Source organism: Camelus dromedarius, chromosome 2 (genome assembly GCF_036321535.1).
Source record: "Camelus dromedarius isolate mCamDro1 chromosome 2, mCamDro1.pat, whole genome shotgun sequence".
Lineage (NCBI taxonomy): Eukaryota > Metazoa > Chordata > Mammalia > Artiodactyla > Camelidae > Camelus > Camelus dromedarius.
The window spans coordinates 52,942,872-53,231,229 of record NC_087437.1 but is presented as its reverse complement, the minus strand read 5'-3'; the positions used below and the strand labels follow the sequence as shown (position 1 = coordinate 53,231,229).

The 288,358-nt window shown below is 44.4% G+C and overlaps 1 protein-coding gene and 1 long non-coding RNA gene across 16 annotated transcripts; one reads left to right on the top strand and one right to left on the bottom strand.

Moving 5' to 3' along the window:
* The first annotated feature begins 73,300 nt into the window (after positions 1–73,300).
* Positions 73,301–264,623, top strand: DGKG (diacylglycerol kinase gamma). Of its 14 annotated transcripts, XR_010383834.1 has the most exons (27): positions 73,303–73,633; positions 111,999–112,307; positions 123,598–123,674; positions 131,460–131,625; positions 132,187–132,249; positions 139,601–139,771; positions 142,289–142,338; positions 145,690–145,764; positions 146,483–146,605; positions 150,901–151,018; positions 152,569–152,657; positions 155,716–155,832; positions 157,049–157,141; positions 158,715–158,774; positions 161,236–161,315; positions 162,539–162,613; positions 165,286–165,371; positions 169,866–169,955; positions 171,994–172,154; positions 178,815–178,879; positions 210,328–210,418; positions 230,437–230,614; positions 249,563–249,683; positions 251,902–251,962; positions 259,365–259,514; positions 261,690–263,985; positions 264,085–264,623. XR_010383834.1 is itself a non-coding variant. In XM_064493568.1 (26 exons), the coding sequence occupies exons 2-26, from the start codon at positions 112,241–112,243 to the stop codon at positions 261,786–261,788; spliced, it is 2,526 nt and encodes an 841-aa protein (XP_064349638.1). In that variant the 5' UTR covers positions 73,303–73,633; positions 111,999–112,240; the 3' UTR covers positions 261,789–264,623. The 14 variants fall into 14 exon arrangements, 9 of the variants coding, with proteins under 9 accessions (XP_064349667.1, XP_064349654.1, XP_064349663.1 ...); XM_064493568.1 differs by having other exon boundaries at positions 261,690–264,623; XR_010383835.1 differs by lacking the exons at positions 259,365–259,514; positions 261,690–263,985; positions 264,085–264,623 and adding an exon at positions 249,287–249,324 and having other exon boundaries at positions 73,302–73,633.
* Positions 173,695–179,296, bottom strand: LOC105085852 (uncharacterized). Of its 2 annotated transcripts, XR_010383841.1 has the most exons (4): positions 178,970–179,296; positions 178,784–178,860; positions 178,574–178,704; positions 173,695–174,060 (listed from the first exon to the last, which is right to left on the bottom strand). It is a non-coding gene; the product is annotated as an uncharacterized LOC105085852 (long non-coding RNA). The 2 variants fall into 2 exon arrangements; XR_836868.3 differs by lacking the exon at positions 178,574–178,704 and having other exon boundaries at positions 178,970–179,278.
* Positions 264,624–288,358: the final 23,735 nt, after the last annotated feature.

The following is a 288,358-nucleotide window of genomic DNA, read 5'->3' as shown; positions in this document are numbered from 1 at the left end:
CGAATGGCAGTCTCAAGACCATGAGTGCTTGTAAAATCATGTGGTAGACATGGGATTAGACTAAAAACAGCCCCAGTACCACTCCATCGCTCCATCCCAGCGTTTTATCTTCAGGTAGAGCATAGCCTCATTATCCTCATCTTAGTTTCTGTGCTGCCTCTCCTCCTAGAATGTTCTCTCATCTCTGTCTTCCACAATGCGATCATCCTTCAAAAACTAGCTCCAGTGCTCCCTACAAAAAGAAGTCACCTCATGTTGTGTCATACCCGTCTCCCTGTTTGTGTGCCATTGCTCTATCTAAAGCAACACTTAACTGCCACCTGAAAGTGCGGTTATTTATTCATCCAGGACTGAAAAATTCTTGAGAGCAGGGCTCAAGCCTGCATCACTGTGACGATCCCATATGGGCCAGCAAAGTGGCAGTGCATGATGAATAACTGTTTAACAAAGCATTCTGTTGACCGTGAGCATTAATTTTCTCGTGCGTGCAAAGCACTCAGTCCAGATCCTGACACGTAGCAGATGCTCAATAAATAATAGCCATTATTTTTGTTTCTGTACAGATTTCAAATCAGCTCTGAGATGAACTAGACCCACAGGGAGGGCAGTACTGAGTCATGATTAGGATATAATGGCTCTAAATCCTGTTCAGCCATTTATTAGCTGTGGGACCTTGGGCAAGTTGTCACCACCAGAGTTTCCTCATCTGTGAAAGGAGCAATAATAATGAGCTGTTGTGAGGATTAAACGATTTAGCACATGTAAAATACAGAGCAGAACCTGCCACACAGTAAGTGCTATGTTAGTGCTAATGACTATTATTAGTTTTACTAATAGAATTATTATCTAGTGGTTTAGTGTAGGTGCCACCCATATCCCAAAGCCTCTCGGAACCCAGACCCTCTTGGGTTGGTGCATGAAAGATTGTAGCCTAATTCCAGACTATGTCTCTTTACCAGGCCCCTCAAATTGTCCTGTGTCCCCTTCTGATTCCTTTAGCCAGTGGAAGAGGATGTGGTGGGGCGGGAGGTGGCAGGCATAATCACCGACTTCACGTATCTAAAGGGCAGTCACGTAGAAAAGGAGCGGATTCACCTTGGCTTCCTTCCACTGGTTAAAAGTACACAGGCCTCTCTCAAGAAGGAATTAGGCTGCTTTGAAGGGAGGAGATTCAAAGAATTTGTGGATTCATTTTAAAACCACCACAAGCCCCTTAAGTGCTGGATTTTTGTGACTGTCTTGTATATTAGCAGGCCAGAGGTTTGTAATCGGCACTGATGCTAATCTCCTTTGCTAAAGTTACTCAAACACACAGGAGTCACTGCTTTGCTCCATCCCCAGCAAGAAGTTTAAGCAGGTGTATCTCATCCAGGACAACACAGCCTCATCAGTCACTCTGTTTCTGTCTCTAGGGCCTAAATGTCCCCACTCCAAATCACTTCTTAGCTTCGCCTTCTCTCGTAACATCAGAGCCCATCCAATCCTGGAGGCCAAGGTAAAGATGGAGAAACGGAATCCTGCTAGGTGCTCAGACGCCCTGGCCCCCTGGTACGGGCCTGCTTTATAGATTTCCTTGAGGAGAAGAACGGATGGAACACACTGGGAGGGAGCTGAAGCTTAATAAATGGCCTCCTTAATGAAAAAATAAACTGCAGAACACATGAGGTCCTGAGCAGACTGACACTATGTCACAGTTATCCACAGTTTGTCACATGTTCTCCCTCCTTCACTGTAGTCCACAAAGCCTTTAAAATATTGGCTGGTTTCTGGATTTGTAAAGCCAGTGGTTAAGCTATTATTGGATAGAGATCCTGGATTATCAGGTTTAAAGTTTGCTTAAAGGTTAATTTTTTTTAATAGTAAAATTCCTGTGACCCACAACTCGGAGTGGTCCTGAGGAGGACATGGGTGTGCAATGCAATGGAATCTGTTTATCTTACACTTGTCCTCTATTTGGTGAAAGGGCACATGGCTGCTATTCTCAGAAGGAGATCAGTTAGTAAAGGAAGAAGTAGTAACAGAAAGTGCTTTCGTAAGTGATGCATTCACTTGCGCATGCGTGCAAGTATTTTGGGACGGGGAAAATGATTAATGCGCTCTCTAGCAAAAGTGTCAGCAAAAGCTAGGAAAAATGCCAGGTCTTTCTATTCAGTATCTCTAAAATGAATGTTCATAACCACTCTATGACATGGGCATCGTTATTTTCAGTTTACAATAATAGAACTTTGGGGATCAGTTTAAAATAAACAAACTACATTGCAGGTAATCATCAAGTAAATAAGCAGAAGCAGCCTCCTGTTTACAAACATCTAACTTATACACTGCCTGTCCTGCCAGTAAAGTCCTCATTCTTACTGCAGTAAGGTTTGTCAAAGGACAGAGACTTTGAAGCTTTCAAAGACCTGGAAGGTGGCACCACGTTGCAGGCAAAAAGCAGGGCTTGACCAGCCAAGAAGCCTTGAGTGTCCTGCTAGTTCTGTCACTACCAGTGTGATCTGGTGCACAATGATACCCTTTCTGGGTCACTGGTTCCTCACCTTAAAAGGAGGGTGTGTGTGTATAAGGTGGGGGTGCTGAACACAAGAGTCACCTGGGGAGCTCGACAAATACACAAAATGCCCATCCCACCTGGACCTGCCCTTTGAATCAGAATCTCTAGCAGGGGAGCATCTGTTCTGTTAAGCCAGCTCCTCAGGGGTTGCAGTCACACAGCCCTTGACACAAGCCAGTGTTTGGGAACCGTAGGCCCAAATGATCTCTAAGGTTCCTCCAAGCCCTGGCGTTTAATTCCTTTTTAGGACAGGGAAGAAGGAAGAGGCTGTGAGAAGTTGGAACAGTTTGGGATGCGCTGCTCCAGTAAAGGCTACTCTGCTCACCATCACCCTCTGGCACGCTGCCTAAACTTTCCACTTCATTTGCTCTTAAGACCTTACTTGTACTATCTGGAGACATATTTGAATGGAAAATCGACCTCACTTAGAAATCAAATAATACAGCCCGCTGGACACAGTTCTCTTTGGTCAAATTTGAGCCAATTGGGACATCAAAATAAGTAATGATACTAATTTATTACAACCTATTGAATATGATAGGAATTCACAAGTCCATTTTATATAAATAAACAGATAAATGGAAGGAAAGGAAAATCTCCCCCTTATAGTAGAAGCCAACTAACAGGTATAGAAGAAATGATAAAGTTAGAAAATCACCATGGGGTAGCCACCATAGTAATCGTGAACTGAGGCAAGGATCATCAATGAATGCCAGACAAATGGGCGGAAGTTTGCTGAGGAACAGGATTTTTATATGGTCTCACAGTATATTCCCACAAAATTGTCACCAATTACTAACAAAATACTTACTACCTTTACAGAGAAACCTGGCAGACACCATCCAAGCCAAATGGTAGAAGTTAACAGCATGATTAATGGGACAAGTGGACACTTGAGTGGCAGCCGACAGGATGAGCAGAAAACACGGCATCACTTCAGTGGTGTTCCTGCCAAAGGACGAACTGGAATTTAATTGTGAGGAAGCATCAGACAAGCCCCATTTGAAGGACAGCCTGCAAATTGATTGCCCTGTGTTCTTCAAAACTATTAAGACTGTGGAAAGTAAGTGAAGACTGGGGAAATGTCCCAGATTGGAAGAGACTAAAGAGGTATAATAATGGAATGCAATACATCATCAGATGTTGGGTCTTGGACCAGAGAGGAAAGGGGTAAAGATATTCCCCTTGTTTTTGTTGTTGCATTTCTATAAAAGACATCATTGAGATAATCAGTAGAGTCTATAGATTAGAGGATAGATTGTATCAATGTTAATGTATTCATTTTGGCAAGTGTATTGTGGCTGTGTAGGAGAATATCTGTTCTTAGGAGATGTACACTGAAGCACTTGGGGATAAGCTTGAAATTTACTCCAGAATGGTTCAGAAAAACAAAACAAATGTGTGTGTGTGTGTGTGTGTGTGTGTGTGTGTGTGTGGAGAGAGAGAGAGAGAATAAAACAAATATATTTCAAAAGAGAGTATACAGAAAATCTTTTATTTTTTCTTGTAACTTTTCTATAAGTGTAAAATTTTTTTTTTAAAGGTTAGAAAAAAATTAAAAATCAAATATCCTTAGGTGGGTTGTGGGGCTATCAGTCATTCACATCTTAGTGTGAATTAGTTTAATCAGATTGCTCTCCTTTTAATGTCTAGTTGATATCAGATGCCCCGAGGAAACAGAAGTTTACTGAGTCATGGGAGAAGACAGGCAATTTGAGAACTTGAAACACTTGGAGGAACAGAATAGTCAGACAAAATAGGGATACAGCCAAGAGGAACTTAAAAGTAATAAAAACACAAAGAACTGAGGGACAAAGACTCAAAGAGGTAGAAGAGAAGTTCAGAAAATGAGGCAAAGGGAGAAATAGTCCAAATTTTGCCTGGAGCTGAGATGAATTTGCTTCATACCCTGACTGCCTCTTCGCTGCGTCATGGTGTGCTTCTCAGCCTGGTTGCACATCAGGGTCACTCGGAGTACCTAAACCCACCTCCAAATAATTAGATCAGAACTCCTGGGGGGTGAGGCCTGGGCACCAGGTCTAAGAAGCCCCCCAGGGGATGCCAATGTGCAGCCCGGATAGAGCACCTCTGAGCCACACTGTGGAAAGAGCAGGATGCTTGTTGATCTCAGCAGCCTGCCCTGTGGCTGCTGAGCCTCTCCCCTTCAGACCCAGTCTTCACACGATCACCAGGCTGATCTTCTAAAGCACAGATGTAACCATGCCAGTGTTCCATTCGGAACCCTTTCCTGGATTTCTCCTGTCCCGACTCTGACACACAAGGTCTCCCACTGTCTAGCCCCAAACAGCCTTCTTTCCCTCACACCATTCTCTTCTTTAAACACTCATTTAAGATTTGGATTGTTTTTAGTGACACAGTCTTGTTATCAGCTCCCCAGAGCCAACATGTACTGTCTCCTGCTTCTGTACCAAGATTCACCTTGTTTCTTTCATTGACCCATCACTCTGGCTTTTAATCTCAGACCATTCAAATCCTCTCATTCTTCAAGACTCATGTCAAATGCCACTTCCCTCATGAAGTCCCCTGGTCATCCCAGTTGGACTTAGTCTCTTTTCCTGGCACTTTTGGTGCCTCTATCATAACACAATTACAACCTGCTTTGTTTTATTGCTACTTGTTTACAGGACCATTTTAGCCACTAAACTGTACAGATACCCAAGGGTAAGGATAGAGCCTAGAATGATAAAAGCCAGGACCTCAGTTTGCCCTTGGGATGGGCTTCAAAATGTGTCTATACATTTTTTGATACTCCTTCCTTCAAAAGGTGGTGGTTAATTGCCCTCCCCTTGAATGTGGGCTGGACCTAAGAACTCGCTTTTGGGTTGAGGTTATTTTTGGGGAGGGTGGGTAATTAGGTTTATTTATTTATTTATTTTTAATGGAGGTACTGGGGATTAAACCCAGGACCTTGTGTATGCTAAGCATGCACTCTAAGACTGAGCTATACCCTCCCCCCAGGAAATCGATTTAACAAACAGATTAAGGTGGAAGTGAGTGTGACTCTGCGACCAGGTCATAAAAAAGCATTGGGACTTCCTCCTTGTTCTCTCTCCCTCAGATGACTGAGTCTGGGCAAATCAGCGACCATGTCACTAGGAGACTCAGGCTCATTATGGAGAGGTCCAGGAGGTATGGTCTCTGGCCAACAGCCAGGGAGGAGCTGCCAGCACACTTGAGTGAAACATCTTGCAATGATCTTCTGGTCTGAGGTTGAGACCTTGTAAACTAGGTACCAGGCCAGTTTTCCTGGGAGGACTTTATAAGTATTGGCCCCCTGAGCACCATTAAATGAGCATCATTCTCAAATATGACATTCCAGGCAAAGCTTTGGTTACAGAATTGATTTTCCCAATTATATTCTGGTTTAGAAAAAAGGACAGATTTTTATGGAATCTATATAAATAACTACATTGCCATGAAAAGTAAGGAGACTTAATAAGTGTTTCTGATTTCAGGGGGGATGAGTGAGAATGAGGTAAAATTATTAAATGTTATATTTTAGTATATAAAACCAGATTTTACTAAATTATTGTGGATTACAGAGAATTTCAGAAGGAAAAAAATTGTTTGATTTTATATCTGGAAAATGGAACATTTAAACATCAACATTCTAAACCAATAATCACAGTAAAAATTTTCTCATTCAGTCCTATGTAATTAATTCCTGTTTTACTGGATCTTGAGTTAGCAGTCTCATGAGCTTGTATGCTTTTTCACAGAAAAGAGCTCTGGAAATCCTGACTCAGTCAGGTATGGCCTGAAAGTTCTCCAAGTGATGCATCAGAAGCCTGTACCTGAGAATCTACTCTTTGAAGTGTCAATAGTTTGTAGTACCTGATATGGTCCTTTCCCTCGGGGCTCTGAGAATGCCCATCTTTTTTGAAGACACAAATTCAGTCCTATGGCTGATAGCAAAGCCTTCAGCCAAGCATCAGATAAAATAAAAACTATCTTAAATCACAGAGAAAATGGCTGTGGTTAATTTATTACTGGTAATTTTCAAATATAAATGCCTAATGAGAGTTCATAATAAGAAGAATGTAACTGACAAGGAAATTTGATTGCTTCTGTGGCATGCGTAACAAGATGATAAAGCAATTTCAGAACAAGTTTTAGACAATATGTCTCTAAGAACAATGATGAAGCCCATTTTCAGAGAATTTAGAGAATATTTGATTTATAAAAATGTATAAACATAATTTTATAGAGGATAAACCTTCAGATACAGCATAATAATCCTGAGACATAATATACCAAGATTATACCAGGAATAAAAATATATCAGGTATATGAAGAGAGTCAGTAAATCTGGCATAGGTCCTAGATGGCTATATTTTTTGTAAAACTCTGTAGTCTGATGTGCATCTCTAATTGAAAACCAGGGGCATAAAAGATATTAGATTCAAAATTTAAAAGACTGTGTCAAAGTTAATACTTTAGACACTAACTGAAATTATGGATAACACTATACTATTGTTGCTGTCTAACATCAGGCAAAGCACCACTAAGATCCTGACAAATAGAGGAAAACTAGACAGAGTCTACTTCAGAGTTTCCTTGGAAGTTAAAATATATTATGGAAAGTGAGGACACTGACAAGCATCCAGGGACTGCCCATGAGTCATATAATTTCTGAAATCTTTATATTAATATTTCACCTATCCTCATTTAACCTAAGGAAGGCTGTCTCTTCTGATTTGACAATTTTTTTCCCATGAAACTTTACAATAGTAACATATCAAAAAACCTCAATTATTTCTAGCAGCTCTCTTTTCATAAGGTGACATAACACAAATCTTTGTGATTTTTCCAGGGGCCCTCTGGGAAATCTCAAAATAGATTACAGTGTAAAAGATATCCTGAAACAGTCTCTTTTTTCTTTCTTTCTTGCTGTATTTCTTCTATTTTTGGATCTGATTTGGGGAAGACAAAAACAAAAAAGTTGTTAGAGGAGATTAGGACATTTAATTAAGATGGGGTCATGGACGCCTGAAAATGATACTTAGTTAAATGTTTAATCAAAATAGCAATAAATTTTTTAAAAATAGAAAGTAGCATGATTGTAAAGTATATGTAATTATCATAAACAAGATTCTTTTTTCCTAAATAATCAAGGATATAACAAAGTTAACATAAATAATTTTTGCTGTGTCGGCAAATGAAGAATAACCCTTCATATTGTTGGCAAAGGCGTTGATCAGTAAATCAAAGGGGCCAGTCCAGTCAACCACAACAATGTAACACTTTCCACCAAAGGCTGGTCACTGAAAGATGACAGTGACACTTGGTAACAATTCTTTCCTTTCAAGATCTTTTTGGTGTGTAGCAAAACTTAATGGCTCTGCAAATGCAAATAGTCCTGAGAATTTCACAAAACTGTAGATAACTCCCAATTCTGGCTCCATTAGAGTATTATCAAAACAGACCTCCTGTTGAATCAAAAAAAAAAAAAAAAAGATAAAAGAAAGAAAGAAAAGTAGGCAAGTCCATTAAAGTGGACTAAACTTTACTAACATTTTAATACATTCCATAGCTTCTTTTAAGATTCAAGTGTTATTAGCTAAAACAAGTAAAATTCATTTATCAAATTTTGTCCCTTATTATTTTCTTTCATATTCTGGAACAATCTGACACTTTAGAGTGGATCTTAGGGCTCTATGAGGTCAAAAGTAATTTCATAATAATTACAGTAAGATGTTATTTCTGTTAACATGCAATGTATTCCTCCCTGCTTTCTTCAAATGAAAAGGAGCATTTCTAAATGTTCTCAGTTTTAAATTCTAATACAGTATTAATAGTTGCCACCCACATAAACAAGAGCTCTGTGGGGGCCCTCAATAATTTTTTAGGAATATATAGGGGTCCTGAGACTAAAACTTTGAAAGCTCGAAACCAACTGTCATAACGTGGTGCTGTGTCCTCAGTAGGCAGAATACATGGGTCTGGAAACCAAGGGATAGAATTAGGAATTGCCCACTCACCATCACTTCTAGCCACACACTTGGAGAATTTGTGTTTTCCATCTCCATAACTGAGCTTTATGGGTTTAGAGGTTCTGATTTTCAGAGAGAAAATGCTTCCAACAGGGGACTTAGCAAGGTTCCCATTCAATTTTGAGCTATGGCTGGCAGGGGACCACTTTTGAGTCCTTGTGCCAAGAGAACAGTAGGCAAGGAAAGGAGTCACCATCCTGGCATCCTGGCAGGTAACTGGCTCAATTATAAGGAGGAGCTAGGGCTGCTGTTACCCAATGGAAGCAAGAAGAAAATGTTCAGCATCCAATTTTGATAATAAATAGAAGTGCCGCACTCATGGCCACAGTGAGAATGCGGAGAAAAGGGAACCCCTGTGCACTGTTGGTGGGAATGTAAATTGGTCCAGCTGCTATGGAAAACAGTTTCGAAGTTCCTCAAAAAATTTACACTAGAACTACCATATGATCCAGCAATTTCACTTTTGGGTATTTACCTGAAGAAAACAAAAACAGTAATTTGAAAATATATGCACCCCTGTATTATTATTTATAATCAATAGTCAAGACGTGGAAACAACCTGAGAGTCTACTGATGGATGAATGAATATAGAAATTGTGTGTGTGTGTGTGTGTGTGTGTGTATTGTGTATATTATTCAGCCATAGAAAAGAATGAAATCTTGCCATTTCTGACAACATGGACAGACCTAAGGGCATTATGGTAAATGAAATAAGTCAGACAAAGAAAGACAAATGCTGTATGATCTCTCTTGTATGTGATATAAGAAAAAACAAAAAACCAAGCTCATAGATATACACAGGAGAACAGATTGGTGGCTGGGGAACAGGTAGGGTTAAGGAGATGATTTTTTTCTTTTTTTTTTTTTAGTTTAAATAAACTGAATTTTTAAAAAACTAGTGCTCTAGGACAGAGCTTTGACTAAATATGAGTCCTGATTCTCTGACTAAGAAATAGAGATCATTTTTAATATGATTTTGCATACAGCATTTTCTGCATTATTAAATTTGAAAAATAGAAACACAATAAGTAAAAAAACCCAAAAAACCTGACACTAAGATATAACTGTTTACAGTTTAACTCAACATTGGCAACTTAGTTGCTGTAAAATTATCACATTAAATTAGTGTTGTTAGTTTTATTTTGATTGATTTTGCAGTTTTGTTTGCATTTAATCTAAAGAGCTTATTTGAGCTTTATAGTAGAGTTAGTACTATAGGCACAAAGAGTTTATACTTTTTAACGTGCATATTTATGTGAAATTGTAATAAAAATAATTTAACTCAACACTAGGAATCCATGAGAACTTTTCACCTTCCGGAATGGGTACACAAATTGCCCATGTGATATAGAGGGGACTATTAAAAGATTGCTGCTCAAAGGCATGGTGGCTTGTAGCTATTTTGTGGGTCAGGATGCTCCCTGACTGTGCCCCGAGAGAGAAAGAGAGAAAGAGAGCTGTTCTCTTTGACTGACAGTAAATATTAGATAGATGGGAAGGGCCCCTGCAGGATTCGAAGTGCAGCTTGCAGTCAACAGTGGGCTTAGGCGGAGCTGGAGATGGGCAGGTGGGGACTGGTACTAGGAGAAGCCCGGTGGGGTGGTATTCCGGGGGCTGGCATGCAGTGACCACTGCATGGTACTGCTGCCCTTACAGGTGGACAACTGAAGTCTGGGCAGGCTCAGCCTAGACACTTGTGAGTGTGAGAGAACGGGTCAAATAGACACCTACACAGCATATGCTTACATTTAAAATTTAGAAATCACAGTTGAGTGACATACTTTCTATCTTCCTTCCTTGACAAATATATCTTCATAACAATTAAAAAGAACAACTGTGTAAAGTTGATGGTTTCTAATTGACTGAAAGTTAACAAAATATCAAAGATGACTGAACATAATTATTATTGCATATGCTGGGTGTTCTGTTGGTGGATCTGTGATGTTTGGATGAGTAATTAGTAAGACATTTGTAATTCATAAATTGCTATTTTTTAAATAAAATTTATTTTTTGCCTTTTTTCTAGCAAAGTCACTAATTATGTAGTTATACCCATGTAATTTTCATGTAATTTGTGTTCTAGGGAAAGTATGATCGAAGTCCAGTATGATGGCCACCAGCTAAATGTGGCTATTTAAATTTAAATTAATTGATATTACATAAAATTAAAAATTAAATTCCTGTTGCACCTTGCATTTCAGGTGTTCAATAGCCACATGTGGTTAGTGGTTAGCATATTAAACAGCACAGATATAGACCATTTCCATCACTGCATAAAGTTTTATTAGACTGCACTGATCTAAAGGATTAAAATTTAAAATGTAATCATATTGAAATTACTCAACATTGAATACATTTAATAAAAATATAAAGTAAATGTAAAAGATAAAAAAATAAAATTATTCTCCATATATATTTCCAATGTTTTTTCTTAAAATATTCAAAATTATTCAAAAATACAAAATACAAATTATGAGTAGACTATCAGTGTTTTAAATATTTAATAAAATATAGTTTAAATAGTTAATGAAATATTTGAACAAAGCTGAAACAACTTTTACTTAATTTTTAAATTTTAATTAAATATTATTATTAGTTTATACAACAAAACTATTTACAATTCCAGTGTTCATTGTCCATTTAATTGCCAATGTAAAGAATCATTACCAAGCTTCAAATATATTTGTGTAGACATGCACACACACAGTTAGTAGTGATATGAGAGGTTTAATATTGTAAAATGCTCCTCGGGCATCTTGCGTAATTGTTTTGAATAGAGCATTAATTTTGCGACACTTTCTGCAACTATGAATTGGAACTCAAAAAGAAAGTGGCTGCTTAGCACCACTGGAAATAGATACTTCATTCTATTGTATGTAAAATATAAGATGCTCCATAGGAGAGTTTCACAAGTTAATCAATGTGCCTTTTCTCTTATTTGAGCACTTCTACCTGTGCAAATGTCCCCACATCTCAAGGGGTGTCCATCTCAGAGGTAGCAGTCGCACAACCACCCACACAGCCTCCCCACATTTGAACACAGTGGCCTTTTGTTTCAAAAACACAGGACAAGAGAAGTGAAAACATGCTTTCCTATGTTAGTCATTGCAGTGGACATTAGGGTTGCGGGTTATGCTGCGCTGGCAACAGGCAGCCACGTGTTTCTCTATAAATGTATTTTGTATGTATGCTTGTGATATGTGGGTCCCTGTAAAGCATGGGACCAGGATAGAAGCCCTCTTGCCCAAGGCTAATGGCAGTTCTGTGCCAGGGAATCGGGAAGGAGGGTTGAGGTTTCTCCCCTCACAGTAGGCTACTGATCACTTTCAGTATTTTTGTTTCCAGTTCCCTACACTCAGGTCCTGCTTGTCTGGTAAAGTTAATGCCTAAGGAATGGACCCTGGTTGGAATATTTGAAATTTATTTGGAATATTCAAAATTTATTTATTCAATTGTTTTAACAGTACTCATATAGGGCTTACTAACAGCCAGGCACTGTACTCTACATGTATTCATTCATTCACCTAATTCTCATAATAACTCTGTGAAACAGGTACTATTATTAGCCTGTTTTATGTATGAGGAAACTGAGACAGAAAGTTTAAGAAACGTGCCCAGCATCAATCAGCTTGTATGTGGACAAGCCTGGATTCCAACACAAGCAGTTCTGAATCTGAGTTCACAATCTTAACCACATTATCAATATCTGTCTACAGGGATTATTTCTTTCCTATTTGAAGTGTGAGTTTAAAGTTTTGATAGATAACATATTCCTAGAGTTTTTTTTTTTTTAAGCAAACAGATAATTAAAAGATATGCACTCACTGCTGGGACAACTGGATATCTATATGCAAAAGATTGAAGTTGGATCCCCTACCTCATGCAATATACAAAAATTAACTCAAAATGGGTCAATGAACTAAATATAAGAGCTAAAATTCTCAAACTCTTAGGAGAAAACAGGGGGAAATCTTCATGACTTTGGATTTGGCAATGGATTCTTAGATATGACACAAAAAGCATGAGCAGAAAAAGAGAAAAATAGATAAACTGAACTTCATCAAAATTAAAAACTTTTGTACATCAAAGAACATGATCAAGAAAGTGAAAAGAGCTCGGTTTCTGGTTCAGCATGTAAGAGGTCTGGAAGTCACCACTCTCCCAACAACAGGTAAAGTGCTGAACAAACTGAATAAGAAACAAATCTTTTTAGATCCATAAGAGAAGTGAGGTTGCAGGGCAAACTGCTAGACTCCAAACTGGAGAGACTGACAGGCAAATCCAGAGGATCACAACTTACTAGAGCAGAAATCCACAAACAAAGCCTCCATGAGAACCAGTGTAGGGGAAAGAAAACCAGAACTGTAGTTGACAAATTGCTGGAGGCTCAATGTGGACAACCCTGAGAGTTAAAAACTCCAGGGGTCCCAGTCATACCCACCCCACGCTTTTGTGAGTTTGACCTCCAAGAGCTGAACCAAGCCCTCAACGGTGAATATTGGAGGAAAAATCTTCTCGTGCTTTCAGCTAGAGGAAGAGAAAAGGAACCATTTTGAAATATAGCAGAGCCTTCTGTTCTTCTTAACCACGCTGGCCCTTAGGAGAAACTATTTAACCAGAGCCAACCCTGCTAGGATTTTATCAGAGCTTAACTGACCTGGGGGAAGGGAAATACTCGACTCTAGCTCACTCTAACCATCCGGTCCCATCTAAGGGGGAAGGAGGACACTGAGAAATATGTGTTAAGTTCACATCCATAGGTATAGGCTCACTAAAAGACTCTGAGACCTAAACACTGCACTGTAGAATGCTTCCCCTCCCCCATAGCTTACCCCCACATTACTAAAGGTTTATACAGCAGCTCCTTTAACTCAGTACATTGTGCCCAGGTATCAAGAAAAAACTACAAGGCATACTAGGGCAAAGAACACAGTTTGAATGGACAAAGCAGGCGTTAAAACCAGACTCAAATATGGCAAGGATATTGGAATTATCAGACTGGGAATTTAAAACAACCAAGATTAATACACTAAGTGTTCTAATAGACATAGTAGGCAACATGCAAGAACAGAAGGGCAATATAAGCAGAGATGGAAATTCTAAGAAAGGACCAAAGAGCAATGTTACAGATCAAAAACATTATAATAGAAATGAAGAATGCCTTTGTTGGGCTTATTAATAGATGGCACTTCTGAGCTTGAGAAATTCTCAAGAAAAGGTGCCAAGATAGAAAAGTGAAAAGATAACCTACAGAATGGGAGAAAATATTTGCAAGTCACATATCTCATAAAGTTCTAGTATCTAGATTATCTAAAGAGTCCTTACTACTCAATAACAAAAAGATGAATAACTCAATTTAAAAATGGACGAAGGACTTAATGAGACATTTTTCCAAAGACTATATACAAATGGCCAATGAGCACATAAAGAGATACTCAACATCCTAAGTCACTAGGGAAACGCAGTTCAAAACCACAATGAGATATCACTTTATACCACTAGGATAGCCATAATAGAGACAGTGGGAAATAACAAGTGTTGGTAAGAATATGGAGAAACTGAGACCCTCACACATTGTTGATGATAATGTAAAATGGGGCAACTGCTGTGGAAAACAGTTTGGCAGTTGCTCAAGAATTAAACAGTATTACATGACCCAGCACTATACTCCTAAATTAAATCCAAAATAATTGAAAATAGGTACTCAAACAAATACTTTGGAAAGAACTTGGGCTTTGGAGTTAGGCACACCTAAGTTAAATCCCAACTGCTGCAACGTTAGCTGCTTGATCCTTGAATATGTTATCAATCTTTCTGAGCCTTAATCTGTTGGTAAAGGGGTGACTACAGCAATGTTGGCAGAGGCTTGCCAGATGCTCACTAATCTCTTCCTGGCATCAAGAAAGACTCCACTTCCCAGTTTCCCTTGCAGTTAGATCAGGGCTACATGACTAGTTCTGGCCAATATAACTGGATGGATGTGATGATTACCAATTTCAGGCCTGGCCAAAAGGGCCCAGTATAATCATCTATATTTTTTCTCCCCTTGATCACCTGGTTAGAAGGGAAGGCATCTGAGTTGGCAGATGATGACAGAAGGAGCCTGAATCTCTGAGTCACCACCTGGAGGGCACCTGCTCAGGAGAGCCTCTTGACTTATAGGGGACTATGATATGAGCAAGAATTAAACCTTAATTGTGTGAAGTCACTGAGACTTTGGGTTTATTTGTTACAGAAGTTAGCATACTGATTAACTTACCCTACAGGGCTAGAGTTAGGATTGTTTATGGTGTATGTGTCTTACATGTCAGTTTCCTCTGCCTTTGAATGAGGTCTGGCCCATGATAGATGCTCAAATGGTACATGATTATTGCTTCTACCAGCATCCGTGAGAGCTTCCTCCTCCCCAGCCTGTTGCTGCCTCCCTATGATCTTAAGTACCAGCATAACAGGTGTTTTGACTACTTTAACCTGTTTGACATTTTGGGACAAAAAGGTCAAAATAAGAGTAGAGGTGAGAGCTAAGAGATGAATTTTACACAGCCTTAAATAAACAGGTAAATATACAACAATAAAAGTGGGGGACTGCCTGTAGTCACCTAGAAATTTCTCCTGGTAGTCTACAACCTCTAACTCCCTTACAGCAGGTTTTGCTATAAGTAGCTCAAAATATTTCGCTGTGAAGCATCCAGCCTTGCCATGAATGAAAACCTTTGCCCGAGACTGTCTGAACGAATACATCTGATTTTTAAACAGGATGACCATAAAAACCAGTTTTCCTGGGACAGTTCCAATTTATGCCTGTAGTCTCAGGGTCCTGTCTGGTTAGCACCCCCTCTCACTCTCCAAAGTGTCCTGGTTTGGATGACAAGTTATATGGTTATTCTATTTCTTTTTTTCAATTGAGGCATAGTTGATGTACAATACTATATAAGCTTCAGGAGTACAACATAGTGATTCACAATTTTTAAAGTTACAGTTATTTATAGTTTATAGTTATTATAAAATATAGGCCATATTCCTTGTGTTGTACAGTATATCCTTGTAGCTTATTTATTTTATACATAGTAGTTTGTTATCTCTTAACCCCCTACCCTTATCTTACCCCTCTACCTTTTCCTTTCCCCACAGGTAACCTCAGTTAGGTCTCTATCTGGGTGTGGTTATCCCCATTTCTAAACAAAACATGTGTAGCTTATTATTTTCCTCAAGTTATTTATTTTGTTAATTGACTGTTCTTGACTTAGTTTTGAACCACCTATCTTACTCTATAACGTGTTTTCTTTGGCTAAAGACAGAATCATCAGAGGAACAGAAATATTAAAGGGGTAGAGACTCGAGGATAGACAGGCCTGGCTGAGAGTAGAGATAAGGAGGAGATGAGTAGACACTTCTTACCACCCTCCCACCACATATCTTTAGAAACTGCCATCTCTGTATTTATTGGCAACTTATCCAAACCCATAGTATAAATAAACAGGATGAAGATTCTGTCTTTGGATAGTTGGCACATGAAAAATACGCTCTTGTGTTTTAAACTGAGTGTCAAAAGTGATTTGCAAGGGGAGCCCGGAATCCCTTTTCTGTCTCCATGGAGATATCTGCCGAGTCCTCTCCTAAGTGAGAAGTGGGACTAAGATAAACCTCCTCAGACACAGTCTGAGGAGACATCAGGACTAGGAATGAGGCTGCACAAGAGGAAGGCTAGTGGTAGGTAGCCAGGGCTTCACTCCTAGGAGCAAATGAGTATGCAAATTACCATTCAAATTAAGAGTCCTGAGTCCGAGTCCTGAGTCAGTAGGGACTGATGGCAACTGTGGGCACCTGGAGAGACCACACTGCCTTCATAAGTGGCAGCCACCACCCAGATCCAGCAAGTTGTTCCCATGAGCTGCCATGGCAGCTGCCAGTGCTGCCAGATTTTTATGATTTTTCCAAGAGAATCCAGAAATACAGATTTTTAAAAATTCAAAATGCGTGTATTTTTAAATATTGGTAAATAAATTAATTTTCTTTTTAAAAATGTCTATGCCCTTTTAACACTGTGAGCCAAACAAACCATCTCTGCAGGCTGGATACAGTCCTCGGGCCTCCAGCAGGTGCCTGGATCCTAGACATTTAGTTCATACCACGTCAAAGATTTCAGAGGGCAGGTGGGGTTTGGGTGCATCCAAATGCTTCAGCAGCAAAGTATTTACCTCCAAACAACTCTTGTCAAATCCCAGAGCCAGAAAGAGGCTTAGAGTTCATCAAATTTAACTCCTCATTTTAGAGAAGGAACTGAAGTCTAGGAGCAGAAGTCGCACGAAGGCCTTGCCTGAGGTGGGATTTTGTCAGGCTGGTCAGAAGACTTGTCTAAGGAAAGAACATGTAACTTTCTCCTGGATAACATGCATTTTAAAAAATCACATTAGGATTTTTTTTAACGTCCCATGTGGAAAATATGAAATATAAAGAAAATCATATGAAAGAAAAAAATTACTATAATTGAATTATCCAGAAATAATCTGACATCACATGTGTATTTTTATATATACATATAATTATGTATGTATGTTTAATTATATTATATGTATAATGCATTACAGATATAATATTTACATACATATATCTAATTTAAACATTGAGATGTACATATGCTTTGGCTAACCTGTTTTTCTTACTTCATTGTGAACACTTTCACATGTTTCTAATTATTCTTCTATGATTTTTCTAATGGCTTTACAACATCCCAAGAAATGGAATACGACAGTTCACTTTGATGGCTTCTTTGAGGGGTCAAAATGGCTTAACAAGGAAGTTTCTCTCACAGTTTAATCCAAGGGTCTTGATTCTTTTTCTGAAAAAAGAACTGCTTTTGATTTCCTCCAAAAGCCTGATGATGGGGAGGTAAAATGTCTTAAGTGGAGAAAAGGGAAATGGAGAATGATTTAACCATAGCCGATTCCTGGGACACCCACCAAGTAATTTTCCAAATCGGCTGATCAGTTTATTGAGATCCTTGGTCTCAAACCTATTGAATGGGGAAATATCCTAACGTTAGGGTGGGGTCTGCCTGAGGGGTCTGGCTGGTATTACCCCACACAGGACACCAGCCCATTTGTGTAGACACCAAAATGGGAATTCCTAGGGCACAAAGTTGATGAGTGTATCCCTGGCCCTGGGCCCAGCAGAGTCCCAGGTTTCTACCCCTGCACACAGCCCCTTCTCACAGCCCCTTCCCAACGGGCCTGCTGTGTGCACAAGGCCTGATCTGCAAAGCCCTCCCTCCTCTTCTAGGCAGAATAGTCATTCCGAACCTGAGCACAGACCGTTTCTTCTTCCTCTGCAGAGACTGCCAGTGTCCTCCTGGCCTCTGGTCCAAGGAGTAAACAGGGCCTTCTCCAGAGGCAGCTGGGTCCTTCCCAAAAAGAGCTCACAGCAGACCCCAGACAGAAGGGCTGTCCTTAAGGCAAGCATCAGAGACCCTTCACTCCAGATTAAGTCTAGGCAGGATTCATTGCCTGTACTTTTCCTACAAAAGGTCACTTATCTTCCTTCTTTCCCTGCCCACCCCCTTCCCTGGCTGCAGAAGCTATTTTTAAATCGCCCTGGCAACTGGAGGACACAGGCTGGGCTTCCTGTGATGCTGCAGTCACCAGGAACTGACCGGGAGGGCCACGGAAGAGCCTGTTCCTCCCCACTCCTGTGGGAGTGGCGCCCTTAGAGCAGTCAAGACCCAAGTTCCCTGCACTCCCCCTGCCTCTTCCTGACTTGGCCATCGTCAGTCCACTTATTCCAAGAAAGCTTCTCAGACTTTTGCTCTCAGGACAAATGTGATAGGTGTTCAGAAACTTGAAGCAGAACTGTACCCCCTGGTGCAGGGATCTGCTGGGCAGTGGGGCGGTGGTATTAGCTGTGGGAGTGGCCCACCTGGTGCAGTAAATAAAGGCATACGCTGTCCGCAGAGAGTGTGAGATCAATCACGAAAATGACTTAAAGCTAATTTGCTTTCTGCTGTCATCAAGGGCCAGCAAGTCTGTTGGCGGTGTTAAACACTCCTGGGTGGGCCCCCATCATGCTTCCCTTCCACTGGTTACCCTTTGCCCACACCCACGACGCCCCAGCTCACTGTGCCAATACCTGGGAAACAAGACATTCCTCATTCAAATTCTATCAAGTCCCACTATGGACTGAATGTTTGTGTCCCCCCAAACTTCATGTGTTGAAGCCCCTAATCCCCAATAGGATAGTACTTGGAGGTGGAGGCTTTGGGAGGTAATTATGTTTAGATGAGGTCATGAGGGTGGGGCCCCCATGATGAAATTATTTCCCTGATAATAAGAGGTCAGAAAGCGTGCGCGCTCTCTCTCTCTCTCTCTCTCTCTCTCTCTCTCTCTCTCTCTCTCTCTCTCTCTCTCTGTCTCTTGCTCTCTCTCTCTCTCTCCCCCACTCCCTCCCTCTCCACCACGTGGGGATACAGCAAGAAGGCCCTCAGCAAGAAACCAACCATATTGGTGCCTCAGTCTTGGACTTTCAGCCTCCGAAATTGTGAGAAGTAACTGTTTGTCATTTAAGCCACCTATCTATGGTATTTGTGTTATAGCAGCCCAAACTGATTAAGGAAAATCTCTCAAATTTAAGTACATGTTAAATGAGTGAAATCTTATCGCATGGCCAAATTTTATATCCTACTCCAGAGGGACGTATTGTAAGTGCAGTCAGCTCTGAGGGCACACATACATGTTCTAAATTGGGGCCTTTGATGGCATTTACTCTTTAAAGGAACTATATGTTCTTTCTGCATTTTTATACTATCCATCTGGAACTGTTCCCTTAACCTCCTTTATATGTCCCTCAGTTGGGCTAAATTCCCTCTGACTTTGGTAAGAGCTCCATTCACATGGAGGTGCATAAGAAACAGGAGTTCAGGACCTTGGCAGTCTGAAAATACACTTGTGGTTTGGAATAATTTTCTTTTTCTATTTTTAATACTCTTGCATGATTTGCATGGGACTTTCCTCCTCTAGGGTTCTTATTGCTTCTCAGCTGTGATCTGTTTTTCTTCCCAGCATCTCCTAGAGGTAGCCAATGGGAACTGCGGTACCACCCAGGACCAAGGAGAATCCTTCTTCACATAGTCTGCCCAAGACCCCTCAGAACTAAGAGCTCCTTGCTCACCATCCCCAGGAAACCTTGGGGTCGTCTCTTCTTCCATCTCTATCCATCTCTCTTGTCATCCTGCACTGGGTTACTTTTTAACAACTTCCTCCTTGGGTAACCAGTGTCACTTATGACTGCTGTCTGAGAACAGAGAGGATAATGGAAATATCCAACAATCAGCAGAGAAGGGACACGGCAGTGCTGGAGCAAGGCCCTTCTGAGCCAAACATTCACCCTGCAGTTGCTGAAGTGCGCAGGAGTCTGTGGGTCCCAGTGGAGGAGCCAGGACAGATGGGGTAGTGCTGGCAGCGCTCAGGATGGCTCAGGTAACAGTTGGTTTCCAAAGGGTACAAAAATATTTTCAATATTTTTAACAGCTGGGGCAGCTTTGCCCATGTCTGTTGGCTGAATATCAGCCCTGCCAAAGAATAAAGCCTGGAATTCTTAGAAGATACCCCTCAAGTGAGAACACAGGTAAATTACTCAGTTGGTTTGCTGGGCATATGCAGATTGTAAGCAAATTGAAAGGAGTCTTACATGTTTTCGCTTCAAAGAGGATCACAGCAGCCATTCTACTGTCTGTAGTTGGCCCCCAAAGTTATGTCATCTCTCCTTGTGTCTCCTTTAGCTGAGCTCAGGTTGTATCTGCTCCCTGTCTTTTCCTTCTCTTTGTTGGGAACATAAGTAGCCAGCTAGGCTTGGAATTAGACTTATGATACGATACTTAAAACAGACCTGGATCTGTTACTTTGTACTCCATGCCCTTAGCACAGACCAAGGATAAAGACATACTGGAGAAACACACTTTGCTTTCAGAAACTTCATTTTTAGAGTTACAAATTATACAGAGACAGCTCTCAGGACAGCCATGTGCTCAGGTGTAGCACTACAGAAAGCCAGCTTAGCAGAGCCACAGAGATGTGACCCACCTGAGACCATGTTCTACTTGCGGGTTTTTTTGCAGCCACTTCCACCACTGACCAAGTACTGCCCAGGCACCAAGCCTTTAAGCAGCCCTTAACTTTTCAGCAGACCATCGGGACTTTCTCAAAAGGATTCCACAGAAGGATCATTTTGAACACTTAACTCATTCAATGAGTCTAACTACACCAATCACAATTACCTTGCAAAGTTCTAAAAATGCAATAGGACATTGTTATTGTAAATTTCCAATGACTGTACCACCAAACTGTTTGCATCAGTGTCTTCTGTTGGTCATGTAGCCTTGTCATTCCCTCAAGGGAAAAACAAGCGTTTTTTAAAGTGAAATTTCAAATTTTACTTTTATTGTTAGTTGCCTGACATATGATATTCTTTTAGATTCTGAGTGAGACTGTAATAATTCACTTGGGTGCTCATTATAACTATCTAAATATTTCATTGAGGTCAGGAGTGTAATTAACACAGAATGTCCAGCTAACGAATAGGACACTTAGGATTTCCTTTCTTTGCATAGAAAGCCAGAACCACCTCTGCAAGGGGAGGGTATCACCTTGGGAGCTGACTGCTCATTTTGTTAGGACCAGCCCTGAAGGACTGGCATGGGGAAAGTAAATCTGCAGAAAACCATTTTCACCAAGTGTAAATTTTAGACACGACAAACTGTACCTGCTGTGACAGTATGAGATTCCTCAGAACTCAACATAAAAGTTACTACTTTTTATGATCTGGTAGAATGTGAAAGACAATTTGTTTGGCTATTGGCTTCCTGAGATCAAGAGGGCAAACAGCCCTTCCTTCCACGATATTATCCTAAAAGCATCTTTAAATCAATGGATGGTTGAGCCCAAAAGCTTATTAGCTAATTTTTACATGAAATTGTTGAAATGATCATTCTTGATCTCCTCTTGGGGCAATGAGATTCATCGCTTTAGGATCTATTATGTACGCTCTTTTAAGCTTCACTGGGTCTGCCTCTACACTCTGGCATTTTGCAAACAAACATCAATGCATTCTCTTCAGGATGTTAATAATTTTATAGCTGATCATATTCCATATCAAGCCTTTTAATATCTAGATTGAGCCTCTTTTTTTTTAATCTGGCTTCCTGTAAATTTCCACCTGCTACTAAATCCTTCTGCCCAATTATATCTTCCTTAACATTCAACAACCAGGATTTGGCTCAGGGTTTCCTGGTCTGGAGGCCCCCATGGTCTTATAATAATGGGAGCATCTTTCTGATCCATATTCCATTTGGAGCTAATCCACATCCCATTAGGGGCAAGTGATGTTGTCCAGCTGCAAATTGAGTTGTTCCCAAGATCAAAGTTCTCATTAGCTCTCCAGCATTTCAGTTTGCCCATCTTTGACGTACAAGCTCTAAAAGTCTAGAGATTTCTTACCTTTGGGGACTACAAAAGTCATTGTCCTTGTTCTTTCCTGGTCCTTTGACTCCCCATCACCTTGTAAATATAAATTTGCTTACCTAAAACATCCAGCTTTATAAGATTACACAAGACTTTGTTACTATTGAACTGACACTCACAAATCAGAGATGCTTAATGTCAGTTTCATTCTTTTCCACGTGACACATAAAAATGTTAACTAAGGCCAATCCCTTACTTGGATCCCTGCTCCATCTAGTTCATCACTCAGAAAAATGTCCTTGTTTTCATATCTTTTACTTATCTCTTAGGTATGTCCCTGGACATAATGGGGTGGGTACTGAGTTATCACTGATATGGGAAAATACTGTAATAAACTTTGTGCAGAAACTTGTTATCTGTAATGTCCATGAATTCATTTTCTCTTGAATGCTCTTTACCACCCCTAAAATATGGTGTACAAGTCTCTCTTAATTTTAATTTATGAGAAATATCCTTTTATTCATTTACCATCCATATATTATATTGCAGGTTTCAATAATTACATCGTTTAGTCTAGCACCTATTAACTTACCTGAATGTGAATGTAACCTTCAACGTTTAGTACTGTAGCACCAAACTTACAAATTTTTGCTTTTTTTTTTTCCTTAAAGGAACGCACAGAGCACATAAGCCAAGTTTCTTACTTTACAGATGTGGAAACTGAGGCCCAGGATGCTGAAGTGACTTGATTAAAGCTGCATATTGAGTTGTTCCCAAGATCAAAGTTCTCATTAGCTCTCCAGCATTTCAGTTTGCTCATTTAGACATTCAGGTGCCTGTCATTTATAAGGAAGTATTCAAACATCCTGACTTGGCATTTCTGCCATGTTCCCTAGGGGCTAGCTGTCCCATGAGATGGGTCAGTTACTTGGTCATCTTCATTTTTAGTTCATCATATGGCTTCTTCTTGAACACTCTAGTATACACTTGACATGAATGATAAAATGATTCAGATTTTAGGCCTGAGAGGATGATATGCAACTTGTTTTTCTCTGCATTATATTATAGTTCTGATTGACATACGTTTCTCCTATACTAGATGATAAACATCTTAAGGGCAGTGGTCATTCATGGTTAGTATCCTGGATTATAGCAGGTACTTAAGGAACAATTGGATAACTCAATAATTAAAGGACTTACTGAGGATATATAGGTAAACACATTGTAATTAACTATATGTGTTCTTAACTGTCCAGTAAACCTATGTTACAGGTCACTCAAAAGTGGTTTTGACAGTCAGCCAGAGGCATAAAAAGAAACTCTGATCCATGCCTAGCATCAAATATGAAAAAAACAAAAAAACAAAAAACCTCAAAATGGATCATAGACTCAAATGTAAAACTATAAAACTTCTAGAAGAAATAGAAGAAAACATAGGAAGAAATCTTTGCAATCTGAGGTTAAATGAAACTTTCTCAGAGCTAACACCAAAAGTAGGATTCATAAAAGACAACAATGATTAAATTGGACCTTGTCAAAATTAAAACATCTACTCTTCAAAAGATACTATTAAGAGAACAAAAAGACAAGCCACAGAATGGAAGAAAATATTTGCAAAACACATATCTGATAAGGTCCTTGATTCCAGAACTCTCCAAACAATAATAAGAAAGCAAACAAACCAATTTTTTAAATTGGCAAAAGATATTAGCAGACTTTTCTGGAAAGAAGATATGTGGATAGGAGGTAAGTACATACACGAAAGCATGCTCAACACCTTTAAGAATGAGGGAAATACAAATGAAATGTGTTCGAATAACCACAAGCTTGGTGTGTAAGTCTATCAGAATGGCTAAAAACCCACCACCAATAAATGCTGGCAAAGATGTCGAGCAACTGTATCCGTCATACATTCCTGATGGGAACACAAAATGGTAAGCCACATTTGAAAAGTGTTTGATAGTCTTTAAAATAAAGTTAGACATATACTAACCATATGATCCAGCAATCCACTCTTGAATATCAAAAAAAAAAAAAAAGAAAAAGAAAAAGAAAGAAAAGAAAACCGACGTTCACACAATGATCTGTACTAGAATATTTATAGTAGCTTTACTCATAATTGCCAAAAAGCTGAAACAATGTTCTTCAACCAGTGAATGGATAGAAAACTGGGGTACATCCATACAACATAGTACCAATCAGCATAAAAAGTATTGACACACACAACAAATTGTGTATATTTGTTAAAATTCACAGAACTGTACAGTGAAAAGGTGAATTTCATCTCAGTAAACTTGACTTTAAAAACAGTGTATTTGGTTTTTTCCCTTTGTTTTTAGGTTCCTCAGTTTTGAGACACTCATTTAGGTGTTATTAAACAGGAACACCACCCCCCTCCACACCCCAGCTGACTGCCTGTCTTCAGACTTTGGCAAGACTTCATCAGACTCATGATTATTCAAATACCTGTTAAATAATACAGAAATCATTTATCATTTGGATAAGGCCAAGTAGACTAGTCTTTACTAGGAATATATATTTTTTAAACATGTATATTTTGGGGGGTACAAGACCCTGAAACAATTCATATCACACATCATGCTTAGCTTACAAAGACAAATCAGTTGACCTGATTATCTGGTACTGGTTATGAACAAAACCCAGCAAAGATACAGATATCCCATACTTAACAAGGTTTTTTTTACTATAATATGAATTTATGTTAATATAAGGTAGGAAAATAATATAAGCAACATTAAAGATGTTAATAATGTTTATGTCAAAGCGATGGAATTATAAATGGTTTTTCTTAATTCATAAAAATTTTAAATATTCATGAAAGAAGAGAAAAGTGCATGGTGACCTGCTAAATGGCAACAGTTCTTGTTTTGGTGCTTTGATTACTTTTAATTTCTAAAAGCAAAAATGTTCTTATCTGTTTCCCAAAATAATGCACGTTGGTCATAGAAAATATTTGAAAATACTGAAAAGCACATGTGGACACACAGACACAAATAAATAAATCTCATCACTTTTAACATTTGTCGCACCAAGTTCCACCCTATTTCTAGATGCATAGTATACAAATATTTTCCACATGCTTTTACAAACATGGACTCATCTTACTTCACAACAAGCTCTTTTCCACTTGCTGATATTTCCTTACCCCAGGTTCCTCCTGGTCTGCCCCCGCTGAAATGGGCTGGCCGCAGGAGACTCGTGCTGCTGCTGCAGCCTGATTTGATAAGGGCCCTGCACACTAAGCAGACTGTCTTCTTCCGGCCAAAGTTTTCTAGGCTAATTCAGGAGAGATGTGTAATTGAGATAATGCTGACGCCCGCCTCCGTGTCTTCCCGAGTGTCTTTAAACTCCCCCAGAGGCATGTCTGTGTGCATGGGGTTGGCAAGGGATGAGGCGCTTTCCTCAGTGCAGTCCCTGACTTACCCTGAGCACTACCACTGTGTTTGAGGCAGAAACGCAGCAGCTGTAAGGCTTAGGGCATTTGGGAGCCATCTGAGGAAGCTTCCTTCATCAAGTGCTCTGAAGGCTGTTCTCAGCTAAACCCAGAACTTGCTTCTGGGGCCCTTGGGCCATGTGTTTGGCTCAGCTGACTGTAGGTCAAAGGGAACTATTCATAAAGCTGACCCCACCCCCCAGCACCCACCCCCCAATCCAAGGCTAACCCAGGCCACAGGGCTCCTTCGTCCTCAGAGCTGGATTGGGCAGTGACTATGGAAATCACCCAGCATCACACACCTGCCTTTTGGGGGGCCTGACCTCTCCTCTCTGAGATGTCTGCCCAGCATTGTAGCCCAGGAGAGTAACTGCTTGGGTTACTCTGCTTGGGTAGGTACATGATCAGACAGTCCTTTAAGTAGGACATGATCTGAGCTATGCTTTAACTTAGCAACTGTGTGCAGGATTCATTGGAGCCAAGAGGGCTTCCAGGAAGGGGCCCTTTCGGCAGCCATGGGAATGGCCCAGTCACCCAGTGGAGGACTAAGGGGGAAGGGAAGGGCCCTCTGGGAGAGATTTCCTTTTCTTTATTCTGTTTGTATTATTCAAAATGGAATACATGTTCCCTGAAAAAAATCTAGAAAATCTATGAAAGCAAAAATGGAAAAGGAAAATCACTCATACCTTCACCACTCGGACATGAGCTTGTTAATAGGTGTGGGGTCTTCTGATCACTTTCCTGTGCATGCGGGGAAGGGGATCACATTGTGCACACTCAGTGTAACATACCAGGGGAGACCCTGTGTGTACTTACTCAATCATAGGGAGAGCATCCTTCTCTGTCATTAAATGTTCCAACTTGCTGAGGTTGAACAAAATGGACAAGAGATGCCTTCAACTCTTCCAAATCTCTCTCCTTCTCTACTCTGTCTGTCTGGCTCCTCCTCTCCAGGGCTCCACAGTCAGGCAGCTGTCAACTCATCTCTGATAAAGTGCTACCCTGCCTGGAGCTGTTTGCCTTTTACCAAAAACTCTTAAAAGCAGAATAATCTCTACAAACCCCAAATTAGTCACCAATGGCAGGATACGTAGGCAGGGAGATGTTTGGGGTTTCTCAGAACTGTCTACTGTGTCAACTTTCTGGTTGAAAAAAAAATCTGAAGATAATGGTAACATCTTATGCCTTTGGTGATATTGATGTAGAGATGTCTAAATTTATCCGAGAGCCTGACAGTATAGTGTAAGCTATTCCACTGATGCATCAAGATTTGCTGATTATGGAGGAAAAGCACTGTGGTGAGGGGTGGGGACTCACCCACAGCTTGAGGTAACAGTAACAACATGGGATTCAAAGTCACACAGCCGTGGGTTCCGTAAATTTCTAGCTGTGTGACCCAGGGCAAGTTATTAGCAACTGGGTGTCCATTTCCTCACCTATAAAGGGAGATAGCAACACCTCCCTCATGGGGTTGTTATAAGAATTAATATGGGGTAATATATGTAATGTGTTTAGCTGGCACTGAGTACTCAATGGTTGATGGTAATTATAAAACAAGAAAAATAACAACACATAATTTTCAAAAGAATTTGGCCAGCAAAGAATTATATAGAGACTCAAGACAATTTGATGTATGAATATCTGAACTTGCATAACAAAGGAAATCCTGCTTGTTTATATCAGAGAATAACTTGCTTTGCAAAGACTCAGTCAGTCAGCAAGTATTTATTGGGTGTCTATTATGTGCCAGGCATAGTACCAGGTCTTGGGGACACAGAGGTGAATAAGGCAGTCTTTGCCCTCAGACTCCTTCCATGTTGATGGGGAAGACAGATGATTAGTTCAAACTTTCTTACTTTCAGCTAGAGCGATACTGACATAGGCATGGACATGGTGACAGGTACTCTGAAGAAGATAAAATCGGATCGCCTGGTAGGGAATAACTGATGCCGGCATGCTACAGCTACAGTGACCTCTGCGAAGGGGATGTGTTTGCCGAGACATAAATGATGAGGAAGCAGTCGTGCGAAGACCTGGGAAGAGGACAAACCAGCAAGAACTCCGATTGCAAAGATGCTGTGACAGAGCCAAGTACAAGCAGGAAAAAAAACATGGGCCTAGAATGGTGTGAACAAGGCAGGAGATAAAGGAAGACATGATGGGAGAAGGAGGCAGGAGCCAGGTCATTCAGAAAAGGGAAGACAAACCTTTTTTTAAAAGGGTCGTAGAGTAACTGTTTTAAGCTTTATGGGCCACACAATCTTTGCAGCAACATGCCAACGCTGCCCTTGGAGCAGCAAAACAGCCATAGATAATTCATAGATGAATGGGTCTGATTGTGTTCCAATAAAATTCTATTGACAAAAAGAGGCGGGAGGTGGAGGTGGTTATTTGGCCCAAGGGCAACAGTGTGTCAACTCCTGATTTGGACTCTTGAAGGCCTAGATGAAGAACCTGGGCTTTATTCTTTTTATATGTTTCAAGCAGGGTAGGGATAGATCTGATTGACACTTTCAAAGGCTTCCTCTTTTCTTTGGAGGATGGACTGGGGAGGGAAGTATGGAAGCAGGGACCTGGGAAAGAGGCTGCTGAGGTCGTCCAGGGAGAGGTGAAGGTAGTGCCAAATCACCACAGCAGAGGTATTGAGAGAAGTGGTCAGATTCTGAGTAGATATTGGATTAGAAACAAAAAGATTTTGAATTAACTGAATTGGCAGGTAAAGGAAAGAGAGGAACCAAGGATGATTTCTGGGTTTTTGGCTTCAACAATTGGTTCGATGGTGCTACATGTACTGAGATGGGGAACCTTAGGAGAGAAGCACATTTCAAACGGAAAAAAAGGCATAGTTCAATTTTGCACGTGTTAAGTTGGAGATGCCTATCAGGTATGCAGATGGGATATCAAGCAGGCAGTGGTGTTTGCACACCTAGAACTCCCAGAAAGATCCAGCTATAGATAGAAATGTGGGAGTCATCAGAGCCCAGGGATGGGCATCTTCCAGATTACCTAGGAAGAGGGAAATGAAGACAACAGGGCCCAAGGAGGACCAGGGGATCATCCAGTACCTCGAGGTCTGGCAGAGGCAAGGAGGGCAGCAGAGGACACTGAGAAGGCACAGCCAGAGACCCGGGCCAGAAGCCACGTGAATGTGGGGGTGAAGGAATCTGACCCATTTCAAGAAGGAGGCTGCAGATGACTGCATCCAATTCTACCTAGTGATTCAATTAAAAGGTTTCTCTAGAGGGTTCACTAGAGGCGTCCTATAACTTTTGAGCTGTCCAGGATGTTTAAATATGATTCAACCTACACAAATACAAAAAATTCAATTTACCCACAACTTCTTGGTAACAAATCAACTCAACACGTATTGAGTTACTACCATGACGCACTTATTTGCTTAGAAATCACTGGAACAAAAGCAATTTGGCAAAGTGTCTTAAATTAAGCAGTCCACACTTACAGAAGGGGAAAAGTCAGACAATTTTTCCTTACTTCCAGAAAGGCAGAAGTGGGGGGGGGGGACAGGGGAAGCCAGTTTTTGATTATCTGCGCCAATCAGAAACAGGGTAGGGATGAAAAAACCCGTCAGCAATTCACAAAATACACAGGTGATCTCTTCTTAGGTGATGCTTTTCATCTCTCCCACCATTTAGGTTTTTAATTAGAGATGATGAGAAGAAAGCTGCCTTAATCTGAGCTGTTTCTCCTTTCTCCCTTACGGTTTTTTGTTTTGTTTTGTTTTTGTTTTTTTAGGAAGGGATGATAATAGGAAAGCTTCTAGATGGTCAACAGTCTGCTTCTCAAGAACAGCAGGAGGTGAGGTCTCCCACTGCTCCTGCCCGGCTGGCCGGCCAGGCACCACTGGGCGGGCACCTGGCCCTGCTGGGGCTGCTATCCACATTTCCTGATTTGCATTCAAAAGACTGCTCTTTCTGACCCAATTTGGCCATAGGCACTGGCTTCACTGCCTCGTGTTATGTCTCAGCTTCCCTTTCTCATCTCACTTCCCTCCCTTCCCTCACTCCAATGCTCCTTCCTGGCCTGTGAAAAGCAATTAGGTCTCCGGTGGCCAGTAGATGCGTGGAGAAGGGAGTACCTGCTCTATGAAAAGAATTACAAAGCTTTCTCCAGCTTGTGTCTCAAACTGTGAGCCCTGCAAGGCCCCCAGGGATTAATGAGCTAAAAATAGCTGGAGACCCGTAAATGAACTGGAACGGTTTCTGCAGCTCTCATGGTTCTTCACAGGCAGGCGTGGGGACACGGGGAGCGCTGTTTATTTCTCCTGCCTAGTGGAGACTAGCGCCCCTGTCCCCTGCTCCTTGTGGATTAATGATGGCATTTCTACCCTCCAGCTTTCGGGTCTCCCATGAAGGTACAACTTGTCCTGTTCTGGGACACCACTTGGCATTCCTCCTGGAGGAAGTGGATTTTGAGTTGCATTTCAGTAGAAATGGAATGTCACACTGATGCACTCTAAATTAGCCATCTTCCCTGGCTGTCAAGGTAAGTCCCATTGCCCTCAGCTCAGACTATTCTCCCCGAGGGCCCTGCTGGCCTGACATGTGCACCCAGGAGACAGAGTATCTATCCATCTATCTTCTAATATTTTTGGAATGCCTGCTAGGTGTGCTATACTACGTAAAATACTGTTGGGTACTCAGCCCGATGCTTGGAATTCACAGATGAATAAACGCGGTTTATTTGTAACTCCTCATTTGCCCTGGGAGATCATGGAGCATGGGGAGAGTTCTTGGGGTCTTTCAGGACAGCCCAAGAGTAGGCAAGGACAAGAGCACAGTGGGGGGGGGGGGCAGCCTAGGCCATCTCCGGGAGCTAGGGGTAGGGAGGGTATTTTCCTTGGGATCCAAAGCCCCAAAGGATGGCCTTGGCTGCTTGTCTTATGCTGTCTTTTTTAAGATTTAAAAAAATTTATTATTTTTGTATTAAAGTACAGTTACAATGTGTCAATTTCTGGTATACAGCACAATATCCCAGTCATGCATATACACACACATATTCATTTTCATACTCTCCTACATTAAAGGTTATTACAACATACTGAATATAGCTCCCTGCACTATACAGAAGAAACCTGTCCTTTTTAAAGAGAAAAAAAATCTATTTTAATATACAGTGGCTAACACCCACAAATCTCTTATGCTATATTTTGATACCCAGTAGGCACTCAACAAATGGCAAGAGAGTATAGCGATTAAAAGTGTCAGTTTTTAGAGGCAGACCTAGGTTCACACCCTGTCTTAGGCCTCTTAGAGGTGACAATCTCTCTAGGCCTGTTTCTTTATCTGTAAAATAGGGTTAATGTGAGGTTTGAATGAAACTAACTCCACTGTCTTCCTGCCTGGCATAAAGTGAATAAACAATAAATAGTATTGTTTTAAAATAGATTGTATTTCTAGAAAAATTCAGGTATGGTAAGGCCAACAGACCAGGAGATAACTGCCACTGAAAAGATAGCTTATTACTCACAGTTTCCAAGAGGAGAGGGTCTGCTCTGCCATGCGGGCCACCCAGAGAAGCACCAGGGCCAGTCAGGAGGCAGAGGGATTGAGGAGAAAGTGTGAACAAGAGTCTCTATCATGGTTTCCACATGAAGGAACAGGCAAGGCAGGATAAACAGATTTAGGATTGGTAAGTCTGAGTAATTTCAGTGCTCTGGGGTATAGGGGCTGTCCCTAGTTGTCTGATACCTGGCCCTGGAGTGATTAGGGCAGGTGGATAGAAATAGCCTAGAATATGGGAGCCAGGTAAGTTGGTTGGGAGTGTGAGTACTGAATGGTTGATTAGCATTTGAAAGGCACACTCACAGGCAAGTTGTTCATTCTCTTTAGGAATTGACTGACTCTTAGTGGGTGAGGGTGGGCATTGACCAGGGTGACAAGGCCCCAGATGTCAAAGTATCCAAATACAGAAAATAAAAGACATGGTTAATACAGATACATAGCAGTCTTCTATACATAGGTAGATAATAAGAAGTTTAGTCCACAAAATGGGGAAAGTCATGTAACTCCTTTTCTAAATTAAATGAAATTTGACTTGGAGACTTGATTCTGATGGGTTACAGTAATTCACTCTGTTTCTGTTGGAGTTCTCCCCTCACTGCCCAAACCCCACCTCTGGAGTGTACAGCAAAAGCCCCTGGATTCTTCAGCAGAGCAAAAAATTCTGAGAGGCTTCCCTGGCCCTCAGACCACGCTGGTTCCTGCTGAGATGGCCACTGACCAGGCCCTTTGGGTTCTTGGGCCCAGGAAGTCCAATGGGGCTGCCACTTTCATGCCATGTGGGTACGAGGATCACTACAGAGACAGGGAACTTCCCAGGAATACCATACAGTCAGTCCTCCAAGGCCAGGAGATGTGGCAACTGACCAATAGAAGCACCCCAGATGCAGAACTTAGATGTAGGTATCAGCTCAACTCCACACATGGCCTGGTCCTGCCTTTTCTGGCTTCCTCTTCCTCAACAGCTCCCAAAGCCACTCCTTATTCTAGGGATCCCCAATCTCTTTAGCCTTTCTTACTGTTCTCTTTGCCCAGAACTCACTTTTCTCTTTTCTTTGCCACTTAATCTGAATTCACATTTAGCTAACATTTATGGTGTCCCTGCTGAGCTGGAGAACCAGTGACTCACTTTATCTGCATTATCTCTATTGATTTTCACAATAATCCTATAACATACATATTCTTATTGATACCCATTTTACGGATGAAGAAAATAAGGCTCAGAAAGGTTAAGTGATTTGATTTACAGTCACTCTGATAGCAAATTCCAGCTTTATCTGACTGGAAAGCTATCACTCTGAACAAGCATGCCAGATGGCCTCATGCCAGTGTCACCTCCTCCAAGAAGCCTTCCCAGATCTCTCCCTCAACTTTCAATTGAGTCTACGGGAAAAGGCCAAGTAGTTCACCAATCTGTTTCCTCTTTTTTCTTACACACAGCTAAACAACATTTCCCAGCCTCCTTAGCAGTTAGGGATGGCCTTGAGACTGGGTTCTAGCTAATGGAATATTAGAATGTTAGTGGAAATGGGTAAATGTCACTCCCAGGCCTGACTTATAACCTCCGTTTGTACTCTTTCCAGATCTGGCTGGATGCCCCTTGCCCAGAGCAACCTTAAGGCCCCATGTTAAAAATGGCAGAGCCACTGGCAGCCTGGACCACAAGTGACTGTGTGAAACAGATTACTCTTCCTCCAGCACCCCCCACCCCCCACATTAAACTGTTGTAGGAGAGAGGAATGAAATTCTATTGTGTTAAGCCACTGAGTTTATCTGGGGCTGATGTTGCTTTAATTAATAGCTTCCTTTGAGGCTTTCTTTTATCCAAATACTTCAAAATGATTGATTGACATAGGATTTCATAGGAATGAACTGAATTAAGTTCCACTGAATACCAAGGGCAGTTCTGAAGGGGATAAAAAAAATCACAAAAGGCATCCTGAAGGATATAGATGCTAAGAGAAGGGAGTAGAATTTACAGACAGATAGAATTTGTACATTACAGATGCTTGATGATGGCCCAGTGGACTTTGCCATCCATGGCCTGGCCACACTGCCACACCCACCTCCTGGCTGCTCTGGGGGCTGCCAAGCCACTGAAGCAATGGTCGTCAAAGTCTAGGATACATAAAAGTTACCCAGGGACTTCTTTGTTATAAAACAGATTCCTGACACCCTGCCAATCCCCAGAATCTATCAAGTTGCATGTGGAGTCTAGACATGGACATGTATGTTTTTAATAAGCCTTTCCCATGATCTTGAGGCAAGTGGCTCACACAGAGACCAGATGCTTGGATGCTTCTCTGATGCCACCTCTGAGCCCCATTTCTCAGTATCCTGTACAAACCTGGGGTGGCTGTCAGGGCCCACAGGCAAGACTCAATGAGCCAAGGGCCTTAGGCTACCACTCAGATTCTGGGCAAGTACTTTGTGGATGATAAGGCATTCAGCATATTAGTCTGGAATTTACCTTATATTTAAGTGTTTCTATGGGAAAATGAGCTCCAATTTACTTACAACCTAACTTTGGAAATGAAATTCACTCTTAAGGAGACATGGTCTATGCTGATGGGACCTGGGGACTACTGCGAGGCTTTCCTTAAGTCCTGAAATGAGAGGGGCCTCTAAGTGGTCATTCTCAAATCAATACAGATGATCTAATGGGTGACAGCAAAATCCACCCTTAAGAGACAGTCCAGCACTTGGGTCTGGAAGATTTAACTGCTCCCCAGCTGGGTGTATTCATTCACTCTTCCCCAGGCTTCCCTCCCTGTCTCATCTGCTCAGCTTTTGAAATACCTGCCTACCATCTATTCCATTATTATGTAATATTTCCCTTTAAATTGACAACACCCCACATACTTTTTAAAAATTTTAAATATTAAAAAGGAAACTCCTGTCTAAGGGGGAAGATACGTGTATGAAAACTAGGACAGATCCTGGACCCAGAAAGAAAGTGATCCCCTAGAGGGAGAGGGCAGGGGTCATAAGATCAAGAACAGGGAGGGCCTGCAGCTGGTGGAGGAGAGAGGGAACCCAGCGGGGAGTAGTAAGGTCTGGAGAGAAAGGACCCCAGCAGGGAAGGGAACACCGCTTCCTGGAAGGTCAGGGTGGAAGACAGCGTGGGGACAAGGACTGGCAGAGGGAGAGACAGGCCAGAAAGGCTGCACATGGGGAAAGAACACTGGGGACTGGAAGAAGCGTGGTGCTCAGAAGGGGAGCTGTGGGGCAGCCAAGGCCTCTTAGAGGAGGCACAGAGTGGGAGACTGATATTTTGGCAGGCTTAGAGTTTGCTGGGAGAGGATCAGACAGAGTCCAGGGGGAGGAGGAGGCCCAGAACAGCGTATTGGGGGTGCTAAGGAAAGGGAGGCTGAGGTGGGGGGAATGCAGAGATAAGAGAGCTGAGGAGGGGCCAGAGCAGGGTGATGTGGGCAGGTGAAGTGTTGGGGAACCTGTAGAGGGTGTGCACCCCACAACATGGGGCTACAAGGGTTATCTTCCTGGGACTGGACTGGAGCAAGGTGGTGCTGCCAGCAGCCAGGGGGACAGATGATGTACTGGCATCTGCATTTCACCCTCAGGGAAATACAGTACTAACATCCCCAAAGAAAACACTGTGTCTCAAGGAAGAGAGCTGTCAGCATCAGCAAAATGAGAGAAGATGCCAGTCTTGCCTATTCCCAGCACAGCTGATGGTGGCAGGGGAGAGCTTGCCTTGCTTGGTCCTAGAAAGTAAGGTCTATGAAGGCAGGAGCCTATCTGCCCTATTTCCTGCCATTTCCCCTGTGCCAGAGCAGTGCCTAGCATGTAATAAGAACTCAAAAAATCGTTTGGGAATGAATGCGTGTTCGAATGCATGGGAGAAAGAGGGCAGTTACCCAGGCTGTGAAAATGGCTGAGTCAGACCGAGCCTAATGTCCTTAACCTCAGGGTTCTGACAAGAGCACCTACTCAGCTGCCAAGCTCACAAGATGCTTTGGACGCACCCAAGGGGAGAGAAGCCCTGGTCATGTAGGACACACCCTCCAGTCTGCAAGGACAGTCACATGTCACCTTGGAAAGTGCACACCTGTCTTCTGACTTTAAATATCAATCCTCAAGATGAATTTGTTCTCAGTGTTTTGACAAAACCAGGCTTCTGAGTCTGCCAGCTTGATAGTAGGCTCTGGACCATGAATGTTGTGAAAATAATAGTCACAAAGTAGCTAAAATTATTGAGTGCTTATTCTATCCCAGGCTTAACATATATTACCTGACTTAGTCCTGACCACCATGTGGGCGCATTCATTGATTAGCCCAGAGGAGGGCAAGGTTCTGGCCTAAGGTCACACACGACGAAGCAGCAACACTTGAATGCTGGCAGTAGTACCCAGACGCGCACTTGCAAATGTCAGCCCCCTTTCTCCTGCCTGTCCTGAATCCCACCCAGGGACACCCCCTCTGCAGTCAGCCCTTCACTTAAAACTTCTGCAAGATAGTGAAGGAGCATGGCCTGGGAGACAGGGACCTGGATTTGACCTTTTCTTTCTAAAATTTACTGACCCTATAGTTTGGGCAAGTCACTCAGCTTCTTTGAGCCTGGGTTTATTCAACTGTAAAATTCTCATGCGCACCTGGGATTATAATCACAGTCTCAAATCACTGATGGAATCGTTTTGGTTCCTGGGGAACAGCGCTGCCTCCTTTTTCTGTGCTCTGAGCCCTGACTCAGGGCTTGTCTTTCAAAGTGCCCAAGGTAGCAGCCCCACCTCAGTGAGGACCCTACAAGGGATCTGAGCCAGGCTGCCCCACAGAGGTCAGGACCACGGCAGACAAGGGACAGAGAGGCAAGGCAGATGTCCACCCTCCATCTGAGGCAGAGGTGGAGGAATCAAAAACCCTCTGAGAGGAGGGACTTCCCTAAATACTTCTAAGCAGTTGACTGCCTATGGGGGCCTCTCTCTCCCCTGACCTTACCTCCAGGGAAACCCACTTCTGTCTGTTAGAACTTTTTCTACTAGTGTCATGGGCCGTCCTGACTCTGATCTGCTGGAGTTACTGGCTCAGAAAGACACCTGGGCCATTGCTTCTTAAACTCTTCAGAACTGTCCCTAGGTTTCCTGAAACACTAGGCTCAGGGCTGGATCCCAGAGCTGGGCAACCTTCTCCTAAGCTGGAGGTCTGCGCACCCTCCAATACCTGGATGCTGTCCAGCCTCTGGTCCGCTCCCTTCCAAGCCCACTGGGCCAGAGGAGTCTGTGAAGCTCCCTGACAATCCCCAGGCTTTGGCCCTTCCCTTCAGGGATGCGGCTTTCACACCAGAGTGGACGTGGCCGTCACCCCGGAGGGATACCTGTGTGCTTGGGCAGAAACTTCAGGCTTCTTAGAAGCTTAACTTCAGCTCTTGATCTCTATGACTGTTTGCCTTTTTCCACAAAGAGGGCAAAAAGGGAATCTATTGCCAGGCTATTTTAGGTGAACTCACTGAAAAATAAAAAAAGGAAAGAAGAAAATCAACTTGGGACGTCATAGCTATTCTTAGCTGGCTCTTCTCTCCCTCCTGGACTCAGGCTCTATTTGGGAAACTGGTGTCTTGGGGGGCAGCCAACCTTGTGCTTTTTCACAGAGTAATCCCCTGGCAGATGGCAAAGGGTCCTGGTCCTTCTCACTGTTTTTCTGGAGAGGAGTTTACTGGTGACAGCCTACCCTCTGCTCTGGCTCCTCGCTCACAGGCCCCAGCCTCCAGCAGCTCCGTATCTTTTATACTCTGCAAAGCACTTTACAGTCAGGACCACTGTTTTGCCTCTCCAGGCTTCAGACATGTTAGAATAGAGCAGCTTTTAGCTGGTTAATGAATCTATATCCAGGTCACATGTTGTGATGAAGCATCGCTCATTATTTGTTAGCCTAAGAATCCTTATTAACCGAAGAACCAAGTCCTGTGGAAATGTTGTCTAATCCGGGACCCTGGCTCCCAGATAGAAACCCAGAAAGTCACACGTACTTTTAATTCATGTAAAAAAAGCTACTTTGGTTTTGAGATGGGCCATCATCATGACAAGTAGGGAAAAGAACAAACATAAACAAATAGGGTTGACATCCAGGCCGGATACCAGACCTAGAAGTGCTGAGACCTGGATCAGGGAGGGCCAGCATCAGTCATGATGAGGTTCAGTGTTCAGGGAAACTGAACACAACAAAACGCACCATGGAGAGACCTAATACCTGGTTGATTATCACCTAGTCTTACTCCTAGAAAGAGCCATCAAGAACGACGAAGTCCTGGGTCCCAGTTTCTAGTTAGGAGTTGATGGAATTAGGCATTTCTGAGAATTGGATCTCCCTCAAGTGTTGAGGGGCAACTCAGAGTACTCAGAAATGCTTAGAATTTGGCTGAAGGGAACAATATTTCTTTTGTAGTTTATTTTTCTTTCCCAAAATGGAAATAAAAAGTGGCTTTATGCTCCAAGTATAAAAATAATTTACGTGCATTGTGAAGAGACTGAAAAGCATCCCAACCCTCATCACCCAGAAATAATCACAGTTACCATTTCAGGGAATAACATCCAACCCTGCACTTAGATACACACGCATCAATCGCATCTAAACAGGTTCATGCAATTCTTGAGGGATGGCCTTATTTGACTACAGGAGACCCAGTTATCTGCTTTTGACTAAATAAGACAGGTAGAGGGACCTATCTTAACCAGGGAAGGGCAGGGGAACAATTTTTTTTTCCCCCTGACACCATCTACTGCAGTGCAGTCATGGGCAAGCAGCCTGTTTATCTGCAGGGGCACACTTTCCTTTGGAAACACACTAGTCCCAACTAAGTCCTTCCCTCAAACCTGTCTCAGATGAGCCCCTGCTCTTTAGCTGGGTGGGAGGTGGGACTTTCAGCTCACTTTTTCCAGTTTTGGCTAAGAAGCCCTCCCTTTCTCAGATGCTTCAGCACAAGTGGATAGTTTGCCCTGGACTGGCCTGAATGGAGCCAAGTGCTTTAGAGCTGATGAACCTGGGGACGACCATGATTTAAAGGCCCTATTTACCATTTGCTCTACTGGTCCTAATGATGGAGTGGAGTCTCTGCTCATAATCAGGGTTAGGCGGCTGTCTGACCAGTGACAGAAATTATGGTTTCCACAAGCAAATGCTTCTGGTTGACAAAAGTTTTATTATTGGATATGCTACCATTCTCCCTCTGTAACCACATTGCCGTGTTTGAACTGCTGGCTACTGGGATGGAAGTTCTTGGGCTGATTTTAGTTCTAAGCTGCTCTTACACGTGGACTCCTTTCTCCCACTTATTGACATTTGTTGGGTAAGTAAATGATTTTCTTCTTTGCCTTAAAATGAGGATAGCTACTGATGGTAATTTTACATTTTCTTTTGTTTGTACCAGGATCCAAATAAAGTTCACACATGGCAATTGGTTGATATTGTCTCTTAATTTTTTTAATTTATGGATTTTTTTCTCCCTTACCCGCTTCTTGTTTTTGTTTTTGTTTTTGTTTTTGTTTTTGTTTTTGTTTTTGTTTTCTGTCAATCCATTTGTTGAAGAACCTGGTAGAATTTCTACAGTCTGGAATTTGCTTGGACTGCCTGCGGTGTCATCACACTGTATTTTGATTATTGCATTTGTTAGTTAGTATCCTTATTGATGCTCAATTTGGTTTCATCTTTTGTTTGAGAGCTTCTTCAGTTTGGCTCCTGATCCTTTTGGAACAACCTCAGTGGTCTTTAACAGCTTCTTGTTGTTGTTGTTGTTGTTGTTGTTGTTGTTGTTGTTGTTGTTTTTGTTTTTCACATAGACAAACTGATTGTAAAATTAAAAAGGAAAAAATTGAAATACAGGAAGAATGGCCAGGGGGTAAAAGGAATGAGAAGGATCCATCCCTATCAAATACTAAAACAAATGATAAAAATGTCAATAATTAAAATAGTTTGAAATTTATCCCATAAACCAACAGCCAGGATGTCAAGAAATAGACCCAAATACATATGGAAATTTAGAATATGATAAAAGTTGTCTCTCAAATTAGCTAGGAAGGTAGGAACTAGTGAATAAATGATATTGAGACTACTGCTTTTTAGCTGTCTAGCAAAAATTAAGCTGGATTCACACTACACAGTGTATACCAGGATAAATTCTAAATGAATCATAGATTTCAATTTAGTTCAAATACTAGAGGAAAGTCTGGAAAAAATATTTAAAAATTTGGAGTGGTGAAGGTCTTTAACATGAGTCAAAACCCAGAAGCTATAAAAGAATGGAATGATACAGTAACTACCTTAAAAAAGTAAAAAAATAAACCTCTGCCTGGCAAATAAAACACCAAACACTAGAAATGGCAAACTGGAAAAAGTAAATGCAACTAATATTACAAAGATCTAGTCATGCTAAAAGAGACACAAGACACAGATACATGAGGGGAAATGCCATGTGATGTTGGAGGCAGAAATTGGAGTGATGCCACTGTGAGCCAAGGATGCCAAGAGTTGCTGCAAACCACAGGAGTAAGGAAGAGTCAAGGAAGGATTCTCCCCAACGGATTTCAAAGGGAGTGTGGGTCGGCTGAAAGCTTGATTTTGGACATCTAGCCTTTAGAACTGTGAGACAATAAATTTCTGTTGTTTAAAAAAACAACAAAGATCTAGTCATCCTAGACAAATGTCTAATTCCTCTAGAAATCAGTAAAAGAACCAAAAATTCAATAGAAAAATAAGCAAAGTTATCGACAAATGGTTTACATACAAGGAACAAATGAAAATATGTTCAACTTTACTCAAACTAAGAGAAATGCAAATTAAAACTACCCTGAGTTGCTACCATTTTCCCCATGATCGGTTTGATGTTACATTAGTAAGGCTGTGGGGAAAGGGTAAATCTCATACATTAAAGATAGGAATGGACGTTGGTATGGCTACCATGGAGGACAATTTGGCAATAACCCCAAAAGAAAATATTGAGGCCAGCAATTCCACATCTACAAATGCATCTTACAGAGATACTTACACAAGTGTAAAATAACACATGTACAAGGTTATTCATGGCACTGGAGTCTGTAATAGCAAACATATGGAAATAACCCAAATGTCCATCAATAGGAGACAAGCTAAGTAAATTACAGTTTACAAAGAATGATGAATATTTATTTCCATGTTCTGATATGAAAAAATATTCAAGGCATATTAGGTGAAAACATCCAGGTCAGAATTATAAGTATCATCTAAAACCTTTTGTGTAAAAATGTTGGGGAGACATAGAATATATATTTGTCTTTGCTCATATATACTAAGGAAACTCTGGAAAGCCATACATGAAATTGTCAACCGTGGTCACCTGGGGCAGGGAGATGGAAATTGTGTGGATGAAGGATAGGGGCAGGTGAAAGAAAGATTTTTTTGCTGTATATATTTACATATATTTTATTTATAAACCATGTGAATGTATTGCATATTCAAAAATAAGATTTAAAAAAGATAAATTAAGACGTTAAAGAAATAGAAGGCCCAGTGCAGCTCAATTCCTGCAGCCCTGCTATCGTTGCCAGTTTCCAGCAGCAACCTAGTGAAGGAAACACTGACCTCTACAAACAGTGGGCAATGAGCCGTGCCATACATAACCAACAGAAATAAATTAAGTTCGTAGAAAATAACAACATAATTAAGAACTTGGAGAACCTGAGGAAGGGCTTTGCAAGGGAACATCATAAGCTCATTAATTTTCACAAGTTATTAGACTGTTATTTAAATAAAGTTGGTGAAATAAAGTTTTTTTTTTTTTAAAGAAAATTGCCAAGAGGAGAATGGGAATCTTGTGAGACCACCACTCTTCTCACTGAACACATTCTCTGTGAGAATCTGTTCTACTCTCTTGCTATCCTTCTATGTCCTGATGTAGCAGATGAGTCTCCACCCATTTCTGCGCAGCTTCAGACCCACAACAAACAGCCTACTGGACTCCTTCCCCCAAACATCCCACAGGCATCTCAAATCAACTTGTCCAAGACAAAACCCAACGCTTTGCTCCATGGTATACTGTGGTACTGCCATCTACCCAGTTCCCTAATAGGAACCCAAGGAGGGACGTTTTCTCTTCCCTCTCCCTTCTCTTTACCAATCATAAAATCCTAAAGATCTTTCCTCCTCAGTACTTCTTCATTCCTTGAAAAGAAATCCTTCTTCTTATTCTTACCTTTTACCATCACCTCCAACCCAGTCTCACTTTCTCTTACCCTACTGCCACAGCATCCTAAGTGGTCCTCCCTCCTCCAGCCTGGCACCCCTCCAATCCATCGTCCACATTGGTGCCTGAATAACCCTTAAAAACTGAGTCTGGTTTTGCCACCTCCCTCTTAAAACCTTCCATATCTCCCCATTGTGCATAGACAGAGGTTCAAATTCCTCAGTGAAGACTCTAGGTGAGTGTGACCATACATTCCAGTGTCCCCAGGACAGTTCCAGGTTATTCCTGTTGCCTTGAGGTCCCAGTGGGCTAGCACCCACTCTCACTCTCAGAGTATCCTTTAGTAAATCATTTGGTCTCCCTCACTGTAGAACTGTCTCCAGTCCAGCTCTTGTCTACCTCCCAGCTTTCTCTCTTACCATTTTATATTCCAGCAGCACTAAACTGCAGATCACCCACGTCATACCTGCCACTGTTTCTCATCTTCGGGCTTTTCCTCCTATTGTCTTCTCTGCCAGGAATGTGTCACGACCTACCCTCTCCTACACACTCTGTCTTGTTCACTCCTATTTGTTCTTTAAGACTCAGCTGAGCATCACTTGTCTGTAAAGTCTTTCCTGGCTGTTCCCCTACACACACACACACACACACACACACACACACAAGGTCAGTTTTACTTCCCTGTATTTCTGTTATGTCTTTAACGATCTCTATTAATGAATTTAGTAGGCCAATATTATAATTATCTATCTATGAGTCTGCCTCCCATCACTAGATTGTAGATTTCTTAAGGGCAGGGGCTGTGTCATTTTTCTTTACAGCCCCAGAACTTGCAAAGTTTCCACATTCCAGGCCCAGCAGGCCACAAGAGCAAAAGCACATCAGCAGAAACAACGTGGATGCATTTGAGGAAGAGAAAGAAGGTGTGTGCGGCTGAAGCATAGGGAGGGGGCAAGTAGAATACAGGCTAAGTTCACGGCAGGAGGCAGCAGCCAGACCACGTGAGGGCCTTAGAGCATGGTTAGATGACTTGCCCACCCCGACTATTAAGCAGGGAACACGGGATTGAGGTCCAACAGACTTGAGTTTGACAACTGGCTCTCCTACTTACCAGCTGGGTTAACGTGAAGAATTTTTTAAAATGTCTCCAAGCCTCAGTTTCCTTGCCTACAAAATGGACATAGTTAAATCGTGTGAGGACTGAATGAGATAAAGCACAGTGTGTGGCATGTCAGAGTTGTCATAAATGGAAGAGATTATGATTATTTCTCAGCAGAATTGGAAGGAAGGGGGCCAATTTCCAGAAGTTCTGAGTGTGGAGTCAACATCTTGAGGGATTGGATAGTTTTGTATACTCTGAGAAGGGTTGAGAGGTGGCAGCAGATGATTGATCCCAAGTTCAGTAAAGTGTTGCAAGCTCACGAAGTTCTGCAAAAGCAATTGTGTAAACCAACAGCTAGCAGGCTTCAGCCCAGAACTCATCTCAAGCCTTGCCTGATCAGAAACGTATCCCTCTGTCCATCAGTAATGAACTGGCCATTCAAGAGTAATTCTGACTTTATCATGAGAGTCAATAAATGATAGGGCTCATTTAAAAATCTCATTCTTTTGCAGGTACACATCTTTTCTGAATCATGGGGATCGTTGAGGCAATCTTCACCAGCACTCATGAGCCCTCACTCTGGGAAAACATCTCACTACCTGCAGGTTATCTCTGAAAGCAGGATGTTTCTTAAGCCAGAGTCCAATTAAGCATTTCAGGTACTGCTCGGCCTCCAAGAGCCTCCATTCCATGGCCTTCATCAGGTCAGGCAGGAGTGATGCCAAAATAGATAACAAATGGTACAGCACAGACACAGCCAGCCAGAGTGGACCGTGAACACAGCACGGAGTGACCACAGTCCTGAGGCCCCTGAGGCCCTGGCAATAGCCCTCTAGTTGCTGACTTGTGAACAGTCCTGGGGAACTGGCCAGCATGGCTGGGGTGCTGCGAAGTCACTCAAGTGGCAATTTACCAACTGGTCAATATTTAAACAGCTCAGCCTCACCAGCATGTATCTGCTGCGTACCAGTCAGGCACAGGTGAGTTTGCTCATCTGCAGGAACCGTATCCAGTGGTTATAATTGCTCCATTCCCCACACACCCATGCCCTCTCCATCCGGAGTGCAGCCCCCAAACAACGTGGCATGGTTGAAAGCTGACCAGAGAGGGTAGCAAGACATCTGATCCTAATCTGGGCTTTGCTTCTTACCATCAGTGTGACATTGGGCACGTTAATTTCCTCACCTGTAAAATGGGATGGTCACACTCCCTTAGTGGAGACGGTGTGAAAATCAAATAAACACATATAAAATGCCAAATGCAGATGCTGAGTATATGGCTTCAGGCTCCAAAGGGAAGTGCAGACATGGAAGCTGCCCTCGGGGACTTTCACTGGGAAGGTCCAGAGCCATCTACCCTTAAGATGATTGCTGGGAGGGAGGTTCCGAGGAGGGGTGATGGGGCAGGACATCTACTAAGATTTGGCTGCAGCAGCCTCCTGAGTCTGGTGCTCCCAGTCCTGGGGGGAGATACCCACAAAATCTGGCTTTTGCAGCCCATCTTGAAGAGGGAGTGCAGAGCAGGGGTATCAAATGGGTGTCGGAGGAGGGAAAGCGCTGCTGGATGACTCACTGTCCTGGACCACAGGCCGTGGGGAGACAGGGGAGGGCTGGGGAAGCTGGCGCCTGCCTTTGCCGTCCTGGTTGTCTTTCCCTCCTGCTCACTACTGTTTGGGCAATTTAATAGGGTTGCCTTGACAACAATCTGGCCAGCAGAAAGATCAGTCTGAGGACTTGGATTTGAATCCCGACTCTGCTGTTTTCCCACCATATGACCTGGCCGTGCTATTTCATGCCCACCGACTTCCGTCCACAACCTTTGCTTCCTGAAAAATAGGGTTCCTGTGCCCTCCCCCTCCACCTCCCCACCTCATAGAGTTGTTGTGAGCTTTGCAAAATATGTACATGAAAGCAATATGAGTAATGTACTTTCCAAACACGATGTTCTGTAATGTGATTGTGTTTGCTTACTGTAACATGAATTTCGCCAGACCTGCCAGCCCGGAGGTGCCATCCGCAGTGACTATCCATGCTTCACTGGCTCCTCCCCTTGCGATGCAAGCTGTGTCCTGGTGCACTTGTGAAGTTCCCCTTAAGGACTTGTCACACTCCCTTGAGACATGCTGGGCACCCCACACAATATGATGCCACAGGCACAGCTTCTGCACCTCAGTTTCTTCTGCTCTAAAGCTGCCCCTGTGGGCATGCTGCCAGTGGCTGGGAGTTTCCCCTCCTGCCTCCACGTCATGTCACATAACAGAGCCCTGCATAGGAACAACTCCAGGAGCCCCTCTCTCCCTGGGGCTTGGACAACAACCCCTGGGCCAGGCAGAGAACACATGCCCATCTGCCCTGTTCATCACTTCTCTCCTCGAATCAGGATTTTCAGCACAAACCTTCCTTCTCATCCAGACAAAACCAAAGGTCTTGGGCAAGGTAATTTCACAAAAATTAATTCTTCCAGGGACCCACATCAAATTAACTGATGTGAGCTAACCAGACCACAAGTTCACCAGATATGTTTAGAGAAATTTGGATCTCATTTGGGGCTAATGGCGGTATGCTTGTTACAGTAACATGTATTATGAATCATTTTCATTATTGCAAGTAGTGACACCCCCCACCTGTGGTTCTTGAATTTAGTTTGGGGTGATCCTAGGGGGGTGCTCACCATATCTCATTCCCCAGATGTGACTCAGGAGGCAGCCCTTCCAGGTGCTTCTGAAAAGAATCCAGGCAGATGAGCTCTGGCTGGACTCATGAGGGAGGAGGACATTTATGTCTGAAAGTTTATACAAGAGATTTAAAGTGAAATCTGAAGGGAGTGGGATTACTATTCCATGGTTACGGGAATGGTTTTGTGTAGGTCATGGTTTCGCAGACTACAGGCCACCTCTCATTAGGGTGTCATGAAATCAGTTCGGTGGGTTGTGATCAGCATTTTAAAAGATGAACAGGGTAAAACAGAAGTATTATGGTGTATCATATACAATAGGGGTAAGTATTGTTTCATGATCTTTTCGTTTCTGTAAGATCACACGTAGAGATTGAACCATATGAAACTACCATTTTTCAGGTCAAGAAGGTCAAATATCTGCAGTTTCATATGGTTCATCTTAACAGGATATGTGCATATTTGGCATATGGAAAATTTCCTTTCTGTGAATCACACACACAAAAAATTTTTTGAGAAAGAGTATTGGATTTGGAGTCAACATCTGCATGGAGATTCCATCAGAGCTCTTACTAGCTGTGTGCTCTTTCAGCCTTGTGTCTGTTTTGTTTGCCATGGGGATGATCAGCCTAGCTGATGGGGCTGATGTCAAGAACTGCGGGACAGAATGCACATGCTGCCACATCATAGGTGCTCACTTAGCATCAGTTAAGTCTGGGGAGAATGGTAGATAACAAGCATGTGTTGTTCAGGACTCTTTAGCTGCAAATGTTAAACCCAACTCAAAGCAGCAAAAGCAAAAAATGGAAGTCCAGTGGTGGTGAGGCCACAGGCATAACCAGAACAGGGACTCAAATGATGTCACCAGATCTGTGTCTCCCTCCACCACTCAGCTCTACTTGCCTTTAAGGACAAGGTTCTTTTAGCAGAAGGAGAGGGGATTATTGTGACTCACTGTTCAGGTCTATATTACCCAACTCATGACCTCGTAGGTGCTCCCAGGGGAAGACTGATCCAGATTGAGGCATGTGCTGTCTTGTGAGCCTGTCTCTGCGATAGGAAGATGGGAAAAAACCGCTTGGGTGGGCTCATCCAGGGGTTGATGAAATCTTCCTGTGGCCAGAGGGTGGGATGTTGCAATTGATGGTCCCCGCAGAGACATGAGGAGACATGGGGGAGGGCAGTTCCCAAAGGAAGAGGAAGTTGTTATCACCAGAAGCAGGAGAAGGAAAGGAGCCCCAGGCAGACCACCACCACAAGATGAATAAAAGGATCTGAGCTGCCTCCATGGGGTGCCTGAAACAATATTTCTCATTACAAGATGTCCCAAATGTCTGGGTCTTGAGCAAAGGGAAACAGGTGATCCGTGGGGCAGTCCACGTGCTCTGGTATGTCTCTCCATCATAGTACTACGGGTCTCAAGGCTGAAATAGGACACCTGAAGGTCAAGTGCTACCTATAACTTTACCAAAAGGCCAGAGCGGAGAGAGAAGTCAGGAAGAGACAGGCTACCTGGAAATGGACAATGCTCCTGAGAGTAGCAAAGGAGCAAGTGGGCAAGCCCGAGAGGGGAGCAGACACAGTAGAACCCGGTCAGAGAGAGGAAGTGGAGGATGCAGGTCTGATACAGGTCATAAAACTGGCCCCAGGGAGAATACAGGAAGCTGGGAATTTGCTCTATTCAGATCTGTGGAGCATCATTCGGCTAAAAGCAGAGCATCTGACACACTCATAATTTGCCTTGCTGACTATTTTATCTCTCAGGGAGTAAAGGGAGTAGCAGATAAACTTCTCTAGACCAAATTCCAACCAGTAAGGAAGCTGTGATGGTGAGGTGGGGGTAGTAGGTGTGGAAAGCAACTTTGGGGAAAAACTTTCAAGCAGTCTCACAGTTAGTTCCTGATGACAGGGGAGGAGACACTGGACACCATCAAAGATCGACCCTGGACCCGGGGCAGGAAGATGTCAGTGCCTTCGCTAAGAGTAGGTGTGACTTCGTGGCTAAGAAGGCGGCTGGGGAGCATTGGCAAGCTCTCAAAATCACAGTTCTGCTGGTGTAAGTACAGGAGGGCCTTAAGAGGAGAAAAAAATGTGATCTCAAAAAAATGGTGAAAAATTTACATAAAGGATGTGTTTTCTGTTTACAGTGGAACCTAGACTTTCAAAAAAATCATTTTTATCTTCCTGTGAGTACCCCAAGTATCTGTCTTCAACCAGTGAAGTGCTGAAAGTTTAATCTCTCTTCTTCACACGCACACACACACACACAAGCGCAAACACATAGCTAGGCTGGTTCAACAACTAGAGTTCCCTATTTCTCTAACTTCCTCTTTTTTTTACTATTAAAGAGAAACTTGGGCAGTCATTAGTTCTGTTGTTATCTTAGGGTTGCTGTGCAGTATTTGGAATATATTTACACTAAAAAATCCTGAAATTCAAATTTAATTGGGCATCCTGGGGTTTGGGGGCGGTTTTCTTGAGGGTGGGTTGTGCTAAATCTGCAACCCTAGCCCACCCTCGCCCCCAACCCCTCGTTCTGGGAGGCTTGGGTAACAGAGCGGACACTTAGAGAGTGGAGCAAGGGGCAGGGAAATACCTCCAGCTTCTGCAGAGTCCCCAGACTGCAAGAAACGGATACACAGCCTCCAACCTGTGCCTTATGGCCGGGCAGTTCTTGGTCACACTCTAAGCAGTTACCATCCAGGGAGGGGGTGGTCCTCAGGGCGGCTCTTTAGCTACACTGCTCCTGGTAGAGTGCTTTATTTCCTTATTCACAAACAAAAGCTGTGAGGAGGCAGTGCTTTTATTAGCTCACAGAGCAGCGGGGACTTGCTTTCATCTGTGCCTTAGAGCTTTCTTCTCTAGGAACTCCTGCCTCTCCCATTACTTACAGCCTCTCAGGATTCGCCCGTCTTTGCCTGGTTGTAAGTGGTTATCACCCCCACGCCTTCTACTTCCTTCAGATGCTTAACGCGCAGCCATGGTTCCCTTCTTCCAAGTTTTTCTTACAGCCCTTCAAATGTATTTCCCTTTGAACGCAGTCCAACTGGCTGTGGTTTTCAGAAATGAGCTGTGCACCCCTGGACCCAGCATTCTAGGCAGGACCCTAGTATAGGGACAGGTCTACTGTGGCAGCAATGGGAAATTTCCCAGAAGACAAGTACCACTTCCTGGCCCTTGGTTTTAGGCATCCTCACCCATCCAACACCCTCTTTCTACTGACTGGATTTTATTTGAATTCTCACTGTTCCTTCTTCCCCCCATCAAGTATCCCTTGATTAGAACTGGTGGATTCTATGGAATTCACATATTTAAGATTCATATTTGTACACAGTTTTCCATTTTTTCTTAAAATGAGTTTTTCTTCTTCAGACCTAAATAAGAAAAAATTGATCCCATGAGAAACAAATTAAGGAGATTTTATTATATACCAGTTTAATGAAATTGAGAAAGTCATTTACTCCTAGGGAAGGCATTTTATGTGTCTGGAAGGAATACTTGATGATGATAAATGAGGTCAGTGGGGATGAGGGGATGGGTTGGCTATTTTTAAGGTCTATTCAAGTATCAAATGATCGTCACTAAATTGCCCTCTACAGAAGGTACATGAGTCCAGGTGTTCAGGGACCCTTTGTTTTCCTGAGTCCCAGGATGAGTGTAAGTCTGTGAAGCTAGGAGCTCTTATAACAGTAGTTAAAAGATATAATGCGGGTAGGGGTGGTATCTAAGAAGAAGGAAGAACTGGGAATCAAAAACAAAAATGAGAAAATTTCCGCTGGCCTCTCAGTCACATAGGGGCTAACTATATATCAGAAGTGATTTAAGAGATGCATTTATTAAAGTCTACATTGTTCACTGCTCATTGTTGCTTTGCGATGAACTAATTCTTAGGTCAAAGTGAGGCTGAGTTCTGCAAATGGATCATACAGAGATGAAAGAATATGGGCTGGAGTTGGAGCACTAAGGGGAGCGCTCACTCAGGGTTAAAATCATTGTTAATGTTAGACTGAAAAATATTATGCAGCAACTAATATGTACATAATATATAATAATCTTTATGGAGCATTTTTGATGATATGAGAGATGGTTTATGCTAAATGTTACATTTAGAAAGCAAATTTTAAATTATATATGCTCTATGATCTCAATTATGTAAAAATTACAGAAAAACGACTGGAAGGAAATGTACCAGAATGTTAACAATGGTTGACCTTGGATGGTAGAATTGTGATGATTTTTTTCTTTTCAATTTTTTTTAGGGAAGTATAGTTGACTTACAATATTACATTCATTGCAGGTGTACAACATAGTGACTTGATATTTCTATATATTGCAAAATGATCACCATGCTAAGTCTAGTTACCATCTGTCATATACAAATTTATTACATTATTGATTATATCCCTTATGCTGTACTTTTCATCCCTGTTCATCTATTTTGTAACTGGAAGTTTTTACCTCTCCATCTCCCTCACCTATTTTACTCTTCCCTCACTCCTCTCCCCTCTGGCAACCACCTATGTGTTCTCTGTATATATGAGTCTATTTCTGCTTTGTTTGTTCATTTGTTTTGTTGTTCAGATTCCACATATAAGTGAATTCATATAACGGATGTGTCTTTCTCGGAGGCCAGCAGTCTGAAGTCAGTCTGATCGGGCAGAAGTCAATGTGTCACAGGGCTAGGGGAGAATCTGTTCCTCGCCTCTTCCAGCTTCTCGGGGTTGCTGGCATCCCTTGGCTTGTGACTGTTTCACTCACTCCAACCTTCAAGGCCAGTGTCACTGAATGTTCTCCTGACTCTACGTCAAATCTGTCCCACCTCCCACTTATAAAGGTACGTGTGACTGCATTTAGGGCACAGCTGGATAACCCAATATCACCTCATCGCAAAATCTTTAACTTAATCACACCTGCAAGGCCCCTTATCAGGGGTTCCAGGGATTTGGACCCGAAGGACACCATTCTGCCTGCTACACTGGGCTAGGGGTTTGCACCTAATGACTCTTCAGTCTGTAAGCAACTGCTCAGTTAAAGCTGAGTCTACAAGGGGAAAGGGAAATATGGTATGGTGGCAAAAGAATTTTGGGAGGACTACGTGGATGAGGGTAGACCTAAGCTAGCCTTCCTTAAGTAGCAGCTTGTTCATTGATTCTGTCTTAAATCTGCCACTTCTTCCCATGGTCTATAGAGCTGCTTAAGTCCCCAGAATCTTAGCCTCCTCTCTTTCCAACCAAATCTCCAGGGAAATGAGCTGGTTCTGAAGTCCTGGAGTGTACCAAGCTGGAAAGATCACCTGGGCTAATCCCCACTCTCTTCCTTTATTGATGAGGGGCCCAAGGTTCAGGTGAAGCCAGGTTTGCTGAGTCCCTTCCCCCAGAAACCAGGACTTCTAATACTTGAGCCTATACTTTGAAGGAGCCAGTACAGTATCCCCGCAAGAGGCTTCAGGTTTGGGATGCAAAGATCAAGGCAGGAGTCACTAGGATTGACTGAACATGTGAAAAACATCCATTTTTGCCCTGTTTGAGCCTGGCTATGGTTCTTCCTGCTTTCCTCTCTGGGGCAGTGTGCCATCCCTGTTCACCCTCATTATCTTCTTCTCCCCATTTGACTCCGTCTCTGCCTCCACACTCACCCTCTCTTCTTGTCTCTTAGCCCTAGGTCCTCACAGCCCTGGTAGGACTTCCTCCTATTCCTCTTTTCTTCTCACCTTCCCCTCTCCTTCCCCCTCCCATTAGCCTTTCCTTCTCAGCCCACCCTACTCTAGTGTCCTTCGCAGTGGCTCTTTGTGAATTTCAAGGCAACCATGATGAAATAGAGAAGCATAGTGGCTTCTGGAGGCAAATAATTCTCTTCTTCTTCTTCTTCTCCTTCTCCTCCTCCTCCTCCTCCTCTTCCTTCGTGTGTGTGTGTGTGTGTGTGTGTGTGTGTGTGTGTGTGTGTGTGTGTGTGTGTCAGTGTGTGTGTGTGTCAAGTTTAGGGCCTCTGAAACTGAGAGTGATAATGAGGAAGGAAGTGGAGATATAAGGGAGGAGGGTTCACCTTAGCTTCTCCATTTGCGGGTTTCACTTGCATGAATTTTCCTGTCACCAGAGTGATGAGTAGATATCTAGACATCTACTTATATAATTGCTAGGTTGCAAGCTCATGTGCATGAGCAAATTAGATCCCCAACATTAGGACATCCCCTAACTCTACCAAAGCTCCACGGCATTCATCAGCCATGTGACCTTTGGACTTACACGTTTCCTCATCTTTGAATATCACAGGGATAATAATACCTACTTCACAGGGTTTTTGTGAAGCATAAATGAGATAATGCCTGTGAAATCCTCTAGCACGGAAATTGGTGCCAGTTAACAGTCAATAAACATTCGTCAAACCGATATCTGGGTCACTTTCCTGTAAAGACGTTTCTGACCTCCTGTGCCCAGGAGAACTGACCCCTCTTTTATGCCCCTGTGTTAGAACCTGTAATACTTTTTACCTTCTTGGCCCTCATCTGCCCCTCCCCTCACCTCCCCCTCTGGCTCTAAGCCTCTCTAGGACAATGGAAACCTTACTCGTCTTTGTAATCCCAGTGCCTAGTACAGTGACTGGCTCATGGGAGATGCCCTGTAAGTATCGGTTGAATTGATTTGAAATGGTGGGACTTTCTGAACGCAAGTCTTTCAGGCCAGGGTTATTTTGAATTTATCATGCCAGTTGCTGCCTCCTTGTGTTTATTAAGATCGATGGTAAAACCCATTGAAAGGCATCTGGCGCTAGTAGCCCCAGGAGACTCTGTCAGCTCTGGTCCACCCCAGGCAGACGGGCCTCATTAAGAGAGATCAAACTGTTTACTATGCTGGCAGTGCCCAGACACGCTTCCCTCCCAAGCCGGTGCGGTTTGCCGCTCAGTGCCGCTCAGTGCCGCTCAGTGCCGTCATATCATTGAAAGCGTGAAGGCTCAACGGAAGCCATGCACCTCTCCAACGCTCCCAATGGGGCTGCCTCATGGGCTCATCTTCCCTGGGGACAGTCTTCTCTGGTTACAACCAGAGCCTCTCAGAGGCTTTGGGGTTGGTCCCGTCCAGATGTGATGGATGGGAATGAGGCCCAGGGAGTCACATCTGGACAGGTAGAGTCCTGGGGCCTGGAGATGCCAGAGGCTGTTCTTCAAGAATGTCTGTGGGACATTGTCAGGATGGAGTACCACCGATGCTGTAGCTCGGGTAAGAGTATGTTGTGTGCCCAAGCTGAGGCTGACGTAGAGGCCCGGCAGAAGGATGAGCTGCTAAGACATAGCTGAGAGTTTCTGAAACAGACAGGTCACAGAAGGGAGTGGGAAAGGGCTAATAACTAAAACTAATGGCCGTGCATTGGGAAACTACTATGTGCCAGGCACAGTCAAATACTTTATCTTCTTAATCATCACGACAACATATGTAGTAGGCTTGCACACGAAGAAGTTGAGGGGCAAAGGACTAAGTGACTTGACTTGCTTAAGTCCACACAACAAGCAAGTGCCAGAAGCAGGGTCAAAGCCCGGCCTTGGGCCCCACGCTTCTGCTCCTGCCACGCTCCACTGCCAATATGGGGACGGCGGGTATGTGCTGTGCTGTCTCTTCTAGGCTGTGCTCAGCTTGGGCACAGAGGCCTGGGCCTGGCTGATCTGGGGGTCCACACTGGTAGAGACCCATGACCCTTTCTGTATCTTATAAAGAAATAATGCTCTTGTCCCACTCGATAGCCTATTTCTGGCTCTTGTATCAGTGCTCACGCCATTGCATTGTACTCGGATAGAGTTTCCTTTTTGTGAATTATTCAACCACATTATTCACTGTACCTGTTGTGGCCTTAAGAAGGACTTCTTAAAGTTCAGAAATGCGGCCTTTCCTGAGTCAGTCACCATAAGAAGAGTCAGGAAACTGAGAGGGGGAGAGAGGATTCTCTGCTCCTCTAAGGGTCTTTCCCTTACTCCCCTACTAAACATCAAAAAGCATGCACTTCTAAGGCACGACTCTTGGATGCTAGATGGCGCCCAACATACAGAGACTGAATGAACCCCAAAGCCACAATCTAGAGACCACACAGTATCTTGAGAACCAGATCATCTGGTTGCAAATTACTCTGTATGCTTATTTTCCTGCTACTATCTCTGAACACCGCATGAAGAATTGTTTAGATCCCCTAGCCTGCCCACAAAAGGTTGTGGTTACGGCATTAAAGAGTAGCGTCCTCTGAGGTCACCATGAAAGGTGAATCTTTGGAAGTGAGAGTTGGGCTGTGTTGTTTTTTCTGCCTCTTTCCACGTGAAGAACCTTCCTCCCCAGCCAGCCTTGCAGCATAGATGACTTAGGATCCTTTTGACTGCAAGGAACAGAACATGTTGAATCAAAGTGACTTAAACAATAGGGAAATGTATTTCCCTACAATAGGGTAGAGTAGGCCCCAGGCAGGACAGAATCCACACATCAGTGATGGCATCAGATACACAGGTCCACTCAGCTGACCACAGTGTCAGCTCCTACCCCAAACTGGTTTCCCTTGTGGTTCTACGATGGCTGCTAATGGGAATCAGGACTGCATGTCTGTGCATATCAAGAAGTAGGAGCATGGACTGTAATTTCTTACACTTCCCACATTCCCACACCTGGTCCAGTAGCAGATGCCAGTGGAATGCCACGGCTGGTAACGCGTGGATGCCCGAATAGAATCAGGATTTAATTGGGAAGTTCCGCTGGCAACCAGAACCTGCAGCAGAGTCTGGGTATTATTTTATCATGGAAAGTGGCAACTTCCTTAAAACTGGCCTTTGCTTCTGCAGGTTGCTAGAATTTGGGGCTTCTCCTTGTATGGAGACTGAGAGCCAGTGGGGTTGCAGGGACAGTGTTGCCAGGTACACATAGCGCCTAAGCCTTGTGCCACAGGTGACTTTTTGTTCACGGCTAACCTCTGAGTCGCCGTCCAGAGTTTCAGGGGGCTGCTGTAGCTGCCAAGGGCTGACACTGTCCTCATAGAAGCAACAGAGATACAGACAAAACCCTTAAAATTGGGTGTCTGGAGAACTTCCAGGTACCAACATGTGCCGTCGTCTTACGCATCCCTGTCCAGGCAGAGACTTGATAGCCTGTGGTCCTAGAAATCTGCATTTGTAGTCTGGCATTGCTGACTTGCGCCCTTTGCTTCCTGGAGGCCATTCATATCAACTGACCCCTTCCCTGCCCTGCAGTTAATGTGGCCTTGAAAAAACTGAAGAGATTCCACAGCTGTAAACCCTAGTCCTCATTTCCTTCATTAAATGTTCATTTTCTAAGTACCTCCCAAGAACCAGGCACCAAGAAGGAATGATATTTGCATGCTTTTTGACCTTCATGCCCTAGAGGTTGTTACTCACCCCATGCAAGGAAGTAAGGGATTGTATCAAAGGCAGACACTTGTGATTTGAGAGGTGCTACCAGGAACATGGAGGGTGATGGATAGAGGGGTGCATGGAGTATGAGCTGAACATGTTTTTGTGGGGAAGGGGTTCTGCGGAGCATAATAAATGGGAGGAGTCATTATGGGTCAAGGCTACATTAAACCAGTCTTGAAAATGGCTACTCACCAAGGGAAGCCCATATGTCATGCTAGTTAATAGAGATCACGTAGAATAGAGGTTTCCTCTATCAAGTATCTCATCTGTCACTCCTGACAGGTGAGAGGGCTGCTAAAACTAAGCAGAAGGCAAGCCTGTTGTTGACTGGGGGACCATGGAGAGCTGCTGTCAAGGCCACCCTTTGTGGCTCTTCATCTGGTGTCCTCTCCCTTTAGAGAGGCAAAAAACATATTGATTTTCCTCACGAGTGGTGTCTCAGTGACTAAGTCAGTGGCACAGTTGCCAGCATCATGTAACCAGCCTGGATCAGGATGGTGGAGGTGGGCATGTGGCACGTTAAGCACACATTTCATTCTATGTGCACTGGTTTTTAAAAACAAATAGCATGGACCTCTGCAGAAGCTGTGAGTGTGTGTGTGTGTGTGTGTGTGTGTGTGTGTGTGTGTGTGTGTGTGTACGCACATGCACGTGCCTATGTACCTATCAGAAGAAATGTGTTAGGGTGAGTGGACCTGACGATGTTTCTATCATAACCATTTCTTATTGAAGTTTCAAAACTTCTGCCAGGTCTCAGGATCGGGTCATCTTGTCACCTGGAAATGGAGGACACTGGCTGTATCTTGCAGGATTCTAGCCTGGGCAGCCACCAGAGCCAAGTAGCACCCTGGGCAGAACAGGCCAGGAGGGGACTGTGGATTTTTCCTTCTCCTCATGGCAGTGAGCTACCCCGAGACAATCTGGATGGGCGTTTGGTGTTCTGGGAAGGAACTTATCCTCTGCCAGCTCTGGGCGTGGAGCTTTCCCTGTGTTCACTTGCTCCTTATGCTGTGGGGAGTTCAGCTTACCCTAAATCTTAGAGGGTAAACCACCATCCCCTCTAAGACCACTATCACCACCACTTCCACGTCTATCCCTGCCTCCTCCTCTGGAATCACCTCCCCTCCACCTTCAACAACCATCACGACCATTACTGCCATCCTATCGCCTCTGCTCCTCCTCCACCACCACCTTCATCTCCAACCACCATTACCACCACCCCCACCATCATTGGCCACCACCACCTCCTCTGCCAACATTGCTCCAAAAACGACCCTTACTGCACCACCTCCACTGCCACCATCGCCACTACCTCCACCTCCTCTACCACCACCATCACTACCACCTCCATTGCTACCATCATGCCACCACCTCCTCTACTCCTGTGGTCATCATCATCCCCACCACCTCCATCAGGACCACCAGCACCGCCACCACCAGTATCGAAACCACACTTCCACCATGACCATTCCCACCATACAGTCTGGGTGCTTACAGTGCAAGCCTATGCATTGTTGGGGTTCCACCCCACTCGTTACTATTTCTTACAATTCTTTCCTTTGTAAAAATTCTTACAGTCCATAAATCTCCAAGCACAGACCAGTAAACTGTCTAGTTGATCTACTGGAACTTTAATGGAATGAAATGAAATGACCTACCAATTCTTTTCCAAGATTCTCTAGTAGGTGTGTGTGTGTGTGTCTGATTGGGTGTGTACCCTCATTCATGTCCATATGCATGGAGGTAGCCAGCTTGGTCTGGTATTCATCTGTCTTTCCAGAAGACTTTCTGACAGAACCTAGATTTAGAGTGTAGAAGGAGATAAGATGCGATGAGAACTGTGCATGTGTACACCCCTCTGAGCTCACACCATTCAGCATTGCTTTGCAAACCAGTGATGGGTCCCAGGAACTCTGGTTCATGGCAAAGTTTGGGGGCTTCATGAAATAAAGGAAGAGTCATGATGGAGAATTAGAAAAGACTGGTGTTAAATATCATTTGGGCCTCCAACTCACTGAATGACCTTAGGTGAGTCACTTTTACCTCTCCCAGCTTCAATTTCCTCTCCCTGTATGTAAGGACAATTTTACCATGTCCTGGTATTACTGAGGGGATTAAAAGAAAAGACAATAGTGACAGGAGCTGATGCTAGCCTGGAACACAAGGAGTGTTGGCTCCTCCCTTTGCTCACCCCGCTCCTACTCTCCACAGCCTTCAGTTGCTTGGGGAGCACCATTCTTGGTCCAGTCCTCTGAGACAGTGGGCTTCCTGTTCCCAGTTCTATCGCAAATGGCTCTGAAGAAAGAACACAGTGATCCTGTAAAATGTCACTGAATCAGAAGTTCTGCAGCTTTGCCAACAATCTGGGGGAGAGGACTTTGGAGCGGCTACAGGGAGAAAGTGAGAGGACAGCCCTGGGCTTGAGCTCCTTGCTGGGAATTGACTCGAGGGCTCCCATCTTTTCTGCCTCTTTAATGTGGGAATGCACCACACACACACACACACATTCAGGCCAATCCGACTGTTAGGCAGAGGACAAGGACAAGCAGGGAATGGGATCAGAGCCCCCAGAAGCCTGGAACTGGTGTCCCTGGGGCTTGACTGATTCACAGTCCACATCCACATGACTCTACCCAGGCAGTGCCTCCCACTGCAGCCTCACCCCAAGCATACAGATGAGCAGGCTGACTACCTCCCTGCCAGGCCCCCTCAGCAGGCTTTTTTGTTCCACTTTTCTCCCTTCTGACTGTGTCTCTCACCAGTCTTTAGCCCAGGTCTCTCTCTCCTTCCCCTTGGCCTCAGCAATGGAGGCTGGTGGGCCAGGGGGCCGTGGAAGCAAAGGCTAGGGCTGGGGAGCCACTGGGAGACAATGGCTTGGTGACAGTGACCTCACCTCTGTCCCAACTGCTAGCACTGTCCTCGAAAGCCCAGGGTTAGCTCCCAGAAGCAGAGCCAGGGAGCTAGTTGGGCCTGCCTCTCCAGCAGTCATGGTGCTTCCTGGAAAGTGTCTTTTTTATTTCCTTTTTAGCTCATAAGACCCTTCATGGAAACAAATTCCAGCAAACCTTGGGGTTCATGTGTTGGCATCCATTTGAGGTAGAGAATTCACAATAGCCTGAACCCTGGATTTGATCCCTTTTCTACCATGTAAGGCTGGATGACTTTGGGCAAGTGACTTACCCTCTTTTTTTTATGCCTTTCTGTCTTAATCTATAAAAATAGGAATAAATAATGACATCTGTTAGGAGGGTTGTTGTGAATTTAGATGAGATTATTTAAATGAGAGTTGTTTTCTGGCACTTGACGATTTCCCAGTGTTCTACAAATGTTATCTCATGCTGCTCTTACTACAACTACTTCCATCACTACAAGTCCTGTCACTATCAGCAAAACTTGTTAGAAGAATTAACCCCAAATCTCAAAGTTAGAACCTACATTAGTTACCATTTAATTAGTACCTACCATGTGAATACTCTGTTGGGTATCTTTGCTGACACTAATGAGTCTAACCCTCACAGTCAGCCTGACCTACAGTTTCCCTCGCTTTTAATGAAAAAATTCAGTGATAATGAGTCGGGGTTTCTTAAGGTCCCAAGGAAAATAGGGGTAGGGAGGGGAACTATGCATATTCTTGATCTAGGCATTTATCTAGTTATTTATGCCTTGCTTCAGTCCAAAGAGTTGAGGGCATGTGCCAGGCAGCAGAGTGCCCTAGAAAGTCCAAAAACATCAAAACTGAAGAGCCCTGGGTTGGAATCCCAGGTCTGTCACTTATTAGTCACATGACTTAGGAATGTTATATAAAACCTCTGTGCACTTCAGTTTTCACCACCCATTGAATTAGCTATGCAAACTGAAAGCTAGTCATCATTATCCCCGTTACCTGATGAGTAAAGCAAGAGTCAGAGATGTTGAAACTTCACAAAGTTTACAAAACTATTAGGTAAGTAAATAACAGAGCCAGATATTGGCCCCAGTTTGAAATCTGATCCGATTTTAAATTCTGAGTTATTCTAAGCTATCTAAATGGTGCCCTTCCCAAGTGCAAAGCTGGGATTCAAACATAGTACAGTGCTTCCTATCACATTGTGGTACTGTTGTTTTTCTAGGGGCATTTGACTTAAGGGGGAAAAACGCCAGGCATTCTGACTCCCCATTTGCACTTGCCCCTCCCAAATGGCTAAGTATCTCAAGACCTTCTTTTGAAAATAATTAAAAATTATACTGCTTCAAAGTGATGAGGGAGAAGATGTGCTAGTGGAAAGTGAGGCAGCCCAGATTATAGCTTGAGTTACTGGTTTGCTTTTCTTTCATCCCCATTTCATGTACCATAGCAGTCTGGTATCTGCCCCAACACACCCTGGGAAAACATTCTCCTAAGGTCATCAATGATCTCCTGGTAATCAATCTCATGGACCTTTAAATTTTTTCCATCATTTAGTACCAAATATAGACTAAGGCACACAAAGGCACCAGATGATTCAATGTTTAAAAGATGCCAGGACTCTAACAGAGTCCAGTCCATGGTGGGAATGACAAGAAGAAAGATAAGCTGAAAGCAAGGCAGAGCGTGAGACATAGAAGCACAGACAGCTCTGGGTGTTATCACCTGTCCCCTCTTCCACACACGTCCTTCTCCTCACCCTACCCATCTTTGTGTGACTTTCCCCCATGACTGAAGCCACGGCCTCCACTCCTGCAACCACTCCCCATTCAGCATCTCCACCGAGGCCACTCCCCCTAATTATGCCCTATTCACTCAGCTACTACTATGATGGCCTTTAAAACCAACACATTCAAAGCTGCACTCACCATTCCTGCCGCCAGCAGCCCCTTTCTAGCCAAATGCGTCATTGTTTATCCTTAACACCTTTCTCTCATCCCCTAAGTTTAATCATTCTCCAAAATCCTTTCACATCTTCCCCCTGGATAGCCCTTGAACACATCTGCTTTTTTCATCTATACAGTCACTTGATTTAATTCAGGCCACCCTGTCTCTTGCCTGGATTATTCAGTCAGCCTCCCAGCTGATTGCCTTCAACGCTTCAGCCTGTCTCTCATCAGCTGTCCACACTTGATCAGAGTGATCTATGTAAGAGCAAAATTTGACCTTGTACTTCCATGCTTAAAATCTCCATTGTCTTCAGCATAAAATCAAAACTCTTATGTGTGACCCACAAGTCTCAACAAGGCCTGACACCATCTTCTCTCTCCTCCCTTCCCTTCTCCCACTCCACACCCCATTATGGTCCATAATTAGGGTGACTAAATACTTATGAGACTGGAAGGAGCCCCTAGTCATAAGAAACCTGAGATTAAACTGGAATTCCCCAGGGCAAACTAAAACATGTGGTCGATCTAATCCATAATGGCCTTCTCAGACCCCAAATCTACATTAAGCTTTTCTCTCTCTGTCCCAGAGCTAACTGGCAACTTCTCTGTGTCTCTTGGCTCATGTTTTCAGAGACAGAGAATTCGTTTGTCCCAGAGCATCTTTTTAAAGCAAACCTAAGTTATAGCCCCCAGCCAGCCTCCAGATTGGTTGGCCACCTTATGTCAGGTGACCAGGATGGGTCAATCAGGGGTGTCAGCATAGGCTGCCCCATGCACAGTTTACGGCCACTCACTGCAGCAAGGCCTGTGAGTGAGGACTTTCTTGGAAGTACGTGGGTGGGGGTAAAGAGAGAAAGGAAGGGGGAGGGGGAGGGGAGAGAGACTGAGACTTGGTAGCATCCAGTCTCTGGTTCTGGTTGTTCATGAAGGCCATCCACTTCCTCACTCTCTCTGCAGTTTGGTGATTTAGAAGTTTGGGCTGGTTTTTCTGCTATTTAGTAATAGAGTCTTGACTAACATAGGACTACCATGGATCGGCCAGAGCCCTCTTCCCCATGCCCCCCATCAAATGTTGGAAGACAGCTCCCGGGTCCCCTGTGCCAGGGTCATTTCTGCTCGGCAGCGCAGCACAATCCACTGCAGTCTGTGCAGCCCTGGGGTTCAGAGGAGCCTCATCAGAGGAAAAGGGCTTTGCCTTTTTTTTTTTTTTTTAACTGTTGGGCTTATCTGTAAGTCTTCCTTTGAACAAAGGAATCTGTAGTTTTAAAATGTTTGAAAACAACTGCCCTGAGTTTTTGAATCAGAGCCCATTTGGGTTCACTGTTGTATCATCAGTGTTTAGAATTGGCCATGCATACAGTGGCATCAGTAAATGGTAGGTGAATGAATGCATTATTGGGTTCAAGCTCCTTCATGACCCTAGCGGTTCTCCTCTGAAGGCACTGGCCTCTAAGTTACCTGGACCTGTCATCTTCTACACTTTAAAAACTTCTCCCCTTCTTTCGGAACATCTGCCTGGAGATGGCAGGCCTAGACTGGACACCACCAAATTCCCGCCCACCCTGTTCCTCCTCCATATGCCAGCCACCCAGCGCCACTTCCCCCAGTGCAGCCAACCCGTCAGCTGGCTAACTTGGAGGAAGTCCTTTCTCCACAGCTGAATTTTCTTCTATCTCCCTTTCAAATCCTGCTGCGCTGTTATTCAGTAATGGAAACAGCAGAAATCACTTTAGAAAGGAAGCCAGCTGGTTCATTAGTCTGATTAAACTCAAGCAATGGGATCTGAGCACAGTTCACATGATGAATAAGCGTGCCTTCTCCTTGGCCACAGTGCATTTTGCAGTGATTATTAATCTTGGGGCTCAGTCACCCCTCACATCTGCAAAATCATGGGGGTCAGAAAGAAAGGACAGGGCTGCAGTTGGATGATGTCAGGACTTTCTCAGTAAAAGTGGTTCAGCCTCCCCTCTTGCCCTCACAGTCAGCCTGGCAAAGTCCACAAAGTATGGGGAGTGAGGCTCCCCAAGTCTGTTGGAAAGAGCTTGGTCTTCAGTGACAGTGAGACTCATCTTTAAAATCAGATGTTGCTACTTAATAGCTGTGTTATCCAAGGCTCAGATTCTTCACTTGAAAGAGGGTGTACAGACTCACAGACATAGAATACAGACTTGTGGTTGCCAGTGGGGGGGCAGGGGGATAAACTGGGAGTTCGAGATTTGCAGATACTGACTGGTATATATAAAATAGATAAACAAGTTTATACTGTATAGCACAGGGAAATATATTCAATATCTTGTAGTATCTAATGGTGAAAAAGAATATGAAAATGAATATATGTATATTCAAAAAAAAAAAAAGAAGAAAGAGGGGTGTAAAATGTATTTTTAAGGAAGTCACAAGGACCAGTAACTACTTAAAGTTCCAAATGCAGTGGTTCAGAATGTCTGGAGTGTAGACAGGAGTGGGCAGAGGTGAGAAACGAGTCAGACCACGGTAAGCAGGGACCAAGTCACAAAAGGTCTTAGAGGTTGGGCAGAGGCATTTACGATTTTGTGTTGAAAGTACTGGGGAAATTGTAAAAAGATACAACCACAGGAGAGTGATCTGATCAGATCTGCATTTTGGGAAGCTCACTCTGGCTGCAGGGCAGAGGTACGGACACTAGACTGGCGGCAGGGAGGGGGCCAGGACAGTCACCCCAAAGAGATGATGGGAGTCTAAATGAAGGCAGGGAGTTGAGGAATGAGGAATATGTTCTCTTCCAGCAGATTTGGAAATCAGTAAGGAAGCAAAACAAACTGTCATTACCGAGGGACTGAAGATGGAAGGGGGGCACTGGAGAGGGAAAGTCCAACTGATTCCTAGGCTTCTGGTTTGGGTGGCTTTGCGGAGAGTGGGAGCCAATCTCTATGGAAAGGAGCACAAGTGGAGAAGCAAATTTTGAGGACATGAGGAGACACGTTGAGTCTGGGACATGCTGAATTGGAGTTAACAGTTTAAATGTTCCATTTAATGCCATAGAATCCAATATGTTGGGGGTACACAATTAGATCCTGTCTAAAGAGTTCACCGCCCCAGGTCCTATTTTTAGGAAGATGAACAGTAAAAGACCAATCTGTTTATCTCTCTAGTCAGAAAGTTTTCCTGGGAGGTCCTTTTGGAGGCTGTAGCAGCCATGACTGGGTCTAGAAATGCTTCTAAGTTTTCTACCAAGAAATCTCATTTGCTGTGCAGAACAGCAAAACCTACCATTTTGGATTGTGTCCTCATCCTCCAGGTATGTGCCTTGTGGCTATACATTTTCTCTGCTGGCTCCAGGTGGGGAGGGGGAAGGTAGCAGCTTCAACAAGAGGGAAGAGCAACAGGCTTGTGCTTCTGCAGAAAAAGATCAAAGACCCCCAGATGATTGTTGCTATGAAGAGGGGAAGTCACAATGAAGGCAGGGAGAAGGTTAAGGATAAGCATAAGGAAAAATGATAATCAGAGACAATAAAAAAGAACAAAAGATGATAAGCAACTTATAGACAAAGGCATCCCCAAAGTGGTCTACAATGGGAGAGAAAAAGAAAACGGACCTCAAAGGTGCATTCAGAAGGCAGCTGTGTGATGGAAAGAACATAGGCATTAGAGTTCCCCTGTTTTGGGTTTTGGGTTCAAACCCCAGGTGTGAGCCTGGCTGTGTGACATTGGCCAAATCCTGGAAGCTCTCTGAGGCTCAGATTCTCCACCTGTGAAATGCAGAACAATACCTGCCTTGCCAGGTGGGGGTGAGAATTGGCTGAGGAAGGTGACCAGGGCAGGGGAGGGAAAGGGTTGGTTTCAGTAGCTGTTACTGCCTTCCTGCCAGCTATCATTGGGCTGGTTCTCTCTGCTTTACAACCACAGGAGCAACCCTGCATCCCTGTGGGGACCCATACCTGAGGGACCCTCTCTGGCCACAGCCCAGGAGGACACTGACTGCAGGATGTCCCCTGAACACATCTTCACCCAAGGAACTCCAGAGGTCTGTCATGGTTTGTGAAAAAATGGGGTTTGGCCTTGACTTCCTTGGAATTTGAAAGTATCTGGTGATTATGAGGGAAGCAATGATGTGGAAAGAACCTGGGCCTCGGTGTCTGACAGATCTGTGCCTGCCTCCTGCCCACAGCCACCCCAGCTCTGTGCCCTTGGGCACCTCACCTAACTCCCCGGGAAGGGCTGCTGTAAGAATGAAATGACACCACCCACCAGGAGAGAGTGCGGGCACAGAACACGTGTTTTCCTTCTCCCCCTTCTCCTTTGGGATTCTGGAGAAAAACAAATTAAATATAAAACTTCACAGGCCTAAATGATATAAATCAATCTCTTAAATGACTATCAAATGTAACTGTCAGCAGACGAGAACAGAAAAGCCAGCATCCAGAATCCAACAAAATAAGCTGACTCTGACTTTGTGGATTGATGGTAAACTGGCCAAGTTCCTATTCTTCCCCTTTTTTTGATGCTGCAGAGATGAGGTAACACCAATTCCCAGGCTGAGGAAGAAATTATCCAAATATATTTATGTTTTGTGTTTAATACAGAAAGCAGACAGTCACCTAGAACAAAGTATCCCAACAAGGTTTCATGCTTACACAGCAGCTCAGGTTTTGAGTTCAATTTGGCAACTTTTCTCCATCTCCATTCACCACCCAGAAGCAAAAGGATAAGCAGCATGTTTCTGCTGTTTATTTCTATATTAAACAATCATGAAAAGATCATGGAGCTGAAGTCCAAATTTCTATCAATTTTAATGATCAAGAAGAAGGCAGTAAAGAAATGCAAAGCTCGCAGTATGTATGTTGAGATTTGTCTCAAGACCAGAGGAAGAAGACACAAGTTTATCCTCCAATGACAATGATATTTCTGGGGGAAACATTTGAGAAGAGATATGTGGGCAGCAGTCTCTGCCTTCTGAGACTCACCACCCTTAGGAGATCCACTGTCAGAAACCAGCTTACTGGTTCTCAACATAGTGGCACACCCCATCACTCCTGGAGTCTTGGCAGGGCTTCTGTTAAGGGACCCAGTGAAGGGCAGTGGTCACTGTGAGGGTCCTCAGGGAGTGTTTACCCAGGAGCCTGGAGAGTAAGGGTAGGAAGGTAGGCAGGACATTCACATGGTAGAATCGGAAGATGAGCTGAACTGAGTCTCTTCCTCATCCTGTGTTAATTTCTACCATGCATGAGGTATGGGGTAGTATGGTAGGACCAATGATGTGCGAGTAAATATCTGACAACCAGCTCTGGTGGAGTGGGGCCAGGGTGCCTGATTTACAGTGTTTGCAGATGGCAGTGGTATAACTACTCCCACCATGACTGATTTCAAACTACCAACCTGATGTCACTGAGCACAGAATTGGGAAGAGACACACACCATCATCTACAGCACACCACTGGGTAGGGTCTTGGGACCACCACTGCCTGCAGTGGTCAATAGGTCCCGCATGTCACAGAAGGACAGATGTTAAGGCCCTGACTAGCCTTGAAGACACAGATAAGGCATCATCACCTCCCTGTGAGGAGTCTCCTTCCCGTGCCTCTCCACCCACCGACCCCTGCTGGATGCCCTGTGTCTGTCTCTCCCAGATCACTTGTGAGGCCATGGTGTCATCATTTGTCCACACACCAGTCCTCCCATTTAGAACCAGGGCCCATTCTTCATTTCCATATCCCCAGCATCTAGCAGAGTGCCTGGAAAAAGTAGGCTCATAAAGAGTGTTTGGTAAATAAATATGTACTGGATGGACACTGGACTGAAATGTTCAAGGAGGAGAGGAGGAACGCAGAAGCTGCCATCAAGCATCTGCAGAGATGTCCTATAAAAAAAGGATGCATTTATTCTTATGGATGCCAGCAGGTAAAACCGGGACCAACAAGAAAAGTGGCAGAGAAGCAGTTTTAGGGTCTCTTTGAAAAAATAAACAGAGCTCCTAGGCCCTACAAAGCCATAGAATGCAGGGTCCACCCTGTCTTTCACCTCTCAGTTAGCATCTCCTGCCCTTCACCCATTTGAAAAATGGCCCTAGTCAGTTCCCCTTGCTTTCAGCCCTGACCCCACACCCCAGCACAGGGAAAGGAGTTTTTGCTGTTGTTACAAATATTGAGGGAATATCTGCTGGTGTGCATGACTAGGCCAGCAGAGGTGGGGTCACTCAAAGCAATGGAATGAATGTCTTCTCCCAGTATAAAAATGAAGAAAAAGAACTCCTGGTGGGCGCTTGGGATTTCTCACATCCTTCCTCCACCAACTGCTTGGCTCTCTCCCCTTTAGACCTTAACCCCACAGCCCTCTTCACACCACCAACTCCTTCCCTGGGTGGTCTGTCATTTTTGCTAGACTCTGAGTCTCTCAAGGACAGAGCAAGACTCCTGTCTGAATCCCCAGTGCCTAACACAGCATCTGGTACATTGGAGGTGCCTGAGAAGCATTTGTTAAATGAACATACTCACAAATAAGAAAAAAAAAAAAGTCCGCTTCCTCCACCTTTAATTTATATGTCCCAAATTGGCAAAATTCCCAGGGACACCTGGAAACAATCTGCAGATCAAGTAAGCTACGAAGCTAGCCGGAGTTCTGTGAGAAGGTGATTTGGGAATACTCAGAGTCCTCCAATCCACATCCTTCTAGGGCTAATTTGTAAAAATCTTTTCCTCAGAGACAAATAACTACAAAACCTTTAAAATACAGACAGTTCCCTACTTAGGAACATGTTGTGTTCTAAAAGCCTATTTATGAAATTGTTGTTTGAAATTCAGAAGACACTTTTTCATAGAGCCACGTTAAGAAAAGTAACCAACAATGGAGCTCTAACTGGAGATATTTGCGAAGCAAAATAATAGAAAGCAATAAAGCCATACTGTGAAGGGAAACTTTTCTTTTAAGCATCATAAAATAGACCTATGGAATGTGTCAAACTACACAATAGCCTTTGGACAAGGGGCAATACTCAAAAACAATAAAGTGAAATTTTAAATGGTTTCTTTTTATTTATTATGAATGCTGATAACTTGAGAAAAAGCCAGTTTCATTTGGAACGGCTGCAATTAGAAGGGAGCCCTGATGGGAGCTTAGCACAGGCTGCGGTGCTCAGACTTCAGGGCCTGGGTGAGTTACCTGCAGGACTTGTTTAAAATGCAGATTTTTGGCCTCTGCCCCCAGGGAGGCAGATTTGGTGGGTCTGAGGTAGAGCCCAGGAATGTGCATTTTAACAAGCACGCAGAAGAGTCTGACCCAGGTGATTTGAGGACCACTCCTGGAGAACTGCCAGCTGGAGGGGAAGCCACATCACGCAGCTGAGCTGAAGTCTCGTCTCCTGAGACTGTCTCTTTGGGATAGTGTTGAGACCCTTCTTTCTCCTGCTTCCTTTCAGTGGTGGGAGAAGGTGGCCAGTGACTACTTGTCACTTCACAAAATATGTATGGATTTAGGGTTAAGAGCACACCTCAGAGAGATGAAAGAAACAATCACTCATTTGATAAAAATTGAGGGCTGCACCAGAAATTGACACAACATTGTAAACTAACTATACTTCAATAAAAAAGAGACTGTAAAAAAAAAATTGAGGGTTGCGATTCAGCAGGTGTGCGGGTGATTAAAATAACAAAAACTTTATATCTGTTGGAAAATAACCTCCACCCTAAGTATCAAACCGCCCCCCACTGACTCCTACCAGTAGTGGGCCCCAATTAAACTCTCTGTAGAATGGGATTAATAACATCTCCTTTGTAGAATTAATGTGTGTGTGTGTGTGTGTGTGTGTGTGTGTGTGTGTGTGTGTACGTGCACGCACATAAGCATGCTCATGGAGGTATGTATAAAGTCCTAGATACGTATGTGTTTAATAAATGGTCATTTACTTCTGTTACTGTATTGCTCAACAACTACTTGGAGAATGAAGGCAAAGACATCAAAAAATACAGCAAGGCAGCAATAAGCCAGTTCGATTTGTTCACAAGTGCTGTAGATTGAAAATTCAGGCAAGCTCGGTGCAGGAGAAGCTGCCTTAGAGGAAGTGGACTGTGCACACCGAGGCTTCTGGTTTCTCACACTGGCTCCACCGTTTACTGCCTGGAAGACCCTGAGCAACCAGCATCTCCCGTATGCAGTGAGGATGGCGGTGCTCTCCTTACCTGACTCTTGGGAGGGTGAACAGATGTCAGCACAGTGCCCGGCACATGATAGGTGCTCAAGGACTGTAGCTCTTTAGAAGGTTTGAGCGTGAGGATAAACCTCCTCTCAGTGGCAGAATCTCAGGGCCAACAAGGAAATCTTTCAGTTTGTCATCTTTAAATTCAATCTAATATTATTGATCCCCTACTATGCACAATACTCTGAGTGATAGAAGATGATTAAGATGTAGTCTAATTGCTGCCCCAGGGATGAGGCAGGGCAGTGGCTGTGAAGCACATGCAAGTAACCAAAATAGGAGGCAGCCTGTTGTAAGTTCTAGGATAAGTGATGAATAAATCTCAATGGGAGTACAGGAGACAAGATAATTAACTTCAGAGGGGTGGGTTTAAGAGGCAGCACTACAGAAAGAGCAAGAGAGAGAAAAAGGACAGCACTCCCTGCCGTGGGGGTAGCCTGAGTAGGATACAGAGGGGGTGAGTGCCAGGGGTCCTGGGATGATGAAGCCGGTCAATGTGTGTACTGAGTCCCCGAAGGGCTTGCCGGAAGTGTAGGTGGATGAGTAAGCCAGGATCACTTCTCGGAGGACTTTGCATGCCATTTGAGGGAACATCAAGTTTATTCTAAAGCAGTAATAACAATGATCCCATTTATTGAGGACTTACTATGTGACTGACATTGTGCTAATTTTTTAAATAAATATTTCTTCCAAACCCCGTAAAAACCTATGCATAATTATTATCAGGTCCATTTTATGAATGACAAATCTGAGGCCGTGAAGGCTTTTAAGTAGAGGGAGGGCTCTGGGGTGTCTATTCTCAGAAAGTAATTCCAGCAGCAACAGATTGGGAGAATGGATGCCAGAAAGCTGGCACTTAAGGGCTCCCTTAATTTCCAACATATTGTGACATTTTGTCCCCTCAAATTGGTTAACAAGGGATAAAGAAGTGACCAGTATTTCTAAAAATGGACTGATTCTCTCAAAAGTTTTAGGAGTTGGGCAGGCTTTGAAACACATGGTCATTTATGGAATTAGAACCTTCTCCTCCCTGTGGTTCTTCCCAGGGGTCCCGAGAAAAGCTTCCCCTTTAGGGAAGCAGTGAAGAATTCCACAGCAGTGTCTCCTGACCAAGCAGAGCAGAAAACAGATCCAGAGTGTTGTGAGTGAACCAAAATTAGCCTCTTTACAAGCCTATTAAAGCATCAAGTTTAGCATCCATTGCCCAAAATACAACAGGAAGGCAAAAGGCTTTTCTCTTTCTCTTTGTCCAACTAGTTACTCACACTTCTCTTCCCTTCCTCCCACCGGCCCTCTCCCTACAGATAACAACCAAAGCGGGATCTTGGATGGGTGGGAGTCTCCTTCATTTTCAAGTAAACCCAATCAAAGTTCCTGAGAAATCCACTGTGACATTGCAGAATTCTAGGCTGAGGGGAGATTTGCAGCCTATTAGTCAAAAGTCCTAAAGTTCACCAGCTCCTCTTTTAAGTTTTCTTGTTAAAATGTTACTTACTATCCTTAGGAGAGAGAAGACAGTTGCTGACCTGAATCATTGCTTCCTAGGAAGCAGACAAGTGAGTCAGTAATATAACTGGGCTTTTTTTTTTTTTTTAACAGACTATCTTAGGGGAACAGATTATCTTTAATAACTATTTTTCACATACCAATTCTAAATATACAAAGCCTTTCACATACGCTTCTTCATTTAATCATAACCCTATCCAGTGGTGAAGGTATTGCTGGTTCCACTTCACAGAAGAGGAAACTGAGGTTTAGGGACACAGACTCAGGCCTTCCAACTCCATCTAAATGGTCTATTTATTACTCTTAACCTCACGGCTTTGTTTTTGTGCTTTTCTCCCAAGCTTATCAGCTGTTACTGCGGTTATTTTTCAAGCTAGCCTGTGGAGGCATTCCACCTTGGTGATGGAGCAATATTTAAAAGTTGTTCAGTTTAACAGAGTACTTAACAGAGTAGCACAGCCAGTAAGAGCTGTAGAGACCATTTCCAACCTCCTTATTTTACCAATAAGAAAACTGAGACCCATAGTTGGACCTACATTCCTAAGGCTGGATCCACAAATCCTGTTTGTGGCAAAACTGTGACCAGGAGCCGAGCCTCATGGTTCTTCTGTCCCACCACCTACAGTGTCACAATATCTCTCAAGCACAATCTTCACAATCAAAGCAAAGAGGAAAGCTAAAGTCAGGATTTGGCTAATATCCGTTCCATCCTGTACTTGTTTGATACAATGGAAAGATCCTATTAATTACACAATCGTGAAATATTAGGTGGAATTCAGCTTGGAGGTAAGTGTAATTTTTTGGTTTTGTAGGTAAGAAAAGTGAGGCCCAGAAAAATTAAGCAAACTGAGCACCCCCAAGCAGGAACTTGAACCCAGGTCTTCTGGTCCCTAGTCACTGACCCCCCACCTCCATGACCTCCACCGTGTGCAGTGTCACGTGCTGTTCACCCAACTTGTCAGAGACAGTCTGACTTAAAAATTTCCAGACACCGGTACCTGACTCAGCCCAGCTTTGCCTTGGCAATAGAGAGCAGGCATCAGCTGCCGGCTCGGATGATGTGTTCCCAGAGCAACATGGCAAGTGTGAGCTGCCAACATTGAAGTCTCAGGGAATGTAAAGTGTTGAGCCAGTTAAACATCCAAAAATGCCCAGTCTCTCAGAAACAAGGGTGACTCATTGGAGTGCTTGGCCACGACTGGGAACTGCATTAGAGGGGCCACGGGGGCTAAAACCTACGCTCAGAAGCCTCCTGCTGCCCTGCCTCTGACCTGCCTCTGACCCTTTGCTCACAGCTCTCCTCTCCAACCCACAGCCAACACTCACTTTACTGGGAAAGCCAGGCCTCCCACTCCCTGAAACCTTTCTTGATGCTTTAAACCTGGAGGAGTTCTCCCTTCTCTTGCCCTGAGAATCTGCTCTATACAATTTGGCACTTAATTTTATACTGTCTTTTATTGCTTCTTAATCGTTTTGAGTGTTTGTTTTATAGCCAGTGTGGACTGCAAATGCTCCAAGGGGAGGAAGCTTCCTCCTCTGTACCCTAGAGCACATCTCTGAGTGTCACCCAAGAGCAGAGACGTGCTCAGACTCACAGCTACTCCTGACTTCAAGACTCCACTCTACCCTGCATTTGCACATACAACAAATGCTCAATAAATCCTAATTCGTTTCACTGAGGCTTCAGCCTTAAAGACAGAGTTCAGCAGCCAGAGCCTCCAGCAGCCCACGCTAAGCCTCTGTACAAATTAGAGTCAAGGCAGGCGATGCGGCTCAGCCAGGCTGCAAGGCTGGATCAGTAGAGCCCGGACTTCAGCCCCTTGCTGGGCGCCCTGTGCAGTGAGCCACCTGCACCTCTGGGCTCTGGTTCTTCAAAGGGGCAGCAATATGATGTCTCTGCCACCTGACCCTCCCATTCTGACAGGAAGCCCTTACTTGGGAAAGCTGGCAGCACAGGCCCGTCTTGTGTCAAACCAGACAAGAACAACGAAAAGGGCAAATCTTCCAGAGCATCTCAATATGCATAGCCTGAAGTCTGCGTTGCTGGCAGGGCACTTGGGGACCCTCTGCAATAGGGTCCCAACTTCCTTTCTTCTACTGAAGGCCCAGAACTCACCATGAGTTGTCCTCTTTCTGTGCTTTTGCTTTCCCTCAGCCTTGATCGCCTTCTTCTTGCTGATCTGTGTGTCAGATCCCATCCCAAACTTTACCTCCTCCGGATATCTCAATTCACATAACTCTTCTTTTTGGTGCTTCTTTCCACTTGCAGCCCTCCCTGCCTTCCGCATGGCTTGAACCTCTATTACAACCCTTTTCCCACATGTTATCTGTGTGTAACTCGGTGGCCAGCTGTCTTCAAGCTCTTCCCCTCAAACCAAACCACTGCCCCTACAGGCTTCTCTGTACTCACCCTACATCATCAACCCAGATGCTGAACTCAGCACCACCCTGAGTTCCCCAAAGGAACCCACTCACAAACAAATTGGGGAACAACTGCCCTTACAAATGATTTATTTCACAGGAAGGGTAGAGAGCAAGGACTTCATAGGGTACCTCCCCCTTCCCCTCCCCCAGCAAACTATTTACTGATCTTTGCAAGCACTCCTGTTCTCCAAATCCTTACTTGGCAGCTCTGTTCTGGGAGTTTCTCTCTCATTACTCTTCCTCAACACACTCCTGGCCAAGTCGAGTCTCTGCATTCTATCTCTGCATGTCTTCCCCATTCCTCCCACCCAATGTATTTCCTTCCAGCTCAAGTAGGCAGAAAAACTTAGTATCGCCCCAATCCCTACCTGCAGGCATGCATCCCCAAATCCATCACTACTCTCAGCCAAATATAAGCACTCTCTCAGTTTCCCCTTCTTTGGAAGGAATCCAGGATTAGACAGAACAAGAATATCTTCTTATGATATGTATGTGAGTGTGTTTTCCTCCACAGAGAATAGAGTTCAGAAGGCAAGGATTTTGTCTTCCACATTCACCCAACCTAGCAAAGTGAGCCTGAGACCAGCCTTCTCCTCTACTAGGGACAGGGACAGTTCTCAGCCCCATCTATCTCTTGGTTCCTCTTCCTTGCCAAGTAAGGTCCAGCACTAGAGTTAGGGAAAAGTGCCTGAAAGACCCAGCAGGAGCTTAATAGATAGCCGCGAAATGAATGAGTCATTGAGTGAAAGGGAAACAAGAAAAGATAAAAGAATTTTGAGAGCACCCTCACCAGGATTATTTCAGTCTAGCTGAAGGGAGCTTTGAGAACCAAGCCAGTGTGAGAGATGCCAGGTGAGTGGTATAATGAAGTGTGAACATAAGGTTCTGGTAGTGGCTCTGCCTTCAATGCCATGTGGAACCTTGGGGGAAATCTCCGAGCCTCAGTTCCTCATACACCCCATCAGCCTGCCTGCAGATGGCCCAATATGGACACTGATCATCAGGTTCCTCAGAGCTTTTGACATTCATGTTTGAGGCTTCTTCCCCAAGTGCCCAGACACCCAGAGCCCCCTGGTGCCTCTGCATCTGCAGAAAGTTTTTCTTGGCTACAGTCCTGACCCGAAGACCTTCAGTGCCTGCTGGCAGAAAAGAACTCTCAGTTGTGGAAACTGGTAAACTCTACATATTTTACAGATGAGCCCAAACTCCTGATGACTCTAAATGTGGTGTGAAATGAACAGAAGTCACCGTACTGGTGTGACATGCCTGAGATAGTGTGGTCACCACCACCGCCACCCCATGCAGACACACACGTCATGGAAAGGAAGTGCCTTGGCCAATGTTGGCCCTCATCCCTTATCCCTCACTCCCAGGCCTTTTTCTGTGCTTTTCCGAATTTTTAAGGTAAGAAGTGCTCTATTTGCTGTGCAGGAAAATAGCCCATTGTCATCTAAAAGCAAAGGATACAGGGAATTATTGTTCAGTCTTGAGACCTGATTCAGCAACCAGAGCCCAGCTCTGGCTGGCTGCGACGGTCCCCACTATACCCGCAGAGGGAAAAATCTTTTCAGATTGAACAGCCACCAATCTCCTGCCACCGAAATGTGCCCCTGGGCAGGGGCAGTGATTTGGGCACTCGAGAAAACGCCCAAGTGCCTAGGTAACGGAGAGAACTGGCTGATTTTATTTGTCTTTGACTTGGTGGAGATAGTGAGGCAGCCTAGACATTGAGATGTGAGTATTTTATCTGTCAAACAATTATTCCCTGTCCTCTGAGTCAGCTGGTCTCTAGCACCCTGCAAAGCCCACCACTGTTGCATCTTCTCCGAACCCCTCAGCCTCTAACTCCTCCTCTCAAACCCAAGCCCTAACAGTGAGAAGTGCCCGAACGACCAAACTAGTCCGGGTTCGCTGCGAGCCCACCGCATTTATGCGCGTGCGGGGGTGTGTGCACGCGCGCGCGGGTGTGTGGCGGGTGTGCGAGCGCGCGCGCGCGCGCGGGTGTGTGGCGGGGGCGGGCTCTGCGCCCGGGGGCAGGGCTCCGCGTGAGAGTGGCAGCTGGACTTGCCCGCTGCGAGGGGCAGGGCGCCGCAGTGCCGTAGTAGTGAGCAGCCGAGGCGCACCTCTTGGGAGTCGCGGGTACTGGGGCCGGCAGAGACCCCCGGCGCTGCCTAACCCCAACCGGGCAGCCCGAGCTCCGTGGCACCCAGTCGCGCTCCATCCCCCTCCCCAGGAGGGCTGCGCGGGCGGGAAGACGCCCAGACGCCAGCTTCGGTCCCCTTTCAGCCTCTCGGTTCCTCTTTCCACCCAAGTAAGGGAATAAGCCCCGAGGAAGGAGCGCTCCGCAGAATCGCGCAACCAAGTGTTGCATGCTGAGGTAAGACCGTGGCCGGCGCAGCGGAGGGGGTTCGGGCTGGGGGCGCGAGCTGCAGCAACTTGGAAAAGGAGGGCAAAGCCGGAGCCAGTTCCGCGGCCAGGGGCAGGAGCTGCAGCCGAGGCCACGGCACCCACCCTGACGGTGCCACCTGCCGCACAGCCCTGCAGGAGATGCCCCGCTGGCAGGGTGAGGGCACGGGCAGCTGCCGGGGTGGGGCACCGACTTCCTCTTCTATTCGGAAGACCTTACGAACCTCAAAGGTGTGCGGGCGGGAGGCGGCTTGGCTCCAGGCAGTTTGCTGAAGCAACTGGTCAGTCGACCCTTCTAGACTTACCTTTGGTATCCAGTTCGCGCTCCAGGGTGTACAGGGAGGCAAAGAGCGGGGACACTTTTCCTAACATCTGGCCGCCAAAGCCTCTGACCGTCCCGCAGGGTTCCAGGACTTTGGGGGACTCCACAAAGCCCCTGGGCTAGGGGAGCACAACGGGAAGCTGAAGAGAACGCGGAGACCTTGAGAGATATACGCTACGGAAGGAGAGGAGGGTCAAGGAGGGAACGTCCGGCTGACCTGTTTAGTCTAGGAGTCACAAGATGTGTGTTCGTGTGCGTGTGTTTGTGTCTTGAGAGGCGTGCATCTAGTATCACCTGTGGGGCTTTTCAAAACTCCACCAGTCCGCTCACCCTGTATATTCGAGATTTTCTTTCTCTGGACGAGTGGACTAGAATTTGGGGAGGGGGCTGAGGAGTTCGAAAAAGCCCTACAAGTGATTCTGATGCGCAGCCCCCATCCCCGCCATCACTGCAGAGGAAAGCACGGGACAGGAACGAAGAGGCAGCTCCCAGGTGTGACGATCCAGATACCGAACTCAGAGTGACCGACGAGACCCTCCCGCACCCTCCCTCTTTACCCGGGGCGAGGCAGGAGGGTCTGCGGCAGCGCAAGGTGATTTGTGGCTGCGCCGCAGTGGCGCGCGGGAGAACTACGAACCCGCGGGCACGCTCGCAGGCCGGCGCGGGGCGGTTGTCTCCTCTGGCTTCATTAGCATACGATGACCTCGCTGTCCCGAGGAGGGCATAGGAGGGCTGTTTATCATTCTTTCATTGTGGGACTTTGGGGACTCACCTTAGTTCTGGAGGTGCGGACCAGGGGGAGTCACTGATGAGGAGCATCGGTCAGGACACAGGGCTGGGAACTGCCCCTCTGGTTCAAAAGAGGGAAACGACTTCATTATTTCAGTGCCTGGGATTCTTTGTCTAAAATACGGCCCACACAGAGCCACTTGCTAGAGCACAGGGTACCCGTCGTTGTCAACGAAGGGTTTTAGATCACAGGGGACAAATGTCTTGACTGATCACACACACACCCTACCTTTGTGCTTTATGCCCCTCTCATTCCAGGGATATGTCCTTATGTGGAAACGGACTTAGTCGTTGGTCTTGTCAAAAAGGGCTGTATTTGTCAGAGAGTCCTTTCCGAAGGTGAATTATACTCATTAAATAAAGAGGCAGCCAGAAAGCTAACTTACGTGTGGTACTTCTCCTATACGTCTTTTCTTTACCAATCACCCTTGAAGTTTATGCATAACATTGTAGGCTTTTTTTTCCTGGTAGGGGTCTGTGGGTGGGAAGCAAGTAGATGAGTCTTTCCCATCTTAAAATTTCATGTCATGTTTGGTTCAGATCAACCAGGATATGGGCAGAAAATGATAAACATCAGAGTGTCTTGGAATCTAGACTTTCAGAGATAGAGGAAACCGCTAAGGACATCTGTTCCAACTCCCCCTCAAATCTCCGTAGTACCTTCAACAGGTGGGAGGGGGGATCCTGTCAACCTTGTACCCCCAGAGGTCCCAGGTGTGCACGCCTTAGGCTCTGCCAGGGGAAGTACCCTTAACGCAGCAGCTCTTCCCTCTACTGCCCATCCCTGGAGGGGAGGCTGCCCCTATCTCCTTCCCTGGAAGGGAAGTACTGTTTTTTGTTGTGGTAAAACTCTTTCTCAAAAAAGAAAAAATCTTACTGTATTATTACATCATTATGATATGCTTTTTTATTATAAAAGTAATTCATGTTAAATGCAGAATATTTGGGAAATTGAAAAGTGTGCAAAGAATCAAGCAGACCACCCAAAATTCCACCACTCAGATTCCACACGGCTAATATATTAGAATAGTTCCTTTCCATCTATTTTTATGCCTTGAAATTGTATAGTCCTTAGAGAACCAACATTTGCTGGGTACCTAATGTACCTTGAATGTGTTAAGTATTTTATATTCAGTGTCGTTTAATTCTCAGAAGTCCTGAGGCAAGTATTAGCGTCACAGAGTTCAGGGGACTTGTCCAAGTCACACACCTGTAAGTGGCCAAGTCAGGATTCAAACCCAGGCTGTCCAACAACTGGGTGGTTGCTTCACCTCGGTAGCTGTTGCTTCTCTGCTTTTCCCCTAAGTAGTATCATAGTGAAAGTCCTTCATGGACATCATTTTCATGGCTGCCTATTATTACATTGTTGGTCATTTAAGTTGATTTCTGTGTTTAGCAACTACACGTAACTCTGAACAACATCCCTGGGCAAAGTCTTTCTGCACACATTTCCAAATACTTCCTTTGGATAGATTCCCAGAAGTAGAATCACTGGGCCAAGGGGCATGAATGTTTTAAGGCTCCTGATGTATATGACAAGCAGGTTTTGGAAAAAGATACACCAATTTCCACTTCCATCCCCTCCAGATAGTTCTGCCACAGTCAAAGCAGGTGACTTCTGGGAACTCAAATACATCAGGGCCTCACATGACCAAGCCAGACCACATAAGCATCCCTCTGGCTTCATGGGAGGCAGAATCACACACATCACCCTGCTGTATACACACAAGTGTGATTATGAAACCCATACAAATATAAGGCTATACCTATTTTTATCTGTGCAAGTATCAATTGCAGAATTCTCTGGCTTGTGTAAAATATATACATGGCATAACATTCCACTTCTCCACACAAATAATTAGAACAGCCTGCACCCCTATGAAGGTGCATCACCATCAGGCCAAATTCAGCCAGCCCAGCCAATCACATAGTGGCCATTTTCACAGAGCTGTTTGTTTACACCAAGTATCAGAATCCCACATCCAAACCACAGCGGGAATTGATGTCACTTTGTATGAAACAGAGTTCACTTGCCCAACTCCCCGTCACTCGTGGTTAGTGATGGCAAGTCACACAATAAAAAACAAGGTTATACACATCATTGAAAAAATGTCATCAGGTGAAGAAAATGTGGCCATAGAAGACAAACTGCATTAGGCAATACAAAAAGACACAAAGGTGACATTTTCAACGAAAACTAATTGGTCCTAGCTATGAGTTTTCCCTAGGGCTGTTTTTGCCCCATAGCCACCTCTGCCAGCAGCAGCGGGCTTAGTAGCCTTGGAATATAGTCCATTGTTGTAAAGAGGAATACATACCAATTGAGCCACCACTATGAGATCTACTTATTTAAGACTCGGCTCAGGTCTTAAAACATCCTTCTGGGAAGCCTTCCACAACTGCTATTCTGGGTTAGAGCCCTCTCTGCTGGACTCATTGCACCTGTGTATACACTTAGCTCCCTATGGTGAAATCACTTACCTGCACACCCCCCACTAAACTGAGAATTCCCTGAAGGTACAGCTAGCCCCGCACACCTAGCACCAAGCTAGTACTTACGCAGAGTAAACAATCCAGTGCAATAAATGGACAAATAAGAATTTTCCAGGTACTTTATGTGCATTTCTCTTTCAAGCGCACCTTTATTCTGCTCACATTGGTCAGTCTCAGAAATGCACCTGAAAGCTGTGTATTTCCACATGTGACTCCTTCCATTTTCATTCAGTTCATTAAAATTAAATTTAAAATTTCAGTTTCTCAGTCACACTAGTCACATTTCTAGTGCTTAAATGCCACATATGACTGCCATATTAGAGAATGCACATATAGAACATTTCCCTCATTGCAGAAAGTTCAACTGGACAGTGCTGGTTAGATTGGAAGCTTGGTGCTGGCAGGGGTGTGAATTTGTTTTCCACCATATCCCCTGCAACCAGCATAGTGACTGGCCAGAGGAGGACAAAGGGGGGGAAAGGAGGAACGGTGGTAGTAAATGTAGCAGGAGCACTACCATTTATTGGACACCTGCTCTGTGCCCCACATTGTGTTATATTTTGTACATGCATTGTCTTCGTATTCACATCACTACAAGCCTGATAGTAACCTTACTTCGCAAACAGGGAAACTGAGTTCAGAAAGTTTAAGTGGTCACAAAGCTAGTAGTAGAGAGGCTGAATTTTAACTCAGTCCCCTATGATTTCAAAGCCAATTTTCTTAGGCTTTTTACTTTACTGCCTCATTAAATGTCATCTGTGGTAACAGATGTGAATTGTCATCCTCTTGGCTTCCCAGGAAGTCAGAGAAAGGGTACTTCTGAAGGCTTCCCAAGGGAAATACTGGTGTAATTTGCAAATGGTAATGGCATTTCAAGAATGTAAAATTTTGCATGGAGGCTCCAGAGGGTTTGTCCCTGGATAGGTGAGGTAGGGACAGTGTGACCTGATCAGAGGGACAAAACCTGGGAGAGCAGGCCAGCCAACCGCCACCACCCATGCTCCTCCTCAGGGAGGCCTGTTGTCAGCCCTGGAGGGAGAGAAATGCTGGCTTGATTAGGATCCCACAGCCAGTTATTGGCATAAACTGCCTCTTAACTCCCTGGCCAGTGCTCCTCCCACTGTTCCATCCTGCCCCATAGGCCTCTGGCTCCAGCATCCTCACTATCAGTATCACTCTTGCCCCAGTTTTGTCTAATTTCTTTATTCTTAATGAATAGAATACAGAATTTCAAGGGAGGCTTAATCAAGTACCAAGCAGAGTGAGATTATCACTCCCTTCATTCTACATCTCCTATTTCTGTCAAAACTCTGTAAGGCTGAATTAGGCATCTATACTAGTAACATCTGTTGAGTTTAGTATCAGCTGAAAAAACCCCACGTCTCTCTTAAACTTGCTCTTGAACTGTATCTCCCGCCCTCACGCCCCCACACCTGCCATACATGTATACATGCTACCTGGGACCCAAATACAGAGCCCTTGCATTTATCCCCAGTTTTATCATGTTTAATTCAGTCTATCTTGCCAACTTGCTCAGATATTTCTGGCTTTGGTTCTGTCATCCAGTATTAATACTGTCCCTTCCAGCTGGTTTCCTGATCTGATGAGTATGACCTCTTCAACTAAGTCATCAAAAAGATGATGAACATGACAGCGTTCTGAGGCATCCCACTATATGTTCCTGAGAGATAGATGTTAATTCAATAAATAAACAGCACTTATTAAGAACGTTTGTTCAACTTACTGTACCTATCAGTATACATTTCTTCATTTTTTTCCAAAGATTATCAGAGGAATCTTATCAAGGGTCTCGATAAAGTCCAGATACTCTCCATCACTGGTATTTCCCTGATCTGCCTGCCTGGTAACTTTGTCAAAGAGGCAATTTTGTTACTCTGACGTAAACCACTAGCAGTTAACTCGTGTTGGTTCCTTGAGATCACAATTCCAGTCCTAAAAGCTCATTCCATATCTTGTTCCACAATGTCTCCTGGGATTAATATCAACCCCTTAAGAAATTTTCACAAGTTACTTTTCCATTTTAAAAAGTAGAATTGTATTTGCCATGAGGGTGATGGTGGTGGTGGTGGTGGTAGTGATGGTGATGGTGATGACAGTGATGATGATAGTGGTAGTTGGTGATGATGGTAATGGTAGTTCACGGTAATGGTGGTTGGTGGTGGTGGCTTCCTTACTCTATGATTCTGAACACATTAAGGAGACTGGTCTAGTGCTCTCAACTGCATGTTGTCTTAGCACCCTGGGATATTATTCAGTTAGGCAAAAAGATTGTATTAATTTAAGGCAGATCTCAGAGTCTCTAGCATCATTGAAAATGAGATCAGAGAAGGTACCAAGAAAGCATTTGTTCCCAGGCTTCTCCATCTAAAGTGGAAGTGTCCTGTGTGGGGTCGCACATCCAGGACAGTCACCAAGGTGTCACCACTCTTCCCTAGTGCTTTCTCCAGGGACTTCTCCTTCTTTCCATCTTCAATTCTAGCCTAAGGCTTTGTTTCCTGCAGAAATGTCCATTTGTTCCCTTGGAATTAGCCTCTTAATCATTGATGTCTCAGTAAGAATTAAAGATTCTTTCCTGGTATTATGACTTAAAAGGAGAAAGGAGGAGCAAACTTATTTTCCAAGTGGAAAATGGAGACAAAAATTCTCCATGACAGGACAGGTGCACAGAGAGAAAAGGTCAAAGTAAGAAAAGACTCTTCTTTTTTAATAATAAAAATCACAATAATAATAACTGTCCTTTACACATGTGCCACACTTGGAAGATAGCAGTGTATTCATATCCATGATCTCTCCTGACTCTAATCATAGGCGTGAGGCAGGGAGCATGGATGTTACCGGCCTGATGTGGCTAGTGTGGTTTCACCAGTGTGATTTCACCAAACAGAGGCCCTAAAAAGTAAGAGTCTGCTGTGGCAAGAAAAGGGAAGAAAGATAAAACTCAGTGGCCATGCAGCAGCTGACAAATCCTGGATCTGCCTGCCCAGCTAACCATTTGGGCCCGTCACTCCTTTCAGTGTGGTCTGCATGGAGTTTTCTCCTTGCTTACAGCATAAACAGTGCCATCTACACAGGAACCAAGTTTTCACCTTCCTATTGGCTGATCTGGTGTGAAAGTACCAAGTGGCCAGAGGTCGGTAATGCCACTTTTACACTTAGATGCTGAAACTGTTGAAATATTTTGACCCCAGAGTTTTCATTCCTTGCCGAATTTCTTCACCTCTCTGCTCTGGGACAGCTGCCTACAGCACTTTACCAGCTGCCTTGGTGTCTCTGCTTTTCAGTTAATGCGAAAGAGCTGGAGAAATCTCTCTTAATCCCCCAGAGAGCCAGAGTGTTCCTTCCAGCATCCTTGACAACCACACAAAACGGGTGCTATCATCTGATGCCCCATCCCAAGTTCTCATCAATAAGGATGTCCTTGCTCCCCAGAACCTGACCCCAGGACACCCACTGATAGAAATTAGTCCTGCCCTTCTCTCATGCCAGGATGTCCAGCAGGCTTTGATCACAACATGATCTTTCCTGACAGTAGAAAGCCAGTAGCCATATGTTTCTATAAACGGGGGAAATTCCTGCTCTGCCCCAAAGTCCTCACTGTTCCTAATCCTTAAATCATGCAAATCTTGGCAAACACATTTCTGAGTAGATTCACTCAATCATCTGGCCAGCGTTTAATCGACAAATATGTATTGAGCACCCTCTCTGTGCTAGGCATAGGCTAGTTTCTGGGGATAGGACCACCTGGGTTTCCAGGAGCTAGGTGGAACCAGGTAGAACAGAGCCAGAAACAGAGACCATGCAGCATTGTCTTTAGATGAGCATCAGGGCAGGGTCACCTCCCCAGCCTAGGAAGGGATTGGACCAAGGAGGTCAGTTAATGCTCTCTGAAGCAGATGGGCTTCAGCTAAAATTGAAGGGATGGCTAGAGGTTAAGTGAAGAAGTGAGTGTGGGTAACCCATTCTAGGTAGAGGGAACAGTATAAGCAAGGGCTCAGAGGCAGTTCTTGTCTACAGTGTTGCTGGAGCAAAAAACCACGTTAAGAAGTGATATGAGATGAGTCTGGAGATGTGGACAGGAGGGTCTTGTCTGCCAAGTTAAAGAATGTCTTATAGACAGTTAAGGGAGCACTGAGAAATTTTAAATGGGAACTGACGTGGTCAGATTTTAACCTTAACGCAATCCCTCTAGCTGCGGTGTTGGGGGCGGAGGAGACAGGAAGCAGGGCTGCCACCTGGGAGGCTTTTGTGGGAAGTTAGGTAACACACGGGCTGAACAAGGTAGTACAGATGGAGGGAGAGACAGAATCAGGAAAAAGCTGATAAGCAAGTGGGTGTGAAAGGTGGCGAGGGAGGCAGAGGAGCCTGGGGCAGTTCCCAAGCTTCTACCTTACATATCTGGGAGGATAGTGGTTCCATTGGCCACTTGATCCAGGATCAAGGGACAGGAGCAAGAGCAGGGTTATTAATGAGTTCAGTCTGAGACATGCTGAATTTGAAGTGTCAGTGAGAGGTCCAGATGGAGATGTCATTGACAGAAGAACTATGTGGCTGGAGACCCAGGCTGGGGAGGCTTGAATATAAGTGGTTGGTGAAACCACGAGAGCCGAGAGCTGATGAGATCATGGGAGAGTCAGTTTTCATTTTGTCTTGATACGTGTGTTGCCAGTATCTGAAAGATCCACGTCAAGGAGATTCATGCCTGTTTAACAAGGGGAGGAGACTTCTCATAGCATTGAAGCTGTACTGGTAGCCATCTGCTGACCCAGCTGGGTCAGTGTCCACCTCTGCCAGGTGAATGGTCAAATATAGGAGTTTTTACAGAAATTCTTGTTTTCCTTTTCCACATTAGAACTTCACAAATTCATCAACATGGTCCTTATCTCTAGACCAGTACTTCTCAACATATCACCTACGAAACTGTGTAAACTACCAATTTTGGGTCCCTATCCGGGAGATGCTAATTTAATTGGTCTGGCGTCAGGGCTGGGCCTGGGCATTTTTTTTTTAAAGGTCCCCAAGTGACACCAGTACTCAGCAGAGTTAAGAACCATTGTTACACAAGAAGTTCCCTCAGTGATTTCTCAAATTACAGGGTTTTTAATTCCTTACCTCCTCTGGCAAATCTCCTATGACTCCATTACAATTTCTCTAAAAACTGCTTTAACGTGACAGAACCTACACTGGACACTACACTCTGGCCATGGCCTTGTGCACACTGTCCCAGTCTTTGTATTCAACAGATATTTCTCCTTCGTGCCTGCAAGGCTCATGGGAAACTTTGTCAAATATCCTGTGTTTACAACCTCTGTCTGTCACATTCTCTGAGTTACATAACTAACATATCCTTCAAAAAGACTTAAAAATCACCTGCTATGACTTCTGAGTGAACCTTAGTTAGTTCAAAGGGATCATTGCTTTTCTTTTTTGTTTGTTAGTTTTTTTGTTTGTTTTTGTTTTTTGACTTTTTTTTTAATTGAAGTATAGTTGACATACAGTGTTCGTTTCAGGTGTACAGCATAGCGATTCAGCTTTTGTATATACATTACAAATTGATCACTACGGTAAGTCTAGTCATCACCCGTCACCACGATGAGTTGTTGCAATATTACCAGCTAGATTCGCCCTGCTGTTCATTCCATCCCTGTGATTTATTTATTTTATACCTGGCAGTTTGTATCTTTTAATTCCCTTCACCTATTTTGCCCATCCCCCAAACCCTCCCCTCTGGTGACCACCAGTTTGTTCTCTGTATTTAGGAATCTGGTTCTGTTTTCTTCTGTTTGTTTTGTTTCTGTGGTGGATCATTGCTTTTCTAAATGCTCACAAGGCAGCACCCAGCCCAGCAGTTCTCAAATTTTCATTTACATTAGAATTGACTGGAGACTTTCCCTTCAGAGATTCTGATTCTGAGGTAGGGGCTGGAGGCCCAGACCCAGAGCGGTAGGGTGGGAGCCCAGATTTTCACCAGCATTTCTAAGTTAAGGTGGCAGGGGCTGCAAAGAATGGGAGAAAATATTTGTAAATCATATATATGAAAGGGGATTGATATTCAGCATATATAGAGAACTCGCAAAACTCAACAACAATAAAACAAACAGTTCAATTGAAAAATAAGTAAAGGATTTGAAAAACATTTCTCCAAAGAAGATAAACACATAGCTGATAAGCTTATGAAAAGATGCTCAATGTCACTAATCATTAGGATAATGCAAATCAAAATCACAATGAGACACCACTTCAAATCCATGAGGATAGCTACTATCAAAAAAACAGAAAATAATAAATCTTGCTGAGGCTATAGGGGAATTGGGACCCTTGTACACTGTTGGTGTGATTGTAAAATGGTGCAACCACTATGGAAAACAGTATCTCAGTTCCTCAAAAAATTAAAAATATAATACCATATGATCTAGCAATTCCACTTCTGGGTATATACCCAAAAGAACTGAAAGCAAGAACGTGACAAGATATTTGTAATACCCGTGAGCACAGCAGCATCATTCACAATAGCCAAAAGGGGGAAGCAACGCAAGTGTCCATCATTGACTAAGTGGGTAAACAAAATGTGAAATATGCATAAAATGAAGTATTATTCAGTGTCAAAAAGGAATGAAATTCTAACGCTACAAATGGATGACCCTTGAAAACTTTATGCTAAGTGAAATAAGCCAATCACAAAAGGCAAAATGCTGTGATCCCACTCATATGAGATATTTAGAATAGTCAAATTCATGGAGACAGAAAGTAAGATGATAGTTACCAGGGGCTGATGGGGAGGGAAGAAGGGGGTGTTATCATTTAGTGGTACAGCATTTCAGTTTTTCAAAATGAAATACATCTGTGGATGGATGGTGGTGGTTTTGAAACAACAATGTGAATATACTTAATGCCACTGAACTGTACATTTAAAAATGGTTAAAATGGTAAATTTTGTTAAGTATATTTTACCACCATTTAGAAAAGTAAATATAGGTATAGCTAAGTGACAGGGGCTGTAGGAGTGCTAGGTAGGTAGCTGATGGAAGACACATCTCAATCGCATTCCTGCCTCCTCGGACATGCGCTGGCGAGCACACATGGTCATGGGCCGTGGGGCTCACTTTCACTCAACACATGGTGGAAGTTTATGAAAACAATATTTAGTAGTTCAAAATTAGGGAGATAAGTCAGAATACAACACTAATGTCTCCCTAATAAATAAACAGTATTTTTTAAAAAGGGAGAAACCTTTTCAGAAAATCTCCAAGTTGTATTTACAGAGATTTAAGAGGATGCAGCAGGAACTATCAAAAGGGAGCAATTTGAGATTAGGAAAATTGACCTCCTTTAAAATGAAAAATATTTTACAGAGTTAAAATCATACACTGGAAACATGAACAGTAAAACAATGCAGAAAACTAAAGATGAATGTAAATTCTCACAGTACTGATAGAAAACATAAAGAAATGAAATAATGAGTGAAAAAAATGGGGGCTAGAATTCAGCACATTAAATCTAAATAGATAGCATTTTTCAGGAGAAGAGGAAATGGAAGATGAGTTATAATAAAAATATAGAAAAATATTTTCCTGTTTTCAGTTCAAAATAGTTCATTGTGTACAAGGGAAAATTAAAAGTATATTCTAGTGAAAGTCATTTATGTGAATTAAAAAAATCTGTTGCTATACAATCAGAAAAGTAATATTTTATTAAAAAAAAAAAGCATGTGCTAGACATTCTGTAACACCAGATGTCAGAAGGAAGTTGATATATGACTATAAAATTTTGAGGTAATAAGATTGTGACTCAGAAGTCTGTATTCAGCAATCTGTGAAGTAAAAGGAAATATAATCTCGGACCAAAAATGATGTACCCAGAAAACAGACCTCTGGAATCCTTTACTGAAAAAAGTATTCATCAGAATACTCTGATCAACAAGGAAATTGATGAACATTAAAATTTAGGAATGGAGAAGATGTGATAAAAGAGATATGAGGTGAAAAATGAAACCAAACATAGACTTAATGTTTAAATGTTATTAATATGGTTATGAAACAATGCAACTGTCAAAAATCATTCTAAATAAAAAGATACACAAGAAATTTAATAATAATAAAAAAAACCATAAAGAGCAGATTTCCTCATTTTGTATCATGGTTGACATTGAGTATTGTTTCATTGATGACATAGTTAAAGAAATATAAGTTTAAATAAATTTTTAAATAAGAAAGAGAGTAGATGAATATAAAACTAGAAGTGCCATGTTTAACTTCAAAATTAGGAAGAAGATTTGGAATGTTATAGCCAAGGTTAAAACCTAATACAGCAAATAGCAAGGAAACATTTTTTTTTTTAAGTATAAAATAAGATGACAGAAGTGAGGTCAAACAAATTATCACAGTAAGTGAGAATGGTTTGATCATTTCTATTAAAAGATGAAGGAGCATGGATTGGGCAAAAACTAATTCTAAATATATGCTGTTTTAAACAAAATGGGACAGAAAGGAGTGGGAAAAAGAGTATACATTTACCAGGGAAACGTAAACCAAGGGAAAAAGGAAGAGAAATATTAGTATTAGACAAAGTAGAAATTAATGCAGGAAACATTGAGTGATGTATTAAATGTGGCTAACAGATACAATCCATTAAAAGACATACTACATATGAATATTTTTATTCTAAATAACAAAAAAATCACAATATGTAAAATAAATCTGTCAAAATACAATCACAGAGAGAGACAACTTACTTCTATCAATCTTCAACATATTGAGGGACAAAAACAAATGAGTGTATAAAGAATTTTGAGGATGTAAGGAGCTTGACACAATGGACATATACTCCTTCACATTCAAGAATGAACATACATCCTCACTTATATGTGGTATCTTAAAAAAAAGGACACTTACAAAACAGAAACAGACTCACAGACATAAGGAACAAACTTATGGTTACCAGGGGGTAAAGGGGGTGGGAAGGGATAAATTGGGAATTTGAAATTTGCTCCTCTTGGGGAGTGATGGAAATGTTAGCTATCTTGATTGTGGTGGTTTCATGGATGTATACATCTATCAAAATTCATCAAATTGTACATCTGAAATATGTGTAGTTTACTGTATAAGAACCATACCACAATAAAAGAACGAACATATATATATTTAAATGTTTATGAAGTATTGAGAAATTTGGGTCACATTGTAAAGAAAATTGTGAGACCTTCCAAAAAAGTGGAACTTGTTGTGGCTGTAAGAGGAAAAAAAAACTAGAGTTACTCTAATATAATATATTCTAGGAGCTTGATGTTGCCTGGGATTTGTACACATCCACCTGACGCTATTACTTCAGCATTCAGGGAGAACAGGGCCCAAGGCCTGTTATTTGATAAGCATCAAGTCCATAGATTGCTTCCTCCTTCAAGAATGAATAAAGACTAAAACAGAGAGGAACTAAGGAAAATGCAACACAAAAGAATAGTGTAGAGAAGGAAAATGAATGCATTCCTCCAGCTGGACCTAAAGGAATATTATGGAGACTAGAATCCTCTTAGAAGGGCAAGAGGCCATGGCGTTTACAAACCAGAAGAGAATAAGAAAAGGCTGAGGTGATAATGAAATATAGTATACAAAGACATGAATGACTGAAAGGATGGCAAAGAAAGTAAAACACAACAGAATTAAAATCTATCAGGTGGAACTAATAGCAGAGTTTAATCTATAGAAAATCAAATCAAGTATGCAGAGGAAGCAATGTTATAAATGGTAGGCAATCAGTACTGAAGCCAATTAAAAAAGATATGTCAATTATTGTAAATCCAGTTTTTAAATTGCATGCAAAAGTAAAATATATTCAAAGAGATGACATGTATTGTTGCACAAAATTATTAGACTGCAAATTGAGGTTTAAAACCCCAGATAACATATTTAAAAGCCTGACAAGGCTGGCATTTCTCTGGAGAATATAGGCGAGGATAGGACAGTGAAAAGTATATGCTCTGAGTTCCTTGGTTCAACTATGAGAGATTCATTTTGTTCTTGACATTTAAATTTAGAAAATAATAGTTACAGAATTCCTTTTTCCACTATTCTGTCTTCCAAACCAAGGGGTCTAAGAAAACATACCTCATATGACAAAGGACAAGAAATAAAGGAGACAGCAAGGAAGCATTAAAAGAAAAATGAAAAGGAGCATAAAAATGAGATCAAATACTTCAATTATAACAACTAACATAAATAAACTAAAGGACCCATTTTTAATAAAGTTCTTCATTTTGGATCCCAAACTAAAATTCAACCATATGTTGTTTACCATTGTCATCCCTAATACAAAATAAGATACAAAAAAGAAAAATACTGAGAAAAGGTATAGCAGGCAGATAACAACAAACACTAAAGCAGAAGTCGATATTAATGTAAGACAAAAATGCAACTCAAGACAAATACTTTAAATAAGATAATGAGGATGGTTTTATATCCATGAAGAGGCCAATTCACAATGCAGATAGACTGTTATGGAAATGTATGCACCAATAAATATTGATAGATGCAAAACTAATGTTGCATCCAAAGCACAATGTGGTAAAAGATTTCAAAATGCCAGTCTAGGGCTTTCATATATCAAGTAAACAAACAAAAATAATATAAATACAGGAATTATGTAATATTGTGAATATGATTTTAAAAATACATGCTATAGAATACTCAAAATACAGAGAATGAAATTTCTTTTCCAGGGCTCATCAAACAAAAATTAATTCTGTATTAGGTTACACATCTCTGCAAGTTCCTCAAAGCAGAAATAATGAATGTCATAGTTTCTAACTATTAGAAATGAATAATAAAAAGTAAATAACAACATGGGGACAAGTAATAAATTACAGTCCATTTATGTCATAAATGACTAGGAAGCCATAGAAAACAATATTATATGTAGAACGTTTAATAACACCAAATAATGGTCACCTTATACAAATAAGTGAAAACAAAATCAAATGAAGTTTAAAATTTAAAAATAAGTGTATGCATACATACATGGGTTAATTCTAGAAATAATTTACAGCAAAATGTTCACTGTGGTTATAATTAGTGGTGAGATTACATGTGATTTCTATTTTAAAATCATATTAAAATATGACTTGGATTCTTGGCTTAGATTATTATTATACTCACACTGTTTAGAATTTGTAGAATCCATATTCTTCTGATTTTTTGTAATAATAAAAACAAGATTAGATTTGTCTCTAGATCTTTGGGTTTCTGTTGTTGCCAGTGTTCTCCAAAATTCTTCATAGATCACCAGAAGTGGTTCAGTAACATGATCATCCTTGTCCCAAGCAGTACCAATCTGATTTTTACTCTTCTTGCTCTAAAATTAACCAGTCCACTCCCCAAACTTCCCTCAGCCTTTGTTTGGCGGGAGTGTTTTGAGTTAGTTTGTTTCTTTGTTTTTGTCACTTAATATTCTCATATCATTTTGAGCAATTTTTTCACGATGTAATTCATATAGATGTGTACCGTCTTCCTGTATATTCCTTGATTGCGTGCCTTTCCTTTTCTTTATCACTAAATGTTCTTTTCACATGTGAACCCATAGGTTAGTCCTGCAGGCACTTTTTTTTTTTTTTTAAAGAACCATTCCTTTTTCCTCTCATGTCTGCTTTAATCTAAAGGTCCTGGCTCTTTATTACAACCAGGCTTCTCCTTGACAATCATAACCTCTGAGCTGGAGTGGCTTCTTTCTTCTAAGCTATCTCTTATGCCTACTTCACCCTTCTGCAAGCAGGGTCTTTCTGCTGGTCAGAGTGAGGTCCAGAGGAGTTCATTCAGTAAAGCTTCTTCACTCCATGGCAACAGGGAAATAGAAACACTTGTCTGATGCTCTACTTTTAGCCAAATGAGGCTTTCTGCAAGCATTTAACCAATACTAGTTCCCTTTCACTGTTCCAACTTCCTTTGTGCCAGAAGAGTAGTGGCTAGGAATGCACCCTGCATTTCCCCCTTGTGGTCAAGTGGCTGGTAGAAAATGCTCATGATGATACCACACGTGTTCCTTGCCCTTTTCTGCTCACTCATGAGATATTTTAGGTGCTCTGTCTTTAGGTCATGAATTCCCATCATAAACCAGTTTTTGGTCCAAAGCCTACATATTGCCATGTAGACAATACCAGCCCTTAAATACAGTTTTTAGTACTCTTTGTAATCATGTATACATGTGTGTGTATTTGTATGTGTCACTGGCATCTCACCTCTCCTGTTTGTCTTTGCTTTACCAGCAGTTCTACACTCTGGATAGATTCATGATATTATTCCAGCTCTTTGATTGTTTTCCCCATCAGCCTCTAGGCAAATATATGCCCCTCACCATGCCCATGAGTTACAAGCCTTTTATTACTAGGTATGAACTCTCCCTTTCAGCATATGGTAACTCATGACCCAGAAAGCTACATCCAGTGTTGACATTGTTTGCTTCCATTTTATCTCAGAATCCCGACTGTCAGCATAAAGGATAGAGGCCAACACCATCCCTATTCCCCAGTTTTCACTTTCTTGTCCAAAACTAGTGGGACATTGGGTCAGACTAGATGATAAAGAATGCCTTGAATGCCTAGAAAAGGAACTGGGCACAAACTGATAGTGAATAAGAAGTAATTCTTGGTTCTTGAGAAAGAAAATAATTGAAACTAGTGGTTTTCATAAAGTATTCTTATGCAGAATAGACTGGAATGGAGTGACCCAGTTATGAAGACTAGAGGCAGATGCAGGGGCCAGTTAGCAAGCTGTTACCCAGAAATTAGGGTGCTGTCACATGGAACGAAATGAAGGGACAGAGCTGAGAGATAATACAAAACAAAACTTGGTAAGTTGGTTTCTGGTTTGGTATTGAAATTTTGGGAGGAGGAAGGAAGTTGAAAGTAAATAACACCAATTATCAACCCGCTGAATGTGGAGAATAATATTTCCATTGAAAAAGTTAAGAAAATCTGTGTTATTTAGTTTTTGAGGTGGAGATAAGAGGAAGATAAGTTTGAGAGTAGATCTATTTATATATTTTAAAGTCATACCTTGTAAATGGTTGGAGGACTGTATAAATGCATGTGATTCCATCAGCAGCAGGATGTCTTTCTGACCAAACTAAACTCAGTAAATGATGTCATGCTCTGATCAAAACAGTTAGTCAATTAAATCAAATTATTTTTTTCTTTCTACTTCTTCTTTAGTCAGGGCTAGTTTCTATTGGCTATTTTTGTCTAGTTCAAAGTGATTCACCCAGGGAGCCTAGTCCCTCCAACTACACTGTAATTTATTAAACATTCAGCCAAATGACTAACTCTGTGCTCATCTCCCAAATCCTCCAGTGTTCTAATCTAGCTCATGCATCCAGCCACTCTTAAACACTGCAGGCAGAAATTGCCACAAATTTCCCATGTCATAGTTTTCTGCTTTATTCATTAATTGCTTCTGAGGGGTGAGGGTAAGAATGTACTCCATTTCATCTTTTACAGCTGGTCCTGAAAAGCATCATCGTTCCCTTCCATCCTCTTCCTTAAATAGAGAGCTAAGATTTTTCATCCCTAAATTCGTATCTTCTCTCATCTTAACCTCTTTCTCCATTATATGAGGGCATTCAAAGTATCAGGCAATCTTGGCACATTTCCCTGGACCTAAAAAAGAAGCGAAGGCACTTAGCATCCACTGAACTCTGTGTGCCAGGCACTGTGGTGGGAAATATGTATTCACTGTGTTTTATCCTATTCTGTAAGGTGATAACCACTGTTCCCATTTTCCAGCTGAAGAAGCTTGGACCGAGAGAGATTAAGTAAGAATAAATAATGGATTTCTACTGTATAGCACAGGGAATAAAGATATTGAACATATCTTGTAATAATTTTAATGAGATTATTATGAATAAGAATATGAAATAAAAAATTCATATTCTTTAATGAGAAGGAATATGAAAATGAATATATTTATATATATATGCATGACTGGGACTTTATGTTCTACACCAGAAGTTGACACATTGTAACTGAGTATACTTCAGTAAAATAAAATTTTTTAAAAAAGAATAAGTAATGGACTCAAGACCACAAATCTAGGAAATGGTCGTGGATGAGATGCAGACCCAGGTTTGATGGATTCCTGGGCTATACTCTTTTCTGTTTTCTGGCAGATCTAGATGTCCAGGTGTAGAATATTGCCGGCATGTTTTTCTCCACATCTGAAGCCAGGGCTACAGAGGAACAGTCGAGAAGTGCTTTACACCTCACAGGCCCCGATGTATAGGTCTCCTGACACTTCACCCACTCCCACCCCATACACACTCTCGAGTGAACAGGGCTCGTGGGTTTGGAAGATTTAGGGGAAATGAAATGTCACGCTCCTAATTTGTTTGAACTAAGGAATCTATCAGCTACAATTTTTACTGAAATGGAAAATGTGAGAAATAATTTTATAGCATAAAGAAAGTCTGTTAAATTTAGACCCCTATTAGGAGTCTTGATGTTTTGATTTCCACGGTTCCTCCCTCTAGTGCAAGCATGTCAGGTGCACTTAGTAAAACCAGAGTCTGTTCTTCCTCTGCCCTTCTCAATCAGCCATGTGAGCATCGTCGTGAGCTGAGCTCTCCTATCTGAGCGGCACAGTGCTTAGTGCATGCTGCCTGCTACCACAGCTTTTAGGGAAGCTATGTGGTGTCCCCAGTGGACCGTCAGTTCACTGAGAGCTGAGTCAGTCATATTTCATCTCTGCAACCCTCATAGCTCCTAGGAGAGTATTTTACACATATGAAGAAGTGGGTAAATGCACAAGTATAATTGCCTTTGGAACATCATTATTTTAACCAAACTTTATAGGAAAAAAATAGGATAAATAGAAGATAGGATAGGATTTCAAGTTAGAAAAAATCCACTATGATGTGTAGAATAGCAATTCTGGTGAAGGTAATTCATTTATTTAACTACGGTATATATGATGTATGTGTAGCTAACAAACACTGAAATTCACATATACACATATGATCCTCATAAAGTACAGGAAGACATATGCACGTTGTTCATACTAAAAGCCCACACACAATACACATGTTCACATGTTGTACACACAGACTTATGCTCCATACAACTGCCTGGATATCTACCTTCAAGTCAATGTGCTATAAGGCTCAATCTGTAACCAATGTAGGTAAACTTGGGGAAGACTGACTTGGGTTGGGCCAGAAAAAATAGAAAAATGATGAAAATAAGAAATTTACTTTATATTTTTTAAATTATATAAATAATGTATTACCTTTCTAAGAAGAAAAAAACATTACAGATAATAGAATCCCAACTTCTAATTTCTATGTGCCCTTTAGAGGTAACAATTATGGTGTTTTGTGTGCATCCTTTTATGTTTCTCTTTTTTGTGGTTACATATATTTGTACCATTGCTTATAATTTTAAGTTTTTTCTAAAATGCTGTTTACTTCTACTGGTTCTAATAGTCACAAAAACTATGTAAGGGAGATCCCATTATTCTCATCTTACAAATGAGGACACTGGGTTCAGATGGACTAAGATTTTAGAATTTTTCCAAGGTCACATAGCTAGACTGTACCAGAACTAGACTGAGTCTTCCTTTCCATGAGTAAGATAGTTCTTCGTTTATTCAGATTTTCCTTTCTGTCCCTCAGTAAATTTTTATAGACTTCTCCATAAAGGCCTTGCATATTTCTTGTTAGATTTATTCCAGGATACATTCTACTTTTCATTAAAATTCTGAAAGAGATCCTTTTCTATTATGTTGTATTTTCTAATTGGCTGTTGCTTGTGTAAAGGAAAGCAATTCATTCTTTAATATGGATTTCATATGCAGTCACTTTCTTGAAATTCCTTAATAGTTTGTTTTATTCTCTTGGTTTTTCTAAGTGTACTATCATATCATTTAAAAATTGTGACAGTTTCACCTTTTCTGTTCTAATATGAACACCTTTTATTTCTTCTCATTTAAGTGCATTGCCTAGGACTTCAAATAGATTGTTGAATAGTAGAGGAATTAACATGCATCCTTATCTTGTCCTTGATTTTGATGTAACGCTTCTAATTTTTGCCATTTTAAAAAATAAGAATACATTTGTGGTCATTTTTAAAAATTCTTGCAATCCATGAACACGGTCTATATTTTCATCATTTGCATTGTCTTCAGTTTCTTTCATCAATGTCTTGTAGTTTTTTGAGTACTGGTATTTTATCTCCTTAGGTAAGTGTATTCCTAAGTATTTTATTCTTTCTGATGTGACTGTAAATGAGATGTTTCCTTAATTTCTCTTTCTGGTAGTTCATTGTTAGTGTATAGATATACAGACATAGAAAATTAGTGGTTACCAGTGGGGAAAGAGAAGGGGGAGGGGCAAGATAGGGGTAGAGGATTAAGAGGTACAAACTACCATGTATACAAGAAAAAAGCTACAAGGATATATTGTGCAATACAGGGAATATAGCCATGTTTTATAATAACTATAAATGGAGTATAATCTTTAAAAATTGTAAGTCATTATGTTATATACCTGAAACTTATATAATATTGTAAGCCAACTATATCTCAATAAAAAAGTATACATTTATTATTTCCCAGCAGAGTATCTCATCTTTTTTATCTTTATTTTTTATTTATTTTCCAGCTTTGTTGAGATATAATTGACATACAACACTGAATAAGCTTTACCACATAATGGTTGACTTACAAAACTATGAGACCATTACTGCAATAAGTTTAGTTAGCATCCACCATCTCATATAGATACAAAAAAGAAAAAGAAAAAGGAAAAAATCCTTATGAGAACTCATTAGTATCTACTCTCTTAACTTTCAAATACACCATACAGCAGTGTTAACTGTAGTCATCATGTTGTACATTACCTCCCCAGTAATATTTTGCCATCCAAGTATGAAGTTTGCTGTGGGGTTTTGGTAGATAACTATTATGAAGTAAAAGATGTTCCATTTACCTTCTAACGTGCTTACAGGTATGTTTGCTTTTGTTACTTGTGTGTTAAATTGTATAAATTTTCTTTCTGAATGTATTGAGATGGTCATAAGAATTGCGCTTTTATTCTCTTAATGTAGTGAATTATATTTAAAAATATAGTGAATTATATTGATAGGTTGTGCAATGTTGACTCAACTTGCTCTCCTGAAATAACTGTATGTATTATTCTTTTTTTGTATTATTCTTTTAATACTATACTGGATTTTGCAATCTTCTGGGGTCTTTGCTTAATTTAGTAAAGAGATTGGTCTATAATTTATTTTTATTTGTGATCTTTATCAGCTTTCGTAACTGAGTTATTCTGGCCTCATAATATGAATTGTAACTTAACATCTTTTTCTATGCTCTGGAACAACTTCTCTAAGAGGAGAATGATCTGTTTCTTGATGATTCATAGAACTTGCCTGTAATAATGTTTGGATCGGGAGCGTAGAGCAAGTAGAGTTTTGACTGTTGATTGAATTTCATGTGTTATTATTCAACTAGTCAGTCTTTTTCTATTTCTCGGCTCACTTTTAATAATTTATACTTTCTCAAAATCTTCCCATTTCATCTAGGCTTTCAAATGTAGTTATGTAAAGTTGAATATCTTATTCTCCTATAATTTAATAAAATCTCTTGCATTTATACTTATGCCCCCTTTTTCACTCCTGATATGCTGGTTCCTCCTCTTCCTCCTTCTCCTCTCTCTCTGCCAAAGAATTGTCCATGTTATTGATTTTTTTAACAACAGCAAAAAGAGTTTTAGATTTTGTTTACTCACTGTCCCAATTGTTTTGTTGTGCAGCTAGCTGATTACTTTCTACCTTCATCTTTAGTATTGCCCTCTTCAACTTTATTTAGCTTTTTTTTGTCCTTTTCCAGCTTCTTGACCTGGAGGCTTGGGTTGGTTTTTTTTGTTTTTGTTTTTTTTTCATCTTCCTTGTTTTCTAAGAAATTCATTTAGGGTTTAAAGTGTCCTTTAAACAAATTGCACATTTACTAGATTGATATGTGACTCTTCCATAATTTCATTTTCTTTTTCAACAAGAAGTTACCTAAGACTATACGGGTTTTTTTAATTTTTTCCATATTGTTGCAAATTGGCTTTCCAGGAAAGTACATTCTGAGATGAAGATTGCTATACAGGAGTGCTGTTAGGGTTTTTGGTGGGTTTTTTTTTTTTTTTGGCATTCTTTTTTATTGAAGTATAGTCAGTTTACAATGTTGTGTCAATTTCTAGTGTACAGCATAATGTTTCAGTCATACATACACATACATATGTTCATTTTCATATTCTTTTTCATTATAGGTTACTACAGGATACTGAATATAGTTTCCTGTGCTATACAGTATAAACCTGTTGTTTATCTATTTTATATAGAGTAGTTACTATCTGCAACTTTTGAACTCCCGATTTATCCCTTCCCACCCCTTTACCCTCTGGTAACCATAAGTTTGTTCTCTATGTCTATGAATCTGTTTCTGTTTTATAAATAAATTCATTTGTGTCTTTTTTTTAGATTCCACATATGAGTGATATCATACAGTATCTTTCATTCTCTTTCTGGCTTACTTCACTTAGAATGATGATCCCTAGTTCCAACCATGTTGCTGCAAATGGCATTATTTTACTCTTTTTCATGGCTGAGTAGTATTCCATTGTGTATATATATACCATATCTTCTTCATCTAATCATCTGCCGATAGAGATTTAGGTTGTTGCCATGTCTTGGCTATTGTAAATAGTGCTGCTGTGAACATTGGGGTACATGTGTCTTTTTGAATTATATTTTTCTCCAGATATATGCCCAGGAGTGGGATTGCTGGATTGTATGGTAACTCTATTTTTACTTTTTTAAGGAACCTCCATACTGTGGCTGCACCAATTTACATTCCCACCAATAGTATAGGAGGCTTCCTTTTTCTCCACACCCTCTCCAGCATTTATTATTTGTAGACGTCTTAATGGTGGCCATTCTGACTGGTATGAGGTGCTACCTCATTGCAGTTTTGTTTTGCATTTCTCTAATAATTAGCAATGTTGAGCATCTTTTTGTGTGCCTGTTGCCCATCTGGATGTCTTCTTTGGAGAGATGTCTATTTAGGTCTTCTGCCCATTTTTTTTTATTGGGTTGCTTGTTTTTTTTTTTTTATATTAAGCTGTATAAGCTGTTTGTATATTTTGGAGATGAGTCCCTTGTCAGTTGCATCATTTGCAAATATTTTCTCCCATTCTGTAGGTTGTCTTTTCATTTTGTTGATGGTATCCTTAGCTGTGCAAAAGCTTTTAAGTTTAATTGGGTCCAATTTGTTTATTTTTGCTTTTATTTCCATTACTCTAGGAGCTGGTTCAAAAAATATCACTGCAATTTATGTTAAAGAGTGTTCTGCCTATGCTTTCCTCTAGGAGTTTTATGTATCTGGTCTTACTTTTAGGTCTTTAATCCATTTTGAGTTTATTTTTGTATATGGTGTTAGAGAATGTTCACATTTCATTCTTTTACAGGTAGCTGTCCAGTTTTCCCAGCACCATTTATTGAAGAGACTGTCTTTTCTCCATTGTTTCTCCAAGACTATTGCCTCCTTTGTCATAAATTAATTGACCATAGTGCATGGGTTTATTTTTGGGCTTTCTATCCTGTTCTGTTCATCTATGTGTCTGTTTTTGTGCCAGCATCATACTGATTTGATTACTAGTAGTTTTCTAGTAGCTTTGTAATATAGTCTGAAGTCAGGGAGCGTGATTTCCCCTGCTCCTTTTTCTTCTTTCTTAAGATTGTTTTGGCTATTCAGGGTCTTTTGTGTTTCATACAAATTTTAATATTTTTTGTCCCATTTCTGTGAAAAATGTCATTGGTTAGTTTCAGTAACTTCAGAGTATTTAATTAGATGCATGTACCAAAGTGTATTTAGAAGTCCCATATTATGAGACATTTAAATTGTTTGGAATATTTTGCTGCTATAAACAATGCTGCCAAAAATATCCTTGGAGTTGAAATCTTATAGAAGTGCTAACAGGAGTCTCAGAGGTAGTGCTGTTATTATTGGTCATAGTTACTTTCTTTTTTTATTATATATAAAAATATTTTTTATTCCTCCCCAACTTTTTGTACTGTTTATACTATTCTACAACTTTAACTTCTCTCTTAGTAATAAATCCTGATGAGTTGTCCATAATAGTTCATAAGGAACACCCTCATTTTTATGTTTTGTTTTTTAAGTTTGAGATATAATTGACATACCACAATGCATAAGTTTAAAGTGTACAGCATAACGATTTGACTTACATACATTATGAATTGATTAACACAACAAGTTCAGTGACATCCATCATCTCATACAGATACAAAATTAAAGAAACAAAAACATTTTTTCCTGTGATGAGAACTCTTAGGATTTACTCTCTTAACAACTTTGATATGTAACGGACAGCAGTATAGTTGTTTATCATGTTGTACATTACATCCCTAGTACTTATTTATCTTATAATTGAAAGTTTCTACATTTTGACCACCTTCATCTATTTTTCCCTTCCCCCACCCCCACCTCTGGTAGCCACAAATCTGACCTCTTTTTCTGTGAGTTTGCTTATATGAAGTATAATGGACCTATAACACTATGCTAATTCCTGTTACACAACAGTGTTATGGTATTTATATATATTTCAAAATGGTTACCACAGTAAGTCTAGTTATGATACGTCACCATGCAAAGATATTACATAGTTATTGACTATATTCCCCACACTGTACATAGCAATATGATTATTTTAAGTTGCTAATCTCTTAAGTTCACATGCATTTTAACAGCCCTACATTTTTACTCACCACCACCACGTTTACTGACATCATATTTACATATTTGTGTTTTGTGTATCCCTTAACTACTTACTGCAGATATGGATTACTTTACTACTTTTGTCACTTAACCTTCCTACTAGCTTTTTACGTGATTGGTTTACTACCTTTGCTGTATATTTGCCTTTGTTGATGAGTTTTCCTTTCATAATCTTCATGCTTCTAGTTGTGGCCTTTTCGTTTTCACCTGGAGAAGTCTCTTTAACATTTCTGGTAAAGTTGGTTTGGTGGTGCTCCACTCTTTTAGCTTTTGCTTGCCTGTGAAACTTAAGATACCTCCATCAAGTCTGAATGAAAACCTTGGTTGTAGGTTTCCCCTTTCATCACTTTAAATACACCATGCCACTCCCTTCTAGCCTGCAGAGTTTCTACTGAAAAGTCTGCTGATAGCCTCATGGGAATTCCCTTTTATGTAACTTGTTGTTTTAATATTCTCTCTTTATCTTTAATTTTTGCCATTTTACTTGCAGTGTGTCTTGGTGTGGTCCTCTTTGGGTTTATCCTGTTTGGGACTCTCTGTGCTTCCTGGACTTGGATGTCTGTTTCCTTTCCCAGATTACGGAAGTTTTTAGCCACTATGTCTTCAATTATTCTCTGCCCCTTTCTCTCTCTCTTCTCCTTCTGGAACCCCTATAATATGAATGTTAGTACACCTGACACTGTCCAAGAGATCTCAAACTGTCCTCATTTCTTTTCTTTTTCTTTTTCTTTTTCCTTTTCAGCTGCAGTGATTTCTGCTACTCTGTCTTCCAGCTTGCTGGTCCGTTCCTCTGTATTATCTACTGTTGATTCATTCTAGTGTATTTTTCGTTTCAGTTACTGTATTCTTCATCTCTGGTTCTTTATACTTTCTCTTTTATTAAAACTTCTAACTTCTCACTCTGTTCGTCCATCCTTCTCCTGAGTCCTTTAAACTGTCTAGTGGGTAGATTGCTTTTCTCTGCTTCACTTAGCTCATCTTCTGGGGTTATATCTTGTTCCTTTGTTTTGAACATAATCCTCTGTCACCTCATTTTCCCTAATTTGTTGTTTTTATTTCTGCCTATCTGGTAGATTGGTTATGCTTCCAGAAGTGGCCTTTTGTAGGAGACATCCTGTGTATCCCAGCAGCTCACCCACCTCTAGTGACCAGAGCTGTATGTTCTAGGGGTGCCCCCTATGTGAGCTGGTGAGTCCTTCTGTCATGGAGGGCTGATTATCGTGGGCCATCTGGTAGGCATGGCTGGCCCCTGGTCTGGTTGTTTGCCAGGCCCTGCCTTGTGTGGAGGCTACTGTCCACTGATGGATGGGGCCAGGTCATGAGGCTGCTGGCTGGGGGGGGGGGGTGGCGCAGGGCTAGTGCTGGCCCACTGATGGGTGGAGCTGAGTTCTGGAGTAGGTAGTTTTGGTGCCAGGGGTCCTGGTTCTAGTGTCTGCCTGCCTGTGGGTGGGGCCAATTCCTAACATGGCTGACTGTGGTGTCCAAGGTGTCCCAGACCTGGTGTTAGCCTGCTGGTGGGTGGGGCTGTGTCTCTGCCTGGCTGGTTGCTTGGCCTGAGGTGTCCCAGTACTGGTGCTGAAAAACTGGTGGGCGGGGCTGGGTCCTGAGGCTAGTAAGCTAGAGAGAAGACTCTAGAATGGCCCTTGCCAGCACCAGCGTACACGTGGTAGAACAAGCTCCCCATAATAGCTGCCACCACGTCTTTATCCCAGGGTGAGCTCCAGTTGCCTCTTATCTTTCACAGAGGCTCTCTAAGATCAGTAGGTGGGTCTTACCCAGCCTCCTTTCAAATGACGGCTTCTACCCTGGATCCTAGAGCATGTGAGATTTTGTACATGCCCTTTAAGATTTCCCATAATCCTCTGGCTTTTCTGAAAGTAAGCCCCACTGGCCTTCAAAGCCAAACTTTCTGGGGGCTCATCTTCCCGGTATGGGAGCCTGATATGGAGCTCAGACCCCTGGCTCCTTGGGGGAAACCTCTGCAGTTTTAATTATCCTCCTATTTGTGGGTCACACACCTGGGAGTATGGGTCTTAACTATACCACATCTCTGCCCCCTCCTACCCTTCTCCTTGTGGTTCCTTCTTTATATCTTTAGTTATATAAGATCTTTTCTGCTGGTCTTCCAGTTTTTCTCATCAATAGTTGCTCCATAAATAGTTGTATTTTTGGTGTGCCTGTGGGAGGAGATAAGCTTGGGGTTTTCTTAATCCATCATCTTGGTCACTACCTCACTACCATAGTTACTTTCTTAAGAGAAAATTATAAAAGCAAAATTATGCAGAAATGTACATTTTGAGGCTATTGATGGAGTGCGATTTTGTCTAATTTACTTCAATACCAGCAGTATTGGAGAGTTTCTGTTTCCTTGCTTTCTAACCAACAGGGATGTTACCTATTTTTAAATTGTTTACAATTTGATAAGGTGGCAATGTGTCATATTATTGTTTCTATTCAATGAAGTATGATTTAAATTAATATAAAAACAAATGACATTTCCTGCCCTAAAATGATAGTACCAGATACTGTGTGGCAAGAGCAAAGAGATAATGTCTAACATTTCTAGAAGGAAAATGGAGTTACTTTTAGAAAGAACCGTAGATGTTACTTATGCCACTCTGCAATTATCAGATGAGGAACTCTAGAGAGTAGAGTGGAATTGACTTGCTTAAAGTCACCTACTACTAAATATCAGAACCAGGGTTGCACCACACCATTCCACCTTCTCTGATTTGCTTGGGAAATGAATGTCTTTCTTTTCAGTTTCCAAAACTCCATCAGGCTGTAGTGTTTATGAATCCAGAAATGATAAGCCATCTATGAAATGTTTTAGATTTTGTACTTTTATTCAAATTAGAATATTTTAAAATTATTATAAATATGTTCTTATTTTCTTGATGACCGTCTAATGCCAAGGACTGCTGTATGGTTTCAGTGCCCCTGTTGTCCTTGTGTCACATGCCATAATGGTGAAGAACAACCTCCAGAGCCAGATTATGTGGATTTAAATCCTGTATTTATTCATTCTTAGCTACATGACCTAGGACAAGGTACTTAACCCTCTGTGCTTCAGTTTCCTCATCATTCAAATGGACATAATATTTATATCTACCTCATAGGGTTGTTATTTGTAGACAACCAGATAGTGTAAATTGCTTAGGACAGTCTGGCATGTTGTAAAGGTAGCCATAATTAGTAGTGTTTTTCATACTGGAGCCCAGACACCTCTGAGGTGGAGGGGGCCATCCAGGGACATGTGGTCAGGCATCAGAATAAGGTGTAGGCAGCCCTGGGTGCTGTTGTCCATGGTGCTGAATCACTATTGCATGATTGCTCAGAGGAAGTTGTTGCTCTATGGAGTTGGTGGAGGAAGAGGTACATGACTGCCCAGAACCTTCTATAAACTAAATTTGGGTTCTGGAAATGAGTCATAAAATTGATCTTCAGGCAGTCTACAATATAGAGATGATATTAATAATCTTCCTAGGTCTGAAAGCCAGCACAGATGCTGAACGAAATATGGGCTTTGCATCAGGCAGATGTGGGTTTGAATAATGTCTCAGCTGCCTGCAAGAAGTCTTATCCTAGATACAGTGGCATAATAATACATACCTTGAAATATTATTTGGAAGATTATATTAATGTAGAGAAGGCAGTAGATTCTCAATAAATAGTAGCTGTTGTTTAGGTAGGTTGTTATGGGAAGCAGGAGGTGGGAAGAAGGAAGAAGAAAGGAGAATTAGAGAATGGGAGATGGAGGGGTAGCAGAGGAGGGAGGGGAAAGAGAACACAAGAGGTTCATGAAGTGGAGAATGCTCATGGGCCAGCTCACCGCAAGTTCCTCCTGGCCCACAGAAACTTTACACGCTGAATGAGGTTTTACACTCTTCCACACTTGAGTGTTGTCTCTAGTGTGGTTTTGTTGTGGTTATTGTTATCACACACACAAGCACACACCATACCACTGCCACCACAATACCTGGTGTTTTTACAGTGCTATCTTTTTCTAGACTTGCCCAAGCACCATACTCATGTCTTGGGGTGTCTCTTCTGTGACAATTCCATTTCTGAGATAGGGATGCACTGTGGCATGAATACGGCTGTGTTTTTCTTACCCTCTCAGGCTTTTTTGTTTGTTGGGTTTTGCCCTTCACTTTATGGTAGGAAATTCTCATTATCTGTTCTGTGCCCTCTCGAGATTATATATTTGGTACAAAATGTCACAGAAGTATGAAACATAGATCCAGATGGTAAAGAAAGGTAAATTCTGCAGGCAATATAAGTCATAACATGAGAATTTCAGGAGCTAGGCAGGATGACAGGCGTCTGGCAATCATAGGGCTCTGGCTTCCCTGTAATGTGTTCCTGCCTTGAGGAAGTGGAACTGACTTGAGAGACCCAGTATCTGTCTGCTTTAGGGCCCTCTTCAGGAGAAGGACTAGCTCCAGGTATTCCAAGCTTCTCTTCTTCATCCTGTCCCTTGCAGTAATGTAAAGTAGTGCTTATAAACACTGGCAAGCATCAGAATCCCCAGGACGCTATAAAACACAGATTGCTGGACCACCCTGAATTTCTGTAGATCTGGGGTAGGTTCTGACAGTTTGCTTCTCTTACATGTTCCTGGTTGATGCCAGTATTGCTGGTGTGAAGATCATATTTTAAGAACCACTGATGGGAAATTTTACTTGCTATGACTTTCACAAAAGTTATACAAATAATTCTCATAACAACCCTGTGAAACATGTATGACTACTATTATTATTCCCATTTAGAGTCGAAGAACACTTGTTTGATGTCACATAGTTGTAAGTGGTAGATCCAAGATTTGAACTCTCTTCTGTCTAGTTCCAGTGCCAGAGTGGTGCTTGATGTCTTGGGAGGAAGTCTCCCTGACACTGGATGTGAGTCATTTTCCCAGGTAGGAGTTTCATGAAGGAGGCCTTCTCTCATGATCTTTTCCCTACATCAGCCTCTCAGCTCTGAAGTCAGAATCAGACCTCGGTGTTGCTATTTACAGCCCCACTTCTTTAGCATTTCCACTGTAGTGCCCCTCCGGGCAGAGCCAAGTGAACATCCTCCCACATTTTTGAGACCGGTTAAAGGTGGCCCCAGGGCAAGAATAATTTTTTTTTGAGGTCTCATGTTTTACCTCAAACATCTTGCACATTTTGCATTCTATTCCATTCTCTGTTCATGTTTAATATAATGTAGTCCCTCCCCAAATACCACTTAGGGGAATCACTCTGGGGCTGTTTTTACAGCTATCATATGGGCTTCAAAATATCTTCCTCTCAGAGGTTGGTGACTATTACAGATGCACTGTGCAAAGCACCAGATGTGTGGTAGTCTGTAAATGAAGGTTAGTGCCACGGCTTCTTATTATAATGACTTGTAGAATGGATGAACAAATAAATGAATGAATGAGCCCACTTGAGCTGTGATGGCCCTGGGATGTAAACACTCCGCAATCTGTCACTGCCTGCCTGTGCCCCTTAAGTAGCAGGTCTCAGCTTCTCCCAGGAGATTGCATGCGTCTCCGGGGTACCAGCCCCCTGCACCTGGGCAGCTCTGTTCGGCTTGACATTTTCAATCCTCCCCCAGAGCAGGGCTTTTCATGTTCACTTTGAGGCCACTAATGAGATGCAAAGTACTCAAGTGCAAGTCCTCTCTGAATTCTTATGAGTAGCACACAAATCCAAGACTTATTTTTATGTTTGTGTAAGGACTATATACTGGTAATTTACTAAATTAGTTATTAGAGATTACTCATGTTTGCTATTCATGAACTCAAATTAGATCATTACCAAGTTCCCCAGGGGCTCTAATTAGGTTATCTGTGAAGTCAGGCTCTTCTAAATGCTCAGCAACAACTGCCTGCTCCCTCAGACAGACAGTTAGAACCCTGTGACCTGGGGGAAAGTCGCCCAACGTCAGACTCGTTGTGAATTGGTTGTAATGTTCAGCTACTGTTATTCTTGCTTCTTAATTAGAAATGATAGTTCATTTAACTTCATCATTATCGCATTAGTTTGTGGACGATATTTGGTTAACCTGACAGCATGCAGTGATACATATTTGCATCGAAGGTATTTTAGGCCTATAATTTTCTAATTACTGGATTTTAAGACATGAACAAGTTGCAGTTGAAGCATGAATCATGCATTTTCTCTTGCTAAACAGATACATGTAGAGTCTGAACCCAAACGTGCTTCTTTAGTTATTTTGGTTATTTATGACTGCATAACTAACTACGCTAAAACATAGGGGCTCAACAGTCACTTTATTATTCTGCATGATTCTGTGCACCAGGAATTCAGGCAGGACTCAGTAGGGACAGCTCACCTCCACCTGACATCATGGTGATTAAAGCTATAAAATGCAAAATGGCTCCTTGCCTTCCGTGTCTGCACCAGAGCTAGGGTGGCTTACATGGCTGCTTGCTGGCTGGATGGCTTGCCTGGGATCTTCCAGCAGGGGCTTCATCAGCTGGGTTGCTCAGTTCTCCTCCACGTGACGTTAGGTCTCCCTCTTTCCACGTGGTTTCTCTGTAATCTCTCTAGCAAGGCGGCTGACCTTCTGACATGCGATTCAGTGCTCCCAAGAACACAAAAGTGGAAGCTTCCAGGCCTTCGGGCTTAGGCCTAACACTGGCACATCACTGTGTTCTCTTGGTTAAAGCAAGTCACAGGCACAGCCCAGACTCAAGGGGAAGAGACAGGACATGAATACTGGGAGGCATGGTTTTTGGAAACCATCAGTGTAACAGACTACTACAAAGGTGATGGTTCATTGATGAATTCAAGCAATTTAAATAACCCCTAACATGCTATCAGGTTAAGTGTAATAAAGTGACTATGATAAGTTTATAGATTATGATTTATAGTTATAAATTTATAGGTCATTATTTTAATATTAAAGTGTGTACACTAGTTCATGTTTTCTGTTATAAATTAAATGGACTAATATTATCAACAATTTTACATCAACTTGTGTCTTTTGTTCCTCTCCAGTTTTCTGTTTTTACCCTGTTCTTCTGCTGCCAGGAAGTGAAAACAGGTATGAGAGGACCTTTTTGCTCCAGGCAAATGGTCTCACTCAAAAAAAGTTGAGAACCACTTTTCTAGTGGTCAAGAACTGAACCGTTAGAAATTTTCCAATTGCTAGAGCTACGAGGTGTGCAGGACACTGTTTCTACCCTGAAGGAGCTCAGAGTCTTGCAGGGAAAGAGTGGGCACGTACACTGCCATGGGGCCAGTGCCATAATGGAGAAAAGCCAAAGGAGATATTGGAGAGTAGAGAAGACATGTCCAGCCCAGTCCAGGCAATTAAAGGGAGCGTCTTAGAAGTAGGTGATATTTGAACTGAACTCCAAAGTCTGCATAGGAATTACAAAGTTGAAGAAGGCTCAACAGGAGCAAAAGCCTAGAGATGGGGCATTTATCAAGATTCGACTCGTCACAAGTCTGAGAAGAGAGAGGGGTTCTTATCTTTCTAGCTTTTAGTGAGTCTTCCCTTTAAGAAGTATACTCATTATGGGTTTGTTATAAATCATCAGATGCGTATAAATACCCCCAATCTGATGCTATATTCATGAATTAATGTTTTTGTGAGAGCAAAGAGGAGATGAAGAGGTGTTTGTTCCTGGATAATTGCCTGTGGCTGATTCATTCGAATGAATAGAGAGACCTGGGGTGCAATTCAATACGCATTGAATTTGCCTTCTTCCTTCTGACTTGTGATTTCCATGCTGACATCTGTAGAGAACAAACAGAGTTGGATCCAGTATATGAAATTGCAGAGCTGGAAAATGTGTTAGGAGCCATTTTTCCCACCCCCTTGCTTTTAGACAAGGAAACCGAGGCCATGGGAGCTGAAGCCAGTGCTCACAGTGGCATAGCTGTAGGGACATGAAACACTCTTCTCCCACCCAAGCCTGACAATATCCAATCTGAGTGTTATTTAGAAGATCCTATTACATTTTTTTTTCCTGTCAGCAAAGATGTTCAGGGTGGTAATAAGAAAGACTGTTCACACTGTAAAGAGCTTCCAAGAGGGGTGTGATAGGGCAGGCTACTGAAAGAGAGATGCCAAGTGATGATGTCAGCTGGAGCAAGCCCTCTCTTGTGGTAGCTGTCATCTCTGTCAAAGGGCAGAAAACCAGAGGGGACCATCATGTGGGAGCATTAACTGAGTCCAAACTTACTCTCCTCGCCGCACGACAGGCAAGTAAATCAGGAGACGAGGTGTTGGGGCAAGGAATAACGACTTTATTCAGAAAGCCAGCAGACCAAGAAGTTAGGGGACTAACGTCCTAGAGAACCATCTTCCCCAAGTCAGAATTCAGGCTCCTTCTATACAAAAAAGAGGAGGGGGTGTGGTTGGTTGTTGCAAACTTCTTGGTGTAGAAATCCTTTGTTCTTGCAGCTGTCCATGTAGGTCAGGTCATAATGTTCCTGTAAACCTCCAGCAAGACAAATGTTACTCTCTATTCTGCAACTTTCTTCCACTATGAAGCCAAGCACTAAGCTACAATGGAACAACAGTGAATAATAGGAGTATTTGTTGAGTTATTGCAACATATACTTCTTTACTGTGTTGCTCCTTCTCATCTTCAGGAATCTTTTTCCACCCAGCCCATGCCTGCTACAGACACATTAGATGGTCCCATAGTTCCCTGTACATATCTGAACCACTGCTCTTACCAGCTTGTGTGTTAATTATTTGTTCGGATGTCTCTCTCCCACGTGGGACCATCAGTTCCTGCAATAGAGAAGTAGAGGATCTGTGTGTTCTATGGGAACACAGCTGGGAGAACAGCTTGGTTTGCTCAAAAAGTTCAAAAAAGCTATAGAGAAGGAGTGATCTTTGTATCTGGAGCCAGATGTAGAGTAGTGGTTTGTTATGGGAAGGAAGGGGTGAAGGGAATTCCAGGTAGATTAAAGTCATGTTGTCAGTCCATTAACTAATGTTTATGAGGTTTTGCCGTGTGCCAAGTACTTTGCTAGGTGCCAGGAGTAGACAGTAGGTTGATTTGGCTGGAAGGGGGAGCATGTGGGGCAGGAGGTCATTGGAGTAAGGATGGAGAGGAGAGCTGTACCACAGATCTTCTGGAACTGGCTAAAGAGCCTGCCTTTTAACCTGGAGGCCAAGGGAGGCCTCTGAACGGTTTTTAAGCAAGTAAATGCTGGAGCCAGGTTTGGTTCTAGATGAGGAAGATATCTACGCACAGATATGAACAGATTCATGGGATATACTGTTAAGTGAAAAAAAAAACCATGTATAAAAGACTATCTACAATGTGCTACCTTTTGTATGCTGAAGAAGAGGAAGTAAGAAAACATCCCTATATCTGCTCACTGGTGTGAAAATAAACAGGAAGGATAAACCAGAAACCATAAGCAGTAGATGGGAACAAGATGGAAAGGAGGGCGATGGGAACAGAGTTAAGGGAATGGGGGAAAGCAAGGCTTCCCTGAAGATACCTTTTTGTATGGTTCTGACTTTTGAAACCATAGTAATAAAGAATCAGTGGAAATGGAGGGAAAAAAAAACCCTACAGTGAAATACAAACAGGAATGAATGGGAGTAGGAAAGAACTAACCTAAGAAACTTTTTCAAAATAGTATTTTGAGTATATGCTGTTCGCTGAAGACAAAGGAACTATAAATAAATCTTGAACTCTGTTTTCCACAGAGATGTAGCTAGCACTTCTGAAACTACTTTCTGTATATTTTAGGGTTGAGAAAATAAGTATATTGTAGATCATGGAAACAGAGCTTGCTGTAGAAGGGAGTTTAACAATATGGAATGAGAGTAGGCTACAATTGACACTGTAGTGTATGCATATGAACTTGGGGTTTTTAACGATGGATGGTGGGTGGACTGATGGATCAGTGGATGGATGGATAGAAAGATAGATAGCCAGAGATGACATGTGTGTGTGTGTGTGTGTGTGTGTGTGTGTGTATGCGTGCATATGCTTCCCAGCTCTGTCCCTGATAGGGCCTAGAAGCAGTGACACCCCAGTAGCAATGAGCATACCTAGTGCCCAAACCTTGGTTTCAAATACCATTCTCCACTAAAAGGAATTGGCTCTTTGGAGGAATGACTGACTTCAGGACTAGTACTGAGGAAGTGCAAGATGAGCCTGAATTATTTTGTAGTACCAGAAAATAAAGATGTGATCAAAGAATGATAGGAATATGTCTAAGAACAAGGAATCACCTTGAATGAGCTTGCACCAACCAAATCTGGGACAATTTGAGAATCAAAAAGGATAATGATGATAATGGATTATAACCCATTGAATAAAGTAGGAATCCATGAATATAAGTAAATATATTATATGTAAAAGTAATATACTTATATAGTATGTATATTTATATAAACACTTTCTATATTTATAGTATATGTAGTATTTATAGTATTAAGTATAGTATAGTATAGTATAGTATAGTATAGTATAGTATAGTATAGTATAGTATAGTATAAAGAAATAAAGAAGCTCTTTCTCACAGTAGAATTCCAACTAGTAAGTATAGAATGGAGGATGGAATTACAAAGTTACTATTATAGTAGTAATTAATCCAGGCGAGAATCATCAGTGGGTGCTAAAACTAGTGGAGAAAAAGTTTGATGAGGAATTACAAAATTACAACCACCTGCAGCAGGATAAGCTCAAGTTCAGCTTTCTACAGCACAACACAAAGACTTTGCAGCCAACTGCTCTCAACTGATTAAGCTATATTGCTAAGTGCTGTATTTGCAATAGGATGATAACAGTAACTATTTATTGAGTGCCCACTGTGTGATAGGCATTATGCTAGGTAGGGTTTGGGGTTGGGGGTTATTTTTTTGCATATATTAACTCACTTGATCCTAACACTAACTCAGTGAGATTTTTTATTAGTCATTCCCATTTTTAAGGTGAGGAAACCAAGGTTCAAGAAATGAAAAATTTATCTAAAGTCAAATAGCTAGTAAGAGGCAGAGCCAGGATGCACATCCCCTGCCTTCTGATTTCAGGTTCTGTGCTGTTCTATCATGTAGTGTGTCTCTGGGTCCTCTTAGAGTTCTGAGCTTCTGAAAGTGTGCAGAATGATAAGATCAGAGAGGCATTCTTAAACAAAAGCATTGGGTGGTGCCTTCTTTCTCCTCATCATATTTACTAAACAGCTTGCCTCATTTTCCTTGTCTAAAAATAGGGAAGGCAGTGCTTAATTTACATGGTTGTTATGAGGACTAAATTAGATAATATATGTAAAGCATATAGCACAGTGTAAAATAAGTGTCCAGCAGCAGTGTTAATACCAGTGCAGTGCTGAATTCCCTTGTATGATGGAAAATGTTTCCAAAGGTCTTGCTTTTGGACTGAATTAATAATCAAAGGCCAGAGCATAAAAAGCTTTTGTGTATCATGAAAAGAAGATTACATTTTATTCTATAGACAGTAGAAGCCAGTGAAGAATTTTATTACCAGGGAAGATGTGATTTGGTTGGCAATTTAGAGTGGACCAAGGGGAAGAAAGCAAAACCCAAGGCAGGGAGACCAGCAGGAGGCTGTTGTCAGAGACAAGGCAAGAGGAGATGAGGGTCTGAGTTAACAAAGCGACTGGCATGATAGAGCGGAGGGAACACACAATGGACAGTCATACTCCCAGGCTGGTGCCTGGGTTTGGCAGGAGAGAGTGAGGAGCTTAGGCTCAGCCTCAGACCTCTGGCCTGAGTATTGACTCTTCTTGGGCATGACCAGAATACAGAAGAGGGGCAGGTTGGGTGGCAAGGTGCAGCTCAGGGTTGTTTGGGACATACATCTCCTGGGAGTCCCAGGAGACAGTTGGGTCTGCAGATCTGGACTGAGGAGAGAGTGCAGGGCTGGAGCAGCGTGCTTGGGGGTCATTGAAGCTGTGGAGGCAGATGAGGTCCCTCAGGGAAGGGATGTATTGTGAGGAGAGGGCTGAGGATAGGATTTTGAAAACACCCAGTTTTTAACAATGGCAAAAGAAGAAATGGGGGGAGACTGAGGAGGAACACTTAGAAAGAGAGGTTCCAGGGGGTTGTTTTCTGACAAGTCCAAGGCTGCAGAGAGAGCACTGGGTCACTGGTTTTGACCTTAGAAATAAAACGGCCAGTTATTTTACAGAAAGAAAAAAAAAAGGGTTTGCTTGGGAATAGTGGAGGAATTGCAATTCGGGACAAACAGCTATAGTTTATTATAGGCAAGTCCAGCATACAAAGGAGAAGAATGTTATTTTATGTAGAAAAAGGAAGAAGCTGGGAGGGGATGTTTTAAACAGAAGTCTGTTGGAGAAAAGTGAGAGTTTGGGATGATGACGGTTACTCATTGGTTGTGTTGCTGGGGTAGTCAGTTTCTTGTAGGAAGTGCAATGTACATCATCTCCTGGGGGGCCTGTAATTGATGACTCTTTCCTGTTGATTCTTCTGTTGGGGGCTTTAATTCCTCCTGAAATTGTGGTACTGCATGAGAGCTCCCCCTTCTGGTTTCCCAACTCCATTTCAGTGAGGTTTCCCTTTACTAATACACTGGAAACCATGGCAAGAGCCAGTGCCAAAGAGCAGAATCCAGTTGGCCAGCAGATTAAGAAAACAATTAGTTTTTTTTCAGGAGAGAAGCTAGAACTTGAATGCTCCCAGAGATACAGGCATCTCGTTCCCTTGCCATGCATTGCCTCCTGCTGTTGGAGATCTGACTGATGGAAGGTCTTCCTTACAGAGGATCTCCTTACAGGAGGTGTCCCGCCAGCATTTTCTCTCAGCTCTAGTTCAGCCCTCCAGGTCCACACCAACCAAGTCTATCTGCTACTCCAGAGGACTGTCCAAGTCCTCACCGGGTCATCTCACCCAGCCCCTCCACCATTCCTCATATACTCCAGGCTCCCCAGACTTGCCTTAAAGCCTGACTGTCTATGATGGATCCTCTCTTATCAACACTGGGCTTGTTCTTTGGTAGCATTGGTCTTTATTTCCCATCCTGTTAAGTTTGTGGCTTTCCAACGTCTTTTTAACCTCAACTCGGAATAAGAAATACATTTTACATTATGATAGGTGTACACATACATGTCTAACTGGAAGGAGATGCCCTCTTGTTTTCAACTCCATTTCTTTCCATTCTGTGCTGTTCTATTTCATGTTTTTAAATGCTGGTCTTGGCCCAACATGTTAACTTTACAACCCGCTAAACTGATTTAATGACTGATGGTGGGACTGATGGAGTCACCATACCAGGAGGGGCTCAAAGGAAACGACGTTAAGTGTTAGTCTGAATCCATCCCTCTTCACTCCCTCAGGCTCCTCCACACTGGGACCAGCAGGCTTTCCCTCTAATTGTTTCTGTCCTTCTGAGAGGAGAAAAAACTGCTTCAGTCACTAGGATGTTAGCCAGCTTTGAGGAGGGGTGGGTATTTGAATTTCCAGAGTGACTCAGTGACTCATCAGAGGAAAGTAAGCCCAGCTCTAATGGTGAAATTTAGAAGTCAGCGGAGGAGAGACTGGCTTACCTTTCAAATCACGCCACATGGGCTACTGTCCCTGTACTCACTCATGAGATGTCTGATAGCCTGAGCCATTTTCATACCTAGAGGATGCCCTTAGGTGGCCCTACTACTGCCTCTCACGTGAGACATTTTAAATTTCCCAGAGTTTAGGAGTATGGCTACCTCTTCATACTGGCCACCCAACCCCCACCCCAGCCAGACTGGTCTGTATGTCTGTCCTCTTCTGACTTCCCTGAAAGGACATCCCCCATCTATTGAGAACAAATGCCTTCTATAGAGCTTTCTCAAAGATCACTTGGGGATTTTTTTTTTTAACAAGAAAAATGACTTATGCATTCTCACATTCTCATTCACAATGTCTTTTCTACTTCCGCCCAGGAGGAGCAAAGACTTCTGAATTTACCTTGTCTACAAACTGAAGGATGTTTCCTGAGAAATATCAGAGGTCTTCATCTGCTGAAAGGTGCCCGCAGCTGCCGTAGACACTTGGGTCCTTGAGAAATCTCCTGAAGGGCTTGTCCATTGTGTACCTGCAATGAACCAAGCCCCAGGCTGGGCCTCGGCTTTAGCCTGGTGAACAAAACTCTGTCCCTAAGCTCACGTGCTCACATCCAGCAAAGATGAGTGAAGAACGGTGGGTCTCCCTCACTCCAGAAGAATTTGGCCAACTCCAGAAATACACAGAATGTGAGTAAATGGATTGACCCACCTGGGGTGGGATTTCCTCTTGGTCGGGGAGAGCTTTTCTGGACAGCAGAGTAATATAATCATTGCAGAGCACCGAGAATGAGATCAGGCCTGACAGCTTATGTTTCTTTATAAACACAGAATTTGTGTCTTTAAACATAAGAACACAATTATCTTTATGCTGTATAAATGATACATGCTCTATAAATGATACATGATAATTTAGAATATACAGGGGAGAAAAATAAAGATAGGTTAAAAATCACGGGTAAACTCTCTGCACATTTTGGAACATTCTCATCCTGTGCATATTGCGTGACTTGGTTGAGTTCCTGAACATACCCTTTTTCTTCCAGTCTGTATTTTTCACATCATATAATACTGTAAGGATTTTCTCAGGTCATCAAAACCTCTTTATAGCATAATTTTTGAAGGACTGCAGACTGCTTGGTTACAATGTTAGTCATTTTCTTTAATATACTCTTGAGCTTGGATCCAATGCCTTCTTTCTGTAAGATGCAGAATTCTGATGCGTGTCTCCTTCTTGACTTTGTTCTGGAGCAGCCTGGGCTTTCACGTGGGGCTCTTGGGTTTGCCAGTTGTACCTAGGAGTAGTTTCAGTGCATCAAGACACAGTGGTGATGAGGCCCATGTCCACATGCTGGTGCACTGCTGTGTGCCCTGCCTCCACGGGCCACTCCTAATCCTGACTGGTGACAGGAGTCTGTCCAGGCTGACCGCTGCACTCTGCACACACCTAGTGTGCATCATGATTATGCAACGGCACTGATTTTTATGAGCCTTCCATCTTGTGGAGCCCTCCACTGCGCTGCTGACTGTACCCCATTGTCCTAACCCCTCTCCCCTCATTAACTGTGCTGGCGCTTTGTAAGTCACTGGGCTGTAGCATAGTGACCTGCCATACTGAGCTTGCTCAGGTCATCCTCTGATGCCCTTTAGGCAGTCTGCCCCCCACCCCACAGGGCAGGCAGCCTTTCCACAGTACTGGTCTGAGAATTAGGGGATCGGGCTCAGTGCCAGCTCCAGCTCTCGCTCTGTGATGTAACAGACCTTAACCCATCCCACCCTTCACGTCACCTGACCCCCACGCCCCTAACCTCAGTGTCCTCTTATGCAGAATGAGAGGGCTGGCCCAGATGCTATCCCCCTTTGGTCACTCTGGGCGTGACACCCCGTGACCCCCATGTGCCCCCCTATAGAGCTACTGGACAGTCTTTCCCTGGTACCCTGGAGCCTGTGGCCTCTTGTCTGACTGCAGTAGGTTTAAAGAAACTCTGCAATGTATTGACGAGGAGCAAGGAATCACCCTCCAGAGTAAACTCCATCTAATTCAGCCTACTCCATGGGTCAGCAAACTACCAGGCTCTGTCAGGGATGAAAAAGAAGTGCAGAGAAAAGGCTTGTCCCTGAGGAATTGGAATCTTGTTAGGGAGTCAGAAATGTGCTTGTGACACAAGCAGAGAACAGGTTTAAGGCAGCAGGGAGACACCTCTGGCAGAGATGGCGAAACTGAGTGCACAAACGAGCAGAGAATTTAGAGCTGGGGGAAGTTGATGAGTGGCTTAGAACAGCAGAAAGGCTCTCACAGTTCTGGAGCCTAGGAGTCCAAAATCAGGTTGTCGGCTGGGTGGGTTCCTTCTGAGCGCTGGGGGAGAAGGACCTGCTCCCAGCCTGTCCTTTGGGCTGTCTTTTGTGTTTCTTCACACGGCGGTCCCCTGTGTGTGTGTGTGTGTCCCGTTTCCCTCTGTATACGGACACAGTCGTATTGGACTGGGCCCACCCTGTTCCAGTATGGCCTCATCTGAGCTAATTACATCTGCAGTGACCCTGTTTCCGATAGAGTCACACTCTGAGGTACCGCGGGATTAGGACTTCAACATACAAATTTGCAGGGGCTACAATTTAACGCACAACAGAGGTGTTAGCTGGGCAACTCTACGGAGGAAAGAAGTTTAAAATGTGAGTAGTAGATGGTGGCAGTGGGTAGAAACAGTGGAAGCACAGGTGGAGGGGTCCAGAGGGAGAGGGTGTCTGAGGGGCAGTAAGGAGGACTTCTGGGCCAGATGGAGAGAAGGAGCAGGTGGGTGGGGAGGGGGCATGGGAGGGACGGGGACAGCAGAAGGGCCCTGCATATCAAGGCATGGCCTTTGGACCGAGGTGGCAAAATGTAGAGCCATGCATCTGGTGGCTGTGTGCAAGGTGGCCTGGAGGAGGGAGCTGCCAGGTCAGGGAGGTCCAAAGTCCTTGGGATGAATCTAGCGTGAGCGCAGGCACAGAGCTAAGATGGGGACTGTGGCAATGAACGAATGCCGATTTGTGGGAGATTGCTGTGGAAGTATCACCAAAACTTACGGAGCAAAGTGAAGCCAGCAAAGATACCTCAAGGCCTGGGACTCTGTGGAAGGTAACGGACAGAGGGGCCCAAATGTGGCAAAGCCGTTGAGGTGGCAGGGGTGAAAAGAACCAGAGTATTAGATAGGAAATGGCTCCTTTGTGGTTTTTTTTCAACCATCAGCCTTGTCCTCTGACCCATCCTCATATTGTCCATGTCCCAGAACTGGGTGAGGGGCTTGGACACCAGTGTTCTAACAAGAGAGGGAAAAAAAGGTACAATTCTTGGAAAATGATTAATCCTCAGAGGAAACCCAGAAAAAGGCACCTCTACCAATTTTAGACACATTCTGGCATTCAGTCAGATTGCATTGCCATAGCAACTGCTCTTCCCTCACCACGAAAACAGGAGCTTGACAATAGCCGAATAACTGAAGTGCATAGCCTGAGAGCTGGGAACTTTCTCCAGTGGGTTCCAGGTCAGAGAAGCCAAGAGTGTCAAGACGAGAGGCTTTTGGCATGTTCTGTTTAAATAACACAAACCCTACACCTTCTCTGGTGACCTTCCCTCAGGGGAGAAGCCATGTTAAGTTCCCCTTGGGGATATTATATACACAATGGAGCTGACAGTAAGCTTAATGTGAACTGAGTGTAAAGTGCTTGTTAAAAAGGACAGCATGATATTAAGAATTTTTTGTTACAAAATAAAAGCAGGTGTAAACATTTCAGAAAACAGAAAGATGAAATTTCAAGCTGCTCATGGTCCTCTCTCCCAGCAATAACCACGACGAGTGTGTTTGTGTATAAATATAAATATTAAAATACACATATCCCTACACATATATACATATGTGTATTTTAAGAACAAACATGCTAGGCTATTTGGTGTGCTGTTTCTTCACCCTAACAATGTGTCTCTGTTATCTGTTGCTGCATCAAAACAACTTCAAAACTTGATGAGTTATGACAACCAACCACTTGGGGTTTTTCTTGTGGTTCTGTGGCTGGGGCATCTGGACGGGCCACAGTAGGATGACAAGTTCCTGTTGCACAGTGTTTAGAGCTGCAGCCAGGATGCCTCACGTGACCCAGCGTGGCGGATTCACTCACGGCTGGTACCTCGTGCTCCTACGGGGGCCTGTCCCTCCAAGTGCTTGCTCATCTCCCAGGGCCTCTCCCTGTGGCCTGTCTTGCCAGCAGTGTAGCCTGGACTTTGTACATGTGGCTCAGGGCTCCAGGAGCACACAAGGGGCAGCAGGCCTTTTTAACACCTGGGCTCAGAGGTCCTAGAACGTAACTCTCTCCACATTCCATTGGCCAAAGCAGTCACAGGTATGGCCCAGATTCGGTGAGTGGAGGAATGCACGCCACATCTCATGGGACAGTGGCTCACACAGGAAGGAGGAAAACTGGCTCCAGCCATCTCCGGAAACTACCTCGTACACAGTATGTCCTGAGGTGTTCTGTATCATCCAGTAGTTTTCAGAAGCATGGCTTTAATGGCTGCAGAGATTTCTTTTGAGTACATACACATTATTTTATTTAATCAAGTCACTGATTGTGACCTTAGGATGTATTATTAGACTCATAGCGTCTAGTAAGACTACTGATATCCGCATTCTACCCCACCCTGATCAGACCTCTCTAGAAAACTGAATTTATTTCTGGGCACCACCATTTCCAATGGATGTGGACAAACTGGGGCTTGTTTGAGAAGTGCCACCAGCATGGTGAGGGGCCTCACAGCCTGGTTATGAAGCAATGGGTGAAAATACTAGACATATTTGCTAGAAAAGGGAAAATTCAGGGAAGGGTGAGGGAAAGCTAGTTGTATTAAAATAGCTACAGTGCTCTGTGGGAGGAGGTGTAAAGTTAATTTTGAACAGCTTCAAGAAGTAGCCCTAGGACTAATGGGAGAAAAATCATTGGAAGAAATACTAGTTTAAAGTAAGGAATACAATGATTCCTAATGGTCAAACCTGCCCAGTATGGAATAGAATTGACCCAAAGCGACTGAGTTTCCTTTCCCCAGAACTGCCTGGCAGACACAATAGGGGAGGTTAGAGCATCAGATGTCCGGTTGATTAAATGACCTTCATTAACTCTACCACTACTTAGTTTCTATATTTAAATAGATTTCTTTTCAACCTCAGAGGGCATGAGAATGTGAGGATAACCGCTACTTACCCTCCCCTAACAGCTTCAGAGATATAATTGGCTTATTGTTCTAATCCTGATATTTGGGGTGTGTGTGGCAGTGGTGTAATTTTTCCTGTAATTTATCAAGGACAGAAACTATCAGTTTATTCATAAAGGGGAAAAAGAAAAAAACTGATAAAACATCCATTTTTACTGGTAATTCTCTAAGAAATTAAACCAAGTATTTCCTACATCAGCTAGTGGTTGCTTGATTTTGTAGCCTTTTTAAAGCTAGGAGAGATCTTAGCCATGGTCAAGTCCAACTACTACCCATTTTACAAATAAGAACACTGAAGCCGGAAGAGCTCCGTGACTTGCCCAAAGTCGCCCAGAAAGTCAGCGGCAGAATAAGAATCAGAACCAAAATTTTCAAATTCCGGGTCAAATTCAGTTTGCTTCAATTTAGTTCCAGCAAATTAATTAGAAAGTACTCATTGGAGCTCAACCTCCAACCATGCATTTTAAAGAAAAAAACCCATTTATATATGTTAATTAAATTACAATAGAACAAAATTTAAAAGACATTTTAAAAAGAATGAATCAGTAAAGTGTGCTGTCCAGAAACATATTTCATTAGAATGAGATCAAGGCACGGTTTCTGACTTTAAGATGTAGGTAATTTATAGCTCAGAATTCAAACCTGTCAGTGTTAGTATAGGAGTCAGAGAAAATGTTTAGGATTGATTTGTAGAACAAAGTTAGGCTGTAAGTAAGCGCCATTGAAACTTTGCTATTTATATTGGTCAGTATAATGAGATTTAATCAATGTTCATGGAATCCTGGGCCCATGAAGGGTCATGTCTAGTTGCTTCCATCTTGGAAAGGGTCATTACAGCTATTTCTCACCCACATCTCTTTCTGTACAATTGGCCTTTTCATTAGTGATGACTGGAACTCTGCCCACAAATGGTTACAGAATCTATGGATTGGGAGAGACTGCTATAGAAGAATGGCTTTCCAAGTTGAATGTGCACAGAATCTCCTGGATTCTGTTAAAATGCAGATTCTGAATCAGGAGATCTGGGGTAGTTCTGAGATTCTGCATTTCTATCAAGCTCCCAGGCTATGCTGTTACATCTTGTCCAGGGACTGCAATTTTAGTTGCAAGAAGGTACAGACTAATACATTCCTCTACCTATGGCTGATGAGGCCAAGTTATTTGGAGGAAAAGTGGGAAATCTTGCTAGCAATGCAAATTTTACTTATACAAATAAGCCTTACCAGTCATTCAGATCATTTATGGTAAATTGAAAATCTTAGTATCCTAGAGGCTTTTCCTTATCAGCCAAATGTCCCTCTACTTCAACGTAAAGTGTTTTTTTCCTTGTTCTGTATGTAACACTGTTGCAAGGCCGTCACTTCCACAGTTCCCCCCAGTAGTTAGCTTGGTCCTCAGTCTTGGCTCCATGTTGGAAATACCGGAGAGGCTTTGAACACTTCTGGTGTCCTGCCCACACTCCCTCCCGTCACCCCTGAACCATTTAATCATAATTTGTAGGTGTGGGACCCAGACATCAGTAGTGTTTGAAGCTCCCCAGGTGATTCCAACATGCAGCCACGATTGAGAACCGCTGGCCTACCTTTTCTCCTTATGCCCCTGGGAATTATAGGACCTATGGAACAAACGTGGCAGCCCAATTTCCTTTCTAGCCCTCATTTATCCAAAAATGTTTATTGAACATCTATTTTATACCAGGCAATGGACTACATGCTGAGGATAAGCAGTGAACAGGAGAAGACGTGTAACTGGGGGAATGTGTCAGTGCTTATGAGGCTGGACTTCTTAGACATACTTCCCACATTCCACTCTGGGGCCTGACTCCTGCTGGCTGCAAAGGTGGGCCTTTCGAAGCAGTGCTGCTAGCCTGGCATCTCTGTTCTGACATCATCATTTTCAGGACCCTTGGAGAACCCCATTCTTGTTTTTGTGTATCTCACTGTGTTCTTGACTCTCTGGAGCACTTAGAATACTTACTCATACATCCCAGCCTTCACTGGAAGAAGGAAACTCTGGATGTTTTTTCCCCTCATGTGCCAACTTTCCCTTTTCCCTTTCTCTGTGTCTTTCCCTCCCTGGGTGGAGAGTCATTCATGATCTTCCCAATCTGTGGAATATGTTCCTTTAGGCTCAGCAGCATGTTTTTTCCTGTGTTATGACAGGCAAGCCACAGAGATACAGGAATGTTGCTTCAGGTCTGCTCATGAAAAGTGAGGTCCATGGACCAGTATAATTGGTGTCACCTAAGATCTCACTTGAAATGCAGAATCTCAGGCCCTGATCCAGACCTACTGAATCAGAATCTGCATTTAAACCTCATCCCCATGCATGTTACAGTTGGAGATGATCTTAGGGAGCTTTGAGAAATGGAGAGTTAATCCTGTACCTTAGAATTTCACTCTCATCTACGGGTTTTCAGACTCACTTTTTAAAGTGTTGATTTATAGTTATTTCAAAGTTTAATGGTCTGGCTAGTGCTCAGATACTCGGTGCTCCTAACTAGAAGACGGTCCATAAACTTTGGGTCCTGGTTCAGGCAGCACAGCTGACATGCTGCTCTAAACACTGAAGCTCCTGATTTGTCTGCTTGTTCAGATAGAGAACATCCCTGTCCCACACAAACATAGCAGCAAAGATGTCTGTGAGTAGCGCCAAATTTTCTCCTTAAAAAGGCTTTGAATTCGCTCAAACACTAGGAACAAGTGCTTGGTTAAGGTCCCGGAATTCTTGGCATCAAGAAACAATTTCAGACTGAAGCTTCTTAGGGCAGTTGTTACCGCCGGCAACCTTGAGCAGAGACGAGCCTTCTAAATCTCTGATTTGGGATAAAACTGCATGCTGATGGTCCCGCCAGGGTGAGTTAGTGCAAAATGTGTCCTTACTTTGCCAAGCAGCTGAATAAGGTGACCTGCTGGGTGGAGTTCTTTAGTGCTGTCCACTTAAAAGATGGGGAACGTTGACCAAGCACAACGATTTTAGATTTAGCAGAATTACAATCTTTATTTTTTTTCTTTCGCAGTGATTATCCAACAAGTTCAGCAGCTTCCTAAGACAGTCTTCATGTCTAACAATAAAACCACATTATAGAACTGCAGTTCTCAACCTTGACTATATATCTGAACCCCCAGAAGCTTTTAAAATATACTGATTCCTAGATCCCCCAAGAAATGCTGACTTAATTAGTCTAGGATGAGGCCTGGGTTTCAATGCATATAGGGATCCTCAGGTGATTTTAACACACAGCCAGATTAGAGAGCCACTCTAACAGAGGCAGGACCTTATCTTCTGATTTACCAGTATTTGTGTTTCCAAGGAATCTAATGACTGTGTCACACTATTGTATATATTTAAAAATAAGAGTGACTCATTCACTCACTAGCTCTGTGCTCTTGAAAGAATCATTTAATTTCCTTAAACTTCAGTTTCCCCTTCTCTAAAATAGGGCTAACTCTTATATTAGGGGGTAGTTTTGGGGATTTAAATAAAATGCAGGAAGTGACTAGGACAGTGCTTGGCACATAGCAAGTACTCAACAAAATAGGAGATGCTGCCAAGAACTGTGGACATGACCCTACCTTGCACACTTAGAAATGGAACTTTATCTCCTGTGGGTCTGGTGGTAGTGTTACAACACAGGCTTGGACAGGGCAGCCTCTACTGAGGTTGTGCCCTTTGGCCCACAGATGACACCTGAAGTAAGACTAGGGAGTTCTCTAAAGAAGCCCATCTTTGTTTTTAACTATCTTCAGACAAATGGTGTGGAGCAGTGTCCACTTACTCCTCAGGGAAAGAGAAACCCAGCCCAGAAATCTGTTGAGAAGAAAACTGTGATAAAGTATCAAAGGACCTCCAAGGAGAAAGTAGTGGGCCTCAAATCTGAAGACTAGATTGTCTCCCCTTTTTAGAAAGGAAAGGTGTTGGTCTTACTAACTCATAGAAACCCATAAAACAGACTGAAGTAAATGTGTGGTGAGGAACACCCCTCATGGAAATCTAGGAACCAGCAATCTCTTGGATTGCTCGTTTCCTATTTAATTTTAGGCTAGTGATCAGAGATTTTTAAATAAACACCTTTCCTACTTTTTCTTTTTAAAAACTGCTTACCTGAATATGTACATGTGACGAAGATATGAGTTCATGCGTTTATATGTAAAACGTGTATACACCTATGTCTGTATAAATATACACATCATACATTTAAATATACAATAAGATTAACTCAATAGCACTTTAGAACCAAAGGATTTCTGCTAGGATGAACTGTAGAGTCTCTAAAATATGACAGTAACATCCAAAGAGCATAAATTCAAGTGAAATCACTCCCTTGGTTCTCAATCAAAACGCTGGCTCTAGACTACTTCTATAGAAGCCACACCAGGAAGACCTATGCTCCAAAATTTTCATTTTTAAAAAAATTTTGCCATTCTGGCTGAGCTGAAGATCTCCTATTAAAATAGATTCTAAAATATAGTGTTTTTTCCTAAATAATTAAGCTACTTATAGAATAATTTGACTATAAGTTATGTGTGACCTTAACAACTCTGACCTGATTCCAACCTCTCTTCCATTCTGTTGCTGGAGTGACATTTAGAAAACAGACTTGGTTATGTTACCCTACTACTCAAAAAATCTTTGACGATTTCAAATCAATGTCCTTAACTTGGTCTTTCAAGACCCCCACAAATCTGACTCCATACTCCTCTCTGGTTTTAACTTTGGCTCAAGGTCCTGTGGTGTCCATCTCTGCACCTTTGTTCACCCTGTGCCTTCTGAGAATGCACTTGCCACCTCATATCTGCCTTTCAAAACTTTACCTGTTCTTCACACCCCAGCTCAAAAGCCACCTCCTTCATAGAGCAATCCCAGTTCCCATCCCACCCCTACTCTCATCCTAATTTTACTCTTTCCCTGTTCATTTTACTTCTTCCCCACTCTGTGCTTCCTAGAGCTTCATATAATTGCAGCAGTATTAATTACCCTTTTCCTGTGTTAGCAAATGTTTGAGAATTAATAGTGAACAGTGCTTAAGGGAAAGTAATGTAGACTTTTGAGCCAGACAAGACCTGAGTTAAAACCCTGACTCTTAGGCAAGTCAATTAACTTTTCTGAATTTCAGCTCCTTCATCTGTAAGCTGAAGAAAATATCACCAAATCTGCATGGATTGGTAGGGGAGAGGATATGCAGTAAAGGTCCTCAGTAAGGGGTAGCTATTATTACCATGGCTATTCAGATCCTGCCCTTAACTAGTTCATCAGCAGTTACCTAGCAGCACCTTACCCTCCATAGTGTTTTCTGAATTGAATGAAAGAAGCCCAAATTGATGGCATCTGCTGCCTGGATCTCACTGAGCTATTAGTTTTTCAACATCTGTTTTGAATTTGAGAAAGAAATGTCCATTTTTAGGCAACAGCAGCATTTTCCTGTGGCATTTCAATGTGTCTCAATCTTGAAATGATTATAACTTGTGCTTGATTGAATCCAAGTCAGCAAAGCCATGGAGAACAGCCCAGCGCACAAGCACCAACTACTTTACGTAGGCCTAAGAGAGCATAGCCCTTTGTACCATGGGCCTGAACACTGAGAAACACTATGTCAGCTTTTAATGACTTTGCCCTTTGCTCAGATGTTTGAATTGTGGCAATAATGGTACTTGAGAAGCTCTTAATTACCCACAATACTGCAAGACAAGGAGAACACAGAAGTCCTGGTTTTCTTTGATATCTAGGGTGCTGGTAACTACACACGATGCACTTAGGATGTGTTTGTAATGACAGTTATTGAGTCCTTTTTCTTGACTCCAAATTCCCTTATAAAAATCCAGGAAGAAGGAGAAGGAGAAGAAAAGTCACCATTTTCTCCATTAGTTTCTAAATTATTTCCTATGGAAACAGAATTTTCTAAACTACCATGTTTGATGAATCCTGTCTCTGTTTCAGCACCAAGGACAGAACCTTGCCAGGCTTGATGCCCACTAATCCCATTTAATTAACAAATTTTAAATGTTTTTAAATTTATGCTCAGATGTTTATTCGATCATCTAATATATTGTTTTTCTGAACACTCGTATGTCTCAGACCTTAGTATGATACACAAAGACTCACAGCTCTCAAGGTGGAACTGAGGCAGGAGATGAGCAAAAGAGGCAAGTTAATAAATAATTATAATACCATATGACAAGTGCTGTTACAGAGTTAAGTACAGGCCATATAGGAGCCAGGTGAAGGAACGATTAACTCTGGCTGGGAAAGGAAGGCTTTTCAAAGGAGTTGACATTTGAGCTGGGTACTGAGAATTAAGCGAAGTTTGCAATACAGAGAAGAGACAGGGTATTCAGAGATTTCTAGAAGTGTGGTTTGATGTGGCTGAAAGATGGAGTGAATGTACGGTTAAGGTAAGAGGTAAGGCATAGCTAGGTCAGATCACCAAGTACTTGTGTTACCAAGCAAAGGGGGTTAGGCTTTATCTTGAGAAAATTAAAAGCCATCTAAGGGTTTTGAGCAGAGACAGGATCTGATCAGATTTGTGTTTTAGAAAGATAGTTCATACAGCAAGAGAGAGAATATACTGAAAAAAAGAAATGAGAAAGCAGAGGGCAGATAAAGTTGACACTCCTTCCTGTGGTTCTGGAATGAAGGGCCGCTCCATGGTAACCAAGGTTAGGGTTGGACAGGGAGAATTTACTTGGCCTAGCTCCCATTAGCTGTTCACCAATGTTTCACATATGGATTATATCTCTCCAGATTCTACCAAGAAGATAAAAGACGTCTTGGCTGAATTTAATGAGGGTGGGAGCCTCAAACAATATGGCCCACATGAGGTAAGAACATTTTCATTTCAAGCCTTTAAAAACCTCATGTTCTAGCTTTTCCATAATTTGTCCCTCTTTTAGAAGTTTAGCTCACTTTGAAGAACTTGCTTCTTAAATTTTCTCCCAAATCTCAAATGAGCCACTGGTGTGCCTGGAATTTACATGTTTCCCAAGTCCATTCACCCTCTCATTACCCTAGAGGACCACATCATACCTTCTCCTCTCTCCTCAAATCTCACCCCTCCACCTCTCCCTCAACTTCCAGTTATCAACTGTTTTCTACTTCATTGAGAAAATAAAAACAATCATTTTCCCTGAGATTTTCCCCGAGAACCTCACCTTATGTGCCCGCCCATCTATACTTTTTCTCCTGCAAGTAGGAATGAATTCTCTGTGTTCTGATCTCAGTCCAGTCCCTCCACATGTGCACTCAATCCCATCCTCTCTGGTCTATTGACAGGCACTGATTGCTTCAGCAACGTATTACTCTCTCTCTCTCGCTCTCACTCGCTCTTTCCAATGAGCTTTCTCTATATAGTGGATTTTTCTCATCAACAAATAAACATACTGCTATTTCCCCTATATTAAAAACCATTCTTCTGACTCCACTTCTCCCTCCAGCTACCACCTCATTTCTCTCTTGTCCCTTATAACAAGCTTCACAAAAGGTGTGTCTATACTCATTGCCTCCAATTTCTCTTCTTCCCACTTTCCTGAAAGCCCTTCAGTCAGCATGTAACCCCCACTCCTCCACTAAAACCACTAGTCAAAATAGCTAAGGACCTCCATATAGCAAAGCTCAATAGTCATTTTACTCAACAGCTCTGGACATGGTCAAATTCTCCTCCACTTCGTTCACTTGATTTTCAGGACACTACACTCTCCCAGTTTTGTTCTTACCCTTTGACATCTCCACTTAAAAATTAAATAGGCATCTCAAACTTAACATGAGCTAAACAGACCTCCCTGATCTTTCCCGATAAAACCTGTCTTTCCAGCAGTTTTCCCCATTTCAGCAAATGACAACTCCATTCTTCAAGTTTTTCAGCCTGAAACTATGGCGTCATCATTGACTTTTCTCTTTTTCTCACAGCCCACATCTAATTCATCGGCAAATTCTGTCACTTCTGCCTTCAGAACACATCCAAACTCCAGACACAGCTCACCACCTGCACTGCTGCCACCCTGACCTGAGGCACCACCATATTTTGCTCAGATTATTGCAGTAGTCTCCTAACTGGGCTCCCTGTTTTTACTCTTGACCTTTAAAGTCTGTTCCACACACATCCTGAGCAGTCTGTTAAAACTGAAGTCAAATCATTTTACTGTTCTGTTCGACAGTCTCGTATGTTCCGCACACCCCCTACTCAGAGTCAAAATCAAGATCACTACAATCTGCACTTCCCCCTCCTCTCTGACCTCATCTCTTGCTACTCTTCTTCTCATTTTCTTCCAGCCAAACTAGCCTCCTTGATGCTATCAGACAAGCCAAGGGTGCTCTAACCTCAGCCCCTGTGCACTTGCTCTGGCCTCTTCCTGAAATGTTCCTCCCCCAGATACCCACCTCGTTCATTCCCTCACCTCCTTCAAGTGTTTGCTCAAATCACCTTCTCAGTGAATGTCACCATCTCTATCTGAAATGTTAAACCCTCTTTCCTGACACTTCCTCCCTTCCTGCTTTGCCTTATTTTCCTCCATATTACTTCTCACCATCTGTCACACTACATAACTTACTTATTTAATTGTCTGTCTCTCCCACTAGAATATTTTTGTTTACTGCTATGTCCCCAGTGCCCAGAAGAGTATCTGGCTCATAGCAGGCACTCAACAAACATTTGTTGAATGAATAAATGCCTGGAAGACCTCCCTTACTTTCAAATTCAGCTCATCTGATGTTTCTTGAGCATCCAGGCACTGTGCTGGACACTGTAGAAGATATAAAGATGAGAAGGCACAGTTCCTGCCCACCAGAACTTACTTCCTACTAGCAGAGCCAAGTTTCAGAGCCATGACCCTGGAGTCTTATGGTCTTAGGTTAGACTCCTGCCTTTGTTGCAGACCAGCAATGTGGCCAAGGCCATTTCACCTCTCTGAGCCTCAGTTTCCTCATCTGTGAACTGAAGATAACAACAACCAGAAAGAAAGACCTTGAAGTTTGCAGATGAGTGAATTAAATAAGATAATTTTTGAAAAATGTCTAACACTTCAAGGACACTTAAAAATAGTGCCCATTGTTATTCCGTTTCTGTCCCCTTTCCCCAGAATGTTTTAAACTCAACTCCCTTTTCCCTGGTTCTGGGTCATTTTATGAGGGCTAATTGCAGAAAAGCAACTGATCAGCAGGACGAACTTGGGAGGAGGCTGGCTGTTTATTTATTCATCTTGTCGTCCTTTCAACAAACCTTGAGTCAGTTCTTTCTCTGCTGGACCTTGGGAGTGAATCAACAGAGCTCACGCTCTTGAGGTATATCTGAGAGGTGCTTTGGGATAAAACTAAGGATCACCAGGAGAATGAAGCTGGAGGAAGTTTGCCAGGAGAGGGGCCAGACTGAGAATGCATCGTTTCAAAGAACATTCCTAAAGAAAAGCCATGTGGAAAGGCTGGCAAAGCCAGCAAAGAACTTGCAGCCCCTCAGTCCCCACCCCCACCTCCAAAAACATAGGAACAAAGACTGGCGGGGGCTGCTAATCAGCCTGTCCGCCCAGAGGCTGCCAAGTGGGAGGCGAACAGTTTGGTCAGGGCCACCGAGGGTGTGAAGGCCACGGGAGCTTTCAGAAGCAGGGAGCAGCTTGGCTGCTATGAGCACGTTGCCACCCCCGCCTCCGTCGGGCTGGCCCCTGCTCTTTCTACGCCTGGCACTGCTGTGTTCCAGGGGAGCCCTGTCACTCTGATTTCATTCTCTCTCACAGTGTGGCTGGCTTCTAGTAGGTGTAATGTCCCAGCATGGGGTTCAGAAACAACAGGGTTTAATTTCTCTTGAGCTTGATGGCTTATTGCTGCTAAAATATCTCAATGAGAAGTGAGTTAGCTGTGGGAAGGGGCAGGTTGCTAGGAAAGCAAGGCTGGGAATAAAAGTTTGCAGAGTATCAGGGCTGCATCTGTCTGTGACAAGTGTGCCCTGGCCCATTGGCACCAAGTGATTCTCTGGAGAACGAAGTGCAGCTGAAGACAGCCAAAAAGTGGACAAAAACTGTGGAGCCAGAGAAGCTGGGAGGCTTGGTGGCACTGTGATCTTAGACTCAGATACACGTAGCACAGAACACAGCTCTGCCTCTTGCTTTATGACTTTGAGCAAGTTATCTATGTTCTCAGAATTTTTTTCATCCACAAAATGGCAGTAACAGTGCCATGTCACACTGTTGTTTTGAGCCTTAAGATCACGTATGTACAATGCTCGATAAACTCTCCACCTAGTTCTCCTTCCTTCTCAGCCTGTAGAAGAATTCACTCTCTCTTTAAACAGGTTGCAGAAACAGCAATTGCCTAGCTAGTTTCTGCATGAAAGTTGCAGCCTCTGGGGGGAAAAGAAGTCTGAACAACGGCAGTACCTGAGATGTTACTCAGGCTCTGAGAATTGCCAGTGTGCCCCATAGTGGTGGATTGTCTGGTTTGGGCAGAGTATCCAGCCACTCCCATCACACATTTCCCAAGCAGCTACCCTGAGTCTGGCCTGTGCTCATAAAGAACTTACTCTTTTGCAACCCAGACATCACTCTGAGAGTGCCCCCCAGGCACATTTCTTTGCCTACCGAACTTGGGGTGCTTAGAGGGAGTTGGGGGGAGCATGATGTCGGCACAGGGGCCTGGGACAGATACAATAGCAGGAGCACTAGACCAGGAGTCAGAAGATCGGGCTCCTGCTTTCACTCTGCCCTAGCTGGCTAGAGCAAATCGCTGGAACTTCCAGAATCTCTGACACAATGAGATCTAGTCCCCTCTGAGCTCTTCTGATGTAAATGTTCTGTGTTTCAGGGCTTAATCTATGCTGTTCCCTAGGATGGGGATATAAATGAAGGACATGTGTTCAACATCATTGTCTTCTAAGTTCTCACAACAGTTTGTCAATTCTTCTATGACACTCATCACTCTTGACCCTATATTAGAATTATTTCAATACCTTTCCCACTGAGTCCCTTAAAGGTATGGAGTCATGCCTAGATCACCAGTGTCCAGCACTGTGTCTTGTATCTGAGAGACTCGGTACATATATGTTGACTGAACAGACCCACAGTAATTGATGACAGCCAAGTGTGCCAATGAAAAATGCAACATCCATTAAAATACCTATCAGGAAATACTGTGGTAGGTGGTGTGGGGGATATAAAGGTGAAATAAGATATTTTACTACCTTTCAGCTCTAGATCCAGTCGAGGAACTAAGGAGTGTATGTCATGAACAACTATATATTGAGAGGGCAGCAGATACGAGTGTTCCAAGATAGGAAACAAGGTGGAAAAGTATAGCAATTTAGGCACAGGAGATCATACCAGGCTTCCTGGAAGAAGTGGCATCTGAGTTGGATCTTAAAGGATAGCTAGAATTTTAATAGGTACAGAAGAAAGCAGTTCATGTGAAATACATGGAGGGTTGGCCAGGAAAGAACACAGCGATCAGTGTGGACAGAGTGTGGAGGGACACATAGAAATAATAGGAGAAAAGACCAGAGTGGTCTCCAAGGTTGAAGTAGCTACACATCTAGGTTGGAGTGGGATTATAGCAGGGCTGTGAATCCCAAAGGACTCAGGGAGTGCACCAGATGACCCACTGGACCAGAGGAATACTGCATATTAGACCTTCTGTTTATACTGATTATCTCATCTAATTTCTATTTTCTAACTTCTTTGTGTGTGTTTACAGTGCATGTAAGGGGAGCACAGTCGTCCACGTATATAATGTATAAGTAAAGATGAGTGGGAATGTGTACTCGAAAATCTTATAGAGAGGCTCATGATTTTAAAAGTTTGGAGACAGCTGATCTTAGCTTTCTCATGGGCCATTAGAATCCAAGGAAAGTTTTTGAGTAGGGAAGCAGTCTGATCAGAGTTGTACTTTGGGAAGATCAACCTGGCAAGGATAGAAAAGATGAGAGTACTGATAGGTAGAAGAGGAGGCAAGGAAGCCTTTGATGGATGTTACAATGGTCCAGATAGGATGCAAGAAACAGAAGTCTGAAACTGGAAATGTGGGGACCTTCAATAGCCTCCTTATCAGGGTGGTAGCAGATGGGCAGAGGATACAAAAAAGACCTGGATGTGACAGACATTGCAGAACAACAGTGGACAGAAGGAAGGAACAAGAACTAGTCTCAAACGACCAAGAGTTCAAAACTAAGCCTGGAATATCGGGAGGATAATGTGCCACTGACATGAGCAGAAACTGTAGGGTTGGAAAGAGGAACTGGTTTCAGGAAGAATCTATTTGAAGTTCAGAACTTGAGAACTTCTGGTCCAGCACTCACAATTTGCTGAAGAAGAACCCGAGGTTCAAAAAAGGAGGAAAATGTAGACTTCAGATCAGTCATGAGGTCGCCTGAATTTCACACTGATCTTGTTAGATGCTTTTTCAGCTTTGGTTTTTTTAAGACCATTATGTAAGACTTTGTTTAACTGAATTTTCTTTTTATTAAATCATTTAGTACAATCTGTTTTCCAGAAATAATTTATGCTGATGATTTTCAATTTGAGGCCAACCCCAAAAGATTTTGACAAGACATTTTGGAACTCAAAACTATTTTGTAAAACAGTACTTATCCATTAAAATAGTGCAAAAGAAAGGACAATGCAAAAAGAGCCTTTTAAAATAGTTAATGATAAAGGTGAGAGCAACTAAGAAGAGACCATTGCGTTTGTGACCTTCAAGAAAAGAGGTTCAGAGGTGACACGCTAGAATCCAAACTGAATGAATTAAGAAGGTGAGGAGAAGTGTGAAGGGGATGGGAGGAAGCACATGCTAGTAGCTCGAGCAGCCATCAGTTTCTTTGGAAGAGTGACCTGAACATGCTCACAAGTAGAGAAGCTGGTGCTGGGAGATGCCATCAGAGGCAGGGACAGTGGAACTGAGGGTCATCATGAGTAAGTTCCACTTGGAAGATGGGAGGAAAAGATTTTGCTCTTGCATACTGAGAAGAAGGAAGAGAATGTGTGAGGCAGGGACATTCTGAGGTGTTGAGGCTGTGGAGATAGAGAGGGACAGAAAGAGTATAAAAAAGAGACTGAGACTCAGGGGCAGGAAAGACAAAGAGATGAGAGAGAGACTAGTAGCTGTCACAAGAAATATGAGTCCACATTAAGATGCCTTAATCTGGTAAGAGCCTTCATTTCCTCTATCCAGTTGAATCCAGCTTCTGCTACTCTAAGGAGCTGTTTTAACCACCCATCCTGGAGCTAAGGAGAAACGGCCTTGTGAGCTCCCTCCCAATAGGGTCCGAAGGGCATTGCTTGTTTTAAAGACAAAACTTTGTATCCCAAACCTGACTGTGCACATGCCAGCCAGCTCCTGGTTCTGGGAAGGCTCCCAGATCTTCCAGAAGAGACAAGGGGTTAAATGCTATCCACATTTTCAGGGGGAGCCAAGTAGGCTCCCAGAAAGGGACTTTTTTCCTCACAGCTCCTTACGGCTGCTATTATTCACAAAAGCCTGCACAGCAGATCTTGGAGCAGTGCTTCCTCAAATGATTTCCAGGAGCATCTGCGGATTTGATGAAGAATCCGATGCCATCAGAGCACACGCCAGTGATGACTCACTGCTCACTGTGGTTGCCGACTGTTTGCTGAGCACAGCAGCCCTTTCTAGCATGGTCCTCCCAGCTTGGGAGCAGAAGCCAAGCCACACTGGGAGACATGCAGCAGGGAGAGGTTCTAGTTTTTGGCATGTTTCTTGGTTCTACCTTCTGTCCTTGGCTTCCTGTTCTTCTCCCGGTGCCTAAAACCTTCTCAAGGACATCTTTTGCAAGCAGCTGAGCCAGACACATACCCTTCCCTGTTGTCTTAAGGTTTGTCCAGGAAAGGTCAGTTGTGAAAGTAATGAAAAGTGGAGCCCCCCTTTATTTTCTGAGACCTGAATACTCAGGAATCACATCCCTCACAGCATAAGCAGAAAATTGAGGTATCACAGAAGTGCAGATTCTTTCCATTGTGTTTTCAACTACATCCTTCTTTTCAGTTGAAGTATAGTTGAGTCACAATGTTATATTAGTTTCAGGTGTATAGCATAGTGATTCAATATTTTTAATATATTATACTCCATTTAAAGTTATTATAAAATAATGCCTACATTCCCTGTGCCGTACAATATATCCTTGTTGCTTATTTATTTTATACATAGTAGTTTGTATCTCTTAATCCCGTACCCCTTTTGTGCCCCTCCCCCTCTCCCTTTCCTCACCGTTTTTTTTCATCTTAACCAGGGCACTGACCTCGTCCTGCTCATTAGAGACGAGTCCCTCTCGTGGGCCTGGGCTCAGCCAGAGCTCTCACTCGCAGTTTGCACTCTCCACTTTTCTACCTAAATTCAGCCATGCCTTGTTACAACGGCCTCCTGCAGTTCCGTGCCCCAACAAGTTCAGTCACTCAGCCACCAGCGTTTTCTCTTACATCCTACCCCCGCTCCCTGTGCCAGTCGCTTTCTGTCACCCTCCGGGCCTTTTCCTTCCTGCCCCCACCAATCACTCTAACCCCTTCTGTTTCCCTTTCCATTTCTCTCGCAGGCCAGCTCCCTGATTCCTTCTCCTTCTCTCCCCCTTCTCTGTCCCTTCACTTTTCTCTACTGACTTTTCCCTCTTTGTCCCTTCTCAGCCAATTAGCTATGATGTCTTCACGCTGTTCATGAGGGCATACCTGGAGGTGGACCTTCCTCAGCCACTGAGCACACACCTCTTCCTGGCCTTCAGCCAGAAGCCCAGACAGGAGACCCCTGACCACCCAAAGGAGGGGGCCAGCAACAGCGAGGCCAGTGGCCCAGGTACATGAACCAGCGTTCCCCAAGATGGAAAGATTTTGCGGCTCTAACCCACTTGCCACAGGCACAGGCTGCCTCCTAGAGGGTCCCCTGTGCACAGTAACTTCCCTGTGGGGGGGACATGGAGACCAGGGAACAGGAACCCCTGTCTTCTCAGGGCCTCACAGGAAGCCCTGTCTGATGGATCTCTCAAAGAAATAAAGAAGGGCATAGTTCCTGCCATCAGGATCAGAGGGAGGCTGGGGAGAAGAGGAGGCACAAGCTAACGTACAGCAAGCAGTAGGGGAGGGCCTTCCGCAAAAACTGCCAGTCTCGGGGCAGCACATGGGCTGGGACTAGCCCGGGAGAGTCAGAGGAAGGGAACAAAGTGGTCCCTGTCTTTCTGAAATTTGAACTATAATGGAAGAGACACAGCCCAACCCATCAGAGAGCATGAACCCAGCTGACACCAGAAACACAGGCACAACCCAAGTGGTCCAGATCTCATGGGAAGGTCTCCTGCCTGCCTCTCTAAAAAGCTGGAGGACATGGTCTAGTTCTTAAATCTTCTTTTTTATTTCCCAGATTCCGACATACAGAATGCAGATAATGCTGCCAAAGCAGACGAGGCCTGTGCCCCAGATACGGGTAAGTCTTTCGGGGAGGAGTGGGGAATACCTCGTCCTTGGAGGGAGGGGGGAGTCTGACTAGCAGTTTAAATGCTTTTAAGTAGATCTTGTCTGCCTCCTTTTCCAGGGCCCCTGCCACTCAGTGTGCTGGGATTTTGATGCTAGATGAGGGTTCGTAGTTCACTTGCTCTGAAACAGGGCAGATCACGACTTCAGACAGCTCCTTAGATGTTTACTTCTGATGGGTCTGCCTAGCCAGAGAGGGGGAAAGGAGAAAGAATACAGTGGGGGGTTGTGTATGCGCACATGTCGGCTAACACTGTTTTGAAGATCTGTTTGCCAGGCACCTGCTTTATTGCATGTTTCACTGAGCCTTTGCAGTCACACCATTTCACACATGGAGGAGCTGAGACTTTAAGAGGTTGTATATCACCGTGTAACTGGTGAAACTGGGGATTCAGTCCAGAACTGTCCAACCTCAAAGCTGCTGCTCTTTTCCACACCAAGAGAGAAAGCAATGATCTGTCTTGAGGTGCCTGGACTAAGGTTTGCCTCCATGTAAAGGCTTCACTTTGGTTGTTCACAGTGGAATGACCAAAGCTGTGCTCCCAGTGGGGCCGCCATCATGGTACCTGGCTGCCAGTGCACCCACTCCTGGGCCATGGCTGACATGGAACCTTCTCTGGCCCATTTATCAGTGGGAATCCATTCCTCTGTTGGCAGGTTATTGACAGGCACAGGCCCAAGGGCAGGCACTCCTAGGAAAATTGGAAGGAGCAAAGATTACCCTCCTTGATCTTTGTTCTCAGATCCAGTACAAATTCCCTGGACACTATCGACCCAAGCTGGGTCAGGCACTAAGCATATTGGTTAAGAATCTGAACTTTAGAGACAGACTTCCTGGGTTTTATGCCCAGCTCTGACAATCTCTATCTCTATAACCTTGGGTATGTTTGAACAATATCTCTGAGCCTCAGTTTCCCCATCTGTAACATGAGATGACAATAAGTGTTGATATGAAGGTTAAGTGAGTTATGTGTGTAAAATGCTTAGAATAGTAGCTGGAGCATTGTAAATGTTCGATAAATATTAGCAGTTTTATTCAGGCCACCCTCCAAAAGTACACCCTACTGTTACCTTGTCATGTCTGCCAAGATCTCCTTCAGTCTGCACCCTCAGTCTCCAGATGTATCAGTTGGGCATTCTCTTCTCATGGGAGGACTTTTAAATACTGTCTCCCTCCCAGGTTGGTCTTGGAGCTTCAAATACAGAGACTCAGAGAAACAGGCCTTAATTCCTGTGCATTATTGTTTGGAAAATATTGATACACATTAGTGAATTCCAGCTCTTGGGATGTGCTCAGGGGATAAAAAATGCAGTTTTATTGTATCTGACTATATATATCCTATATATATGTATACACATACATACATGCATACATACATGGAAGTATAGATAAGAGATAATACAACTGAGTGAGAATTAATTGTAACAGGAATCTAAGATGCAAGAATTTCTTCAAGTGGATAATAGATATTGTTCTAATCTTTTTTCCAGTCATGGCAAAAAGGACAACTAGAGGATTATAGAGTTCTCAGTGTACAACTGAAGAACTGGTGAGATCAAAAGTTCACTCGGGAGGGTGGGTATAGCTCAGTGGTAGAGTGCATGCTTAGCATACATGAAGTCCTGGGTTCAATCTTCAGTACCTCTATTTAAAAAAAAAAAAAAAAGCAAGAAGGACATTTAGATTTAAAAGGAAAAATTCACTCCAGATGGAAAGCAGAACAAGGTTGGGAAAGGAGAATTGCCTCTGGACCATAAGCTTAGCAAATACCAGGCTTCTCATAGAGCTCCAGAAAGCAAGGACTGAGAGCATCGGTGCCTTCTGGAGGCCTTCAGGGACACTGCAAGACTCTACAAAGTATAGGCTCACCCACCCCTCTGCCCAGCATCTCACCCAGACATGCTAGGTCCATGGCCCCTTGGTTAAATGGATTAAAGTTATAAGTCTTAAATCTTATGTGGAATAGAGGAGGCGTGTTATGACATAAATCATTCTCATGGTGGAAAGAAAAAGGTCAAACTGGAAGCTTTGAGATTCTAAATTCTCAGCAAGAAAATCAACTGTGAAAAGTTTCTGGACCCAAATTCTTTGCGCAGAGACCTTCTAAGTGTCTGGAACTTCAAGAGGAACCTGAGAGAAGTTATTCTGCATCCCCTGAGGTTCCAAGTTGTCTGGGCAGGATTTTTTTTTAGTGATTAAAGTTTCTAAGATACCAAGGAAGGACTTAGTGGGGATGTGACAGTTGAGAAAAAGTAATCTATGATGATAATAGGCCTTGGCTGTGCTTGTATCTGTATCATTCTGGGTCTGAGAGCAACTTCCAGAGACTTCCTCGCACTGTTTTCCTATGCATGGGAGTGTCAGTCTCATGTGGTCTAGTCATGAAAGGGCAGTTACCTGACTCCTGGCCCAGGGAGGTGTATAGCATTTTTTAATCTTCTTCTGTGACTTGAGATTTAAAGTAGAAAATCCTTCTCCTGTTAGGCCATCTTCCACGGATGTCTTAATTAGACACCCCTGTTCACCAGAAGCAAGAATGTAGGGACAGGTGGACACCACAGGGAGGGGCCTCTGTCAGCAAGGAAGAGCCAAGTTCTGGAGTCACCTTAGATCAGGCCATCTGTTGAAAATACCACCCTTTTCCTGTTGCCCAAGTGGAAACCAGAGGAAGAAACTAGATTCTCTTTTGATGGGGCCTGTTTAGGCCTATCAGATCAATCTCCAAGCTCCGATCAAAACAGCCCACTGTAAGAAATGATTGGATCCATAAACACAGCATAGAGGGACTTTCACTGAGTTCAGACATCAGCTCAGAGACTTGAGCAGTCTGTCATTGTCAGGATTTCAGCTCAGGAAAAGCTGAATTCACCCTTCCCCGAATGCCCAGGACAAAGTGGGACAAACAATGTGAACTTCATCCTCCTGGTTTTTCAGTTCTTCAGACTGTTGAGATGTTTCAGCAACTTGGAAGATATAGAGTCTTGAGGAAAGTCCCTCAAGTTTTTCCTTATTTTTTCCTAATTATAAAAGTAACCCAATGTAAAAAATTTGAAGGGTACAAAAAAACTAAAGAAACAACAAAATCACCTATAATCTACCAGTGCAATTATGCATGCATATGCACACATGTATCCTTGTAGGTTTTTTCCCATAATTTTTTTACAGGATTAGAATCAGACTGTATGCATATAATTTTGGATCTAGCTTTGTTTTTCATTTCACATTATATTCACATTTTTCATGTCATTCAAGACTTTTGGTGACTATCAACTTTAATGCAAGTCTGTCTTTTAATAGATGAGAAAACTGAGGTTGGGTGTGGCGAGTAAGCCTACTTGGGCAAGATCACACATCATTTAGCACAAACCCAGTTTTCTGCCTCTATCTTGGTGCTCTTTCCACTAAGCCATACAGCCCAACTGGAAAGCAAGAAGTAATATAGAGACTTTGTGTCTAGAAGGTGTTAGTCTTTTATTACTGCGGGACCCTGAAGAATGTTGGCACCTGATAGAACCTCTTCTCTGGAAGAGGGTGGTCCCTGAGGAATGTGCTCAGATGACTGTAGCTTAGGGGTATTTCACACAGGGCAGCATGAGGAGGTGGGACGCCAGTGAGACTATGTGCCTCTCTGTCTTTCTGGGCCCAGCAGTTCCACTGCTGGACTGAACAGTAGACCTCAACAAAGGCTAGAACAATGGCTCAAGATCCAGTCAAAGCTCTGGTAACCAAAGGATCTTTGGAAAAGAACGGCAATCTCTAGGTCCATCCATGTTGCTGCAAATGGCATTATTTAATTATTTTTTATGACTTAAGTAGTATTCCTCTGTGTGTGTGTGTGCACGCACGTGTGCACGCGCATGCGCACATGGGTGCCTATACACACCACGACATCTTTATCCATTCATCTGTCAATGGATATTTAGGCTGCTTCCATGTCTTGGCTATCGTAAATAGTGTTTCCATGAACATTGGGGTGCATGTATCTTTTCTAATTACAGCTTTCATATTTTCTGGATATATGCCCAGGAGTGGAATTGCTGGATCATATTACTCTATTTTTAGTTTTTTAGGGAGCCTCCATACCATTCTCCATAGAGACTTCACCAGTTCACATTCCCAACAGTGTAGGAGTTCCCTTTTCTCCACACCCTCTCCAGCATTTATTATTTGTAGATTTTTCAATGAAGGCATCCTGACTGGTATGAGGTGGTGGTACCTCACTATAATTTTGACTTCCATTTCTCTAATAATTAGCAATAATCTGTTCATGTGCCTGTTGGCCATCTGTATGTCTTCTTTGGAGAAATGTCTATTTAGGTCTTCTGCCCATTTTTGATTGAGTTTATTTTTTGTTATGGAATTCTATTAGCTTTTTGTATATTTTGGAAATTAAGCCCTTGCTGACACATAGTTTGCAAACATTTTCTCCCAGTCCATAGGCTGTCTTTTAGTTTTGTTTATGGTTTCCTCTGCTGTGCAAAAGTTTTTAAATTTGATTAGGTCTCATTTGTTTACTTTTGCTTTTATGTCTATCGCCTTGGGAGACTGAAGTGAAAAAACATTGCTACAATTTGTGTCAGAGAATGTTTCGCCTATGTTCTCTTCTGGTTTTATGGTGTCATGACATATTTAAGTCTTTAAGTTGTTTTGAGTTTATTTTTGTATATGGTGTGAGAGTGTTCTAACTTCATTGATTTACATGCAGCTGTCCAGCTTTCCCAACACTGCTTGCTGAAGAGATTGTCTTTTCACCATTGTGTATTCTTCTCTACCTTGCAGAAGATTAATTGACCACAGGTGTATGAGTTTATTTCTGGGCTCTCTATTCTGTTCCATTGATCTATATGTCTGTTTTTGTGCCAATATCATGATGTTTTGATTACTGTAGCTCTGTAGTATTATCTGAAGTCTGGGAGGGTTAATCCTCCAGCTTTGTTCTTTATTCTCAGAATTGCTTTGGCAAGTCTGGGTCTTTTGTGGTTCCGTATAAATTTTAGGATTATTTGTTCTAGTTCTGTGAAAAATGTCATGGGTAGTTTGATAGGGATCACATTAAATCTGTAGATTCCTTTGGTAGTAGGCCGTTTTAACAATGTTAAGTCTTCCAATTTAAGAGCATGGCATATCTTTCCATTTCTTTGAATCATCTTCAGTTTCCTTTATCAGTGTTTTATAGTTCTCAGTATATAGGTCTTTCAACTCCTGGTTAGGTTTATTCCTAGGTTTGTTTTTGTTTTTGTTTTTGTTTTGACATGATTTTAAATGGGATTTTTTTTTTTACTTTCTCTTTCTGAGATTAGTGTAAAGAAATGCAACAGATTTATGTGTATTAATCTTGTATGCTGCTACCTTGCTGAATTCATTTATTCTAATAGTTTTTGTGTGGAGTCTTTAGGTTCTACATAGAACATTACGTCATCAGCATATAATGACTATTTTGTTTTAAAATACCTTTGTTAAAACACAGTTGACATAAAATGAATTGCACATGTTTAAAATGTACAATTAATAAGTTTTTATCTCCATATACACCCATAAAATCAGCACCACATCATTATAATGAAGATATCCGCCAGCCCCAAAAGTTTCCCATTTATAATCCCTTTCTCCCAGCCTCCCTACCCACCCACCTCCATCTCCGTACAGCCACTGATCTGCTTGCTGTCACTGTTGACTAGATTACATTTTCTAGATTTTATATAAGAAGAATGATACAGTATGTACTTTTTTCATGTGACTTCTTTCACTCAGCATAATAATTTTAAAATTCATCCATATTGTTGCGTGTATCATAATTAACATATTTTATTGCTGATTAGTATTTCAGTATATAGGTAGATATTCCACAGTTTGTTTACCCATTCACCTATTGATGGACATTAGGGTTGTTTCCAGTTTGGGGCTGGAATATGAATGAAATAAAATATGAATATTGTTCATATTTTCTTGCTTCTTTGCAATATTTTATTGAATGCCAGACATTGAAAATTTTACATTGTTGTTTAATAGATGTTACATCTTTTTGCAACCCACTGAGGGTCTTGTCCAGTAGGAAGTTATTTCCAAAGGCCTGATCCTTTGAGACTTTAGGATGAAGCTGCCTTTTCCTTGTTCTGCAGCTCTGTTTCATGGCTTCCATCCTGGTCTCCTCACAGGGCCCTTTGTAACACACAGGGTGTGCCAATGACCTTTGGTCTCCCCCACGGTCCATCTGGGTGATGGCCAGCTCCCGTCTCAGACCACAGCCTTACCCCTCGGACCTGGTAGGCTTTCATTTAGCACAGCTCTGTCAGCCTGCAGTGACTGTTTGCCATTGCTTGGCACTTTGGTTCTCTGAATGAAGAGTGTACTGGTGGCATTGCCTTCCCCAGTAGGCATTATTGTCCAGACTGTCTCTCCCTCTGCCTGTGACTTCAGCACTATTACTTGGTGGTGCAATACTTAGGTTGGATTTTCCACTGCCAGTCAATCTTCTTTTCACTGTTTCCTGTGTTTTCTGTGAGTTGAACCTCTTGTTTGATATTGAGATCATTTCTGATGGACATGGGTATTGTCAGGCTGGGGAGAGAGAGGGAGCTCTTAAAGTGCCTCAAAAAAATATACTGTACACAGTAAAATATAGGTGCCTGGTTTTCTGGTTGGTAATAATGTCGTATTTCTTAACCAGAGGAAAGAAACAGTTTCCCTACCTATGAGAAGGAAAATTTCAGAGGGAAAACTTACTCTATTCCTATGGTATGATAACCTGCTTTCTTTATACACTGATTAGGCTTTCAATAAGACAAAATTCTTCCTAGTTTACAGAAATTAATTGATTATCAATCCCAGTTTTCTCTTCTGAACTTTCATCTTTTTATTTATCTTTAAATACATTAGAGAAGAAAATTGTGAGAAGGGGTATATTGGCAAATAACCAATAGTCTGAATTTTTGGAATCCCAGCCAAAAATACCTCTATAGATGGGGTGTGTTCCCCCCCCCCAAATTAGGCTAAATGACATTAGCTATTAGCTATTGACATTATTAAAAATCACTATCATCTTTTCTGAAAATGTACACAGCATAGGTGAATTTCTTATAAAGCCATAGACTCTTAAAAAGACTCAGAATGGGCTTCATTCAGAGAATATGTACTCTACAAACTGGATTTCTAGGGCCACCAATTTGACTGTATCTATGTAACCGACGCTTTTGAAGACACTTATAGAAAATTCTTGCCTCTGCCATGAAAAGGATGGGGCAACAAAGGGTTTCATATTTACTAAACATTGTGTCCTTAGATGCTTTCCTTTTGCTTGTTGCAGAATCAAAGATGACCGAGAAGCAAGTGCCAGCTAAAGACCAAGCGGCTGCGACCCCTCTGGGAAACCCTGTTGTTCAGTCTCCAGGCTCAGAATCCCCCACAGTGTACCTGAAGGACGTCGTGTGTTACCTGTCCCTGCTGGAGACGGGGAGACCTCAGGATAAGCTAGAGTGTACGTATGCACCCTGTCAAGGGGCTTTGACTTTTTCCTAGAGGAAGAGCTAGTGTCCTGTCCATCATTCTAAACGTGCTGGAGATTGATCTGGGATCCAGAGGTAGGTCCTGCCTCCGTGGGGGAGGTTTTCTGCCCTGTCACCAGCAGTAACATGTATATTTCCTAGAATCTGCCTTGGGACACAGTAGCTGTTGTATAGAGTGTGGGAAGTGCATTTGAAATCTTGGTATTGAAAACCAGGAGCTGGAAAAGGAAGGGGTCTCTGCAAAGGGTGAACACTCCCTTTCTTTGCTGGCAGGATTTCTGGAAAGCCTCCAATCAGAAAGCTGCTGCCTCCTCTTAGCAGATTTTTCAAGGGAGGATTTTCAACTTCTGTCTTCCTTCCCCTATTCCATGTCCAAGCAACACTTGAAATATGAGGAATCCTTATTTTTTTTTCTTGAGATCTCATCAACCTCTATCTTGTTAAAGCTTATTTCCAATTCTTCACCCACCTGCCTCTCCACCCCAAGTGTTGTGGCCTCTAGAGAATGAGGGCTAGTTAAATATGGGAGTCGAGCTGAGTTTCAAAAGCATGTCTTCAGGAGGAGAATAATAACTGGGGGCAGAAAGGAAAGCCTATAGTGACTGAAACAGCCTGCAGTCTTGGACATGAGTCACTTCAGGGATGGTCTCACTGGCCTCTGTGAGCCTGCAGGCAAACTTTTTATAACATGATGGGACCTTGTTAAAAAATAGATACTGTTTTGGCTTCTCTTGGGATCTTAGTAGACACTGAGGGGAAAGCATATATATTATAGAAAAAGTCAAAATTCCAGCTAACACGCAGACGAGTCAACAAATCTTAAGCAGTAGCAAGGAAAAATCTGGCAAAGGTTAATCCTTGCCAAAACCAAAATGAAACAGTTTGCTCACTAGCCAAGCTTAAAGGCTCCCCCATAGATGTCAGGTGTTAACAATTGCAGGTCTTAACTGCTAATTTGGAAGCAGATGTACCAGGTTTCTGGCTAATGTTAAAAGTGAAATGTCATATTATTTCCCACATTCAGTTAGATTTGGGGTTTCAGGTGTGATATTTGTTCATAACTATGGGAGAGGATGTGGCAGATTCTTCATAGTAGTGCCTTGCAGTCTGAGTCTTGTCATGGCAATAAAAAGAAACTGCATTTTTTAGAGCTTTTTATTGTGGAAAATTTCAAACATAGACAAAAGTAGAGAGTACAATGAACTTCCATGTACTTGTCAGCCACCGTCAACAATTACCAGCTTATAGTCAGTCAAGTTTTTTTATACCTCCCACTCCTTCCCTCTGCCCCAGATTGTTTTGAAGCAAATTCCAAACATCATATAATTTCATCTGTAAATATTTCAGTACGTACCTCTAAAATATAACTTTTTCTTAAATAGAACCACAGTACCATGGTCACATCTGAAGAAAAGGATTCCTTACAATTAGCAAATATTCAGTCAGGATTCATTATTTTCCCATAGTTGGGAAACAATTCAAACATTGTTTGTTTGAGTCAGGATCCAAGTAAGGTCCAGGCATTGCTACTGGTTACTGTGTCTCTTCAGTCTCTTTTAATCTTTTGCTTATTTTTTTTCCTTACAATTTTTTGTTGCAGAAGCTTGGTCATTTGTCTTGTAAAGTTTTCTTTGTTTTTTTTTTTAATTAAACCAAATAAATCCAAATCCTCCCTGATTTTAGTGATCAAAAACAAATTAAGCTTTAAAAAAAAATAACCAAACATGTATTTTTGGGGAAATGATGGCCTGAAATCCTACCTATCATCAATGTAAATAATAATAATAACTCATCATTGAACACCTTATTTTTGCTAAGCACTTTAAATGCATTATCTCATTAACCACAGACCATCAACATTCACAATAACCCTAGAAAGTCGACATGATTATTCTCATTTTACATATAAGAAAGCACATAAAAGTTAAATGACTTGCCCAAGGCCCTGGATGCTTATTCACGCATTCTCATTTTATCCCTCATGCACAGTAGGACATGCTAGAGCCACTGGGGCCCAGGGTCTGGGGGCATCACTAGGGCAAAGATCTGTCATTACATCATGCATCCACCTGTTTGGCGAGTTAGCCTTGTATGCCGAGTGTCTCTCACCCGGACACTCAGAGGAGTCACAAAGAATCTAAATCCCATGACCTTACTTTTAAACAACTTAAACTCCAACCAGAGACGCACCACTGAATAAACATGAAGTACAGAGATGCTACGGGGACTCACACTCATGACCCAGATCTCATTAGCCACAGAGTTATTGCTTAGACAATTCCAGAAGGCAGGTGGCTTGGTTCTTCTCCCTTTTCCCACCCTCTCTGTAAAGAAGTCAGACTCCTTGCCCTGGAGGGTGGGTGAGCTGGCTGCAACAGACTTCGCCCCAGTGATGGTCTGAACTGATCTGGAAACTGGCCGCAGCAAAGTCTCAGCCCATCCATGGTGCCTGAAGGACACCTCAAGCCTCACCTCTGTGTTTTTTGCAGTCATGTTTCGTCTCTATGATTCAGATGAGAACGGTCTCCTGGACCAAGCGGTAAGCTCTCCAAATATCCCTCCAAGATCCAAGAAAGGCTGGGGGAGAGGGGAGCAGGTGAAGGGAGAGTCTGGTAAAGGGAAAACTCTCAGTTCCATCTTCATAGGAATAGCAATGTCTCACTATGGGCCACAGAGATGAGTAGAACCCCCCAGCTTCTAATTCTAAAGAGCCAGCCCAGAGAGATTGAACTCCAGGTTGCCTTTTCATTCCAGAAGCCCAAATGGCAAAATCTCAGATTGGGGAAATGAGATTTACTATCTCATCTAGTTTAACTTCCCAACTGGTTCAGAAACCCCCCTGCAATTTCCTGCTGGAGGCCAGGGGCAGAGGGGAGGAGGTGGGGGGAGGCACTGAGACCAGGGCAGGAGGGCAGGAGGAAGGCAGGTAACAGCTGGTGTGCTTTGCCAACCCCCTTTGTCTTCCTCTCATACCCCGGGGGCACTAGCTCCAGGAGCCTGGCTCTGTCAGCTCTGAGCACAGGAGCCCCTCCCACTGCACCTGGGAAAGCCTGGGTCTGGCCCACACCTCCCCTCAGGAGGAGGCAGGGATAGGTCAGGGGTCACGGGTTAGAAGAAGGATGGAAAAGAAAGAAGGCAGAAAGGGGAGAAGGCAAATCGAACCAGATAGGCCCCGTCCTTGTGACTGGCAGTGTCAGAGATGGGGCTCATTAATGGAAAGGCTCTGAGGTTGAAGTGCCTGGGGCTGAGTCAGACCAGAGGAAGGAAGAAAGGGAACACATCCACTAGACCAGCCACACCGTCATCGTCCCAGTTGCTTCGGAACTCCAGAGCATCTTTACGGGATGCCTGCAGCCACAGGGCAGTGCTGTCAATGTTGGGTCATGTGATGGAATCACCAGAGAATCACACTCTCGAGCATTTGATCAACACATAATTATTGAGTTTCTAGTGTATGTCAGGCACTGTTCAAAGACCTGGGGATTTATCAGTAGCCAACGGAGAAAAATCCAGGCCCTCGTGGTGCTTTCCTTCTGGTGCAGACACACACACTGAAAAGTGTAGTAAAATATGTTAGATAGAGATGTGTGCTAGCGGAAAATAAAGGAGGGAGAGGAGACGTTGGGGGAGCTGCAGTTTAAGCTGGAGGAGCCAAGGAAGGTCTCCCTGAGGAGAGGACATCTGAACAGAGACTTTAAGGAAGTGAGAGGGTGAGTCACAGGGATGTCTAGAGAAAGCACCTTCCAGGCAGAGTGCAAAGGTCCTGAGGGGTGCCTGGAATGGTAGCAGATTAATTAGGAGGCCAGAGTGACTGGAGCAGAAGGACTAAACGAATCAGGTCGGAGTGCGTAATGGGAAATGAGATCAGAAAAGTAATGAGAAGGGGCATTTGCAAAGCATTATCAAGCCTTACAGGCGACTGAAAAGGTCTTCTCTCTTACTCTGGAGAAACAGAGAACCACTGCAGATTTTGAGCAGAGGAGTGATGTGGTTGACTTAGGTTCTAACCGATCGCTCTAGCTGCTGTGCTGAGTCTAGACTGTAGCGATGCAAGCAGGGATCCAGATAGGAGGCTATTGAAATAAACAAGACAAGAAATGATGGTAACTTAACACCGGGGTGGCAGCATTGCAGGTGGTAAGAAGTGGTTAAATTCTGGATCTGTTTGGAAGCTAACATTGGTGGACTGAAGTGAGTCTCAAAATAGTCCTCTCTTTCAACATCCCACCAAAACTCCCTGGCGGTTGGATGCCCAGTCTGTTTGTTAACACTCCCAGTAACGGGGAGTTCATCCCCTACCTTAGAATAGCTGCTCCTCTGCTGTGGATGACTGTTAGAGAGGGTGTGCTCCCTGCCCAAGACGCATCTGTGGTCTGGCAGGGAAATCTTCAATACAAAAACTGAGTATATCCTCCCCTCCCCGTCCCCCAACTCAATAGAGAGATCAAAATAGGCCAACCCTCAAATCCTCCTTCCCTCCATCCTCAGCTCACTTCTGCCCTCTGTGGCTGACCAGGACAGCTGACCGATAGAATACCAATTCTATACAATAGGCATTCGCGTATTGGACAGTACTATCACATCTTCCCTAAAATCTTTTTCAAGCTCAAATTTCCTAATTCCTACACTGTTCCTAATAAAGCAGGCTTAACTATCCACTCTGGCCAAGCTCTGATTTGTCAATGCCATTCTTAATATAAGGCACAGGACTGAACCCACTCCTCCAAGATGCTTTAAGTATCCACATCTGAGGAACTAATTCTTCCTGAAACCTTCCCGCTCTGCTTCCTGAAAATGCCCGCCCATTTACACAGCCCGAGATTGAGTCTTATTCCTGAATCACACTGTTTTCTCACGTTGAATCTGGGACTTAACCAGATTCACAAGCTCTTTTCTGTTGGAACTTCTGCCAACCCCTATGCCCACCTCTCTGCCCACTTCCTTACCCCTGTCTACTGCCTCATCTGCAGTTTTGCAATGGGTTAGTTTCTAATTTAAATGAAATACAATTTTTAAAAATCCCTGTTAGGTTTTAGCATGCTTGTTTTGACCTAGCATTCTACCTCGTGGAAGAATTTAAACCTTGCTTCAGTTCTCCAATGTGTATCCCCAAATCAACCTTACTATGAACTATCTTAGGTGGTGCCCAAGACATGCAAATGCTTCCTTGGTCCAGTATGTTTCAGTGGGACTCTCAGTGCACTGATTCATTAGCATCCAACAATTCTGTGAGATTTTAGATGGAGCCTGGCCTTGGAACCAAACAAAAGGCTCACTCATTAGGCAAACATACCCTTCATGAATTTCCTGTTCCCAGAATCCTGGGCTCGGGGCTGGATATGATACAAAGGAAACAAAGGAGATGCCAAAAGGAATCTGAATCATAGTGCCTGAGAAGGGACCAACACAGTGGCCCTACATCCAACTGACACTGACCCCTCAGGGGTAGAGATGGATCCCAAGTTGCTAAAGCTGTGAGAATGAGGTGTGGGGAAAGGGGGAGGAGAGAAGTGTCTTGGTTTGTAAGTATTTGTGGGAGCTACGATCACAAAGAAGGAGAAAACAGGAGTGCTTTCTATTCTAAGTGAAAGCACAGAATAGGGGAAGGAAGGTGGGTGCAGGTGGGTCCAGGAGGAGGTCAGTGTTCAGTGAGCTTTCTGCGGATCTCTGGCTCATCCACGGTCTGTGCTGCTTGTGAGCAGCTACTCTCTGCTGAGCTTTGTGGTCAAGGCAGAAATAAAGAGCAAAAACAGTGAGCTTGTGATGAAAGGCCAGTATCTGGCAGCAGCTGCTTCTCACCCCGCCCTGCCCATCTTCCCACGGGGTTGGATTTTGAGTCTTGCTCTTGAAAACACATCTTCAGTTGGCTTCTCCCCTTGATGTTTTCTAGGAGATGGATCATATCGTCAACCAAATGCTGCACATTGCCCAGTATCTCGAGTGGGATCCCACGGAGCTAAGGCCTGTGAGTTTCCAGAAGCATGGGGTGTCTTCTAAGTGAGCTTCCAAGATGAGAGGGGGAGTTGGAAACAAATGTTTACTGTGCAAGGCTCTCCCAGACTCATCTTACAGGCGGCTTCCCTGGGGTCCTACACTTGGACCTTCCACTTCTCTGACAGGAAAAATTAGAGGCAGCAGGGAAAAATGTAGACTAGATCAAATACCTAGTAGTACCCCTAATTTTTTCACCAGAGCTAAATATTTGTAACAGTTCATGGATCAAAGAATTAAGAGCTAGAAAGAATTTTAAAGGTTTTTCTCAATCATCAGATAATACTAATATTAATGATATTATTAATTGTAGATAATATTAATAATAATTATATTTGAGGGCTTCTGTGAGTCTGATATTCTCTTTGGCATTTTATATACGTTTTCTCTAATCCTCACTACAGTGCTGCAAACATAGCCACGCTAGTTGCATTTTACAGATGAGCAAAGCAGGACCCAGACAGTCGGAGTGGCTTGCCCAAGGTCACAGAGTTAGTTAGGACGGGGCAGAGCCAGGCCTGGAACCCTGTTCTCCTCACCTGCATTTGCTTCCTCCCTGCTCCACTCACTCTGAGTCATAGGGAAAAGGGGGAAAACACAAGCCAGAAAACACAGAACAAAAGAGAAAGAAGAGGGAGGGGAGGGCACAGAGAGGTCGAGGATGAAAGTCTGTGGCTCTGTGGATTCCGCAGATACTGAAGGAGATGTTACAAGGGATGGACTACGACCGGGACGGCTTTGTGTCTCTCCAGGAGTGGGTCCACGGAGGGATGACCACCATCCCATTGCTGGTCCTCCTGGGCATGGACGACTCTGTAAGTGGCAAGCTTGAGCTCAAACATCTCTTGCCTTTCAGAAACATCAGGCTCCATGTGGAGGTCAATATGCTTGGCTTCTGCCCCAGACAATGGAAACCCCATATTCTCTAGGCCAGCCCCAAAGTCCTCTCTTTTTACTTAATAGTACCTGAAATACATTCATTAATTTGACAAGCATTTATTCAATCATTACTAAATAAAGATACTGTTCTGAGGGCTGCAAGGGGACACAGATACAATATTCACCCACCGGAAGCTTATGCTCAGCCAGGCCAAGGCCGGAAAACATTCAAAGAAGAATTCCATCTTTTCTACACGTTTGGTTTAAAAATGCTGAGAGTTGAGGAAGGAAAAAAGGAAAGGAAGAAAGGAAGAAAAAAATTCTGATCTGAGGTGAATGTGTTAAATTATGATATCTTCTTTAACAATCAAAACAACCAGATGAGGTAGATTATCTTTTTTACCCATTCATACAGACGGAAAACTGAGATTCTGAGCCAGGAGAGCCAGGGGAAGAGCCAGCATTTATTTGTACTTGACTCCAAAATCTGCACTTTCTAATGCCCCACACTTAGGAGTGAGCCCGGTGGAAGAAACCGTGGAGGGTGTCTGCCCTGACTCTGAAGGATGCGTGGGATTCTGATATCCCAGTCTTGAGATAAACAGCAAGTGGAAGGGCCTAGGATATTTGATCTGGCTCTCAAGGATGGGTGTGATTTGGATGGTAGAAGAGAGAGTTTGTGGCCAGAAGAATAGCTTGATCAAAGGTCCAAATGGAAGAAAGTTCAGGATGTATCAAACTTCCCAGTGCGATCAGCCTAGGAAATACATGTAGAGGTTTAGTGTGAAATTGCTGGTTGCATGTGCCTGCATCTGACCTAGTCTGCTTATTTACCATGAGAAGTAGCTTCCATACACGAGGTAGGAAAGATTAAAAACTAGAAGTACAAATGGTGACGTTAGCACTTACCAGGCCAAGTCACACAAGTTGCGTGACAGCATCTGTTTGAGAGTACGGAGTCAAGAGAGAGGAACAGAACAGGAAGCTCAGGGGGTCAGCCTCTAGCTGACATTCTTGCCCGTAATGTGTCCATCTGACGGTTCTGCAATTCAGGACTAAAGCTGAGCCTTCATTCCCAGCACTCAAGGAGACTAAGAATCCTGCAGTTATCTCACAGCCTGTCCAGTTCTTCCCAAGTGCTAATTAGAAATCAAGGAACCAGGATCTACACACTCCCTTTTTGTTCCCTTCTTAAAACCCTAGGAGGTCAGAGTTGGAAGAGACCTTGGTGATCCCTGATTTACCCCCTTGATTTTTCATACTGAGGTCCAGAGAGGTAACAGTGCCTGCCCATGGACATACACCTAGTTAGTACCAGAGGCCACCTTCCATATTCAGTAACAGCAGACTTCTCATGCAGTGATTCCTTACCAAGAACCTACTGTGTGCAAGAGCCCCCGTCAGCTAGGACCTGGGAGTGCTCAGATAAGTAAGATATACTTCCAGCTATCACGCCTCAAGATTATATCTGCCTGAGAGTGGAAGTTCTGCTTGAGTGCTGTTTCAACACACCTGTTTTTTCTCTGAAACATGAGAATAGAAATGAGAGATTTTAATCACAAGGAACCAATTTCTAGTTCTAGTTCCTATTTTGGACTTGCTGAGACCAAAGTGCCACCAGCCCTTTGCTTGGAGAGGATCCCCCTGTTTTATGGCTGGAAGAGGGAGAGACAGTTTCTTTAACATTCTCCCCAGTGTCTCCCCCCTATGCCAGATCAGCCTTCTAGAAAACCATACTTTAAAAAAAAAAGAAAAGAAAACCGTATTTTATATCAGGGAAATGCAAACAAAAAGCAAATATGTGTTTGGTTTTTAATAATGAAATTTTTTATGTGTTTATTTGAAAATATGCACTGAATTAAAAGTTTTTACATGTAATATTTTGGTACTAGAGAAAACATTCCTCAGTGTCTTAAAAGTCACATTGCTTGTTTGGCTTTTTTCAAAACCCACATATGGCCACTGAAAAGTCTGGGGATCTCTGAATGGGGTATATGAGAAATGATCTGTCTCCCAGGGAAACTGCAGCTTCAGCATAAAACCTGGCATGCACAAGGAAGGTGACTCCCACGCCCTGCGGCCTCCCACGTGCAGAAATGAAAGAGCCACACGATGGCGCTATAACCCAAGCAGAAATGTTAACTTCATCCTGGGTCAGGGTCCCTTTGCCACTTACCCTGCATCCATGAAAATACTATCTGGGAAAGCAAGAGTCAGCTAATCGATTTCGCTAATAAAGGTATTTTCAGGTCAGATGACCGTCCTTTGGGCTGCATGAAGAAGGAGCTGGTCTGCTAGGACTATAATTTCTATTCTGTCCACGAAGGAAAACCCTGGTCTGTGGAGGTAGAGGAGGGGCATGGAAGGAGCATGGGCTCGCAGGCCAGCAAGAGCCCCCAGGGTGACCACCGGCTGGGTATCATTTGTGTGGCCTTGAGCTATTGTTTATGTAACTTCCCTGATTCATTTCTAGACAAGGTGTGTGTCTATCTCCTTACACATAGGACAACACTGTGAGCTTATTTTTGTGTTCCCCTGTTTAGCGTGGAGTAGGAACTTGCTGAAAGTTTTCATTTACAACGTGTCAGGCACTGGATTAGGAGCGTCACTTATATTATTTCATTTAATTCTTACAGACATCCCTTGAGGTTGATGTTTGTCAGAGGAATGAATGACTCGAACTTTTAATGAATCATTTCATCACTTAGTGAACCCATTTACGAAAGTAGAAGCCATAGATACAAAGGCTTCAATTCTGTAAAACTCAGGTTTGGGAAGCAGCAGGGTTCAGAGGTGGGAAGAAGAAAAGAGCTTATCCTGGCCCTGGGAGGAGACCAGCATCTGGAGAAGCACATGGGCCCCTCTAGAGACCACTGGAACGGGAGTGAGCACAGGGATGAATCTGGCTGCCATGACCAGCCCAAACCAGAGGGGCCCGGGAGTAAGACGTGGGTTTCAATCCAGCACGTTGGACTCCGTGTACCTGACTCTCGATCTTTATCACCTTCCAGCGCTTTTCACTACCCTTGAGATCAGCCCAAGAGTGTTACTCTTCTGGTGGAGCCTATGACAAAGGTTCAGGGACCCTGTATGTGGAGGGAGGTTTCTGAAGCACAGCCCTCAGCGAGGCTGCACTCCCAGGGGCTAGAAGGTGGGCGCTTCAGTGTCCAGGGAAGGTGTGTGACTATGTGAGGCTTGGCTTCTCTGCTGGAAAAGGTTGGGTTCCCTTCTGAGCCAAGTCAGGAGGAAGTGGCTTAACCCTCTCTCTGTCTCTGTCTCTTTGCTGTTTTATCTGTGTACAGAAAGTTGATGAGAGAATACATTACTAAGCTATTTTTGAGTACATACTCACTGTAGAAAATTTGGATAATACAGAAGAAAGTAGAAATTAGAGAGTAAAATAAATCCAGAGTGCCACTAGCTATAGCTAACTTCTGCCAACAGTTTGGTGACATTTTTCCCATCCAAGATATTATTGTATAAAACCAAGATAATAATATATCATCAAATTTGCATTCTGGCTTTTTTTACTCAGCACTGTGCCATGAGCACATTCCCAAGCTATTCCATTGTCTTGTAAAACCTCTTTGATGGCCACTTAACCTGGAGTCATACAGATGGACCTCCGACCTTTTGGCCATTTTGAGGCCTTTAGGATACTTTCAGTTTTTCATTACTGTAAATAATGCTGAGTTATTACATCTGACGGGGCACAGAAGTGCTCATCTAGCTTTCAAAAACGATTTCGATAGACTCCAGGAATGGAAATTTATAAGTTGAAGATCATAAACATTTAAATGACCTTGAGATAGGTAGGTAGGTAGGTAGATAGCTAGACAGATAGATGGATGATTGGTAGATAACAGATGAAAGAAAGAGAAAGAGAAAGAAAGAAGTTCGTTCTGATTCCCACTTCCACCAGCCATGCAGGCGAGGGCTAATTTTATCCCCTCCACACAGACTCCACTCAGATATTCCTAATTGTTAATATTTTATATTCCTAATTGTTAATATTTGCTTATTTTAGAAACCACACACGCACAAAGAATTTTGTTTTGATTTGCATTTCTATTAAAAGAGTCCATACGACAGTAAAATAAAGGAATAACTTGTCTTTCAAATATGAGAAGAGACTCTTTTTAGGAAAAAGAGGCCATGCAGGAGGCGGCCCCTGGCTCCTGCCCCCGTGGGGCTGCCTACTCAGCGTCTCATTCCCTTGCTGTCCCTGCAGGGCTCCAAGGGGGACGGAAGGCACTCCTGGACCTTGAAGCATTTCAAGAAACCAACCTACTGCAACTTCTGTCACATCATGCTGATGGGTGTTCGGAAGCAAGGCCTGTGCTGCATTTGTGAGTAACCTTCCTTCAAACCCCCTTCCCCAGGCACTCTCTTGCTCTGCACATGGATAAGCCATTGCCGAGAAAGTCTAGGCATCTCTGCTTCTTAGCTTGAGGGGCCTGCCATATTGTTCCAACAGCAGGAAGTAAAGTGAGACCCCCATGTCCTATTTGTGTTCTACCCAAGTCAAATGGACGAATATTGTCCTATTGGATTCCCGTCATGGGCCACTGAATCCCTAGAAAAAAGTTATTCAGATTCATGTGAAATTAAAAAGCATCTCATATGAATTTCAATTGGGTTTTGCTTGTGACTGTTTTAGGTGGTCAGGAGAACCTGGGTTTTTTTAATTAATATGCAATTATATTCATAAATGCAATGGAAATTAAAATTTTTTGTTTCACCTTATAACCCATTTAGTAAAGTCAGAGTGGAGAGGAGGGAAAAACACACGTGGAAAAGGAGGGAGGGAGGCTGGAAAGGAGAACAAAAGAAAGATGGAAGGAAGGGGTGGTATAAGAAAGGAGGTAGATTCAGGGAGCAGGAGGCGGGGAGGGGCTGCAGCAAGAAGACTTTGCAGGGCCCGGGTATGTGGGTGCAGAGTCCTGCCAACCACCCCAGAATACAGACAGCAAGCATTCAGCCTGGACCCACCTGAGAGTGGGGAGCTGCTGCTGCAGGCAGAGGGGCCCTCGGGCACGGGGCAGGTCACCAAACAGTTTCATGTGGCATGCACGCGGGAGCTCAGCAGCAGGCGACCTCCGCCACAAAAGTCATCTTAGCAGAGCTAGGCCCGGTGTCCACCAAGACAGGCATCAGCAGGCAAAAGAAGGGGCCCCTAGTCTTCCCAGCACCCATTCAAATCCAGCTTTCATTATAGATCCTTTTGGGTTCTATGCCTGTGGGCCTCAGCTGTTGGCCTAGTAGTAACAACGAGAGTCATTTGTGGAATAGCTGTTCTGATCCAGACACATGGTGCTTTGTACAGATTATCTCATTTAATGCCACAAAGGGCCCACAAAGAGAGAGAGGCAATTTTATTCCCATTTTGGAGAAAACCCTGAATGTCAGGGTGGTGAGGGACCATACCCTGGATCATATGGGTAGTTACAGATGGTGGGGCCGGAGTTCGGGCCCAGGCCTGCCTGGCTCCAGAGGTAGGAAGACTCCTGGCCTTTCTGTCCACTCCCCACATCCCGACATTCAGTACTGTGGCACTAGCATCCCTGGGAGGATGGCTCCTCACCCTCTCCTGAAGTCAAAAGCGATGTTCTGGGCATGTTTTCATGCTGCGTTCACTGCCCGTGGTGGGAGGCAGCGGGGTAGGCAGGCTGGAGGGTGCAGGAGCATGTCTGGGAGATAACCGTGGATGCTCTTCTCAGTGAGCAACTGGAGACTTTCGACTTTCCATTAGGCAAGGCCAGCTCCAGGGTACATCCCCTGCCCCAGACTGGCCACGCAGAGGGAGGCACAAGCTAGAGTGAGGGGACAGGGCTGGGGGTGAGGGGTGGCTGACCCTTCCTAGGTGGTGACTCACAGCCACTTTTCTTTTTTTTTTCAGACTGTAAATACACTGTCCACGAACGCTGTGTATCCAAAAACATACCTGGGTGTGTCAAAACGTACTCAAAAACCAAAAGGGGCGGCGAGGTTGGTGACACCTATTACCTTGTTCTCCCGCATGCTGTGTGCCAGGCAACATGTCCATCTCCACAGACTTGTAGGCAGGAAGGGGCTTTGGGAGCTTTATCCAGTCCCTTCTGTGCCTCGAGGACCACCCTGAAACCATCTTGTTCATCCATCAATCCATTCAGCATCTCCCCAGTGCCCACAAGTACCAGGCACTGTGCTAGGGGGTATGGAGGTTGAAAGGTGGTCCTCAGCCTGGAGGCCTGTGCAGTCCAGTGGGGGGAGACAGGCACGAGAGCAAAGCCCAAAGCAGTGAGATGAGCAGTAGCAATAGGGCTGTGCGCGGCGTGCATTTGAGGCACCACGGAGGGCAGGGCAGGGAAGCTTTCATAAAGGAGCTGGCATTCGACTTGTGTCTTGAACCCAAATCAGGAGGATTTCATAAGGAATCAGGGAGGACAAGGCACCCAGGCTAGAAGAGCCTTGGGTGTAATGGCGTAGGGACATGGCTTATTTTGGGATCTGTACCTGGTTAGGTATGACCAGGATAGAGAATGCTTAAAGGGCAGTGGCAGGAGATGTGCTCCAAAACTGGGGTGACTGGGCTGGGGAAGGTCTTGTGAGGCCACGCGAGTTTTTGGGAAGGAATTTCGTATGCAGCTAAAGGGCCTTGGAAGAATTTTGAGCGCATGAAGAAACAACTGGGTTTGCAAATAAGGTTAATTGCTCTGACCAGGGTGCAGGAGAGAGAGCAGATCAGAGTGGGGGAAAAACTTGCAACAAGAGTGCACTCAGGGCCTGACTGGGGCAGGGTGCACTCACCCGCTATGCTCTGATATGTCCACAGCAGCACGGGGGTGGCTGTGTCTGTGCGGAGTGCGTCTCCCACAGCCGTGCCATTTGCTGAGTATTTTGACTGTCCCACTGGCTAAAAGGGGAGTTTGAGAGATAATTTGGAGATACTACCACCAGGACTTGGTGATAAGGATGTAGGCGATGAGAGAGGGGGAAATGTGGAGAATGGCTACCAGATTTTTAACATGGCCATTTGGGGGATGCCATTCACAGAGCCTGGAAATAGATTCTTCTTCCAGTTAGCAGGAGAAGGGCACTCTGAGTGGCTGCAGAGGGAAGACCCCATAGACGAGTCTGAGTCAGGAGATGGTTAGCACGTGGGAGTGGTGTCTGCCCTCTCCAGGAGAACTCTGAAAGAAGGGCACCTCCAAGGACACACATGCATGCCCATGAGACACCGCATGGCCTCATGTCTCCTTCAGTACCATGCCCATACACACCTCTCCGTGTCCATGCTTTTCACCAGGACTTGTGCTGCACCTCCTGGGCTCAGGCCCTAAGCCTGCTCTCCAGCCGTTGGCACACTTGGAACAGAGGGAGACCACTGAGTGGCCAGCAGGGCACATTCACGACCTTCTGAGTCTCCAGGGGCAGCCCAAGTCCTTCACCATCTCTTCCGACCCCAGAAGAAGATGGAGAAGACAACGTGGTGTTGGGAGATTACTATGGACTTGGAGTCAGAAGACCTGGCCATGAGTCCCTGCTTGGCCACTTAACAGCCTTGCAACCTAGGGCCAGTCACTTAACCTCTCTGAAGCCTCGTTTTTTTCTCTGTAAAATGCAAATAATAATAATCCCGTTGCAAATGATGTGACCAGGTAGATGATAGATTGATTAGTAAGCTGGGTTCTTTTTACCTTCAGGGGTGAATGGCAGAAGGTGAGAAATAAAAGTGACACAACTTCTAGAGCAACGATTTGACCAAAAACCTTGTGGAAGGAAGACAAACTTAATTGATAAGTAACTTAAAACATTTATCTAATGCAGACATGGAGGGCATCATGCAAATATTCCATGTGTTTTTAATATTGTGCTTGTAGGTGGCACTTCAGGCTATGTCCCCATGTTCCGCCAGAGTCCATATCCACCCCCTTCTGCTATTCGAGGTACCCTGGTAGGAATTTTTTGAGAAGTTCTATAGAATTCCTGGGGGAATTGACTGAGGGGCTGAGGCCCCCAGAATTTGGAGTCATGGGTAACTTTGCACTTACAGACACACACACACATGCATCCCACCTACTTCCCAAGTTCCTAGGCTGCCTTAGGGGCATCTCCTGGCCCAGAAGCAGGTACAAGCAGCTCTTCAGGGGACAATGTGGAGGCCCTGGCTGATGACCTGCACCGGCTCCTTTGGATTTTCTTTCTTAACTTCCTTCCAGAGTGCTTCTCAACCTTGGCTGCGTATTACAATCACTCAGCGTGCTTTGAAACACACGAATGATAGATCTCATCCCCCAGAGACTCTAATTTATTTGGTCTGGAGTGAGGGCTGGGCGTTAGGACTTCTAGAAGCTTCCTAGGTGGTCCTGAGGGGCTGCTAAGGCTGAGAGCCCCTGGCGCTTTGAAGACAGAAGGGGTAAGGGAGCTCCCCTTCAGGGGCACTTCCCAAGGGCCGCAACTGTGCCAGGAAGGTCCTTCCAAACGTGCCGACTTATTTAATCCTCCCAGCAAACCTAGAGGTGGGGCTTATTTTGCCAATTTATACAGATGAGGGACCTGAGACTCAGAGAGGTCCAGGAACTGGCCAAAGGTCACCCTGCTGCGAAGTGGAAGATCAGCGACTCCAACCAGTTCTGTCTGCTGCTCAAGCCCTCCCGCATTCCCCTGCATCGCGCTGCCTTCCAGAAGAGGGCGCCCACAAGCACATCCCTCTGCAAAGAGTTCTGCAAGACAGACGGACAGCCTGACGAGATGCTGCTCCGAGGCTTGACTGCCAGGGGTAATGAACTGCTTCAAGAGCAGGCAAAGTGGCTTTTCATCCCCCTTGATTAGCACGATAGCGGTTAGGCAGGGAGCAACCACAGCAGTGCAGTTCAGCAAAGCAGCCCAGCATCAACAAGTGCGTCCACTAAACAGGAAACAACCCTCTCTGGCCACTGCCCACCCCGCTCGCGCCTCCCCACCGCCCAGGCCCTGTGCTCCTCCCCGGCCCTTCTCCTCAGGCCCCGGGCCCAGGGGCCGAGTTCTGCAGCCATTCCTGGTATCCTTCCCTTCCCTCCTGCAGGTGATGCAGCACGCGTGGGTGGAAGGGAACTCCTCCGTCAAGTGTGACCGGTGCCACAAAAGTATCAAGTGCTACCAGAGTGTCACCGCGCGGCACTGCGTGTGGTGCCGGATGACGGTGGGTTGGCGCCCAGGGCAGCCCTGCTTCCTTTCAGTGTGGTTTTTGGCTCAAGCTGTGGACATCCTGCCAGAGGGCATGAGCAGAGCCAGGGGACAGGATAGAGGCAAGGGGGCTCAGAGCCCCTGTTCAGTCCCTAAGTCTGGGAGCCTCCAGTGAATCACCAGGCTGCCCAGAAGAGAGCACCCCCAGAACCAGGGGAGTGTGGGCTGCTTGAGAAGAAGCTGGCCGATCCACTGGTGTTACGGCCAGGCAGCTGTGAACAGCAGGCTGGACCATGGACTTCCTTCGCCTGCATGTCACCCAGGGCCAGGGTGCTGACAGAGTGGGAGAGGTTTTAGACACCAGAATCCCTGCATCAGAGGAAAGCGCACTCTTGATAGTCTCCACTGCCCAGGCCAGAGGCCTGTGCCTGCTGCCACCAGGCAGGCGAGTGTCCGCTTCCTCCCTGGATACCTGGAGCTGCCCGACGTGCCTTCCAAAGCAAGCCCAGTGCCATGTCTAGTCCCCTTGACCAGGCGTCAGCCTCAAGAAGGACGTGTCTCCAGATCAGACTGTGAACTCTTAAAATGCAGAGGTTGCATCGTGGGGTTCAAATCCAGCCTGTCATGAGTTTCTTCAACAAGATCTCCTTCCTTCCAGTGTCTCAGAGCCTCGGGAGCAAACCCAAGGCAGGCTCTGGAATCCACGTGGGGCTGCCACACTGACGGGCCACAGACCTGCTCGGGGCTGTTTGGCCCCGGCTGCCTGGGCAGCACTGGGTCTCCTTCCTCTGTTTACGACAGACACACACCACACACCACACACCACACACCACACATACCGTACCACAGACCACACACACCACACACATCATACACACCACACGCACAGCACATACCATACACACCACACACGTACCCCCATCCACATTACACACCACACACTCAAACACACACACCACACATGCCACACAAACCACACACTACACACACATCACCCTCACACACCACACACTTAAACATACACACCATACACACCACACTCACATACCACACACACACACTCTTTCTCTCTGTCTCCCTCTCTCTCTCTCTCTCTCATATACTGCCAAAGCCAACAGTGAATCAGGATTTGGAGGAGCACTCAACAGCCTGCCTCCCCAGTAAATCTCCAAACCCTCATACTTGACATTTCCTTGACTTTCATTCACACTCATCTTCATTTTTCGCTCCAGTTTCACCGCAAATGTGAATTGTCAACGTTGTGTGACGGTGGGGAACTCAGAGACCATATTCTGCTGCCCACTTCGATCTGCCCCGTCACCCGGGTAAGTGCTGCTGCCCTGCCAGGGCTCCGCCCCCGCCCCCGCCACTCCTGCTCACATTTCAGATGCAGGCAGCTTTCAGACAGCCACATCCTCAGAGGGCCTTCCTCCACAACTCTTAGGTTTCATGTTTTCAGCATAAATTTGAAAGAGGTCAGTGCTGTGCTGTCAGACTGTGAGGGAAGACTTCTCTGACTGAAACAATTCCAACTGCTGGCCACCCAGTGCGCTCTGAGATGGCCCATCAAGGAAAGCACATTCATTCCAAGCACCTTGCAGGCAGATCACCGTTCAAGGAACATCAGTCACCACCTGTGCACAGCTAGGCTTCCCAGGCCTCCCTTGTCCCTGTCACCCTCTCTCCTGTGTCCAAACATGGACCTCCCTCTGCCTTGAAGATTTCCACCTGGGTGTCTCAGCCCTACTTGGAAATGAAGCTGTGAAATTAAACTCCATTTATCCCCACCTGGAACTTTTTCTGTCTCCCATGTTGAAGTCCCCTCTCTCAAACCAAGCACCAAACACCTTAACTGTTCTCTTTCCATCTTAAAGATGCTGCTGAGTGCCACTGATTCCTCACATCTCACGCTTGACTTGACCATCTTCTTTTTCATTAAAAACCAAAGAAAAACCACCACTTCTGAAAACCACTTGGCAGTACCTACTAAGTTGGAAATACACAAACTCTGTGCCTGATAAGTCTCCTCCTGTGTATCTACCTGAGAAATACAAGCATTTATTCTACCAAAAGACAGGTACAAGCATGCTCATGTCAACTTTATTCACATCAAACACTGAAAATAAGCTAATGACGCACTGACAAGAGAATAGATAAGTAAGTTGAGGCATATTCATACAGTACAATACTACATTGCAATGGAAAATAACTATGTTTAGAAGCAAAAATATGGATAACCCCCAAAATACAATGCTGAACAAAAGAAGTTAGACTCATAAAAAGACATGGTCTATGACTCCATTTATATGAAATTCAAAAGCCAGGCAAAACCAATATGGCATCAGGAGTCACAGCAGAATTACTACGCCAGAAGAGGCAGTAGCTACAAGGGCCTTAGGTGTGTAGAAATTCATGGAGCTGTAGATTTAGATTTGAGCATTTTACTATATGTGACATAAATCTCAATAAAATAAATAATAAACATTGAAAAGAAAAACCAACACAAGATTAATTACCTATTCAGTATCACAGTGTTTAGATAGTGCTGAGCAGAGAAACCACATTGAGGACCTTGCTTCTCAGAGTTCAAGCTTCTAAATCAACAAAGTAGATTCCTGCTAACTTCAGTGCTTCCTCTCCCTGTGTCCCTTCCAGTGTCTCGAAGTTAAAGTCAGGGCAAGTGATGACAGAGGCCTGGAGAGTCCTAGAGAAACCCAAAGGGAGCATTTCTTTTTTTAGGTCCAAAGCCCCACTTTGAGAAGCGCCTCCCTACACTATACTGGTTTTCTGTTCTCTCTTCTTAGGGTAGCCATTTGTTTTTTCTTCTGAGCTCTCTCTTTTTTTTTTGTATTAGACATATTTTTTCAAAAGATGCTTGTCTTTCCTCTCTTCTCACAGGACAGGCAAGATGGGAAGTCGGATGGTAGCATGTCAGCCAAGGGTGAACTTATTATGCAGGTACCTCAGCAAAAGCCCCCAGTCTCCTCATTCATTCTAAGTGGGTCCAAGGCTCTGGAGGGGAGGACAGGGTTTGGGTTCTAGAGAAACACATCTCAACCTTTGCTTTCTCATCCGACCAATTATATCACACAGGACGCTGTATTTCCAGCCTCTGGAATTATCTTCAACAACTACACTGTAGGCAAGTGGTGAGAAGGGAGGTAGGTCGATCCCATGGCTGGCCAGACTGGCTTTATCACCTTTTAAGAACACATTGCATAAAACTTCAGTATACAGATCTCCTGAATAATAACAAGAATGTGGCCTAAAAATAGACAGTTGAGTCTTCCAAGACGGCCAAGCTGTCTCCAGAATGTGACTGCCAAAACAAAGTTCACCACATCCAAAAGTTCTCCTTCATCCTTAAATGTATATTTAAGAACTCATTTTTCACATGAATTCACCAGTGAGCTCCTCTTTGTGCATTCCACAAAGTTCCAGAAAGGCAGCCTGGTGAGGTACAGAGAGTGCTAGAAAAGGAGATAGAACACCAGGGCTCCTCTGCCTCTGAGCCTTAAGTTTCCTTGTCTGGAAAGAGGCAGAGCAGCCCCTGCACTGCCCACCTCCCAGAGATGCTCCCAGATCCAATGAGAACATGCAGATTAGTGCAAAACTTCGGTGATATTGATGGCTGAACCTTAACGTGGGAAATCTCTAGACACCTTGAAGGGCAGAAAGCCAGATGGAGCAGACACAGACACACACACACAGACACACACACACAGACACACACACACACACACACACACACACACACACACACGATGCAGGTCAGTTGTTGACAGCTGGCATCTATCTGGTTATCCTGCATCTGTTCCAGTTGGACAGTGCCCACGCTGTATACTGGCTATGAAATATTTTGAATATCACCCCCAGAGATAAAAAAAAAATTACTCCTCAGGCTCTAAGATGCTTCTGGGTATCTCACAAATAATCACCCTTGGCAGATGAGAACATTCCTAAAAGTTATAAAGAATGTTGCTGTCCATTTCAAACACTATGGCACTGTGTTTGCTGAATTTTAGCTTGAGATCTGGAAAGGGAGGCACTAGGTATGAATATGGAGCAGAGCAGCCTCTCTGGATCTACGTGTCCTTCTGCTGAACCCACAAGTATGCTGAGGACCCACTCTTGAATCTGGTGCAGTGGGGTCCTTGGTTGGAGGGTTGTTCACACACCTGCCCAGCTCCTGAGGCATTTAAAATCCAGTTGATGTTTTGAGCATTTACTTCAGAAGATAAAATATATATATATATATATGCAAATAAACAATAACAAAAGAAACCCAGAAGACAGGACGTGCTTCAAGTGCAGTCATTTTAGCTGCAATCATCAAGGAAAACTTCATGAAATAGCTCTTGAATTGGGCTCAGGGGAGGAGAAGTTTTTTTTAAGAGGTTGCAAAGAAGGAAGAGGGGGTATTTCAGGGCAATAAGGAGGAGAAGGAACCTGTGTGAGGGTCCCCATAGGGTGGGAATTCAGGAGACACACTAGAGGGTAAGAGCTGGGCTTGGCTGGAACTGTGACGAGGGTTAGAGTAACTGAGGGGGAACAGTAGAATGGGGCTGCATTAAATGCCTTGCATGCCAGGTGAGGAAGTTTGGATTTTATCCTCTGGGTAATGAGGTGTCATTAAAGGTTTTTGAGCAGGAGTGGCATGACTAATGTGATGTCCTGGAAAGGAAGTGCGTGGGGGCGGCATGCAGGACTTACCTGAAGTGGGAGGAGCCCAAGCAGTGTAGGTGCTGTGGCAGCTGCTCCAGGTAGAGAGACATTCCAGGGAAAGACAGGACAGAGTCTTCCCTGGATAACTGGATGAATAATAATAATAGCCAGGAGAAAGGACAAGTTTTGTGGGGAAAGAAGATAAGTCAGGTTTAGGGTGTGCTCTGATGAGACATCTGGCTTGAAGGTACCCACTGGGCAGTGACAAATGTGGAACCAAGGCTCCAGAGGAAAATCGGGGCTGGATTTGTGGATTGGGAGGGTGCTGGGGTGGAGGTGATGGTTAATCCCACTGCTGTTGCTTTATCTAGGTTTAGGACCAGATGACCATACCTTCTAAGATCATATTTAGTTGGATCCCTCACAAGATCTGATCTTGTGCTGTGGGCACAATGCCACACCATTGTTGAATAATTTCAAGCTATGATGCCACTGCCCCGTCTCTGATCCTGACCTCAAACTTTCATCCCCGTTAACACTGTTTAAAGGCCACTAAGGCAGGAGACACTTAGCTGCTTAATCCCTCAGAAAACTCAGCCAGTAGACAAACACCTACCACCTCCTGACCTCCTCTCCTCCATGCCTGGATCTGCTTGCCAGTCACCTCTCCCAGAAACTGTCTTGACACTGACTCTCATTGCTTTCCTCCTATTGCCTGAAACAGAGCTAATTTCTTTTTCTTTTGCCTTTTAAGTATAAGATCATCCCCACCCCGGGTACCCATCCCCTGCTTGTCTTGGTGAACCCCAAGAGTGGAGGAAGACAAGGAGAAAGGTATGTTCTCTTCTTTTCCAAGATGGGGAGGCTGGGTCAGCCTGACTGGGGTCCATCCTTCCTCTCAAGCACAACAGCGTGGGCAGTGGAGACAGGCAGACCTGCAGTCCAGTCCAGCCCCACCACAGACCACTTGATGATTTAATTCAAGTAACTTAACATCCCTGTGCCTCCGTTTGCTCTTCTGTAAGATGGAAGTAATAATCATGTCTCCTCCTATAGGGCTTTTGTGAGCATTAAAATAGACACACAGCGCTTAGCCTAGGGGCTGTCACGTGAGCCATTATTTCCAGTTCCCAGGGTCAGACCAAGTTCTGAGATGCCTGTTAAATTCCCAGCCTTCCAAGTCTTTTCTTTTCTTCTTTTTTTTTTAACATTTTTTATTGATTTATAATATCTAAGTCTTTTCTTGATAAAAGAGTTGTGGTGGAGGCACCTGGTTGAGACCTCCTGGCCTATCCCATCCCTGAGAAAGCAGGGCACCTGTCTCATCAGTGACGGAAACACCTAGTCTGCTGGGAGCACTTGGGGGTGGGGGTGGATGGCCAGAACAGCTCTGGCTGCCAGTGTTCAGCTCTGGGGTGAGGAACAGATGGCATGTTGATCTGGAATCCAGGTTTTAAAAATCAGTAAGTAGCACCTAAGTGAGAATTGAGAGCCTCCACCCCAGTCCCAGGGGCAGAGCACCCCTCCTGAACTGACCTGATTAGCCTCAAGCTGGAGCCTTGAAACCAAGCCTAGATGCAGTCACTGCCTCCAGCCCTCCTCTGCCCAACCCCATCTCCTGCATGTCCTCCTGATCCCACGATGTGGGGACCTCTCCACAGAGCGTCCCTTGGTGCTTTTGTCTAGTCCACAGAGAGCAGAATCATACTAACTAGAACATACAGAACTTTTGGGAGAAGGTCTCCATGAAGGAAGAAGCTTTAGGAGAATGGAAGTCCTGTTCTCTGGGTTGATCTGCCCTTTCCTCTATGCAAGGGGTGGCTACTCCTTGGATGGTGCGGAGACCCTGAAACAGGGTGAGGGCGTGGGTGCGGCCAGCTGGACCTGGGACATCAGGGTCTGCAGGGCCTGCGTGCGGTCTTCTCCCCTCTTGGGTTTCAGTGGAGCCACATTCCCACCATCAGTGGGCTCCAGCAGCGCTTGCCCTGCTGTGACTTCTCACAATGACATTCCCCTTCTCTGTCTCCATCTCTCTGTCTCTCTTTTTTTTCCCATAGAATTCTTCGGAAATTCCACTATCTGCTCAACCCCAAACAAGTTTTCAACCTGGACAATGGGGGGCCTACTCCAGGGTATGGAGATACAATCTTTTCTTCCTATTTCTCCCCCTCACCCTTCAGTCTCTAAAGAAGATACCATTTTTGGGGTTGCCTTTTTTGTCTCCTTCGTCTGTGGATTTATCCTTCCTACCGTTTTACTGCTTTTCTCTTCTTTTCCTCATATCTACCCTGTGTCTTCCTGGAGATACTCAGGAATACTCATATGGCTGACTCTGGGAAGTAGCCTCCTGCCCTTCATCCCAGAAAAAGCTGTTGATTTTGCAGGAGGGAAAAATTGTATATGCCATTTCATCATTGGATTGCCAAGAAGGACAGGCTGGTAAATTATTTTAACTCACTTGCAAGGCTGCATTAGCTGGTTCTTCATACTGAATCATCAGGAAGAAGGATAGGGTCTTCTTATCACTGTCAGTCAGTGGTTCAGAAATCTATACCGCTGATTCCAAGTCCTGCTGCGTGCTCTGTTGTGGGGCATTTTAGGACCAAGACAAGTGGTGGTTCAATGAAATCACTTTTTTTCTGGATCATCCAATTTAAAGGTTGTTAAGCTCTCCCCTGGCCCTTCTCCTCCTGTCATTTGCCTATTGGCTATTTCCCTGCTCTTTGGCAAAGTGCTGAGGAGAGGGACAGCAATAAGAGGAGACTAGGCAGCCCTTTTGCAGCCTGACCCAAGGTCTATGGGAGGAGCTGGTCCTCGTGCTGGTGGCTAACATGATGCGCTGTGGGACCCTGTAATCAGAGGCCCCTCCAGCATTGGGGCTGGAAGGTACCCAAAGACGGGGCTTCTTACTAGATAGAGCCAGTGCACTCGGGACCTCTGCCCGCCAGCCCGAGGCTATTCTCAGATCTGTGCCTGCTGGGCTGGGCTTTCTAACACACAGCTGCTTTGCCCAACCTTCCAACCCTTATTTCTACTCTGGGTTCAGCAACACCTTCAGAGGGGCTGGAGTAAGGAGTGTTAAAAGGGGCTCTGTCCCTGTCTACAATTGTTTGACACAAAGCTATTGTCTATGGCAGTGGTAGGACAAGACACACTAAAGGAGAAAGAAACATAAGTGCAGATGCAGCCGTGACTCACCTGTAAAACTAATTTCGAAATAGAGTCCGCCTGTACTGCTGCGTGCCCCATCACGGTCACCGTGACTGCCAGTTACTGCTCTGTTATGACTTGTGACCAAGCAGCAGCCCACAGATACCTTTACCAGCCCGCTCTCTTCTCGGGCACTTTGATACTTGAATACAGTCCTTCAGCTTAGCTGCATTATCCAAAATTGGTTTTGCCTTGGATGACAAGCCTGGCGGCTACTTCTCAGGCTGCTGTGCCCTGAGTATCTCTGCTGTACGTGTCAGTGTGTGATCAGACAGGCTGTCTAGCTGAAGGGAGCCTCCGTTCTGAATCCACTTCCTATAGGAGAGCAGAGTTCTCAAGAGAAGGGGAGGAGAGGGAAGGTTCATTTGCCCAGGCGTGCATCCATGACTTAGAAGGCTCCCAGGGTCTTCTCAGACCACCGTGCAGGGCAAAGAGGAAATACAGAGCTTCGGCCCCACCCCCAGGCCTCTACAGTTTACATCTGTACTAAAGCAGAGGTTCTTAACCTCTTTTGTGCCAGGAACCCATTTGGCAGTCTGATGTAGCCTACAGACCCTTCAGACCCTTTCTTAATAAATAAAGATAATATTTTTTTAAAGTATAAAACCAAATATATAGGATGACCAGGGAAACTAATATTGAAAAAGCAGTTATCAAAAGCTTAAGAAACAAATTTTTGCCATGAGGATATATGTGATTAACTGAGATATTATATAGCAAGTTCCAGAGGCAGATCTAATACCTATGGTAAATTAAAAGCAGTGATGAGCACAAGTGATGACAGAAACTATCCACCACAGCCATAGTAAGACAGTAAAACACCTGTGATTTCGGCTGCTTAACCAAGTCACAGGTATAGTTAATATCCCGTGATTTGCATCTTACAGTCATAGTGGAAGGAAACCCTAAATTTCAGTTAGAGCTGAAGGGAGATAAGAGGGTAATATGGCCCTCTGGATTCTATCCACAGACCCCCTGGAGGTTCATGCAGCCAGTTAAGGGCTCTGCTCTAAAAGGTTAAGGGCTTGGGGGGAGATGGTCCTTGCTCCACTTGGGTCCAAGTTCTAGACCCACAGGAGAGTGGCATGAAGACCCAGCTAGTTCAGTGTATCTGACTTAAAGGGGAGGTCGTGCAGACAGAACAGGTGAGGGAGCCAGAGAGAAGTCAAAATGTTGGGTGTTAGCCAAAATAAGCAAACTCTAGATTTCTTTTCATAAATAATAGAGAATTTCTAGAAGACCATTTTCTTCTTTTTTTTTAATGGAGGTACTGGGGATTGAACCCAGGACCTTGTGCATGCTAAGCATTGCACTCTACCACTGAGCTATTTCCCTCCCCACAAAAACTGTTTTCTGTGTTGAATGTTGAGTCAGAGTCTGCTTGAATAGAGATGGCTCCCTGGGATTCATGGTCAATGGCATTGCTTAGTAAGTTCTGGCTTTAGAACCTTAAGTGACCCTTTCAACTCCTAAAGGCATCAAGGTAATAACATACTCCCAGGGAAGGGAGCAGTGGGGTAGGGGGGGATTCTGACTCAAGGCATGTCAAAGGTCAGCCTGTAAACAAAACCATTTTGGCCTCTTTACTTCCCAGACTGAACTTTTTCCGTGATACTCCAGACTTCCGTGTTTTGGCCTGCGGAGGAGACGGAACAGTTGGCTGGATTTTGGATTGCATTGGTAAGAATGGGCTGGGAGGGCCTTTGCAGTTGACTTATAGTAAGTACATTAAGTCAGGAAGGCACTAAAGAAGAAAGAGAAATGGAGCCATGTCTTGCTTATCTTTGTTTCCACTCTTGGATCAATGCTTGACGAAGTATCTACTTTGGGTGGAAAAAAGAAAGGAAGAAGACAATGGAAGGGTTCCCACAGGTACAGATATAACAATTTAGTTTCAGCCTTGCCTCACAGTTATCTGCCATGGCTGGGGTTTGGGCAGTCGCAGGACAGGCCAGATGAGAAGTTGGGTGGAGAGAGATCAGGACTGAGACTCCAGGCAGGTCAAGGGTGCTGGATAAAGGCCAGAGAACTAAGCGTAGATGCACAGCCCAGGGCAAGTCACCTTGAGATAAACACCTGGAGCCGGAGCCCAGAAAATGCACGTAGAAAGCACAGATCAGTGAAAGCAAAGAAAAGCTATGGTGGGCTGTGTCCAGCATACCTAAATCAAAAAAAAAGGGCAATGGGGAAGGCCCAGGCTGGGAGTCTGGAGGCCTGGGGTCTAGTCCAGCTCTGGCTAGATCTGTGAATCCTTGGACACATCACCCGCAGTAAATAAAGGAGAGTGACTCTGAAATTCTGAGACATGGGGTATATTCAAGGTCTAACCCTGGAGAACCCACATAAACACCAGGACGTGGGTACATAAGCACAGGAAAACAGCCAAGGAGACTGCTGGGTAGGGTCGTCACCAAAGTCCCCAGAGCAACGAGCCCTGGGCTGCCTCGGTTTTTTTCATCCTTTGCTCCACAAATCCTGCCAGTGCACTTCCAGGTGCCAAGTTCTGGCAATGCATCAGTGAACAAAAGGACAAATCTCCCTCAGGGAGCCTCCTTTCTAGAGGGAAGAGACAGGCAGTACACAAATAAATAAGTGAAACGTACAGTATGTCAGAAGGTGTTAAAAATATAGCAGTAAAGGGGCAAGGGGCGCTCAGCGGTGGGAGTGGGAGGTCCGGAAGGCCTTGAGGAGCAGCTGACCTTTGCATGGAGACCTGGAGGAGGGTGAGCCTTGCGGGTACCTGAGGGAAGAGCAGTTCAGGCAGAAGGAATGGCAAATACAAAGGCCCTGAGGTAGGAGGAGGCCCGGCTGCCGAGGGCTGCAGGAAGGCTTCCAGGCAGTGCGGGGTGGAGTGTGTGAGGGGAGAGGATGAAGGGATGAAGCAGAGATGATGCAGGGCCCAGTCACTAGGACATGTAGGACATTATACGGAATGTGGCTCTCATGCTGGGAATGTCCCAAGATGCTGGATGGTGTTGAGCAAAGCAGAGAGGCAACAGATGCCAGAAACAGAAAAGGGCAGAAGCAGGGAGACTAGTTAGGAGGTGCCTGCGGGAATCCAGGGGAGAGGGGACCAGGGTGTGGACCATGGTAGAAACAGGAGGTGGTAAGGAGTCAGGTCGGGATATCTTTTGAAGGCAGAGCCAGCAGGATTTGCTGACAGACTGGGTGTGGGAGACGAGGGGAAGAGGGGAGTCAAGGATGGGCCAGAAGAGACCCTGATCCGGGCGGAGAAGGCTGGGTCCCCAGAGATCGCAAGCAGACCACCTGGAGGGGTGGGGCCAGCACCATGCACACCTGCCACATCTGCTCCCCCACAGGCACTTTGGTTTCCATGGACACAGCCCTGCCAAGCAGCCACCCACGCTCTCCTGTCACCTCGGGCTCTGGAGTTGTTTGTGGGAGGAGGGAGGCATCCTCTGGGAGCCAGGGAAGGAATTGCTGATCAGCAGAGGTTGGATGGCTGCAGTACCAGGAGCTCCCTCTCCATCCCAAAGGAGAAAGTAGGCTGTGCTGACAAGTTGTATAAGATCTACCTGCAGAGAACACAGGTGATAGAAGCTACCAGGAACAGAAATATCATGTGAAAGGAGCTGCTTTTTCATGGGTTGGTGACCCAAGGAGAAAAAATTAGAGGGGTAAAACGAGTAACTGCACCATGTTCATTCATTCATTCTTTCAAGAGAGATTAAGGCCCTTGTTCCGTGCTCTCCAGCACCCCTCTTGGTCCCCTTTGATCTGTTCTGCAACAGCCAGAGTGGTCATTCCTGAGTGCCAGTGGGGCCATGATATGTAAGGCACATCAGTGGCTTCCCAGGAGTCTTAGATAAAAAGAAAACCCTTCAGATGCGCTACAGGGCCTGGAGTGATCTAGCAGCTGCCCCCACTTCCAGCCTCATTTCGTACTCCCATTTCTCTCTCTCTAAACCCAGACACCCAGTCCCTCTCTCAGACCCTCGAAGGCACCAGTCTCCCTTCCACCACAGGACCTTTGCACAAGTTGCTCCTCTTGTCTAGTCTGCTCTGCTGGCCTTTGCTTGGTCAGCTTCTGCTTCAGATCTCAGCCAAAGTGAGGCTTCCTCAGGGGGAGCCCTCCCTGACACCTCATTACAGGACCACACTCATTTCCAGCATGAATTTGAAATTATGCATCATTTAAATGAAGACCTTGTTAATATCAGTCTCTCTCTCTCAAGTGTTAGCTCCCATGAGAGCCTGAGCCATAGCTTTTTACCTGCTCTCAGAGGCAGAGCATCTAACACAGCACTTAGGCCTTCAATAAATACGTGTAGAGATACCACAGTGAATGAGTTCCCCCAGGGAGGTTCCGGTACATTTGGGGAACAAATAGTCAATTGCAAGAGAGTGTGTTGAGATCATGAGATCATCCTTGGTGCTAAGGAAACACTCTGGAGAAGCACCAGGTCCAGACTAGGGCAACCAGGGAGGGCCTCTGCTCTGAGCAACAGAGAGCTTGTGATTTAAAGCACCGAAAGCACTTCAGCGTGGTTGACATGTTGAGTGGGAGGCAGGATGTGAGAAGGATAAGGCTAGAGAGAAAGGCAGAGCCAGGAAGAGCCTCACTGCCATGCTAAGGGGTGATGGGAGCCATGGCAGAAGGGAACACAGTGGACTAGTGTGATCAGGCTTGTGATTCAAGGATGCCTGCCTTGGTGGAGGTGTGGGAAACACACTAAGGCATGGACCTGGAGACCAAGAGGGCAGAGAGGAGGCAGTTACAGCAGTACCGGGGGAGGAATCATATACCAGAATCCAGGATCACCATAGATGGAGAGAAGAGATGGCTTGGAGATCTATTTAGGAAACAACTTACAGAAATTGATATGTGAATGGATGTGGGGTGAAGGAGAGGAAAAACCCAGGGTGACATCCAGGTCTCTAGCCTCAACACTGTGAGGATGGTTGACTTGCTGGGATGGGGAGCTCAGAAGGAGGAGCAGACCTAAGCAAACAAGGGCCTTCCAGGCAAAGGGAAGAGCCCGTGCAGAGGCAGGGAGGCACAAACGCGGACTGCATGTTCTGGGAACAGTGAGAGAGTCCATTGCTTTACTCCGTGCTCCATCTCAGCCCTCCCAGTGATGATCTCAGCCCTCCGTCTCTCCTGAGCTCAGCCATTTCTAGCATGAGTCTGACAACCTGGGGGACCTATGAACTCTCGTTTTGATGGGGCTGCCCTAGCATGAGCCTCATGCAGGAGGCTAATTCTTGCATTGCCCCTGTCCCCCACTCAACCCCTACCCCTGCTCCCCAATCACATCACTCACATCCTGGCACCAGGTGCACTGAGATTTATGTAGGTGGTGTCCCCTGGAGCCCTGCAGGTGTCTGGCCTCCTTCAGCTTCCCCAGCTCAGCCACTGTGCTGCTGTAGATCTGCAGCCAGATTAAAACATACATGTTTCTCTAATGGTTTGGTCTGATGCTCCTTCACGGCCGTCATGAGACAGGATTAAGAATCTGTGTATTTGCAAGTCTGGGGGCGGTGAAAGTGGCAAACTGGTACCTGGGGGCCAAGTAACACCTGCGGCTTTGCTTGTTAGACACGTTGTTATTTTTAAGTTTTTGACCCTGAGTGACTAGAAGTGAGGCATCTTCAGTCTTCCAAGTGCCCCACCAATCTTCTGATGTCTCAGACCCACCTGTTTCACTATTTATGCACCTGCCTAGTCTCTGGAAAAAAGGAAGAATACAGACTTGGAGCCTCAGAGATCTGGGTTTGGATCCTGGCTCTGAAATTACTTTCCCTCTGTGAACCTCCGTTTCTTCATCCATGAGAATGATAATACCTTGCAGGGTCTGTCTGAGGAATAAATGGGGTAAATGCTGGTTATCGTTAAGGATTAAAACTGTGCAAACTAATGTTTTTGCGGTGTCTGCTGTCACCCTTAAGGAAAGAATTAGGATGAAATGAGGATGAACAGGTGCAAGTTGCAGGGAGACAGACTTAGCTCAATGTGAAAAAATCCTTTGCAGCGGTTAACACATTGCAGAAGGAAGAGATGGCTTTAGGAAGTAGTGAGTTCCCCATCGGGAGAGATATTCAAACAAAGAAAGCTATGGAGGGCTTCAAGCATTAGATCAGAGGTAACTAGACAACTTGGACATTCTGTAATCCCATGGCATATGGCTCTCTCTTCCTCTTCATGGGTCGCAGATAAGGCCAGGTTCGCAAAGCATCCACCCGTGGCCGTCCTGCCTCTTGGAACAGGAAATGACCTGGCCCGCTGTCTCCGCTGGGGAGGAGGTGAGTCTGCGTGGGAGGAGGGTCTGAGGACAAGCGCTCCAATCTACTGGGGCTCTGCAGAGCTAGGATGAACTTCCCTTTAAGGATGACGTTTCACCGAGTAATACTCAACTCTGGGGTCCTGTCTGCTCCATGCCTTTTCCCTGCCCTTGTTTCCAGGCCAAGGCCTGTGTTTACCCCTCACTAGACTTACTATCATCCCCAAACTCTCAGCTCAGAGCCTGCCTCCCCCAGTAGAACAAGTCAACTTTAGGGTAGAATCTCCTTTGTCTCCTCCCCAGTGTTCATCCCAGTAGGGGGCTCACTTAGACAAGGGTTTTCTGCATGTAATTCCCCCTCTCCAAATTACTGATCTTTTTCTGAAGTAGGACTCAGAATGCCGACAGAAAAGCCACATCACCAGCTACCAGGGACATCCAGATCATCCTCAGCCCCTGTGGCCGGGGGCCTTCATCTTGAAATTCCCCAAAGAGGGAACTCAGAGTGGTAACCAGCTTACGGGGCAATGGGCAGGAGCTAAAGAGAACTCTGCAAACTACCACAGCCTCCTGGAGCTGGGCATGTTCTAGAGAGTGGAGGAGTTCAGGTCAGCCGGCAGAGAGGACAGATCAGTCTGGCAGGCAGAAGTGGAGTGAGACTCCAGATGGCTGATCAATTCCCAGAATGACTCAAGACCAGGCCAGCCGTGGTCAGTGCGATGCTCGGAGGACAGGGGCAGGGCAGGCAGGAGCCAGCCCTGGAAGGAAGTCGGCAGGCATGGGAAGAGCTGCCAGGGTCCCCGGCCTCATGCCAGGCTAGGGAAGAACCCTCTGTTCAAGAGGGACAGGCAGGGTGTGGCCCCATGCTCTGGGCATCCAGGCCACATAGCAAGGCACAAATTTCACACAACCCTGTGTTCCCTGATAGCAGCGAGTCCCTCAGCTACCTAGTTGCTAATATTGCTATCTTGTGAGGCATCCCTGAAGGAGCTGACCAGAGCCCTGACAATTTGAAAATACTCTTCAAGATTGCCCCAAACATAAGCAGGAACATGGATGTGTTTTTTGAAAGAAGAGATTCTTTCTCTCGTTAACTTCTCATCACTTAACAGTTCACTTGCTACATTGGTTTTCTATTGCTATTATATAATACTGACAAATGATTATAAGCTAAAAGGCATAAAATATCCATTTATCAGCTCACAGTCCTGTAGCTCAGAAGGGTCTTCTGCTCAGGGCTTCACAGGGTAGAATCCGGGCATTGAACAGGTTGAGCTCCTGTCTGAAGACTCTGTGGGAGAATTTGCTTCTCATCTAATTCGGTTGTTGGTGGAATTCAGTTCTTTGTGGTTGTAGAGGTGAGGTCCCTGTCCCCTTGCTGGTGGTCAGCCGGGACCACACCCAGATCCTAGAGGCCTCCTACATTCCTCACCCAACGGAGCCCTCTATCTTCAAAGGTGGCAACAGAGAAGCTCCCTTACTTCAAATCCTTCTCAAATCTATTTCTTAAGGAAAAGTCCAGTCTTTCTAAGGACTCACCTGATTAGGTCAGAACCACTCAGGATAATCTCACTGTCTTGAAGTCAGCTCTGCATATAGCTAATCCTGACAGTGACCATCCCATCTTACCCCAGGTCCTGGGGCTTTTGCTGGGTATATACACCAGGAGGGCAAGAAACATGGGGACCATCTTAAACTTCCGCCTCCCACGCTGTCCGTCTCTGTCACGACACAGTCCTGGCGCAGATCCTCTGTTCTCCCACGTGCAGCTTCCTGACTGTCCAGCCCACCAATGCCCCAGGGCTTGCTTCAGCCACACAGTCCTGCCCATCTCTGGCCAGCACCCCACCCTACCCCTGCTACTCTGGTTCCAGAGTGCCCCAGCTTCCTTCTAATCACTCCATATTGCCGTCTCCTTCTCCAGGGCTCAGAAAACCTCCCTGGCTCTGGCCCACAGACACACTGGGGAGACCCCAGCACCCTCGGGGTTCCCCACCCTGACCGCTGCCTTGCAGCAGCAACAGCAGCACTGAGGGCGAATGCGATGCTGTGCTCCACAGGTTACGAAGGGGGCAGCCTGACCAAAATCCTGAAGGACATCGAGCAGAGCCCCTTGGTGATGCTGGACCGCTGGCACCTGGAAGTCATCCCCAGAGAGGAAGTGGAGAATGGGGACCAGGTCCCGTATAGCATCATGAACAACTACTTCTCCATCGGTGTGGTAAGTTGGCCAAGGATCACTTTTCTTCCTAGAAGAGAAGTGCCTGGGCAGGCAGAAAGGGTTCTAGTCTTCCACTGTCCCCTCTGGGTCCCTGCTCTTTACCTGTCCCAGCTGCCCCCAGCCTTGACTTGGGTCCACGCGTCCTGGCATCTGGCCTGGGCATGGACATCCTCATTGCGCCAAGCCCCATCCTTGACTATAAGGGAGATTTCTGCCTCTATCATATCCCCACCATCCACCTGTTAGGGATGAGGCCTCAGGACACTTGACAAGGAAAGGGTAGAACTCGCACCCATGCTCTGCCTCACTCTGAAGCCAGGCTCCTTACTCTCTGCTTCCCTGTCTTGGGAATTATGCTGCCCAGTTTCATATGCATACGAGTCCTTCCAGACTGAGACTCTGTGATCATCTCAATCACTGTCATCTGTGCCTCTTTTGCAAATTTTGGTGGTTTAAAAAAAAAAAAAGAAAAGGAGATATGATAGGTAGCTTGAGGAAACTGCAGGTTTAAGGGAAGGGTTTTGTTTTTTTATAAGACTAAAAGGAGAACCATGAAAGAGAAAAGAGTAATAATATTAACACTTTATATTTACAGGATTTAAAATTTACCATATTTACCGAATTTTCTTAATTTTTATGATTACACTGGAGGGCAGTATTACCTCCATTTTATAAGTGAGGATCAGACAAAGGGATTTGCCTTCGTTTTCTGACTCCGAAGCCAGCACTCTTTCTATTACTAAAACAGGAGAGAGAGAGAGAGACCCATGATCAGGTTCAGAGAGGATGGAGGCATCAGACTAGAAACATACTCAGGGGTCTCTGTGTCCCGATTTGTCTTATCTCCCCAGCTCCCCTGCCCTCAGTTGGGGGAGGCGTCTTCAAGCTCATCCCCCTGTGACCTAGGCAGACCCCTCCTCCTTTTCTTGACTCAAAAGCCCCTCTTCTTTTGGACCACCTGCTCAGGCTCCCCTTCGCACGATAGGAACACACAGTCATCAGCTCCTGCAAATCAGACCTGACTGGCAGGTCTGGTGCCGGGCTTCTGGAGCACGGGCTTCCCAGCATTACAGTTTGACAAAAACTATGTTCTTTTTTTCTATAGTAACCAGAGTATACTTGCTTACATGTATCGAGTACCTAATGCACACCAGGCAGAGTGTCCTTATTAGTAGGTTTAGCCATTGCTCCTTTACATTTTGTAAGAAGGAACAGTAGCTTAAAAAGATAGAGTCAAGTCCAAGCTGATGAGTGGGAGAGAAGGGAATCACTAGTGTCGAGCTCCAGAGCCCACCTGGCTGTGGACCGTGAGCCATGCAGCCTCTGCCCAGCCCCTGCAGCTTCATGCAGCAGCACGGGGGGTGGGGGGACCTCAAAATGTAGGGTGTGATGGCTCGCTTATACCTCACCCATACCCTTGGTCAGAAATACAGATTCCACCCCCACGACAGATCCTGATTCATACTCTGATTCAGTTGGTCTGGGAAGGGTCTGGGAATTTGCATTTTTTTAAACATTTTTTTATTGAGTTATAGTCATTTTACAATGTTGTGTCAAATTCCAGTGTAGAGCACAATTTTTCAGTTGTACATGAACATACATATATTCATTGTCACATTTGTTTTCACTGTGAGCTACCACAAGATCTTGTATATATTTCCCTGTGCTATACAGTATAATCTTGTTTATCTATTCTACATATGCCTGTCAGTATCCACAAATTTTGAACTCCCAGTCTGTCCCTGGGAATTTGCATTTTTAACAGGCCTCTGAGGTAATTCTGATGTAGATGGTCCCGATCAAGTCCTCGGTGGGTGAAGACAAGCCATTAGAGCAAAGAAGGATGGTCAAAGAAGTGGTTCTTCACAGGAGCAGAAGCCAGATCTGAAGGAGGGGGAACCAGCACCTGTCAGCAATGAGCCAGAAATGAGAGCTGAGCTGCAGGACAGGGTGACCTGCCTGGGAGCTTACAGATGGCAGGTTACATCCACAGCTGCCTTCAGAGTCCTCAGCCCCAAGTCTTCTCTTTCTTAACACGCCCAGCTCTAGCTGCCAGAACCGACAGGATTCCTAAAGCCTCCCTGTCCATCTCTACACAGCGCCGTATGCAAAAAAATGATACTCACTTAGTATCTGCTGACCAAATGGATGAAATGGCTAAAAACGAATAGATGACCTCCCCTCAACTAGATAACCAAGCCCTAATCCCAAGAAGCAAGACTGAGCTTGGTTTTAATTCCCGGTTATAAATAAGAAGGAAGTGTTTGGGAGAAGGGAGTGAGGGGTGGAAGAAGGAAGGAGGGAGGGAGGGAAGGCACAAAAGGAGGAAAGAATACCAACTAATTGTCCCCCAGGGAAATGCATGTGAAGAGATTCTCCATTTCCCTCGGTGGTCAAGGTGTTTATTTGCCCTGGGCTGACCTATAATCATCCAATCCATTCATCATTCAGATTATGAAGAACTGCACAATATCTTCCTCACAATTTTTTTCATACACCTGTAGCTTGTGCATGTTTAATATTTTATTGCCAAGCAGTGAAGAACCAGGTCTGCTTTGATCTCACTGCTGTACCCTTAGCCGTCTCCCAACAAAATGTTTGCAGGGATTGTGTGCTCACTCTTTAAAAGTTGGAAAGGGAAATTCTTGAGAAAACAAGTAGCCAACCTGTAACCCTCAGAGAATCTGGGGCTGACATTTGCAGAAGCTCTTGCTCCCTATTTGACTTCCCAAACTTTGTAAGAGGAGAAGTAATATGTAAACCAACCCACAGTTTTACTTCCTTAAGATGATTAGAGCCGGACTCCTTTGGCAAAGAGAGCCCTGCAAAGTCTTTGCCTCTTTTGAAGGACCTAGAATATCTTATTGGTATCAGATGTCTGCTGCCTGCATTTATAAAGGTGGTGACAATGACCGCTGCTGTGGTGCCCCTAGGTGGTAAAGAATTCTCCCTGGTGAGTTCACTCGCTCCCCTGGGCGCCAACTGAACCCATTTAACAGATGGAGGGATAAACAAGGCAGACTCTCCTGGCCTATGGAGGGAGTGACAAGGGCCTCACTGTCAGCAGATTCCCATCACCTCCAGACATGCCAGCACCCCACCAGCGAAGAGTTGAGACGGCTGGCCTTCTCAGTCCCTCTAACTGATGACATCCATTGGCAGGAGATTTTAAACACAGTCATTCAGGATGCTACTTCCTGACTTCTCTGGCCTCCCCATCCCTGCTCTTTATTTTTGGATTTGCAGAAATGTCAGGATGGCCAGGTATCAGTGACAGGAAGCTGGGGACTGCACAGTAATTCCTGGGGTGTGTGTAATTCTGAGCGCCCCACAGGCTCTGCTTTCACTGAGCCTTAACAGGACGAGTGAACAGCTAATCCCTTGAGTCAATGAAATCTATTTCTGATGCTGAGGGAACCCAGGGGCCAAGGAGAGGCCACAGTCATCACACTGACCCACACAACATTTTCCACCTGACAGGCTGTACTTGTTAGACTTCACTGGTAAACCCGTTAGGTAATTTGTCAGAAAGTCATCATTTTAAATTGCAACCTTTTAAATTCCCTCAGTCTCAGGTTCTTATCTGTCACCTATGAGAGCCAGGAGGGTTCTAGAACCATGGGATTCCCTGAGAGGGGTCTGGGACAAGAGGTCTACACTCTTCTTCATTCCCCAATCTGCCGTAATTTTTCAGAATAATCCACATTCCAAATAATGTCTTATTGTCTCCTTTCTGGTTTTTTTAAGTCTCTGTAAGTTGCCAAAGTGACTAGACTATTGGACTAGACTGTCCAGTGTGGCAGCCATGAGCCGCTTGTGGCTACTGTGCGCTGGACACGGGGCTGGTCTAAGCCAAGAGACGCTGTAAGTGTAAAATACGCACCAAATTTCACAATATATTGAAATATATTATTAAAATTAATTCCATCTGTTTCTTTTCACTTTTTAGATGTGGCTACTAAAATTTTTTTTAATTTATTTCTATTGGATAGTACTGGGCTAGACATCTAAATACCTCAGAGTCCAAATGACTTCTATTTGGAAAGGGCACAAAAATCTTTTGTCCAACTCTATACTTGGAGTTTTGGTTCAGGAGAGAGCAGACGTGTGTCCGTACTGCTTTCATCTTCTTCTTACCCCATGCCTCATAGAAAGGAGCTGGGGGAGTGAGGCCGTCAGAAAGACCATCATCACCTCCGGGGTTTGCAGTTCCCCCCACCCCCCACCTTCTGAACAGAAGTCTCATTTTGTTGTAATTATTACAAGAAAGGGTGGGAACCATTATAGCAGCACTGATTTCTAAATGAAATCCCTACTGAGTGTAAGTACAGCTCAGTGCCTGACAGAGAGAAGCCCAACAGAGGGTGAAGGTGAATCTTGACTCTCTTTTCAATCCCCAGGCAGGGAAATACCATCAGAGTCTGTATCATCGTTGCCTTTTCAGAACTGAATGGCAAAGGACCCTACCACTTTGTGTATTTACCACGGGATGACATTGTCAAATTAGGAACCACATGCTTAACTAATAATATTGTAAAGGCTGGTCTTTGTGAAAAGAAGCTTTGCAAAACCCAGTTAGGAAGAAAAAAAACAAGGATAATTGGAACTACACAGAGGGAAGGGGCCTGTGTGCATATCCCAGGGAACTAAAGAACTAGGAGCCAGTCACAGCAGCACTGGGGGTGGGGGACAGTGAAGCACAAACTGTGCCAGGCAGCATGTGGTTGCTTTTTTCTTTTCTTTCTTCTTCTTTTTTTTTTTTTTCTGACAGAAGAAAATTAGTGCTTCAAAAGAACACAAGTAGATGGAATGTTTTCTTGAATTCTAGAGCAAGAAGCATTTGATAGATGTCACATGAATCTTACTCAGAGTGTTCATGAAACTTGCTCAGAAAGAGGGAGGTGGGCAGACTCTGGGAGCATGAAGGCTCCTTCCTGGAGAAGCTGGGCAGGCTGGGCAGACCCAGGGGACACAGGCCCCCCGGGGCTTTGCACATCTCCCACCGCTGTCCACATGGCTGCCTAAACTTCAACCCAAGATATGTCTTAAACAAAAAACTAACAACTCAATAACTAGAGCTTAAATGTTAAATTCCCAAGACATTATTTCAGCAAAGATGTTTGCCAAAATAAGCCCATATCCTTGACTTGCCCTGTCTTTCAGTAGGGGGCTGCTAGCTGGGTTTACTCCTCTGCCAAGTGCAAATATTACAAAAGCTCCTCGTTGCCCCCTAACTTGCTTCTGGATTTTCTGTCCCCACCATTAACTAGCATTTTACTCACCACACCCAGCACATGCTCAAAAAAAAGCAAAGCTTCTTCACTGAACTACACCTCCTGATGTTAAAAACAAAATTCAGAAATTTTCTTTTGCAGAATTTCCATTTCAAGAAAAGAAATTATTAATATGCACTAGCTCAAAATTCACCGTATGGAATTAGAGTTTTCTTTTAGCTACACATTCCAGTAAATGAGTTTCTGTATCTTTTTTTCCCTGCACAAATCTGAATCAGCTCCCTTGTTTCTGTTGCTCCTCCCCCTACCCCAGCTCAATTAGCCTGTTTATTTCTAAAATCCACCACCTGCACCCGACCGGCTGGCAGGAGGCCTGAGCAGTGAAGGGTTGTTACACATTCTTCTGCTAGAAAAGGAGACCATTAACAAGGGCAGAAGACCAAGCTGGAGGAGGAAAGATGTGTTCAGTTTTAGGTCTGAAATTCAGGGTTGGTTCTAGAGATATATACACTGTGGAGATGTGGGCATCTAGATGCTAGTCAACTCTGAGAACTTGAGATGGCCCATGGCATGCAGTGTAGGCTGCGGGATGCACTCAGAAGTAAGAAGGTGTGGTCCGAGGATGGAGCGCCCGGAAGCACGGGGTCATGAGAGCCATCCTCACTTTGAGTTCCAAGAGCCGGTGGCCAAAGTGTAGCAAAGGAACGTGCTAACAGGAGGACAGCAAAGTGTCCACACAATGTGGTAATGAGACTCTCAATGACCTTGGGGAGTCGTTTTCATAGAATGATCAAGAGGCAGAAGCTGGAAGTTTAAATACACATTTTAAATTATCTGGCTAAGCATGCCATCCAGTGCTACCAATTAGACCTACTGATATGGATGATTAAGAGTTAATATGTAAAAGCATCTACCAACATGGGTTTTCTGGTTTTGACAGTGTACTCTAGTTATGTAAGATGTTATCACTGGGTGAAAGGGACAGAGGAACTCTCTGTACTATTTTTGCAACTTCTTATGAGTCTTAAAATATTCCAGAATACAAAGTATTTCTTTTAAGAGTGAATAGGGCCAGGCATTTCCAAAGACTCACACTCGGCCCCACAGGGGCTTCAGCGTTCTCACTGCCCTCAGACCCAGACAGGCTCCCTCTCCCCAAAGGGCAGCAGGGACCCCTTCACTTACCCCAGACTAAGGCGAGTAGAGAGCAAATATTGCGAGGAGTCAAGTGGTAAAGGCTCTAGGAGCATTGATGGCAGTCGCCCCTAAAGCTGGGCCTGGTGTCCAGCCTCTGCGGGGGGCCTCCCGGTTTTCCCCTGTGAGATTTGGGGTATTTCAGTGACAATGTGTGCTCCCTTGCTTCCTTCCACGTCGCTCAGGGTCAGGACCACTTACCAGGGATCTGCTTTCTGTCTTTCCTTTTCAGGATGCTTCCATTGCACACAGGTTCCATATGATGCGAGAGAAACACCCTGAAAAATTCAACAGCAGGTAAGAGGGCCCTGCGGCTGTACCCCGGCTGCCCTGCCCCCCTGCCCCGCCCACGCGGCCCGCAGGTCGGGGGCCTCCACCTGCTCTCACCCAAGCGTTCTTGGCCCGGCTGCCCACTGCTTTACTGCCACGTTGCCGGAAGGAGGGTTTCCATTTCCAAGAAGAAAACAATGTCAGAAACCTGCCACATTCTGGCCGCCGGTCCCCTCCCAGAGGATGTTGTGCAGAGGGAGGATATGGGATTAGGGGACCAGAAGGGCTGGCGTGATGTGCCCGCCTTGGGGAGTGGGGGAGTCTGCTCTTCGATAAATAGACCCCCTTCCTGGGGCGCAGCGCTTCCTCAAAACGTACAGCTGCCCCACCCCAACCCGTGATTCTTCAGGAAAGGGGCAGGAAGGGGGCAGGGACCTCAGCTTCCCTCCGGCTCAAAGGGGAGGGGGCGGCCGCTCCCGGCCGGGCTGAGAGGAAGGTGCCTCCGCCTCCCCTGCCAGCAGAGGGCAGCAGAGGGAGGCCCCACAGAGGCGGCCCGGAGCCCACCGGAGCCCAGCCTCAGCCTGCGCGCCCTCTGAAATTTGGATGTTAGGTCCAGAAACGAAAGGGAAGAGAGAATCAGCGCTTTTGCAGACCAAGTCAGACCCTTCTGCCGATGAGTGGCATAGATTTAACCCATGGAGTTCTTAAGTTACTTTTCTCGGTGGTTAATTTGCATCCTTTTTCCTCTTTGTTATACCATCTCAAATGACCGCTGGATCCCACCCCACCCTCAGGCAGGTGGGAAGAAGAGCGGGTATTAATTTGGGTTCAGGTTGAGCCTATGGGACTTGGCTTTATTTAGCCCACAAAGCAGAAGCCCAGTGTTAACTGCCCACATTCATTTAAGGCCGGGCACGCCCATAGACCGCCATCATTTTCATTCCTCCTCCTTACCTCCCCCGCCCTCGCCTGCCTGGAAGGTTAACCGAGAATAAGAAAGTGTTTAGGGCTCAGAAACGGAACAAAATGAAGCTACTTAGACTTCAGGAAAAGTGATCTGTGGGATCTAATAGTAGCTGCGCTAACCTTTTTAAGATGTCCTTTCTCACACACACACCAAGCCGACTCATAAGACACTGTTAACTTGTATACTTTCAGCCCCTACTCCTGCTAAAGCCACAGACTTGCAAATCAATGGATGCTCCTCTCGCAATCTTTTTCACTGTAATGTATACACAAAAAATCACTTTTAAAAAAGTACTCTTTCTCTTTCCTCCAGTGCAGACTTTTAATGCTATCTTTTCACAGGGGACCCTTCTGCATACTCGTGTACACATGGTTGTTAAGATGCCAAATGTTTGTGAAATCCATGGAGGGGTTCGTTCATTCATTCATTCATTCATTCAATGAATGTATCTTTGGAGAACAGTACCAGGCTCTGGTCTGTTGTGTAGGTGTTTTGGATAGACTTGTTTAGGGGACTCACAGTCCGGGGTGGGAGAAAGACCAGACAGCAGATAATGCAGAGTGATTTATGTTCAGTGATGTGAATCAAGGTAACGCAAAGCAAGGACATAGAATTTGATGTGGAGGGTCTTCAAACTACAGAGATGCTTGAACCAAGACACAGAAAACAAGTACTTTCCAGGTTGACAGAAAGAGAAGGGCAACCTACGGAGGAGGAACCAAGAGTATAAAAAGATCCAAAGGAGGGATAGGGGAAGAGCAAGCGGTTCACTGTGGTCTGTCGTGTGGTCTCTTCCTGGAAAGAAACAAAACCTCTGTTGTTTGTAGAGAGCAAGGAAGCAGAAGGAGGCAGGAATTTCTCCATACTCCAGAAATCAATGGACAGGTCAATATATGACACAAATAGAGCAATCATTAGTCATCCACATGGTTAAGTACAGTTAGGAAGATACTTCTGTCAGAAAAAAAGGTGTAACTCTGCGTTTCAGCGCCAAGTATCATGAACAATTTCACTGTGAGCTGAATGACTGCTTTTCCTCCCCACTTCCCAGACTGCATCAACAAGACTACTCTTTGTAGTTGGCTGCACACCTCACCCTTCACCTGGTTGAGGTCAAGGTGGTGTGGTCACCTAGGATGACAGTCATGGGGATTTGTATGTAAATCCATGTGCCTACTGGTGAATGAAGACTCAGTGGCATAGTGGTAGGCCCTGTTTCACAAGGTCCCAGAACACTTCCCATTAAGAACTTTGAGTCCATGGTGCTTCTCCCCGCCTGCTTGCTTGTGTTGAAAATGCCCAGGAGTGCCCAACTTGCCCACTGAGAGGCAGGCGAGCAGCCATTTTTTCCCAGCCTTCCTTATTTAGCTTTGGAGATGGTTTTAAATAGGCAGGTGGTTGTTGCCATGGTTACCCCATTACACCAGTGGCTAAATTTAGGAAGGGCCACAAGGGATAGGAAGAAAGCCTGATACCCGGGATTTGGAAATATAAACGATATTATCAAACAAGGCTTTGTTTTACTGGCTGAACTTAGGTTTTCCAAAGAATAGTCACTGCTTGGCTGGATGCCCTTACCATTAAGGCCTGGGACTGGGCCCTTGGGGATAACCCTAAGGTTAAATCTAGGGAGTTGTAACTGTTTTGTTTTGTTTTGAACAAAGGAATGTGACTAATCAGAGCTAGAATTTCAGGACAAATGAATCTTTTTTTTTTTCTTTTTTTTTTTAACATTTTTTATTGATTTATAATCATTTTACAATGTTGTGTCAAATTCCAGTGTTCAGCACAATTTTTCAGTTATTCATGGACATATACACACTCATTGTCACATTTTTTTCTCTGTGAGTTATCATAACATTTTGTGTATATTTCCCTGTGCTATACAGTGTAGTCTATTCTACAATTTTGAAATCCCAGTCTATCCCTTCCCACCCTCCACCCCCCTGGTAACCACAAGTCTGTATTCTCTGTCTGTGAGTCTATTTCTGTCCTTTATTTACGCTTTGTTTTTGTTTGTTTGTTTGTTTTTGTTTTTGTTTTGTAGATTCCACATATGAGCAATCTCATATGGTATTTTTCTTTCTCTTTCTGGCTTACTTCACTTAGAATGACATTCTCCAGGAGCATCCATGTTGCTGCAAATGGCATTATGTTGTCGGTTTTTATGGCTGAGTAGTATTCCATTGTATAAATATACCACATCTTCTTTATCCAGTCACCTGTTGGTGGACATTTAGGCTGTTTCCATGTTTTGGCTATTGTAAATAGTGCTGCTATGAACATTGGGGTGCAGGTGTCATCCTGAAGTAGATTTCCTTCTGGATACAAGCCCAGGAGTGGGATTCCTGGGTCATATGGTGAGTCTATTCCTAGTCTTTTGAGGAATCTCCACACTGTTTTCCATAGTGGCTGCACCAAACTGCATTCCCACCAGCAGTGTAGGAGGGTTCCCCTTTCTCCACAGCCTCTCCAGCATTTGTCATTTGTGGATTTTTGAATGACGGCCATTCTGACTGGTGTGAGGTGATACCTCATTGTAGTTTTGATTTGCATTTCTCTGATAATTAGTGATATTGAGCATTTTTTCATGTGCCTTTTGATCATTTGTATGTCTTCCTTGGAGAACTGCTTGTTTAGGTCTTCTGCCCATTTTTGGATTGGGTTGTTTATTTTTTTCTTATTCAGTCGTATGAGCTGCTTATATATTCTGGAGATCAAGCCTTTGTCGGTTTCACTTGCAAAAATTTTCTCCCATTCCGTAGGTTTTCTTCTTGTTTTATTTCTGGTTTCCTTTGCTGTGCAGAAGCTTGTAAGTTTCATTAGGTCCCATTTGTTTATTCTTGCTTTTATTTCTTCTAGGAGAAAATTTTTGAAATGTATGTCAGATAATGTTTTGCCTATGTTTTCCTCTAGGAGGTTTATTGTATCTTGTCTTATGTTTAAGTCTTTAATCCATTTTGAGTTGATTTTTGTGTATGGTGTAAGGGAGTGTTCTAGCTTCATTGTTTTACATGCTGCTGTCCAGTTTCCCCAACACCATTTGCTGAAGAGACTGTCTTTATTCCAATGTATATTCTTGCCTCCTTTGTCAAAGATGAGTTGACCAAAAGTTTGTGGGTTCATTTCTGGGCTCTCTATTCTGTTCCATTGGTCTATATGTCTGTTTTGGTACCAATACCATGCTGTCTTGATGACTGTAGCTCTATAGTATTGTCTGAAGTCTGGGAGAGTTATTCCTCCAGCCTCTTTCTTTCTCTTCAGTAATGCTTTGGCAATTCTAGGTCTTTGATGGTTCCATATGAATTTTATTACGATTTTTTCTAGTTCTGTGAAATATGTCCTGGGTAATTGGATAGGGATTGCATTAAATCTGTAGATTGCCTTGGGCAGTGTGACCATTTTAACAATATTGATTCTTCCAATCCAAGAGCATGGAATATCTTTCCATTTTTTAAAGTCTTCTTTAATTTCCTTCATCAGTGGTTTATAGTTTTCTGTGTATAATTCTTTCACCTCCTTGGTTAGATTTATTCCCAGATATTTTATTACTTTGGGTGCTATTTTAAAGGGGATTGTTTCTTTACTTTCTTCTTCTGTTGATTTATCGTTAGTGTAAAGAAATGCAACTGATTTTTGAACGTTAATTTTGTAAACTGCTACCTTGCTGAATTCTTCAATCAGCTCTAGTAGCTTTTGTGTGGACCTTTTAGGGTTTTCTGTATATAGTAACATGTCATCAGCATATAATGACACTTTTACCTCTTCTTTTCCAATTTGGATCCCTTTTATTTCTTTCTCTTGCCTGACTGCTGTGGCTAGGACTTCCAGGACTATGTTGAATAGGAGTGGTGATAGTGGGCATCCTTGTCTTGTCCCAGATTTTAGTGGGAAGCTTTTGAGTTTTTCACCGTTGAGTACTATGCTGGCTGTAGGTTTGTCATATATAGCTTTTATTATGTTGAGATATGTTCCCTCTATACCCACTCTGGCGAGAGTTTTTATCATAAATGGGTGTTGAATTTTATCAAATGCTTTTTCTGCATCGATTGAGATGATCATGTGGTTTTTGTCCTTTCTCTTGTTGATGTGATGTATTACACTGATTGATTTGCATATGTTGAACCAGCCTTGTGTCCCTGGGATGAACCCCACTTGGTCATGATGTATAATCTTTTTTATGTGTTGTTGGATTCTATTTGCTAAAATTTTGGTGAGGATTTTGGCGTCTATGTTCATCAGTGATATTGGCCTATAATTCTCTTTTTTTTGTAGTGTCTTTGCCTGGTTTTGGTATCAGGGTGATGGTGGCTTCATAGAATGAGTTTGGGAGTATTCCTTCCTTTTCAATCGTCTGGAAGAGTTTGAGAAGGACTGGTATGAGTTCTTCTTTGTATGTTTGGTAGAATTCCCCGGTGAAGCCGTCCGGTCCTGGACTTTTATTTGTAGGGAGGTTTTTAATTGCTATTTCTATTTCCTTTCTAGTGATCGGATTGTTCAAGTGTTCAGATTCTTCTTGATTCAGTTTTGGTGGACAGTATGTTTCCAGAAACTTGTCCATCTCCTCTAGGTTATCCAGTTTGGTTCCATATAGTTTTTCATAATATTCTCATATGATATTCTATATTTCTATTTTGTTTGTTGTAAGGACAAATGAATCTTTTGCATTGCTTTTTTGGTTTTATGGACAGTATTAACAAGAATTCTTAATCTGAGGTACAAGGGTTGCAGGAGCTCCGAGGACACCTTGAAATTGTATACAGGATATTGAATACACTTTTCTGGAGAGACTGTCCATAACTATCAGAATGTTCTCAAAGGGACTCAAAACCCTCAAATGGTTAAAAGTCACAGTTCTGAACCCTCTTTTGAGTCCTAAGAGGCAACAAATTATGACTCAACTGTTGGGGTTTCAGGAAATTCTTCCCCTGGTGGCCTCTCCACACAGGTTGTTGCCAGGGAAGGTGGTTGCTTGCACAAAACTAAGTTATGTTCCCTAGTGGAATAGCTCTGTTAATGGAGCAGGAACCAGGCCCAAGGATGCTGGAGGATGAGCCAAGAGTGATGGACAAGGATTAAAAGGCCTTTAATGGTAGGGATGGGGCTATTTTTGGTACATTCTACTTCCTAATCATTAACAGGCTAATCATTGATTGCTAATTTAGGAATGCTATGAAATTTATCATCTCATTGTTGGCATAAACAACAAAAGAGAAATTTAATTCACTTGAGATTATCTAATGTGTTAGAAGGTGTTCTAGGATACAAGGGTAAATAAGACATGGTTGCTGCCTTCGAAGAATTCATAGTCTAGCAAAGAAGGAAAAATAATCCTAAAATATTTTTTACGAAAGGATTTTCACATGCAAGGCGGTTACATTTTGTAGGTCACATAGCACACAGGAAGCTGTATAGTATAAGGCATTGACTAAGGCTGTATCCCAACATCACTTGTAAATGAATCATGTGGAGTGAAGAAATAGTGTTATAATTATGAGACCCAAACTAAGAACTGTTATTTCTTCAGTGCCTGTGAAATGCCAGGTGATAAACTAGATTCTTTAAATACGTTAGAATATTTGAATCCCAAAATCACCCTACAAGGTAAATATTAATATTCCCATTTTACAGTTAAAGGAACAGAGGCTGGGAGAAGCTAAGTCACACAATTATCGTCATACATCTTTTTAAGCAGTGGATTAAGCCGACATGATTTAAGATAGCTCCTAACTCCAGAGTTCAAACTAGTTTTCTGCACCTGCTGTCTTCCATGGATTCCGTTTAGCAAACACCAACTGCGTATCAAACATTCTGATGGCACTTTATACGTGGTCCCATCCAATGCTAGCATTAATCTGTAAGGGTAAGTGCTACTGTTCCCATTTTAGAGGTGGAGAAATTGAGGCTAAGGAGGGTGGAGCTATTATCGGCTTGATCCACATTTATGGGTCATATCTATGGGAAGATGCCTGCTGAGTTCCAAAGGGGGACTACGGGGGTACCACCAGTCTTACTACCTGTGTGGTATGACTCGTCTCCCTATCTGTGTCCACACCAAGGAGCTGGACTGACTACATGATTTGCATGGCTCAGTGCAAAGTGAAAATGTGGGACCCCTTGTTCAAAAGCCATTAAGAGTTTTAAGTCAGGGCCCTTCTCAGGGTGGGGCCCCATGTGACTCTACAGATCTCACACTCACGAGCTGGCCCTGACAAGGAGAGAGGAGTTAATAAAAAAAGAAGACACATTTGCCAGGCCTCACAGAGTGGGGAGTTTTCAATAAAGGTAAAAGAATGGAGGAAAGAGGGTTCCAATTAGGGGGAAAGGGAGAGGGATTATCAGTCCCTGAAATAGGCAGTAGTCAGTGTCTGCGGATGAGCTGAAAAGGCTAGCAAAGTCTTCCAGCTATCCAAGAGTGAAGTTTCTGGATTAACTCTCTGTGAAGGGTTTTGTATGTATGGAACATTTACATAAAAGCTCCCTACTTCCAATGTCACTGTTAATGAGTGTCCAGAAAGTGAAGTCTAACTATGATATTTTTGCACTGTTGGTCAGAAACTCTGAGCACTTGAGGAATGTGTTATTCTAAACCTGTTGAGTGCCATCCACTTGAATATGTCCCTCAGCAGTTCAGGCTGAAGCAAGATATTTCCTGTTAGGTCCTTGAAAGGGACCGAAACAGTGCTTTATTTCTACCAGAAGCTGACCACCTTTCCCAATAGCCCTTGGGCAATTAACAGGCTCTGGAGTGTTCACTTTCTCGGAGCCAGGCCTGTGGAGTAGTTGGTGAGGGGTTCCCCACAAGCCCTAGTGAAGCCTGAGTTCTTAAGAGGTTGGAAATACATCTCACATATAACTAAGCACTTAATAGGTATTTATAGAATGAGACAGCAGGGTATAGTCTAAGTTGGCATCAAAACTTGGCTCTGCCACTTACTAGCTGTGTGACCTTGGGCAAGTGACTTAATCTTTTTAATCCTTTGCTTCCTCCCTTGAAAATCTTGCAAGGTTGCTGTATTTTATGAGATAGTGTGTAAGTGCACAGCACCTAGTAGGTTCTCAGGAAGTGTTTGTTTTTGAGTATTGTTGAATGACAAGCATGAGGAAAGCATTGCCTTAAATTGGCAATAAAGCATTGACAATAAAAGGCTTTTCTGATGGGGTGGCAAATGGGATTCAGTTATAGAGTCTTTGCTTCATTAACATGGCCCTTGAACTGAAAAGTTGGAGGAGGCTCCAGCTATGATACATTGAATATGTCCAAATCCTCCTCTTAATGGGTGGAGGGATGGCAGTAATTAGCTAGGATTGGGTTGGATTCTACAGGACTAGGGCTTTAGAGAAAATTCCCTTCATTGGCTCCATGGATGTCCAGGAGGCAGAAGTCTGGGATCTGAAGACCGATTCTATGTCCACATGCCAAGTTCAGGCTAGAGGCAGGTTCGAGGTAAGGGTCACAGAGCCCCACTGACATGGGGACAGGAGGAACAGGGTGAGAGTGAGTAAAGGACAGTTGCAGGACTGGTGTCATGTGCCGCATGGATCCTTTGGGCTACCAGCTGGGGCCATGGAGTGCACAGTTGGTGGGTAGGTGGGTGGCCTAAGGCAGTGTGACACTGGAGATGCGATTCCCCTTCCTTCATTGATGCTCATTCTCCCCTCACCCACCGAGCACCTCGTCTCCCACTTTAGATGAACACAGCGATGTTCTATGGGAGGCAAAAATAGAAGCCAGCAAAGCTCAAGTCGTACAATCTGGGAAGCGAAAAGGCCTTCTTTCTTGAATACCTGTAGCCTGCTCTGCAGTCACAAGCATAAACTCGATCACCGTTTACTTCAGATTTTCTTTTTTTATCTAAAAATGAAACTATTCTAAGCTGTTCTTTCCTGGAGCCCTGTGAGGGAGCTCGATGTTACAGCCCAGACATTTGACTTTCCCAAAGCATAAATGTACAACAGCAGCAGACAGGGCTAAAATCCTCACCGTTGGAGTCTTCCTTCTGTGCCTGAATTATCTAATACTCGGCACCTCGAGAAAGACCTGCCCTAGGTACCCCGAGGTCCAAACTGTTTCCCTCAGTAAAACAAACTATTTTTTTCCAAACATTTAGGATTCAGAAAAGCTCCAAATGAAGTTGATTATGGGATTTTCTATTTTTATTCTTACTCCTGGAGGTATTTATAAAGGAAATGCAAACCTTATGTTTTGTGTTCAAGTACCTTAAAGTCTACAAGTCAGGTCTAACAGAGCAACTTACTTAATTAGTTGAATGTTTATACACTAGCCCACAAAACTGTTTCATCCCCCACTGTCCCCACCCCTCCTCTAGAGAGATGCGGTGAGTGAAATGAATGAAATATGGGGTCATGTTTTTTCACCAGGCATTCGTCATTACGCAACTGCTGAAGACCAGGTTTTTTTGGCTGTCTTATTTGTTTACAGTCAGCCCTTGATTATTTGCAGAAACGAGGGAACAGCAACGTGGACCATTTAAAGTTGTAGATGGTTGAAGATTTTAGGAGGTTGTTATTAATATCTGTGTGCAGGTCTCTGCTCTAAAGAGTCACAATATTTTATATAATGGGATGAAATGACATTGACTCTTAATGTTGCCTTCGTGTTCCTCCTGGCTCCCAAGTCTGTGTGGGACTGGACAAGCACAATTTCTCGGACTGGTACAGTGAGAAGCCTCTGATAGCTCAAGGCTCCTTACAAATATGCTTGTTTGCCGGAACAGTTCCTTACTGTAGCTTAACAGGCCTTTTCTTCTAGCCCCAGCCAGGCTAGAACAAGAAAGGTATGAGTCATGTCAACAAAGAGTGGAATCAGTTTGTGATAATATCTGAAGGAACTTGAAAGCCAGCTATGTTTTCAAGTCTTTGGGCCAGATAGTCCAAAAGTTATCAGTGTTTATTTATTGATTGCTCTCTAGAAATATTTCCATCAAAGAGCTCAAGATACAGTATATAATCGAGTTCAGAAGGGTTAAGGTCAGCATGATAACCTCCTGGAAGAAAATCAAATTACACAAATTCAGAGGAAGGTAGCAACTGGCTGGGTCCTCAAATGGGTGTTGACAGTCTGGCTGTTTTCCAGAAGGGAGAGGTTGGGAAAGGGCTGGAATTTGAAACCATGTCTCATAAGGAAGGGCTGAATTGGGGATTGTTTCACCCAAAGAAGAGAAGACTTAGGGAGAAGTGATTATTAGCCTCAAATATTTAAAAAGTATTTCTCATAAAAGAGGAATTAGGTTAGTTTGAATGATGAATCAATGGGAAGGGTGACTGGATGGACCAGTTTGAGCCCCCTGTAGAGGACATCATTTCCACCATTTAGGGCCATCCTCAAGTGCAGGGGGCCAATGGACAGGGGAGCAGGGTGGTGAGTTTTCAGTTTTATGCCCAAGCAAGGGCTGGACAATCATTCTGGGGCTCAGTGGAGCCAAGTGCCCAAGAGTGCAGGTTCTGTCATCAGACAACCTGGATTCAAATGCTGGAGTTGTCACTGACCACCACCTACATGTGACCTTGACCAAGCTACTCTTCTAAACCTCAGTCTGCTCACCTGTAAGATGGGAATATAATACTGTATTAGTTTCCTATGGCTGCTCTAACAAATTACCACAAACTTAGTGGTTTAAAACAACACAGATTTATTATATCATGGTTTTAGAGGGCAGAAGTCTGAACTAGGTCTCGCTGGACTAAACTCAGGCTATCATCAGGGTTGCATTCCTTTCCAGAGCCTCTAGGGGAGAATCTACTTCCTTGTCTTTTCCTGCATTTAAAGGCTGCCCACATTCCTTGGCTTGTGGCCACTTTCTGTCTTTAAAGTCGGCAATGGCCAGTCAACTCTTCATCGCGTTGTATCTCTCTGACAGGCTCTCTTCTGTCTCCTTCTTCTACTTAAAAGGACCCTTGTAATGACACTGGATTCACTCAGATAATCTAGGATAATCTCTCCATCTCAAGGTCAGCAGAGTGCCAGTTCAGATTCCATCCTGCACCCTCAGGTGCCCTTTGCCATGTAACCTAACATATCCGTATTCATAAGTTCCAGGAATAAGAAGATGGACCTCTTCAAGACACTGTTCCCCCTGTCACAAGTGCCTTATCTCATAGAATTATTTTGAAGATCTAAAAAAAAGTGCATTTAAATACTTATTACAAAGGCGTGGCACATTACTGATAGCTACTATTATTAATATTATTAATATTCTTATTATTACAAAGACAGAATCCACATCAGATAATAGTCATGTTAGATGACTCTGAAAAGCCATTAAAATTCGAAGGTTTGGAGATTCTCTAAGAGAGACAGATAATTACTATTGGTCATAGGGTATGAGTCTCAATGTAGCAATATAAAGCATGTTGTTTTTCTTCATTTATCTTGACAAAGTTTTTTCAATAAAATAATAATAGTATTATATAACTTAATGCATCATATAGTATGACAGCATAGTGTATTTCAAAATCATTATTAATAATTTGTAAAGTTCAGAAGAGTCAAAATAAGAAAAAACCAGTCACTCATACTCCCATCACTCAAAAACATAATATTGCCATTTTGGTGCATTCTAGCAGTTTACTTAATATACATATTTTTAATTTTTTTTATTTTATTTTAATTTAATTTTTTTTGGTAGGGGGAGGTAATTAGGCTTATTTGTTTATTTTTAGAGGAGGTACTGGGGATTGAACCCAGAACCTCATGCATGCTAAGCGTGCACTCTACTGCTTGAGCTATACCCTTCCCCCATATACATATTTTTAAATAATTATGCTAATATGTCTTTATAAAATTGTATGTACTATTTTTGAGCAAGTTTTCTTTATACAAGTAAAGGTTTATTGTAGACAAATAAATCATATTGTCCCTCCCCCATCATGAGCACTATTAACATTTTCCTTCAGCGCTTCACTGCGCAGTTTTATTTACTTAAGATCACATTGTTTAAAACATTTAAAACATTGTTAGCCCAGTAGCACTTACAGGTTATGAAAGAAAAATGATATAAAGGAGCTGATTGGAGTGAGTTTACATGCAGTGGGAGTCTTACTATTCTTTTCCAGTGTAAAAAATTCCAATGATTTTGTTCAGTTAATATGAGAATTTTAAAGGTATCATTACTCAAGTCCCTTTGAAAATGAAATAACTACTTGATGTGTCATGTAGTTCTACTTTTGTGGAGAGTAAATATAAAAATACGATTCTCTTAGCACAGTTCCTGGTCCTGTATATAGCTTTGCTGTATCTGAAAAAGATCAGTTTGTGTTTTATATGACCACCAGAGGCAAGAATTGCCACCTGAATTCTTCAGCGGTATAGTTTTTTAAGCATGTATGCCTATCAGAGTGTATTAAAGTGCTTAGAAAGGTGGTATTCCCAATGTAATCAGCATGGCTCCAAACCATACTAAAAATAGGAGCTGTCATTTATTGAAGGCTTTCAAGAAGTTCACAGACATCATTTTTAACTGGCACAGCTCCCCAGGTAGAAGATAAATAAATAGTATTGATTCATTTTACAGATGAGAACATTGAGACTCAGAGAGTTTATGCAACTTGCTCAAGAACATACAACTAGTTAACAGGGGAGGGGCTATTCATACCCAGTCTGTCTCACTCCATATCCTACACTCATCCCACCACTACATTTCCCTGCCTCTCTGAGTGCTCAGTTTGGTGCCCCATGTCCAAAGAAGTACTCAGGAAAGAGACAAGAGAAGAGTCACAGAGACAGTTAACAGGACCTATGAGAAAACTTTTTTTTAAATAATTTTTCCTGGAGCAGAGAAGCGGAGAATGTGCTGGGAATGGACCTCGAGTGTGTGAAGGATTCACAACAGGAAATAGTGGCCGTTCCTCTTTACTCTTCATCTCGGCTAAGGAAAGAATGAGAAGGGGGAAATGTGCTTCTAAAATGAGGAATTGCCGTTTGGAATGGGAGGAAGAATCTCCTGGCTTGGAGACATATTAAAGGCTCAAATGAGTTATTGAGAGAAGTATTGTGGAATGTCTTGCAAAGTTTTCTAAAAACAGAAGGCAGCCTCATTTGTCTGGGCTGACAAACGCATCCTCTTCTCCGAGCCCAGGAGTGAGCTCGTTGTCGAACCAAATGGGAGCCCCTGCGTCCCACCTCATTACTGACTGGGGGGTGGGAGAGTGGCCTAGAGACCTGCTACCCCCTTGTTCCTCAGTTCCCAGTTGGGCCCCGAGATGACCCCTCCTCAGATGTCCTCAGCAGCCCCCAGCCCATCCCGAAGCTCTTTCTCTCAGACCCGCCCTAGCTGGAGCTGCTCATGGTTTTTGTCCCCTTTCTGCCCCACAAGAAGCTACTGCCACAACCCACATCCCATTTTACAGAATTTAAACTCACCTGCTCTGCGTTCAGAGCCCTTTATACAATTCTGCTCCCCAAACACCAGTCCAGTCTGACTGTTTGCTTCCTTACTCTCACCTTCCCCACTCGTGCCCTTAACTCCTCAGTCTAGTGTGACATCTCCTGCGATCCAGTCATCACCTATTACTTGTTTCAAAATGCACTCTAAAATATTCTGAATATTCTCTCCCTGCCCAGCCCTAGCCCTGGCCTCCACTTTTTCTTAGAATCCACCTACCAGGCTTTTGACACATTTTTTTCCCCACTTTGATTTTTCCTTTTTGTCTTCTATGCGGCATCATTTCAGTGCCAAACTCTTCTCTCTCTACCTCATACATAAGCTTGCTCACTCAGAGAAGGGTCTAGACCCTTCTGGGGCTCCACTGACTTAAGACCAGAAGGGCAGTGCTGAGCACATGCCCTCATTGGGCCAAAACGTGTTGAGCATCTCTTCTGTGAGTGTGGTGCTGGGGCCGAGAGGAAATAGGGGTCACTGGAGTCCCTACTTGTAGGAGTCCGAGGGTCTGGGAAGGGGGGGGGTGCCTACAGAAGTTACTATCAACTGTATTCATCTTCTAAGGCTGCCAGGGCAAATTGCCACAAACTGGGTAGCTTGAAACAACAGGAATTTCTCCTTCACGGTTCTGGAGGCTAGACGTCTGAAATCAACATGTCGGCAGGGTTGGTTCCTTCCCAGGCTCTGAGGGAGAATCTGTTCCGTGCCTCTCTGCTTGCTTCTGGTGGGTGCCAGCATTTCTTGGCATTCCTTGACGAGTAGCTGCATCACTGCAGTCTCTGCTCTGTCTTCACGTGGTGTTCTCGCTCCGTGTTTCTGGGTCTCTCGGTCCAAATTTCCCTCTTCTTATAAGGACACCAGTCATTGGATTTGCCCTCCCCACCCCACCCAGTATGGCCTCATCTTAAATGGATTACATCAGCAAAGGTACTGTTTCCAAGTACGGTCACATTCTGAGACCCTGGGAGTTAGGACTTCAACAGATCTTCTTGGGGAGCCCAGTGTAACTCCCAATACCCCCCCCCACCCTCTACCCTCACAGAAGAAGGAAATACACTATAAGGTGGGGAGCTTCGTTTTAACAAGGGGACGTGGATGGTGTGTTGTGGGAGCACTTCACTGAGAAAGTGGGATTAGACGTCAGAAAGAAGTGACATTTGAGCATGAGCTTGAGAGAAACCGGAGTCCCCGAGGCCAGGAGCTGGGTGTGTGCTGGGAGGAGGTACAGGCTGGGCAGTGGGCAGGATGTGAGGAGACCTGGGCCGTGAGAGGAAAGCAGAGGGGTTCCCAGGTGAGGTGGAAAGGCAGTGGGGAGGCAGCTCCGGCAAGATCCTGGGGTTCTGCCCAGAGTTTGCCCTTTATCCTATAGGTGAGTGAGTGCACGGCGAGGTAGTGAGTCGGTAAACACTCTTTGAAAATATCAATGCAGGAATAAATTATTCTTCAAAGTATTTCCAGACCCAAAATGTCAGGGCTCCTGAAATACAGGGACCTTTACATCCTGAATCTTGCTGAAGTGTTAGGCTAGTGCAGGCTGTTGGATCAGGGAGAGGCCCGGGAAGAGGGGAGAACTCCCAGGAGGAGACAGAAAGCAGAGGGGGTGTCAGGAGAGAAATAAGGGGAACCAGCTCTGCTAACCCCGGGAGTCAGTACACGTCAGGGATAGAAAGGTGGAAACCAACCACCTTTCTTACAAACCCTGAATTGTGATGCGTGCTGTTTGGTTGTACAAGTAGAAATCCATTTTGAAAAGAAAAATTCACCCGTCTTTCTCTCTTTCCTGCCGCCACAATTTCAGATTCTCTCATGCAGAAGTTGACTTAGGTGGCTTTTAAACTTAACTTAATGTGTTTGTTCTTAGCTCCAGAGAAAAAAATATCAGATCTTATCAACCCTCTATTGTACTTTACTAATTAAAACTTAGGAGGATTATTGTCCTTGTGCACAGGGACGCCTCGGTGATACAGCAGAGTCCATCTTTATATTTAGAGCTCATGTGATTAGCATATTCATTCCAATATATTTTCCTTAAACTGTTCATCCTTGTACACATTTTATTAAAAAGAGTTTGGAAGACAAGGCTGAAGAGTAATAGATAAGAATGATTAATTTTAATTCCTTATTTAAATCAACATTTACTAAAGAAAATTTTACTGCACTTATTATTTGGCCAAAGGAAATTTTGAAAGCAGCTTTTTGTTACAGTTACCATGAAACTCAGTTGCTCTCTTGGGAAATAAGTGAATTATCTCTCAAGAAACGCTGGGCAAATGGCTTTACAGTTTCGTTCTCAGGCGTGTCATCCTTACGTGAGATGTAGATACTAATCCCTCAGGAGGGTTACTTCTCTCTTAATTTTATGGTATGTAAATAGAAATTACAATTATCTCACAAGATGCTCGTGAGTATTTAGAGTCGATAAATAAGTGGATTTGAAATGTTTCAGGTGCTGGTATGATGCTATTGGTTACCTCAGGAATTTGTGAGAACACGCAGCAGTATGTGTGGGACATACACAACAGAACCTCTCATTTTTAAATGCGTAGTGTTGTGATTCTTTTTTTTTAACTTCTTTTATTGAGTTATAGTCGTTTTACAATGTTTTGTCAAATTCCAGTATAGAGCACAATTTTTCTATACATTATAACTATACAGGAACATACATATATTCATTGTCACATTTTTTTTCGCTGTGAGCTACCACAAAATCTTGTATATATTTCTCTGTGCTATACAGTATAATCTTGTTTATCTATTCTACATTTTGAAATCCCAGTCTGTCCCTTCCCACCCCCCCCCCACCCCCTTGGCAACCACAAGTTTGTATTCTATGTCTACGAGTCTGTTTCTGTTTTGTATTTATGTTTTTTTTTAATTCCACATATGAGCGATCTCATATGGTATTTTTCTTTCTCTTTCTGGCTTACTTCACTCAGAATGACATTCTCCAGGGACAAAATCACAATGTAGAGAATCTTAGCTTTGGACTGGACCTTAGGTTTCAGCTCCTTTCCCTGTAAGCATCCCTTCTACTAACATCCCTCTGAGAGTGTTCATCCGATCTCTCCTTTGAAGATTATAGGAGTGTTTTTGGAGAAAAAACAAAACAAAACTTTTTTTTGGCCTTACCACTTCACATTTTACAAAGAAAGCATTTTCCCAATCTTCTAATGCTCTTCAGTGAAAGGGGCTCTCCTCATTCCAAGAGTGTACTTGTCCCCTCCAGTTGCCAAAGCATCAAGGGACTTACATAATTGCTGAATATTCATGTTTATTGAACCTACACTTAGACTGAAATTCCTCACTGTCTAGTAACAAGATGTTTTCTATTCTGTTGAATGAAGAGGCTCTTTAATCTTGAAAGTGGACCTTTTTGGAGAGCATTCCAAAGTGCCAATCAAGCCAAGTACCCTACCTTGCCTTTGAACTCAGTAAGCTGAAAGTGTGTCTGTAATCTCCAGCGTTGGGTTACCATAAGGCAAGAGGTAGTAGGAACGTTGTGGATAAATTAAAACCCCAAACTGTTAGTCTTAGTGAGGCTTGTATTGGCACTGTCAACAAAGAGCATTTTAATCAGTCAGATTCTCCCTTTTGTCTTCTGTCCCACCTGGTCCCTGATCTTGGGCAGGGAGAGGAATGGAGGCTGCTTATAACTGGGGTTTCTGCAGATGTGCAGGTGTGGGGGTGAGACAACAGGATGCCCTCCAACTTGAGCTGGTGGCCTGGTTCAAGATTTGTTCTTGTAATCCACCCAACTGGAGATGAGTGTTCTAAAGAAAAATTAAATGGCCAACAGTAAGTCAATGGGTTAGAAAAGAAGAGATTTAAGGACTAGATAATTTGTCCCTTAATTACAAGACCTAATAGTATAACGTTAACATGCGTAATAACCATCCATTGTGCATAGTGGGAAATTCGGGAGAAAGGTAAACATGAGCTTAAGCTGCTTCTGCAGTGGTTAAAGGGCAAGTCCATTACTTGGTGTTCCATGATTGTTGAATAGTCAATAAACCTATTGGGTAATTCCTGATTTATCAACACAGAGCAACTGAAAGTTTTTTTTTTTTTCCCCAGAAAAGGTGGACTTGGATTGACATTTTATTTCTGTGGGCATGATCTTTGCAGATACCAACAGCTTTGGCTCTTACACTGCTGCAGCTGGTCAGCCCTTGAAACCAGACTCATATTAGGACTCGCAACCAAAGGTACCAGGGCTTAGATAGGAAGGATCAGATTGGGAAGGAAGTGGACAAGACATTTTTGAGGCAGCTTCTAGGAAAATTTCCAGGAGGAAACTACAGGATCTCTCTGGGGGTTCTCAAATCCAAATGCCAATAGAGGCCAGGCAGTTAATATGGACAAGGGAAGTTGAGGGTGTAAGGCTTTAAGGAGTGGCGAGGACTCTAGCAAGGTGGAGAACACATGCCCTTTGTAATGGGAGCAGCCAGTACTCAGCTCCAGCCAATTGTTGCCAGGTTGGAAAGCAACCCAGGTCTGATTTCTCAAGAGAAGCTAGACTCCAGGTGTGAATGTGAAATCCTCCAATTTTAAAAACCACTGTGCAAGTCAAATAAACACATTTCCAAGGGTCGGAAGATCTGTGGGCCTCCAAGTTGTCACACTGATGCGCAGGAAATAAAACCTCAGGGATATGATGGGAGCCAGTTACTTAATTTTCTTGCTTTGAAGGTGGTCACAAATTATTGGTGTTGCAAATGTAAACTGGTCTCCTACCAAAGGAGAGAATGAATGGGCTTGAGGAAACTAAAAGAAAGGAATCCAGGAAGAAAAGACACTCGGAAGGTCAAAGACAACATAAAGCAGAGCCACAGTCTGAGTAATAAGTAGATATGACATGGAAATAAAGAGGGGAAGGCCCAGTCCCTTTTGGGGAGAGAAAAAGTTAAAGTGTGAGACTGTACTCAAAGAGGATAAATTTGGACCTTCTGGAGGAGGGAAAGTAGAACAGCTAACAGGATCATCGTGAAGTCTGATGAGAGCCTATGGCGGTCACAACCAGCTTGTCTTCTTCAGGCATTCGTTATAGTAGCATCAGTTAAAGTGCATTCCACGGGATGTTAAAGGGCGAGTCCCAGGAAGACAAGGGAGTTCAATCATTGGAAAATTCCAAATTAAATATATTTCTTTTCTGTATGATAATGTAGAGCCTTTAATATATGTAGATTCTAACCTATTGAGACCATGCAAAAGCAGGATAAAGTATTTAGTTTCCCAGATTTAATTAACCACAGAGTCCTCCTACACCAGAGCATCTTAAGAGACCAATATTTTGCAGAATTCGCATTGCTGAACACCAGATGAAAAGGAATACACGTACTCAAATGACCCATAGACTGTCCCTTCTGGCCATGGGTGTGGGGACAAGTCACACTTCTAAGGGAATCCTGGTTAGTATCTCTAGCGACTCTGGTCTCTCGGATAGGGAACTAAGGGATGTGGGGCAGAGGTGATGCTCTAGTCTCTTCCTCAGTCATGAGTCAAGGTTCTAGGAGGAACAGGCATGTATGGGGCACAAGAACAGTTCTGTAACTGATCTGAGAATGACTGTTCCTCTGGACCGTGGATTTCGATTCTGGAATGACAGGCCACTTGGCAAGGAATCTGGAGCTTGTCACATAAACCAAGAAAAATATTTTTGGCCAGAGACTTGGAGACCAAACAGGAAAGTTTTAAAATGAGATTTAAAGGGGATAAAGTAGAATGTTCAAATGAAACTCGAAAATCACAGCCCACAGAGGGGCAGCAGGTGTGAGCTAGAAATAAGAGGCCCCACAGAGGGGGTGCCAAGCAGTTCTCCAAGGGACTGGCAGTGGGCTCACGTCCACACTGGGAGCACATTTGCCAGCTGCACTGGGAGGGGGCAAAGTGAGCGGGTCAAGTTCATTGCGGGAGGCAAGCATGACCTCTGAGACAGTGGATGGGTCTCACAGTGGACTGGGGTGAGTAGAACACACAGCCAGAAGGCCATGCTAGGTGAGGGTGACACGTTCTGGTGATCACAGTCACTGAGGTGGATGTTAGAAATGTATACACAAGTACACAAGTAAGTCACAAAAATGTCAGAGTGGAAGTAAAGCCAAGCACACATGGGTGAGATTTTCAAAAGGGCAAAACAGAAAGGATTTTGCTGGCGGTGGATACTCCAGTCTTCTCAGGCAGAGGGAGTCTCTGACTGCTGCTTTCCTATTTAAGACTTTTTAAAAGCAGCACAGGAAGAAGATGGAGTAAAGATGGGAAGAGGGTATTTATCAGCCATCTGCCCCATCTGATGAACTGTTGACTTGCCTGGCTAACAATCTCATGATTTAAAAGTTAGAGGAACCAAGGAGGAACCTACTTACTCTGTACTTAATTCTGACTGGGAAGCATCCAACTGGCTCACGGTGTAGAAGGCACAGGAAACGCAGGAGAAAGTAACCAGATCATCGCGTCATTTTATGAAAGCCAAAGGAGGAAATATGGTGCATGCTTGAGGTGTGCCCTTCCCTCACCTTCCTACCTCTTCTGCTGCTTCTTACTTCCTTCTGGTACCTCCAGTCCCATTCTAATAAGAACTCCAGGCCAGATTTCAGGGTGGCCACCAGGGATTTTAGGATGGACAAGTCACCATGTTCCTTTCCCAAAAATGGAGGAGAGCAAAGATTCTTCAATCCAAGTTTAGTAGGAAATATGTATCTCTTGTATTTCAAGTTGGAACTCAGAGCCCATGAGGCCACAAAGTTTTATACATGGCAGGGGAGTTCTGTTGTTTCATTATTTGAGTGTATATTATAGGACCCACGTGTACATTCTCAACTGATATTCACAACAACCCCTGCAAGGTAGGTAATATCATCCCAATTCAGAGATGAAGAAACTAAGGGATAGAGACTAAATGACTTGCTTGCTCAAAGCCACATCGCAACTGACCTGTGGCTTGAACCCAGGCCTTTCTGGCTTCTAAGCAGAGCTTTTTCAGCTCTACCAAGCTGTCTCCAAAACCTGACACTGGATACCTAACGGGCTGATAGGCTTTAGTAGTTACTCTGAGAACCCGGTCTCTACATAACATTGTTTCTATGGGGAAATGTGCTCGGAGTGACAAACAACTGGCTTAACCAAGGAACTTTTGTAACCTGACCTGTCACAAATCAGGCACTGCCTCAAGCTCAGAAAGGCTAGTTGTGGGAAGTAGAGAGGAAAGCAGACTTTATTCAGCCAGCGTCCCCTCAGACACCATGATACCATTCCAGGCTAGCTTGGCATTTGCCGAGAAACAACAGCTTCAAATGCATCTACAAAGTCACCATGCAGCACCTACCACTGAAGATGGATGTGAGGACCATATATGGGGGCCCTTTGTTTCCTAAAGCAGCTAGTGCCGCTCCAGCACACAGTGAACGCTGGATAAGTGGGGACTGAGATGATTCTCAACAGCTGAGGGTGAGCTAGAGTGGAGGGAGTGGCGAGGGAGGGAAAGCTCTGCTGTCTCTCTTGGGGCCTCCCTGGGAATTATGGTAGGGGGAATTACGGTAGGGGGAGGGTGTGGGCCTACTTTTGGGGGTTGCCTCCTGCTCCCTCATACAGTTCCTAGTTTCTGGCCTTGGTTGTTCAGGACCCAGGAAGTGATCTTTCTCAGCGAGAGCTCAATTCCAGCAAGTGGCCTGTCTTCTCCAGGTATTCAGGGCTATGTTCTCATCAGCCATCCTCCCCATCTGCCTTCAGATAGCAGCTATCTGGGCTGATGGACGTGTGAGTGCTGGTAAAGCTAGTTCAGAATCAAAAAGCTGCACAACAGCTGAGCAGTCGTTACAGAACCTCAGAGATCCGCACTCCCATCTCCATTGCCTGCTACCTTCTGGGAGCAGAATTGCTTTCTGCCCCCGTGTTTGACTTTGCTGTCTGAGAACTGTGAGATCAAGCTTATTCAGAGCCCTCTAGCCTCAGCCAAATCGGCCTGAAGGGGATTTTCATTCCACAAATAAATCTTCAAAGGGAGAAAGGATAGCTAAAGGCAGCCAAACTCGGCGAGATTTTTTTAAAACAATTTTTTATTGAGTTATAGTCATTTTACAATGTTGTTTTTTATTTTATTTTATTTTTATTTTTTGGATGGGGGAAGGGAGCTGTTTTCTCTTGTCCAGGACAGATCCTGACTGGAAAAAACACTCAAGAGACTTAGCCCTCAGGAGAGAAAAACTCCAGCTGTCTCACTGGCTCTCTCCTGAGGGTCACCCCCAAAGTGGCAGGACCATGTGATGGACTTCCCATCAATGTGGTAGTTCTCAAGTCGGGCCATGGAGCTTCAGAGAGACCCTGGGACCTCAGAGCAGCAGTGTGTGTGAGCGTGCTCCGTACCACGGATGGGGAGTATAAGAGAAGCCTCCGTGTTTTGGCCAGCACGTGTGCCCTGCATGCACACACGTGTGTCCACAGGTGCTGCACTAGGGGAGGATCTGATTTCCAACTTCAGCAGGCTTCGTGCTGGAGTCCTGTCCTTAGGGGGAGATGCTGTCAGGTGCCAGACAGAATTAGGGAGAGACTACCCAAGGAGACTCTGTCCCCAGCCCGCAGAAACAAGCTGTCTTGTGTGCAGGAGAAGGGTCACTGCTCAGTGGGAGTAGATTCTCTGGAGTTCAGAATTAACCTTGAAGGGGTAGGGAGGCTGCTCTGGACCCAAGGCTGGTAGATTTGGCCCTTTGTTATTCTGGGGCAAGAATGGAGACCAGAGACCAGTAGGGAGACCCACACCACAGACTCTGTGGGGAAGAACGCCACAGGGTCTTTAGCCGGCCAACCTCGAGCTGAATCTCATGGCCTGAGTAGTAGCTGTGATCAAAACTGGTCCACAAGCATGAATGAGAATGACCCGCAGCTTTGCAGTCACTGGCTCTTATGGCTTCGCCTGACCTTTCCACTTCTCTAGAGGCTTTAGGGGCATAGCAGGAGCTCAGGGGAGTGGAAAGGTAAGGGATGAAGTTGGGAAGTTTGGAGCTGGGGTTTGAATTCCAGCCAGTGCATCCTCAGGGACTGGTCTCAGTTTCCTAATATGTACCATGAGAAGGCTGCTATGGCTTCAAAGGGGACCACAATCCAAGCTGGTATGGAGTGGTAGTTCTGCATGCATCCAGGTACTATCAAATAGTACACTACTTTTATTTATTTGTCACCAGCCCCCACCATGGGTGCCATATTGAGTAAGATTTCTGTCAGCCATAAAGCTGTGCTAAGTAATCATTCATTCTCCACCTTTATGACTCAACAGCATCCATTTGCCATTCACTCAGTTCATCTGATTACCAAGAGTAACCAGTGTAAGTGATTTTCTTCCATTCCACAACAACAACAACAACAAAATTTAACCCACTGTGCAGTCTTTGTTATGAGTAAATGCACAAATACTATCCCACATTAAGAAATGTTGATAGCAACTCATGGACTCCTTCCATACTTTGGACTATTCTTTGGGACCTGTGATCTCCTGGCTGGGAATCCCTAGACCCCAAAGTCCCCTTAAGTGCAAACGATCTGCCATCTGTGATTTGGGGGTAATTTTTCACAGATGAAAATGACTTAAGAAGTGTCCTCATAGGTTATTAAGAAGGTTCCCTATTTATACTATAAAACAAATAGAGGCCAGGCAGGCTTTCCTCCTTCCTTGGCCTTTGTGTTTTCTTTAGCCCTTCCTTGAGTTCTCCCTCTTATTCCTCACACTTCTGCCCACCCCCTCCTGGTTCTGGTCTCCCGTCCCCCAGCCCATTCACACCCCTTAGATTATCCTGAGTGCCATGAACATCAGTCTTGTCCCCAGTATGGAAAAAAGCCAGGGAATACCTTGCCCCTTGAGCTGAGCCAAGACAAATCTGTTGGCAGGAACAGCGGGCACAAGAGTCACACTCAGAGAACAAAAACAGCTGTTTATAAAGCCTGCTTCCTGGTTGCTGGGGGCTCACTTTCCCTTGTACCAAAGGGGCCACTGCCTCCTCTTGGAAAAGGTCCTTCCATCCATAGCTCTGTGCCGGGGGGTCACCGAGTGCCGTTCCAATGAGCAGTGAGAGCAGGGGACAGCATGCAGGGTGGATTAGATGTGGTGACAAGCTCTTTGATGGGCCAGGGCAGCTGGGTGTGCGGGTGACACAGATGGCCTCTGCAGCACCTGTGAGGTGACGGTCACGGGCCCCTTGCAGGACTTCACATCCTGGCCTTAGAACTAAGCCCACCTCCCTTGGTTTTTCTTTTTCTTTTTTCAACCTTTGATCTGAACTTTGGTTTATACAATTATTCAATGTCCAAAAGCACTTGGGATTCAAATAATGTAAAATGTTAACAGATAAAGTGTTCTCAATATTATCAGTAAGATCTGTCATTCAACTCGAGTTGCATTTGCCCGTCCTGTGCTGCCGTCATACCCATCTGATTGTGCTAGGTTGTTATTTTCTGTGACAGTCTGCCACAAGTCTGCTCTTCAGTAGTAGCAGTAACACCACCCATAACCCAGCGAACCCATAATATTCAGTGATATCATTTGCTTTTGTTTTTTAATTAAGATGAACCTTATGAAAATGTATAATTAATGTACTGAAGCAGCTGGTTGGCTAGGCATTGTGTCCCCTGGATGTGTAGTTTGGGGCCTTACGGTGTTCTTTAAAAAAACTGAATTAGTTGCCAACTTTAATAATCAGGAGATTTTACATAAAGAACACACATCTCTGGCATCTTTGTAAAAAATGGCAGCTCTGGCAATGGTTGGGCCCACACCCCAACATGGTGGTGGTTGTGGAGCACATGGGCCCCCCACCACACACACACCTCATCCTGTGCCACGTTGTTCAGGGAGCTTGGAGAAACCTCAGAAGTCAGTTGCTCCGAGTCCTTCATTGTAGGATGAGGAAACTGAATCCAGGAGACCCTGAGTAACTCTTGTGGGGTCATATTCTAGTGTGTATGAGGCCTGGGGCTACAAGGCGGGTCTCCTGCCCACTGGCCCAGTACGGCCTCCACATTCTGTCCCCTTAGCGCACCCCACAATGCCACCTTGTGTAGCGCCTGCTTCACCAGGCTGACACAGGAGGCCTGACTGACTGTTTGAGGCATGACCCATTCGGGGAACCTGGTTATCAAAGTCCAAACCACAAAGAGGAACACCTTCACGTTAAGGGCTCCTATTTCTAGAAATAACTACAGTGTCCTCTTTGTAGCCTTCTAAGCCCAAAGAAATGTTTTCATGTTTGGATGACTTCAAAAGTCTATTGCCCTTAAAACTTCCTAGATTATCAGAAAAGGGCCATCAGAAGCTCACTGCCTTTGCTGGTAAAAGTGCCCAGCAGCTAGCTTGGTTGTACTTGTGGACATCTTTGAAAACAGGCTATTCATAGGCTGTTAGGATGGTGACCAAATCTAGCCCTAAATTGCTGACAAATATAAAAGAACATTTTTAAGTAGTCTCATTTTTCCCTCATCTGTCAAATGAAAAGATTCAACTAACTAGTGTGCAATCAGTGTTATTTTCTTATAAAGCAGGGGGAAATTAAGAAAGCCCCGAAATAGAGTCAACCCACGATGTCCCTGCTGCTATTTGCCACGCCTCCCTGTGAATGAGAGTCCCTTGGAGCCCAGACGAGGGTCTTCTGCCTCAAGAACAGGCTCACCTGGGTAGCTTAGAGCCTCACAGTGAACCTCGGAGTTTCGTGGACCTGGAAACCAGCCTCAGGACAACTGGTTAAGGATTAGTCATCTCCAGCTGAAAGGTGATTATGAGAAGGAAAGAAATGGTGGGCCAAAAAAAATTCAGGAAGAGAGATGAGGAAAAAGCAGTCCAGAAGTCATTAAAACATGGTTAGTTTTATTTTCTTCAAAAATATTGGCTGCCTGGGATAGACCCCCACACTGCTCCTGTCCCTACTCCTGCAGCAGTGGGGGAATGAGTCTCCCACTGAGTGGGTTTCCTAGCAACAAGACAGAACAGTCAGGGAGCGCTTACCATGCGTTAAACACCTGCTTGGTGCTTTGCATTTGCCACATGAGCTTCACAACTTTGCTGGGTAGAGAATAATATTCCCACTTTGTAGAAGAAGAAATAAAGGGTCAAAGAACTTAAACTGTCTAGCTAGAAAGTGGCAGAGTCAGGCACGAACCCTACCTTCTCGGATTCCAAATGCCATGTTCTTATAAAGTGAAAATGAAACAGACAAAAACCAGAGCTGTATGTAGCAGGGACAAACCTCCACCATGGGCCAAGAGTAGAATGCTTGGGGAGACACCTTCAAAAGACAAGAAGAACGCTGGCATTCAGGCTGTCTGCTTGGCAGGGAGAGTGGGGGCTGTCTCCCACCTCACATTATAGGGTATCATATGCCTACAGGCTTTTACCAAAGACTTTGGAAAGGTGCTGGTGCTGGTAGAACAAAATGGGAAAAGGGAAAAGGGGAAGATGAGGCAGAGAATTTGCTTCAACCTGTGAAATTCTTATTTGTATCAACAGTGCCTACTCACAGGATTCTTCTGAGAATGAACAGGATAATATATGTAAAACGTTTAGTAGAGCGCAAACTGAAAAGCCCAAAGCCTCCCTGACGAGAGGCTTTCTCTACTTCCAGATCCACAAACAACCTGTCAGCACTCCGTGCTATACAGATCTGCTCTGCCAGTGTAGACAGAACCAAAGACTCCAGATGACCGCTCCCTGGTGTCTTGGTATGCAGTGACAGTAGGCTGGGAGTTTGGTTACTTCCTGTTCTCAAAGCAGCTGAAAAAGGGAGCAGCCAGTAACCTTCAGGGAACCCCGCCTCAGGTAGGCATGCCCATGAAGTCCTTGGCAACAACACACCAACATACACAAAGAGAGGGTCTGTCTTACCTTCTCTATGTCACTTGACCTCCACCTCAGGGCCCACCATTAATGGCTGACTTCAAACAGGTAGAATTCTGGGAGCCATCTCTCCCTGATCAGCCTTTATCCAGGCAGGAATTTCTTCTTTTCTCTGTCCCTACCCCCATGGCCCCTGCCTTTGTACTTTCAACCATTTTGGTAGCTAGGACAGAGGCAACCAAAGTAATCCCCCTTTATATTATCTCGAAGGCTAGTGGCTATTTTTCTGAGTAACCAGGGAGGTGGCCTTCATTAGGAAGAGAGTACTTTGATTATTGCAGGGCATCAGCAACACTCAGTCAACAAACTTTTAATGTATATGGGAATGAAGGCCGTCGACCTGTTCTACATGATTTTCATTTAATATTTATAATATTCTGTGAATTAAGCACAAGCCTATTTTATGAGTAAAGAGGCTCATAAAAGTTAAAAAATTGCTCAAAGTTATACAACCCGAAAGGGCAGAGTCAGAGTTTGAACCCTGGGCTCCTTGATTCCATTCTGGGGTCTTTGCATTAGGCTGCACTGCCCCCTCTTACCAAGAACAGCTGAGAGTGGCCCACTTGAACCTGAAGTGGGAGTTGCCTAAAGAGCATTTGTGTTTGTCTCCCAGCCCAGCCTTCCCTGTTTCACTCTGTGTAATGTGTAGTTCAGGGGCACTGCCTCTGCCTCATTGCTGGGTGAGCCAAGAGAATGAAATGTGCAGGGTGTCCTGGGAGCATCTAGCCTTTCTAGGGGTCAACGTTGGTCTCCCTCACTGTCTGAGACTGTGTAGATTCAAGAACGGGAGGTTCCTGTGACAAATCCAATTCAAACTCCTCTAGAACTCACCTGGCCTCCAGGACCCGAGGGAATCTGACACTCTTCATCAGATAGTATTTCCTAGCATGTGATGCAACCACTAACGCCCCAAGCCCTTAAATACATCCATTTCACAGCCTGGTGAAGGAGAATCACAGCAGCCAAGTAAGTGTAATAGGAGCACAAAACACCACACCACACAATATGCAAAAGCATGCTAAGGAAGGGTAGCAGGGCGGCAAAGCACAGGCTCGGGGGTCAGTCAGGGGGCAGTGCCCCCTCGGCACTTACTTGCCCGGCAACCTTGGGCAAGTTACTTACCCTCCCCAAGCCAAGTCTTTTCTTATTTGTAGCCAACAGTACCTACTTCTTAAGGTTCTATTTTTATTTTTTAATTGATATATAGTTGATTTACAATTTGTGTTAGTTTCTAGTGTACAGCATAGTGATTCAGTTATATACATATATAATTCCTTTTCCTATTCTTTTTCATTATAGGCCATTACAAGGTATTGAATATGGTTCCCTGTGATGTACATTAGGACCTTGTTTATTAGGACCTTGTTTATCTAAAGAATCTAAAGAGATAGTGTATGTGAAATGTTTAGCAGAGTGCAAAACCAAAGAACTATAGGAATAGAAACTATTTACTTCTAACTAAAATGTGCCTGAGTTAACAGAGGAGAAATAGAAGCTCTTCGATTTTGAGCACATAGTCTCCTGTGGGTCAGAGGTCAAATGTTAGAATCTTGGTAAAGCTATTAAAAATATGGAAACTCTGTGAGGCAGAGATCCTGCCTCTCTTATTCATCACTTTTTCTCCAGGCGCTTTGTGGTACGTGGCCCATACTAGGGGTCACTAGATGATCTATGAATGGATGAATGTTGGATGCATGGATGGATAGATGGATGGATGGGCCAAAAAAACAGAAGTGCCATCCTTCAGTTACAAAGAGGACTGCCACTGGAGAATTCATCTCCTGGGTCCCCTCTCTCAGTGAATGGCACCTGCCATCTATCATGCCATCTAAGACAGATCTTTTAAAAGCACAAATCTGTTCAGGTCACTACTGCCATGCATCCCCCACCAGTATTCCCACTTAAGAATGGTCCACAACACTCTGTAAACTTTAAGATAAAGGCTAAACACCTAAGTGTGGCATCCCCAGCCTTTACAGTCTTGCTTCTGTCTGCCTTTCCAGCCTCCCCTGTTCAACCCACCTTTCTATGAGTTCTAGGTCCCCTCCAGCAGGTCTGTGCCCTCTTGCCCTGTGCCAAAGCATGGGCTTCTTCCTCTGCCTAGAATGTTCTTCCCCCACCTTCCGTATTCCCTTCCACTTTCCTCCAAACGCAACCCCAGCATCGCCCCACTAGGATGCTTTCTCTCACTGCCCCTGGCCCCACTAAGAATTAGATGTCCCTCCTCCTCAGTGCTCCCAATGCTTAGTACTTAGCTCACTACACTATGGTCTGACTCCTTATCTGCCCTTCCCAGGTGCCTGGGTCATGGAGTGCTGTGTTTTGTTCTTCATTGTACCTAATACACCTCCATCTAGTCCTGGCACAGTGATTGTTTCTTGAATTGATAAATACTTTGTCTCACACCAAATGTGTACTTTCTCAGAAGCATATTCGCAATCAACATCATGTCTTTGGACACTCGTGTGACCAGTCAAGACAATTAACCAAGGATTGGGGTGTGGTCTATGACTCTGGCAAAATCTGTTAGATTAGACATATGGGGAACGTATATCTTTAACCAAAAGTCTAGACACATGATCTGACAAATATGATCACATATTTTTCTGTTGTAGAAAAATTTGAATATATAATGTCTATGGCTACCCAACTTGATCTGTCATTTTTGCCTTACTATGTTATCCAAACATGCCAACTGAAGACATTGAAATACTAGCTAAGTAGCTAACATTCTTGGTGAGCTTACTATGCAGCAAGCATCTTGTGAGGTGCTTTGCAGTCATCTCATTTAATCTTCTCAACTACCCTTTGAAGTGAATCTTACTATTATCTCCATTTTACAGGTGAGGAAACTGAGGCTTAAAAACTTGCCAGAGGTTACACAGCCAGTAGGTTACACAGCCACATCTGTCCAGCAATGGAAGAGCAGTCTGTTTGATCTTCTCAGTCATTCTTCGATACTGACCTAACCATGACCCCTTAACCTTATTAGATCATCAGAAGAGCCACTTCTGGGCAAAAATAGCTTGTGGCTTCTGGAAATTTTTATTAAAACTCTAAATCTCCTGGCAATAACTTTCAAAAGTCATGATTCAGACCAGCAGTGATATTTGAAAACGGAATCATAATGCAAGTCTCCTGGCTACAGAGATGCTCTCGCTGCTGGAGAGAAATGCTCAACCTTGACATTTATGACAGTCTGTGCTTTTCCTGTTACTGGGTCTTTTGCCATTATTGTCTATTGAAAGGCACTGACCCTCATTCTATCCTCTCCAAGGAATCCTCTCTTTCAGGGCTAATCGGTCTGTCCTCTTCCTTGGTTGTCATTTCACTGGGATCTAGAGCAGTATTTCTCAAAGTCCTACCAACTGACCACCTGCATAATGATCACCTGGGCACTTATTAAAATGCATATTCCTGAGCTCCACCCCACAACTGTCACGTAGAATCCTACAGATTGGGGCCCAGGGAGCAGCCTTTTAATCACATTCCCCAGGTAACTCATATGAATACTACTGTTTGAGAACCACAAACGTAGTCCCCTCACAACTCCAGGTGTGATCACTGGACCAGCATCAGCAGCTTGTTAGCAAACAAGGAATTCTCAGGCCCCAGTCCTGAACGACTGAATCAGAATTTGCATTTTAATGAACGCCCTCAGATTTGTATTCACATTACTGTGCATGCGGAGAACTAGTGATCTAGAACAGTGTTTCCTGTGCACATCATGGCATGCACAGAAAACACAAGCACTTGTTTGGCATACAGATGACAATGCCAGCTGTGGCATCAGGCTCAGCCCGCCCCACACCCCAACCTGGCCATCCTGAGGGCTACGGAGTTTGCTATCCGGGGCATACTTGTGCCACCGCACACTGGTTGAGGAGCACTGGTCTACCTAAAATAACCCCAGCCCTCCTAACTCTCTTCATGAGCAGCAGTCTATAAATCTTGCTTATTCTGTTTCTCTCATTTATCATCTCTTTTCCTGTATACTTAGAGTCTGAAAGGCTACTTCCCAGTTAACAAGGCCTTAGAAATCTTCATGCAATGGTCTCATCTTCAAGTTCTGGGTGGACTCTGAGAAATGCAGAGAGAAAAGTTGTGTCTGTCATTCTGAAGAGTCGTCTGCTGTGGCCTCAAGAATACTGGGAAGAAATAAGAGCCTTCTACCCTTTGAAGAACGCTCCATTCCTCTTAGTCCACAGATCTGAGGCGGCTTCCTCTCTCCTGAAGAGTGTGCCAAGAGGAATGTGATTGTGTTTAATCCTTCCTCAGCAAAATCTGCCAGCTTATAAACTGGGCAGGTGTCCCTTCTCTTAGCCAGCCCCTGATAATGGGATGACAGTTGGGATGGAAGGAATGGAATACCTTCAGAAACACTTCCTGGTGAGACCATCTGATCAAAACGACCAAGTGTCAGGCCACACCATCTGACTTTGCAAAGCTCCCAGCTATGTGGGAACCCCATTGTTTTTCTGCCCCTCCCCCCACCCAATAAGGAAAATGTTGAAAAAATTTAAAGCTTAAAATGTTGAGCTCAGACTCTGAAGCAAATCTGACAAGGTCTACCCCTAATGAAGGACTAAGCAAAGGACTAAGTTGAGAAAGAGGTGGGGGAAGGGGACTATTGCTACCAGATAACTCACTTTTTCCTTCTCTTTCTACCTTGCCTGCAAATGGTGTCTATTTCTCTTCACTCTGCTTCCCCCAATCAGAGCGTAGACAGAGTAGCACACATTTAAGCTGGATTAATGTGGGGCTATCCCTCCTCTGTCCTGAGACTGTACATCCAAGTCTCAAAAGGCTGTCTGATCCTCCCTTCGTGCCCCAACCATTGAAGTTCCTCTGCATTAGTAGTAGAAAGGACTGTGACCAGAGCCTGCTGTCACTTGCCCCCTCTGGTTGACTTTCATGGAACTCTTCCCTTGATTCAGACATAGGCAAGCAGGCCTTTCTCCTGCTCTGACCAGGAAGTTCAGAGAGCAGCTGGCAGTTCACCCAGAGCAGCCATGGTGTCTAAGAAAGAAATGGGTTTTTCTCTAAGTTCATAGCAAAAACAGTTGGTTTAAAAAAAAAAAAAAAAAAAGTCTATCCCTGATCATCTGATTGACAAGCACTGGAAATACAGGATTGGGGACTGCCGAGGGCTTGGGCATCCCAGCCCCCACAGCATAGCTGTTGTACACGACCGTTTCAAACCCAGGACACTGAACCATCTCTCTGCTTCGTGGTCCAGGATGAAGAATAAGCTGTGGTACTTTGAATTTGGCACCTCGGAGACCTTCGCAGCCACCTGCAAGAAACTCCATGACCACATAGAGTTGGAGGTGAGTTCCCAAGGCTTGCTGGACCTTGGCTCTGTTCTTGGACTGTCACACACCCTCAGGACATGTCCCCTAGGGTTCTTAAGAGGTGATCCAGAGTGTCATCCATTTGTTGTGCCTCCATCCTGTTCCCAGCTCCTCCACAGCCTCACTCCCAGAAGGTTCCAGTCATGGGGCCTGCTTTCTCAGCCTATCCAGGGAGTCCTTGGGGCCCTGAGAGCTAGAAGCCCACAGACCCAAGGCCCCAGACCCTTCCTACCTTCAGCCCTCTCCCCACCACAGCCTTGCAATCTCCCCTTTGCAGAGAGGTCAAGACTTAGTTGCTGCCCACGCAGGGAGAAGAGCCACCATGGGGGTGGAGACAATGTCCCAAGCCTGGTAAAAGCCTGGGAACTGATGGCCTCAGGGCTGCAGGAGTGAGGGGTCCGGGCGTTGAGCCCAGAGGTGACCAGTCATCTCCCAGCTCACCCACCTCAGCTTTCGGGGAGCTGACTCCCAGGCACCCAGTGGGCTGCACTGGGGTACACCTGTACAGTCGCTCAGAAGGGCCCTCGGTTTAATGCTCTCCTGTCACCATCTTGAAACTCTTAATGATTTTTTAGCAAAGAACTCTACATTTTCATTTGGAACCGGGCCCCTCAAATTACACAGCTGCTGGTGGTGGTGCATTTGTGTGTTACTGGCTCTCCCGGCGCTGGTGGCAGCCTGCCTCAGACGGCAAGCCGTCTTGATAAGCTGCCAGCCTCCCACCCCCCACCCCACTTCTGCTGGGCTGCTCTCGTGAAACCTGCTTGCCACTACAAGGTCTCCTTGGTCTCTGGCCACCCAAAAGCCCAAACTTCTACGCACACCTCTGCTGTGAGGACCTCAGGCCCATGGGTTCTCTTGCCCTGTGGTTCTCATCTGTCAAGCCCCGCCCTTCCCGTGGGATCCAGGCCTCTTTTCACTTGAGAAAAACAAATGAAAGGCAGAGAGTTCGGCCAGGATGGTCTCCTCCTGGCCCACCGGCTTTGTCCCTAAGCCTGCAGTAGCATCGCAGTCAAGTGGGGCCCGGGCATCCCTTGAAGGAGGAGCATTTGGCCCGAAGCAGTGTGGGAAAGCCCTGCCACTCCCTGCGGGAGGAGCCTGTGCTCACAGGGAGTTCGCACAAACAAAACACAAAGCCAGAGAGTCTGTGCTTCTCTTTGACTCATCTGCCTGCCTCTCCCCAGCGGTTGCTGGGTTACCAGCCCCAGGGTGGGAGGAGCCGACCCAGCTAATCCCCAAAACTTTTAACCAGTCCAGTAACAGGGCAGAGAGGCCCAGGAGTCAGATGCACGTGTCCCCAGGTGGGACCACCTACATCTGTAAGAGGCTGAGGAGCCTGCCATCCTCTGTGGATGCGGAAATTCACTGCCAGGGCTGCTGCAAAAGAGGAAAGGGCTGAGCCAAAGACTGAGCGTGGCTGGAGCTCTGTGTGCATTTTTCCCATGGCATGATCATCTGGTGGGGTGTCTTTAAATATACCCCGAGTGAGGGACAGCCCTGGCCTAACCACTGCCAGCTGCAGGCACACAGCGACTGCTTGTTCTCCCTGCAGCTGGCCTTGAAACTGTGCCCGGAATAGAGCAGCTCAGCTCCCCTGCCACCGCGGGCCCCCCGCCCTCCCAGCTCCCAGCTCCCGGCAGGCAGTGCCACGGTCCCTTCTGAGTCCAGTAGGCAGCAGGCCTTCCTCAACCGCAGAGGGGGCTGGTGGCCTCCAGAGAGGGGTGGGGGGGTTCATACTGTGGGTCGTTGGGGGCTTTCGGGAGCACTTCTTGTTTTCCTTCTCTCCCCATAATGAGTCTTTTTAGTATTTATTCAAGAGGCTAAGGATGGGAGGCTTATATGACAGGCGGGGTATCTGACAGCCCACAGGATTGGGGCAGGCATCATTTTTGCATCCAGAGAGCAGTGGGTGGACGGTCCTGGGTCTTGTGATCCAGAGGAGGAGAGAGAGACAACAGGGGAGGCACGTGAGTGACAGGTGTTAGGAGCCTGCAGGGCACCACAGGTAGACGGCAGAGCATCAGGGATCTCAGGGAGGGCAGTAAAAGACGCTGTGTTGAGGGCCCTTCCGTTTGTGGCCCCTGCACACAATAACCCAGGCCTGGAGCATGCTCATCAGGTCAAGGTCAGCCGTCTCGAGAATAACCCCACACAGGTATTCATACTGCATGTCACCGTTTCCAAAGCCCCACCACAGCCTTTATTTGAGTCACACATCAAGCCAGTGAGCTAAGTAGGCCGGGTATTCTTGTCCCCGTGTCTCAGAAAGCAAGCTGAGGCATAGAGGTTTAGAAAGATAAACAGAAGGGAGAGAAAAGTAACAAGGGAAGAGGAAAAAGTCACATGCTCCGACTGCATGCTGTAATGTGTCCTCATTTGATACAATAACCCCACGAGGTTAGTATCATATTTTTTAATGAGGAAACTGAGGCTCAGATACACTAAGTAAGTTGACCAAAGTTTCGTTGCCGAAAAGTTGCGAGAGAGGAGATTCTAGGTCTCCTGGAAGGAGTTCAGCTTAGAACCCAATAAACAGAGATTTACCTAACAAGTGCTAGAAACTTGGTGAATTTTTCCACGTGGATGCGTTGTTTTTTCCTCCTTTACTGAATGTGGAGCTATTTGGTTCCCTCAGCTGAGACAGCTGGGCAGGTCTGCTGAGAAATGCTTGAGAAGAACAGGAGGCACAGGCCTACTGCTCATTTGAGGAAGGAAGGGGTTCAGGCTGGACAGAAAGAGACAGAGTCAGAGGAAAACTTCCCTAAAGTTTACCAAAGGTTTTCCCATGCAGCATCTCATTTTAGTTCGATCCACAGAGCATGTAGGGCAGATGTTAATGTCCTCACTTCATGGGTGAGGAAACTGAGGCTGAGAGGTTCAGTGACTTGCAAAAAGGTACAAAGGTAAGGGGTTCAGGGGGACAGAGAGTAAAGTCTATTTCGTTTCTTTAAGTATGTGCATCTGTGTGTCCACCTTGGTAAAACTTGGATGGTGAAACTTAAAGCTTAAATGAGATTAGGCAGGAAAGGTCTCCACTGAAAGTCTCTCACAGGGAACACAGCCTGTTTCTTGGAGGCTTGTGGCTTATTGAGAACTAGGAGACTTGGTCCCTTCCCTGAAATAAAGCTCACATACGGCCCAGCTGACAGAACCCGGGAGAGCTGGTTAATAGAATACTCACTTAACTAGCGCTGAGGAAACTGGATCCACGTGGGCAGTCACTCTGGACACTGTTTTGGGGGCTCAGAGACTCCAGTAGGGGAGGTGACTCCAGATCTACCGCTCACCTGCACACACCTGGCCGGGGCTGGCTCAGCGAATAGGGCTTGGCCCAGAGAGGTGTTAGCACTCCTCGGCTGAACTGTGTTGTCTGAGCCTCAGTATTCTCATCTATGAAATGGGAAGAAAGGGGGTTAGCCTACTTCCCAAGGCTAATATTCAGATTAAAGTTTTCAGTTTTGTTTTTTTTTTTAAGCAACTGATAATGGTGCTAAATGCCTCACAGAATCTACAAAGCAGCCTCAAGTGGCAGGTGTCAAATCACCTTTCCAGAGAAGGGGGTAGAAGCTGAGAGAAGGCAAGAAGCTCACCTGAGGCCCACAGCCTCTGAGTGGTCAGGTCAGGCTTTAACTCCAGATTGGCCCAAAACCCAGGAGTTTCAGGGAAGTACTGGCGCTTCAGTCTGGAGCAGAGATTCTCAACCAGGTATGAGGCTTATCTGATCTGCTCTTAGTCACATACCTTAATTTATTTTAACATCTCAGGCAACATTAAAAGCAGGCATGAGGCTTTTACATTTATCAAAAAGCGAGAATAAAAAATTTGGCAAGTACTTGCTCTAGAAGCTCCCCTCTAGGCACGCAGAGGAAGCTGGGAGAGCTGGTGCTGTTCCTCGGAAATGGGTGCTAGTATGTTGTGGGTGCCTCTAATGAGGATGCCAGCATGTCACCCCCATGGCTGTCATCAGTCCTGGTCGAACAAAGGCATTCTCTCGGGGCTTCGATGTCCCTGACTCCCCTGCCCTTCCAAAGCTGCCCTTGATGTTTATTCTAATCTGATTTTACCTGAATAAATGGGTCGGGGTGGGGAGAGGGAGGGACACAGTGAGTCACCTCCCCCACCCCAGGCCCGGAATAGCCTTGCCTAGGCTTTGAGTTATAGTGAATAGTTATAGTTACAGTTAGGCGGAGCAAACCAGACAGGCTTCGACGCGAGCACTTTTTTTATATGCTGTGGAAATTTTTCACTTTACTGGCTAAAAATAAGAACTTCCCAAATTCCTTGATACAGTATCTACTTTAAAACAATGTTCACAAGGGATGGCTTGCCAGCTCCACTAAGATGAACCTCTGCAGGGGGAAAAGCAAGTCCAAATGTGGAAACTGCTCCCCTGAAAACCTGTTCTCCAGCATATTTTGGGAATCTCTGCACATCAGTTTCCCCCTTTTAAATGGAGGATTTTTTAAAAATACAACAAAGGTTTGAGAACAGTACATCAAAGGCCAAACACTCCCATTTCCCCCTCACTTGGAATTAGTATTTGTCAGTATTTTGTTTTATTCCCTTCCAGTATCTTTTTAACCAAAGAAAGAAAATGTTACAGATGGAACTGAGTTCCCCACAACTCTCTTGGGCTCTGCAGCTTGCCTTTCTCACTCTCCATCAGATCTTGAGATCCCTTCGTGGTGAGGGTGCTAGAGCCAGTTCATTGCCTTTACCTGCTCTGTGAACACCCCACCCATGATGGGGAGGAGGAGCAGAAATAGTCACACTCAGACACTGCCGGTGGGGCATGAGCGGAAAACCCCTTCGGAGAGCAGTATGGCAGTAAACGCTGAACTGAAAATGCACTGTGGGCCGAATGAACCAGCAGATGCTTCACGTCCTAGGCCTAGAGAATTTCCTGCCCGTAAGCTCACGAGGGGATGGGCACAGAGGTGTACTGCAGCCCTTTTTTATCACAGCAAAATGGAGCCATCCCCAAAGACTGGGTTATTCTAACTTTGAAAAAACAGTGTGAGTGAAAGCACTAAAGGCCATTGAATTATACATTGTAAAATGGTTAATTTCGTGTCCGAAGAGTTTCATCTCAATGCTTTTAAGTGTGATTTTACAAAAGGGGCTTGTGCTTGGGATCTTGAAGCTGTATCATGAGATGGGCCCTGACTATGAGAATCCTAAATTCTAAAACTAACATTTAGCACAGCCATGTGCTGAATAAATAACAAATCAGATTAAGATTTAGCAGGTATCTTCGGCTACTCTGATCCAGTAAGATATCATTATTTTTCGTAAGAGGGAAATCAATGACTTTACAGGTTAAATAATTTGACTGAGTTCACCCAGCCAGTAAGTGGTAGAAGAGAACCCGTGGCTGCTTTGGTACCCACCTGCAGTGTCACACACTCCTAAATTAGAGAAGAAGACATCTTCAAGCACCTTGGCCTCTTCTGGCATCATCCACCCCTTCTCAGCTTGGGCAGGTAGAACCTTTCAGAGCTTGGAGTGATGAAGGTAGAAATTGGCCCAACACTCGGCCCATCAAGCCCACCACAGTGATCCCAAGGGCGATGAAAACATGTTCATGGGGGAGGTAATGCTGAGATGAGCATTGCAAGGGATTTTGAGTTCTTAGAAAATAAAAGGTGTTTACCTGATCATGCATCAAACCATAGAGTCAAAAGGCTGGAATGGGCCTTAGACATCCTTGTCCATTCATGGAGTCTGTTCCCTTCCTCAGTCAAGTCTGGTGGCTCCATCCTCATGGTGAGACCGCCCAAGGCAGCTCTTGCCCCTTCAGATGTCTTCTCCTTACCAATCCTACAGTTCTCACTGCTCCAGATACCTCAGCCTCAGTTTCTTCCTGCTCCCTCCTACTGGGTGCACTATATTCTTTTCTTGATTATAAAAGTAATCCGAATCCATGGTAGAATATTTTAAACCACAGAGAAGCAAAAAGGAAAAGTAACCCACAATCTCACCAATCAGGGATCAGTTCTATGATAATTGTTATAATGTTGGCCTTGTTTCAATCCTGTAATAATATTAGCCCTTGTTTCTTTAAAAGCAGGCCTCTGGAGGACCTCTGTGATTCTTTGAGTTTCTAAACCTTTATCCATTTTTAAACACAGCTCCATCCTCCCTGTTTCTCTACCTCTTTCAGCCATGCACTGACTATAAGTTTCTTTCACTGATCCTTAAAATCTTTCAGCCTACTAAGAAGAAATTGTTCCTGTCAATTTTCTCTTTAAAAATCCCATTGTTTGCTTACAGTTTCTGACACATAACTTTTTCTCTCTTAAATGACCCTCATTTTATTCCCTACAAAGCATACCCCCTGTCGCCCTTCAAGCCTCCATGCATCCATATGCTTTTATTTTCTTGTTCTTTTCCATTTCCTTTGTTCTTTGTGAATTGCTTTGATTTTCTTTGTATTCAGACTCCTGGTTACATATACTTGGTGTCCCCCAAGGACTTTGGAATAACTTTCAGGGATGACTTCTCATGCCTATGCCCTCACAAAGCAGGGAGGCAGGGATACACAGCACAGTGGATAGACAAGGCCCGAGGAGGTCTCAGAAGACCCAGGTTGGGGTCACATGACTCAGCATATCCGGCTAGAAGGCACTTCCACAGCGGGGTCCTGGGAGCTCTCTCGGCTAACCTCTGCCCCAACAAGCTTACCTTTTCTACCCTAAGGTCTCTTAGTGAATAACTTCCTCTAAGTTATGTCTACCAGACAAATACATCTTTTAAATATTAATGACCTGTGAGGCCCCATCAGTAAGGAAATGTATTATTTCTCTTAGGCTTTTTAGATTATTGAAAAGAATTCATGATCTTCATCTCCACACTCAGGAGATTCAGGGACCTTGAGGGAAAACTATTCCAATCCTTTTCTGCTTCTGCAACTGGGTTATGAAACAGACAGAGAACATTACATACAAATATATCTCACTGGCTATAGTGGATTGGTCTTTGATTATCTATCTTAGTGAGGTCATAAACTTGCTGATCCTAGTCTTCTGTAGAAAAGGAATAAGAAGGGAGAAGAATTGACTCTTTCAGGAAGGGCGTATCACCTAACAAAGGACCAGATAAATTCTGTGCACACATACACATTATATCTCAAGTCCACCGGGATCCAGAAGTTCATAACAATAGTAGCCACTTAACTGAGCACTGACCTGAACAAGCCCTGTCCTGGCACCTTCATACACTGTCTTGTTTAATCCTCACAAGAGCTCTGCGTGGTGTGTATTATTTACGCATGGAAAATGAGTCTCCTAAAGATAAGTACTTCGAGATTAGCTGACTTCCAAGCCCATGTGGCATGTGTCCCCACCATGCCTTGGCACTCCCTGTAGGAGCTGGCCTCTGCATTACACTTCTGCTCTCCCCTAATGGATGTGGCATCTGAGTTGGTGGCGGGGCTGCCTTCGGGACTGAGCGCATCACATCTACTAGGCAGTCAGCTGTCTGAAGCAGGGACTCTATCTTATTCATCCTGTATCCCCAGGTCTAGCACAGTACCCAAAATGAAGTAATTGCTCTATGGCTGTTGGTTGTACAATCGGACCCAAAGTGCGAAAAATCCCATAATCAGTGTGAATGCGAACAGAAATTACTACTTGACCAGCCTCAAGTGATGCCTGTTTGTTGGAAGCCACCAGCATGTAAGGGCCCCACCTCGCTCCATCTATAACGCGAAGTGGGTGGTGGCTGAGCTTGCAGCCTGGCGCCCAGGCCTTCTCCTAACTGTGCGGTGAGTGGGAAGACTGGGAAGACCTCCCACGCCTGTCTCTGTGCTGTTGCTGGGACCTCTGAAAGTAGCCCAGGGTCTGGGACAACTGTGAACCTAAGACAGGAAATGCCAGAGTTCTCCCACCTCTTTCCCACCAGCAAGTGAAGACAGTGAGTGGGCAGAGCCCAAATGGCAGCAAGGGTGCAGGGCTGCTGTGGGGTCAGAGGAAGTGACTCCGAAAGGCAGAAGGGGTCTCCATCCTGAGCCCTCTCTCGTGTCCCAGAAGCCTGCCTGCTCCTGAGCCCTGCTGGTCCCTACGACCATCAGCCCAGCTCTGCCTGCAGGCAAGTTTGTCCCTTCAAGGAAGCCCCATCCACCCCAAGCTGGCCTGAGCTCCCCAGACAGACAGCAAAGCCTGTTAATCTGCACCCAGCGCAAGAATCCTCAACCCATCAGGGTTGTTTTTGGGGTTTTTTTTTTAACTTGGGGAGAGTGGAGCAGCGGATGGGAAATGGCTTTGCCCTCCGTCCAACTCTGAGGCAACCCACCACCATGAGCTCTGAGAAACAGCAGTTTTGTTTCGGAAACTGGCACCCAGTGCAGGTTTGCTCCTGGAAATGAATTCGGTTCCCCCCTCCACTGCAATGTTCTGCTCCCAGCCTCTCTGCCAACACCCCCTTCCAGCTGCCCCTCTCAAAGGCACCATTGTGCCCGCCTGGCACAGCAACAGAGGAGGGCTGAAGAGGAAGAAAACATTCTCTGCCCATGGGATGTTCTTAAGCAGGTTGTGTGTACATGGCTTCAATGCTGCATTCCTTGAGCCCACACATCCCCGCCAAGACTCCATCATCCCTGTCACAGATGGCAGCCACTTTCCAGTCTCACTGGCCCTCCATTGCTCACCGTCAGAGAACGCAGGGCGTGCAGCTAGATGGACGAGGCTGGTGGGAGGGGGTCACAATGAGACTTTCTCAGGACAGCACTTTAGCCTGCCAAAGCAAGGCTGAATGCAGACGCTGGGTCTCTGAACTGGAAGGAGATTTAGTCCCACGTACCACTCAACAAAAAATGAAGACTCAAATCCCTGTATTCTGGCACATTCTGTTAAGTACACATCCAGCCTTTCCCTGAATCCTCCAAGGATGGAAAGCTCACTACTTTTGCAGAAGCCTGTTCCATTGCTGGACAGCGCTGACTTTCAAAAAGTTCTTCCCGATGTTGAACAAGGATATATGTCCCTTTCGTTGTCATATCTTTCCCTTGTCAGCCCTGAGCACAATGCTTGGAACAAAACAGAGGCATAATACGTGTCTGTGGGGTGTCTGACGGAATTCTCCATCCTTTGGGCCTATTTCCACCCTCTGGGGACACACAGAACATGCCTTCCTGCTCCTCCGTGTGACTGCCCTTCACAGGGCTGAAGATCTATCTTCCATGTCATCTTCTATTGATCTTCGTGAGCTAGGCATCCCCAGTTCCTTATATGACTCGATGTACAGATTCATGACATCCTGACCACTCTTCTCTTGCCAGACTCCATTTTTTCCAATGTCCTCTTTAAAATGAAGAATCAAATCCCTGTATCTAGAATATTCCAAAAGTCGTCTCATAGGTAATAAAGCACAAAATTAACAGGTATCAGATACAGGCTGTGTAAGCTGGACTGTCTTCTTAATTTTTGGATGGGGGGAAGTAATTAGGTTTATTTATTTTTATTTATTTTTTAACATAGGTACTGGGCATCGAACCCAGGACCTTCTGCATGGTAAGCACGCACTCTACCACTGAACTGTATGCTCCCCAGGACTGTCGTCTTGATTTCATCATTTGCGTCTTATGCAGGAAACCTGTAGGTTCATAAAGCCCACCCCAAACCTGGATAAATGTGGAAAAGAAGGACCTTCCTCAGTTTCAATGAGTCAGTGTTTTCCTCATCTGTAAAAAAGAGGATACAAATACCAACACTGGAGGGTAGTAAGGACTAGACATAAAATATATGGAGTGCCTGGTTCATAATAGTTATTCAATAAATGATATAGTTTAATATTATCATAAAACATGTATATGTATTGGTATTTAACTGCCCATAACAGACATTAGCTCCTAAAATGACATAAAACAACCTCTGAATATAAGGGAAGCCACTGCTCTGTAAGATTTAGCCACCTGCCAGGCCAATTTTTTTTTTTTTATTGAAATATAACTGATTTACAATGTTGTGATAGCTTCTGGTGTACAGCAAAGTGATTCAGTTATATATATATATATTCCTTTTCAGATTATTTTCCATTATAGGTTATTATAAGATACTGAATATAATTCCCTGTGCTATGCAGTAGGACCTTGTTATTTATCTATTTTATATATAGTAGTGTGTATCTGCTAATCCCAAACTCCTAATTTATACCTTCCCCTCTGGTAACCATAAATTTGTTTTCTATGTCTGTGAGTCTGTTTCTGATTTATAAATAAGTTCTTTTGTATCATTTTTTTAGATTCCACATATAAGTAATATCATCTGATATTTGTCCAGAAGTTTTTAACGTAGATAATACTGGACTGTCTTTCTAGCAATGCTATCACCACTCATCAACACCACTCGATTTCTTCGCTTTTCTTCCCTCAGGATACACATTAGATTATTGACAATAAAAACACTCTAGTTCTTCTCTAGGGAAAACAGACAGTGCAGTTTGCCCTGACTGCTTGTCTTCACTCCAGTGAATTTCTCTATTCTGGCCACAGGCCCTGCGATATGCAGACATCTCCCACCTTCTCAGTGGTGTGCTGGAGCCAGCTAGCTTGCTGGCACGTCTGTTCCCAAGTCCGCTTTCAGTGATGTCATGTTGGTAGCTTGAAACTGGCCATAGTGGGAGTATTTACGCCGTGGAACACCACAATCAGAGCTGCTTTTGTCCCTGGAGATCCTGCTGTTAAGCATTGAGCAGCACAACACTGCCCCTAGCATTGACCCACTAGAGGTCCCTTGAAGACAGGGACTACATCCCATTGCCACTCCATGCCCAGGTTTCTAGCACAGAGTAAGTGGGTTTGCATCATTCTTGGTGGATGAATGAATGCCTTGGTCTTCTATCTCTTGCTGTTTCCTTCATATACATTATGCCCCATGTGCCCTATTCTTGTTCCCAGCTGTTCAGATATAGATTTCCCTTATCAGTGATCAGAGGACCACTTCTTGAAGACATGGATTAACCTTCCATATGTCTCCCTAATCTGGACATTCAGTCCACTCTATTCAGTCAGTATATTCATCCTAGAAAGTTCTGGGAACTCATCTGGAAGTGAACACCTTAGTTTTCATTTGGGGATTGGTCTACACATTCTTCCAATTAAAAAAAATAGTTCTATTGGGCTTCTGAAATGGATAAGACATGTCAGAACCATGGAGAACACAGAGCCATGTAACGTATGGTCCCTACCCTCTGGGAGCTTAAAATCTCCTCGGGGGCAGGTGAATATGAATGATACGAGGCAGAACATATATTCCATACACGACAGAAAAACAAAGCAAGGAAAATTCAGAGAAGGGGAAGATCAGTTTCCATCTAGAGCACTGGGAAAAGCCTCAGCGAGGAGTCGGCTTTCACATTGGCAAGATAGGATCTTAACAGACAGAAGAGCGCTTACTGGCAGTTTAGGTGGCGAGCACAGCGGAAACGGAAGGGAGCAGGCCCAACCCCATGGCCCTGCACAGACCAGTTCAGGCTACCATCAGTGCATGGCCTTTGCTAGGGCCCAGCTAACCCTCTTCCTCATGTACTCTCCTCTCTCTAAACCACAGAGGACCATGGACCAGTGCCCAGGCTTCCCCACAGTCTAGCCTGCATTCCAATCTGCCAGGCCAGTTCACAGAGAAAATACCCTCCCCACCTACCGGAGCAGAGATGCTCCCACTGCAAATGGGCACTACCTCCCGCTCCTTACTCGGGCCCCTGTGGCTGTTTGGTGAACCAGGGCTTTTCCTTCGCCTGATACCTATCAGCATCCTGTTCCCTCAAACAAGGGGGTCGGGGACAGGGGGAATCTTGGTCAGGTCTTTATGCCGGCCACCCTCATGCCCTTACATATGTATCTGAGGCTCGGACATGGAGCCCACGCATCAAGGGAGGCCACGCTCGCCTCCTGCCCATCCCCCTCACAGCCATCAGAACTCCTATTGAAGTGTGTCTGCTCGTCACCCACTTCTTCCTCAGCCCTCTCTCTTCCTCCCCACCATAACTGAAATATGGTTTTCCCTCAAAATTGCCCAGGACTTCCTTACTTCCCTCCCCAAAAGACACTCACATACACACCGTTTCTCACTCCATAGGGAAGGAAAGAAAAGGAAGGCAAGGACTCCGTATCATCCCCAGACCTGTGTCCCACCACCATTTTCAGCTCCTCCTCTTCCATTCTGTCTATTTCCCATCTTAGGCATTCCCTCCTTCCTCTTCCCGTACGTGTTCTTCCAGCAAGTATGCAATGAGTATCTTCTCTAGCTGAAACATCCATGAAAAACCTTTTCCTCAACCATATTCTTCTTTTGGATCCCATCTTCTTTCTCCAGCCCCATTTGCCACAAAGCCACTGGCTATTCTAACTGTGTTCCCTCGCTACCACCCCTACTCACCCTTTAGTCCCAAGGTAAACCCTAGTTCTTGCAAGAGACAGCTGTGTACTCTAGGAGGCTCACTTACCAACCCTGGGCCTCGTTGTTCTCATTTTAGTAATCAGAAATTACCAAATCTAATGTTCCATTTGGCTTTACCATTCTAAGATTCTGTGGTATGGCTCTCGTCCAGCTGCCAAAATTCCTCTTTACAAATCACTCATGACCTCTTGGTTGCCAATCTAAAGGTCTAATTCCAGATCTGCTGGCTCTGATTAGCTTTATGACATTGGACCATTCCTTTCACCTCCTTAACCTCCATTTTTCTTATCTATAAAATGAGGTAATTAGACTGAATGACCTTTCAAGACTCTTCAGGTCTTTGATTCCATGAGAACACAAATGCAGAGATGAGAGATAGAGATCGATCCTTTTTGGAAAATGGAAAGGAAGAGTTCATGGAGAAAATGGCATTTGTAGAGATTTGGAAGCAAAGTACAGAAAGGATGCTAGGGTGTCCTTAAGGGTATCCTACCACTAAGGACTGTAATAATGGGTACAGGCAAGGATCACTACCCATTGACTAAGAACTCTGTAATGGAAGATTCAGGCTGAAAATACCTGAACCCATTAACCAACCTGAACATCACCAAAAAAAGGAGACAAGCAAACTATGTGCCTCCTGATGAGATGCAACAGGAAACACACTGATAAAGTACTCTTGCCAAAAAATCACCCCTGAATCTGATCAAGCCTCCAGATCTAAAAGTACCAATTAAATGAAAATAGAGGAGATGGGCTGGGAATATGTTTAAAAGACAGCTCAGAGATGCAATCAGCAAAATTCAGAATCTGGAAAATGCTACACAGCCTTCCTTCTCAAAGTGCAGCTCATCACACACGCAGCACCAGTATCACCAGGGAGCATGTAGAAATGCAGAGTCTTAGGCCACCTCTCCTGAATCAGAATCTGCATTTTAATCATCCTGAACTGATCTGTATGCATGTTAAAGTTTGAAAAGCACTGCTCTACAGGACAAATGACCCATTTCCTTCAATAAATGTTAAAAGACAAGGGTGAAAAGGATAGGGAATTTATAGATCAAAAGAAACCTAAAAGACAAAACAACCAAATTCAATCTGTAGACCTTTCAGACATACCAATTATTTTTTTAAATGAAACTATCAAGGAAATTTGAACAATTACTGGATATTTATCACTATTAAAGAATTAGTATTACTTTTTAAAAGTGATAAGAAAATTGGGGTAATTCTTTTTTTCAGAGTTATCATTTAAAGACACATAAGTATTTATAGATGAAATGACAGACTATCAGAGATTTGCTGATGTTCAATATGATGGTGGGGAAATGAACTGGGTAGAGTTAAAACAAGATTACCTGTGAGTTGCAAATTGCTGAAGCTGAGATTTGGGAGTACATGGGATTTATTATTCTGTTTTCCTGTATGTTTGGAAATACCCATAATAAAAAGATTTCTTTTTAAGAAAGTCCAAGAGAGAATCATCAAAGATGGGAGACAATCCCAAGATAACATAAAGGCAGGGAACCCAAGAAAGAAAGTTTCAAGGTGAAAGGGAACAAGTGCCCCAGAGCCATTGAGACCTGGGTTACACTTTATAATCCGGCCTCTAAGAGGACGCTCCCGAGAGCAGGCACAGTCCCACAGCAGGAGTATGAAACAAAACAATCTGCGTTCTAAACCAGAGAAAATCGACGTAATCTGTGGCACCGTGAATCGAGGTTAGAAGAAGGGAGAATTTCCTAGTTGCTAAAAACTGAAACAGGTCATCAAATAAATTATGGGATATCCTTCTCTGAGGACCTTCAGAAATAGGATCGGCAGGGCTGAAATGGAGGTGGCCTCGCTCAGATTCGCCGCTTTTTTTTTTCAGGTCACCGAGGCCTGCAGCACCCGGGCGCGAAAAAATCCGCAGCCCGGGCAGGGAAGCATCAATGCCCTCTCTCACCTCCTCGGCTCTCTGTCCCTCTCAGGGAGCACGCATAAGTTGGCGGGCCCTAGTTCGGCCCAGAATTTTGCAGATTTGAGGGATCCGAGAGATGGGCTAGGGGGTTGGGAGGATGGGAATGAACACGAATTCCCAGTGCGTTTTATTTGCACCTGAATGCGCTTTGCGGTCCTGACCCAGGCTCTGGTTACCTATGCACAGGCCCTCCACTAAGCAAACAAACCACCCCTTAGCTCTGGAAGAAACCAGAACTACGGGTATTGTCGTCGTAAGGCGGGGACCAATGTCGAATGTTGCCGACAGCTGGGGGCCAGCGCAGTGGGGCCTGGGAGCAGGCAGGCGCAAGCGTCTCCGGCCTGGGCTCCGGCCTGACGCGCTTCCAAGCGAGCAGGAACAGGGCTGGCCTGGATGCACCCCACCCCGCCCCGTCCCTGCCGCGCCGCCTTGGACCCGGGCGGCCTGCGGTCAGGCACCTCGCCGCCCGCGCCCACTGTAGGCATGGCTCCGGGCGTGTGCGCGCTTGCTGCCGGGGAGCCAGGGACAAGAGCCCTCTGTTTCGGCCCATACCCAGCTATAAATACCTGGGTTCCGCTGCAGTGCTGCCGCGACTTGGAGGCGAGCCTGCCAGCCCCGTCCTAGGGTAGGGATGGCTAACGGTGCGCGCAGGGACCGCCGCCCTCCTTGTGCTCTCCCCAGGAGCCCCTCGGTCAGAGCAGGGGGAGGAGGCCCATGACGTCATGGAACTGTAGGAAGATTTAGCTCAGGAACCCGCCGGGAGCGGCCCTGGGGCCCCTGTCCCACTTAAGCCAACAGTGTACTTCTCTGGGCCCCACTTTCCCAAATCTAGCACAGCAGCTTTCCACCTTTCCCGAGCCCTAAGCAGCCCTGGGGGTTCTGAAATCAGTGTGTGATGTCTGGGCCAAGAACCGCGAGGAATGGGCAGGCAAGTATGGTCGGGCAAGGCTCTCACTAGCATGGGTTGGGCCAAGAGGCCATTAAATGCTTCCAGCAAGCGCTCAGGTAGTGGGAGAATGATTTCAGAATTCAGAGAAAGAAATAAGCCTCATAGCACAGGTAATACTATTAACTGTAATAAAATGCAGACAGTTGTGGAATGCTACTGCCTTCCAGAGACCAGACAAACCCTTGAAGTAGATGTTATTTCCCCGCACCATCCCAACCCCCACTTTACAGGTGACAAATTAAAGCTCAAAGAGGCTAAGGAACCAGCACAGGATCACACAGCTGGCAAGTGACCGAGCCAAGATTTAAACCCATATCTCTTCGTCTCCAAGCCCGGGCATGCTCCTTCCAAGACAGGGCATTGCCTCTCAGTTTTCAAATAGGTGCATTCCAAAGGTGGGGGCACCTACAACCTACAGTCCCCAGGCTTCCCCCGCGCCCCCCTCCCCCCCCCACATCTTCTACTTGCCCCAGTTTTCCTATGACTTGATGAGATAGTGGGGGAAGGGGACAATCCATCATAAAGCAGAGGGAAAACTGCACTTCCAGAGACAGGTTAATGGCTTACCAGGTTAATAACTAACACTCCTAGCTTGTTATAACTAGAGATGGAGGGGACAGGGTACACTTAAAATGGCAGTTGAGAAGAAAGGTGACTTTGTGGAATACTATGTGCCAAGGACCATGCTGTGCTAGTAGGTTTTTTTTTAAACAAAACTGGCACAGAGGCAAGATATAATAATACTGATACCAACAATGATGTGCCAGGCACTGGTCTAAGTACTCTACAAGACAGAGTCATGGTGGGAGATTTCAGTTATTCAAACAACAGCTGGAAGTTTAATTTTGCTGTAAGTCTAGCATCAGCAAAGTCTCGATTTGCCTCACTGACTCTTTGGTCTCCAGAGTCTGGCATCTGACTGCCTGGGTTTGCAACCTAGCTCTGCCAGCTTGTGGAATGGAAGTTGCATAGCCTTGAGGCAGCACCCTAACCCATGTGATACCCTGTCACTTGTGGGTAGCAGTGGTGCCTCCCTCCTTGCGTTCACATGAGCATTCCAAGAGTGAATATAGGAGAAGGACCAGCACAATGTGCAAGGAAGCTCTCATCAAGTAACTACCAATATTATTATTATTACCTCTAGGAGGGAGGGGGCGTTTTGACCAACAATGGATAAATTGAGGTCAGGCAGAAGTAACTGCAACCAAGAGGGAAAGTGACTGTGTTGTCTAGGAGATGATTAGGGTGCAAGAATTCAATGCCAGGCACGGGGTTGAACAAAGCTGATTTCAGAGAGTTTGGAGAAAAGTCTGACCCAGTGAGATTCTAGCCTAAATCCTTAAATATGAATATGGGTATAAAGGGCAAAGGGATGGAAGATATTTCAAAATAAATTTCTAATAGTTTCTTTCAGGAAGAAAACAGAAAAGAGCTTTAAAAAAAAAAAAAAAAGAATCACCATGACAGCCACAAAGAACTATAGACTGAGCCCATGTTTTTGGAGGACTGTACGCATATTCACGAAGAGGGTGTGAGCATGCAGCCAGGTGTGAATGCACAAGAGCAAGTCAGACCTGTGAGCCTGGCTTTGGGCAAGCTGAAGGGAGAGCAGAATGTTAGATAATGTTGAAGCAAAAAGGAACATGGGTTTGCATGTCTCTGATAATGAGCACTAAGGAGCATCTTTTCGTATACACCAGAAACTAACACAACATTGTAGATCATGTGTACTTCAATTAAAAAAAAAAAAAACATGGAAACCATAGCTCATTACGACTTTGCCATTCTGAAAGTTTTTAACTTTTCCCGAGACAGAGTAGCCGTAACAAAAAAATGGAAGAACAGATGATAAAGGTGGGTATCAGAGCCCAAGGTTGACCAATAGAGAACTAACTGGCCTTGGAAAACATACATTTGAATCCAAGTTGCTGGACAAACCTGTAGATGTCTTTTGGGGGCCCCTTTGGTAAGTCTAGAAAACAGAGTGAGTTCTATCCAATGAGAGGCAAACAGACAAATGTCCCAGTTTTTAAAAAAGGAGAAAAGGATACATTCTGGAAACCACAGACAGCTGCACTTCATCCTAATCCCTAGCAAGATTCTGGAATAAATTATTAACCAAGTAGTTGCCCTTTACATGTATTAGTGACTTAATATAAGTTCTCTTATTCCTTTTCTGATAGAAGTGGTAGGGTGGTCATTCAGGAAATGCTGTTTGATCTCAGCACAGTGTCTTATGTTTTAATAGAAAAAGCACAGAATTGAGGTCTGCAGGCCTGGATACTAGCCTAGCTCCACCATTAGTAAATTGGGTGACCACAGGCAAGGTCCTTAATTTCGCTGGGCGTCACTGATGAAACCAGGGCATGTTCTCTTAGTTTCCTCTCATCTCTAAGTTCCATGATCCCACCGTGTAATGAGAAGTGGTCTGGGTGACAGTCTGGTACACCCATGCGATGCATGGTTTCTGGTGTGTTAAACCGACCAAGGAGAGGGCTTATTCCCTGCTTTTGCCCTTTATATACATGCATTAATGGCTTAATCTCCAAATGACAGGAGTTATGGCCAGGGTCATAGAATGAAGATTTAATGTAATCTAGGTGGACTGAAGAGGGCTGGGTCTGAAACCAGATGAAATTAAATGACATAAATGTAAAACCCCATGTCTGAGCTATTAAAAAAATACCTACACAAGTTCAGGGTGGAGATGAGCAGGCTGAGAAGTAGATGTTAGGAGGAGGGCCTGAATGCCCAAGATGACCACTCATTCAGGCTGAAGTGATCCAGCCACCATCTCCTGCTAATAAAGAGTTCGTGCAACACTGATCATATTTAACAATAAGATTAATGATCATGGGGGACATGTGTTGAGCCCCTACATGGGCTGCCCACATTATCTCCTTTCCAGGGCATGATAGTGATAACACTATCACAGGAAGTGCTGGGGCGCTCGCTGCCTGTGCCATCAGGTCCTGTCGCTGGTGTTGCTTGCAGTGCTGGGACCTTATGGAGTAGGAGAGTAACAAACCGTGGTGTGTGCAGAACAGGGCACCCAGGATGGAGGTCTGAAAACCACATCCCACAGGAGAGGCTGAGAGAATTGGCAGCCTTCAACCCAGAGGAGGCACACCCAAGGATGGTGTGAGAGGGAGGAGAGAGGAAGCAGTGGGTGAGCCTGAGGTTCTGCCTGCCTGCCGTCAATCTGTATACTTACATTTGTAGGATGTGTGACTTTGGGCAAGTTACTTAACCGCCACTGTGTCTCAGTTTCCCCAAATGTAAAGCGAGGGTAATCCTGGTAACTAACTTGTAAGATTTGTTATAAAGGTGCTAAATGAGATGTGTATACAAGCCTGCCTGGCAAATGGCAATGTCTAATGCACATGCATGATGATGATGATGACGATTAATGTACATCATCATGTGTCTGGTGGGCGGTCCCATGGAGGAAGAAGAAGGCTTATTCTGTCCGACTTCAGAAGGAAGAATAGGACCAATGGGCAGAAGCAGGAAGAGAATCTAGTTCAACAAAAAAGGACCTTTCAAATAATCGGAACTTCCCAATAAAGAAAGGTATTCCCAAGTAACCAGAGAAGCTCACTCTATTCCATTTTGTAGCTGGGGAAACAAGTTGTGGGGATTCTAAGATACCATAAATTAAGAGCTTCAGAGAAATCAGGAGGTATGCCATTATGAATAGCAACAAGCCTTTCCTTTCCTATTCCTCCTCTGTTGAGAAATCTCTGGAAGTTTGGATTCCTAGGTAACCTCAAAGACAGTGGATTTTTGCTGCATACTTTTGACTTTTTTTTCCTGCCTCACAATTATCAAGATAAAGAGCTTGGGCTTTGTAATCAAATACCCCAACTTTGAATCCCTGCTCAGTTATTTATCATCTGTGCAATCTTGGATAGTTTAGCTTACCTCTCTGGATACAGTGTTTTCTTCTGTAAATGAAGTAACATTACCTCCAGTCCTGAGGAACAAGGATCAGAGCTAATACATTTCTTGCTGCATTGGTAAGCATTATGCCAAAGTGAGTTGACTTTATAGATATGTGAGACAGGCAAATTCAAGCCTTCTGGCCTTTTGTACCTGGCGGGGATGCGGGTGGTGAAGATTGGATAAAGAAACTGCTACATCAGCAAGCACGTATGCCAAAATTGCACTTACGATACAGATACAGGAGACAGGAAAATTCTGAAAGCCTTCCAAATCTTAAAGTCTTGTACTTCTCACAAGAGGGATAAAATAAGAGGGGGTAAAGTGAAACTTTTCTGTCATTTGCTATGTGTTAGGTTCTCGACTCAGCATCCCACCAAATCTTTACAGTGGTTAGGGAGGGGCAGGATTAATGATAATGAGGTTGGAGAACAATCTTACAGTTGTCTTCTGAACCATCCCTAAAGCCCATCTAGGATCTCAGAAGATTCCTGGAGCCTGGTGCTGTCTTACCCAAAGCTGACCAAGACTAGCCCTCCCTCATCTCACTACAGTGGCCAAAGCATTAGGCCTGAGCAGCTTTGCCCAAGATTCAGCTTCTGACAGAGACCGGCTGGTGGCTGAGGGCCGGTTACATTCTTCATGAGAGCCCCCACCACACACACACTCGCCCACACACACACAGCACCTTGGGTTGGGATATGCTGAGGACACTAACCGATGGCCTTTTCTCTCTGTCCCCCAGTGTGATGGGGTTGGAGTGGACCTGAGCAGCATCTTCCTTGAAGGCATTGCTATCCTCAACATTCCCAGCATGTACGGGGGCACCAATCTCTGGGGAGAAACCAAGAAGAACCGTGCTGTGATCCGGGAAAGCAGGAAGGTCGTCACTGACCCCAAGGAACTGAAACTCTGTGTCCAAGGTAAGCCAGGCATGAGGAAAATTGCTTAGGTCAGTGCCCCAGTGGGAGGGATGTTCAGATGGGTCTGTTAGCAAACTGTATTAGGTTCTACAGCCTTACAAGAACCTGGTGCTCTGGAGATACACTGACTCATCATCCCTGATGCTGCAAAGTTTATAACCTAATTGAGAAGAGAAAATTTACAATAAGGGAGCCCTAAATGATAATCAGTGATCAAAGTGGGACTCCATGAGGTTAGGAGTGACATGCTGCTTATGTCAAGGTTACAAGTGTCCTTCAATGACTAAATACAATAGTCAATTCTCAACCTTGACCTTGCTCCATCTGTCAGCAGCATTTGACCCAACTGATCACTCCCTCTTCCTGGAAACGCTGTTCACGTGGCTTCTAGGACTCCACACATTTTCGGTTTCCCTCCTACCTCACTGGTTACCCCTTCTTAGTCTCTTTTGCTGACTCCCCATCTTCTCTCTAACCTCCTGATGCTGAAAGGTCCCCAGGCAGGATCCTCAACCCTCTTCTCTTTTCTGCCTGTACTCACTCCCTTGATGACCTCATCGTGTAGTGAGGCTTTATTTAAACACCACGTGAGTGCCGGTGACTCAGCATGTCCAAAACTGAGCTCCTGATGTCCCTCCCCAAAACCTTCTCCACCCACAGCCTTCTCCATCTCAGCTGAGGATAACTCCAACCTGCCCGTTGCTTAAGCCAAAACACTTGGCACCATCCTTGATCCCCTTTTATCTCACATCTCATATCCAATCCATCAGAAAATCTGTTCACTCTGCTTTAAAAAAACATCTAAGATCCTACTTCTCTCCACTGTGTTCCTATCACTTTGGTCTGAGCAACATCTCGCATCCTCTGTCCCCTGGATTACTGCAGATCCTCCTAACTGGATTCTCTGCTTCTACCCCCACCACCCTTTACAGGTATTCTCCCTCCTGTATCAGAATGCCCCTGGGAAAATAGGTCTGCTTATGCCACTCTCCTGCTCAAAATCCTGCAGTGGCTCAGATTAAAAGCTAAAGATCTTCACATGGCCTAGAGAGCCCCAGATGGTTTGGCCTCTAATTACCTGCAGATTTCATCTTCTTTTACTCTCCACCTCACTGCCTCTGCCTCCACCACCCTGGCTCCTCTTAACACAGCAGGCTGCTTCTGTGAACCCACTATTCTTTCTGCCTGAAACAACAAGGTAGGCTGTCTTAGAGGCCATCAGCTGGGCCTTTCCCTTCTCACCCACCAGGGTACAGAACAGAGCTTCCTCAGCTTTCCTAAAACTACTTTCAGCTCTACCCCTTACCAGCTCTTTCCACCAATGAACCAAATGGGACTCACTCAAAGCCCCTGGCAGTTCTGATTTCTCTGTGGATTAGATGAATGGGCCCTTCTGACCCCCAGGGATACTCCGTGGACTGGTGAGCTGGGGGAGAGAAGCCATATGTGAGGGCTTTGGCCAAGACCCCACACATCAGGAGGGAGGAGAATGGATTTGAATCCAAGTGCTGGCACAAATGTGCTTTTTGGCACTTCAGTTTTCTTTGCTATAAAACCAGCGTCTGGTGTAAAAGTTTTGGTAACTGAATGGATGGCATTGAACCAGATCATTGGTTTTTAAACCAGGCCTGCCTATTGAAAATGAAGAGGCCTGGGCCCTAGCCCAGATCTCCCTAATCAATCTCTAGGTTGGTTCCTGGGAATCTAAATTTGTAATGAGCTCCCCAGACAATCTGACAGGCTGCCAAGTTTGAGAACCACTGACGTAGACAAGTGTCCATGAATCTGGGTCTGGGTTCTTTGATGTCCCAGGCTGTTAGTCCTAAGGCTGGATGTGATCCCACCAGTGTAAGGAGACAAACCAGGCTGACCATTGAAGGGAGTGGCTTATTTCAGACCCATCTATTAGAGAACCAGATTGTTATATCTCGAGGCAAGGTCACCAAGAGGTGTCATCTCCACACCTCTGTCCTTTAAGAGAGGACTCGAGAATTTTTTTTTCTCTGACACCCTAAGTCCTTTTTATTTCACACACTGAAGTTTTTGATTTGTATAAATTATTAAACTGAGTAATGTTCCTCCTTTCTCCTTTGGCAGGGGAAGTTGTGGGTGCTAACAGAGGGTGGGGGAAGTGTTGGAGTTTGTAGAAAGTTCCTGCAAATTTTCCCATCCCAGTGTTCCCACCCCAACCCCCACTCTGGCCTCTAGGCAGAACAGAATCTGGGTAGAATCCACCTCCCCTCACCCAGGGCTGTGGGGGAGCTCTTGTTGAGGACATGTTCTGCCTGGGACTCAAGGACAACTGTCATCTTCCCCTTACATGTCTTACCATGTACCTTCCCCTTCTTCAGGCAAAAGTAATGTGTCTGCTGATCGCTCTTGACCATCTTGTACAGGAACTCTCTTCCCCAAATCCCCCTTTCCCACCCCAAGAATATGCTTTCAGAGCTAAAATGAAGCTACTTCCTGTTCTTTAGATGAGAACATGAACTGATCAGAGCAGAGGCCAAGGAGGGAGCCTTGGCTTCTGGGCTTTGCAGAGACACCAACGTAGAGCTTTCTTTCTTAAAGGGCCATGATCTCATTTAAGATGAGATGTTAATGAGGAAAAACTAAAGAGGCAACCCGTTTTAGTGGAAATGCATTAGCCTGGGGAGTCAAGAGACCTGGGTTCCAGTCCAGACTCTGCCTCTCACTAGTGTGTGATGTTGGGTAAGTCCTTCCACCTTCTTGGGATTTCAGTTTTCATTATCTGTTAAATAGGCAAATCTGACAATCATGTAAATTCCTCTGGAGCATAAGTTCCTTAAGGCTTAATCCACAGGATTAAGGCATGGCCAGGTTTTGGACTCCTTGGACAGAATTATATGGCAGGTTTCTTCCTTCTTGAAGTGTGTTGGTCTCACAATTGACAGGTCAGTGGCAAAAAAGGTAGCGCTCTCTCTCTGCAGGCTCTTCATTTGTTGGGCTTTGTTACTATTTGGCAATTTCACTGGGATCGGAGGTGAGGGAGAAGTCAGGAGAGAATAGCGGGAGGGAAGGGATTTATCATAGGAAGTATAAGAGGAAATGACAACAGAAAAGGTTATTGTCAAATCTCATCACAGATCATCAGTCTTTCTCCTTGGGAAAGCAACCCAAGAAAGGTCATTCCACATTAGCATGAAATGAGTTCTGTAAAAACCATTGGCTGATCAGAAAGCAAGATGCGGTACTGGGTTGAGCACCAAGCTTGCAGTCAAATGACCTGGATTTAAATTTAGGCTTTACACTTTCTAGTCTTAGAAACCTGGGAAAGTTACCCAATCTCCCCGAGTCTCAGCTTCCTGATCTTTAAAATGGGGATAATAATATCTAGCTTGTTATGATGATGGATGCCACAGTACCTGGAACATAGTATAAGCTCCAACTTTAGAAAAGTGTTCTCTTCCCCTTTAATGTGATTTTATGTTGGGGCATACCAGTTGAATTCCTGATTTTGAAGTTCTTCTCTTTAGCGTTGCCACCCGCCTGCACTATCACTAAAAAAGAGCTCCTGCCAAATTCCAGCCTGGCCTCTGCCCTAGTACATTAAACTTATACCATCGATTGTACTTACTGTCTGCTTTCCTACACCTTTCAGATTCTAAGGATAAAGGGTGGATGGTATTCATCTTTGTATCCCCGGTGCCTGACCCAATGTAGTTAGTCCAAAAAACATTGTTGGATAAATGAGAAGTACCTGGGCACTGGTTCTTTTTCGTTTTTAAAACAGCAATAAGAGTAGTCACAGATCATCTCTTGTATTTATATTTCGTTTTGGCCTGCAAATAGTTTTGTATATATTGACTTAATCTGATCCTAAGCAGAAACCCATGAGCAAGGTTAGACCCATTCACCTCCATATCCCTATCTCATAGTTGGGAAGAACAGAAGCCCAGCGCAGCAGCAGGACTTAACCAATTTATGTCCAGTGGTGGCATCAGAACCAAGTCCATGATTCCTGGCCTCGCCCCAAGTGGCTAGTGTCCAACTAGAAATTTTATTTAAGGTCCTACTATGTGTATCGCACAGGCCAGGAACTCAGAAAACAGGAAGCATTTATGACCCAGTCCAAGGAAAGTCTCCACATACACTTGGTTGAAATTCTGCTCCTCCTGCTAGGCTTGCCTCAACAGCCATCTCCTTCCTGGAGCCTATTGGTGGCGCCTCTGGAAGTGAGTTCAGCCTCTGAAATTCTAGAGCGCTTAATTTTGCCTTCTGTCTTGACAGTTCACTAATTAAGGGTTGCCTTGTTTTATAGGCATGTGTATCCTTATATCTTTCTCCTGCCAGTACCTGGAAAATTGGGAGCTTGTGTTCTTCATCTCTGTGACCCCTTCAAAGCCTAACACCCTACCTGGTTCACGTTGTTCTACAGAAACGTTTGTCAGAGGGAGGGAGAGGAGGGGAAGGAATCTTGCCCTTGGTCTGCCTCCATAGTGGGTGGTAGATTCTGGAGCTGGACAGGAACAGACACTCAGTGAAAAATCTTGGGGAAAAAAATAGTCTTATAAAGAGTTCGATGCAAATATTTGTGAGACTGAGAATTTCCTTTCACAGAACTATTAGAAATTCACTTGTTAATTAAGATGAATTGGCTGTTTCAAAGAAGTCAACACATATGGCCCCTAGAGAACTTGTAGCTGAGAGTCAGTGTAGAGGAGGGGACTGGCCATTGAGCTAGGAGTTAGAAGACACAGGCCTCCCCATCACCAGCCGTGTGATGCTGGTTGAGTCAGTGAACCTCTCCAAGCCTCCACTGCAACCCTTGCAAAATGGAAACAATTACAGCCTCTCTCCCTCAGCAGTGCCACCTTGTTCTGAGGGTTAAATGAGATCATCCACACAGGCACTTAGCAGGATACTCAGAACACAGGGTGCTTGATCAGTAGTAATCAGAAGTATCAGAGGTATTGCTAAGTGACAAGTGGAAGGTGATAAGTATGTAGTATTTAAATAAGAAAAGGCCCAGATTTAGAATTTCACTCTCTTGGCTTCTGCTTCAGGAATTCGGTCTTGATTGTCTTTAAATTACCTGTGGCTCTAACAACATGTACCTCTGGGGTTGTCTCTGGGCCCTGTGCTGCAGTGTGTTTGGCTGCTGCTGCCCATGTGGGGTTCCACCTGAGCTGCTGTCCGGGGAAAGGGGCCCAGTCCTGAAGCACCAAGGGCACATGTGGCTAGATTGGTCCCCGCGAGGTTAGGGAGCGAAGCCCCAGGAAGCTCTGCCATTGGTTCTCTCTGGCCCTGCCCTGGGTATTAATGCAGAGACTCCCTACACACGTTCTCAAACTCTTTACTGAGCCTCATATCTGCCCCATGCAGCCTTCCCCTTGGGCCAGCAGCAGCCTCGGGCCTGGGCCACCCACACCCAGCCCCTCTAGCTCTCTGATACTAAGGCCACGTTTCCCGTAGTGATTTCTTAGCCAGTCCCATTTGAACCACCACAGGGTGTCCTGGACAAGACTCTAAACAGAGAGGGCAAAATCTCCCCGGACTTTCACTAGGTAATAATTTTTGCCATTCCTGGTGAACAAACACAGGGAGACAGCACCGTTGGTAGAATGTACCCTTTGAGTTAATTTCCCAGCCATGGGGACAGGCTTTCTGTCATTTATTCAACACACATCTGAAAAGCACCTACCAAGTGCCAGGTACCAGGGCACAACAATGAGCAAAAACAGACCTAATGCCTGCAGCCACTAGGGAGTATGGGAGCCAGGCCTCAGGAAAGTAATCCCACAGACAGGCAGGAAATTAGGATTGGTGATAAGGGCTAAGAGGGACACTTGAGTGACTAGCCAGCACTCCAGCAAGGCCAGTGTGTGGCTCACAGACAACGCCTTGCCAGCTTGGTACTCAAACCAACAAACAGGCACTCACACAGGAACCCTCTTGGCAAATGCATACAGTCATCAAATCTGCTGCCCAGATGCCAGCCTCTTGCCTGGAAAGAGGAAAACCCTCCTGCTTCAAGATCAATTGATTCCGCTACTTTGCAGGCACAGGCGGTTCAGTCACCTGTGTGGATCGTCACTAATTGTATGGGTCATACCCTGAATCCCAAAGCCAGGGAAAGGGATGCCACCCAGCCATCACAGACCCACCCTCGCAAGTGGGGAGCCAGAGCTCAGATGGGACAACAGAGTAGTCGTGAGCGCCTGAGTTCACTGCTTCTGCGAGCTGTCTTCTCACTGGTGTGAAACTGGAACAGAAAGTGGCCTGTTGGGTTCAAGAGCTGTCAGGGTTGTAGGTTCCCTATTTTCCCATTAAAGATGGTCAGAGTGAGCAGTTGTCAGTTACTTACTGCTCATTTGGGTTGGAAAATAGAAATATTCCTAAAAAGTATGTATTTTACAGAGGTCTCTCTGGCCAAGGTCTCACCTGAGGGGCTGAGACAGGGCAAGGCAAGTGGCCCCTAAAGAGCCTGGGGGTACTTGGGGTGGGGTGTGCACTGGGACTCCCCTTGGTGCTAGGAACTAACCATGGCAACACAGTCATTCTTCTCCAGTGGTGGCAGGCCTACAGAGAGACTCCACTTTTCACAGGAAATAGCAGCTTTGTCATTCAGTCCTTCAAGCACCCACATTGAAATCAACATGCCCCAAACCAGGCATTATCTTCCCACTCTTCACACACCCTCCCCTCTCCTAAAGTCCACTGCCCAGACCCAGGTTCTCTGCCGTGTTAATAGCATCCCCAAGCTAGAGCCCCAGGGTCACGCATTTGCCCTCACAGCGGCTCGTGGAACTCTCCTGTAACTTTTTTACTTACAGAGTGTCTCTCCATCCCAACTGTGAGCACCTCAGCTCCAGATGTCATGGTTCCTTCTTCATCCCTGTGCCTGGCACAATCTCTGAGTCTTTCAAAGAGCTTATTAATCTAGGTTGACCAAAAGCACCCAGGGTCAGGGACACCTGGAGGGGTGAGTTAGGGAGTTATGTTCGATGGAATGGAGTGTGTGTGTGTGTGTGTGAGAGAGAGAGAGAGAGAGAGAAAGAGAGAGAGAGAAAGAGAGAGAGAGAGACGCCGGTGTGCAGTGTTCCAGGACCCCTGTGCCGACATCGGCCTGTACAGGAGGCCGGGACGTCCACCTCCCTCCCGTCCTCACCCTTCCCTTCTCCAAGCCGCTATGTGTTCCCAGCTGCCTCTATACCAGGCAGTTGCTCCATGCCTGGCAGGGCTGCCTGCTAGACTCTGTGGGTTAGGGCAGGTATGTTTTTGTAGCTTCCAAATGAAGGCCACCCAACCTGATCCCCAGATGCCTGTTTCTGTAGAAACGATGATGTCTTCGATGGAGTACTGAAATCCTAGAATCTCTTGGAAATTTAGAGATCATTCTGTCCTCTAGATAAGGAAAGTGAGAAGCAGCAAGGTGAAGTAGCTGGCCCTTGGCCAAACCCAGACTGAAATGCAGGTCTTTTCACTCACACAGGCCAGACCTCTGTCCCCTGAGGCAGAGGTTGGCAAATTTTTCTGTCAAGGGCCACACAGTAACTATGAAAATAGTTAGGCTTTGTGGGCCCAACAGTCTCGGATACAAGTGTTTACCTGAACCACTTAGTGTGAAAACCGCCATAGACACCACAGCAGCGAATGGGCATGGCTGTGTTCCAACCCAACTGTATTTACAGACAAGCAGCAGGCTGGATTTGGCCCTCGAGCTGTGGTTTGCCCATCCCTACACTAGAACCAGCAGCAAGGGCATCACCTGAGAGGGTCAGAAATGCAGACCCTCAGGCCCCAGGCCAGACCCACTGAAGCCGAGTCTGTCCGCCGACAAGCTCCCCGGGGATAGACACTCACTCAAGCTTGAGAAGCACTACGCTGGTGTGCCGGGCTGCTCCCCCTGAGAATGCCAAGAAGAAACTTCACAGATTAGAAAAAGGAGGACCAGGGAGATTCATTGACCTACCCAAGTTCACACAAACTGGTGGAACTGGGACTGGAACCCAAGTCCCAGTATTTCAAATATAGAATTCTTTCTACCCACCCCAGCCTCCCCACTTCTGCCTGTCCCTCACCCCACTCCTACTCCAATTTACTAGAAATTCCAGCAAAGCCATCCTTCATCCTTCCTCAGCCGACTTCTGAATCAACAGGGCTCTGCCTCCAGCTGTCCCCGCCCCTCCCCACCGAGGCCGGGAGGGGCGGGCAAGGCAGAATTCAGCCTCCGGAGGCTGTTCACATCTGCAGAGAGAAACTTGCTCACACAGGTTCAAGCTGGAGTGAAACTCCAGCTTAATTCCTGCCTTAGGAGGTTTGCTGCTCAAAATAGAACCAGAGAGCCAAGGAACCGTTCATTTTTCACATGCAGAAAAAACTTCCAGCCTGGCTCTTTGGCTGGCCTAGACACCTTTGATTCTTCCCTTCCCACTTGCCCCACCTCGGCCCACATGCTGACGCCTGTTCCCCTGTAGCAGCTCTTCAGCTGTTTGATATCCGGCACCTCCTAAGGCCCAACTACGGCAAAACTGCACGCTGGCCACACACTTGGCACAGCCTAATAAACATCACTATGCTTCTTGACCTGTTTCTCAGTTGTACAAGAAGTGTCCCATCTTCTTGACTAATCAAAAAATGTGTATTGTGCTGTTATTTACTGAGCACTTACTTATGGGCCAAGCCTGTTCCATATCTAATTATTTAATCCATTTTATGGCTGAAGATACTGAGGCTCATGGGTTTAAGTGACCGGCCCAAGAATATAGGCAATACCCAATAGAGTGGGACTCAAACCTGCCTTCAAGGACCCAGAGTGCTGCAGGTGCTGTAGAGGGTGCAGGCAGGAGGGTGAAGGGGTCCTGATCTCCAGGAGTTCTCAGTCTAATACAAGAAATACATGTAGAACAGTCATGCTAACACTACATGATAGGCACGCACCTTGGAGTGGCAGAAATAGTATCATCAGGGTGGGGGGAGAAAAGGAGGGCCTTTCCTTAGGAACTCAATTCCCAGCTGCCCAGCACTGTGCCAGGCACCCAGGAGGTCATCAATAAATGTTTGCTATATGACCAAATGATGAAGGAATGAATGCATAAGTGAGATTGAATGTGTGTGTGCTAGTAATACTTGAAGCTGGAAAGGACTTGAAAAGACAGAAGGAAAGAAGGGGGCCATGAGCTACAGGAATAGCAAAAGGGAAGACTGGAAAGATGGGGACCCTTGAGTAACATGCCATGGAGTGTATATGTGATCCTTTGAATAATGGGAAGAGATGAAGGGTTTGAAGCCAGGAGCAATAGGATGCGAGAGAGGCATGTGGTGTGGATTTGAGGAAAGGGAGAGAAACTGGCAGCGAGGAGGCCAGAGAGGAAGCCGGTGCAGAGCACAGGCTTATAACTCTAAGGCCTTGAATGGGACTCAGTGGCACAAAGGGGGAAATGGACAGAAGCCAACCAGAAGTAGGGGACAGACAAAAGGGACACTACCATGTGGGTGACTCCTCCCTCCCCATAAATCATCCAGCAGGGTCCCAGCTTCTTCTACCCACAAGCTCAGCCTTCTCCTGTCTGCCTCCATTCCAAAGCCCTCCCCTTTACTGGTGCTTCTGTTGGCAGAATAGACGCCTTAAGCAGATTCCTAGGTCTCCTCCACCTCCGGCTGCAGCCAGCACCCACCTCTTCCCGTTTTCAGGACAGTTTGTCCAACACTTGTTAAGCACCTGCTTGGATATAGCAGTAGATGCTAGAAATATTTTGCATTCATCATCTCATTTTAATCCCCTACAGCTCTCCTGAGAGACACTTTATAAGTCAGAAAATGAGGCCCAGGGAGGTTAACTGACTGTCCAAGGCCACCCTAATTAGTGGACCTGGGACTGGCACCAAGGCCACGTATTCCAAACCTGGCATCGTTTCCATTCACACCACAGTACCCTCCCCCACTTCCCCTTACCCAACAACCTGGAAGAGTCACAACCCTCCTCTAGCCTTGCCTTTCTGCGTGTGCATGTCCCTCTGAGCTGTGATTCATTTGGTGGGCGTAGATCTCTTTAATGTACCTTCTGTGTGTTACGCCTGAGAATCAGGCTTGAGTTGAACTGGAAAATCTCACCACTAATTGATTTAGTTTATTACATACACTGTACCTGGAATTGAAGCTTCTTGAGTGGGCGGAGTCATGCCAGATAATACACCAACTAGTATTTGATCTTAAGGCCAAGAAAGTCGGCATTCCATTTAACAAGACCTCATTGCTGGGAAGTCTTCCCTGAGAAGAGCTGAGAAGAGGCTCACCCCACACCACCCGCGCTTCCCTGCCCTCAGATGCCCCATCACTCCAAGTCATCTTGTCTCTGCCTTGAGTCCTTTATTCAGAGCTTCTGAAGAAACGTAAAATCGCAGTAACGGCCTGTTTCTCGAGGGCCTTCCGTGTGCTCTCTGTGCAGGCCCTGGGTGGCATCACTTCTAAACCTCACAACGCTGCCAGTGAGGTTATTAGAGCCGCATTTTCCAGATAAAAGACTCAGAGAAGCTAAGTGACTTCTCCCAAAGTGACAGAACTAGTGAGCGCCGGACAGTAGGATTCAGACCCACGTGTGTCCAGAGCCTGGGCTCTGTGCTTCTCGAGCTGGCCCAGCAGCACGTTCTCTATGCTGGGTTAACAGGATGCCCGGGGATGAGCCCCCTGCCTGTTTGGTTTGCCTGCAGAGGGTCCTCTGCCTTTATGCTGTGTCTGAGTTAGGATCTCTAGGGAAGGCACAGGTCATAGGTTACCCTTCAGTTAAGTTATGATTGGGATGCCTGAGGACCTGGTGTTTTGAAATGCCGGGTGGGAACATGCGGGGTAAGTTATAGCCTTTCCTTACTCGCCCTTTTGTGCCCAAGGAAACCCCAAAGCCCCTTCCATCTCCATCTCCTCACCCACAGCCTGTTTTCAGGCTGCCATGCTTCTAAGCCAGCTTTGAAGCTCTCTAGCTGGGAGCAGTCTTTCATCTGCACAGATCAGACCCAGTGGGGAGCTTAGGTGGGCTGATCAGTGTCCGGCTTTGTTGGGCCCTGGTTGCCTCAGCCACCAAGGGCACAGGGCCCATCTCCATGGGAATTTGGAGGCAAGAGAGGAGGCAAGGTGACGTCTCCCACAGCCTTGGGAGGCCGTGTCTGCCGGCTACCACTCACCTGTCTAGGCTGTGGGGACCGATCCTGGCCCACTGGAGCAAAGCAGAGCTTGCATCCTCTTTTTCCGCAGAGAGTAAGAAGGTCCTGCACCCCTTCCCAGGGAAGGCAGCTTCTCACAGCCCAGTCATAAGGGGTGTTTCTAGTTGCTGCTTACGGGGCTTCTTCACATTCTTTATCTCTGCCTTCCTCAGAATCACCCATGATGTAGTTTTTATTATTGTCTCTGTTATGGGCAAGGACATTGGCAGGGAATTTTGTCCCCCCCCACCAAATTTATATGTGAAGCCCCAACCCCCATGACCCTGGAATGTGGCTATATTTGGAGATAGAGACTTTAAAGAGGTGATTAAGCTTAAATGAGGCAGTTAGGGTGGGCTCTAGTCCAATCTGATGGGTGTTCTTATAAGAAAAGGACATTTGGACACAGAGAGACACCAGAGATGGGTGTGCAAGAGGAAGGACCATGTGAAGAGGAAGGACTATGTGAAGTGGCCAGGGGTGGCCACCTGCAAACCAAGGCCAGGGGCTTCGGAAGAAGCCCATCCTGCAAGGTGCAAGGTGCACCTTGACCTTACCCTTCAGTCTCCAGAGCTGTGAGAAAAATAGATGTGTGGTGTTAAACCCACCAGCCTGTGGGATTCTGTTACAGCAGCCCTCACAAACCAACAGAAGAGCTTCAGATCAGCATTCGCTGACTGGTATTACCCACTGAACTGATAGGATTCCAGCCCAAAGTCAGGACACTTAGCATCTTAGTCTGCCTGTGCTGCCATAACCTAGATAAAGGGACAGCACCCACAGGTTTTCCTGTGTCACACAGCTGCTCTAGGGTATGCAGCAGCCTTCCTCACCACTCTGATGGGGTTGTTCAGAAACACCTGTGGTGCCACCACATAATCAGAGTTTCAGCCCCTTCACTGAAGGTTGCTTGATTTCCTAGGCTGGCCCTCTTGGTTTCCTCAGACTGAACCCTGGAGTGCTGATAGAAGGGGGGATGGAGGGGGAGGGGGGAGTGAGAGTGAAGATAGCAAGGCATCCTGCTAGGCTAAGGCCCTTGCATGCTTCTCCAGGGCACCACAAGAGCGAGAAGCCCAAATCAGGACCCCATCTATCCCTTACACCTTAAATGACTGCATTTTCATTAATGTCAACCAGCTGGCAAGATGAGGATGGACATAAAAATTATGCATTAAGGCAGAGAGGCAAAAAACAGACTGGGTCATCATTATCTGTTACATGCAGATTAAATGAGTTAACTCATGGAAAGCCTGTTATCCAGTTCAATCTAGACAAGTTGTTATTACTATTAATCATTATCTTTTTCCTCTTTCGTGCTAAACCTGTCAGGGTCTTTGGCACTAAAGCCTGTATCTAATTCAGTTTATTCAACAAACAATTATTGGGAGCCTTTTATATGCCAAGGGCTGGGCTAGTTGCTAAAGATGCAAACACAAACAAAACAAGAAGAGTAAATACATCCTTGCCTTCAACTCTCAATGTGGTTGGGAGAGTGATGTGTACAGAAACAATTGTCCTTGAGTGAGAGCACTATCTGAGCACAGGAGAAAGAAGAAGCACAGTGCCTGGCGTATCCCGGGAGGATAGAGAGGAGTTCTCCAGGCAGAGGGTTACCTGTGCAGGGAGCAGGACCAGATAGCGAATGACCTTGCCTGACTCGCTCAGAACTAAGACCAATGGTCCCTTGGGCTTCCAGAGGGATTGATGAGGGAAAATGTGCCCCTTAATTACGAGTGCTCTGCCAGCCTTTACCTGTGGGTACTGAGCTGCAAGCCTTCCTCCTGCAGTGGGCAGGACTAAAGAATTAAAAGCCAAATGGCGCTGTTGAGATCAAAGAAGTGGGGAAAGGAGCAGAATCAGGGAAGAGTTTAAAGGAGGAAGAAACCTCCGAAGAGGGATGCTTGCTTCCTCTAACGCTCACCTGGATTTACAGCCATGGTGTGAACCCATGAGGGACACTGAAACATGAAACTTTTTTTTTAAATTTTTTTATTGAGTTATAGTCAGTTTACAATGTTGTGTCAATTTCTGTTGTACAGCACAGTCCCTCAGTCATACATGAATATGTATATATTAGTTTTCTTATTTTTTTCACTGTGAGCTACTACAAGGTATTGAGTATATTTCCCTGTGCTGTACAGAAACATGAAACACTCCTAATGCTTTAGCCTGAATACTATGGTCTGGGGACTCCTGTACACAGCTGTAAGACAGTAGGTAGACTGTTGGGAGTTGTCGGGGTGAATGTGGCAGAAAAGGAAAGCGAAACTAACAGAGTTTCAGAGCCCGCTCTGTGCTAGGCACCGTCACACACACGTCTGCCATTTCATCTCATAACCACATTCTGAGGTCATTGTGATTAGTCCTAACGCCTGCTTTTCAAGTGAAGAAGTAACATGTTTATATTCTTCACTCCAACTCTGGCCTGTGCTTTGGGGCGGTTTTATTGTCTAAGGCTCACGTTCTCTGACTTGAGTGTACCTCAGAATCTTCCAGAGGGCTTGTTAGAACACAGATCGCTGGGCCCAGCACCCTGTTTCTGATTTAGCAGGTCTGGGTGAGGCCTGACGATGTGCGTTTCTGACAAGTTTCCAGGCGACGCTGCTGCTGCTTCCGGACCACACTCTGAGAGTCTCTGGCCTCTGGGGATCATCTGATAACTGAGCCCAGTAGTTCCCAAACTGTTCGCATTTTGGAATGGCCTGGGGATCTTTAAAAGCAAATACTGATTTCTTACTCCCAGGTCCACACATTCTGATTTGCCCATGTAGGGGCAAGCTGGGCATCGCTATTTTTAAAAACTCCCCACCCAGGTAATTCTAACACGCAGAAAAGCTGACCTAGCCTGCTTCTCCTCAGCTCTCATCCCTATCACCACCCTCTCCCTCAGCCGCCCACTGCTGGGGCCACAGAAGGAGCTTATTTCCTCGCGCCACTCAGAGCACTTTTCCAACCCTCCTTCTCCCACTGTCTCAGCACACCTGCTCCTGGAACTCATCGAGTCTCCTTCTTGCCTTCTCCCTTTTCGTCCTTCCAGTCCCTCATCTCTTTCCCTCTTCAACCTCGAGCTCATGGTGCAGTTATTACTGCAGCCATCTCTTGCCCTCAGTAATACATCAACCGCCTTGTACTTTCTTTGGCCATCTATATCCACCTGGGAACGTTTCAGGAGGAGGAGCTAAATCAAACTGCAGGCATGGAAGTCCAGGGAGGCTTCTTGAAGTTGGTGACACTTGAGTGGAGTTTTGATGGGCAAGTCAAAGTGGAAGAGGGCATCTCAAGCAGGGGCACAATGTAGGTGGAGCCACAAAAGAGGGAGACAGTAGGGTTTGCCTGGAGAGCTATCTGTTGTGTACGTCTGGAGCAGGAACTTAGCCCTGTGGTGTCAGGACATAAAATTTTAGAGGTAGCTTCTTGCCAGATGGGGACGGGCCTCGGGCATCAAGTCAGGGAATTTGCATCTTTACAGGTATAAAGAGCAGTTGATAGGTTTTTGAAGTGACTTTTTAAAATGATAACAGTAATACATACTTAGAGAAAATGCAAAACACCTAGAAAAGCATAAAGTAGAAAATTATAATCCCGTGTAATCTAACTACCCAGATCTTACCACTGTTAAGATTTTAGAGGAATTTGCCCTTTTCTTCTATGCATATTCTTACAGAGTTGAGAGTGTGCTGCAGAAGTGAGTTCATATCCTGCCTGCACGCTTAACATTATAACATATATATAATTCGTGTTTTTGAAATTTTGTAAATATTTTAATACCAGGGTACAATACTATCATATGATACCATGTAATTTATTTTACTAGTCTCATACAGGCAGAAATGGGGGAGGGGGAGATTTCACTATAATGAATCTACGATAGTCATATTTGTATGAACTTAGATTCTAACAATGGTTTCTTGTGATCAATGCCAAGAAAGAAATGAATGAATCAACAGTATGGAAGTTTTAGGCTCTTACTACCAAACTTTTTTCTAAAAAGTTTTCTGAGAGTGGGGAAGGGTATAGTGTGTGCTTAGCATGCACGAGGTTTTGGATTCAATCCCCAGTACCTATGTTAAAAGATAAATAAATAAACAAACAAACAAACAGACCTAATTACCTCCCCCCACCAAAAAGAAGTTTTCTACCAGTTTCCACTCTGATCAGAGGTAGGAAAGAATATACATTTCATCCTGTCTTCCCAGCACGTGGGGTTATGATTGGTGCCACTGAAGGGTTTTTGGTAGGGAGTAGTGACATGAGCAGACTTGCATTTATAAACTCCTGCCCTGGAGGCTGAGTCCAGAGGCCAGATTGGAATTACACTGTCGCCCGTGCTGTTCTACCTCTCCTTCCGGATTCTCCTCTTCCCGTCTTCCCAATCTTCCTCTTCTTTCTTTCATGAAGAGTGTACACTAAGTGTTTGCTGCACACAGAGCTCTGCACAAGGCTTTGTTACCAAGAGCAGTGCTAAAAGGTGGTTGTCACAAGGTGGTGCCCAGCCCAGAGACCATCTTTTTATAGTTCTATTAAAACAAACAAACAAACAAACAAACAAACAAACACTTTCCTGACAGTAATTCTCATTAGGTAGAAATCTTTTTTATATTTTCCAGCAAAATTGCCAAGTGAGTTTACTGCTAAATTAAACTTTTCTGCATCCTGTGACTACCCAGCCCTATATGTGATCATCTCTGTCCCTGGAATGTCCTTCCTCTTTCTCCTTCTTAACACAACAAATTACCTAGGCATTCATCCTTCAAAACCTTCCTTGAACGTCTGTGAGATCTTTCTTCCATGCCTTGCCCAGTCAGAATCAGTTACTCGGGCCTCCTGTTCCTATAGTTCAATTACAACATTTTCTGCAGTTAACACTTTTCTCCCTCTTGGCTAAGAGTCCTTCAAGAGTAGAACGTTTTGTATTTCTAGTTCTTAACACAGGGTCTGGCACTTGGTTGCTTCTCAGTAACTGTTGAATGAATGAGTGAGTTAATTAATTCCTGTTTTACTGAGATGCATGGAATGAGGTGAAGAGTCTAAAGACAATATGGAGATAGTATGAATTGCCAAAACCACACTCTGAATCATGGGTGCCTAAAGTGACACAGACACCTGGTATATCAGATGTCCTGATCCTGGATTCTAAGTTCTGAACATTAAATGTTCTGTGTGCCTGGACATTAACTTATACTCTGTTCTGTTTCATTTTAACTCCAAATTTAGTTTCTGCATAAGTATCTGTATGCTAGAGGAAGTACCAGGAAACAAGTGATGCCAGAATTTCCCAAAATGTGTTCCAAAGAAAACTACCCTGGATAACTATAAAGCTGTTTATAGGTATCACACAAAAGAAGAGTCTCATGGTCCAATAAGTTTGGGAAACAAAGTTAAATATATTTCTTTACCTCAGAACTTCCTGGTGGGCATTTTCAGCAGTTGAAAGAAAGATCAGTTAGACAATGGTAGAGAAACAGAAGAGCAGTCAGGTCCCCTTCAGTAGTAGACAGGAGTCATCCTAGCCTCTTCATGCCAGAGAAGACGCAGAGTACAGATACAAAGGCAGAATGGCAAAGAGTATGACAAGACCCTAGCCCCTTCCCCTGCTCTTACCTTCTAAGTCCCACATTTGTGTAAGCCCCTGCCCCCCCACCCACCCACCCATCCATCTGCCCACCAGTCCGCCATGCTGATGAGATCAGCTTGCATTACTTCCCTCTTCTGGAGCCAGGGAGCAAGGTAATGTGTGGGAAGTGATAGCTGCAAGGTAATGTGTGGGAAGTGATAACAACTTTTCGAGTTAAAGCCATTCAACAGGAAAATTTGTTAAAAGACCAAGACATTGTAAAAAGCTGAAACACTTGAGTCTATTAAGTCCCCTGCTTCTCAGAACATTTTGTTACCAGGGAATGTTTCAAGGAGGGGAAACACTGAACTATCACAGCACTGTCAGATACCAAATCCTGGTACAGAGAGCAACATTTTACAAGACATCTGTCTCTCTGCCAACAGGGTAACTTCTAAAGAGTTCTGTTTCTCTTTTCTCCTCCATTCTCCTACCCCAGTATAACTCCCCCACCCTCCTCACCCCTAACATATCCTACACATATCCCCTGCCTCTTCCTCCTCCTCCTGCCCCCTCCTCCTCCACCTTCTTCTTCTCTCTCTCCCCCGCCCTCCTCCTTTCCCCTTCCCTCTCCCTCCCCTTTCTCATTCACAATCCATACCTGTGATTTCACAGGCACTGTAAAATGACTCTAAAACTATCCAATGGTTATTCAGCTTTGGTAAGAAGAGAACTAATTAAGTGACTAGAGGTTTAGACATTTGTTGTTTATTGGATCCAAACTCCTTACAAGAGTCTGGAGTGTTCTCCTAAGCAAACATTGCCCTTTCATGGCTTCTTGTTCCATGTCCAAATGAGATGGAGGGTTTCAGGAGACAGTAGCTTTTCACAGATGTGCAAAAAGGAGTACCAGAGAAGGAGAATGGGAGTGTTGATGGATGTCGAGGGGAAAACCTATGTGCCTATCACAGAGAGACTAATGCAATTTGTGTATCTGTTGGCAGCTGATGGCCACACATTTGTGGTCACATCTGTGGTCAGCCCAATAGTTTAACTGTCTTCTTTAGCAGTATATCTGTCAAGAGAATGTTTTCTAAACAATAGTTAGTCTTCTAAACCAAAAAGTAAAGACAAACCCAAATACCTCCTTGCCAATCATAATAAACGCTATCACACTATACCAGGAGGCACCTTAGAAGACAGAAGCCATCTGTTAAATAAACAGAAGCGTTCACACAGAACAGTTTTCTAGTTTGTAAGTGCGAATAGGATGTTAGTGATTAGCCACAACCTATGAGAAAATTACCCTCGCCTTAGTAGGCAAAGGAATGGAAGCTTTTAAAGGATCTGCCTTTTTACTTTGCTTCTGTTTTAAATAAATAGACGTTGTGTTGTGAAAATGAGTTTTGGGCCCAACATCAAACCTTAATCCTGCCATTGCTTTCCCAAGAAATTGAACCGGCCCAATCCAAGCCCCAGGAACTCTGAAAAATGGACCTCTTCTAGGTGTCGAATCAGAAGCAACTGCCATTGTGGGAGGCCCTCGAGCCTAGGTGACTCTGAGCCTAAGACTCATATTTTCTGTCCCTCTTTTTGTACTGTGCACCCAGAATCATCTGGTGTAGGTGAAATATTCTTTTCTTTGGCTCCGATTAGGCACCTGGTGTCCTGAAAGAGGTCACTGACTTCCCCAAGGATGTCCAAGGAGGTTGGCTCACCACTGGCTCACCGCAGGCCAGATTTGCAGTTAATTAACCATCAGTCATCGCCAGTAGGGCCAAGATGTTATTCAGACATTCAGAGAGGAGAAACCTGATCCAGCTATGGATAATGACCTTCATCAGCATTCCTTCCTATCCTGATCCCAAACCAGTGTGTCTTCAGCTGCACTGGGGGGAGGGGGTTGAAAAGTATTTCAGAAATAGCCAGTCCATCATTTACGTTACTCTCCATTTGCAGAGGCTCCTGGATATATCTGCCTATTCATCGGATGCACGGTAACCTTCTGAATCAAAACCTTTTTTCACTAGAACTGGGTTTCTGTTCATGAAAAGGTACATTTATTGACTCCTGGGGAAATTCCCTCTCCAGAATGAGGATGAAAATGCTGTTTGGTGGGAAATGAACGGCTATGGACAGATCTGGGTTGGCCACCTTGGGACCAGACCTTCTGGCCTGAACCAGACTGGGGAACAGAGAGATACGTGCACTGCTTTAACTTGTCTCACTCTGCAGACCTCAGTGACCAGCTTCTTGAAGTGGTGGGGCTAGAGGGAGCCATGGAAATGGGGCAGATCTACACTGGCCTGAAGAGTGCTGGCAGGAGGCTGGCCCAGTGCTCCTCTGTCTCCATCAGGTACGCTTCCTCATTTACCCTACAGCCTCCCACTCTCCCCACCTCCCTTAATATTCTTACAGATAACAACTAGGAAGCCATCTTTGGATTTCCATTCAGGGAGAGTTGGGGACAGAAGTTTGATAACATTTCTAAAGAATGTCTTTGGAGACCATTTCCCAAACCAGTTATAATGCAACCACCCAGGACATCGACTGGAAAATCCACCGCAGCCAGTTTGCTGTTCTCTTAGAATGAATTGGTGAAATTCTCTAAATAGGATTGAGAGGTTATGAGGCCCAGGGAACCAGAGATCCAACTCCTTGCCTTCTTTATCTTTACAAATTGAAATGTTAAATGTGTGCCACAGGGCACACTTTGGCAAAAACCAGGTTCTCTGCTGTACTCTGCTCTTTCCTGGGTGGTGGTCTTAGAAATACTTTTATTAGAATTAGAAACCCTGAATACCTTTGTAGAGCTAAACCATCAATGTCAGCAACATGTCATAATTGACTTAAGTGGATAACAATTCTTTAGCGTCTGAACCATCCAAGTCAGTCACTGCAGGCTCCTGGAAGAGATGGGGTCTACTGGAGGGGACCTTCTGATTTTGGTGGCTTCTGATTTTAATAAGTGCAACTAGTCACAGAGTTTTCTCCACCTGATTATTTTAGAAGTCTTTATTCCTTTCCATATCCCATTTAATTTCTACAGATCAGATCTATCCATGTGTCTTGGGGATCTCCTAGAGGGGACCACAGCATGCAGGTTGCCCAAAGTTATTTAAACACAAAACCCATGTAACCCTTAACCTCTTGGACAAGTGTCCTCAAAGCTCATTTAGGGAAACTCTGTTCTTAGTGCCACCCTGCATCTTCCAGAAAGGTCTCCAGAGCTGGTTTCCCGGTCTATCTCACTAAGCCCTTTTCTTCATCCCCATTCTGTGCCTTCTCTGTTTTTTCTATTGTTCCCCAAATCTTTGCTCCTCTTTCTGTCTGGGTGGTTGTTGTGCTGGGGCAGTTGTTTTCCAGATTAATCTCTGTGGTTCCTTCCCTGTCCTTCCCCCAGGACTTGCACACTGAGTAGGTCCAGTCTGTTAGTGCATCCAGGCCATAACATATGTAGACCAAAGAATATAGCATCTTGGTCCCTGAAGAATTTTTTTAAACATGTATAAGAGAGAAGATATTTTCTATTTCCAGACAGAAACAGAGGGGATGAGTCAGGGGCCCCGTCCTCCTGGGCATTCCCCAGATAGCCTCCTCAGCCCCCCAAGCCAGAATGCTACTCTCTCCTCTTATTATTTGTTTTATTAGTAGGTTTATTGTTTTCGTTATTAAATATCCTCAGGGTCAGTCAGAGAATCATCTCCATCAAAACATGGCTTGCCTCTCTCATTTTATAATTTCAAAACCAGGGAAGATGCCAAACCCAGGTGAGAGCTTTCTGGTCAGTGGGTGGCAGCTGTTGCCTGCTCACCCAGACCAGAGGCCTCTGAAAGGACCTGCCTGAGTTTCTCCTTTGTCTCTCTGTCTATATGCCAAAGAAGCCCTGTCCCAAGCAAGAAACCAATGCTTTCTCCTCTCCCCTCCACTGACCCATGGGGATCATATTCCCAGTGGCCCCCTTTCCCAGCTAAGCCAGGTCCACAGTCCATGCAACTGCATGGGCTACTCTTGTTCAGGAGATAAAAGAGGGGATGGTTTAGGATCGGGGGCCAGGCAAGACACACTCAGACCTGAGCTGTACCTCGTATAAGTGGGAGACGTTACCTCATTGACATGATGCAACCACTCACTCAACATAGAACCCAGGCCTTTCCCCATTTCATAACCCTTCCCATTTCACAGGGGAATTTCTGGCACCGTGGGCAGGCCCCCCGGCTGGTGTGTTTGACTGGGGGGGTCTGCTCAGCTGTGGTGCTGCCATACTGGTTGGCCACTGTTGCCCAGACTCCTGTGGACTTCACTGCTCACACAGGGCAGTGTTTCTCAAAGTAGAGTCTGAGTTCTGAAGCCACAGATTTGTCCATGGTGCTTATTAAAACACAGTCCCCTGGGCCTGGTCCAGACCTGCCCAGTTGGTACCTCTGAGGTGGGCTCAGAAGCCCACCAGGAGAGTCTTCAGAACCACTCTTAGGTGGGCGGATCAGGTCTTCCCACTTTGTTTCCCTGGTGAGGACCACCCTCATCCTCTGACTCCAGGAAGCTCACTCTGTTCTCTGTTTCCGGGGCTCCAGGACAAACAAGCTGCTGCCAATGCAAGTGGATGGAGAGCCCTGGATGCAGCCACCATGCACGGTGAGTTTTGCTGATCTCTGAGATGAGGGTGAGCAGCTTTATTTTGGGCCCCTTTGGGTCCCTGACTTAGTATGAAATCACTGAGTCTCAGAGTGGCAGGGGCTTTGTGAGATCATCTAGTACAGCTTCTGCCCCACTTTATTCATCCATCAATCCATTCATTACCTGCCAAGCCACTGAGTACATGCCATGTGCCAGGCACTGCGAGGTGCCAGTTCCAAAAATGAAGGAGACGTAGGCCTATCTTCAAGGAGCTCACAGTTCTAGGCAGTGAATTCAGAGGCTTCATCTGCAGTAGCCTTGAGAGCCTCAGCTTGGATAACTCCAGTGGCAAGGAACTTACCACCCCAAAAGGAAGGCTGTTTTGCTGATGAAAAAGCGATTCTTAGAAGGTGCTTCTTTAGGTGGAAGCCAAATCTGCTCGCTCACCCTAGAACTTCCACCTCATCGCTGTGACCGCCAGAGCTCCTGGGGGAGAATTCCTCACGCTAGTGGAGTATTCAGATGTCTTACTAACCTGCCATGTCAAACCCTTCAGAACATCAAGTTGTCTTCTTCTATCAGAGACGGTTTTCGTGAGACTGCTGCTGGGCCTGAATCGGAGGGGCATTTCTGTAACTCTTTGTTCCATGTAACTTCTACAAAGTGTGAAACTGGTCCTTAGGGGCGCAGTCTCAAGAAACGGCGTCTTCTGTAAAAGTTATCTGAAGTAGAACTTTTTCTACAAAATCTTACCTCAGTCTTTTGGTTTCTATAAAGTCTGAGAAAAGGATGAAAACACACTATAGCAAAAACTAACAATATCTGACCCATTGTTAGAATTAGGAAGGGTGGGGGGGAGTTTCTACCACTGATGATTTTGATGGAGCTGAACTAAGAAAGATCTAGCCAAGCTCCTCCTGTCTCCTAAAAGGAGGAAAAGAAGGGGGGTGGGGTGGGGGGGGCTGGAGGGAAGCAAGCCCCCTGCTACCCAGCTCAGTGGTACCTGGAAACTGGACTGCTGTTCTTCTCAATCCAAGCACTGGTTTTGAAATAGCCAAATACTCCTCCTACCCCCACTCTCTCTCCATGCCACCCCTTGGAGATTACAAGTCATTATGGAAAAAAGCTGTGACCCAGTGATTGTAAGGTGTGCAGTCTGTGGAAATCTGTATGCGGAAGTATATTAGTCTGTTCAGACTGCCCTAACAAAATCCCACAGACTGAGTGTCTGAAAAAACAGAAATGTGTTTTCTCACAGTTCTGGAGGCTGGAAGCCCAAGATGAAGGTGTCCGCAGGGTTGCTTTCTTGTGAGGCCTTTCCTCCTGACCTGCAGAGGGCAGCCTTCTCACCATGGCCTCACATGGCCTTCCTCTGTGCGCCTTCACTCCTGATGTGTCTTCCTCTTCTTATATGGACTCCAGTCTTATTGTATTAGGGCTCCACCCTTATGTCCTCTTTTAGCCTCATTTATTTCCTTGAAAGCCGCATCTCCAAATGCAGTCACATGGAGGGGTTGGGGCTTCAACATATGAATTTTGAGAGGGACACAATTCAGTCCACAGCAGAAGGTAACACAAAGTCATTCTTAAACTTGCAAGAGTTAAAACAAAAGTGCCCTTTTTGAAACACTTTCCTGAAAACACACACCAACCATGAGGTGATTCAGAATTAAAGGCTAAATAATGGGATGTCACAGCACAAAAGAACTTTTGGTAAAAATTAAAACCAGTTAAGTTAGAATGAATTAAAAAAAAAAACCCCACTAAATTAGGTTATGCAACTGAACGCAAATGGCAAAAACCATTCTTTGAAAGAGAAGATATATGATGTAAACATTTGTAACTTGGATCCCAAAACTACAGTTATATTAACCAAGGCTGAAAGCATGTGGGGGACATTGTTGAAGGAATCGTAAAAAATATGTTAAATTTTCATGTCTCTCTTCACTTTGATAATTACAAAATACAAATCTGAAGAAAAATTTAATAACTAGATTAACTACTAGTGGAACTAATAAACAGGGAACACACCTTTCAAATCTGGAAGAATTTAAATTTTATGAACCCTAGCAAAGTAGCACAAGGCAGAAAGCAAATAACAAGCAAACAATTTAAATTTTTTTTATTAAAAGAGGTTAAAACTAAATATATCAATAATGTCAAAAAACATAAACGTGTTAAAGTCCCCTGTTAAACGAGCAGAACACTCATATTGGGTTAAAAATTAAAATCCAATGACATAGTTCTTAAAAAGAGGTACATCTAAAACAAAAGGACATATATGTCTTTTTATTTATTCTTTATCAAACATAGAGAAATTAAAAGTGAGAAATGATAATTTGGGACAAACTAACCTTCCAAATAATATAATATACCAAATAATATACCAAAACCATAAAGTGGAATAAAGAAGGCCATTTTTTATTTAATAAAAATACATTCAATTTTGAGATGTAACGGTCATGAAATTTTAGGTGTCTAATAACAGAATCAAAATATATACTGTGAAAAACAGTGTAGATGTATATTCTGAGAAAAAATACATAGATAAGAAATTGACGGAAAGACAGGCATTGAAAGACTTTAAAATATTTGTTTCTGCCTTTGAGGTCAAGTAGTAAATAAATAAATGACATAAAACTTGGATTAGGAAAAAGAAGCTCATAGGTATAGAGAAGATCTAGAACTAGGTCTTTAAACATGTCAAATGTTTGAAAACCTGATTTCAAAAAGAGGAAAAGAAAAGCAGAGACAGAGACATTAAAATATTTAAAGTATATAAAAATGTAATATAAATATGGTAATAGTTTTAATTATTAGACATTATATAACTACATATATATAATCATCTTGATTCTAATAAACTTGAACATCTTATGGAAATCCTAGGTAACCATTAATGAAATAGAAAATATTTTTAACGAATTAGATCCAAAATTATCTTAAAACAGATGGCCTTACTGGTGAGTTCTTCCATACTATTAGGAAATAAATATTTATGTAAACTTTTCCATAGTATAAACAAAGATAGAAAGCTACCCAATCCATTTCATAAACTTAAGACAGATATAAATGCCTAACAAAAACTGTGCTTAAAAATAGAATACTGGAGACCAGTCTCAAATTTGAACTTGATACAAACATTATAGTTAAAGTATTTGTAGCTAGAATTGAACAACATATTAAAAGATTTATTCACTCCTCAGGAAGAACGTATCAAAGGAATGCAAGGAAGTCTTGTTACATAAATTTAGATAGAAAAATTACATAATATGAATAGATGACCCCAAAATACTCAAATACATTCACAACATTTCTGATTTTTAAAGATAAAAACTCTTAGGATACTCAGACCAGAAATCCACTTCCTCAAAATAATAAAAATATCTGTCTCAAACCAATAACTAATATTTTATGTAATAGTAAAACACCAACGGAATTCTCATTAAAATCATGGATGAGACATGTATGCTAACGTTGTTTGGAAGTTCTAGCCAGTGCAAAACACATGAAGCAGAAAAGAAATATAACTATTTGGAAAAGAAAGCCATCATTATTTCCAGATAATATGATTATGTGTATAGAAAGCTAATAAAATCAACTGAAAACCTCATCAGTTAAATTATTTCAATGAAGCTGTGGAAGTAGAGAAAGATAAAAGTTAATAGCATTCATGTATACTAGCAATAACCAGTCAGAAGAATATAGATAGAAAAAAGTTAAAATTATCATAACGGTAACAAACAAAAACAAAATACCAAACTGAATTGTGAAAAATAGATAAGACTTCAAGACTTAACGAATATAAGAGAAAAAATCTGAATTTAGAAACATCCCACGCTTCTAAATATGGATCCCAAACAAAATCCCTATCGATTTTTTTTTAACTTGACAAAACAACGCAATAACTAAGGCATTTTATAAGAGCTATGAAGAAGGACTTCCCACAAGATATTAAGATAGTTATAAAGCCACAATAATTGGCACAATATTGGATAGATAAGTCAGCAGTACAGAAGAGAGCCCTAAGAAGCCCTAGGATACATAGACGCTAATGAAGGAAAAAAGGAAAGATCATAAACTAATTTGAAAGTTATGGACTGTTTAACGTCTGGTATCCAAGAAACTGCCTGTTTGGGGAAATACCATTATATAGTTGGCCCTCCACATCCGTGGGCTTTGCATCCTTGGATTCAACCAACCTTGAATTGAAAATATTCAGAAAAAAAATTCCAGAAAGTTCGAAAAAGCAAAATTAGAATTTGCTGACTGCTGGCAACTATTTACATATCACTTACACTGTATTTACAACTATTTACATCACACTAGGTATTGTAAGTAATCTAGAGATGACTGACAGTATATGGGATGTGCATAGATTACATGCAGATAGTATGCCATCTTACATAAGGGACTTGTGTAAAACTGGCATCCAGGGATTTTGGTATCACAGGGGTTTGAGAACCAATTCCCCATGGATACCAAGAGACAACTGTATACTAACCTCTCACCTCAAACTATACTTCAAAACAAAACCAAAAAACCTCCAATTCCATTAAAGAATTAAATAATACTAGCTGTGGGGAAGAATAGGTGACTGTTATTCCACTGTGAGCAAAGACTTTCTAAGGAAAATGTGACATATTAACTATTAACAAATTTAAAATTCTAAGTCAAGAATCAAAATAGTTTTTTTTTTTTTTTTTTTTTTTTCAGAAAAAGAATATAGATATTGACAAGTCTATAGACAAGGTGTTTGCAATAGCTATCTCAAAGAACAGGGTAATTCCCATAATGTATAAAGAGCTCTTAGAAACCAGCAGGAGAAAATACTAACAATGCAATGGTGAACAGACAGTTCTCAGAAGAAGTGCCATGGGCTTATAAACCTGTGAAATAATATTTGATGTCACAGTTCTTAAAAAGGGGAGAAAAGTTTCAAATTAAAATAGTGAGAAAGGTGGGGAGGGTATAGCTCAATGGTAGAGCGTGCTTAGTATGTATGAGGTCCTGGGTGCAATCCCTTGAACCTCCATTAAAAATAAGCAAATCAATAAACTTAATTACTTCTCCCTATAAAAATTAATTTTAAAAAAGAAAACCAGACCAATGGTGAGAAAGCCACACCATCTCTCACTTACCAAATTAGCACAATTTGTTTTTCTGTTAAAGATAATAATACTGATTGCTGTCAAGGCTGTGGTGAGATCAGCACACTCAAACAGCGAGGCCAGCGTATAAACTGATATAACCATTCTGGGAAGCTTTGGAACCATGTATCAATAGACCCTTGCAAATATTAATATACTTTGTTCCAGTTAATTTACTTTGACCCTTAAAATTACTCATATACTGCTAGGTATTTATTCTAAGTAAAATACACATTATCAGAACATTATCAGAAATACAGATGGATGTATTAGAATGTCATTTTCTGTATTATTAATAGTAGCAAAAAATTGGAAACTACCTAGAAGCTAAACATTTAGGGAAAGAGTTAAATAAGCTATGTGAGATTCATCAAATGGAGTAATTTTCAGCCACTGAAAATCATATTTAATAAATATTTAAGCCATCAGAAATGCTTGTAATGTTAAGTGAAAACAGCAGATTAAGAAGCTGATTGCAATTTTATTAAAAACATCTAAGCAGAGCAACAAGCTGAGAAATATATACCAAAAAGTTAACAGCAGTTACCTTTAGGTGATACTAAAATTTTTCTGTATTTTCGAAACTCTCAAAAATGAGTATATATTTGTCTACACATACAAACATATTTTATAAAGAAAACGTGCCTTGTGCTTAACAGCACTGTAAGATGACCTCTCATGCTTTACCATCACAGTTAGGTAGCATAATTTGAGCCTGAAAATTATAAATCTTCTTCTCCCAGAGTTATAGGATCTCAGAAAGAATTCTGGTTATCTAGTCCAGTGATTCCCTAACTTGGGTATGCAGCGAGGTAACCTGGAGGGCTTTTGAAACACAGATTGCTGGGTTTCAAATTCAGTAGGTCTGGATGCCCGAAAATTTGCATTTCTGACAAGTTCCTAGGAGATGCTGATGTTGCTGGACTAGGGACCACACACTTGGAGAACCAATAATCTAGTCAAATGTCCTGATTTCTCAATGAATTTCAGACTTCTCTTCCACTCCTAGCAAAACCTGATTGTCCAGCTACATTTGAAAGCCTCTGACAGCAGGAAACACTCCCCCAAAGCAGGGCATCCTGAGATCTTGGAGAACCTGAACCCAAAGTAGCTCAGACCTGAAAGACCGTCCACGCCCCCTCCCTGCTCCCCTAGGCTCCCCTTAAGGAGAAATATTTCCTTAACTCTTTAAATACCATAGAGACTTAGTGCGACCTTTCGGGTTTGTGCCTGTTTATCTCCAGCTGAAATTAGGGCAGACCCGGACATGTCCCACGTGATTTGGGAAGGGTGCACACTTGTGGCCATTGGCCACTTTGCTGGGCGGGATCCAAATCACTTGCCCTGAGAGGGCAATGTTCAGGAAGGAGTCCCTCAGCTTCTTGCCTCTGTTGAAGTAATAAAAATGTGTCATTTTGTTCAAAAGGGCCCCCAAAACAAAGTCCACCCCTAGCACTAGTGAAATTTTATAAATGGCTCCATTTTAAAGGGGAAATTTTATGCTCAGTAGTTTGTGAATTTTGAGCTATCACACAAGCATCTACTGTACCAATTTTCTCTGTAATAGAGCAGAGAACTAAGAGCATGGGGTTGCCATCCCTAGTGCTTGTCAGATGTTATAAATGTTATGAAAGCTTTTTAAGACAATCATAACAGACTTCAGTTAATTGCCTGACCTGCCCAATGACCAGAGAAGTTTGGGTTCTGACTACAGAAATGTGGGATGCTCTCTTTCCATCAGGGGCTGAAAAGGCAGGTTTCACCACATCCAACTACCTCCTCAAATGGGATATCAAGTGTTTAGCTCACTAGCCCCTCCTAATACGGGGATGAGGGTGTAGGAGACTGACATTTCTTTGACTTGAGATGAGGACATGATCTCATACTTCTTGCCCCTAGTGTATGTACGTACAGTGAACTCTCAGCTCTCTGTAGTACTAGAATCCACAACTACATCAAAATCGCATGTTACCCAGTACCTCCAAGCTCCTACCCCAACAAGACCTTTGTCAAAACTGCTGAAAACCCAAATGGAAGGGATTTGAGTTTCACTTCCTCCTCTTTTCCCTGGAGGTGCTAACAAGCAAATAAATTGGTCAGCTAAAGGGAGAAAAAGGAGAAGCAAAGGTCTTCTACGATCTAAAAAAATGGGCTCCATCAGCGGGAAATATAAACAGTGCACCAGCTGCCACTCTCTGCCCTAAACATCTCTGCTGCCAAGATGTTCCCTCTTTCTTCTTGGCTCTGCTAACCAGTCGGCCCTTCCATAGTGCGTATGGGCACTGCGCTGGCCTGGGGAATACCAAGGTGAATTTCTTCTTCCTCTCGGAGTTCATGTGCTCAGAAGTGGGAGAAGACTTACCACAAAGAAATGTGCCACAAATCACTATCATCAAATGGTGCTAAACTGCACACCACAGGTAAGTGTGTCAGAGCCCCTAGTCTGTGCCTCGCTTCCCTGAATTCTAGGATGAACACAATGCCCGGAATAAGGCACAACACGAAACAGTGCTGGATGTATTCTTGGTGTGCCCCACTGGTGACTACCACCAAACAGAGACTTAGTCCTAGGTCTCCTAGGTCTCCAGGCTGGTGGAAACCAACCTAATCGTCGTCTTCAGCTTCCATCACACAGGTTATGCTCATTTTCCAAAATGTCTTTTGGTCCCATCTTTTTCTTTCTGTATCCAGGGGCTTAAATTTAAACCTGGCTTGCAGTTGAACCCTCTTAGCCAGACTCTCCCCATCTCCAGCTCATCTTGACAACAGCTGTTGAATAATTCCCCTCAAACTCTTTTCTCATCATAGTATTCTCCAGCTGAAAAAGTTATCATGGTTCCCCATTACCCCCATTTCTCACCCTTTGCCCTGCACTCAACCAGTTCATATGTGGCCCCTCTACCCAGTGCCTTTCCCTTTCTCTTTTCACCAACACATTTCCTTCCCTTCCTTTCAGATCTTTTTTTTTTAATTTTATTTTATTGAGTTATAGTCAGTTTACAATTTTGTGTCAATTTCCAGTTTACAGCACAATTTTTCAGTTATACATGAATATACATATATTCATTGTCACATTCTTTTTCGCTGTGAGCTACCACAAGATCTTGTATTTATTTCTCTGTGCTATACAGTATAATCTTGTTTAATCTGTTCTACATATGCCTGTCAGTATCTACAAATTTCAAACTCCCAAGTCTGTCCCTTCCCACCCCTCTCCCCTCTGGCAACCATAACTTTGTATTCTATGTCTATGCGTCTGCCTTCCTTTCAGATCTTAAAATTCTCCTCGTTGCTTACCTAACTTCCTTTTGACACCACTCGGTTTATCCTCCATTAGTTTAAACTTGTTGGTGAGTCTCTTCAAGAGTTCTCCTGTTGTTCTCTGTGGTCATTTCAATAGATGGTAAAGATCATGAGAATGGATTCCTAGATTCTGTTTCTTTTGAAATACATCTTTCTCCTCCTCCAATGTAAGATGACAGTTATTTAAATGGTACGTTCCCTTTTCCAGTTTACACCGGGCTGTCATTGACAGTTTACCATTTGATCTTCATAACAACTTTGTGAGAAAAATAGGACAGTTGTGATTATTCTCCTTTCCCTGTTCAGCAAGCACTGGTTTTGAAGGTGACACGATTTGTCCAAAGGTTCACAGCAAAGAAGTGAGAGTACTAGGACCCAAACCCAGGTCTTTGAATCTTAAGTGCCTCTTGTCCCCACATCATCTTCCTACTCTGAACATGTGTCATACTTGATAAACGTTGATGGACTGACAATGCAGATTATCAACCATTCAGTATCACCAGGTCGGTCATACAGGGAGTAAGCATTTTGAAGCCATGCCCTGAGGACACAGCTGGGAAGAGAGGCAAAAAAATGAGAATTCACCAGTGTCTTTTACACTTTAGACTTAAAGTTTGCAGGAAAAAGGACTCATTGAACATAAAATTCAAAAAATAAAAGCTTTTAAAAAGAAAGTTGGGGCTCCCCTGGAAAACTGAAAAAGAGATGCCTAAGAGACTCACTTGGAAACTTTCCACGTGAGTGGAGCTTGGGTCAGAGGTCAGACTGAAGTCTGCAAGTCAGTTTTGAGTTACTAGCTGACATCCCTGCACTGCCCAGGCAGGAAGGGCCAAGAGCAGGGGTGGATGGGAATCTGAAGAACGGGGCTTTGGCTGTTCTGCCCCTCTCTGTGCGACCTTAAGCTAATCTGAGGCTCAGCAGAGCCTTGGGATCTCCATTCCTTCATCTGTCCTGCAGAGGGGTTGAATGAGATGGTCCCTGAGGTCTCCTCCGGCTGTGACATTCTGAGTCTATGAATAGCGAGGACACGAGACAGGTGCGAGCTGATCACCACGTAGGAAGCTCACACCTGTCTCTCCCCAGTGTTTCCGCCCCCAACTCCCAGCAGTGCCAAACCCCAGGCCCAGTCAGGGTCCAGTTGCCAATTCTGAAGCTGTTCAAGGACAGTCATCCTTCTGCGTGGGGCTCCTTCCAGCCTGAAGCTGGCCTGCCTTCCTCCCTCTGCAGCTCACTCTCTCATAGGCTCTTGGGGTTGGCAGGCCACTAATTCATCTCTGCTTCTTTGCTTTTAGATTAAAATCACTCACAAGAACCAAGCACCTATGATGATGGGGCCTCCCCAGAAGAGCAGCTTCTTTTCGCTGAGGAAGAAGAGCCGTTCAAAAGACTAGACCAGGTGCCCAACGCCAGTGCAGCCAAGAGAGAAAGCAAGAAACTGAAACACACACACACACACACATCACACCACACCGCCACACTCTCAAACCAGTGGAAGTAAAGCCACCCTCTAGGAAGAAAGCTTCACCCTGACATCCGTTCTCTTACAACAGTGGACACCCCCCAACAAAGGCAGTGCCGGCGGGACGTGTTGAAAGGACTTAGGGCCCACCGGATGTGGTTGGCTCATGCAGCACCCTCCACGTTCCCTGAAGGCCTTGAGAGGGACTTCCTGAGACCGCAGGAGAAATCCCCCTCTCTTTCCACTAGGCCCACAGGTTTCCTCACAAGGAGCAGGCTGCAGGTTTCCTGCCTTTGGTGAGATCGGATGTGGCCAAGGGAAAGCGCTCGCATTCAGAGAGCTTGCACAAAGGTCCCTCTGTGCGGAGACAAGACAGCCTCCGCCTCTCAGAGCACAACCCTTGGCAGGGCTCAGCCCGCGCACACCGACTGCTCTGTCGGTCGGTTGTCCTTCGTTCTTCGAGCGACAGTCAGCTTCTCCTGGAACTTGCTGAGGAGGCAGAAAGTCTGAGGAAAGCTGCGTTTCCTTTCTCGGCCGTGCGCACGGTCGGTGGGCACTGCTTCTTTTCCCGGAGCCTGCTGGTGGCTGTGTGTTTGTTTAGAGCCGGCTTCCAGAGCCCTGGAGCTGCCTGCACAGCGCACCTTAGATGTGGTATTTATTTTCTTAGTTCTGTGAACACCTGGGAGGGAAAGCGGAGAAACTGGAATTTATTTTTCAAATTGGTGTCATAATATTGTGTAAAAAGGGAAGAAAAAAAAAAAACACCCCCAGCTTCTTTCTTTTTCAAGCCAACGCGTGTTTCCTGTTTGAGTTCCAAGCCCTGGAGGCAGACTATTCCTGAAGGCAAAGAAGATGGGAGGGAAGGGCCTTTTGCCGAGGAGACCAGGAGACAGACCATCAGGCGGTTCCCTCCTGCCTCTTTGTACCTACCGCTCCCAGATTAAGACCTCAAGGCCCTTCTGATGGTCCTATGTGTGTGTACATATATATAGTATATATATTTATATGTATAGATATTTATTTACTGGTGGGTTTTTCCTGATTGCAAAAAAAAAAGTATAAGAACAGAAAATGAGAAACAAAAAGAAGGTTCTTCCCCCCCCCCCCACTTCTTCCATTTCATTGTCAATTTCCTGTGGTGATCATGAGATTTAAGGGAAATTAAAGTAGCTCCTTATCATAAATAGACTGAGAATTTCTATTCTGGATCCTCAAAACAACCATGAAAGATATGCCAGGCAGGATTTACTCTCCCATTTGTCAGATAAGGAAACTGAGTCTCAGAAAAGTTGAACTTGTCCGTGGTATCCTGGCTAACGTGGCTTGGGAATAGGTGCCACTGAGAAGAGATTTAATAGAGAAAAGCACCCACATATCTTGGAATAGAGTCATTTCTGGTCACTGAGAAGTGATTCCATTGGGATCCAGGTTGCCAGGGAAGAATGAATGTGCAACCCACGTGTGGCCGGAACAAGCCCACACGAGAAAGTGAGGGCCACCCGATGCTTCCCAGAGACTCTCTCTAGCCTGAACTGATGAGAATTTGGTCCGGGGTTGAAGGCACTAGAAGATCATCAAATTAAACTCTCCACATGTCACCTCATCATGGTCATCAGTCTCTTGATCTGGAAACACCCCTGGCGACAGGGATGGCCTCAGTGGAGAGTCACGAGGAGGGCAGAGGCACCTCCTGCCGGGTGCTGCCAGCCAGCATGACATTTCAGTTCGGTGGGCTCCATTCATCTGGCGCCAGCATGACCTCCTTCCCTGAGGGCACGTCTGTGGAGAGCTTTGTTGGCGCGTTTGCTTCCTTCAGCCTCCATCCCCTCTGAGATTTCTCAAGAGGAAAGCTGGGCCCACTCAACACCACTCCACTGAGCTCCCTCTGTCTCCTTTCACTGGGTCAGGAACTTCGGACAAGAAAGGGAAAATTAAGATTGCATGTACAAATTGATTCTAACTCTGAAGGAAGCAGTCCACTAGGACCAGTCTAGGACAGAGATCTAGAATCATCCTGCTCTACCTAACAGTGCAGAACACTGGGCAAAGGGAAAATAGGCGGCCTGAAGCATGTCCTGAATGATGAGCTCCTTGGTGATGGGACCAACAAGCCCCAGAATGAACAACAGGTACCATCTTGGAAGCCACTTGATTCTGAAATGAAGGCAGGTTCAGTGCAAGGGTCACTGATTCTAAAACATTTACAGAAGTTTTTGCGTGTGTTCCAGCCCCAATGTCCCAACGTTGAGGCTGTTGAGACACAGCACTGTCAACAGGTGAAACTGATGCTCGAAGATCACATGTCAGAGACTGGCCCCTGCCTGCTCCACTCTAGTGCATAGGACTTGCAGTGTTGCTTGAGAGACACGTCCCACGTCCTCCGTAGAGCCACAGAGTACAGCAAACATCGGTGGAATTGCACTTTCAGTGTTGTAACCTCAGTAAGTCTAGTGTTGTTTAATCTGACTTTGCAACTCATCCCTTAACTACTGTGACTGTGGTTTCAGTTCCCATAGAATACCTCATCACAGTGGTCCTCCCAGCAGCCCCTGAGGTTGACAGAAAAGGTGGTTATTGACCTCATCTAAATAATGAGGGAAAACGAGGCTTAATAAGACCTAGTGCCGTCTCAAAGTTAGGCAGTCAGGGGAGAATCCTCCCTTATTCCTCGTCCTGTTCTGATTCTGACCATGTCACAGACATGTTTTCACCTGCCCCCACACGTCTGCCCCACTGGCAATAAAAAGAATGAAACAGAAACAGGAAATCTTCGATAGAGTATGTTGTCCCTGGACTAATGGCTAGGAGCTGCATCTCACTATGACTTGGTCTTCGTGGGTTTCCTCCAGCAAGTTGAGAATGGAGATAGACTTAGTAGGATGATTATATTTCAGGTCAGAGACCAGCTCCTCTCAAGAGAGTTCTTTCCACAGATGGAAAAGATATGTTAAAATTGCCAAATAAATTAGGGAATACTTGGCAGAATCTGGAAGAGCCTCCAGACTGGCGTTACATAACATGCATATACATTATACATATGCACATTATATAAGGTGACATAGTATTTAATGTGCTGTATATATTATGTAAATTACATATTTGTGAGTAATCATGATAAATATAGAGACCCACTAATCACTTTTTTACACATACCCAGTGACAGATTAGGAAGTTACTTTGCCAGAGAGTCTTAAAACTTACTCTCTCCTGCTGCTTTGATTCCAACTCCTGCCAAAAATAATTGCATCAAGTTTTCCCATCTCTAGCCCCCTCTCTCTCCTCTTGGCCAGAACCCTCAGTTACCTCCTGTCCTGGCTAGGTTGTACCTTCCATGGAACACTACTGTGACTGGGCTTCATAAAAATAGAATCTGGGGATGGGAAGGATCTGGACTCCCAGATTCCGTGTCACCAGCCTATGCCTCAGTACCCCCAGGCAGGTGGCTGCCTAATACTAAGATTAAAGGGAGCGATCAGAGGGGAGAGGGAGAGACGAGGAGTCCACCAGCCCCCCGAGGAAGGAAACTTCACAGTGGCCCTTGGCCACGAGCTCCAGGATCCTGATAATCAATCAGGAAGTTATTTCAAAAATCAAGTCTAAGTTTCCATAGCATATCCAAAGCCGTAATTTCCTAAAATGTGTTTCACGCTGTACTGGTGTCCATAAAATGCTCCATGAACGAAGAGTTCTGTGGTCAAGTGCTAGGTTCCCTTCTAGGAGGTACATAGAGAGGTTTAGTGCTAAGAACTCAGGGTAAAGAACTAGAGAGGCTTTATTTGTCTGTCAACAGCCATTGCCTGGAAACAGTGCCTTAAGCCCACCATTCCTTCTTTTTGTTCTCTGTGGAGATGGGAACGTGCAGGTAACTGCCCTCTGCAGTAATATTGCAAATAGTACTTCTCTAGGACAAGGAGTCTCTATTCTGAACACACTCTTTCCAGTTTCTTCTATGTGATTGCATAACTACTTTTATTATTTCCCTCTACATGTCTTCAAGCAAGAATCAAGAATCTGGCCTCATTGTTCCCTGAGTGGAGGAGGGATTGGGGGAAAAATAAGGGGAAAACATGACAGCTGCCAGGGGTCAGACTTCATCTGTATAGCTCCAGAGGAGAGGACTGGGTCTAAAGAACACAGCTGGGGAAAGGGTCAATGTTTATTCAGTGCAATGACTGCTCTTGGAGCTAGCTGGCCTAACCTGGAAAGAGCTGCCTTGTGGGGGAGTGGAGAGCCACCTGCACTTATAGGAAAAGCCTTGACCTGGTTGGGGAGGAACAAACAGGGATTGACCCACCTTGTTTAAAAGCTGTTGAAACTGTTTTTGTAAGCATCAATGTTCAATCAATAGGTCTATTACCTCCTTTTGAGCAGCACACAAGTGTCCCTTGTTTTCTGAAAGAATGAAGAATGACTCCCAGAGAGATTTCTGGATCAGTGGGTACTGACCAGCTAGACTGCACCTACACATAGTGGGATCAACCAGAATCCTATGCGCCCTCAAGGGCAGCTAGTGGTGGCGGTGGTCTTTCCTCGGGAGCTCTGAGAGTTAAAGGAATGAGTTACAGTGTGTGAAGACCAAAAGAGATTTTGCACTTCTGTTGGGGTTCATGTTAGCAGTTTGGAACTCTTCTCCTGGCCACAAATACCAGATCTGCATCCGACTTGGAATAAGCAGCAAGGAAAACGAAACTCTCCCACATCGCAGATATCAATCCAGTTTTGCATAAAACAAGTGAACAGAATTGTATAGAATTTCACACGGAGCCATCTTTTGTAGCTCACCTTAATGTTCCACCATACTGGAGCACATCTGTTAACTTTCTGCTGTAGAGAGAAAACAGGAAAGGGAATTCCCACTTCGGGCTGACTGGGTGCAAGGCAGTGTGTCAAGGCCTTTTTGTGTGCTATCCCATTTAATCCTCCGAACAGCCTAGGATGTGGGCATTGTGCGTATTTCACAGATAAAGGAGTTAGTGCATAGAAAGGTAAAGTCCAAGGTCAAAGAGATAGCAAGTGGTAGAGCAAGGACTAGACGTGGGTCTGTCTTACATCAACATTTGTGCTTTTTCTACTATATTTTAGTGCTTTTAACATTCTTATCTATTTCCAACTCTACTATTATCCTAGGTGAGATTACACAGCAATGACAAATTGATGTCCCATCTGGTCAACCTCTATAGAGCCATCTAATCATGTTCCTACTGAAGAACTTCCAGTGCTTGCTCACATTTCAACTCAACAGCCTCCATGCGCAGCTAGAAAACCGAACCTCCTCCCTGCAGACAAACTGGCAGCCATCCCTGAATCCTCAATGTTTCAAATTCTGGCTGAATGGGAGTCGTGTCCCAAGGCCTGCCTAAGAGATTGTCTATTCAACTCTGTGAGTGGGAGAGCAGCAAGCAGCCTTCTCAGACTTAAATGGTCAGCAGTGCCTGGCCTGCATGGGGAAGGCGGGCTAGGGTTGTGGAAGGGAGCCTCCAGTAAGAAGGCTTTGCATGTGATCCTCATTAGTGATGGGCGTGGGCTGGGCCATCTGTGTTCCACAGGAGAACAGAATGTCAGGCTGCCTTTCAGATGCCAAGAGATGCTATCTAATGGTGAGATCCAGAGAGCTCAAAAAGCAAAGAGGCATCTTTCCTCCTGGGCATATCTGTAGGAAGCCAGGGACACAGAAAACCAAGGGGTTTTGGAAATTAGCTGCTTAACTTGCAGGGCATTTCACCCTTGCTACCAGTGCATTCTTCATGTCCATGGTGTAAGATGGCAAGCAGAGCTCGGCAGCCTCATCTGCTAACTAAACTCCCTCAGATGGACCCCAAGCTGAACCTCTGTTGGCCTGAAATCTGTAGATGCAATGGCAGGTGCATTACAGCAAGGCACCAGAGTTTGCAGTTAAGCCTCTGGGTCTCCCAGGGGTCAGGAAACACTAGAGGTAGAAGAGATCATCTAATTGGATGCTGGATGCAGATTCTAGAGGATAATCAGAAAACTTGGAGAACTAGTCTAAATGGGTCAAATTAGAAAATGCAATTTGGAAGCAAAGAGGATAACATCTACCCCAGTATCCAGCATGTAGTAGGTAATGAGTAAATACTGTTAAATGAATGAATAGCTGAAGTGGGTATCTTTCCTTCCACCCTGGAATGGGTAAGGCAAGGGGAGGGTGGTTGGTAGAGGGGATGAAAGCTTTTTAACTAACAACTCAGGAACTTGAAACCACAGGATGTAGAGGGAGCTCATGGGGGCCTTTAGCTACTCAGACATCTGTTGAGTGATGGATACAGCTAAATATGGATCATCAAAGGGCTCTCTAGGTCACATGGAGGGCAGCTTCATGATTCAGAAAATATGAAATTCAACTCGGACAGAAAGATAGAAATATTTGCTATCTACTTCTTGGAGATCAGGTCAGAACTGACCCAAAAAAAAAAAAAAAAAAAAAAAAGCACAGACACGGAATCACAACACAGTAAGAAATCAGCATAATAAGATATAGACTCATGAGATGAAAAGAGAGAGAGAATGGATTTTTAGCAGGTTTATTTGGGCAAGGGAGATGAGCTTGAACACTACAGTCCACAAATGGGAGAAAGGACAGAGAAATCCTTTTCTTAAAAAAGCTTAAAGTTGAGTTAATGGAAAAATGGAAATGTCCTGGCATTGATGAAATGGTAGTTAAATAAAACCTACCATTTACTGTCCAGTCCAAAGCCTTTTGCTTTTATGACCACTTTCAAACTTCACAAGAACCTTATGACGTCAGTGCTGTATGGCTCCCCATTTGATAAATGAGGAAACCAAGAAATGGAGCAGATCTCGTAGGGGAAGATCCAGGTTCAGATCCATTGGGATCTGCCTTCAGAGCCCATGTTGGTGACTGCAGGGCCCTCGCCGAGGCATCTGAGCTGCCAGCATGATGACAAGGATTTACTCCACCCAAACTGACCCCCTGTGCATGAGTACTTCCTTCTCAAACTCGAAATCCAAGTCCCCTCCCTTTTCAACAGAGCTGGAGTGGAAAACAGCATTCCTTTGGGCGCAGAGGACCACTTCTTGAGAAGAGCACCTCCGGGCAGCAGCAAGTCCATATACGCCTTGCCCACCTCCCTTCTTAGGCCCTCTCTCCCACACATGGTGGGGCCATCTCCTAAGACACCACTCAGAGGACAGAGCCAACAGGAACACCTGGCGAAGAACTCAGCCAGATCAAAGTATTCACAGAATATTAAAGATCATATTAAAAGATACACAGAGACCGTATCAAAGATCAGGAGCAAGTAAAGTGAGGTCAGGCAAACATCAGAATTTTGTAACTGATATCTAAAGGTGGGATGGAGATTTGAAGTGTCCTTTTAAAAATGTATTGAATGAGTCATAATTTGGAGTAAAAAGACTGCTTCTAGAATAATGCAAAAAAACTTTTTCCCTTCCAGAAAAAAAAAAATCCTTTTAAAAATGGAATCTTCACAAGAATTACAAGTGAGGGATAATGAAAATGGTGATTTCTTTTTATGTTAGATAATACAAAAAAAATTTATAAATGTCACAATGTAAGTGGCAATCCAGAAAAAGATTCCCTCAAGTCTGCATTTGCTGTTGAGGAACTAAATGACAGTACTTATAAAGTAATTGATAAACTGTTTTTTTTGTCCTTTTTTTGGGTAAAGAAAACTGATACCAATTGGTTACCAGAAGATCGCATGACCTTCAAGAAAAGAAAAATTTTCCTGGTGACTATTCCCTCTCTCCCCAACATTCTTGAGGTAAAAAGATTGAAAACTAGATCTTTCAGAGAACCATGCATGCATGGAAGGTGTTAATGATAGAGGATGTCACTGAATTACTCTTTGGGGTTTGCTATCATCACACCCTGCTTCTACCAGGTGTTAAGGTAATGATCATAAACTTCAGAGGATTAAGCAATTCTCACTCCCATCCCCTCCCTGCCAGCCTCCTGATTCCCCACCCCCAGTTAAATATAATTCCTGGAATTAGAACATCTGGGAGTAAGCTCTTTCTATTAGGACAATTTTCAAACATACGGAAAAGTAAAGCCACAAGTAGAACGAGAGCCCCTGTGCCCATCACTGAGAATCAGGAGTTGCTATCACTTTGCCTTATTGGTTCCATCTTTTTTTCCCACTGGAATACTTTAAATTGTAGATGTCATCTCACATTAAACTACTACACATCCGTCATTATGGGGGATCCTTTCATAAGTGTATAGTGTGTGTATCATCCACGTTGCTGGAGGAAGATGTCAGGGTGTTGTACATATGAGCTCAGTCATTTCCCAACTGACTGAATCCAGTTGTCACAAATAGTTAATCAGGACATTGCTCTATCACTGATAGGAGAAAGTTTTGGGTGGAACCCAAGGAAGATCTTAACTGTATTCAAAATGTTCCTGATTGATCTGGAAAGAGGAAGGTAAACAGCACATTAACTAAATTCTCAAAAGACACTAAATTGGAAAGTGTCATAAGCAGTAATGATGCCAGAGAGAAAATGCAGAGCGCTTGAAGGAGTTAGAGCTTTACCTGAATGGTGTGTGTTCTTATTTTTGAAATAAAAATTGTTTAAAGCATTAGGAGTCGGAGAAAGACTTGGCACAGGATTGGTTGTGATAGGAAAACCATTAAAACATCGTACTTGCAGGTTCACTTAATCATACACAGAACGGTTCTAGTGACTGCTCCCACCACATGAAGAGTAGGAAGCCAGACTAGGGGAGAGGGTCAGCTGCTGAGGTGTACAGACTGGTCCTCCCCTCCCCAGGGCAACTGAACTGGAGGTGTGTCAACCCCCGAGAGAACGTCTGGGAGGCCTGGTTGTGAAGCGTTGGCTCACTTAGCAGGTGAGCCATCATTTTCCATAGTCAAAATGTAAGGAGAGCAGGGAGCTTCCCAAAGGCTCTGCGCTTAGCTGCTGGGGTCAGGGCGGGCGACTGCAGATGTTCTGGACAAGATGGCGGGCAAGGTGGTTGCTCAGCTTGCTCTCAGAGTGACTCTGACAAACCCAAGAGAAGCAGGGAAAATGAGCGACAGCAGATTCCAGAATATTCAGCCCAGCTTAGTCAATAAATGAAATGTGTACTATTCAAGGACAGCCTAGGTGGTGGCACCAACTGGAAAGCAAGGCCTAATTCCCAGCCTGTGTGGCTGGTGACCTAACTGAGCACCCATCTGGCTTCCCACACATCAGGAGGAAAAGTGTTATCCATACCCCCAGTGCACATCTGCAGACCTCTGGCTCATTCATCACCCTGCCACCCTGTCCCCCAATACCTTGGGGCTCATAAGATCAAGCACCACCTTCTCCTTTCCTGACACTGCTGCCCTGAGGAATGGGAGTCTGTGTTGACTAAGACAGGAATGAAGATTGTTTTCATCATCCTGAGGGCGGGAACATGGTTCCCTCCCAGAGCATCCCCTCTTTGGAAGACCACCGTCTCTTCTGAGCTCCCTCCTCCAGCCCAACCCCTGGCCCTGAAGCCCAGGATCAGCTGATGAGCATGAACACACATGAGCTCTCCCGGGCTTGGAGAAGAGCTCTGGGCAGGATGGCGGGCCATGTCTGCATGCCCATGCTGCCTCGTCCAGGCAATGTGGCTTTCCTTTTCTCTGTCTTCTTGAAACGAGAGGCCTGTCTGTACTGCTGTCCGTGAGCCGTTTGGAGCAGGGAGAAGGAAGCACAATGTCCCCTCCCATATCCCACGGAGCAAAATTGGCACAGTTCCCAGAGGGGGACATAAGGGTTCCGAAGACAGAGCTCACTGGCAGATGTTGAACCCTCTTCCCAGCGGTGCTGCCCTCCCCTCGGCTCTCTTCCATGATGAGCCCGTACTGCTTGGGATCAGGACCAAGGAGTACTGAGAGAAACAGCATCCCAGGCAGAAGGCTTCCTGACGACTCAGAGGACTCCAGCTCAGATGTCCCATGTGAGATGGTGGTGAGCAGGGTCTAGGGCAGAGGGAGAGATGAAATAGGAAGTCCCATCTTCCCTGAAAGGGGACAAGAAAGGGCAGGGGCGTTTATGGAAATCTGCTGGATATTCTCAAAGGCAGGTCGTCTGCAGGAAACTGATCCTGCCTGCACTGGACGTGAGAGGAACACTCGTCCTTTCCCAGATTCCATTTTCTTGAAGGAGGAGAGAAACTCTGGGGGACTGAATTCTGGAAACTCAGGAGTGAGGAGACAGAGAAAGCAAGGGAAGGCCAGGGGCCCAGCCTCCAAACCCAGCAGAAGTTTTACATGGCTCCCAAGAGGAGTAGGGACAATTTCAGGTCAGAGTTTGGTTCTTCTGCTGCCCTTGAGGAAAAGAAAGGGTCGGGAAGGACCCACAAGGCCCTTTGCAGAAATCGGCTCCATGTTGCTGCCTCAGTTACTCCAGGCCTGGGCAGCTGGAGCAGCGCTAGAGGAGACTGGGGTCTCAACCTGTCTCCTTCTGAGGCCACTGCCCAGGGCACGTCCTCCCCACGCAGCATCAGCTGGGGTCAAGTACCTTCCTCCCTCTGCTCAGCGCCACACTGCTTCTCTTGTGGGCCAACTCCACTTCCTACCCTGACACCTGTTAGCAGCAGGGACTTGGGCAAGTCATATTATATCTCAGGTTTTCCACCTGTAAAATGGGAGTGGAGCAGATGAATAATGCATTTATTCATGTATTCATCCATAAATATTTCATGATTAAACAATGTCTACTTGCTAAGCAAGTACCTCTTAACATGTTTCAGTCAGTTCCCTGACTTTCTCCCATCACATTCTGCTCTTCTCAACCTCCACCCACCCCACTCCCCAAAGGGCCTGCTGCTTCTACTTTTTCTCGTTTCTTTTATCCTCCTGATGTTTCTCTTCATTCCCTGCCCACCATGATTCTATTTTTAGAGTGTTTCTACATAAAATCAGAGGATCAGGTGGATCTTAAGGGGTATCTGCCCACTTTGTTATCTCCAGGCAAGTCTGTGCTTAGAAGACCCAGGAGAGATCAGAGGACACAGTCCAGGGCCCAGTTTCAGGATGCACTCCAGTGTCTCGCAACTTCTCCCATCAGGAAATTGCTCTCAACATCTCATTTAAACCTCAGTCAATACTGGGTTCCTTTTTCTCTTTACCTTTGGAGTCACATCTCAGGCGTAAAGCACCTTTGTGGGTATAGAACTGTTGGGAAGTTTAACCCAGAATGACATTACTTCAACATCCCAGACCGTGAAAACAACAGAATCAGAAACAAAGAAGAGGTTAGAGGCCACGGCAGTTAGAAGAGTTTGGCTTCTATAAAATCAACAAAAATAGAACAAATAAGCAACATCCCACAAGTATGACCCTTCTGGAGTCACAATTCCTGATAGATTATCTGAATTAATATGAAAAGCCCATTGAACAGGGACTTCTGGAATCATAGGCCCTTTTGTTGGAACGGCCTCTCTTTAGATGCCATTGAGTCCAACTTTCACATTGAGTTGGTTGCCGTATAGCATGACGTCTGCTCTGTTGAGGGTAGTTAAGTAATGGTTGGTGGTTATTCAGCATTGGTTCCTATGTCACCATACACAGAATTCCTCTCCAAAGCCATTTTCCCAGGCCCTTGGGTCAGGAGCAAGCCTGGACAGGGCCTAATGCCCCAGAATGTGTCCCTTTTGATCTATGCAAACCTGCCAAGGTAGCTTACAGTCCTGATAGGGGCAGTGCCATCTAATGGGCAGGTCCCATTAAGGAGGCAGATTGCAAAACCTGCAGCATCTTGTTTCTTTCTTCTCCAGATTGCAAGAGACCCAACTGAAGAGAAAGGGATCCAACAGCAAGTCACTGACCCGGCTTGCCTCTCCCACAGAACGGCAAGGAGTCACCTTGTGTGCCTCTCTGTACCGTCATCTTTGATGCTCGGTAGATATTTCAGGGAAAGGCTTATTGTTAGCAAGCAATCCTAATTCCAAGAAGCCACCTGTTAAGGAGATGCTGATGGATGCTTTTCTCTCTCTGCAGAAAGCAAGTAAGACCCTTCTGTCTTGGAAAAGTCTGGCAAATGTTCTATAGAGGCTGCTGAGGAAGGGCACCCTTCCATGTCCTGTAATGGTAGGAAGGATGAAACCCTGCCTGGCCACAAGAGCAGCACGGGGAGTGGGCTGCAGTCCCGTCTCAGCCTCATGGCTTTGGACACACCCTTTAGTCTTCCCGCAACTCTTTCTCCATCTGTCACACAAGGGGGATCTGAAGACCTTCCCACTTCAACCATCTTGCCTCTGCCTGGGGTAAACCCTGCGGTTCTTGCTCTCCTGGGTCTCCCATCAGGCCCAAGACCCCCTAGGCCTGCTGACCCCAGAGGGCCACTCCCAGCCTCTCCACCGAGGATCTGCCTTCCCTCCCTTTTGAAGATTGATCATGCTCAGAAGTCAGCTGATTTGGGGAGGGGGGGCAACATGAAAAAAACGCTGCAAGAAAACTCTTTGATAAGCCTCAACCCACACACACACACACACACACACACACACACACACAATCTGACACACATACTCAATCCTTGAGGTGTAAACATTTTCTCTTCTGTGTATCAAATTTATTTTACCCTTTCTAATTGCCAGTGTGTTAGGAGAGAATTCAGTCCCACAGTGGAAAAGAATTGCTTCCTCTTAGGGAACTTAGCCAAACCTCAGTGTTTGGGGATGACCCTGGGCACAGGTTGAGTGAGACTAAAGGTTCTAACACATCTCAGCTGTGGTCCCTAACGCAGAATCTACCAGCCGAGACAAGGCAGCAACTAGCGAGACAGTGCCAGGGTTCAGATCCTTCCCTCCTGGCTTGTCCACCTCCGCTGCCTCCCCCACCCATAGACCTGTTGTTCTGTAACAGTGGGTGTCTGCTCCAGCCTGCCTGCCCTGAGTGCCGTGGACTTGTTCTATAACGTACTGTGTGTGTGTATGTCTGACTCTGTGGTTTACTGCAAATAAAAAGGACAGCAGATGTCTGGCCTCTGACCTCCTGTTTTTGTTTGTTTGTTTGTTTGTTTTTTATGCCATTGCTTGAGAAATCAGGATCGTCTGGCCAGCCAAGAGCACTGGAGATGTGCACGTTTCTCTAGACTATTCTGTGGCCTCTCCACAGTTGCGCACTGCTGGGGAAGGAAGGAGCCACTGATACACCAGGACCAAGAAGACTGGAAATGCTCTGTTTTCACTTCGCTGATATTGAAGGAGGGAGAGAGGAAGCCCAAAATCCTATTACATAAGCACTTGCTGAACATTTTATCTACCTAATCTCATTGACCTCTGAAGAGTCCCCTGTGAAGTGGTTAGCATTTTATAGATGAGGAAACAGAGGTTCAGAAATAGTAATGAACTTGCTCAGCAAGTAGCACAATAAGTAACTTAGTTCTGTCTCTCTCATATCCCCAGATTCATGTTCTCTCCTCTAAACTAATGTTTCTCCTAATATGGCCTGTGGACTGCTTACATCAGAAACACCAGATTCCTGGACCCCACTCAAATTCTCCTGAATCATAACCTCTGAGATCTGATATTCTGTAACCTGGGACTGTTGATCCTTGTGCCCACGAAAGCTTGAGAACCACTGAGCCACACCTGCTGGAGGGCAGGACCACTCTAGGAGGAGCCTGTAGAAGAGCAGCCTTAGACAGAAGACACCTAGAGAGGAAGCCTGGCTGCAATGCAAGGGCAAAGGGGAAGCGAGATAGTAGACTTCACATCAGGGTTGGCTGGCCCCTCACCCCAGAATTTAGACCCCAAGATCAGGTCCCTCAGCCCATCTCCAGGTGAAAGCTGTCCTGAGCCAAAGGTTCAAGATTACATCTGGGTGGAGCTGGGCAAGGACACACGGGCTCAACACAGCAGCTCCAGGTGGGGCAGCCGTCTGGGAAGAGGGGTCGTGGATGCTTGGCAACTGCCTACAGGCTCCTGCTGCCTTCTCAGCCCCCACCCCCCAACCCCCGCCCAGCCTGGCCACTCCCCAAGTGTGAAGCCCCACTGCTGTTTGCTCTCCAGGCTCTTCCTGCCACAACTAACCAGCAAGGTTCCAAAAGCCCCGAAACTCACGCCCAGAACCCTCAGTCTCTGTGACCCTGCTGCCTCAGGGAACCTACCCAAAATGTTACTCACTCCTCCCCACTCCCTCCCCCTTCCACCTGGACTTGACGAGTTCTATTTTGTGCCTCTAAGTCTAGGTGGTGTTTTCTGAAATGATGGCTGGGATGTTTGAGGTGGGGCACTGTGAGACAGATGCATAATTGCTACTCGGGGGCAGAACTAAATACTGGAAATAGCTGGGCTGCCCACTCAGCTGGGGAGACTCAGCGCTCACCTTCCTCCTGGCTGAAACACTAACTATGCATGAAAAATATTTTCCTCAAGAAAATGGCTTTTCTACAGTCAAGAATTCAAGAAAACCCCCTCTTGTACAGAATTTGATATTTCCAAATCAGCAAAACACAAATTACGAACCTAGAAGTCTCATCTATGATAGAGAACTCTTGTAGTGAGAATTTTGAGTCTCTGTAGCTAACAAAACAATTAGGTAAACAAGGAAAATGCTGGTCCATTCAAGAACAAAGGCCTTTTAGCAGTTGTGTTTGCATTTTAAACAATGGCGAAGAATAAGCCATTTGCTATAACAGTTACAAGATTTTCTAACACAAGAGACCCTGTTCCTGCTCCTTCCCCCACAAAACAGGTTATTGTGTGTCCTTAAAAGTTACAAACCTGCCTTTGTTTTTAAATATTCTTACTCCTACTTTCAATTAAACCAGACTTTCAATTGTTACAGGAATATTTCTGAATCTAAAACCCTAAAGCTATTCACTGGGAGAACAAGAAGTCAAAGGCAGCAAAAAGCAACAATGGAAGCAGCTAAGAAAGCTGAGAGAGATAAGGAGAGGGTTGTGGTCTCAGAATTGGAGGGCTCCCAGAGAGCACTCAGCCTAACCTCTAGCCGGAGCGAATCTCTGCAGGGCGGCACCTGTCCGGTGCACCGCCGCCTCTGCTTGAAGACTTCCGCTCATGAGTAGCCCACTACCTTCCCAGGAAGCCCATTTAGGAGCAGTTTTCTGAGCCTTGGATGGCAAATCTTGCACCCAAGTCTGCTTACCATTCACTCCCATCACTGGGCCCTGACTTGGTCTCTGGTAACACAAAATAAATCTACCCTGCAGAGCAGCTTTTAGATATTTGGAAATGGCCACCTCGTCCTAAGTGTTTTTTTCCCCCTCCAGACTAAACATCCTCTAAATCCTTAAATCATCCGTTGTATGTCTTGAGTCTCAGACCCTAAGCTATTCTTGCAACTTTCTCTGGAACAACAACAGTTTGCCAAGGTCTCTCTTAAACTGCGATTCCCGGAGCTGAACACAGCACAGAAACAGGCGTACAAGTGCAGAGCCACATCCCTCACTCTGGAGACCAGTGGGCTTTCTCTGGCACCTGCAGCACCTTGCTAAGTCACCTGTTCTCACAGCTGATGTCTCCCAGCCTCTAATGAATGCTAATAACTACCGTTGGTATGGTGCTTCACAGATCACAAAGTCCTTTCAGAAACATGTCTCCTTTACTCCACATAACCCTGAGGGGTTGATTAAAGATGAGGAAACAAAGGTTTTCCCAAAGCCACATGGCCAGGCTCAAGCTGTGAGGCTGTGAGTCCCCATCCATGCTCCTCTAAACACAACCTTGTTGTCTTTTCACTTGAACCTCTGTTAAGACCAAGAAAGTCTCCCTGGCTTCATCTGTTAGTGTCTATTCAAAAATCTCTTTTTTTTTTTTCTGTTCCATTTTGTCTTGTTAATTTCTTCCCATCCTTTAACCTATCTAGATCTTTTGACTCCCATTTCTGCTGCCCCTAACATTAAAGGGACGACACCAACAGGTCAGAGAGAGAGGGCAGCAGAAGAGGATGAAGTGCCAAGCAGGCGGAACCTGGGGAAGGGAGGAGCTGGGAGGGAGCATCTCAGAGAAGGATGGGCAGTGTGGAGTGGCAGACGCATGTTGATGACGCGGGTTGGGAGGATGGGTTCCATGCCCCATCCACCTTGGCTGGCTCTGTTACCCTAGGCAAGCCACCTGCCTCTCAGAGCCTCACTTTCTGATGAGTGGACATCACAGTGAGACTAGTCAATTCCCTAGACCTCTCCCAGGTTTATCAAGCTAACAGGTAGAAAAGACCTTATTGTTAATCCTGTGGTTCCTCTTCTCTTTCAATCCAATGAGGATATTGAACATCAGACTCAAAATATTTCATATGGTTTTCTTCTGCTAAAATAAAGGAAAGCAAAGATGGCTAGGGGTCATGACAATAAGCAACATTTATTTCATCTGATTGCCAGCCCTGGGTTTTTTGGGTTGAGGGGAGAGAAGGATTACAAAAGCTACCTCTCAAGAAGTAGGACCTGAAGACTAAGGCATTCTCAAAGGGGCTGAACAAGAGGCTCTCCAGCTGTCACCTGATACGCTCTTTACAGCAGAGGACCGAGGGTCCCACAGTGAACAACCCTTCCCACAGTGGCCACTTAGATGATGTGGGACGGGAATGAGGCTCCTGTTTGTTAAGCATCTCTTGTGTGCCTTCCTGGGGAGGTCATGTGATAAATGTCCTTGGATCATTGCACTAAGAAATATCATCCCATGTTTTCATTCTTTCAGAGTAGAGACATTCAATGAAAATATAATGTTAGCCACATATATAAGGTTAAATTTCCTAGTAGCCGCAGAAAGAGTAAAAAGGAATGGGTGAAATAAACTTTAAACAAATATTTAACTCAGCATATCCCAAAATATTATCATTTCAACCTGTACTCAATATAAAAATGGAGTTACTTAACATTATTTTTTATACTAAGTCTTCAAAATCCAGTATTTATTTTATATTGGCACCACTAGCCTGGGGTCAGTGGCAGCCATATTGGAAAGAGAAGCTCCCACAGCATCTGGTGCTTTCCCATCATAGCACTTCTCAAACTGCATCCTAATTGCCTGTTTCGCGATCTGCATTATCCATCAGGCTGGAGCTCTGGGAGGCCAGGGACTGTAGAGTTAACTGATACAGTCCCTACTCAGTGCTTGACATGAATGTAATAGACTCTTGGTGAGTATTTGCCAAGGAAGCAAGGAAAGGAGGAAGACAAGCTCACATACCTAGTCAGCACAGAGAAGAGCTTGGATTTGAACCTATGTCTGTCCAACAGGAAAATGCACCATCACCTCACTATATCATGCTGCCACCTAAACTTCAGGGAGCATTATGTAAAGAGCATGGTCCTTAATGCCAAATAGACTTGGATTCAACTTCAGCTAGGAGACTAGTGACAGGGAACTCATTGCAGAAGTTATTAGAGTGATTTTGTGCTAGTTACCTTACCTCTCTTAGCCCTAATTTCCTCATCTGTAAAATGGGAAAAATATTTACCGCTCAGGGAACTATGACGATGACGTGGATCTTGCAAACATTAGGCTTTCTATAAATGTTAGTTTCTTTGCCTTGTCTAATTAGATGGAAATAAAATACTCTTATCTGGCTATGTTTTAATCATGCAGCAGCTTTGACCCTATCTAGAGAGGGGAAAGTAATGAAAAGCAAACCAAAATTTGAGAAATGGAGCCAACTCCTACCATCTGCCTCCTTGTTTGTTCTTTAAAAAGCTCCACAAAGTGCAGGTCTAGCCCGGGCATCCCATGAATTGTGAGGGGGCTAGAGAGCCCTTTGCTTTGCTGGCAGGTCCTCTGACTGCCTCAGACATTCTAGCATTTAAACCCCCTCTGCCCCAGGCCCAGTGGAATCCACCTTTGCTATCCTGAGAGCTCTGGAGGCTGGAAACTATAAGGACTACACCTGGTCCAGCAGCCGAGTGTGTGTGTGAGAGAGTGGGGGGGGGGGGCGCGCGGGGGGAAGGGGTGGGCAGTGAATGCTCAGAGATTCAGTCCTGAGGCCCAACTTCTAGCTGGGGCTTGAACCTCAGGGAAGGAAAAGGCTCCTTTACCCCAAGATCCTTGCAGAAGCGTAGGAGGAGGCTGTAAAACTGCCATCGTCTTGATTAGAAAATGTCTATCAAAATTCAACACTCACTCCCAGCTTATTTCCTACCACCCACTCTCCCCATGACTGCCCGTGCCCGTGCCCCTCAGAGTTTTCTCATTTCCGTGGCTTTGCTGGCTCAGCTCCTCTGCCTGTGGGGCCCTCCTCCTGCCCAGTCACCACCAGCCCTATTCCTCCCCGCCTGCACTTGCCAGCCGGCCTTCCATCTCTCAGTCCTACCAGCGCCCTGGCCAATACACACACACCATCACCATATACATGTATCCCACCATTCTGTCTACCCATCCTCCCTTGCCTAAAAGTCTTCCCTACCTACATACACATACTCCCCCACACATATACACACCACCCCCACCAGCACATACACATAAGCCCCAGCAGAGGCACACACACAGCACGACTGACTGCACCACACACCTTCCGCTCGTCCCCTGCTTTACACACACCCGACACACACACAGTCTAATTACCCACCACGGCACTTTTGATCTCCCGAGTTCTAGAGACTTATCTTTTTCACCGCGATTAGAGTCATTCATATACAAACACCTCTTATCTCTCCTACTTGACTATGAGCTCTTGAGGACAGACTGTTTCTGTTATTTCTGTAACCTGCACAGTGCTTGGTTCATAGTTGGGGCTCAATGATTCTTTCTGAATGAATCAATGAACCAGTCAATATGGTCTATGTGGCTTAAGTGAGCCAGTAGGGGAGAACCAACCACGTCGGTCCTGGGGGCTGAGGGTGCTGTCTTTGGTGGCTGGTCTTGTCTGATCCTGTCCCGTTGCCTCGGTTTCATTCCAAGGGAAATATTTGCTGTGCACAAATAAAACGTGAATATGTTCTAATCTGTTGCAAAGATACACAGAGCCTTCAGCCTGATGCTTAGCTCTCTGAGGGCACTTCAAAGAACTGTGAAAATAAAATGTCCGGGGTGGGAATAAGGAAAGCGTAACTCTTTCCTACCCAGAGAGAAGAGCAGGTGAAGCCGGGATGACATGCTCCCCCTTGAACATTTCTAAATAAAACCTCCTGGGGGGCCTGGCAGCATCCCAGACATGACAAGTGATCTCAAGATTTTCCTTCCTATGGTTCTACAGACACAGAAGTGCCAAGCCTGTGATCTGAAAACACACCGACACACTCACACTGGAAAATTTTCCTTGATGTCCGTGGTCTTCCAACGGAGAAATCTATCTCCCAGAAATGAGTGGGAGTTGAACCAAAGTTTGTGCAGCTCCCTGGCCCACAGAAGCTAGCCCTCTGCCCACCCAAGCATCACATGCTCTGTATCTGTGTGCCTACATTTTAGCAAACGTGCAGCATGGCTGGAGAAGTCAGAAAGATAAAAATTCCTAGTGGCAGAGAATTAGGAAGAGATCTTTGTATTTTGTTTGTTTCTTACTAAGGAATTCTTAGAAGTTCAGAACCTTCCATAATAAGCTGTCATCGGATACAGTTGTTTCCGAATACGGCCTCAGGTTTGATTGCAGGGTTTTCAAGCGTCTGACCAAGGAATGCAATGTTTCAGCGTTCTCAGCCCAGTCCTGTCCCTGTTACAGGCTGGGGGCAGGGGCAGAGGAGGGAGGGGAAGCACAGTGTTGAACTATCAGTTATGGAAACCCAGTGTGAGCAAATTAAACCATTCATTAAATGGCCAAAGAGAGATCACTTAAGATCCCTGCAGTGGATTCTGAAAATATAACCTGGGACTCCCCCTTCATTTCCATGTTGTATGAGAATGAGTCTTCTGGGTTGGGCTGGCCTGAGGACAGATACATCTATTTACAATTCTGGATCAAGCACAAGCCTCAGCCACTCCTCAGGGCACAGACTTAGCTGCCATTTCCTCACTCTTACATGTTCAAATCCTCTCAACCAACCGCAGGTGAGACATGATGGTGTCCTCATTCACCTCACTTTGTAAATGGGGAATCTGAGGCTCAGAGAGGCCAAGCAACTTGCCTGAGATAGCCCAGCTAGAGTCAGAATTCTGACTTGCTGACCCCAAAGCTCCTTCCCAGGGGATTGCTTCCCCATGGGGGCCAGCCTACTCAGAAGCCAACGTCTGCTTATTCCTACCAGTTGTTATTCAAAGCAACCACTATTCTCTCCTCATTAGATCCTCTGTCTTTTAACACATGTACTTTAAAAGCCACACAATACGAACCCAATCAATTCAAAAGACTTTTTGAAAACCTGTTTCCTTTGAAAAGTATTTGTCTTTTAGATTCCCCCATTACAAAGTGGAATTGCCAAGACCTCTCTGATATGTTTACAACACCCCTGTGCTGAGTCTTAATGCCTCTCCCAGGAGCCAGATGGATGCCTCTGGTGCAGCCCTCCCTTGGCCTGACAGCTGTCATTGTCAATGGGAAGGGGGCCTTTGATCCTCATCTGAAATACACAACAAAGTCTGGCCAGATCGCCAAGAGTCATACCTATACTTGCGCGCGCACAGACACACAGACACACACACACACACACACACACACACACACAGATGTTTATTGTAGTGTTGTTTTTAACCTCAAAAAAATTGGGAACAGTCTAATATCAAACAGCAGGGAAACAATTAAGTAAATGATGCTATAGCCATAAGAAGGTATATTAGACAAACCTTAAAAATGGAATTTATGAAGAATGTTTAATGCCCTGAGGGGCATGCCTATGATATAATGCTAGGCAAAATGCAAAGTTATATATTTAAAAATATATCTCCATTATGCAAAACAAAACAAAAAAGACAGGGAAGAAATATGTTTAAATGTTAACAGCATTCATTTCAAGGATTATGGGTGCTTGTTCATTTATTTTGAATTGTTTTTTTGTATTTTCCTAATTGTATATAATGATTTTATCATTTGAAATGCTTTTAAAACTTTTCAAAGATAAGATTCCCACTTTGGGTGAATCAAGAAGACTGATTTTAAAAATAATGAAAACAATTTTGGGGAAACTGCAAAAAATCAAGATTATTAAATATCTCAAAATTCTCTGATTAGAATTAGGCCATAAATTTAAAACTAAGTATCATGATAGATATGCATGCCTGCCAGTTGAAAAGAACAATTTCTACTTCGGATCCTACTCCGTTACAAGTAATAATGTACCAAGTCTTTTAAAATAACAAATGTAACAGCGTGCAGGATTCTGTTACTTGTCAGCCGTGGACCTGGGTGGAAAACAAGCTTAAATTGACCTCTACCATTCATGGTCAGGCTTGATGAAGGGCTTCTGGAAGAACTCCCTGGTGTGGGGGGAAGGGAGGCGGCGGGGACCAGCAAATGTGAACCTCCTCCCCAGCCTGGAGTGAGCTGAGTCACTTACTGAAGGAATTTAGACCTCTGTTCCCCCTCCTCTTGGCCAGCTAGCAGAGGCAGAAAGCAGCAGCAGGATGATACGCTGGGTTGATTCCAATCATTCTGAGGCACTCCCCGCCAGTCGCCCATAGATAGTCTTCCCCAGGCTTCCTGTGGACTCAGTCCTGTTTATTTGCACTTTGGAATGATCCTGCCCAGGACAAGAAGGCAACTAATAAATGCTTTTTCTGATCCCCCCCACATCTTCTCATCTGGAATCTGCACTATTTTTCTCTCACCTCTCTGCTCTGATGTACTTCAAGCCACCCTTGTAACAAATTAAATTTGTCTTCCCCCAAATTTCCCTCTCCACTTCTCCCTCCCCTACTCCAGAACTCACCTTGGCTCCCTCTCGCTCAAGGGCTCAGATCCAGATTCCTCAGCTCTCCAATGTCCAGTCCCTACCCAAGTCCCTCCAAACTTACCTTCCTCTGCCCTACAGCTTTCCCAATTCCCCCACGCTCCCTACCCCTCAGCATCCAGCCCAGCCCTCCCTTCTGGCAGGCTACACTTCAGTTGCCCTCAGAAGTCCCATCCAATGGAAAGAAATGTTCCTTTTCTACAATAGAATAATGGAGTCTTGTCCAAATTATGCTCAAAGATACAATTTTTCCAATGTTAAGTTTTCTCCCATCAACTTTTGTTAAACCTTTGGCACCAGCAGCTCTATCTAGTGAGAGCCCACAGATGGCAAAGCGAAAAAACAAGTCCCTGGTGAAAATTCATGGAAAAGCCTCAGGAACAGCCCATCACGTGTCTTCAACAGCTTGTTTATTTCACAGACATGTGCTCATGATTGTGGTTTTATGCACAGGTAAAACAAATTCCCATTTTCTACCAATAAAATTGTTATCGGTTCATGTAATAGAATTATATACCACATGCTTTTGTGATAGTTTAAAAAAAAAAAAACAACTCTGTATTCTGCTAAGAAAATTATGATTGCTGTGAGCCAGGACACCTGGGTGACTTTACAAACTACTGCTTCAGACACATTACACCCCTATTCCCCCAACACACCTCACACTCATGCACAGTTGTGTCTTTATCATGCTGTTCCACCTATGATCTCTGAACCTCCCTCCCTTCTGTAAGATCCCATTCAAACAGCACATCCTTTGTGAAGACTTTCTGCCCTTGGTTCTGAGATCCAACAGAACTCCTATAGTTGCTTCAGAAATCAATGAAGAAGAAACACTAGACATCAGAGAAAAGTAGTTAGGAAGAAAACCCTAAGCTAAATCTACAATGAAGGAAATATTACATTGAGAAGCAAAATGTTGGGAACTCCTTAATTTACCAGGGTCGAGGGGAATACTGAAGGAGTCAGCAGTGCTCATGAAAGGTTAACACCTATTGCCTGAATTCACACGGACAAGCAGAGAGAGAGAAGATGTATTACACTTTTACTCTACGCCAGACATTCTGCTAGGTGCTTTTTGAATATTGTATTTATTCTTCTTTGGAAATCTTAAGGTCTGCATTATTATCTCTATTCTACAAATGAGAAGAGTAAGGCTCAGAGAGATTGAATTTGCTCAAATTCACCCACTTAGCCAGTGGAAGAGCCATGAGGGAAACCCAGGTCCACAGCCAACACGTACCAGGCCCTGGACATTGCCACATGCGATCTCACTGAACAGTCCAACAACTCTGTGAAGCAGGAGTTATGAGTCCCATTTTTCGGACAGGAGACTGATGTGCACACAACTGAAATAGCTTGCCCATAGTCACATAGTTAGTAGTGACAGAGGTGAGCTAGGAAATCGGGCTTTGGCTCCATATCTACCCGTGACTCACCATGCAAGGAGCATGGCTCTAACTTACTAACTGCAAGAGAAGGTGGTGAATCTGAGAAGCAGTGGGAGGTAGTTTAACCCACTGAAGATCTTTGAATAAATAAAGAACTGCTTCCAGACAGGCGTCTATAGAGCTATTACTATGTTACCATATGGATTACCTCGTTACCGTTTACATTTACAAGGTGTACACGTAGCTGTAAATGAATGTTGCCCACATTCCAGTTGGGATGTGTGGGTTGGAAAGGGTAAAACACGGGTCCCATAATGAAACATTACATCTTGTCATTGAAGGCAGTTTAATACACAGGGAAGTAGAGGAAGACCATATTTAGATTTTGTGTTCTGCTGTGGCTGAGACAATCCTGTCAGCACAGGCCCTGAGGTCAGTTTTCAGGTTCCAGATGAACATTCCTAAGTGGGAAGGTCCAGATGAAATTCAGATAAATACCCAAAGCAATTAGGTTATGGAGGAGGGAGCAATAAGAGTGAGGAAAGATTTCAAAGGCAATTCAAGTCAAAGAGCATATGAAATCCTCCCAACCAGGATGCTACCTGGTGAAGAAAATTCCTCAGTGGTCAGGTTGAAATGCTGATCTTTCTTGGCTGCCTAAAGGAGACTGTCCGGGTGCCTGGGTTCTATCCCAGAAAGCTGGCCACACTTAGGAAGACCAGGCAGGCCCGAGGAGAAATGGAAAGTAGTTCTTCCAGTCTGTTCATGACTGCCAGCCCCATGGGGAAGGGGCACGTATTGGGGAGGATCTGGGTTGAATCAATCAATGAGGAGGTTGATTCCTCTCCTTCTCAACAAAGCCTGGATCTCCAACATGCAAATGGGAGATTTGGGCATTTTGATGCAGTGTAAATTGCTCTGGGTTGCTAAGGGCTGAGATGAGGCCGTAGGGTCCCACCAAGCTCCATGCCATCCCAAATCTGGCTGAAATGAAATACAGTGCCCTGGGGCCCCAGGTATTGCTGCTAAATGAAGCCTCTCCCTCAGCACACACCCTGAGCTACTGCAGAGCCAAGGTTCCTCGCTCCTCACTCCTCTCCCTCAATGGGGGCAGGCAGAAGCAGGCCGTGCACAAAAACAAATCCACGAAGAGAGGGTAACTCAGCCACCCCTTTCTCAAGCACAGGGGTGTGCTGTGCAGTAGAGATCACTTACACATTCACATATTCATTCATCCTTTGGTGATCTCTTGCTAAGTGCCAGGTGCTATGTTTGGGGCGGGGTAATTCAGACAGGCATCCAAGAGGGTCCCTATAAGAGGAATTTGTCTGTGGGCAACACAGACTCAAGCACAATGTGATATGTGCTGGAATGGAGGGCACCACAGAGAGGATGATTTTGGAAGCAGTCTCTCTGTGACTTTTGGTTATTTTTTAAAGCAGCTATGAGATGTACACCACGATTCCAAAATGTGAATGGCCACCCTTCTAATGACTATGTAAGACCCCTGACATCCTGTTCCCAAATACCCATGCTAGCCCCCTCTCAGTCGTGTCTCCTCCTGGGTCGAACATCTACAGTTTAGCTACACATGATCAATTTCCAGTCCCTGCACCTGCCAGCGACTGCCAGGCCTCCGTGTGTGTGTGCGCGCACGTGCGCTGTTCCCTCTGCCTGGAAGGCCCTTCCCCCCTAGCTCTGCCCAGTAAAGTTCTACTAATTAATCGTTCAAGGGTTGGCCCAAGTGTCAAGCCTCTCCGGGGCCTTCCTTGATCCTAACAGGAAGTACTCACTGCTCCTTCACTTGTACTCCCAGAACCCGTTTGCTGGCCTCGATTACGACACCTGTAAACATTGTATAATATCTATTTGTTCCTGTGCCTTTCACCCACCTCCCACCAGACAGGGAGCTCTTCTCGGACAAGCCCCACACTGAGGACACCAGGCTCTCGACAAACGTTTATGGAAGTGGAAATGAAATTTATGGCTATGTAAACTCCCGCATGTCTTACCTTAATAAGGTAAGGGCCTATTAAAAGTGATAGCCCAGCCTCATCTAACAGGTGGGAAGGGCCACTTGCCTTCCGTGGCCAAACACTCTCATTCACTGATCTTATTGCTGGGACTCTACAGCACTATGGCGGGGGTGGGGGGGCAGGGGTCAGAAACAGTGAGGGTAAATCCAATTTGTGTTTTAAGGCTAGAATACATATGCTTAGATGTGATTCTCTAGGCCAAAGAATGTATCTAGAATGCTACCCAAGAAACTGGTGATCGTGTATAACTCTGGAGAATGGGCCACAGGCTAGAAGGTGACGTGGGGGCTTTCTTTTCCGTTTTCTACCTTTCTGTGATGTTGAGATTTTTGTCAGGCACCTTTTTTCAAAGAAATAAGACATGAAAATGAATCCTGTGACTGTATCTTAAATGAACGATGAAAATGAGGTGGCTGTTTACCAAGGGACGCATATTAGAGTCTCACTAGAATGTTCACAGCGATGTCATTAATAATAGCAAAAACTGGAAATTGCCCAAATGTCCATTAAGAGTAAAATGGAAAAAATCAGTTGTAATATATTCATACAATGGGATACTACACAGCAAAGAGAGGGAACAGAACACAAGTACACAGTGCAAAACAGATGACTTTTCCAAACATAATGCTGAGGAAAAGAAGCCAGATACAAAAGAGCAGGTACTGTATGGCTCCACCTATACAATGTACAAAAACAGGCAAAATTGATTTGTGATGTTAGAGGCCAGGACAGTGGCCACCCTGATGGGGAGGGGGCGGGGGAATTAGTGACTAGATGGGGGCATGAGGGGGCCTTTTGGGAGAGAAGAGCTGAAAATGTTTTGTAATCTGGGTCCTAGATGCACCGGGGTGCTTGCTCTGTGAAAACTCATCAAGCTTCTTAGGATTTGTGCACTTTCCTGTGTGTATGTTATACTTCAGTAAAAAGTAAACACACAAAATAGGCCACAATTGAGATGCCTGAGCATTCCCTTCCATCCCTCTTAGGAGTCAGACCTTCAAGTCTCCTCAGTATCCAGCGAGGGCACAGCAGCAGGAGATGGGAACTAACCTGTGGTCCCTAATGGCTTTATGAGCACCTGCGCCCCGCCCGAGGTAGAACCTCAGCACAGGAAGGAACAGGCAGAGCACCTGAGCACTTCCGCGATGCACAGCAGCCAGAGATTTCCTAGGAGGAGATGCTGTTCTCATATTTTGCACGTCTAGCCATGTAGCTGGGCTCTTCTCACAGGAGAGAATGCAGAAAAAGAGAGAAAGGATGAAGAGGTTTCTGGTTTAAATGCAAGCTGCCTTCGTCCCAGAGGTTAGGGGCCAGAGACA

Excerpts from the sequence above, each read along its gene's own strand:
- DGKG (XM_064493568.1), top strand. The coding sequence starts at position 112,241 with ATGAGTGAAGAACGGTGGGTCTCCCTCACTCCAGAAGAATTTGGCCAA. Across the intron at positions 132,250-139,600 it reads GGCCTGTGCCCCAGATACGG|AATCAAAGATGACCGAGAAG; the intron begins GTAAGTCTTTCG and ends TGCTTGTTGCAG. Across the intron at positions 249,684-251,901 it reads TGCTCCTCTGTCTCCATCAG|GACAAACAAGCTGCTGCCAA; the intron begins GTACGCTTCCTC and ends CCGGGGCTCCAG.